The following is a 288,358-nucleotide window of genomic DNA, read 5'->3' as shown; positions in this document are numbered from 1 at the left end:
GAATGAGTATATCATCTAGGTATACAATGACGCAATCTTGCTGAAATTCCCTAAGAACCTCATTTATCAGATCCTGGAATACAGCTGGTGCATTGCATAACCCAAAAGGCATGACAGTATATTCATAGTGACCATATCGAGTATTGAATGCCGTCATCCACTCATGTCCCTGCTGGATTCTCACCAAGTTATATGCCCCTCTGAGGTCTAACTTGGTGAAAATTGTAGAACCCTTCAAACGATCGAAGAGTTCGGTAATCAAGGGAATCGGGTAGGCATTTTTAATGGTTATCTTATTTAGGCCTCGATAATCAATACAAGGTCTCAAAGAACCATCCTTCTTTTTAACAAAAAAAAATCCAGCCCCGGCAGGAGAGGAGGACCTTCTAATGAATCCCTTGTCTAAATTTTCGTGAATATACTCCTCTAGAACTGAGTTCTCTTTCGTAGATAACGGGTATACATGACCTCTGGGCGGCATGGTACCAGGGAGTAGGTTAATTTTGCAATCAAAGGACCTGTGTGGGGGTAAGGTATCGGCTTTCTTTTTGTCAAATACAGCCTTTAAATCTAGATACTGAGACGGAATTTGTGTCTCTGTAGGATTGTCAGAGTTAGCCGATGTGTTGGTTAAGCCGAGGGGTGAGACTTTCCGCAAGCATTTCTCTTGACAATTCTGTCCCCACGAAACTATCTCCCCTGACTCCCAATTAATAATAGGGTTATGTCTCCTCAACCAGGAGTACCCCAGAACTATGGGAATAGACGGAGAAGAAATGAGGAGTAAGGATATGTCTTCTCTATGTAGGATGCCAACAGTTAAGTTAATCGGTATGGTCTCATGGAAAATAACAGGCTCAAGTAACGGTCTACCATCGATGGCCTCAACGGCCAGTGGTGTCTCTTTTAACTGGGATGGAATAGCATGCTTGGCAGCAAAACCCTGATCTATAAAGCTTTCAGCAGCTCCAGAATCGATTAGTGCCATAGTCTTAACTACTCCCTTCTCCCACTTTAAAGAAACGGGTAACAGAAGCCTGAGCTCTTTGTAGTTGTGAATAGAGGACAAAGTAGAAACACCCAAGGCCTGTCCTCTAGAGGAACTTAGGTGCGAGCGTTTCCCGAACGATTGGGACAATTTAGGCGTAAATGACCCCTGTCTCCACAATACATACATAAACCCTCCCTTCTCCTGTACTGTCTCTCCCTCTCTGTGAGATGAGTACTGCCTATCTGCATAGGTTCAGGAATACGTAAGTCCTCAAACTCAGAAATTTGAAAGGTAGGCGCTAGTTTAAAGGAGGGTCTACGGGTCCTATCTCGAGTGTTCTGCCTCTCTCTTAAGCGTTCATCAATACGAGATATAAAAGAAATTAAATCCTCCAAATTTTCAGGGAGTTCTCTAGTAGCGACCTCGTCAAGAATTACATCTGATAACCCATTCTGAAACACATCTATATAAGCCTGTTCGTTCCACTTAACTTCTGCCGCCAAGGACCTGAACTCTAGTGCATAATCCACAAGTGTTCGATTGTCCTGTCTAAGGCGCAACAGTAATCTAGCTGCATTGACCTTTCTACCAGGGGGGTCAAAAGTTCTTCTAAACGCAGCTACAAAGGCATTATAATTATAGACTAGTGGATTATCATTCTCCCATAAAGGATTGGCCCATCTCAAAGCTTTTTCAATGAGTAGAGTAATAATAAATCCAACCTTCGCTCTATCTGTAGGATAAGAGCGGGGTTGTAATTCGAAATGGATGCTAATCTGGTTTAGAAAGCCACGACACTTCTCCGGTGACCCGCCATAACGTACTGGTGGGGTAATACGGGAAGAAGCACCTACAGTGGCTACCTCTAGACCTGAGACTGCAGGAGAAATAGAAGGAGTATGTGTCTCCTCAGGTGGAGTACTAGCACGAGACAAAAGTGCCTGTAGTGCCAAAGCCATCTGATCCATCCTATGCTCCATGGTGTCAAACCTGGGATCCGAAGAACCAAGCTGACTGTTTGTACCTGCAGGATCCATTGGCCCTGTCGTAATGTCAGGATCGGGACAGGGATCCAACACGCAGAGTACAAAGAGTGGAAAGGTACGTATACCGGGCCTTAGAATGGCCGGACTAACGTACCGAGAGTAATAGAGAATAGTCAGAGACAAGCCGAGGTCGAGGGAACGAGAAGACAGATAAGCGAGAGACAAGCCGGGTCAAGGGAAAAACAGAGAAGCAGGGTAGTACAACGAGCCGAGTCAAAACCAATAGAGCAAACTAGAATACCAGAGCACTGAGTGACTAGACAAGCTAGAACCACGACAGGGCAATGAGCTGAAGTGAGAAGTAAGCTTAAATACCCTGGCTCTGGATGGTAATCACGCCTCTGACAAGTACCGATAGGATATCGGACACTTGAGTGACAGGTCGCTCGTGATAGCGTCAAGACGTCACGTATTGAGCGTCCTGCTAGAAAAGGACGTGGATTCCTCGCGGCCGGTGTTTAAGTGACTGGATGAACCGCGAGGAACGGAGGAAACAGCTCGCCTGGACGGATAAACCACCAAGTCTCTACCTCCCTTAGAGGTAGAGGCCTCAGGTACCCTGACACTAGGACAAGAACGCACTCTCTGACAATCAGTTAGTGGAAACCATGACAGGGCACTGACAAAATGCTAGTTTGGGTTTAAATAACCCTCTTGAGGCTGTAAATTGGCTGTACCTGGCCTCTGACCCCGAAAACATGCGTGCAGGTGTATGACATGATGTCGCACGCACGTTGGCGCCATCTTTGTTGTGGGCGAAGATAAGTTTACTATTTAAACCAGAACCGCAATGGCCGGCGTCTCTAAGAACGCCGCACTTTCTCAGGACCAGAACGGAAGGCGATCGGGCAGCGATCTGCCACAAGCTAGGGAGCTGTGACAGTTTGGACGTGAGCCCATGGAAAAAAAGTCAGTCAAACCTCTAATACAAAAAAATAATGAACGTTGTGACCTCTAGTATGAGCCTGGGCACAAACGGTTTCTGCTCCACTCGGTCTGTCTCTGCCTTTATCACCATAATCACTGACACCAGCTCAGGAGGGGTCTCTGATTATCATAACCCTCTTTCTCGTCATCTAATGCACTTTCTTAACTACTCTGTATTTTCCTCCTTCAACTTTCTCATTGAACCTGCCATGTCTGGATGCAGCCTCTCTCCAGGTTAAGTGTCACAGCTCTCTAGGACTGCTTCCATGTTGTTCTTTAGGAACGTAAACAATGGAATCAGCTGCCCAAGGCTTGATGTAGCTTGGCTTAAACTGTCTGTGACATCCTCGAAACACTCTTGAGTTAAAGACCTATAGCTCGCTCCCCTTTCCTCTCTCCCCAGTGGACATGTCACTGCTATGCTCATGTCTGTTGATAAAGAATTTATCACTCTCTGCTACGTTCCATCATCTCCAAAGTGGAGTCCTACCGTGTCACATCTTGGTGAAGACAATTCTCTTGCAAACCTGCTTGTTCTTGATGCTCCCTCAACTTTTGACTAGCCTTCACACTGTTTTGGAAGTGCCCAGCAATCTTTTGACATCTCTCTGTTAGGCTGCCCACCCTGCGGGAAGTGCATTTCTCACCACCAGATGTAAAACATGATCTGCACAGTGCGCACAGAGAAACACCCAATCTCTGATAGTATTAACCATATTGGCTCCCCCCATCACTTACTACAAAACACCTGGGGTTATCCTGAGCCTGCTGCTTGGCCAACCCACTTCGCTAGCATAACCTTGAAGAGCTGCCAGAATATTAGCTGAGCTGTGCTGCTGACCCATAACCTCAGTACATAGCTGGAAAGATCTGATCTCTGCACTGTTACTGGTTGTGCCATCTGATGGGCCTGCTGCTGCACAGGGGACATTTGTACGATTGCACTTTGTCAAGTTTGTATTTTGTGTTTTTTAATATACACTCTGTCCACCTGCATTAGACAGCTCCACCTTTAACATGGTTTCACATGAGTGGCACAGAGAGGGTCCTACGTTCTTGCAAAATGTTGTTCTGTTGGGCAGGTGGTAATACAGCATTTTATAAAGCTACTCCCAGGAATCACAGATATCAAATCCTTCAGGATAGTTATAAGCAGAACCTGAGCTCCTTACAGCATTTTATAAAGCTACTCCCAGGAATCACATATATCAAATTCTTCAGGATAGTTATAAGCAGAACCTGAGCACCTTACAGCTTTTTATAAAGCTACTCCCAGGAATCACAGATACCAAGTCCTTCAGGATAGTTATAAGCAGAGGTAGAATTCCCCCTCACCCCTGGCACAAGCAAAGGGTGCTGCTGATGAACAGCTCGTAATCTGCAGCTTTACAGGGCTAAGTACCCCTTCCCTAAACTGATTTTTGACACTAACAATTCATTGCTTGCTTGTACTATGGGAAACAATTATTTATGTTGGAAAATAGAGAGAGTATTTTTCTCCGCTGGTTAAACTACTGAAACAAAAGATTGATTCTCCCTCTAATATACTGCGTTTCACCAGCTCAGACTAGTAGAAAACTAATGCACACTACCACAAGAACAGAACACAATCCAAAAACTCAACACAAGGCTGCTTGTTCACTGTGTCAGTGTTCAAAGTTATGTCTTTGCAAAGCAGTAAAAGGAAAATAAACCGCAGTAAACTGTCTGACACTAAAATACTTGCTTCTAATTCTATGTTGGAGAATTGAAAGAATAATAAATCCTCCAGCAGTTTAAGTGCTAAGATGAATTCTCTGTGTCTGACTAGTCTGTGCAGTCACCAGCTCCAGAAACTAGCTAGACTACAATCCGACAAACCAACAGTGCTCAACATCAGCTAGGCTATCACTGTCTGTATGGTGATTGGTCCATGATTGTGGTCACAGGATTGGTCAAAAAATAGATAAATGCGGTGCGCTCACGCTTACACAGGATCTCTATAGCCGGCCTCCTTGGTAAAGTATCGGAATGTAATGGAGGCAATTTAAACACTGTGGCAGGTGTATAAACATAAGCACTCCGAAGATCGACTCTCCCAGGAGTTTTAAAGTAAGTATAAAATGTATCCTGTAGTTCAAATTTGTAAGTGTATAGAAAACGTATATAAACCACAAACATTCTGCAAAAATTCTGCCTTAAAGAAACTTTATGGGCACCATAACAACTTAATCAAAATGAAGTTGTTTTTGTGTCCAGAGGTTCCTGTCGTTTTCTTTTCTTATAGAGTTAAACTGTTCTTGAATGGTTTAACCCCAAGGGTTGCTCTCCAGCTCTGGATCTCCCATTCTCCAGTGGCATCCGCTTTTTAATTGAGGAAGTGCGGAGTGCTGCTGGGCAGTGGCACCGCTGATTGGCTAGAGGCGGTCTAAGCCAATCAGTAGCTCCTCATTCATAAAGGTCATCCGTGCTTCCTGAAAGTCAGTTGAAGATGTTGAATGGGGAAAATTAGATCCAGCTCTAGATAGCAACCTTTGCAGTTTAACCTCTTCAGATAACAAAGGGACCAGGGACCGCTAAACACCATAATAACTTTATTTTAATTAAGTTGTTATGGTACCCATACAGTTCTTTTGAACATCCAAATGTTACAGCCCAATAACTGCAAGCAAACCACCTCCATCACCTTACATCTAACAAACTACCTCCATCTCCTTACATCCAACAAACCACCTCCATCACCTTACATCCAAAAAACTACCTCCATCTCCTTACATCCAACAAACCACCTCCGTCTCCTTACATCCAACAAACCACCTCCATCACCTTACATCCAAAAAACTACCTCCATCTCCTTACATCCAACAAACCACCTCCATCACCTTACATCCAAAAAACTACCTCCATCTCCTTAAATCCAACAAACCACCTCCATCACCTTACATCCAACAAACTACCTCCATCACCTTACATCCAAAAAACTACCTCCATCTCCTTACATCCAACAAACCACCTCCATCACCTTACATACAAAAAACTACCTCCATCTCCTTACATCCAAAAAACTACCTCCTTTTTTTCCTAGCTTGTTGCAAAATTGGAAGTGCTTTAAACTGTTTGTTTTTTTGCCTTCCTTTGAATCAACAGCAAAAAACAAATGTGAGGAAGGCTGAACTTGATGGACGCAAGTCTATTTTCAGCTAAGTAACTATGTAACATCCAACAAACAACCTCCATCACATTACATCCAACAAACTACCTCCATCACCTTACATCCAACAAACCACCTCCATCTCCTTACATCCGACAAACTACCTCCATCTCCTTACATCCGACAAACTACCTCCATCACCTTACGTCTGACAAACTACCTCCATCACCTTACATCCAACAAACTACCTCCATCACCTTACATCCGACAAACTACCTCCATCACCTTACATCCAACAAACAACCTCCATCTCCTTACATCCAACAAACTACCTCCATCACCTTACATCCAACAAACTACCTCCATCACCTTACATCCAACAAACAACCTCCATCTCCTTACATCCAACAAACTACCTCCATCACCTTACATCCAACAAACTACCTCCATCACCTTACATCCAACAAACTACCTCCATCACCTTACATCCAACAAACCACCTCCTTCTCCTTACATCCAACAAACCACCTCCTTCTCCTTACATCCAACAAACCACCCCCTTCTCAAACAAATGTGAGGAAGGCTGAACTTGATGGACGCAAGTCTATTTTCAGCTATGTAACTATGTAACTATGTAACATCCAACAAACCACCTCAATCACATTACATCCGACAAACTACCTCCATCACCTTACATCCAACAAACTACCTCCATCACCTTACATCCGACAAACTACCTCCATCACCTTACATCCAACAAACTACCTCCATCACCTTACATTCAACAAACTACCTCCATCACCTTACATCCAACAGACTACCTCCATCACCTTACGTCTGACAAACTACCTACATCACCTTACATCCGACAAACTACCTACATCACCTTACATCCGACAAACTACCTCCATCACCTTACATCCAACAAACTACCTCCATCTCCTTACATCCGACAAACTACCTCCATCACCTTACATCCCACAAAGTACCTCCATCACCTTTCATCCAACAAACTACCTCCATCTCCTTACATCCAACAAACTACCTCCTTTTTTCCTAGCTTGTAGCAAAATTGGAAGTGCTTCAAACTGTTTTTTTTCCTTCTTTTGGATCAACAGCAAAAAACAAATGTGAGGAAGGCTGAACTTGATGGACGCAAGTCTATTTTCAGCTATGTAACTATGTAACATCCAACAAACCACCTCAATCACATTACATCCGACAAACTACCTCCATCACCTTACATCCAACAAACTACCTCCATCACCTTACATCCAACAAACTACCTCCATCACCTTACATCCGACAAACTACCTCCATCACCTTACATGCAACAAACCACCTCCATCACCTTACGTATATGTTTCATGCTTAATCTTGGCACTTGTTAATAGGTTTCACAGGAATTGGTCAGAAAACGCATTCACCAGATATCATTTTCGCTGCACTGCAACTGAAATGACCGAATGGTGTTTAAACAATGTTCAGTTTTGAGCCGTTTGGTCATTCTGACATTCGTAGAACAGTGCTTTTTCTTTCTTTTTCTGACTAAATGAACGAAAGCCATAACTTTTGTGTTTTTGTGATTCTTCCGAAACAGAATGCGCATGTCTACTAAAAAACCTCCTGTTAATTAAATATGCATAGGATTTGGTACAGTGTGCAGGTTTTATCTTCATATATTCAGCCTGCTGCATCAGCACATTTTAATTAGTACAAGATTAATGTTCTGGGTCTGCAGCCCACAAACCCTGTAGATTAGTCGCCTGGGGGAACTGTACCAAAGGCTCTGTGCCAGACCTTTCATGACCATGACCAATGCCTGCATGTACAGCCAATAAGCTAAGCTGAAACAATCTACAAGCAAATCTCTCATATCAAAAACTACTGTGTTTATGATGTTCGTTGTCAAAATCAAATCCGACAGAGAAGCTACAACCACATTTATACTGGTGACTCTTGGGCATCTGTTGTGATTACATCTCTTATTCATTGATAACTAAACCAGAAAAAAGCTATGTGTACCTTCTCTCAGACCAGCTCCTTCACAGATTCAACCTTCACCCAGGCATTCAACAATTAGTGCAGGTGATCCCTTAATCCGCGGCCACCATCTGCAATATTACCTGATGATTGGCACCAATGCTGGTGCTCCATTTCCCTCCCCCCGAATCTGGGCCATGTGAGGAGTGGCTGAGTGGCCCTCTGCTGCCTGACCCCTGCTACTGGCCCTGTCTTCTAGTTAGGAGAGTTAGCCATCCATGAGGCCCCAGCGAGAGCGAGGCCTTAGACAGCCACCTAAATCACTTAATTAGAGAGCCGCCTCTGCAGGTAGATTCACTGTTCAGCAAACAGAAAAATTTTAACTGTACAAATAACGCACATTTGTGGCACATGGAATTGATTTAAATTGCAAATATACAGGAACATTTTCCCGAACAACAAAGTAAGCTCTAATTAGATCAGACTTTGATATTGAACATGAGCTGCATGAAAATTTAAATTTCATGGATCACAACAGGTTCAACAGGGCAGGGAAGTAGTCTGATTTTCTGAGTTACAGGGATTGCATTTAAAATATAATTAGTAAATCAACATATAGCTGTCGTTTCTGTGCCGAGCCTTCTGATTTTTAACATCACACCAGTGAAACATCCCCAGACAAAATATAAGTCACTCACATTCCAGGGTAGTAAGCCTTTATTTACGTTAAAGATTTGGCAAAGACGTCTTGGTCATAGACGGAACAATATTGGAAAGATAGTCAATTTTTCATGTATATAAATTAAAATCTATTTGACCAAGTTGCCATGGTTTGACACTAAATATAGTAAAATCTATGCTTTTCTACTAACTACTCCAATTACATTTTATATATTTTTTTCCTGACTCTATCTGTAATGGACAACTAGGGTCCCCCTTCTCAGTTATTTATGTGTCATGGCTTCGTACCAAGTGCTCTGGGCTTGTCCCGATGCACTAGAATTGGCATGTTATCCTTTACCTCCTGCAATCCAGGTGCCCCTTTGGAGGTGACCACAGGAAGGAATGCATACGAGGAGAGGCTATGGTTGTGTTTTTAGCAGTTATTATTGCAGTTAGCATCTTAATCTCTGATGTTAAAATGAGCATAGGACCCACCGATATAGCCTGACGTAGCGGTGGGCTTAACATGACACGGCGTATGGTGTAACTGAATCCCCATATTTCTTTGCTAAGAAGGGTAATTTTTAGTGGAGTTGTAATATTTTAAACTGTCTTTTGTTTTTTATTTTGCATGCGATCCTTTATCAGCATGCTTGACAAATGTGCAATAGTGTAATATATTTTATAGGATCATATATTTTTATGAACAAGATTATAGAAATAATTAAGTGGAAGAATTCTTTTTATTTAAGCACAGTTTAGAAGATTTGAGCTTCTCCTTGTTCGTTCGCACAAAGAATAGTTAAAGGAAATCTTTATACAAGTAATGGATATGCCAAGCATAAATAAAAATGACAGAACTTCAGTATTAACACAGTATGGTTTTTTCCCTTATGTCTTTTACCAGGTTCTGGAGGAGAAACAGGAACGGTTCTTCAGGCCCCGTCCAGATCAAATACAGGAAAGAAATCTTTTATAATTCCTGTAGCAGAATCCTTATAGTTAGTCTGAATTAGAACTCAGAGAGATCAGTCAATTCTTCTAATAGCAAGGAGGATCCAAGACAAGATGAGGTAAGTATTAAAGGCCAGCGTCACAACCAGGGAAGGCATCAGAAATGGGTACAAGGGAAAAAAGCAGAAAGGGACAAACGGGAATATCCTCGAATAAAACTAGCTGTTAGCAGGCAGTTTCCTATCGATCCGAAAATAATGAACACTGAGCAATGCAGAGATTAAATAGGCACGTAGTTAAAGGTATATTACACATGAACACAATAATTATACATGCAACTATATTGGTAGACACGACAGATAACCAGAACACTCTTAGGTTCTCTCTTGAGTCATAGGCGAGCAACTGGGTATGCGGTACTATTAGCCCGAGCATAGTCTACCAACATAACTTCCCCGCATACAAGGACGAACAGTGGCTCGTAGTGAAAACAGTAGCTAATTTTATCATGGAGGATTAGGGCACACAGACGCAGATTACCTGGGAGGCTAGCTCAATCACCAGCTAGCTAGGGGGACAGTGAAGCAGCTTTAGGAGTTCCCTTTACCTATCTGACATCCACTCCTATTACTGCTATATTCATATTAAAACTACATACCTAACCGAAGATGATTTTGTAAAATTCTTGAATGATGGGTCTACTTGAAGTATAAGCCAAGTATTCTATGTATGAAAATATACCATCTCTTAAAAAACCCTTAATCAAATTGTCTAGATATTGTGATCTTTCAAATCTGTTCCAAAGTGGAGAATGAAAATCCTTAATTCTTCAGTTCTCAGTTTAAGATAAAACATTATGCTTGCTCTCTGATTACACATTCTAGACTGCATTTTACAAAAATGTGTCACTTTATTTAATTTAAAAGATTCATTATCTTCTGATTATTCTCATTCTATCAACCCATAATGGGCTTCTAAAAAAATTATTATACTTCTTAGATCCAGTTATCGTACACCTGTTACCTGGAATGTAAATATGATACGGGGCAGTGTATAATATATAACATCCCATCAATGTACCGCAACCACTAACCTAATTACTATGAATTAATAATATAAATAACTGTTAACAAAAATATTAAACCCCCTAAAAATCATTCGTTGTGAGCAACGCAAATGAATAAAACAACATAAGAAAGCTACTTTTGTAAATTTAATCAATTGCATATAGATACATAAAATCTTTGCTCTCCTGCAATGTCCTGCTTGGCGTCCCTAACCCCATACTTTATAATTTTATAATTTTGCACTTTATAATACTATTTGTTATCGGTTCGATCTGCAGTTTCTGGATACAGTATACGCATCGGCTTAATGTTATCATGATAATTACTGGCATAATCCATTGGAATGAACCATTTCTTTCACACTTGGTTATTAAGAACATGGTTCGATATTTAGCAGCCATCTGTCAAATCTACAACCTAAGTACTGGATACAGTAGATACGGTAAGTAGAAGTATTTGTATATGAGTGCGCCTCACTTTGTTTCTTGTTATTGTGATTATTTTGACTGCTGTGAGAAGGAGGAAGTATTAGAAGATGTTCAGCTCACAGTTTGTTCACCATTGGTTACATTTTGAGCACCTAAACATATCACCTTATTTTGGTTTTATTCATATGAGGTAGTAACAGGAGGATGAGGTATAGTTGTTTATGTTTGAGGTAGCACAGGGTTTAATGTAAGTTTCTGCAACTGGATATGGTCATTTGTATTCATGGATGGAGGGATGGCTGGATGCACAGAAAGGGGGAAGGACAGACAAATTCAGGAATGGATGGATGTATGAATGCACAGTTGGATGAACAGTCAGAAGGAGAGAAAAAAATGTGTGTGTGTGTGTATGTGTTATTGTGCGAATAAGTCATAAAATTTGTACGTTATAATAAAGCTGAGCAAACAATAGCCCCCAGAGTAAGTTTTTTTTTTAGGACAGCTGTAACCCAGCCCAAAAATAAAATATGAAATAAAGAATATATATATATATATATATATATATATATATATAAAAAGACAAAAAGCCTTGCACTCCAACTCACATCAATACGGACCCGGTGCTTGATTGCACTGAATGGATACAAGCGAAGAAAAATCAGCACTCCCAGGATATATCCAAAGTAAAATGTTATTTCTTTATTCCAACAGTCAACGTTTCAGTTCCTCTAGGGAACTTTCATCAGGACAGAATACAAAATACAAATAAAATCAATCAAATTAAATAAGGGAAGTAATCAGCTTTACTCACAGTTCAGGTTTGTAAGGAATCAATCAACCTATCCTCCGAGCTTCTGGGCGGGTGCAGGGCGGTTCAATAGAGCTAAGCGCGCGTTCAGTCTACTTTCTGATTGCCCGCGTCCTCCATCACTATGGAGACGTCGGGCGCATGCGCGATTGCTTAATCAAATCTTCCTCTGCTATCTGATCGCCCGCGTCCTTCATCCCCATGGAGACGTCGGACGCATGCGTCCTCCATCACCATGGAGACGTCGGGCGCATGCGTACTTGCAGATGCAAACGTCCTCTGCACCCTATCACTCGCTCGGAGGCAGGAGAGCACTCAAAATCATAATTGCTACATTACTAGACTCACTCTTTCCGGGGAAATATGAATATATCTTCCTCAATAGGAAAAAACCTCCATAAATCAGGTGCATCAATAGCCTTAAAACGGCTGAAAACACAGTGACCATAATTAAAGTGACATAAGGGAGCATCCAATATTGTGCATTGTGTCAACCCTGTTCAGTGAAAAAAAGACAGAAGGATTATTTTGAGTATGAGTCAAGTGCTCTCTCTATATGCTCTTCGACTATTCGTAGTGAGCACAGTGCAACATGATTTCTATTTCCTTCCCCATCATAACTGGAGCTCTCCAGATTACTAAAATGAACTACTTTTGATCTCTCAAAAAATTTAAAATTGGAATCAATCCAAAAATAATGAAATTTAAAATAAAGGAAAACCCAATTCTTTTACCATATTCTTCCCATATGCTATCCCTAACTAGCCTGTACTTAGGCTTTCTATAGCGCATATAGTATCAGAGAAAAGACATATATGAAAGTTTCTCATTTAATTGATGAAACTTTGACATTTGGACTCACAGCGGGCTTTATTGACTTGCAACTATTTCAATTTCTGCACAAAGATAGTCCTCGAACCCCTATCATTTACACGCTCCCAAAAATTCATAAGAGCTTAGAGAGACCCCCGGGACGGCCAATAGTCTCGGCAGTGGGTGGCCTATTAGAACCAATTGCAAAATATTTGGATTTTTTGTTTAAATCACCTGTCAATGGAATTCCCACGTGCATTAAGGATACGGCTACTCTAATAGGAGAACTGAAAAAAGTTAAAAACTTAGAAGGAACAGTCACACTAATGACGTTAGACGTATCCAGCCTCTATACGGTCATACCCCATGAAGGGGGAATAGAGGCTATGAGAGAGCTACTATCCGAGACAACACTCTATTCTGGACCACCAATTGAATATACCCTTGAGCTACTATCTCTGGCATTGAAGAATAACTATTTTAGATTCGAAACGAAGTGGTACCTACAGAGGGCCGGCACATCCATGGGGGCTGCTATGGCCCCCATGTATGCGAATGCCTATATGTACCAATTTGAAAAGGAGTACATTCTCAGCAGACATCAAGATAAAATTATTAAATACTTTCGTTATATTGACGATATCTTGATTTTGTGGAAAGGAAGCACTCAACAAGCGATGGAATTTGTTGGAGATCTCAATAAGTTGCCAACTCCGATAAAAGTAACTTCAAATATCAGCAGTCATAGTATTCAATTCTTGGATTTGGAAATACTATATGACCAAGGAAATATAGAATACCAACTCTATACAAAACCAACAGATCGCAACACGTTACTCCATTACGAGAGTGCACACCCTAAACACGTGAAAAATTCCTTACCAGTCTCGCAATTCCTAAGAGTAATGAGAAACAACTCCAAGGAATCCCAATGTGAGAAACAGCTACAGGAAATGTATGACAGGTTTCTACAGAGAGGGTATACTAATAAAGTGTTGAATAAGGCACTGACCAAAGCAAGAGATCGAAGGGGGGAAACAGAAAAGAAAACTCAGGAGAAGAGCTATAGGATTCCATTCCCAATGACTCACAATTCAGCAACAACAAAAATTTGCCACTCGGTAACCAAAAATTGGCAAATTATGGAGAAAGATAAGAGTCTCCCTAAGGGTTTACATAACAAACCAATGTTCTCATATAGAAATAATAAGAACTTAAAAGATCTATTGGTCCACACTGATCCAATCAAGAGTTACACTTCTACAATTAAAAATGTGGCAAACTATGGATGTGTAAGATGCCTAGGCTGCGTGACTTGTGGACACCTGATACCCTGTAAGAGCTTCAATCATCCCCATACGGGACAATCTTTCAAAATACAACATAGAATCAGTTGCCGCACAGAATATGTGATTTATAAACTATCATGCCCTTGCGGATTGAATTACGTAGGCAAGACGGAAACGGCCTTATGTGAAAGAATAAGAGGACATAGGTCCAGTATTAGACTGGCCTACAGGGATACAAAATCAGATAAACCAGCGGCACGACATTTCCTAGAGAAAAAACATCCGCTATCATCACTTAAATGTATAGAGATTGATCACCTTCCAATCTCCCGAAGAGGTGGTAACAGACAACAACAATTACTACAAAAAGAGACTTGGTGGATCCAGAAATTGGGGACTTTGGCTCCTAATGGCTTAAATGAGAAACTTTCATAGATGTATTTTCTCTGATACTATATGCGCTATAGAAAGCCTAAGTACAGGCTAGTTAGGGATAGCATATGGGAAGAATATGGTAAAAGAATTGGGTTTTCCTTTATTTTAAATTTCATTATTTTTGGATTGATTCCAATTTTAAATTTTTTGAGAGATCAAAAGTAGTTCATTTTAGTAATCTGGAGAGCTCCAGTTATGATGGGGAAGGAAATAGAAATCTTGTTGCATTGTGCTCACTACGAATAGTCGAAGAGCATATAGAGAGAGCACTTGACTCATACTCAAAATAATCCTTCTGTCTTTTTTTCACTGAACAGGGTTGACACAATGCACAATATTGGATGCTCCCTTATGTCACTTTAATTATGGTCACTGTGTTTTCAGCCGTTTTAAGGCTATTGATGCACCTGATTTATGGAGGTTTTTTCCTATTGAGGAAGATATATTCATATTTCCCCGGAAAGAGTGAGTCTAGTAATGTAGCAATAATGATTTTGAGTGCTCTCCTGCCTCCGAGCAAGTGATAGGGTGCAGAGGACGTTTGCATCTGCAAGTACGCATGCGCCCGACGTCTCCATGGTGATGGAGGACGCATGCGTCCGACGTCTCCATGGGGATGAAGGACGCGGGCGATCAGATAGCAGAGGAAGATTTGATTAAGCAATCGCGCATGCGCCCGACGTCTCCATAGTGATGGAGGACGCGGGCAATCAGAAAGTAGACTGAACGCGCGCTTAGCTCTATTGAACCGCCCTGCAACCGCCCAGAAGCTCGGAGGATAGGTTGATTGATTCCTTACAAACCTGAACTGTGAGTAAAGCTGATTACTTCCCTTATTTAATTCGATTGATTTTATTTGTATTTTGTATTCTGTCCTGATGAAAGTTCCCTAGAGGAACTGAAACGTTGACTGTTGGAATAAAGAAATAACATTTTACTTTGGATAAATCCTGGGAGTGCTGATTTTTCTTCGCTTGTATATATATATATATATATATATATATATATATATTTAACTTTCAGAAACTGCTTAAAGGGACACTCCAGGCACCCAGGCGACACCTGCCCATTGGAGTGGTCTGGGTGCCAATTATTGCAGTATTCATAAACTGCACTAATTGCCTAACAAGGTTAAGTCTACAAGACAGCCACTAGAGGAATTTATGGGTTCTTAAAACACTTTAAGTGTTTTAAGAGATGCTGGACATCCTCACGCAATGCATGAGGACCTCCAGCGTTGCCGGAATCCTCATAGGAAAGCATTGAATAATGCTTTCCTATGGGGCGGTGTAATGCGTGTGCACGGCCGTTGCTGTGCGCGCGCGGCAATTGCTGTGCATGCGCATTAAGTCTCCCCAATCGACATCAGAGGAGAGTTGGCAGAGCCTGACCTAGCGCCGAGGGTACAGATAAGTCACGGAAGGGGTTTTAACCCCCTCAGCAACCTGGGATGGGAGGTGGGAGGGAGTGGGGACCTGCAGTGCCAGGAAACCGGTTTGTTTGTTTTCCTGGCACTGGAGAGTCCCCTTGACTCATTTGAAAGAAAACTAAGCACCTGCACTAATACTCCAGTATTATAAAAAAAAAAAAAAAAAAACTTACACAAAGGAGACTCCTGGGTGTGCTTGGCTGACTATATGCTAACAATTACACACAATAATAACTTTTAAATAAAAAATTACACTGTTATGTTTAATAAGAAAAAAAATACAACTTCGAATCTATGAAGGGTTATTTTTACTGACAGCGATTTGTAATGATTTGAGAATTACTTTGTAAAATTCAGACCAAATTAGTTGATTTGAAAAATTCTCCAACTCAGCTACAGTCACAGGGTGGCTATTTTTGCCTGAATTATTCTGTTTTAAATTCACAGCAATTCACTGTTTAGTGATTTAACCATTATATTTTTGCCGAAAGCGTTATCTCAGTGGTATTTTTTTAAAATTTTTTTTTTGCAGTTTTTTTCTTCTAAGTTTCGGATCCTGAGTTTCCAAGCAACAATGTTCAAACACTGCAGTGCTTAAAAGTAAAAATATCACAGAAACCAAATCCCCAGCACTGATACATTCCCATGAGTTAGCACTATAAATCAACACTATAGTTTGTTTTATATTGTTAGACAGTGAAGTTAATTGGCTGTGCACTATCTATTACACAGAACCCAAGCCGACTGGTTCACGCTTAATTTTCAGTGGGCAGAATGAATCAGAATACATGATGCTACATAAAAGCTAATGTTGCATTCTCATTTTTAAGATATTCTCTTGTCTTGGTAAATAAGAAAGAACTTTTGTTTACAATGTTATTAGATGTCATATACAAACAAAAGGTGATGACATTTCAGTATTGCTATTTTGGAAAATGTGATTCCTTAACGGGGGAAATGTTTATAATGTAGATAGATTTGTCCAATGTTTAGCATAGACACAACAGAACACTCCAAGCACCATAAACACTACAGCCCACTGTAGTGGTTATGGTGCTAGGATTGCTCCATCTCAATATGAAGTCTTACTTGGGTCTCCTGGGTGCTAGGATTGCCCCATTTCGATATAGTTTGAAGTCTTACTTGGGTCTTCCGGGTGCTAGGATTGCCTCATCTTCATATGGTTTGAAGTATTACTTGGGTCTCGCGGGTGCTAGGATTGCTCCATCTCGATATGGTTTGAAGTCTTACTTGGGTCATCCGGGTGCTAGGATTATCCATTTCGATATGGTTTGAAATCTTACTTGGGTCTAACGGGTGCTAGGATTGCCTCATCTTGATATGGTTTGAAGTCTTACTTGGGTCTCCTGGGTGCTAGGATGGCCCCATTTGGTATAGTTTGAAGTCTTACTTGGGTCTCCTGGGTGCTAGGATTTCCCTTATTGCGATATAGTTTGAAGTATTACTTGTGTCTCCCAGGTGCTAGGATTGCCTCATCTCGATATTGTTTGAAGCCTTACTTGGATATTCTGGGTGCCTTTGGCACATCTGGTGCCCTCCTGTTGGAGTATTTAGATGTCTCTAAATCATAGAATCATAGCCAATCCAGGACTGCTCACTGGCTGAGACTGCTCAGCTTACACTCTAAACCAGTTAGGTCAGTCTGCACTCTTCATTCTCTTTAAGTAATGATGTCACCGATATTCTCTTTAAGTAATGATGTCACCGATATTCTCTTTAAGTCATGATGCCATCGATATTCTCTTTAAGTCATGATGCCATCGATATTCTCTTTAAGTGATGATGCCATCGATATTCTCTTTAAGTGATGATGTCACCGATATTCTCTTTAAGTGATGATGTCACCGATATTCTCTTTAAGTCATGATGCCATCGATATTCTCTTTAAGTCATGATGCCATCGATATTCTCTTTAAGTCATGATGCCATCGATATTCTCTTTAAGTCATGATGCCATCGATATTCTCTTTAAGTCATGATGCCATCGATATTCTCTTTAAGTGATGATGTCACCGATATTCTCTTTAAGTGATGATGCCATCGATATTCTCTTTAAGTGATGATGCCATCGATATTCTCTTTAAGTCATGATGCCATCGATATTCTCTTTAAGTGATGCTGTTATCTATTGCAGGTTTGCTCAATACAGTGATCTTGTCACTGCCACTAAAGATTCTTATAGAGCAACATTGGATTCTGGTAAGTTAAAGGGATTTTATAGTGTTAGGAATACAAATCTGTTTCTGGGTGCCTATAGTGTCCCTTTAAGAGACTTTTATTTTGATTTGTTTGGGGTATCTAAACATCAATAGGAACAATCTTATTTTAAAGACCACTCATTGTCCTGTCTGTGCTGTATAGTCCTTTTGAGAGTTGACCTAGTTTTATGTGCTGCGTCATTAAAATTAACCTATCGTCATATCCATTCCATTTATACTAGCAGTGTTGCAAGCAAATGTATAGATTTGGATTTAAAAAAAAAATATTTTAAAATATCTCTCTATCTCTATCTCTATCGACAACAAATGCCTAGGAATCAAGAGACAAAAGAATCACCCCACAGGAGGTCCCTCTGCTCTCCACCCAAAGCAACCACAGCGCAGGGAGGATAGGGAGTACAGGAATGGAGTAACGTGATGTCACTTTGTTCAGATTCAATTTTTGAGATTTAGTCGACTAAAACTAGACTAAAACGAGAACAATTCAGATGATAAAAACACGACTAAAACTAAAATGGCTTTTTAGTCAGAAGACTATGATTAAAATTTACCGCCAAAATTAACCCCTGCGTGTGAGGGAGCCACAGAGGGGATGGGGAAGGGGCAAAAGAGAGAGACCTGGGCTTAGGAAAGATACACCCAGAGGGCATAGGGGGCACATAAAGACACAGAGGGGATGGGGAAGGGGAAAAAGAGATAGATAGAGGCTTTAACTAAACCCACTAGATTTTAGTCGTGTCGACTCAATATACTGGTGATTTAGTTGACAAAAAAAAAAGATTAAAACTAAAACAATTCAGATGACTAAAATATGACTAAAACTAAAATGGCTTTTTAGTCAAAAGACTATGATCAAAACTAAATAAAAATGTGCTGCCTTAATGAACGTTGGCCCCAAGCAGGGCAAATCAGCAAAGAAGCGAGGAGGAGGCAGTTTTTGAAAATGGTACACAATAAGCAAAATATTGCATTCAGTGCAGTGTATCACTACAGATTCAGTTCAATGGCTAATAAATCCGAAGTTACATTGTACCTGTGACATAACGTATTTTGAGAGTACAAACTGCCCAGTTAGTCTAGGAGCTATTTTCTAACACAGTCATTTTTTCATCGTTGGACTGGTCTGCTCGAATCTAAAAGCAATTGCTTACTGCTTCCTTCTCTGAACTCTTGATCCGAGAGCACATCTATTTTTTTGTCTTTTTTGTTTTTGTTTTTTCTACTAGTAACAAAATCCACATTTTTTCCCCTCATTCTGTTGGTCTAAGGCTTCTGTTGCAAAGTCAAGATGCTTCTCCCCCCCCTCTCCCCCCCCCCTCAGCACGTATGGCATCTACAAAAAATGAGATCAGAGATTGGAGGACAGGAACTACACAATACACAAATGAAAAACAACGGTAATTGGAATAAGCTGTATCCCACAGATGTTGTGTGATTAAAAATGACCGTTTTGTTTAAGCGCACAGCTGTATCCTTGGATCATTTCCATTCTTCCAACAGAGAATACAGTTAACATAACAGTGATGGTTATAGTAAGTGATTGAGATAGCAGCCTTACCTAAAACCTAATCTCTTTCATTTGCCCAGGTGGAAGTGTTGGCACACGATGGGTTAAATCCCTGTAACAGTATCTTAATAGACGATAATTGAATTTGTACCACTGGACACATTTCTTATTGTTTTCTAGTGATTTTTTTGTTATTATTTTTTTTTTTAGTATCTTTTTAAATTAATTTAATTCATCTGTTGTGATGTTGAGCTGCTAAAGAAAAAACACTGCACCCCCCTTCACATACAAACCCTGCACCCCATACACATAAAAACCCTGCACACCCCTACACATAAAAACCCTGCACCACCCTCCTATACATAAAAACCCTGTACCCCTCTCCTTCACATAAACACCCTGCACCCCCCCATACACATAAAAACCCTGCACCCCCCCCCCTCCTTCACGTAAAAACCCTGCACCCCATACACATAAAAACCCTGCACCCCCTACACATAAAAACCCTGCACCCCTACACATAAAAACCCTGCACCCCCTCCTTTACATAAAAACCCTGTACCCCTCTCCTTCACATAAAACCCTGCACCCCCCTACACATAAAAACCCTGCACCTCCCTCCTTCACATAAAAACCCTGCACCCGATACACATAAAAACCCTGCACCCCCCTCCTTCACATAAAACCCCTGCACCCCTACACATAAAAACCCTGCACCCCCATTCTTCACATAAAAACCCTGCACCCCCCCTCCTTCACATAAAAACCCTGCACCCCTTCACATAAAAACCCTGCACCCCCTTCACATAAAAACCCGGCACCCCCTTCATATAAAAACCCTGCACACCTCTCCTTCACATAAAAACCCTGCACCCCCTACACATAAAAACCCTGCACCCCCCTCCTTCACATAAAAACCCTGCACCCCATACACGTAAAAACCCTGCACCCCCTCCTTCACATAAAAACCCTGCACCCCTTCACATAAAAACCCTGCACCCCCTACACATAAAAACCCTGCACCCCCCTCCTTCACATAAAACCCTGCACCCCATACACATAAAAACCCTGCACCCCATACACATAAAAACCCTGCACCCCGTCACATAAAAACCCTGCACTCCATACACATAAAAACCCTGCACCCCTACACATAAAAACCCTGCACCCCCCTCCTACACATAAAAACCCTGCACCCCCTACACCCTGCACCCCCCCTACACATAAAAACCCTGCAACCCCCTCCTTCACATAAAAACCCTGCACCCCCCCTCCTTCACATAAGAATACTGCACCCCCTTCACATAAAAACCTTGCACCCCCCTCCTTCACATAAAAACCCTGCACCCCCTTCACATAAAAACCCTGCACCCCTTCACATAAAAACCCTGCACCCCTTCACATAAAAACCCTGCACTCCCCCCTCCTTCACATAAAAACCCTGCACCCCCTACACATAAAATCCCTGCACCCCCTCCTTCACATAAAAACCCTGCACCCCCCTCCTTCACATACAAATCCAGCACCCCCCTCCTTCACATAAAAACCCTGCACCCCCTTCACATAAAAACCCTGCACACCCCTCCTTCACATAAAAACCCTGCACCCCCTACACATAAAAACCCTGCACCCCCTACACATAAAAACCCTGCACCCCCTTTACATAAAAATCCTGCACCCCCTACACCCTGCACCCCCCCTACACATAAAAACCCTGCAACCCCCTCCTTCACATAAAAACCCTGCACCCCCCCTCCTTCACATAAGAATACTGCACCCCCTTCACATAAAAACCTTGCACCCCCCTCCTTCACATAAAAACCCTGCACCCCCTTCACATAAAAACCCTGCACCCCCTACACATAAAAACCCTCCACCCCCTTCACATAAAAACCCTGCACCCCTTCACATAAAAACCCTTTTTTTCACTGTTATAGATTGATTAGCAGTTAGTTTTCTGCAAGCGTCTGTGTGTCAGGCCAACAGCGTGTACTCTGCCAGTGTGCACAGTGCCACTCATATCTGGTGGCACAATAGTGTGCATTTAAAAACCCACAAACTTTTTTTTCACTGTAATAGATTGAATAGCAGTTAGTTGTCTGCAAGCGTCTGTGTGTCAGGCTCACAGTGGATACTGTGCCCACTTGCCCAGTGTCACCACTCATATCTGGTGTCACAATAGCTTGCATTTAAAACAAAAAAATTTTTTTTCACTGTAATAGATTAATTAGCAGTTAGTTGTCTGCAAGCGTCTGTGTGTCAGGCCAACAGCGTGTACTCTGCAAGTGTGCACAGTGCCACTCATATCTGGTGGCACAATAGCGTGCATTTAAAAACCCACAAACTTTTTTTCACTGTAATAGATTGAATAGCAGTTAGTTGTCTGCAAGCGTCTGTGTGTCAGGCTCACAGTGGATACTGTGCCCACTTGCCCAGTGCCACCACTCATATCTGGTGTCACAATAGCTTGCATTTAAAAACAAAAACATTTTTTCACTGTAATAGATTAATTAGCAGTTAGTTGTCTGCAAGTGTCTGTGTGTCAGGCCAGCAGCGTGTACTCTGCCAGTGTGCACAGTGCCACTCATATCTGGTGGCACAATAGCGTGCATTTAAAAACCCACAAACTTTTTTTCACTGTAATAGATTGAATAGCAGTTAGTTGTCTGCAAGCGTCTGTGTGTCAGGCTCACAGTGGATACTGTGCCCACTTGCCCAGTGCCACCACTCATATCGGGTGTCACAATAGCTTGCATTTAAAAACAAAAACATTTTTTCACTGTAATAGATTAACCCCTTAAGGACGGAGGACGGTTCAGGACCGTCCTAACCGTCCAATGTACTTACCCGATCGCCGTCGTTCCCCCGGCGGCGATCGGCGGTGCTCCCGGTGTGGGGAGACTGCCTGCAGCTCAGACAGTCTCCCCATGGCGGTTTAGGACCCCTGTGGCCATGTGATTGCCCAACAGGGCGACCACATGGTCACAATAGGTGTCCTAGTCTCTGCCTGCAGGGGGACTGTCTGTGCTGACAGGCAGTCTCCCTGCAACTGTAAAATCATAAAAAAAATTTAAAGTGAAAGTAAATAAAAAAAATAATAATATTATATATGTGTATATATATGATATATAGACATATATTATACCTATATAATATATGTCTATATATCATATATATAATGTCATGCTAAGTGTATTTTTATATTAATATGTACATATATTAATATAAAAATACACTTATAATTAATTTACACACGTATATATATAATATATATAATAACTATATATATTGTATATATATATTATTATAAAATACGAATAATAAATAATTTAAATTAAATTAAAAAAATTAAAAATAATAATAAAATTTAAAAAAAAATTATATATCTATACGAAATTTTATTCTAACTGTATTTTGATATTAATATATATATATTTATATCAAAATACACTTAGAATGAAATTGTATATATATCTATGTATAATTAAATAAATAAAAAGAATGCGAACTATTCATATGTCCATATACAAAATTACATAAATAATTATATAAATATACACGTAGACTTCAAATATATAAATATGCATATATATTTAAATTCTACGTGCGTATTTATGTAATATTTTTACATAATTAAGTTATTTTATTGATTGCAATTTAAGGGACCTGCCTGCCAACCCAGGCCGAAAGTCCAGAGAATTTAATTTGCTATCACTGTATTTTACCCTGTAACGTTCTACGACACCCTAAAACCTGTACATGGGGGGTACTGTTTTACTCGGGAGACTTCGCTGAACACAAATATTAGTGATTCAAAACAGTAAAACATATCACAGCGATGATATTGTCAGTGAAAGTGACTTTTTTTGCATTTTTCACACACAAACAGCACTTTTACTGATGATATAATTGTTGTGATACATTTTCCAGTTTTGAAACACTAATATTTGTGTTCAGCAAAGTCTCCTGAGTAGAACAGGACCCCCCATGTACAGGTTTTATAGCGTTTTTGAAAGTTACAGGGTCAAATATATGGGTCAAATATTTTTACATTGAAAATGGCCAGGTTGGTTACGTTGCCTTTGAGAGCGTATGGTAGCCCAGGAATGAGAATTACCCCCATGATGGCATACCATTTGCAAAAGAAGACAACCCAAGGTATTGCAAATGGGGTATGTCCAGTCTTTTTTAGTAACCACTTAGTCACAAACACTGGCCAAAATTAGCGTTCAATTTAGTTTTTTACTTTTTTCACACACAAACAAATATGAACGCTAACTTTGGCCAGTGTTTGCGACTAAGTGACTACTAAAAAAGTCTGGACATACCCCATATTGAATACCCTGGGTTGTCTACTTTAAAAAAAATATGTACATGTGGGGTTTTATTTAGCAATTTATGACAGATAATAGTGTTACAATGTCACTATTGATACATTTTAAAAATGTATGTTTTGAAACCGCAATATCCTACTTGTACTTATAGCCCTATAACATGCAAAAAAATAGCAAAAAGCATGTAAACACTGGATATTTTTGAACTCAGGACAACATTTTGAATCTATTTAGCAGTTTTTTTCATTCGCTTTTGTAGATGAGTAAAAGATTTTTCACCTAAAATTCAAAAAACCGTGTATTTTTTTCAATTTTTCATCATATTTTTTCATTTTTTCAAAATTAAATTGCATGAGATTATATAAATAATGGTATGTAAAGAAAGCCCCTTTTGTCCTGAAAAAAACAATATATAATTTGTATGGGAACAGTAAATGAGAGAGCGGAAAATTACAGCTAAACACAAACACCACAAAAGTGTCAAAAAGATGCCTGGTCGCAAATGTACAACATCGCAAAAACAGTCCGGTCCTTAACCCCTTAAGGACACATGACATGTGTGACATGTCAAGACTCCCTTTTATTCCAGATGTCTGGTCCTTAAGGGGTTAAGGGGTTAATTAGCAGTTAGTTGTCTGCAAGTGTCTGTGTGTCAGGCCAGCAGCGTGTACTCTGCCAGTGTGAACAGTGCCACTCATATCTGGTGGCAAAATAGCGTGCATTTAAAAACCCACAAACTTTTTTTCACTGTAATAGATTGAATAGCAGTTAGTTGTCTGCAAGCGTCTGCATGTCAGGCTCACAGTGGATACTGTGCCCACTTGCCCAGTGCCACCACTCATATCTGGTGTCACAATAGCTTGCATTTAAAAACATTTTTTTTTTCACTGTAATAGATTAACTAGCAGTTAGTTGTCTGCAAGCGTCTGTGTGTCAGGCCAACAGCGTGTACTCTGCCAGTGCACAGTGCCACTCATATCTGGTGGCACAATAACGTGCTTTTAAAAACCCACAAACTTTTTTTCACTGTAATAGACTGAATAGCAGTTAGTTATCTGCAAGCGTCTGTGTGTCAGGCTCATAGTGGATACTGTGCCCACTTGCCCAGTGCCACCACTCATATCTGGTGTCACAATAGCTGGCATTTAAAAAAAAAATGTTTTTTTCACTGTAATAGATTACTTAGCAGTTAGTTGTCTGCAAGCGTCTGTGTGTCAGGCCAACAGCGTGTACTCTGCAAGTGTGCACAGTGCCACTCATATCTGGTGGCACAATAGCGTGCATTTAAAAACCCACAAACTTTTTTTCACTGTAATAGATTGAATAGCAGTTAGTTGTCTGCAAGCGTCTGTGTGTCAGGCTCACAGTGGATACTGTGCCCTCTTGCCCAGTGCCACCACTCATATCTGGTGTCACAATAGCGTGCATTTAAAAGCAATTTTTTTCTCACTGTAATAGATTAATTAGCAGTTAGTTGTCTGCAAGTGTCTGTGTGTCAGGCCAGCAGCGTGTACTCTGCCAGTGTGCACAGTGCCACTCATATCTGGTGGCACAATAGCGTGCATTTAAAAATCCACAAACTTTTTTCACTGTAATAGATTGAATAGCAGTTAGTTGTCTGCTAGCGTCTGTGTGTCAGGCTCACAGTGGATACTGTGCCCACTTGCCCAGTGCCACCACTCATATCTGGTGTCACAATAGCTTGCATTTAAAAACAATTTTTTTTCACTGTAATAGATTAATTAGCAGTTAGTTGTCTGCAAGCGTCTGTGTGTCAGGCCTACAGTGTGTACTCTGCCAGTGTTCACAGTGCCACTCATATCTGGTGGCACAATAGCGTGCATTTAAAAACCCACAAACGTTTTTTCACCGTAATAGATTGAATAGCAGTTAGTTGTCTGCAAGCGTCTGTGTGTCAGGCTCACAGTGGATACTGTGCCCACTTGCCCAGTGCCACCACTCATATCTGGTGTCACAATAGCGTGCATTTAAAAAAAAAACTTTTTTCACTGCTATAGATTGAATAGCAGTTAGTTGTCTGCAGGCGTCTGTGTGTCAGGCTCACAGTGGATACTGTGCCCACTTGCCCAGTGCCACCACTCATATCTGGTGTCACAATAGCTTGCATTTAAAAACATTTTTTTTCACTGTAATAGATTAATTAGCAGTTAGTTGTCTGCAAGCGTCTGTGTGTCAGGCCAACAGAGTGTACTCTGCCAGTGTGCACAGTGCCACTCATATCTGGTGGCACAATAGCGTGCATTTAAAAACCCACAAACTTTTTTTTCACTGTAATAGATTGAATAGCAGTTAGTTGTCTGCAAGCGTCTGTGTGTCAGGCTCACAGTGGATACTGTGCCCACTTGCCCAGTGCCACCACTCATATCCGGTGTCACAATAGCGTGCATTTAAAAACAAAAAACTTTTTTCACTGTTATAGATTGAATAGCAGTTAGTTGTCTGCAAGCGTCTGTGTGTCAGGCCAACAGCGTGTACTCTGCCAGTGCACAGTGCCACTCATATCTAGTGGAGCATTTAAAAACCCACAAACTTTTTTTTCACTGTAATAGAATGAATAACAGTTAGTTGTCTGCAAGCGTCTGTGTGTCAGGCTCACAGTGGATACTGTGCCCACTTGCCCAGTGCCACCACTCATATCTGGTGTCACAATAGCTTGCATTTAAAAACAAAATATTTTTTTCACTGTAATAGATTAATTAGCAGTTAGTTGTCTGCAAGCGTCTGTGTGTCAGGCCAACAGCGTGTACTCTGCCAACCTCTGCCAGTGCACATTGCCACTAATATCTGGTGTCACAATAGCGTGCATTTAACCCCTTAAGGACACATGACATGTGTGACATGTCATGATTCCCTTTTATTCCAGAAGTTTGGTCCTTAAGGGGTTAAAACCCAAAAACTCTTTTCACTGTTATAGATTGAATAGCAGTTAGTTGTCTTCAAGCGGGTGTGTCAGGCCTACAGCGTGTACTCTGCCAACCTCTGCCACTGCACAGTGCCACTCATATCTGGTCTCACAGTAGCTTGCATGCATAGTACCACTAATCCAAAAAAAAATGACAGGAAGAGGCAGGCCACCCCGCAGGGGCCATCGTGGTCATGGTGCTGTGATTCCCTTTTGCCCTAGAATAATGCCCAGTTTTCAGAGGCCACGTACCCTGAACTTGAAAAGTTCTGAGGACATAGTTGACTGGCTAACACAGGACACCCAATCTTCTACAGCTTCCGCTCGGAACCTTGATGCACCATTCTCCTCCAGCTTAGCTTCGGGCACCTATCAAGATACCACTCAACCGCCTGCCGCCACCACCAACACTAGCACCACAGCTGCTTCACTAGGTATGTCAGAGGAGTTATTTACACATCCGTTTGAAGAAATGAGTGATGCGCAACCATTATTGCCAGAGGATGTAGATAACAGGGATATGTCTCAGGCAGGCAGCATTACACACATGGACGTACGGTGTGATCATGATGATGTTGTACCCACTGCTGCTTCCTTTGCTGAGTTGTCAGATACAAGTGAAGCGGTTGATGATGACGATGCGTCCATGGATGTCACGTGGGTGCCCGCTCGGCAAGAAGAAGAACAGGGCGAAAGTTCAGATGTGGAGACAGAGAGGAGAAGGAGGAGACGAGTTAGAAGCAGGGGGAGGTCGTCGCAAGGAGCTATTGGCACAGTCAGACAGCATGCATCGGCACCCGGGGTCAGCCCGACAGCACGCCAATCAACGCATGCTGTGTCCACCACCAGAATGCCGTCATTGCAGAGCTCAGCAGTGTGGAATTTTTTTTGTGTGTCTGCCTCTGACAACAGCCATTTGCAACCTGTGCCAAAAGAAACTGAGTCGTGGGTCCAACACCCACCTAGGTACGACTGCTTTGCGTAGGCACATGATCGCACATCACAAACGCCTATGGGATCAACACATGAGTACAAGCAGCACACAAACGCAAAGCCGCCATCCTCCTCCTGGTCCAGCATCTTCAGCCACGTCAACCACTGCTGTCCTCCTTGCCCCCTCTCAACCATCCGCCACTCCGTCTCTCGCCTTGAGCAGTTCCCGCTCATCTGCCCACAGTCAGGTGTCTGTCAAGGACATGTTTGAGCGTAAGAAGCCAATGTCAGAAAGTCACCCCCTTGCCCAGCGTCTGACAGATGGCTTGTCTGAACTATTAGCCCACCAGCTTTTACCATACAAGCTGGTGGTGTCTGAGGCGTTCAAAAAATTTGTGGCTATTGGGATACCGCAGTGGAAGGTACCCGGACAAAATTTCATTGTACAAAAGGCAATCCCCAAACTGTACTCGATTGTGCAAAAGGAAGTAATGACATGTCTGTGTCAGGGTACCTGGAGTCTCTACCTTTGAGAGAGGTGGAGACTTGGAGGGTTATCCGTCCGGACGCCATGTCTCCTCGGTCTCCCGCGGTTCACTCGGTCTTGCTAACGCCGGCCGCGAGGGAGTCACTTCCTTTTATAACAGAAGGACCGGAGGTAGACGTCATGACGCTAACCCGAAACATCCTGCCACTCAAATCTCGGGAGACGAATCAGGACTCGCCGGAGGCGTGTCCCCTCTCCCTAGCCAGGATACTTAACGGTGGTTCTCTCATTCACTCATTGCCCTGTCGTGGTTCTAGTCCGCCTAGTCACACAGTGCTTTATTATTCACTTGTCTTTTGGTTCTGACCCGGCTTTGTTGTTTACTCTCCTGCCTTTCTGTTATCCTTGACCCGGCTTGTCTCTCGCTTACCTGTCCTCTGTTATCCTCGACCTCGGCTTGTCTCTGACCATTCTATTGTAGTTATACGTTAGTCCGGCCATTCTAAGGACCGGTATACGTATCAGCTACTCTTTGTACTCTGCGTGTTGGATCCCTGACCCGATCCTGACATTACGACAGGGCCATGGATCCTGCAGGTACAAATTGTCAGCTTGGTTCTCCTGATCCTAGGTTTGACGCCATGGATCATAGGATGGATCAGATGGCTCTGGCACTACAGGCGCTGCTGTCTCGCCCTATTAATCCACCTGAGGAGAGGCGTAACACTTCTGCTTCTTCTGTGGGTTCAGGGTTAGAGGTAGCTACTGTAGGTGCTTCTTCCCGAGTTACCCCACCTGTACGTTATGCTGGTTCCCCTGAGAGGTGTCGTGGCTTTTTGAACCAGATCAGTATTCATTTCGAGCTACAGCCCCGTTCATACCCTACTGATAGGGCAAAGGTGGGATTTATTATTACCTTACTCATTGAGAAAGCTCTGAGATGGGCGAATCCGTTGTGGGAGAATGATAATCCATTAGTCTATAACTATAATTCCTTTGTAGCTGCTTTTAAAAGAACTTTTGACCCTCCTGGCAGGAAGGCCAATGCAGCCAGATTACTGTTGCGCCTTAGACAAGACAACCAAACACTTGTGGATTATGCACTAGAGTTCAGGTCTTTGGCGGCAGAGGTAAAATGGAATGAACAGGCCTATATAGACGTATTCTTAAATGGATTATCTGATGTAATACTTGATGAGGTAGCTACAAGAGAACTTCCCGAGAATCTGGAGGACTTAATTTCCTTTATCTCTCGTATTGACGAACGCCTAAGGGAGAGACAGAATACTCGAGATAGAACCGCTAAATCTTTCTCTAGACTAGTACCATCATTTCAAGTTGCTGAAACCAAAGATCCACAGGTTTCAGAACCTATGCAGTTAGGCCTTACTCGTCTCTCAGAGGAGGAGAGACAGTACAGGAGAAGAGAGGGACTGTGTATGTATTGTGGGTTCAGAGGTCATGTACGTTTGAGCTGTCCCAGCCGTCCGGGAAACGCTCGCACCTAAGTTTCTCTAGAGGACAGACCTTGGGTGTTTCGATTTTGTCCTCTACTCATAACTACAAAGAACATAGACTCCTATTACCGGTCTCTTTAACTTGGGAGAAGGGAACTTTAGAAACTATGGCATTGATAGACTCCGGCGCTGCTGAGAGTTTTATCGACCAAAAGTTTCTCACCAAACACACTATCCCATCCCAGTTAAGGAAGACACCCTTGGCTGTTGAAGCCATTGATGGTAGACCTTTAGTTGAGCCTGTGATTTCCCGGGAGACCACACCTCTTTACTTAACTATTGGTATTCTACACAAGGAGGAAATATCCCTACTACTCATTTCATCCCCTTCTGTTCCCATAGTCCTGGGGTACTCCTGGCTTAAGAAACATAACCCCGTTATAGATTGGAGATCAGGGGAAATAGTTTCTTGGGGCCAGAATTGTCAAGAGAGTTGTTTAAAGAAAGTGTCACCTCTTTGTAGTGTCAACCCACTTAATAACGCTACTGACTCTACCAAAGTACAGATACCGTCCTTGTATCAAGATTTAAAGGCAGTATTTGACAAAAGAAAGGCTGATACCTTACCACCACATAGGCCTTTTGATTGCAAAATTAATTTACTTTCTGGTACCATGCCCCCCAGGGGTCATGTATATCCTTTGTCCACGAATGAAAACTTAGTTCTAGAAGAGTATATTCGTGAAAACCTAGACAAGGGGTTCATTAGAAGATCCTCCTCTCCTGCTGGGGCTGGATTCTTTTTTGTTAAAAAGAAGGATGGTTCTTTAAGACCTTGCATTGACTACCGAGGTCTTAACAAGATAACCATCAGAAATGTTTATCCGATTCCCTTGATCACCGAGCTTTTTGACCGATTAAAAAGTTCTAAAATTTTCACTAAGTTAGACCTTAGAGGTGCTTATAATTTGGTGAGAATCCACGACGGTGACGAGTGGAAAACTGCATTCAATACTCGATATGGGCACTATGAGTATACTGTAATGCCTTTTGGTCTCTGCAATGCTCCGGCAGTATTTCAGGACCTTATTAATGAGGTTCTTAGGGAGTTTCAAGATGACTGTGTAATTGTATACCTTGATGATATTCTTATACATTCCAGGGATATTGAGACTCACCACAGGCAAGTCAGGAGGGTTTTACACAAACTTCTTCAGCATGGCTTGTACTGCAAACTAGAGAAATGCAGCTTTGACCAATCCCAAACTACGTTTCTTGGTTATGTGATTTCTGGGGAAGGGTTTGAAATGGATCCGGAGAAGCTCCAATCCATATTAGACTGGCCTTTACCTCAGGGTCTCAAGGCTATCCAGAGATTCATTGGTTTCTCTAATTACTACAGACGTTTCATTAAGGGATACTCCTCTATCATTGCTCCTATCACTAACATGACCAAACAAGGGGCTGAGACTAAGAATTGGTCTACTGAAGCTCTTCGGGCTTTTGAGACACTCAAAGAGCTGTTTGCTTCCGCACCAATTTTAGTTCACCCTGATACTACTCTACCTTTCCTACTCGAAGTAGACGCTTCTGAGACAGGTATAGGTGCTGTTCTGTCTCAAAGGTTGGGTGTAGATAAACCATTACATCCTTGTGGATACTTTTCCAAAAAATTGTCCGGTACTGAAAGCAGATATGACATTGGTGACAGGGAACTACTAGCGGTTATAATGGCCTTGAAGGAGTGGAGACATTTATTGGAGGGTACTTTGCATCCTGTTACTATTTTGACGGATCATAAAAACTTATCCTATATTGGGGAGGCTAAACGACTATCATCTAGACAGGTTCGTTGGTCCATATTTCTCACTCACTTCAACTACGTACTCACATATAGGCCAGGTTCTAAGAATTCTAAAGCCGACGCCTTATCTCGCCAATATGAACCTGCTGCCGTATCTGAGCCGGTTTTGTCCTCTATAGTACCCAAGTGTAACATTATCGCTAACACTACTCTCAAAGTTCATTCCCCGCTACTTGATCAGATAAGGAACTTGCAGCATCTGGCACCTAGACTGACTCCGGTTTCCAGACTTTTCGTTCCTCCTGAACTTCAATTGGAGCTCTTACAGTGTCTTCACGAGAGTAAGGTGGCTGGTCACCCGGGTGTCCGCAAGACGTATTCTTTGATCTCCAAGGATTTCTGGTGGCCGTCGTTACGGAAGGATATTAAGGATTTTATCGGGGTTTGTGTGGTCTGTACTAAAACCAAACTACCGCATACGCTTCCTTGTGGCCTTCTACAACCGCTGGAAATTCCTGACAAACCTTGGTCCTGTGTGGCAATGGACTTTATTGTGGATCTGCCGGTTTCTAAAAAACACACTGTTATCCTCACCGTAGTCGATAGGTTTACCAAGATGGCACATTTCGTACCTTTGCCTAAACTCCCGACTTCTCCTGAATTGGCGGAGGTCTTTGCTAAAGAGATTTTTCGTTTGCATGGGATTCCTTCTGAGATCACTTCTGATAGAGGCTCCCAATTTGTTTCACGTTTTTGGAGGTCGTTCTGTTCTCAATTAGGCATCAAATTGAATTTTTCGTCCGCCTATCATCCTCAGTCTAACGGAGCTGCTGAACGAACTAACCAGAAGATTGAGCAATACTTACGTTGTTTTGTTTCCGAACACCAGGACGATTGGGTCGGTTTGATTCCTTGGGCAGAGTTTGCGCACAACAATCTTGTTTGTGACTCCACGCATTCAAGTCCCTTCTTCATGAACTATGGCTTTCATCCATCCATTCTTCCCCCGGTTTCTCCTTCCCAAGGAGTGCCGTCGGTTGATGTCCATGTGGCCAATTTGAGGAAGTTGTGGGATCAGACTCGACAGATTCTTCTACACAATTCTGTACTGGTAAAGAAACATGCTGACAAACGTAGAAGGGCGGCTCCGAATTTTGTTCCAGGCGATAGAGTGTGGTTGAGCACTAGGAATATTCGTCTTAAAGTTCCTTCCATGAAATTCGCTCCTCGTTATATTGGTCCCTACAGGATCTTGACTCGAATTAACCCAGTGGCATATCGTCTAGCTCTTCCAGCTACTTTACGCATCCCGAACTCCTTTCACGTGTCATTGTTGAAACCTCTAATCTGTAACAGATTCTCCTCCACAATCGCCCCTCCGCGCCCTGTTCAGGTGGAGGGTCAGGAGGAATATGAGGTTAACTCCATTATTGATTCTCGTGTCTCCCGGGGACGAGTACAATATTTAGTTGACTGGAAGGGATATGGTCCTGAGGAGAGGAGTTGGGTACCACAAGAGGATGTTCATGCTCCTCGTCTTCGCAGGGCATTTCACTCCCGCTTTCCATCTCGCCCCGGCTCCTTCCGCCCGGTGGGCGTATCTGAGGGGGGGGGTACTGTCAGGGTACCTGGAGTCTCTACCTTTGAGAGAGGTGGAGACTTGGAGGGTTATCCGTCCGGACGCCATGTCTCCTCGGTCTCCCGCGGTTCACTCGGTCTTGCTAACGCCGGCCGCGAGGGAGTCACTTCCTTTTATAACAGAAGGACCGGAGGTAGACGTCATGACGCTAACCCGAAACATCCTGCCACTCAAATCTCGGGAGACGAATCAGGACTCGCCGGAGGCGTGTCCCCTCTCCCTAGCCAGGATACTTAACGGTGGTTCTCTCATTCACTCATTGCCCTGTCGTGGTTCTAGTCCGCCTAGTCACACAGTGCTTTATTATTCACTTGTCTTTTGGTTCTGACCCGGCTTTGTTGTTTACTCTCCTGCCTTTCTGTTATCCTTGACCCGGCTTGTCTCTCGCTTACCTGTCCTCTGTTATCCTCGACCTCGGCTTGTCTCTGACCATTCTATTGTAGTTATACGTTAGTCCGGCCATTCTAAGGACCGGTATACGTATCAGCTACTCTTTGTACTCTGCGTGTTGGATCCCTGACCCGATCCTGACAGTCTGGCACACAGTGTTGGGGCAAGGGTCCATCTGACCACTGATACCTGGTCTGCAAAGCATGGTCAGGGCAGGTATATCACCTACACTGCGCATTGGGTAAACCTGCTGACGGCTGCCAAGCATGGAATGCGTGGCTCTGCAGAGGAGTTGGTGACACCGCCACGACTTGCAGCGAGGCCTGCTGCCACCTCCTCTACTCCTCCTACTTTATCCTCTTCCATAACCTCCTCGGCTGAGTCCTCTTCTGCTGCTGCTTCTTGCTCCACATCAACGGCACCCCCCCAGCTCCCCAGGTACTATTCCACATCCCGGATACGGCAGTGTAACGCCGTCTTGGGTTTGACTTGCTTGAAAGCAGAGAGTCACACCGGACAAGCACTCCTGTCCGCCCTGAACGCACAGGTGGAAAAGTGGCTGACTCCGCAGCAACTGGATTTCGGCAAAGTGGTTTGTGACAACGGAACAAATTTGTTGGCGGCATTGAAGTTGGGCAAGTTGACACATGTGCTTTACACAGCGTATAAGGGTGATGTCACAGCACAACGGGAATCTAACAGGGGAAGAGGTGAAAGTAATCCTCCTCCTCCCACGACCACGCCGGCAAGGACAGGACGCTTCAAAGACGTGTTGTTGATGGAGGACATGCAGAGCTTTTTAAGTCCTACGCATCGCTACAGCCCTTCGGGATCCACCCTCAGAAAATGACTCGACCGAAAGGTAGCAGACTACCTCGCCTTAACTGCAGATATCGACACTCTGAGGAGCGATGAACCCTTGACTACTGGGTGTGCATCCTTGTGCTGTGGCCTGAGCTATCCCAATTTGCGATAGAACTTCTGGCCTGCCCCGCTTCAAGTGTCCTGTCAGAAAGGACCTTCAGTGCAGCAGGAGGTATTGTCACTGAGAAGAGAAGTCGCCTAGGTCAAAAAAGTCTAGATTACCTCACCTTTATTAAGATGAATGAGGGATGGATCCCGAAGGGACTGACAGTGGGCGATACATTCGACTAAAAAAGGCCTGATGAGATGAGCTGCCTTGGGCTAAAAATGGTGACCCTATGTAGGAGGAACAGTCCATATTCTGCTCTGTGTCTGTGTGTATCAGGGTCCCTGAGGACAGGTGTCAATCCATATCTGCCAAGTGACCCTATATAGGGGCAAAAGTCCCTATTCTGCTCTGTGTCAGTGTGTATCAGGGATCCTTAGGATAGGTGTCAATCCATATCTGCCAAGTGACCCTATGGAGGGGGAACAGTCCCTATTCTGCTCTGTATCAGTGTGTATCAGGGTCCCTGAGGACAGGTGTCAATCCATATCTGCCAAGTGACCCTATGTAGGGGCAACAGTCACTATTCTGCTCTGTGTCAGTGTGTATCAGGGTCTCTGAGGACAGGTGTCAATCCATATGTCAAGGTGTCAATATGTCATATGTCAGGTGTCAACCCATATCCATTGTGATTTAGGAATGTTAGGTGATTTATGCCCTTTATGGATTAAAACCAGACTCTGCATCAACTGTGTAATTTTCCATGGGAGTTTTGCCATGGATCCCCCTCCGGCATGCCACAGTCCTCCTTGAAACAACTTTTCCATCACGATTGTGGCCAGAAAGAGTCCCTGTGGGTTTTAAAATTCGCCTGCCCATTGACGTCTATGGCGGGCGGTTTGCCCGGTTTGCAGGTTCGCGAACGTTTGAGGAAGTTCGTGTTTGCCGTTCGCGAACCGAAAACATTATGTTCGCGACATCACTACTCATGATTGGAGATTACTTGCTCCGGCCGCCGCGGTGCCTTTCTGAAGTCAGCTCGGATCCTTCCGCTGCTGTAGATCCGTGAAGTTGGACAGGCGGACAGGCAGCACACGTCGTCGCCGCTCGACGTTGCGCGCCTCTGCGCGTCTCAACATTTCTCCTTCCCCTGCTTCTCCACATAACTGTACGGCCGTGGGGCCACACTTTAAAAATGTATGGGGGGTGACTCGTGACACTGACAGTCATGGCACCCCCCCTAGTGAGTGTGGCACCCGGGACGGACCGCCCCACTGTCCCCCTCCCCTCTTAGTATGCCACTGCTATCTATCTATCTATCTATCTATCTATCCTACAAGAGGCTGCCATTCAATTCACAGCACTTGTTTTTTATTTAAGAGCACTACTTGAGACCAGTCATTACAGCTGACCGGGCTTACACTGTACCAGTACAGATTGGACTCTACTTCAGTTGATTCCTAATTGGAAACTGTAATATCAAGGTTTAATCCATAAATCTTTTTGTGCCCTAACAAAATCAAATGAATGTCAGTCCAATAGAATATTCAAACGGATGGAATGATCACGCAGGACTGCAGGAAACATCGATTACTTCATTAAGATAAATACAATCGAGCAATACTCGTCAAATAGATTTTGTTTCTATACAATCTGATCACATACAGTCTTCAGATATATTGATTTTAGACATTTTCTTGAACTATCTTGTATCAAAAACCCAATAATGCAAATGACTCGCCTTTGACTCATCATTAATTTGGTCCTTTTGACATGGTAATTTCAAAGGTTTCATCTTATTTTATTCAACTTTCCTTTTGAGCATCAGCTGATAGAAGCTCGACTGAAGTTGCGTGTGTACATCAAGGTTTGTTTTAGAAGCTTTTTTCAGATTTCTCCCTATAAAGTTCCCCTTGGGGATGATAATCCAGATGTCAGATAATATTGTGCGTTCTGCAAAACGGAGAGAATAGTGGCAGGAAAAGCTGCAAGATGTTTTCTGAGTTAATGGAGCTCAATATGTGTTTTGGGTATACTTTACCTTTAATACAAGAACAATGGCTCAAACGTGACAATGTATAATACATATTTATGATACATTTCTAATCTTTCAATACGCCAAAAGCTGTCAGTTTCCTATTATTATATTTATTTATAAGGCCAACAGATATAGCTGAAAACGATTCTTTCTGTTTTTGGATTTAAAGGGACTCTTGTCAACAAACATTTGGCTAAGAAGAGTCCACTTCAGGTAACATGTTCAAATTGTGATGGTATGATACACAGACAAAATTAGCAGCATTTTAAAATGCAATGTAAGAGTCCATTTCAGTCTGTTACTTGTATTTTAATTGTTTTATTTGTTTTCTCATGGATTAGAGGTTCAGATATCCGGCACTCCCGATTTTTCCACCTGTTGACCTGTCTGACTTTACACAATTTATTTTGGCAGGGTAATTCACCAAATTTCAGATTTTAAGAGAATTAAATCAGAATTGCAAAATGTGGGCTAAATCAGCCAAACTGTGATTATAGCTAAGCAGTTGGATTTTTTTTTAAGTGCTATTTTACTCAGTTTTTGCCATCTGAATGTAATTTACTAACATTAGGAATTTAATATTGGTTGATGTCCAGTTTGGAGAGGTTGACTATACAATTGGGTTGTTTGCTGATGATATTCTTTTTACGTTTTTAAATACAAGGATATCATTCCTTGGCTGTTCCATACCACACATTGCTTTTCAAGAACATTAGAATACAAATTAAACTCATCCAAATAAATGTGTAGGCTTAACCCCGTAAGGACACATGACATGTGTGACATGTCATGATTCCCTTTTATTCCAGAAGTTTGGTCCTTAAGGGGTTAAACATGTCAGTGGAGGAGTCCGTGTTCTCTGCACTGGCGTCCTTGTTCGGTTTTAAGTAATAATTGATGTTCCTCAACGTAAGGAGAACAACTTCACATGCATTATGGCCTACCTACGGACTTAGATCATTAATGACCACAAATTGCTAATGAAACCCTTTAACCCCTAAGGACACATGACATGTGTGACATGTCATGATTCCCTTTTATTCCAGAAGATTGGTCCTTAAGGGGTTAAATACCTCTGTAGAATTCATTGCCTAGCAGTACCATCTCTTCTATCTACACAATGTTGCAATCTATTAACCCCAGAGGAAGACAAGATACCATCTGCTATGAGAACGGAACCCAGTCTTGAGTATTTCATTTAAGGATAGGGCTACATTCCAAAAATGTACAGATAAAGTGTCCCTCTGTAAGCCCTTCATGGAAAACCGTCGGAAGTGCTTCATGAGGCGGCATCTTGATGTTGTCAAACTTAGCCATATGTATCCTGATAGCTCACCACTCGGAGGACGTTGAGAAAGGGAAAGCTTCTTTCACATGTGGTAGGATTGCTCCAGAGGTTTACCACTTCTGGTGACAAATCATTGATCTATTGAGCAAAATTATTGGAACCCACCAGATAGTGACCGTTCTGGTGGGTGTTTGGTTTTCACTGGGTGCAGGGGAAGGTGAGTTATACTTACCTGAACCAGTCCTTGTGACCACCGCTATGCTCTTCCAGCCGGTTCTCTCCATCTAAAGAGTCCACGCTAGGATTGTACTCTTGAGCATGTGTGTGTAGACGATCATACATAGACAGGGCATTTTTCCCCTTTCACTGTCACTAGTGACGGCTGGTGACTTGACAAAACTTGACAAAAGGTAGCTGCAAGTAGTCCCTACTTTGTCTTAGCATATCTTTTGACTGCATTGCTAATTCAGTGAAATTCCAATACAGTCAATATGAGCATTTCATAAAATTTGTATGTTTATAAAATACTCATTTTAAGTGGAGGGCAGTGACAGTGCACCATTAACGAATTGTGATATTTGAAGAAATTTCCTTTGCTATAAAAAAGTGCTGCTAAAATCTTCAAACCTTTCCTCCACACTACCTAAATTACTGTTATATGTTCAATTTGGAAAATCAATATCCTTCCAAACGTCCATCTACCTTCAAAGTTAAAAGAGCCACACTAGGTGTAGCGGAGTTCCCGGCTGGGTACCTCTGCCAAGGATCGCTTCCTAGCAGGAACTTGGGAAAACCCCAGTGCTTCTGCCTCAGTCGTCATGGCTTGACTGGGGTTCTCCTGGAGCCTCTCTGTCCTGGAAAAGGATAGGGGACTAGCATTATTCCTTCCCAGGAACAGGACGACACACAGTCGTGGGAGCTCTAGTTCTTAAAAGGACTTTCCCCACTGAATCCTTCAAGAGCTGGAACAAGGTTCTGAGCAGTGAATATAGCCCTTTGCCCTCCCAGTAACTAGACAATACATAGTTCTGGGAGTTCATAGTTCCATAGCAGTCGCAGCTAAGTACCGCTGAGGACTATTCATGGATTTGTTCATGCGAATAGACACCAGAGAGCTAGCGTTCGGTTCCATTTGTGAGAAGGGAACGTGCCAAACCAGGGGCAGTGAGGAAAAGCTGCTAACAGCAGCTGGGCAGAGTAACTCCCAAACGGGGTCTTCAACCTGGACCATAGTCGGTGGGCAGGTGGCCAGCTTCCACACTCCTCCAGGAGTTCGTGGCAAATGTTCGTGGGAAGGAGCGTTTGTCACACTATGCTTGTATTGCATTATTTGTCTTTCTACATAAATACTGTATGTGTATATATATATATATATATATACAATACACAAGATCCAGCGCACTCTCCTATCTACTAAACAGCAACTTCAATGTTGACAGATTTTATTAGTTTTTAAAAAAAATTATTTAAAAACACCTTATCTAGGCAAAAAATAATGGGGATTTAGTTACATTATATGATCATACATTGCATAAGCCTGCCACAACGTCAACATTGAAGTTGCTGTTTAGTAGATAGGAGAGTGCGCTGGATCTTGTGTATTGTACAATATGGCCCCCAGCAGCACCCCATTTAAGCATGTTCAGGTGAGTGCAACCACCCCCCCATGTTCCATATATATATATATATATATATATATTGTGAGCGTAAAAGTGGCATTGTGGTTGATGGAAGATACATCAGGCCTGATTTGCTAAACTGCGACCTGAGAATTTTCAGTTAAATGCCCCAGGGAAGATGTTAGTGTTTGCAATCTACATTGCTGAGGTTCTGCAACACATGGTATGGATCCCTGGGCCGGAGTATTTGGAGAGTAGGATGGGCCAATGCTCCAACAGCACTAATTACTGTGTAACAAACCACAATTTAGATTTGACTTAAGAGGTAACTAATTGACACTCACCTGTAGCTAGTCAATTAGTAGACAGGCCTTTAAATGAAGAGGGCAGCCTGCTGCAGGGGAGGGAGAAAAAGACAGCTAGGAGAGTGAATGACAACTGTGCATTGCAAAGACATTTCTTTTGTTTGGAAATTGGTAAGTGGGAAAGCCACCCAATTGCAGATAGCAATTTCCTGTCTAGTAAGAGCTCAAGTAAGAGCAAGGGATTTTGTTTGTTTTTTATTTAAAGCACCTGTTTTCTTATTGAATAAAGAAAAAGGAAAATCGAGCTGACTGTGTCCTGGACTTTATATACCCTAGAAGGTGGTGGTTACTGCAAGATCTGTGACAGCCCTACCTGTAAAAGAGGTGGTTTGTTACAATATATATACACATACAGTATTTATGTAGAAAGACAAATAATGCAATACAAGCATAGTGTGACAAACGCTCCTTCCCACGAACATATATATATATATATATATACACATACATTATTTATGTAGAAAGACAAATAATGCAATACAAGCATAGTGTGACAAACGCTCCTTCCCACGAACATTTGCCACGAACTCCTGGAGGAGTGTGGAAGCTGGCCACCTGCCCACTGACTATGGTCCAGGTTGAAGACCCCGTTTGGGAGTCTTCAACCTGAATGTCAATCTCTTGGGGCACATATATATATATATATATATATATATATATATACCCCAAGAGATTGACATTCAATCCTGGTTTGAAAAAGATCTCTCTCTATGTTAAGGCAGGTTTTCCTAGACCAGCTAACAAATATTCTGACATTATGTATCACTTTTCTTAAATGAGCACAATATAATTTTTCTGCATGGATATTGCACCAATTATCTTAATGTAGTATTTATTGATGTTTTTTAAGCTTACATAGAAATGTAACTAAAATTTACACATGTAAGCTCGATAGCGAGAGAATTCATCATCCTGACAAATGTTCTCCATCCTCTTGGTTCTCCAAGATGGGAATCATTATTTTTTCACTCTATGTTGTAAATTTGTCATTGCTGTCCTCTGTTTTTCTGGAGTAACAATCTATCGACGTCTTATTAAAAACAGAGAATAATAAGGATTAGCACCAACGAAAAAATAAACAAATAAAACATACTTTATAATTCCAAGTTTCTGATAGCTTAAAATGTGTGGTAGTGAAAAGTTATTAAACTGGGTTCTGCTGAATTCTATTTAAAAACGATGTCTTATATTACGCGTTTAGAAATTATATTTAGCTTATTCATTGCAGGACTCTTCACTGGCTACAATCCAATATTTTCCAGATCTACTTAGCTGCTGGTCACCCACATCCATTAGCCTACAGAATATTATTGAAACAACAATGTATTTTTGTCTTGCCATTCCACAGAATCCATAATCAACAATTGAAGTACAATAAAAATAATTGACTCATGTTTATACCCCCTTTTGGGGACTATGTGGGAATTCATCCTCTATAAGATCAGAGCAACAGATGCATTTCGTATCTATTTAGAATTGTCTGGTGGCACCTCCCTTGATGAATTTAACATTTTCTGACCCTCTATACCCCTTTGTGTGTTCCTCTAGTCCTCTCACTCCTTTATGTGTTTCTTCAAACACCCATCTCTCATTTGTGTGCAATGTGATCAACCCTGCTACCTGATTAATGGACCATGCTACCTAACTAATGGAGGAATGTTTGGTTTCTGTTCTTCAGCACTCCATTCCAACAATTACATGGGGGTACCACTGACCTCCCCCTATGTAACCTGGCGGAACATTATACTCTTCTCTTAATTTTTATAATAGGCAGCTGGAATATAGAGGTGAAGCTAATGTATAGGGGCCTTGGTGCAAAAAGATTGTGAGCCTCCCTGCAGCCCTGAATCTTTATCAATGCCGGTACTTCCAGAAGCGTCGTCGTGACTGGGATTGGCCACATGTTGCCCACGGGATCAACGAGCATAATGGGTTGACCCTCTGGCGCCCTGATGTTGTTGCACCAGCAGCACTGCTGGTAGTTCCACACCTGCTGGTATATTAAGCAGTTGTCTGATGAAAAATACAAAATGAGAAACCCACTAATATCTGCCTGTCCTCTCTGCTGGGTTAAAGAGCCCAGCATCCAGGGTTTCAGCCCTTCAAGGTTCCTCATAGCAACACTTAATATTCCGTCCATTGCACTGTCCTCTTAGTTTAGTATCCAATGTTCCTGCCTTCAGTGTAATAGAAATCCATAACAAGAACAATAATAATTCTACATAATTTATCTAGTAATTATAATAAAATTATAACTGACTGAAAAAACACGCTCTTACTCAGGGCAGACTGGGACAAAAATTCAGCCTGGGCATTTAAAGGCACAATGACATTCATGCCTCTCCAAAGTGGGCACATTTGTTTAAAGGAACACTATAGTCACCCAAATTACTTTAGCTAAATAAAGCTGTTTTAGTGTATAGATCATTCCCCTGCAATTTCACTGCTCAATTCACTGTCATTTAGGAGTTAAATCACTTTGTTTCTGTTTATGCAGCCCTAGCCACACCTCCCCTGGCTATGATTGACAGAGCCTGCATGAAAAAAAAAACTGGTTTCATTTTCAAACAGATGTAATTTACCTTAAATAATTGTATCTCAATCTCTAAATTGAACTTTAATCACATACAGGAGGCTCTTGCGGGGTCTAGCAAGCTATTAACATAGCAGGGGATAAGAAAATCTTAATCAAAACAGAACTTGCAATAAAGAAAGCCTAAATAGGGCTCTCTTTACAGGAAGTGTTTATGGAAGGCTGTGCAAGTCACATGCAGGGAGGTGTGACTAGGGTTCATAAACAAAGTGATTTAACTCCTAAATGGCAGAGGATTGAGCAGTGAGGCTGCAGGGGCATGTTCTATACACCAAAACTGCTTCATTAAGCTAAAGTTGTTCAGGTGGCTATAGTGTCCCTTTAATAACCCTCAGGGCAGTCCACATGCAGCGGTGGGGTGATAGGCAATGTGTGTGAGGGGGAGACAATAGGGGAATAAGCGATCTAGAGTGTGGAAGGGGGAAATTGGGTAGCAGGGTGTGAGAATGGACATGGGGCTGCAGGGTGTGAGAAGGGGACTTGGAGCTGCAGGGTGTAAGAAGGGGACATTGGGGCTGCAGGGTGAGAGGTGAACAGGGGATGCAGAGTGTAAAAGAGGGAGGGCAGGGACTGCTGGGTGAGGAAGGGGGACATGGGGAAACCAAAAAACTTACATACCCCCTCATCCCTCTTCCTTACCTTGATACTTGGCAGGAGATGATGCTGGGGGGGAATTCTTTTCCCTGGTGGTCCAGTGGGTAAAAGCATCTGGTCTACACCCCTTGACAGGTGTAGACCATGTCCATGCTAGTTGCAGGCTAGTGAGAGAGATCTTTGATCTCCCCACGGCACAGATCTCCCTCTATGGGCTGGAGGTCAGGCAGCACCAGCCCTAAAGGGGCCAGTCGGGGAGATCCTTTGATCTCCCTAGTCAGCCTCGGCCCATGGCCATCGCGGCCCACTGGGGATTTGCCCGGTTTGCCCGATGGCCAGTCCGGGCCTGCTCTTACTGGTCACCCAGTCGCAGGACAGTACTTTATGCGGAGGTGAAACATATCAAATAAAATTAAATATATAAACATTTTTCAATTTAACGAATAGAGTGCAACCTGCCAGTAAATAGATGACGAAATTCTTCTGGCCACTCTTCTCTATGAGGCACCTGTCTTGTGATGAAACCCACGCTCTGCTATAGACTCTGTTCTTTCACCGTTACTTCCTTTCACCAGACGGTTTTTGATGATGCGAAGGAATTGGTGTGAAAAGACATTGCAGAACACTTACTGATAAATATAGTATTCCATCTCTAAGATGTATAAATAATCTAAATTCAATATGTTAATATATGTAATATTATTACATATATTTAGTCATGTAAAAACTGTCAGTTAAATTAGAAAAGAGTTCGAAGAGAGGTTCTATTAGTGAATTAGACTTGTTTTTAGTTATTAGGATCAATTTATGAGTTACTTAATTATTAATTTACTTATTTAGTTATTATTTCCATGAACAACAACTGGGGTAAGGTTTCAAAACTGTAGCAGTAGAGGCTCTGACTCCAACATCCACTGGATCCATAAAAAAAATATAACTTAAATTTGACACATATTTGGAAACATTATCATGTTTACAGCACATTGCAACCTACTATGGGGCAGGATCCATAGGGCTTTGCCTTGCTCATGTCTAGTACTACCATTGCCTCCAGCTTTTCTCTGCATCATTCATTTCCTCACGACTCTGGAATTTTCCGACTCCACTCAAGAAGTCTTCTCCTCTAAGCAATATTTGAACAATTACTCCACTATGGTTTCGAATGGCTAATGTCTATGGCAGAACTGGCCTAAAAATGATTCGAGACCTTCTAAGTATGAACATTCCGCGAGGCACGTTCTAAACCTTTTCTCCATTTTCAGTGAAATTCTCTTACGCTTTGTTTTCAGCTTAGATTTGTTTTGCCCTAATATTTATCTGCAGAAATGATCTTTCAGATGTCTGTTTTTTTTCTTCTTTTTTTTCTAAAGTGCAGAAAGTGAAGATTAATCACTCTTACTAACTCTAACACACAGAAAGTGTTACAGTGCTTGAAAAACAGATAGTTATTATGTAGAATGTTATATAAAAATCTCCCCAGAGTACTGGTTACTGCTGACAACAAAATGCCAAGATCTTGTATCCAGACGGAAAAATATGAAGAATGAATTTCTGAATAGATGATGCAATAAAAATGTTAAGAAGAAACATTGCTTGCAATAAAACTGTTATATTGCGTATAAGGGGAGCAGTGTCAATATTGATGTGCATCTGTGCTCTGATCTGTTGAAACAAAGCCATAACTTTGTTATGCTGTTTTAGTAAAATTTGTGCTACTTAATAATTTCAGTTGTGGGCATAGATTCTTGTACTTTCTGCAGATAGAATGTGGCGTAGAGAAGGAATGGCTAAAAGATCGATCCTTGGCTGTCCTCGCATTATTCTTTGCCACCCTTAAAGTGACAAAGCATCAAATCAGTTTATGTCTACTACATTAGGCAAAGCTATCCCTGGGCTCACCATAACTAGACATAAATATAAGAATTAGAATTACTCAACCAAATCTCCAGCCTGGACGCTGGGACAGGAAGATCATCAAACTCAGCAAGAAACAAGTGTCCCATTAATAGAAAAACGTCTCGGTCAATAGGATACACACTTATAAAAAGATTTATGGATACTCACAGAACAGGCATTTGGAATTGCATCACCTGTTCTGTGAGTATCAAGAAAACTTTTCTATAACTCCATAACCTGTTGACCACGGCGTTCTTCTATCATCTGGACACTTGTCTATTATCTACCTTTTGGCCACATCTATAGCACTTGTATCTACCTAGACTCTCCGACTGTTGCTGAACTGCAATTCCCATAATCACCTTCCATAATTTCCCATAAAGCTCTGCAGAGTCTCAGTATTATTGAAGTTATCGGTTACATTCAGAGTGTCTTGATAGGTGAGAAGATTTGTCTAATGTACAATGCTTGTTGTAGCTAATCACAATTCATCACTAATCGAATCTTGTAAATTCTTCTGTGTTTGCTTCCCATTGATTTCAATGCAGTAATCGAAGTCTAGGAGGGCTATAATCTGTATAAACCGGCTGTCCAACCTGCGGCCCCCCAGATGTTGCTGAACTACAACTCCCATGATTCCCTGGCTATCTGTTTCATTGAAAGAATCATGGGAGTTGTAGTTCGGCAACATCAGGGGGACCGCAGGTTGGACAGGCCTGGTATAAACCGTGTAGGACTACCAGTGAAATGTGTTCAGTGATTCAGTTCAGAACTAACGATAGAAGTAAATTCTTCCTTTAGCAGTAAAGTCAAATCCCTACTAAAAAGAAATACTTTTAGATTATAATGGCGCTCATTAAATCCAAATTCTAAACTATGTTCTCATTCATTTTTACTGTGTACTCCCCTGGAATTGAGAACTGGAGTGTTTCCAATACTGATGTTTGACAATAACGTTTTGGACTCAAGGCATCAACTACTCATTGCGGATGTCACTCCAGACAGGCATTGCCATGAAAATAATATCCCTATGAACCATTTCATGTTATGGAGCTTTGTTAAATACTGATGGTTAATAAATATTATTTAAACTAAAGAAAATATCATTAATATCATCACAAAGTAGACAAAGACCTATATTAAATATGTTAAGATCATAAAATTATTTTATTACACGTGATTTTTAGAGTATTGTAAATTACTTAAAAAAAATTGACTGACTTAGTAATTGTGAATGAATACTTATTTTAAAATGAATCATTACATCATTTTGATGACTTAACGCATGGTGAAGAATACGTACTTCAGGCCTGTAATAGGAAAATAATAATAGGTGAAGGGCACATGTTGGACATCAGGTAAGTTATCAAATCATTCTCAAATGGTTCACTACTTGATCAGGGTGAGTGCCAGATACTCGTAGCACCATAACCACTACAGCAGACTTTAGTGGTTATGGTGCTTGGGACTCTTTTAAGTTAGCTATAAAGAACAAAAAGCCATTTTCACATTGTAGGGGGTAGGAAAAAGTGAGGGCTCCAATGACACAACAATACAGAGATGAATGCAGATTTCTATAGCGCTTTACAAATCCGTGTATTTTACAAGCAGATCGTGTAACTCTACTTACTGTATACTGAACTTACTGCATTAGGCTTAAATACAGGCATACTTTTATTTCCTGTTATCTAACCATTGCTTTGTGCTTATGGTGCTCAGACTGCCCCTTTAAGCACCCTTTTAGGTGTTGTCTATGTTATTGTGTACACCTTCATTATGTAGCTATATTCCTTGAGTCTGCTTTGCAGTATTACCTTTATACTAGCAAGGTGTCACCTGTTCCTATGGCAAGCCAGGGATGTTAAAGGGACACTAAAATGTTAACAATACAAACCTGTATTCCTAATGCCTTAGTGTCCCTGTTCCTACTTCACAGTCCCCTGCTTAAGTGTATGCAAAAATAAACACGTTTTTTTTACTTACCTTTATTCTCTGCCAAGACTCCATTGCTTACCTCTGTGCTTTTTATGCCATCATGTAGGACTTCTGGAGACTTGATATGCTTCTATGGAGAGCACCTTACGTGCAACCCCGCTTTCTAAAAAACTGCAATGTTTTACATTGCAGGGTTAAAAGGACAGGGTCATTGCACCCACCAACTTGCGCCGTTACAGTCCATAATGAATGCGGCGGCGAGGCTCATCTTTCTGTCCGCCCGCACCTCCCATGCCTCACCCTTCTGTCAGTGCCTACATTGGCTTCCTATAAAATATAGAGCTCAATTTAAAATTCTGGTTCTTGCTTTCAAATCTCTACATAATGCTGCCCATTGTAAAGCGCTGCAGAATTTGATGGCGCTATATAAATATCATAATAATAATAGTAATAATAATAATAATAATAATGGATGTACTAGCATGGGCGACTTTAGGGTTCCCTTTACTTTATAGGGGAGAATAAGAATTTTCTAAATTTTACATTTATCTACACTAGCAAAGGTTCAAATAAAGAAACATTGACTTTTTTGTACTTAGACTATTAAATCATTCATGTGAAATGTAGTTTCTTATAGAATGTATTCTCTGTGAGAGTCACCCTGACAGAGAGGTTAAATTAAATATATGAACCTATATAAATATTGGAGCCACCGAAATTAGGTAGCCACTGGATGTCAGCTCATTCAAACAACCTTTGAATTAACGGAGATACTCGGGTAGATAGATTGGTCAGAAAGGAAAGAAGACTTGAAAATAGATGCTGAGAGTCTTTTAAAGCTTCATTGCTGTTATCAGTCATAGTCGACTGATGTACTTTAGTCCTTAAACTGATTAGAACATTCGAAAAGCAAGTCTGTGCTTCTTACTTCCATTACCCCGTGTCTTTCCAAAAGCTGTGAATAAATAAAACTCTTTTGGGTCAATTAAAAAAGGGCACATCCTGAGTTATTTTTGTGTTCACAGAATGCTGAAGAAGTCCTATTATTTGTAAAATCCTGAATGAGTTTATTGATGGGGGCTCTGTCTTTCTCTCTGTTTAATTCAAACAGGGGTCCTAGATACGGATGTAAGAGGAAAACATGCATTTTAACTTGTCACCGTCTGCCTCCCACATCATTTCCTACAAAACCACGTAAAATGTGGTTGTCAACATATCTCCTGGAGCCAAAAAATGAAGATAATTGAAACTGTGTATAAACAAACAAAGAAATGCTCTTTCCCTGATGCATTATTTTTTTCTCATTTTGATTATAAACGTGGAAATTGTCAATTTTTTTTCTTCCCATGTGTAGCAATATTTTATTGAAGAGACTTGCAGGGTGGATTGCCTTGAATGTAACTCTACAAGCACCATAAGCACTGTAAGTGTTAATAACCTGTGCTCGCAGTTAACTTTTCCTCAAATTGGTCTAGCATCACCAGCACCCGTTTGCAGAAGTGTTGGATCGCAGTGCCATCTTAACAACATTAAGGACCCGGGCAAAGCAGTGCACTGGGGCCCTGCCTACACACAACTCACAGAAATAAAAATGTTAATTATATATAAAATTAAGCTTATATTTTTTAGTACCTCCAACAAATGCAATACATACACATAGACTGCTGAATACAGTCACAGACTGCTGAATACAGTCACAGACTGCTGAATGCATTCACACAGACTGCTGAAAATATATACACACCGACTGCTGAATACACACAGACACAGACTGCAGAATACACGCACACAGACTGCTGAATACACGCACTGAGACTGCTGAATATACATGCACACAGACTGCTGAATACACACAGATAGACTGCTGAGTACACACAGTCAGTCTGCTAAATATACACACAGTATATACACACAGTATACACAGTCCGCTGAATACACACACAAAAACATACACACAGACTGCTGAATACATACACACAGTCTGCTGAATACACACAGAGACTGCTGAACACACACACATACATTGAGAGTTGCAGTGTATGTATGTGTGAGGGGTGCTGTGTGTGAGAGGGGTGCTGTGTGTATGGGGGTGCTGTGCATGTGAGGGGTGTTGTGTGTGTGTGTGTGAGGGGGGCTGTGTGTGTGAGGGGTACTGTGTGTGAGAGGTGCTTTGTGTGTGGGGGGAAGGGGTGCTGTGTGTGTGTGTGTGAGTGTGTGTGGGGAGAGGGTGCTGTGTGTGTGTGAGGTGTTGTGTGTATGTGGAGGTGCTGTGTGTGTGTGTGAGAAGTGCTGTGTGTGAGAGAGGTGCTGTGTGTGTAAGAGGTGATGTGTGTGTGTTTGAGGAGTGCTATATGTGTGTCAGTGGTGCTGTGTGGGGGGGTGCTGTGTGTGTGTATGTGTGCGTGTGTGTGAGTGTGAGGAGTGCTCTGTGTGGGTGCTGTGTGTGTGAGAGGTGCTCAGTGTGTGTGTGTGTTTAAGGTAATGTGTGTGTGAAAGGTGCTGTGTGTGTGTGTAATGAGTGCTGTGTGCGTGGGGGTGCTGTGTGTGAGAGGTGCTGTGTGGGGGCATTGCAGTGTGTGTGAGGAGTTCTGTGTGTGTGGTGGGGTGCTATGTGTTAGAGAGGTACTGCGTGCGTGTGGGGGGTGCTATGTGTGGGAGAGGTGCTGTGTGTTGGGGTGCTCTGTGTGTGTGAGGAGTGCTGTTTGTGTGTGTTGGGGCGTGCTGTGTGTGTCAGAGGTGCTGTGTGTCAGGGGGTGCAGTGTGTGTGTGTATGTGTGTGAGGAGGGCTGTGTGGGGGGTGCTATTTGTGTGAGAGGTGCTGTATGTGTGTGGGGGGGCTGTGTGTATGTGGGGGTGCTGTGTGTGTGAGAAGTGATGTGTGTGTGGGTGCTGTGTGTGTGTGAGAAGTGCTGTGTGTGTGAGAGGTGCTGTGTGTGGGGGGTGCTGTGTGTGTGGGTAGTGTGCTGTGTGTGTGAGGAGTGCTGTGTGTGTGGGGGTGCTGTGTGTGAGAGGTGCTGTGTTTGAGGAGTGTTATGTGTGGGGGTGCTGTGTGTGTGAGAGGTGTTGTGTGTGTGTTGTGTGAGGGAGTGCTGTGTATGTGTGTGTAAGGAGTGCTGTGTGGGGGTGCTGTGTGTCTGAGAGGTGCTCCCTGTGTGTGAATTGCTGTGTGTGTGAGATGTGCTGTGTGTTGGGGTGCTCTGGGTGTGTGAGAAGTGCTGTTTGTGTGTGTGGGGGGGGTGATGTCAGAGGTGCTATGTGTCAGGGGGTGCTGTATGTGTTTAAGTGAGGAGTGCTGTGTGTGGGAATGCTATTTGTGTGAGAGGTGCTGTATGCGTGTGAGGGGTACTGTGTGTGTGAGGAGTGCTGTGTGTATGTGGGGGTGCTGTGTGTGTGTGAGGTGCTGTGTGTTAGCGGTGCTGTGTGTGTGTGTGTGTGTGTGAGAAGTGTTGTGTGTGTGGTTGCTGTGTGTGTGAGAGGTGCTGTGTGTGTATGTGTGGGTAGTGTGCTGTGTGTTTGTGTGTCAAGTGTGCTGTGTGTGGTGGTGCTGTGTGTGAGAGGTGCTGTGTTTGAGGAGTGCTGTGTGTGGGGGTTGCTATGTGTGTGAGAGGTGTTGTGTGAGGGAGTGCTGTGTGTGTGTGAGGAGTGCTGTGCGGGGGGTGCTATGTGTATGAGATGTGCTGTGTGTGTGTGTGTGTGTGAAGTGCTGTGTGTGTGTGAGGGGTGCTGTGTGTGTGAGGAGTGCTGTGTGTGTGGGGGTGCTGTGTGTGTGGGGGTGCTGTGTGTGGGAGGGGGTTGTGTGGGGTGCTGTGTGTGCGAGAGGTGCTAAGTGGGGTGTGTGTGCTGTGTGTGTGGGGGTGCTGTGTGTGTGAGAGGTTCTGTGTCAGGGGGTGCTGTGTGTGTGTGTGTGAGGAGTGCTGTATGTGTGTGTGTGGGGGGGTGCTGTTTGTGTGAGAGGTGCTGTGTGTGTGTGAGGAGTTATGTGTATGTGTGTGGGGGTGCTGTGTGTGTGAGAGGTGTTGTGTGTGGGGGTGCTGTGTGTGCGTGAGAAGTGCTGTGTGTGTGTTGCAGAGTTTGAGGGGTGCAGGTAGCAAATGTGTGGGTTTTTTTTGTACATTAATAAAATCTTCATCCCCCTCCCTTCTTCTTACCTTTGGTGAATGAGGGAGGGACATAGCCAACCCTGGTAGTCCAGTTGAGAGTTCTGTATAGCCTGCAGCTCGTCTGGCTGCAGGCTCTCCTGAGTTGACATCTTCTTTCTTGGCACTCCTTCCGAGCCTGTCTCACTGCTTGAAAGACTTTAGGATCTTTCATAAACCAACATGTGCGTTGTGGAATAAGGTGCCTCATTCCCATAGCTGTCCCTAGCAAAGGCTGAGGAAATTGGCAAAGAAGTTGATGGTGGAAACTTCTCCTTGTGTCTATTTTTGTCAGCCAATGAAGCTTTTGATTGTTTTAAAATGTCAATGAACTTCTAACACAGTCACAGTATTTAGTAGTGATTAACAAGTGACCGATTAATACTCCAAAGAGGTTACAGAGACGTACAAATACAAATTTATATAAATAAATATCTGTATATAAATAACATATATTAAATATAACCATCTGTACCGTTAATCCAATAAATGTAAATGATTAATGTTGAGTAAATCACCTAAAATCTCCAAAACCAAGAAAATAATGAAGTCATATCACAACGCTGGCTGAATCGTGAACAATATACTTCAACGTACATTTCTCTTTTCTTCACACATCAGGGATCAGCTGTCATTAGAGGATAGAATAAACTTTAAGTGTGAATGAATTGTAATACCTGAAGGTGTGAGAAATGACAAAATGCACAGACTCCATCACTCAAATGTTGTCATCTTTTGATGTTTACAAAGGACATGAGAGAGTTTGAGCTTGCCGGGGATGAATGAACAGCTACGAACATTGGTCTTAAAAAGACAAACAAACAAACTATGAAAGCATTACTCTCACGTGATGTACTGGGAAAACATGGGGTAAAAGATGCGTTGGAGATATTTACTTGAGATCCAAAAGAGTTTATAGTAACTGTTGACTAGTGCTTAATTATTTTTTAAATAACATCACACCCAAAACAGTCACAGGGAAAACCCTCTCTGCACGGTATTTCCAGCCTTTTCAAATGCTTTCATACAATGGGATACACTGAAGAATTTCTGTGAAGGCTGGGAATTTAAAAATCATACTTCATCTTAAAATATGTCCACAAAGGTTATTGAAAAGTTGGCCTGCAGAAAAACAACAACATGACATATACAAAAATAAAACAAGCAAGTTCATCCGTCTGTCCATCCACCCATCCATCTGTCTAAGAACTTTTGAGTTTAAACCTCACATTACTGGACTCCTTTCTTGGGTCCACTTACACACCTGGGACTTCTCTGATGTATTAAGTGGCTTAGACATGGTCCTTTATGCTTGTTCAATCCATGCCCAGGTAGCGCCATGGGAAAGTTAGCTACTTTAAAATTGTACCATTCAGATATCTCCTTATCATGTTCTTTGTTTCACATTCTTGATGCTACGAATTGCTTTTTACTAGAAGAATTTCATATTTTATTACATTGAATGCCTCTCATTATCTTTAATGATGTTTAATAATAGAAATTTCTTCATTATTAGAGTTTTAAATTTTCAATAATTAATTTTGTTCATTTATTTTTGTTGCTGCTTGTGGATGAATTACTGGTAAAATCTTGAATCCTTGAAAGTCTAAACCCTAGACATTTCTTTATCCCTTGGTGCTTTCTAAGTCTAATATTATAGACTAATAATACTTATGGAAAATGTAAAAAATGTGCGTTTTTTGGAAAAAACATTCCATGCATATGACGAAGAATTCCTGTAAGTAAATAAAATCCAGAAAGAATATATCATTGCTGTCCTTTCAGTGCTTGAGACAGAGCTTATTCGGAGTGCTCAACGGGTGCAGGTATGTTTGGGTTTTATCAATCAGGGGTTCAGACAAGTTTGGGATCAGACCGTGCCTCAAGGCATTTAGCAAAATGTATACAAACTACAGTACCTCACTTGAAGAAATAAGGGGAATGGAAGCAGGGACTGCCTCGCTTTATGAGAGACCGGACGTTTTCGGCAGGATATGGCTTCCACTGCATGACTTTATATCTAAGTGGGGCGCTGACTGAAAATACACACTATGTATTACACTCCTTGCTCACATTTTTGCACTGACCTTCTTTTCGAAGAGAGGCCTTTTTTGAGGTCTTTTCTTCCTACTCCATATCCTCCTAACTTCTTTCTCCTTGTTCTTTCCTTTCTGTTGACCCTTGAGTCTTTCTTATCTACACATCCAGGGAATTTTTGCATTTTGTGATTCTGATATATTAGATGTCTTTTAGTCCCCAACAACGCAGCTCATTATACATTAGTTCTTTCTGCTCTATGGATCACATATCTAGATCTGATGATTGCATGTATGTTTTTTTTCTCTGCTTATTGTTTTGAATCCATAATTGGACGTTATTTTAGTTGTTTCAACTGAAATATCATCTAGCCTGTCATCAATTGCATTGTTCTAAAAAAAATCATGAAATAAAGAATATAAAAAAACAGCAAAGTGGTGAAACTGAATTCTTTGGTGATGCTGTATGTCCACGAGAATTTCCTAGTACCATATTTATCGGCGTATAACACGCACTTTTTCTCCCTGAAAATAGGAGGAAAATTATTTGTGCGTGTTATACGCCGATATACCATATTTACTTACCTGTCTTGAAGCGTGGGCCGGTGTTCAGCGCGCACCGTGGTACTGGAACTTCTATTTCGGGTTCCGGTTTCCGGCGGGACTGAAAGGAAGTGTGCACACTTCCTTTCAGTCCCGCCGGAAACCGGAACCTGAAATTGAAGTTCCAGTACCGCGGTGCGCGCTGTGAAGCCAGCCCACGCTTCAAGACAGGTAAGTAATTATGGGACAAGGGGAGGGAAAGTGCACTAGGGGACACTATGGGAGGGGGGGGGGACACTATGGGAGGGGGTGGAGAATACTATGGGGGGGGAGAACACTATGGAAAGGGGGGGAACACTATGGGATGAGGGGGGAACACTATGGGAGGGGTGGAGAATACTATGGGGGGGGAGAATACTATGGAAAGGGGGGGAACACTATGGGATGAGGGGGGAACACTATGGGAGGGGGTGGAGAATACTATGGGAGGAGGTGGAGAATACTATGAAAAGGGGGGAACACTATGGGATGAGGGGGGGGGAATACTATGGGAGGGGGGGAAATTTCCTGGAATTTCCTTCTTAAAATGAGGTGCGTGTTATACGCCGGTGTGTGTTATACGCCGATAAATACGGTAATTTAATATCCAATAATTTTTTTTTTTAAAACACACAAAAGCAACTCCTGAATACATTTAACAACTAACAACCCAAGATATTATTATTTTATTATTTATATAGCGCCATCAGATTCCGTAGCGCTCTACAAAGGGTGGACTAACAGACATTTAATTGTAACCAGACAACTCGACGTACAGGAACAGAGAGGTGGAGAACCCTGCTCAATAAGCTTACATTCTAGAGGGAGTGGGGTATAGTGACACAAAGGGTAAAAGTAGAGGTATGAAGTAAGTTGTTAGAAAAGTATTTGCTGAGGGCTTAGTAGGTAATTTTTGACAGTTTAATTGATATGCATTCTTGAAGAGGTGAGTTTTCAATGATTTTTTGAATGAGTGGAGACTGGGTGAAATTCTTATGGAGGAGGGAAGGGAGTTCCACAGAAGAGGTGCAGCCCTGGAAAAGTCTTGGAGGTGAGCGTTAGAGGTGGGAGTACGGACAGAGGATATCCGTAGGTCTTTGGCGGAGCGTAGGGGCCTCAGCGGGACATACTTGTGTATTAGGGAGGATAGGTAGGTTGGAGCAGCATTATGTAGGGACTTGTAAGCAAGCACTAGAATTCTAAATTGAGCCCTATATCTAACTGTGAGCCAATGCAGGGACTGACAGAGCGGGGAGGTTTGGTAGGTTCGAATGAACAGGAAAATGAGCCTTGCTGCCGCATTCATTGTAGATTGCAATGGTGCAACCTGGGAACATGTAAGACCACTGAGGAGAGTATTTCAGTAGTCCAGGCGAGAAAGAACAAGAGCATGGACCAGCACCTTAGCCGCATCCGGGGTTAAATAGGGACGGATGTGCGCTATGTTTCTGAGATGGAAGCAACAGGATTTGATGATTGAGTGGACATGATGGGTGAAGGAGAGGTTGGAGTCAAAAAGAACACCCAGGCAGCAAGCCTGCGAGGTAGAGGTGATTGTAGTGCTGTTGACTTGGAGGGAGACTGATATGGGAGTAGTAACATTTGAGGGAGGAAAGATCAGAAGTTCTGTTTTGGACAGGTTGAGTTTAAGGAAGTGAGCAGCCATCCATTTGGAAATCGAAGAGAGGCAGTCAGAGACACGAGTCAAGATGGGCGGAGAGAGATCAGAAGAAGACAGGTAGATTTGCGTGTCATCAGCATAGAAATGATAATGGAAGCCAAACGAGCTGATGAGTTTACCAAGGGAGGCAGTGTAGATAGAGAACAGTAGGGGACCAAGGACAGAACCTTGGGGGATGTCGACAGAGAGTGGTTGGGGGGAAGAGGCAGAGTCAGAGAAAGAAACACTGAAAGAGCGCTGGGAGAGGTAGGAGTAGCTCCAGGAGGAAGCAGTATCCCGTAGACCAAAAGTACAGAGAATGCAAATAAGCTGTTGATGATCAACAATGTCAAAGACAGCAGAAAGATCAAGGATAATTAGGATAGAGTAATGGGCGCGAGATTTAGCAGCAATTAAATCATTGCATACTTTGGTCACAGTCATTTTGACAGAATGACCAGTGCGGAGTCCAGATTGAAGGGGGTCAAGCAGAGAGTTGGTTTCAAGAAAGTCAGTCAGTCTGGTGTACACAACTCTCTCAATGATCTTGGAGGCAAATGGCAGTAGTGAGATAGGGCGGTAGTTGGATGGGGAGTTGGCGTCAAGGCTGGGCTTTTTCAGAATTGGGGTTACAGTTGCATGTTTGAAGGGTGAGGGAAATGTGCCAGAGGAAAGGGAGAGATGGAAAATTGTAGTGAGGGGAAGAGCAAGAGAGGGAGATATAGTGCGGATGAGATATGAAGGAATAGGATCGAGGGAACAGGTGGTGGGGCGGGAGGACCGGAGCAGAGAAGAAACCTCTTCTGCTGTAGCAGGTGCGAATGAGTGTAGAGTGGTGGAGGGAGTGGGGTTAGGTGATATATTGATAGGGGAAGGAGAGAAATTAGCAATCTCTTCTCTGATTGTAGAGATCTTCTCAGTGAAGTGAGATGCAAAGTTTGTGGTGGACAAGGTGGTAGAAGGAGGGGGAGTAAAAGGGCGAAGAAGAGCATCAAAAGTGTGAAATAGGCGTTTGGGTTGATGGGACAGTGTACTTCTTATGAGGGTATTAAAGTAGTGCTCTTTGCAGCGGAAAGAGCCAGGCATATAAAAATGTTCACACTTCACATTGCTGTATGATTGTGCAAAGAACATATCTGATGACAAAAGAGGAGAAGAAGAAGAGAAGAAGAATTGTCAGTAAACTGCAACTCCAATCGGCTTTGTTAGCTTCTTGTTGTACTTTAGCTATTACAGATTGGGGCACCGGTTCAATGTTAAAGGGACACTGTAGTCACCAGAACAACTTTAACTTAACAATGTGGTTTTGGTGTATAGATCATGCCTCTGAAGTCTCACTGCTTAATTATCTGCCATTTAGGAGTTAAATCATCTTTGTTTCTGTTTATGCAGCCTTAACCACACCTCCCCTGGCTGTGACTGACACAGGCTGCATGTAAACAAAATGGTTACATTTTCAATCAGATGTTACTTACTTGAAAATGTTTCATCTTGTGCTCTGTAAACCAAACTTTAATTGCACAAACAAGGCACCTGCAGGGTCTAGCAAGCTATTAACAGAGTATGGGGTGATACTTTTTTTTTTAATTAAGCAGACAGTGCAATAAAGGAAGTTGTAAACATTAGATGTCACTTTACAGGAAGTGTTTAAGAAGGCTGTGTAAGTTATATGCAGGGAGGTGGGGCTAGGGCTGCATAAACAAAGTGATTTAACTCCAAAATGGCAGAGAATTGAACAGTGAGACAGCAGGGTCATGATATATACACCAGAATGGCTTCATTAAGCTAAAGTGTTTTGGTGCCTATAGTGTCCCTTTAATATCTGTTTTTCTGGTTGATCACTGACTCTTCTATAAAGTTTTCAGTTACAGTTGAGTAAAGTTAGACAATGCCACAAATTATGGAACTCACGGTATAATTATTATTTTTTATTTTTTTTGTCAACGTTGGCCAATACTTAATGTAAGCTGTTCGTTATGAAAGTGCATTTAAAGAACGTTGGATATACATAAATACAATTCTCAGACCTTATCTATGTCTGCGTTTGCTATTTCAGAATAAGTCCATTGTAATTCTTGTATCTAACCTTGATTTGACTTTGTGCTGCATTTTGATTGGTTAAAAGATCAAGAAGCCAATCAGAATACTGCTTTATCCTCGTATTTACCATTATTTGCTTTGTCGAGGGCGTCGTGCTTCATGACTAGCTAGTCTGATAATGCCTATACACGTAAGTGATCTCAACGCAGTGTGTTTTTTTTAAAAATTTTTTTATATAAAATGCATTTTATGTTTAGACATTACTGACCATTTAAGATATGAGACAGAGCATTAACTTTGAGGCCATTTTGCAGAGAATTTGCCTTTGGGTTTGATACAACAATTTAGAAAATCGGTTATCAGGGAATAAAGATTTCTTAGAGTTATGTTGCATGAAATATGAGAATTGATGTATTTGTATTGAAAAAGCGTTCTCATTGAGCATGTATTCCAAACATGTCTGTCTGTCTAAAGTCTTGCGTTGTCAACAAGGGTGCTAAATGTTGTAGTTTGATGTAGGAAACATGCAGTTAATTCTTGCTGTAAATGTAATACTTTGGTGCCATGTATTTAACAGATGAGTTTTCAATGCTCTGTGATTCAATCTATAGGACAATATGTTAATTAATATAAAACTGTCATATGTGTGTTTCCCTTTACCTTAAAGTAGGATTTTTTTTTTTAACTTTCTCTTAAAGTAGTTATCATGTGCCAACGTGAACAAAGGGTTTCCAGTTCCCTGGTGAATTCAAGGGCACGTTTTAACACTTCAGAACCAAAAACATGACATGATAAGGGATTTTTCTATTACTGGTTCTGAAGATCTTAAAATAGATATTGGACATTTTGTGCAGCTGGACAGGCCTCCAGGGGTCAGCAAGTTCCCATAACAGTCCTTAGAGAGCCCCTACCTACTTGCATTCTCATATGTTACGATCATTGTAAATTCATTTACAATTGTTTGATAACATAAATCTAATTTATAAATGTTTTGTTTTTGTTTCTACTATTTTTTTAAATCTGAAATCTAGAAGATAGTAATAATAATAGAAAATGAATGGATATTGGCCCTGTGGATTACAGTTATATTGGAATTCTGTGGGTGGTAAGGGCTGTGTGGTTGATAGGTGGATGTGTAGCAGATGAATTGTGTTATAATTGGTCTGTTATTGTAGTGGGGATTATTAAAGGGACACTATCACCTACTTAACAATTTCCCTCTCTGAAATGTTCCCACGCGTGGCACATCTTCTCATCTTGACACTTATTGCGACTTTCTTGGGACTCTTTAATGCCACTATGTCATCTTTCATTGATTTGGACTCTGTGTTTTAGTGCACACTGTTGTTTTTTATTCATTGTTGTTTCCGTAAATAAAGTCTTAATATTTTTTTAAAGTTGTAAATATTTTGATGCTCTCGTTCTATTTAATTAATTTTTTTATTTTATTTGACTCATAGAAACATAGAATGTAACGGCAGATAAGAACCATTCGGCCCATGTAGTCTGCCCAATTTTATAAATACTTTAATTAGTCCCTGGCCTTATCTTATAGTTAGGATAGCCTTATGCCTATCATACGCATGCTTAAACTACCTCTACCACTTCAGCTGGAAGGCTACTCCATGCATCCACTACCCTCTCAGTAAAGTAATACTTCCTGATATTATTTTTAAACCTTTGTCCCTCTAATTTAAGACTATGTTCTCTTGTTGTGGTAGTTTTTCTTCTTTTAAATATAGTCTCCTCCTTTACTGTGTATTTAAATGTTTCTGTCATATCCCCCGCCTCGTCTTTCCTCCAAGCCAGACTTGTTATACATTTTATCAAATTACACATAATGGTGATTTATTCTTAGCCTTTTCACTTTTGCTTTCTTGTTTATTTACCTACATCTCACTTCTCAGAGAAATCTAAATTCTCAAAATGCATCGCAAAAAAAATCTTGTGCCCCCTCACACTTTTTAGGTTGCTGTGGTTGTCTGGCTTGCTTTCACATAGCATGTGTTACCTCAGGGCTAATTCATAACATCCTAACTTGATGCTTACATATGTCAACTCTCCCTCCAGCAAAAGGTAGGAAACTGGAGGGTGGGTTTAAAAATGTACATTTTACATGTGTGTCAGTATGTCTGTGTGTCAGTATGTATGTGTGTGTCAGTATGTCTGTTTGTCAATATATCTGTGTGTGTGTCAGTATGTCTGTTTGTCTGTGTGTCAATATATCTGTCTGTGTGTCAGTATGTCTGTGTGTCAGTATGTCTGTTTGTCTGTGTGTCAATATATCTGTGTGTGTGTGTCTGTATATGTCTGTTTGTCTGTGTGTCAGTATGTATGTTTGTCTGTGTGTCAGTATGTCTGTTTGTCTGTGTGTCTGTGTCAATATATTTGTGTGTGTCAGTAGGTCTGTATGTGTGTCAATATATCTGTGTGTGTGTCAGTATGTCTATTTGTGTGTGTCAGTATGTCTGTCAGTGCATGTGCATGCATGTGTCAGTCTCTGTATGTGTCTGTGTGTCTGTCAGTATATCAGTCTGTGTGTGTCAGTATATGTGCCTGTATGTGTGTCAGTATTTCTCAGTGTATGTGGGTGTCAGTGTGTCTGTCAGTGTGTGTGTGTGTGTGTGTGTGTGTGTCAGTATCTCGGTCAGTGTATGTGCCTGTGTGTGGGTGTCAGTATTTCTGTCAGTGTATGTGTGTCAGTATGTTGATCAGTGTGTGTGTCAGTATGTCTGTATATGTGCCTGTGTGTCAGTTGGTCTGTATATGAGCCTGTGTCTGTCTGTCAGTACGTCTACCAGTGTATGTGTCTGTGTGTGTCAATATATGTACCTGTGTGTCAGTATGTCTGTCAGTGTATGTGCCTGCTTATCTGTATGTAGTCAGTGTATGTATCTGTGTATCTGCTTGTGTGTCAGAGTATGTACCTGTGCATCTGAGCCGCAACTTTAAATACAAATACACCCCTCCATTCAAACTTCAACACTACATACAAGCACACTCCTACATTCAAAAACAAACACTACACATAAATGCACACTTGCATTCAAACTTTAGTACCACATACAAACACATTCACACAAACATACTTCATACAAACACATGCTTACATTCAAACACACAAAACAGTGCTAAATACAACCCTGCAAGCATGGGAAATTGGTAGAGCCCCAGCTGTCAAAGCATTGTTGGAGTTGCACGACAGATGGGGTTCTACCTTTAGTCCAATCTTGCAATTGGGTGTCCCAATAAAATTAATTCTATTTTAGTGCCGCCACTGCAGTGGGATGGATGCCGTGATTGCATACCAGGGATTGAGGGGCGACGGCGGCAGGGCCCAGGGGGCCCAAGCAAACGCTTGCCCAGGGTCCAGTCGTTATTAAAGACGGCCCTGGCAACACTCTAATACAAATAAAGGAGTGGAGAACTTGGACTGGAAGTACAGACCAAGTTCTCTCTCCTACTCCTTGGATCAGGGGCTAGTTATTGCTATGGCTTGGCTTATGGGGTGGGTGGTACGGGGCCAGCCAAGGCCAGCCTTTTCATCTCCCTGCTGGTTTGTACAGCATCCGGCACACCTAATGTTCAAGCCTGTGAAAGTGGGTTTGGTATATAGATCATGCCGGTGCAGTCTCACTGTCCAATTCTCTTCCATTTAGTAGCTAAATCACTTTGTTAATGCAGCTCTAGGCACACCTCCCTGCATGGGACCTACACAGTCTCCCCAAATAAGTCCTGTGGAAAGAGATATAGTATTGCACATACTGTTTAATTTTAGATAGATGTTCTTATCTCCCGCTCTGCTAATAGCATGTGGAGCCTCATGCGTGTGATTAAAGTTCAATCAATCAACAGAGTAAGATGTGAAAACTTCTAAAGTAAACACACTGTGATCTGATTTTTTTCATGTTGGTTTTCATGTGAGTCACAGCCAGGGGAGGAGTGGCTAGGGCTGCAAAAACAGAAACAAAAGTGATTTAACACCTAAACGGCAGAGAATTGAGCAATACGACTGTAGGGGCATGATCTATAAAACAGCTTCATTAAGATAAAATTGTTTTGGTGCTCAGAGTAGCCTTTTTAATTCATATGTGGAACCTAAATTAGTCCTAATTATTACCGAGGTTAGATATCCCCTAACAAAATTACTGTTGATTTAATTCTACCAGTCACCAGGGTTCTATCAATGAATATGATCTCAAGTTATTGAAAGGATTAAAAAAAAAAAAACTAAAATAAAAAAAAAAAAAACAAAGAACTGAACAAAATGCAATCCTGTGAGCAACTCTCTCCCATTGTGATATGGTGGGCTTACAAAAAGAAATGAATAAAGACTTATATTTTTTTTATTTTTTTTATCTTCTAGTCTTTTCTCAGTACCTGACACCAAAATATGATTTTTTTTTTTTCTAATTGAGTTTCGTTCGTGGCAGGAGCATTTTAGCACTTGGATCAATAATTTTCCTTGCACGGAGGTCAGATTCTTTATTACTCATGGCTGCCTAGGCTGTATTATTGATCATTCCTAACTCCTATTTTAATTCAGATGGGAAGCAATATCAAGGAGCCGAGTTAACTGGAAATGCTCACCGGAATGTGTGTTCCCATGGGACCTCACATTAAAGCACTGAGACTGAAATGTATGTAATGTTTTGTATATTTGTGCAGTGTGCTGGATGCTTTCTTTGGGCAGGTGACAGATTCTGGCTGACACATTTAACTGTTTTGCAAAAATAAGCAATGGTTATAAATGGTCTCTTGGTTTGTTTGTTTTTCTATGTGTTTTACATACAGGATGCAGGCTCCTACTGAGACAGTAAAAGTCAGATGAACTGGGGCTCGCTAGATGGAATAAGCTCGAGTATGTCTGGGTTATTCACTAAAGTGTAAAAGTTGGGAATTTAAAATTGAATTTCAAATTTTACGCCAATATAGATAAACTGAAAGTTTCTAACAACCTAAGGGACTGACAATAGCTTGGAGGATCCCCATTCAAGTAAAAGAAAGCCATGGACATCTTAACCAGAGGCGTAACTAGAAACCACTGCCCCTGTGTGTCTCATCCCCACCACCCCATCTACGTGTCTTATCCCCTCCACGTGTCTCATTACCCCAGCCCCTACCATGTGTCTTATTCCCTCCCTCCAGCCCTTCTGTGTGTCTCATCCCCCCCAGCCGCTCAATGTGTCTCACCCCTCCACGTGTCTCATTACCTCAAACCCCTACCATGTACCTTATTCCCTCCCTTCAGCCCTTCTGTGTGTCTCATCCCCCACCCCCTCTATGTGTCTTATTCCCTCCCTCCAGCCCTTCTGTGTGTCTCATCCCCCCACCCCTTCTATGTGTCTCACCCCTCCACGTGTCTCATTACCTCCAACCCGTGCCATGTGTCTTATTCCCTCCCTCCAGCCCTTCCGTGTGTCTAATTCCCACCAGCCCCTCCATGTGTCTCATTTCCCCCTAATGTGTTTCATTCCCTCTCCCTAGTTCCTCCATGTGTCTCATTCCTGCCCTCCATGTGTCTTATTACATTCCCCAGGCCCTCCATGTGTCTAATTCCCTCTCCCCATTCCCTCCATATGTCTCATTTGCTTCCCCCCAGGCCCTCCATGTGTTTCATTCCCTCTCCTCAGTTCCTCCACGTGTCTCATTCCCTCTCCCCAGTCCCTCCATCTGTCTCATTCCCTTCCCCCAGCGCCTCCATTTGTCTCATTCCCTCTCCCTAGTTCCTCCACGTGTCTCATTCCCTCTCCCCAGTCCCTCCATAAGTCTCATTCCCTTCCCCCCAGTTCCTCCATGTGTCTCATTCCCTCTCCGCCTGTTGTTACAGGGCCGGTTGCAGTTGCGACCCCTGCGATCATGGTAGCTATGTGCTCTTTTTCACTCTGATACCAAAGCAGTTTGTTTCATTTTCATCCCATATGTTTTTACACGTTTCATATACCTGCATATATAATAATATCATGCTCAATCCACCATTGCACCCCAGTAGAGTAAAATGGTGTATATTTACCCCCCATTTTTATTTTCGTTAGTTTGCAGTTTTCTTCGTTGTTTTTTTTTTTTTTAAACAATCTTGGTTTAACCCTTCCACGTGTCTCATTACCTCCAACCCCAACCATGTTTTTGTTATTTTACAGGTTTTTTTTTTTGTTTGTTTGTTTTTTAAACAATCGTGCATATTTTGTATAGATACTCTCTGGATACATTTCTTTTACACAACCATTTGACAGCAGGACACCTTGGATGCAGTTAATTGGCATACATAATTTCAACATAATTTCCAAAATTCAATATGTTTTAATTCTTCATAGTGACCCTAGTGAAGATGTCTCCGGTAATTTATGTAACTGATACACACTTGCAAAATCCAATGTCAGGAATATAAATAACGGCTTTATTAAAACGGGCAACAGGTGACAGAAGCCATTTAAAGCAATGACACCCCTTCCTCATCCTGAACGCTGGGCGTACTGCTGTTTGTTTCCTATGCAGACCTGTGAGTGCTGCTTCTGTAGCCTGACCTAAATTGAAGTGGGAGTATTGTCACTCTGTTAGCCTAACACATCTGATGCTGGATGTAATCAGGTTACACACACAACACAGTGCAGGTGACATTACTATAAATGTACCTGTAATGTTCTCAATACACAAAGCCAGCCATTACAGCATAGTCACATTATTCCTAAATTTAGGAACAAGAAAAACTCTGAGACTATAAATGCACAAATAAAAGTATTATGTATGCACAGATCTCTCTGTATGAATTAGTGCATGTTCTTTAAAGTTTTAATTAAAGTTTTATGTTATTTAAAGTAACAATTCTATTCTCTGACTCTCTGATCTCATCATGACACATTGACTGGAACTTAGAACGTCCTTCAGCCAATTCCTTGATTGGAACCTAGAACATAATTTAGCTGATGCCTTAACTATAACCTGGAATGTCCTTTCTCTGATACCTTGACTGGAACCTAGATTGTCCATCAGCTGATTCCTTGATTGGAGTCTAGAATGTTCTTCCCCTGATACCTTGACTAGAACCTAGAACAGGCGAAGGCAGCCTTCGACACTCCCAATGTTTTGGACTAAGAGTATTAAGGGGGATATAGTCCACAACATCTGGAGTGCCAAAGGTTGCCTACCCTGACCTAGCATGCCCTTTAGCTGATAACTTGACTAGAACCTAAACGGTCTTCTTCTACCTCTGCATCTCCTCAGGGCTGGATTAACATAGGGGCTGATGGAGCTGCAGCTCCAGGCCCATTCTCATGGAATAGGCCCATTGATTAAAATAATATATATATATATATATATATATATATATATATATATATATATATATATCATTTTTTAAATTTTTTTTTAATTCTTTATTTTTGAAGTGCAGATAATTACATAGAATTTGTCACGCCCCAACAGCTTGTGACAGGAGACAAAATACACAGCTTTTTGTAATTTTTTTTTTTTTTTTTACACATTACCCTTAGGTTTGCCACCTGGCTGGTATTTTATGGTATTTGAGACTGCCTGGCCAGTGTCAGTATTGCAGTAAAACCGGCAATACAAATGCCGGTATAATTTTTTGTATAAACAGAGATTACTCTGCAATACCGGCGCTGGCCACAGGGGTCACTGTGTGTGGAGAGAGACAGGGATAGGAAGTTACAGCATCTCCCTCCCTGACTCTCTATACTCACTGATCTGCATGATTCAACTACACAGCAGCTCCCAGCCTGCAGCTTAGGTAAGTGAGGGATGGGGGGAAAGGCTGCAGGGAGATCTTGGAGACACTAGGGGACACTGGGTGACCTGGGGACACTGAGACACTTGGGGACACTGATAGACCTGGGGACACTGGTAGATTTGGGGACACTGGGAGACATGGGGATACTGAGACACTGGAGAATGCTGTGAGACACTAGGGGATGCTGAGGCACTTGGTGTCTTGGTGTCTGTGTCCCCATGTCTCCCAATGTCCCCAAGTCTCTCAGTGTCCCCATATCTCCTAGTCAGTGTCCCTAATGTCTCAGTGTCCCCATGTCTCCCAGTGTCCATATGGCTCAGTGTCTCCCAGTGTCCCCTAGTGTCCCAATGTCTCACAGTGTTCCCATGTCTTTTAAGTGTTCCCTAGTGTCCAAGTGACTCTGGGAAACATGGGGACATGAGGGGGCACTGGGAGACATGGGGCACTGAGACACATGGGGCATTGAGACATTGTGATACATAGGGACACTGTAATACATAGGAGCACTGAGACATGGGGACACGAGGGGACACATGGGGCACTGAAACACTGTGATACATAGGGGACACAGACATTGGGGGGTACTGGGAGACATGATAACACTGGAAGACTAGGAGGCACTGGGAGACTAGGGGATACTAAGACACTGGGAGACAGGGAGACACTGGGAACAATCCATCTTTTATTCAGCAGAATAAATGTAAGTAGTTTTTGGTAATTGTTACAAACTGCTATTTGTAACTGGCCCTTTAAATGGAAAATTGCCCTGCTTCCCTGGATTGTGGAGAAGCCTATTTGCCAGCCTCCTTCCTTATGACTATGGCCCTGTGTGAGCGGTGATACCCCAGTTAGCTATGCCATGGAGCCTATTCATATAATGAAAGACTATGGGAAAGACTTTAGCTCCATGGCAATTGAACTGTGTGAATAGGATCTGCGCGCTATTCGGTAGTTTTGTGCGCTCAGATCCCAGCTATCTGAGGATATGTGAAATGTCTGTGTGTTATGTGTAAAAGGTGACTTTCTGTATTTTAAAGTGTTTTATGTCTTTCTGTAACCATGTGGTTAATGGAGTCTGCTTCTAGCCCTGGATAATTGGATTACTTTCCTCTTTGTCTCCAGGATAGAGGCCTATGTAAAACCTGTCTAAACCGGTTTGCCATGCGGCTAGTAAGGGACAAAAGATACTTTTAGTAACTTTTGAACCCCTGGTCGGATTCATGCCATTTTTTAATATGTTGTTCCCCTGAATGGATTGATTGTGGATATGTATTTTTATGTGAATGTGATGTATGGTTTATGAGTTATGAAAGTTGTGTAAAAAGTATATTTTAACTGTATGTATAATGGGATTATGTGTCACACTAAGGGGAGGGGATGTGTGGGTTGCACCCATGATACTATTGGTTATTTCATGCCTCCCCCTGGGTGTGGCCTGTATGTGTACACTTGTAATAAAAAACAGGCTGGGTGTTCCAGCACCTTAAACCTCTTCTGACCCTCTAACTTGCAGCCTTGACTCATGTTTGTAGGGGACAGCTATAATCACTACAGGGATTGCTATGCTCTTCATACTCCCTTAGCTACTGAGCTCTTGTAAGAGCTCTTGTTCCTGATCCTGCTTCGCTCTACAGAAGGAAGAGGTTCGCCTATTGGAACCTGGAGCCTGGTCGTAGGTCCAGGGCGCAGAGCAGACGGCGAGATACCAGCCCAGCAGCAGTGGTTCGTGGAGTCTGCAGTGCTTATGGTGGCTGCGGTGCTGATAGTCCTTTGGTGAGCGCTAGGAGCATCCTTTTCTACGGTCCAACTTCCAGCCAGCCTGGAGGCAACCGTAACAGTGATTTTACAGAATTTTCTCTTATGTCACTCCTTGTGATTTACATGCATACATAATGAATTATGCAAATTAGTAAGGCCGGTATTTTTTCCCAAGAAAGGTGGCAGCCCTAACTATCATTCACATACTCTTTATGGAAACTTAAGAGGGATGTATGGGAACAAAACTTGTGTGGACTGGCTGACAATAAAATTAGTTAAGGTATTGCTGACTTTGGTCTCTCTAACATCGTGGCATTGAGACTTGCCTCCCATCGAGGGTTTTTTTATTTTTTGGATCAGGCATTTAAGCCGCATAAGAAGCCCTAAATTCTCCCAAGGCTAACCTTGCCCATGGGCTTCCATGTGAGTATGTGTTTTCTTATAGCTGCATCCTATGAGTTTCCCTCCAGCACCACTTCCGCCAGATACATGACACTTGGAAGGTATGATTGTTTTAGTGTTTTTAGTCGATAAGATTCTGTAATTAGACCCATCATAATTGTCAGCACCAGGCCTACTGGGCTCTTAATCTGGCCCTGGATCTCCAACTAATCTTTCTACCTGAAATTCTTTTCAGGCAGCATCTGCTGCCATCCACCATCTAAGAGAATTGTTCCTATTTTCTGTTTACACTACTTTTTTGTGTGACTCACCTGCAAGGAACAACAATAGCAAAAAGCTGTCAAAATGACTCTTTTTGTCTATTTGAAAGTATCCACACAAGCCAACCAATCAGAGTTCTCTGACTAAAATAGCATATTATAAGAAAACCCTTATAAGAGCTTTTCCCACCATTTGACCTCAGTCTGCGATAAACCCTCGCAAGGTGAAAAACGACACATTTTTTTGTAATGTGTTTTTTTTTTCTTTCCAAAGTTGCAATGGGATTATATGGATTTTTATTTATCCTTTTTGGGTAAGTAAAAAAGAAGATATGTGATGTTAAGTCTTTTTTTTATAGGTATTAGTTTTATTAGCCCCCCTCACAATTATTATGGCAGGGGGATAGGTGGGGAACCTTTATTTGAAGGAGGGATGCTCGAGGCTTAGAAACCCATAGCTACCTGTGAAGATTAATGGCAATATGGGGAGTGGACAATGGCATGCCCACTCTACTTATATATTTATTTAGAGCCTTCATCCACCAATCAAGAGTTGGAGGCTGAGGTAACATTAGGGCTCTCCGTTAATTAATTGGAACTCCCAACTGCCTCTCCGTCGGTTCCCCCTATTCTTTATTATTATAGCCCATACCTGCAAGTGCCCTTGGCATTATTACTAAATTGAGCCCCGCCATGGGAATAAGGTGGGTGCACAGTGATCTGTCTATCCCCTGTTTTTTTAAATTGAAGTTCCCACCCAATGGGCAGGGGTAGGTACCCTTTCTGTACATCGACAGCAACAGGCTACATGCTGTTTAATGGACATGCCCCCATGGCATTTGGGGGCATGAGGGTGTTGTATATAGAAAAAAACTGAGACTGATGCAGTGCCCTTTAGGCACAAAACGTATAAGCACCATCGTGGTTGTGCTTTCCCACCTGCTGTGCAGTTCCATCAGAGATTTTTAATGTGAAGAAAAAAAAAAGTATTTGGCCTTTATCACACATATTTGGCATGTACATTTTCCTAGTTTGATGACCTCTCGACTCAACAGAGGTGTATGACCTTGTACTACTGTAGGGGTCATAGTCATCTTCACAAGATTGTATTTATTTATTTATTTTTAAATGACTAAATAGGTTAGTTATACGAATAAAGTCAATCATTTTTGACTGCTTTAAAAAAAAATTATATTAAATCGAGTCCTTGATTCTTAATTTTGAGACAATGTAGCAATAAATTACTTGTATTTTTAAAATTACCTTTGATAGCCACAAATTGAATAGGTAAGGCACATACCTCATGCAGTGTTCATGAAAATATGATCTCATAACTTATAGAAATATAATCAGTTAGAATTACGGTAAAGTGCTCAATAGAGAATTGCCATATAGAAGAATTCGATTGAATTGCTCCATGAAAAGGTTGTTATGATATAAATGAGCAAAACTCAATAAAATACAGAAATATGTTACAGGCATTTTATGTAATAACAGCTGCCACCGACGAGAACAATGGATCACAGAGAGCAATTTTGTTAGAAGAGAAAAAGCAATCTAAAATCATAGAAGAAAGAACATATATAGGTGAAATGAAATACAGGAATATAGGGTGAAGTGGGAAATAACAGGAACACAAAATTTTTCAATCACTATGTAACGAGCTCCATGGATTATATATGCATATAAAATTTAGCTCTGGTGAGCAGAAAATCGCCCCCGGTGACTGTGACATGAACCGTCCAGTCTTGCAGTGGCAAGTAACTTTTAAAACCTGGCTAGTGGCATACTATTTTACTTTTTAAGCTCTGTGTACTTGTATGTGCCCTGACACATGTTGCCAATTGTTCTGTCATTTGCTTTGAATAGCATTCGGCCTATAGCATTCGGCCTATAGCATTCGGATGTTTTCTGTAAAACAGCAGTCTCTGTACAATAATGTTTGTGGGAAAAATGCTTGTGGTCTTGCTCTACATTTCTCATAAATCTTTGTCTACGGTAACCAGAACTAGTGTGCGTATAATTGTATAAGATTTGTTTGTTCCTTTCTTAATTGCTCTGTTATTTAAAAAAAAATTTTTTTGCCCTGCAGCAATGTGGATGTCTGGAAGTGAGGATCTACTGATGCATGGACACCAATATCTAGAACCTCTATGAATTTCTATTTTTGAATTTGTTTTATTAAGATTGGTTTTGGAAAGACACTGTTTTGTATCACCTTGTCCGAATGTTACGTTACTTTCCGTGTGACAGAACCATTTATTCCCGATGGCTGCTGAAGGGTGAATGTTTTTGTGTAGGCAATATACTTTAGAAGTGGCAATTTGTAACATTTTATTCTGTGATAGGCAAACTTAGCCATCCAGCCTGATTCAGACAAATGGAAGCAGCATGTACAGAGACACGAGGTGAAGAATGCAGAGCTCAAAGTATCTTCTGGGAGATCTTCAAAATGTTCTTGGTTTTCTTTCTCCAACCTGATTTAAACTCACTCAAAAAATACATATACGGTATGGAAGTGTGGAAGGAATTACGCTTTTATCTTAATAAGTTTCTCCTCAATATTTAGTGTTCTAACTATGTGTTATGGAGCAGCCCATGAAGGCAAGTTATTCTGTTTGAAATACAAACCCCACATGTCCCACTTTCAAAACACTAATCAGTTAAGGTAGGTAGGGGCCAACATCAGCCCTTCTTGTAGCTAAGTGAAATTGTTGACATTATGCTATCTACATTGTTGTACATTTGCCGAGAGTGATACTCCTGGCATGTGTGAGCAATTTATTTATTTTATAGCTTCTGACCTCAATAATTAGCTATATTTTTGGAATGTGCAATTTTTGTGCAGTTAGAGCAAAAATAAAATTAAAAAGTTTTGCAGCTTTCAGTGTCTTAATCCAGTCATTGGTGCATTCGATTTTTTTTTAAACCCCCCTCCAAACTCCATTACATCTAATTGCCTAGAGAACAGTTTCTCCATTCGTGTTAGGACGCAATTTGTGACTTTGTTCGGTTCAGAATTTAATTTGAATGAATGAAATTCCGATCTATTCGTGCCACAGCTGCGTCTTGCAGCTGCTTAGTAGATAACTCCCTAATTCCCACGGTATTAGGGAGCTATCTACTAAAAGGCTGAAATACCAAGTTTGGTCTTACAGCCAAATGTACTAAATTACAAATATCTCTACTACTATACTGCGAGTAGGGGTATATCTACTAAACAGTGAGCAGTCAATGGCTAGTGTCCCCCATCCCGAGCCCCCACCCATGTAGCGCGAGTGGGGGCTATTAAACTGAAGAGGGGATCTAGCTTCCCTCCCGGTCCCCACCCATGAGCGGTGGGTGGGGGCCCTACATGAACATGGGGGGGGGGGCTATCGTCCTCTCCTCTGGCCCCCACCCATGAACAGCGGGTGGGGGCTTTTCAATTTGAAAAGCAGCCAATAACAGTGTTATGAGTCAAATTACACAGTATGGGAAAATTCCAAAGAACTTTCCCACGCTGTGTAAAATGACACAGAGCACTCTGATTGGCCAGATTTCAAGCCAACCAATCAGAGTGCTGTGACAGGTAAATGTAGAGACTTACTTGTCAGTCTCTTCATTTACCTGTCAGAGCACTCTGATTGGTTGGCTTGGAATCAACCATCAGCGTGCTTTAAGTCAAATTGTAGGGCGTCGGAAGGCTTTGTAAGCCTTTACCTGCCCTGCGGAGCTCAGTCTGCGCAGTGCCTTCGCTGGGTGTTGATGGATTACTTTTTTTTTTTAGCTCTGTTTTTTTTTTAGTTCGTTTTTTTTATTTTAACTGTTGCAATGGGTATTGTGGATTTTTATTTGGCCTTTTTGGGGCTGAAAAAAGATTTTAGAAAAAAGAAGACATCAAATGGTGTTATTTTTTATTTACAGGTAATTCGTTTTCTTGTTCCTACCTCACTATTTTTAGGGTGAGGGGGGTAGGTAGGTCTTTATTAAAAAATGTTTGGGTTAGGGTGACTAGTGGCTTGGGGACCCCTAGTCACCTGGCGGGTTTACATTTAGCCTCCACCCATTGCCCATGTGTGGGGGCCAAGGGAGGAGGACAATAGGTCCCCCCATAGTCATTTAGGGACCCCACCCCTCACTTATGGGTCGAGGAAGGGGAGTTCAATAGGTACCCCCCAGTCATTTAGGGCTTCCACCTGCCACTCATGGGTGGGGACCAGGGGGGAGGTAAATAGGCTACCCCCATTTTTATTTAGGGCCCCCACCTATGGGTGGGGTCCAGGGGGAGGACAATAGGTCCCCACCATGTTCCTTTAAGGCCCCATCCGTTGCCCATGAGTGGGGGCCAAGGGGGGAGGACAATAGTTCCCCTCTAGTCATTTAGGGCCCTCGCCCATAGTTGGGGTCAGGGAAGGGGAGTACAATAGGTCCCCGCCCCAGTCATTTAGGGCCCCAACCTGCCACTCATGGGTGGGGGCCAGGGGGGAGGACAATAGGTCCCCACCATTTTCCTTTAAGGCCCCCCCCCTGTCGCTTATGGGTGGGAGTCAGGGGGGGAGGACAATAGGTCCCCCCCATAGTCAGTGTGGGCAGATGACGTGTCCCACAGGGCCTTCATCTACCCACACAAAGATGGCGGCACCCAGGACCCTGGTCCGGCACGAAATAAAGATGCAAAAATAGGTAAGATGGGGGCTTAGGGGCATTTGGGGGCAACTAGGGGACAATTAGATGTAGTGAAGTTGGGAGGGGGGTTAATAAAAAGCAGGATTCGGCCATGACAGTGCCGCTTTAAGTCTTACTGGTTGCTGTCCATGGATACAACTCCCTTACTGTCCCTTCCTTGTAACCTGCAGTCCAATAAGATAGTTGTACATGTCATAAGTCGAATGCAAAGCTGATCAAATTTTACAAGCCCCTGATCTGAGCAGGGTTGAGGGTGAGCTAGTCAATATTAATATTTAATCCTTCCTGTGCCTGGATCCTGGAGTAGTTAAAGCTAAAGAGTGATACTTTCAAAATGCATGACTCAATTCTACTCCGAAATATCAAAAGTTCAATAGTTCTAACTCCTGGATAATGGACTATTAGTAATTTAAAGGGACACTATAGTCACCAGAACAACTACAGCTTATTGCATTTGTTCTGGTGAGTAGAATCATTACCTTCAGGCCTTTTGCTGTAAACACTGTCTTTTCAGAGAAAATGCAGTGTTTACATTACAGCCTAGATAACTCACCTGGTCACTCCTCAGATGGCTGCTTCCTTGGGTACTGCTTCACAGTGATCTGCCTCCTTGTCAGTCTCAGCCAATCCTATGGGGAAGCATTGTGATTGGCCCAGACCACCACTTCTGATGATGTCAGCAGACAGAGGCAGTTTAGGGGCAAAGGCAGTAGCTTCAGAATTGAATACAAGTAATATTTGACTATGTTTAGGGAGGTGGGGGAGGGGCGAGGTGGAAGAGGGGGGGGGGGCAGGGAGGCTAAATGGTGGTTTTAACAATATAGGGTCAGTAATACATGTTTGTGTTCCTGACCATATAGTGTTCCTTTAAGTTGACATTTAGAATATATTGTCTGTTAGAGTATATTTACTTATCTTTGTTTTTTTTGTATTATAACCAGTGCATCACAGCAGAAGATTAATGTGGCTGGATGGGATGCAGGGGATTTATAATTTTATATGTTGCAGCTGAATAATCATTTTCATATAACTGTCTAGACAGAGAGATTGTTTATTTACATTTATTTAATTTATTTGCTTTCGTCCATCTGTTTTTATTTTAAAATTGTGATTTGACTTTTTACATATTTTGAATTTATTTTTATTTGGGCATTTTAATTTACAGAAAATCAGTATAATGAGGTCTTGTTTAAAAATGTGAGAAATGGTATGTATTAAAATATCTTCTTTCACCAGTACTTTATTTTTACAATGGGAATCTTGCCTTTTCTCTATCTGTGATGGTAACAAACAATCTGATTGGTTAAATGAGAGATGGTCATTAACCCCTTAATGACACAACTTCTGGAATAAAAGGGAATCATGACGGAATATATCCGTCGTCTGTCCTTAAGGGGTTAAAGAAGAGGTGGCGTGAATATACCTTTTGGGAGGGGGAGAGGCCATTTTATTGGTACATGTGTAAGCGTTCTCCTGTATGAATGATTTGTAAATGCATGTTTTAATAATTTTGTAAGGTTCAGTTTGCTGTCCTTCCAATATAACTCAAAAGCAAATAAACAAATAATCAATATTGCAGTTAACCGCTGTATCTGTCTTTATTTACAGGTTACACACGGTTTAAAAAAAAATGTGTTAAATAGAGCTTCAAAAAAATCTGTTCTTTAAAAAAGGCCAAATTAAACATTTCACTATGCAAGGAGGCCCTATCCCGTGGTCTTCTGTAAAAACAACAACATTTCTAATGTCAAATTAAGTAGGGGGAATATTTATCAAGGTAAAAGTGGAACAGAGCTGGTACAAAGTGCTTGCTACACATAAATCACAGTAATGCAATGTAAACAGATTGATGTCGGTGTTTATAAATATAGTATGTAGACCAGAAATGGGTTTTGCTCTTAAAGTAATGTTATATATGTACATCCGTAACCCTATATTATGTTTAGATTACTAATAGATTTAGTTTAATACGGACACAAATCTAAAGAGGGTGGATACAGGGTTGAGAGGATGAATTAAAGCTTTTAGGGTTAGGGCAATGGTAAGGTGTTGATTTAGGTTTAAAAAACTAATTATGTCATTGAGCCTTCAAAATCAATGTTGGATATTTTATGCGATAAGCCATGAGAGACTGCAGGAGAAAATAACAAAACTATCTTCCAAAATTCAACAAGTTACCAGCTAACTCTTTTTTCTGTCTGTAATAAGCTGGTAAAGGGACACTATAGTCACCCAGACCACTTCAGCTCAATGAAGTGGTCTGGGTGCCAGGTCCCTCAGGTTTTAACCCTTCAGATGCAAACATAGCAGTTTCAGAGAAACTGCTATGTTTACATTTGGGGTTAAGCCAGCCTCTAGTGGCTGTCTTCCGGACAGCCACTAGAGGTGCATCTGCGACACTGGAGGCATATTATGCCTCCATCGCGCAGAGCGTCCATAGGAAAGCATTGAGACAGGGGAGCTGACGTCGGCGGGGGAGGAGAGGTCACCAGTGCCGAGAGAGTATAAGGTAAGCTGCTGAAGGGGTTTTAACCCCTTCAGGGCCATGGGAGGGGGACCCTGAGGGTGGGGGCACCCTCAGGGCACTATAGTGTCAGGAAAACCGCTTTGTTTTCCTGACACTATAGTGATCCTTTAATAAATCTACCCTGTTTTTTACGAATCAACAACATGTATTAAAATTCACCAATCCAGTGAAATGAACTGCTTGATCAAGTGTCTTCTTCCATCCAATCTGAGCAAAGTAAATTTTTTAATAACGGAATATAAAGGGACACTGAGTAACAACCCTAGAGGTAGGTATTGGGACCCTTGAACAGACAGTTTGTCCCATGCCTTCTCTAAGTGAATTACAAAAGACCAGCACATTTGCATCTATGTAAGCTTACTCCAAGGTTATAAAGGTTACTCCAACCTTTATAACCTCTAGAATCTGCTTTGCCATCTAACCTGATCCTCCCGGTTCTCCACCGACATCCACCTTCTGCAGAACTTCAGAATCCGTTTGCCAATCCTGCCACTCATTCTTTGGCTGAGAGAGTTATCCAATGAATAAGATTCTGTGCAATGAAATTTGCACAGAATTGACATTAGCCAGACGGGAACTCTAGTTCCAAGCTGGAACTTAACCCCTTAACCAGGGATTGTGCCACTGTATGCTGTTATTACTGGAGCTTGTATTAAGCTCTGTTATATGTGAGCAACCATCTTTTTATTTACGATTTGTTACTTCGGTATCAAACATACTACATAGTGTTTTTGTAATACATGTCACAGTGGAAAATCACCAAGGGATCAATATAATCTGTGTCGATTTGGGCATTTATAGATATCAACAGAGTTTTTTTGTATGTATAAGTGTAAGTATGTATACACATACACTTTAGTCCTATAGAATGTAAGCTCGTTTGAGCAGGGTCCTCTTCAACCTATCGTTCCTGTAAGTTTTCTTGCAATTGTCCTATTTATAGTTAAATCCCCCCTCTCATAATATTGTAAAGCGCTACGGAATCTGTTGGCGCTGTATAAATGGCGATAATAATAATAATATTGTTCATTCTCTAGACTTGGAATTACTAAACAGAAATAGTAAATTTGTTAAATAACAACTTTGAAGAAATTCTAAAATGTGCCTATTTTGGTCTAAAACTTGAATTATCAGTTTGTCAATTCCTGTCATTTCTCAGTTTAGTGAATGACTCTGACAGTCTGACATGATAAGTATGCCACAAGAAGCCTTCAGTATTAATTTCTGTGCAGATCAATACGTGAGAAATGTTAGTCCTTCAAACAATGGATTGTGGTTAAGTCACAACAGCTTTGTAAAACCTAAGTCAAAATAGCATAATTGGTAAAATGTTCTAATTCAACTAATTTATTGTCAATCAACCACAAATTACAGTCTAGTAAATACATATATAAATCTACATTCACGCCAATTCATAACTATGCTGCCACACATGGGTGATGCTGGGGGACCTTCTTTGAAGCCACAGGTCTGATTTGAGCGCCATTCTGTATTAATCCTAAATCCCTATTTCTATACTAAACTCTGCTTCTACTTCTATGTTACATAATTTCATAATTTGTGACAGTAACATTTCAATACACCATATTTATAGCTAATTATAGGGCACTGTGTGGGAGTATTGCCGGGGGTGCACGTTTCATTCTGCAAGCTCAGTGTTAACGCTGCAGGTGCAGGGCTAATAAAGCATGGCAAAATTATTATTATTATTTTTTTAAATTAACCCTTGGACTGAAGCCTTTGGCCGCTTTACCAAGTAGTAATGGCCCTGTGCAATGCTAGTTAGCTATGGTTCCATGTGTAGGGGAGTGCTCCATCGGAAGTCGTAGACACAGCATGCCACTTGATATTCATTCAATGGTTATTGTACAATGCTGTTGTGGTTTCATGGATTGCAAAAGTGCAATGTCTAGTGAGACCAGGTATAACTTTTCACTAGACAAACTCGTTAGTAAATTGAATTCTTCCAGTGCTTTAGGTCCCACGTGGCACTGAAATTAAAAGTAGAATACTGTAATTTATATGCTGAGCGTGTAGTAAGAGAGACACAATTGGGTCTCTCACTAAGAGCCAATCTGGCCTCGTCATTAAGAATAAATAAAAATGGTTCCTATAGAGTAAAAAAAAACATAACAAAACAGAAAAGGCCCGGTGAATGGCTTCTTCTCTTCATCTTGTGGGCTGCTGAGTGGTGAGTAGAGGGATCCATTGACTACAAATTTTTTTTTTTTATTTGACCACTTTTTTTTGCCAAAGAAAGGGGATTGAGAAATTAAGATCTTCAATCATGATTTGAAACTGTAAGTATCCATTTCTTAAATTCTTTTTAGATTACTTGAGCCTCCCACTATCACTATTATTATTAGGAGGGGATCGGTAGATACATATATTGTGGGATTACTGATGTCCCGAACGGTTCCCTGGCAAATAGTTCCCGGCGAACATAGCTTGTTCGCGTTCGCCACGGATGGCGAACATGTGCGATGTTCGGTCCACCCCCTATTCGCCATTATTGAGGAAACTTTGACCCTGTACCTCACAGTCAGCAGACACATTCCAGCCATTCAGCAGCAGACCCTCCCTCCCAGACCCTCCCACCTCCTGGACAGCATCCATTTTAGATTCATTCTGAAGCTGCATTCTTAGTGAGAGGAGGGACAGTGTGCTGCTGCTGATTTAATAGGGAAATTGATAGCTAGGCTAGTGTATTCAGTGTCCACTACAGTGCAACTCATATCTGGTGTAACAGTAGTGTACATTTAAAAAAACAAAACAATCTTGACTGTAATAGATTGAATAGCAGTTAGTTGTCTGCAAGCGTGTGTGTCAGGCTCACAGCGTATACTGTGCCCACTTTCCCACTTGCCACCACTCATATCTGGTGTCACAATAGCTTGCATTTAAAAAACAAAACCTTTTTTGACTGTAATATAATAGCAGTCAGTTTCCTTCACACGTGTGCATTTCAGGGCCTGCCAGGGCACAGTGTCACACCAGTGCAACTCATATCTGGTGTAACAGTAGTGTACATTTAGAAAAATAAAATGTTTTGACTGTAATAGATTGAATAGCAGTTAGTTGTCTGCAAGCGTGTGTGTCAGGCTCACAGCGTATACTGTGCCCACTTGCCCAGTGCCACCACTCATATCTGGTGTCACAATAGTTTGCATTTAAAAAAAAAAAAATGTTTTGACTGTAATATAATAGCAGTCAGTTTCCTTCATGCGTGTGCGTTTCAGGGCCTGCCAGGGCACAGTGTCACACCAGTGCAACTCATATCTGGTGTAACAGTAGTGTACATTTAAAAAAATGTTTTTGACTGTAATAGATTGAATAGCAGTTAGTTGTCTGCAAGCGTGTGTGTCAGGCCTACAGCGTCTACTCTGCCAACTTCTGCCAGTGCACAGTGCCACTCATATCTGTTGTCACAGTAGCTTGCACGCATAGTACCACTAATCGGGAAAAAAAATGACAGGCAGAGGCAGGCCACCCCTCAGGGGCCGTCGTGGTCATGGTGCTGTGATTCCCTTTGGCCCTAGAATAATGCCCAGTGTTCAGAGGCCATATACCCTGGACTCGAAAAGTTCTGAGGACATAGTTGACTGGCTAACACAGGACACCCAATCTTCTACAGCTTCCGCTCGGAACCTTGACGCACCATCCTCCTCCAGCTTAGCTTCGGGCACCTCTCAAGTTACCACTCGCCCGCCTGCCGCCACCACCACCAACACTAGCACCACAGCCGCTTCACTTGATATGTCAGAGGAGTTATTTACACATCAGTTGGTAGAAACGAGTGATGCGCAAGCATTATTGCTAGAGGATGTAGATAACAGGGATATGTCTCAGTCAGGCAGCATTACACACATTGACGTGACTTGCCAGAAAGCAGAGAGTCACACTGGACAAGCACTCCTGTCCGCCCTGAATGCACAGGTGGAAAAGTGGCTGACTCCGCAGCAACTGGATATCGGCAAAGTGGTTTGTGACAACGGAACAAATTTGTTGGCGGCATTGAATTTGGGCAAGTTGACACATGTGCCGTGCATGGCACATGTGTGTAATCTGATCGTACAACGCTTTGTGCATAAGTACCCAGGCTTACAGGACGTCCTGAAGCAGGCCAGGAAGGTGTGTGGCCATTTCAGGCGTTCCTACACGGCCATGGCGCACTTTGCAGATATCCAGCGGCGAAACAACATGCCAGTGAGGCGCTTGATTTGCGACAGCCCGACATGTTGGAATTCAACACTCCTAATGTTCGACCGCCTGCTCCAACAAGAAAAAGCAGTTAACAAGTATTTGTATGACCGGGGTGCTAGGACAGCCTCTGCGGAGCTGGGATTTTTTTTGCCACGTTACTGGACGCTCATGCGCAATGCCTGTAGGCTCATGCGTCCTTTTGAGGAGGTGACAAACCTAGTCAGTCGCACCGAAGGCACCATCAGCGACATCATAACATTTGTTTTCTTCCTGGAGCTTGCCCTGCGAAGAGTGCTGGATCAGGCAGTAGATGAGCGTGAAGAGGAAGAGTTGTGGTCACCATCACCACCAGAAACAGCCTTATCATCATCGCTTGCTGGACCTGCGGCAAGGATTGTGAGGAAGAGGAGTCAGAGGAGGAATGTGGCTTTGAGGAGGAGGAGGAAGACCAACCACAACAGGCATCCCAGGGTGCTCGTTGTCACCTATCTGGTACCCGTGGTGTTGTACGTGGCTGGGGGAAGAACATACCTTCAGTGAGATCACTGAGGACGAGGAACGGGACATGAGTAGCTCGGCATCCAACCTTGTGCAAATGGGGTCTTTCATGCTGTCATGCCTGTTGAGGGACCCTCATATAAAAAGGCTGAAGGAGAATGACCTGTACTGGGTGTCCACGCTACTAGACCCCCGGTATAAGCAGAAAGTGCCTGAAATGTTACCGAATTACCGCAAGTCAGAAAGGATGCAGCAGTTCCAAAATAAATTAAAAAGTATGCTTTACACAGCGTATAAGGGTGATGTCACAGCACAACGTGAATCTAACAGGGGAAGAGGTGAAAGTAATCCTCCTCCTCCCACGACCACGCCAGCAAGGACAGGACGCTTTACAGACATGTTGTTGATGGAGGACATGCAGAGCTTTTTAAGTCCTACGCATCGCCACAGGCCTTCGGGGTCCACCCTCAGAGAATGACTCGACCGACAGGTAGAAGACTACTTCGCCTTAACTGCAGATATCGACACTCTGAGGAGCGATGAACCCCTTGACTACTGGGTGTGCAGGCTTGACCTGTGGCCTGAGCTATCCCAATTTGCGATAGAACTTCTGGCCTGCGCTGCTTCAAGTGTCCTGTCAGAAAGGACCTTCAGTGCAGCAGGAGGTATTGTCACTGAGAAGAGAAGTCGCCAAGGTCAAAAAAGTCTAGATTACCTCACCTTCATTAAGATGAAAGAGGGATGGATCCCGAAGGGACTGACAGTGGGCGATACATTCGACTAAAAAAGGCCTGATAAGGGGGACTACTTAACACACCACTCCTATCTGGTGGCACATTAGATTACACGCGCAGTGCCCCAAATTTGAAGTAGGAGGACCAACCAAGCATCTTTTTCCATCTCCCGGTTCCTAAAATCGATGCCATATACACGTTATTCTAAACAATTTAGGAATGTTAGGTGATTTATGCCCTTTATGGATTAAAACCAGACTCTGCATCAACGATGTAATTTTCCATCGGAGTTTTGCCATGGATCCCCCTCCGGCATGCCACAGTCCAGGTGTTAGTCCCCTTGAAACAACTTTTCCATCACTATTGTGGTCAGAAAGAGTCCCTGTGGGTTTTAAAATTTGCCTGCCTATTGAAGTCTATGGCGGTTCGCCTGTTCGCAAACGCAAACATTTGCGGAAGTTCGCGTTCACCAATCGCGAACGGAAAATTTTATGTTCGCGACATCACTATGTGGGATGACTAGAGGCTTGGGAACTCCTAGTCACTTCTGACTCATGGAACATGATTATAATAAGTTTCCTCGGCCCTTGGGAAAAATTATAATAAAAGTGAAGCAGCACTGTTTGTAGCTACTATTAACAAACTCATGCCTCCTACATCTATAACCATATGATTTCTTATTTTTCTTAATACTTCCGCTAAGAAAAGTTGATCCACTGGCTGACATTTCATATATTTAATTTCATTCCATGTTTGATATACATCACTGGATGACAAGAGAGAGTAAGTATAGCCACAGGACAGAGCTGGAAGTAAGTAACCAGTTTTGAAAGGAGCAGTGTAGATAGTTAGATTTAATTCGGAAGTCAGAACTAGCAGTGTAGGTGCAACACCAAAGCAGTAAACAAAAACGTGTTAACCTATAGCGAAGTATGTCCAAACCAAAATTCAAAGCAATAATCAGGAAAAAGATACATTGTATAGACAATGGTTAAGGCTAACAATGGTTAAGGCTAACAAAAAATGCAGCTCTGAAGAATAATATGGAGAACGACACTTCTACACGTCTGCAGAATAATCATCTTCAAATCTGAGTGATGAGTGATATATATACTGAGCTCGTTTAGGCATTTCCCTCTTCACCGTCTGTTCCCGTATGTCGTAAGTGTCTTTGTAGAATTAAATGTTTGTCTTGTTTTACCTATTGTACACTGCGGAGGAATACATAAATAATTGAAATTGTAATAGATATACACATATACATTCCAATTCAAGTAATGAACTCTACTAAAACTTGTTTCCCCCATTCAAACACTGCATGTAGGAATAAACTATTTGTGCATCATGGTCGCTGAGAGGTCACCGTGATGAATAAAAAATGGAAGTTCATTATATTCTCAGAAGTCTCTGTAATGACCCGAATATGTCTGAAACATCGACCTTGTGTCAGCAGTGACCTTTCTGGCATTATTAAGTTTTCAGAGTAGCTATATATTTTTTTCATACATATTTTATAGTAACCCTTTCCTATTTAATCCAGTAGGTCATATCACGAAGAAGGTGACTTTAATATTTTTTTTATATATATTACAGTCTGTCTCTCAGGATTGAACTTAATGTAGGAAGAAAAGCTTGGAGAGAGTAAAATGGGAAAAGAGACTTTGGATATAATCCAGGCTGTCGTGGAGTTACCTCCCTTTTAGAACTCTTTCTGCACAGACAATTAAAACTAGTGCTTGATAATATAATATATAACCTAATAAAGTTAATAATGTGTTTTGCCTCCAATTAGTACAAAGTATATAATGTGATGAACTGTACACTGATCAGTCACAACATTAAAAGCACCTGCTTAATATCGTAAAAGTCCCCCTTGTGCTTCCAAAACAGCTCAGATGTGTTGAGGTATGGACTTCACAAAACCTCTGAAGGATGAACATGGATTGGACTTGATGAACCAGCACATCCCACAGATGCTCAAAAGGATAGAGATCTAGGGAATTTTGAGGCCAGGGCAACACTTGGACTCTTTGTCATGTACCCCAAACCATTCCTGAACAAGTTGAGCAGTGTGGAATGGTGTATAATCCTGCTAAAAGAGATCACTGCCATCAGGGAACACAATTGCCATGAATGGGTGTACGTGGTCTAAGACAATCTCTGGGTAGGTGGTACATGTCAAAGTAATATCCACATGAATTCCAGGACCCAAGGTTTCCCAGAAGAGCAAGGAATTACTTCCCACCTGCCCACTAACAGACTGTCACACAAGAAATAGATTGTAGGAGGAACACAGAGACTGCACAAGTGATGCACACTGTACAACAGATCCTGCAGCTCCATTATCATCAATAATAGGAGGCTGTATGGTCTACAGAAGACATAGGAGGGTGAGTACTTTGCAAAAAAACCTTCAAACTCAAGCACCGAAAGCCTAAACCTGAAAATAATCTAATGTTGTATTCCTATTAAAAACTAAACATCCTAATACTTAATGCAACCTAACACTAGCCCTAAAGCCAATAATCCTAAACATCCCTTATTCTACAACTTTAACCCCTCAAGATGCTAATCTCCTTAACACTGAACCCTATGTAAATTAACTTGGATGTTAACACCTCTCTAACCAGAAGCCCTCTTTCACCCTAACCACTTCTAACATTATCTTAAACCATATGAGCATTTTCACAGCTGGATCCACTCACTATACTCACAGATTCAACATAATAGCTACAAGTGTAACATACTCCTCCTCCTGGGTTTAACAGCAAATCACACCCATGGTTGAGAATTCTAATTGCAATGGGCTGAAATTCCATGAATGAACTTGATTAATTCTTGGGCAACTATAAAAAAGCTGAATTTGATTATTTACTAAATTCAAGTGGCTTCCAAATCTTCCTGACCCATCAGATGGCCTTGGAGACGACTGGAATCCTTTCCAATCTCAGTGACCTCAGTAATGTGAGATTAGAGGAATTTTCCACCAAATTTCCACTTTTCAATTTCTGGACTAACCAAAGTTGTGAACACATGTAGAAACAGTGAATTGGAGGCAGTCTAATAACTGTTCCAATCAAACTGGCCAAACCCAATTCAAGAGTTAGTTAAATAGGCTACAAAATCTTGTGATGTAATAGTATAACTATGTTATTAACACTTACAGGGTTATTCTCTAAAGTGTGGACTGTCAAGTGAATTCAAAGTAAATTTTTAATTTTAGAACAAGATAGCCATATTTGGTCTAAACTGTGAAATATCCTTTGAATTGCCAACAATTAAATTTTAGAGAATAAATATTAAATATACTATTGCTGCCAGAATCTATTGGATGTATTGCCTGCGCTAGAATTCTGTGGAGAGCTCGCAAGATAATTGATTTATTTTTACAAAACAGCTAAGCTTTACTGTAGATTTTTTTTTACTCCAGTAGTCATAATCTAAAGTTTGCAATTCCCTTGTAAATTCACGGTTTAGTGAAAAACTCTATTTATAAATATGAATAGTGATGTACCGAACTGTCCGCCGGCGAACAGTTCCTGGCGAAATTAGCGTGTTCGCGTTCGCCGCGGCGGGCGGACACATGCGCAGTTTGATCCGCCCCCTATTCATCATCATTGGGCAAACTTTGACCCTGTGCCTCCCGGTCAGCAGACACATTCCAGCCAATCAGCAGCACTCCCTCCCTTCCACACCCTCCAACCTCCCTCCAAGCATCCATTTTCGATTAATTCGGAAGATGCATGCTTAGTGAGAGGAGGGAAAGTTTAGCTGCTGCTGATTAGATAGGGAAATTGATAGCTAGGCTAGGGTATTCAGTGTCCACTACAATCCTGAAGGACTCATCTGATCTCTGCTGTAAGGACAGCACCACAAAAAGCCCTTTTTAGGGCTATAACATCAGGCTGCTTTTTTTTTCCTGTGTAATGTAATTGCAGGTGCCTGCCTGCCAGCTTCTGTGTGAGGTTCACATTGGATACTGTGCCTACTTGCCCAGTGCCACCACTCATATCTGTTTTAACAATAGGTTAAGCTTTACATTTAAAATAATTTTTTTTTTTCACTGTAATAATAGAAGAGCAGTTGCCTGCCTGCCAGCTTCTGTGTGAGGTTCACATTGGATACTGTGCCCACTAGCCCAGTGCCACCACTCATATCTGTTTTAACAATTGGTTAAGCTTTACATTTAAAATAAATAATTTTTTTTCACTGTAATAGAAGAGCAGTTGCCTGCCTGCCAGCTTCTGTGTCAGGTTGGATGCCTTGCCCATTTGCACAGTCAGTGCCACCACTCATATCTGTTTTAACAATAGCTTAAGCTTTAGATTTTAAAGAAATCATTTTTTTTCACTGTAATAGAAGATCAGTTAGTTGTCTGCAAGCATCTGGGTGTCAGGCCTACTTCAGCGTGTGCTCTGCAGACCTGTGCCAGCGTGCTTTGACAGTTGCCAATCATATCTGGTGTCTCTTTAGCGTGCTTTTACAAAGAAAAAAGGTTTCCAGTGTAAGCTAATAGCAGACAGTCAGTGTCCTTCAAGCGGCTCTGTCAGGCCTACTTCAGCGTGTGCCCTGCACAACCCTGCCAGCGTACTTTGACAGTTGCCACTCATATCTGGTGTCTCTATAGCGTGCTTTTACAACCAAAATTTTGTTTCCACTGTAATAGAAGAGCAGTTGCCTGCCTGCCAGCTTCTGTGTGAGGTTCACATTGGATACTGTGCCTACTTGCCCAGTGCCACCACTCATATCTGTTTTAACAATTGGTTAAGCTTTACATTTAAAATAAATATATTTTTTTCACTGTAATAGAAGAGCAGTTAGTTGTCTGCAAGCGTCTGGGTGTCAGGCCTACTTCAGCGTGTGCTCTGCAGACCTGTGCCAGCGTGCTTTGACAGTTGCCACTCATATCTTGTGTCTCTATAGCGTGCTTTTACAACCAAAATTTTGTTTCCACTGTAATAGAAGAGCAGTTGCCTGCCTGCCAGCTTCTGTGTGAGGTTCACATTGGATACTGTGCCTACTTGCCCAGTGCCACCACTCATATCTGTTTTAACAATTGGTTAAGCTTTACATTTAAAATAAATATTTTTTTTTCACTGTAATAGAAGAGCAGTTAGTTGTCTGCAAGCGTCTGGGTGTCAGGCCTACTTCAGCGTGTGCTCTGCAGACCTGTGCCAGCGTGCTTTGACAGTTGCCACTCATATCTTGTGTCTCTATAGCGTGCTTTTACAACCAAAATTTTGTTTCCACTTTAATAGAAGAGCAGTTTCCTGCCTGCCAGCTTCTGTGTGAGGTTCACATTGGATACTGTGCCTACTTGCCCAGTGCCACCACTCATATCTGTTTTAACAATTGGTTAAGCTTTACATTTAAAATAAATATATTTTTTTCACTGTAATAGAAGAGCAGTTAGTTGTCTGCAAGCGTCTGGGTGTTAGGCCTACTTCAGCGTGTGCTCTGCAGACCTGTGCCAGCGTGCTTTGACAGTTGCCACTCATATCTTGTGTCTCTATAGCGTGCTTTTACAACCAAAATTTTGTTTCCACTGTAATAGAAGAGCAGTTGCCTGCCTGCCAGCTTCTGTGTGAGGTTCACATTGGATACTGTGCCTACTTGCCCAGTGCCACCACTCATATCTGTTTTAACAATTGGTTAAGCTTTACATTTAAAATAAATATTTTTTTTTTCACTGTAATAGAAGAGCAGTTAGTTGTCTGCAAGCGTATGGGTGTAAGACCTACTTCAGCGTGTACTCTGCAGACCTGTGCCAGCGTGCTTTGACAGTTGCCACTCATATCTTGTGTCTCTATAGCGTGCTTTTACAACCAAAATTTTGTTTCCACTGTAATAGAAGAGCAGTTGCCTGCCTGCCAGCTTCTGTGTGAGGTTCACATTGGATACTGTGCCTACTTGCCCAGTGCCACCACTCATATCTGTTTTAACAATTGGTTAAGCTTTACATTTAAAATAAATATTTTTTTTTCACTGTAATAGAAGAGCAGTTGCCTGCCTGCCAGCTTCTGTGTCAGGTTGGATGCCTTGCCCATTTGCACAGTCAGTGCCACCACTCATATCTGTTTTAACAATAGCTTAAGCTTTAGATTTTAAAGAAATCATTTTTTTTCACTGTAATAGAAGATCAGTTAGTTGTCTGCAAGCATCTGGGTATCAGGCCTACTTCAGCGTGTGCTCTGCAGACCTGTGCCAGCGTGCTTTGACAGTTGCCAATCATATCTGGTGTCTCTTTAGCGTGCTTTTACAAAGAAAAAAGGTTTCCAGTGTAAGCTAATAGCAGACAGTCAGTGTCCTTCAAGCGGCTCTGTCAGGCCTTCCTTCAGCGTGTGCCCTGCACAACCCTGCCAGCGTACTTTGACAGTTGCCACTCATATCTGGTGTCTCTATAGCGTGCTTTTACAACCAAAATTTTGTTTCCACTGTAATAGAAGAGCAGTTGCCTGCCTGCCAGCTTCTGTGTGAGGTTGACATTGGATACTGTGCCTACTTGCCCAGTGCCACCACTCATATCTGTTTTAACAATTGGTTAAGCTTTACATTTAAAATAAATATTTTTTTTTCACTGTAATAGAAGAGCAGTTGCCTGCCTGCCAGCTTCTGTGTCAGGTTGGATGCCTTGCCCATTTGCACAGTCAGTGCCACCACTCATATCTGTTTTAACAATAGCTTAAGCTTTAGATTTTAAAGAAATCATTTTTTTTTCACTGTAATAGAAGATCAGTTAGTTGTCTGCAAGCATCTGGGTGTCAGGCCTACTTCAGCGTGTGCTCTGCAGACCTGTGCCAGCGTGCTTTGACAGTTGCCAATCATATTTGGTGTCTCTATAGCGTGCTTTTAAAACCAAAATTTGTTTTTCACTGTTATAGATTGAATAGCAGTTACTTGTCTTCAAGCGGCTCTGTCAGTCCTTCCTTCAGTGTGTGCTCTGCAGAACTGTTCCAGTGCACATTGCCAATTATATCTGGTCTCACAGTAGCTTGCACGCATAGTACCACTATTCCCAAAAAAAATGACAGGCAGAGGCAGGCCACCCCGCAGGGGCCGTCGTGGTCGTGGGGCTGTGATTCCCTTTTGCCCTAGAATAATGCCCAGTTTTCAGAAGCCACGTACCCTGAACTTGAAAAGTTCTGAGGACTTAGTTGACTGGCTAACACAGGACACCCAATCTTGTACAGCCTCCGCTCGGAACCTTGACGCACCATCCTCCTCCAGCTTAGCTTCAGGCACCTCTCAAGATACCACTCACCCGCCTGCCGCCACCACCAAAACTAGCACCACAGCCGCTTTACTTGGTATGTCAGAGGAGTTATTCACACACCCGTTTGAAGAAATGAGTGATGCGCAACCATTATTGCTAGAGGATGTAGATAACAGGGATATGTCTCAGGCAGGCAGCATTAAACACATGGAGGTACGGTGTGATGATGATGATGTTGTACCCGCTGCTGCTTCCTTTTCTGAGTTGTCAGATACAAGCGAAGCGGTTGATGATGACGATGCGTCCATGGATGTCACGTGGGTGCCCGCTCGGCAAGAAGAAGAACAGGGCGAAAGTTCAGATGGGGAGACAGAGAGGAGGAGGAGACGAGTTGGAAGCAGGGGGGGTCGTCGCAAGGAGCTAGTGGCACAGTCAGACAGCATGCATCGGCACCCAGGGTCAGCCCGACAACACGCCAATCAACGCATGCTGTGTCCACCAACGGAATGCCGTCATTGCAGAGCACAGCAGTGTGGCGTTTTTTTTGTGTGTCTGCCTCTGACAACAGCGATGCCATTTGCAACCTGTGCCAAAGGAAACTGAGTCGTGGGAGGTCCAACACCCACCTAGGTACAACTGCTTTGCGTAGGCACATGATCTCACATCACAAACGCCTATGGGATCAACACATGAGTACAAGCAGCACGCCTACTCTAAGCCGCCATCCTCCTCCTGGTCCAGCATCTTCAGCCACTTCAACCACGGCTGTCCTTCTTGCACCCTCTCAACCATCCGCCACTCCGTCTCCTGCCTTGAGCAGTTCCCGCTCATCTGCCCACAGTCATGTGTCTGTCAAGGACATGTTTGAGCGTAAGAAGCCAATGTCACCAAGTCACCCCCTTGCCCAGCGTCTGACAGCTGGCTTGTCCGAACTATTAGCCCGCCAGCTTTTACCATACAATCTGGTTGAGTCTGAGGCGTTCAAAAAATTTGTAGCTATTGGGACACCGCAGTGGAAGGTACCCGGCCGGAATTTCTTTTCACAAAAGGCAATCCCCAACTTGTACTCGATTGTGCAAAAGGAAGTCATGGCATGTCTGGCACACAGTGTTGGGGCAAGGGTCCATCTGACCACTGATACCTGGTCTGCAAAGCATGGTCAGGGCAGGTATATCACCTACACTGCGCATTGGGTAAACCTGCTGACGGCTGACAAGCAAGGAATGCGTGGCATTGCAGAGGAGTTGGTGACACCGCCACGAATTGCAGGCAGTCCTGCTGCCACCTCCTCTACTCCTCCTACTCCATCCTCTTCCATAACCTCCTCGGCTGAGTCCTCTTGTGCCGCTGCTTCTTGCTCCACATCAACGGCATCCCCCCAGCTCCCCAGGTACTATTCCACATCCCGGATACGGCAGTGTCACGCCGTCTTGGGTTTGACTTGCTTGATAGCAGAGAGTCACACCGGACAAGCACTCCTGTCCGCCCTGAACGCACAGGTGGAAAAGTGGCTGACTCCGCAGCAACTGGATATCGGCAAAGTGGTGTGTGACAACGGAAAAAATTTGATAGCGGCATTGAAGTTGGGCAAGTTGACACATGTGCCGTGCATGGCACATGTGTGTAATCTGATCGTACAACGCTTTGTGCATAAGTACACAGGCTTACAGGACGTCCTGAAGCAGGCCAGGAAGGTGTGTGGCCATTTCAGGCATTCCTACACGGCCATGGCTCACTTTGCCGATATCCAGCGGCGAAACAACATGCCAGTGAGGCGCTTGATTTGCGACAGCCCTACACGTTGGAATTCAACACTCCTAATGTTCGACCGCCTGCTCCAACAAGAAAAAGCTGTTAATGAATATTTGTATGACCGGGGTGCTAGGACAGCCTGTGGGGAGCTGGGAATTTTTTTGCCACATTACTGGACGCTCATGCGCAATGCCTGTAGGCTCATGCGTCCTTTTGAGGAGGTGACAAACCTAGTCAGTCGCAGTTGTGTGTGTGCGTGTGTATGGCTGTCTGCCTGTGTGTGTGTGTGTGACAGGGTGAAGATTTCTTGCACATGGGTGTGACAGGGTGAAGATTTCTTGCACAGGGCGCCCAAAGGCCTAAGGCTGGCCCTGCGCATGGGTCAGTGGCTCTGCACCAGACTTCCCTCCAATTGATCAAAGTTAAAGGATTTCAAGTGGACTGATTACAATTACAGGGCCTCTAAAGAGTCCTGTATTGTTATTTGTCGTCACTACCTTCCCGCGTCGGGAGTGGGTCATTTGCGCCCCTGCTGCCTTCCTTGCATGTGGTAGCTGTTTGCCAGGGATTTGTCAATCCATATCTGCCAAGTGACCCTATGTAGGGGTAACAGTCCCTATTCTGCTCTGTGTCAATGTGTATCATGGTCTCTGTGGACAGGGAACAGTCTCTATTCTGCTCTGTGTCAGTGTGTATCAGGGGTTTTGAGGACAGGTGTCAGTCCATATCTGCCAAGTGACCCTATGTAGGGGGAACAGTCCCTATTCTGCTCTGTGTCAGTGTGTATCATGGTGTCTGTGGACGGTGAAGAGTCTCTATTCTGCTCTGTGTCAGTGTGTATCATGGTCTCTGTGGACAGGGAACAGTCTCTATTCTGCTCTGTGTCAGTGTGTATCAGGGGTTTTGAGGACAGGTGTCAATCCATATCTGCCAAGTGACCCTATGTAGGAGGAACAGTCCCTATTCTGCTCTGTGTCAGTGTGTATCAGGGGCTTTGAGGACAGGTGTCAATCCATACCTGCCAAGTGACCCTATGTAGGGGGGACAGTCTCTATTCTGCTCTGTGTCAGTGTGTATCATGGTCTCTGTGGACGGTGAACAGTCTCTATTCTGCTCTGTGTCAGTGTGTATCATGGTCTCTGTGAACAGGGAACAGTCTCTATTCTGCTCTGTGTCAGTGTGTATCATGGTCTCTGTGGACGGTGAACAGTCTCTATTCTGCTCTGTGTCAGTGTGTATCATGGTCTCTGTGAACAGGGAACAGTCTCTATTCTGCTCTGTGTCAGTGTGTATCAGGGGTTTTGAGGACAGGTGTCAATCCATATCTGCCAAGTGACCCTATGTAGGGGTAACAGTCCCTATTCTGCTCTGTGTCAGTGTGTATCATGGTCTCTGTGGACGGTGAACAGTCTCTATTCTGCTCTGTGTCAGTTTGTATCATGGTCTCTGTGGACAGGGAACAGTCTCTATTCTGCTCTGTGTCAGTGTGTATCAGGGGTTTTGAGGACAGGTGTCAATCCATATCTGCCAAGTGACCCTATGTAGGGGGAACAGTCCCTATTCTGCTCTGTGTCAGTGTGTATCATGGTCTCTGTGGACAGGGAACAGTCTCCATTCTGCTCTGTGTCAGTGTGTATCAGGGGTTTTGAGGACAGGTGTCAATCCATATCTGCCAAGTGACCCTATGTAGGGGGAACAGTCCCTATTCTGCTCTGTGTCAGTGTGTATCATGGTCTCTGTGGACAGGGAACAGTCTCTATTCTGCTCTGTGTCAGTGTGTATCAGGGGTTTTGAGGACAGGTGTCAATCCATATCTGCCAAGTGACCCTATGTAGGGGGAACAGTCCCTATTCTGCTCTGTGTCAGTGTGTATCATGGTCTCTGTGGACAGGGAACAGTCTCTATTCTGCTCTGTGTCAGTGTGTATCAGGGGTTTTGAGGACAGGTGTCAATCCATATCTGCCAAGTGACCCTATGTAGGGGGAACAGTCCCTATTCTGCTCTGTGTCAGTGTGTATCATGGTCTCTGTGGACAGGGAACAGTCTCTATTCTGCTCTGTGTCAGTGTGTATCAGGGGTTTTGAGGACAGGTGTCAATCCATATCTGCCAAGTGACCCTATGTAGGGGGAACAGTCTCTATTCTGCTCTGTGTCAGTGTGTATCAGGGCTGGGCTCTGAGGACAGGTGTCAATGTTAGGTGATTTCTGCCCTTTATGGATTAAAAGCAGACTCTGCATCAACTGTGCAATTTTCCATGGGAGTTTTGCCATGGATCCCCCTCTGGCATGCCACAGTCCAGGTGTTAGTCCCCTTGAAACAACTTTTCCATCACTATTGTGGCCAGAAAGAGTCCCTGTTTTTAAAATTCGCCTGCCCATTGAAGTCAATGGCGGTTCGCGCGGTTCGCCGGTTCGCGAACATTTGCGGAAGTTCGCGTTCGCCGTTCGCGAACCGAAAATTCCGGGTTCGCGACAACACTAAATATGAAGATCCAAACATAGATACAGTACCAGCAGAAAATGCCACATTGTCTTATATCTTTTAAAGCCATGGTTAAAATATATATAAATTGATTTTCTCACCCCTCCTGGGTGGTATATATGTATTCCTCATTCTCAGATCCTTTACTAGAGGACTGGGAGTCTGTGGGTTCTGTGTAGTGTCTTAGCTGCTCCTAGAACTGCCCTCTTCTGGACAGCGATCTCAGATGTCTCATCTGGATTTTTTTGTTGAAGCCACTCCTCAAACTTGGCTCAGAGTGCTCCTATCACAACTGGGTCTACAACTGCCTAAAAAAAACAAAAAATAAAACCACGCACGCACGCACGCACGCACGCACACACACACACACACACACACACATGCTCTCTCTCTCTCTCTCTCTCTCTCTATTTTGTTTTGTTTGGGCTCTGCTATAAATACAGTTTTCCCACAAGTATCACTATGTACCATTTTCTCTGGAGCAGAGGCAAATCATAAAAGAAATATTTTATAAGCCAGAGTAATAAAATATTTATTTTGCTAATTTTTATCTTTGAAAAATAAAATAAAAACGAAAGTGTAACTCCTGATTTCGTTTTAAAATGTAACTCTTTCAGCAGCAGAGAGAGCAATGATTTGCATAAAAATGTTGCTTCCCTGAAGGCCCTTAAAAAGGTTAAATTTAAAGTTTTTGTAGGCTATTTTTTTCCCGTCTACAGAATGTTCTGTTCATAGCATTGTGCTCTTGCAAACAGAGCCTGGATATGCAGAACATTTTATTCCAGTGGCTACTGTTATGAGATACTATATGTGAGTGACAGCTTATTTTGGTGTCTGTGCCCCGGGGAACTCGAGATATTTTAAATTATTTTCTGAGAATACAAGTCCTCTGAAAGTAAATATAATAAAAAATATCCTGCGTGTGTAGATGTATGTAAATGACATGCTAACCATTCTGTAACACTTCCTACAGACTTAAAATACAAATTTGTTAATTTCCATCATGAGCTCATCACTTAGCCAGAGACAGCTGGTTGATTGGTAAGAGAATTTGACATGATATTCCTGCTGTCTCTCTGTGTTTTTCCAATGCAATGATGCACCATACTGACACTTGCAAAATGACAGAGAAAATACACAGTATACATTAAGATTCATAGCAATCTGAATTAAAATGAGGATTTCAGGTCTATAAATGTTTAGTGCTCCGGGGACGAGTTTGACTTGATTTACGCATACATATGCTATAGAACCAGTTTAACCCCTTAAGGACCAAACTTCTGGAATAAAATGGAATCATGACGTGTCACACACGTCATGTGTCCTTAAGGGGTTAAATTCACCCATCAAAAATAGAATTGCATTTACCATACTTATACCAAAAATAGATGAAGGCCACCATGCTAGAAGGGAATAAGATATGGATATAACCTTTCCCACCACACAAATAAATAGAGGATTTTATTTAACCCCTTAAGGACCAAACTTCTGGAATAAAAGGGAATCATGACATGTCACACATGTCATGTGTCCTTAAGGGGTTAAACCACAGTGAAATGGGTAATTAGCCACTGGTTGAAATAAACGTGGGGATTTCAAAATTATTCAGGCTTTATTTGTCCGTAAAAAAATATTTTATAATACCCCAACTTGTCTTCCCTATGTCTCTGAGCCACATAGGATTGGACTTACATGTTGATGGGAACATGGTGACAACTTCTTATCAGGTCAACCTCTCATGAGCTCTTGTTAATAATTAAGTCTTCGGTTATTGACACTTTTCTAAACATCTTTAGACCTTAACATGTTAGGTACAATTAGCAACCCTATCATACCCAGTCAGATTTACACAACGGCCACGCTATGTCCTTAAAAGAAGACAAAGTCCAGTGTTGTTTTAAATAGCTTTCGGACTGCAATCCATGTTCATGCAACTTTGGATGCTATCAGCCTGAAGCCTGGGGCTGGTGGAGGTGTCAGAGGGCCTCTAGCGTATGGGAACTGAAAAGAGAACATTTGAGTTAAACAGCTCAAAAATAGTTTATGTCAACTCTATATGACAATACCAGGACCATGCCCAGGATTTTGAAATTAAACTGTTAGAGAGTCTGAAATCGTCTTTTAATATCCTTCCTGAGCTAAATGGTGGAATGCGACTAGGTTGTGATATGTAAATGGGTGAATATGACTAGCAGGGTTCATTACTGAACTGGTAATTAATCAGGGAATTGCGACATTTAGACCAAAGCAGAGAAGTTGAAAAATATCCCAAAATGTCCTAATTCAGCTATTTTAGTGTAAAATGTGAAGTTCCTTGGTAAATTTTCAGCTTAGTGGATAACTTTGTGGGCTGGGGCATGTGATCAGATGAGTGAATATGTTTTGTTTGGTGAGTAGGAGTATGTGATCAAGTGTTTCTATCCAAGTTGGTGGAGGTATGGAACTATGTCCACAATAACCTTTATTTGAAGTACTCTTTTTTGATTAAAACCCCAAGACCCTTCTGTATGTCAAAACTTTGGGGATTATATTTTTTATCATTATGACACCACAATGATACTGTGGTACTATTACATTACTGCAGAGCAGAAAGGACCTGATCTAAAGCCAGAAAAAAATATGGAGCTAATCAACAAAATTTTGAGTTATGGTCTACAGATACTTGGGTAAAAAATATTCTACTCCGCTCAGTTCAAGCTGAATGGTTTAACGCAGCCAGCTGTTAAACCAAAGTCTACCAAAACCAAAAATGGGTCAAAATGAAGTACAATAAATGAATTAAAAAATAAAACCTGTAGCAAATTAATTAGGTTAGGATGTATGCTAGGGCAAGGGGACCGAAGATTCCAATCACCCTTCACATTTTAACATCCCAGAAAAATTGGGGCACCCTTCCCTTTCTTTAAACAAACACCACCAGGATTTTGAAAGGAACAGTAGAGCAGGATATAAATTATATTCAGCTATGAAACTGGGACCATTTATCTCCTGGGACTGAACCACATTTAATGGGATTAAACTGTAGAGGACTGAAAAGAACTATGCATAGACAGTAAGTGATCACTTACACAATTCTTTGCTATGTAAGAGGTATCCGTCCCTTTAAAGAAATAGCCGTTTAATTTGCAATAGTAAATAAGTTCATTTTCCTGACATGCTCAAATGTCCTTATGGCCCTCAGTATTTCCTTTCTGTTTAGAAAAGTCTTAAATTTCCTTACCATTTATTTTCCTTTTACCAAGTCAAGAAAATATAACAATTATTCAAAGACTATAATCAAAAACGATAAACGTTTATATTTTTGTAGCAAGGTACAAAATAATGAATTTTAGAAATCTTAACTTTATTCCACCCCACCCGTCCATCCATTGTAGTCCTTGACTGCTAATTTTGTAAAATATATAGACTCGCCTGATCTTCTGTAAGAATATAAAATGTAAGTCCATGGAAGGGAACTATATAAAATAGATTTTCACTGCAATATGGTAAAATCAATATAACGGCTGCTTGTCATGTTATAAAACCCCTTTAAACAATTGGTGCATTGTGTAGATCTCATTACGAGTCAATATATCAAATTGGCGCAAGTTATGAGAATCTGCAGCGGAGAAACTCACAAACTGTGTCAAAGACCAGGCTGGTTAATTGGCTTGTCCAACCAGTTACTCCTGTGATCTATAACCCTTGTAATTCAGTCAGGAAGGATGAGAATTATAGCACTTCTGCAGAGGCAACATTTTAAACAATGTTCCTTTTAGCACGGTGATTGGGGGCTGCTTGCTGATATAAAATGGATAGTATTAATAATAATAATAAATGCGTTATTTAGCTCTTTTCTTCCTTTTATGGATTCGAAGTGCTCAGTTTATCATCTCAAACTTAACAAAAATGCCTGCTGACATATAGATTTTGACATTATTGTTACTGTGTAGAATCGAAGGATCTCTGTGTCATAAATATCCATAAATGAATTCGCTGTGTGGATAGGAACGTGGCCGAACACTCGGGGGTTGCAAAGGCCAGGAGTGGGACCTGGAAGCTTGGGGCCTGCCTGAGACCCTTTAATTGCACACCAGACTAGGCCCCTGTCACATCATAAGTTCCCTGCAGCTTGTTGGGAGATGTGAGTTTAGGTCGCTTCCTCCAAGCTTGCAGAGAGCCTATCTGGCTAGGAAGAGGCACAGAACGAAAGTGGAGAGGGACTATGTAAATTGTTATATATATATATATATATGTGTGTATGTGTATATGAGTCAGTGTTTATGTGTGTGTGTCTTTGTGTGTGTCTGTGTGTATCTCTGTGTCAATGTGTAAGTGTACCTGTGTGTATCTCTGTGTCGGTGTGTAAGTGTACCTGTGCGTCTGTGTGTAACTGTGTGGTAGTGCATACATCAAACCTTTTAAACACCAACACTGTACACAAACACACCCCTGCATTTAAACACCAATACTACATACAAATATTTCACTGCGCATAAATAATGAGGTAGAGGCGATTCAGATGCCTACAAAAGTTTCCTGTAAACAGCTAATTAATAGAGCGGTGCTGCAGCAACTCCACACTGAAGTTCCAACAGTGTAAATAGACATAAGGAGAAACAATTGAGTAATGCACAACTTGGACAGTGTACAGAGAGCAAACAATTCAGGCCCTTTATCAATGCTAGTGTTCACTACATTAAAACCAACAACACTGCACACAAACACACCCCTGCATTCAAACACCAACACCAACAATACATACAAATATGCCCCTGCATTTAAACTCTAACTCTACACACAATTATGTCCCTGGATTCAAACAACACTGCACACTAATAAGCCTCTGCATTTGTCTTAAGGAACCAGCTACTTAATTGTTTGACCAATGGTAGCCCTGTCCCAGTAGGTGTGTCTTTCATTCTATTCCCTATATATACTTTCTGATTACCACAAACAGTGCTCAGAGGTATTGTGGGATGCACCTAATGTGTAACCTAGTGCTGACTGCCTCATCATATTACTGTGATACTATTACCATGACCTTCCCCTGACAACAAACCTTTGCCTGGACTGCCTTCTGCTTACCTCACTTATTGTATTAGCCTTTTGGATTTGATGTTAGGAAACATTTTCTTTTAACCAACATGTTCCGAGTCACCCCATCCGTATTCTCTGCAATTCCCTGCATTCTGAGTTCCACAAATGTCACATCTGCATTGAAACGCCAATATTACACACAAATACACTCTTGTATTAAATTGTCAACACTACACACAAACACACAATTGCATTCAACTGCTAGCGCTACACACAAATACACCCCTTCATTCACACATACATATTCCAAATAAAAAACATATTTACATTCAAATATGCAGCACTTTGGCAGTTGTCGGACAGTTGAGGACCAACCTTTGGGCCCAACAAAATTTCTTGCACCATGACCCTCGCTATATTAGTTTCGTCCCTGCCACAGACACTGATTATCCCTAAAAACACATGTCACCTATTTATAGTAAAGGTATAACATCCCCTTGAGTGTGCCAACATAAAGAATTGTGACCGGGAATCCGGGAGAAGACCACTTGCTTAATGTATTATCTAATTTGTCAATTCTTGAGCGTGAAAGAACTCTCAAAGTGTTTGTGGAACTTCTGTAGACAAAAGGACAATCTAATATTGAAAAGAAAAAATCTTCGACTCAGACTGGTTCCACATACTGAGGGCAGTTCAGTTCTGAAATCCACAAGCTGATCAAGCAATTATTATTATTATTATGATATTTATATAGCGCCATCAAATTCCGCAGCGCTTTACAATGGGTGGATGAACAGACATGTAGTTGTAACCAGACAAGTTGGACGCACAGGAAAAGAGGGGTTGAGGGCCCTGCTCAATGAGCTTACATGCTAGAGGGAGTGGGGTAAAATGACACAATAAGGGAAGGATAGTATTAGACTAGTTACTGCTTAAGAGATAATTGAATACAATAGATGACATTCACAGCTAAAATAATTAAACAAGACAAAATTAAACATACCCATTTGGGATCAAAAGATAAGTGATTGACATATCCCAGTAATCAATTTGTATAGGAATATGTTGGAAGGGTAAATATTATGGATTTGGGCAATGTTACCATGTAGTGTCAATGTACGTAATATTCTGGGTAGAAGTGGGATCATGGATCACCCCTCTGCATAACTCCCGAATTAAAGAGGAGATGACATTTTTGAGATAGTTATAATTTGTTACTCCCTCACAGAAAACTATTTACCAGGGAGAGAAGTGCAAAGGAGTAAATACACGTCTGTGGATGTATATTGCGAAGATGTGCCCCTGAGTTCCTCGCAAATTTTCCTTCCATAATACTGTACATGTACATTGATGATATGATGTATTATGCCATTTTTTTTATAGCAAAATTCTTGACTTTAGTTTTTTCACCATTCTCGTGAAATGGTATCAGAGGTGACAACTTTTTAAGCAAGATATCGGTGAAAAACCCATTAATTACCACCTTTGACATGTGTTACAGATATCACCTGATTCTGTAAATTACCCACAAATTCTGTTGACCTCTTACCTCCGTGTGAATTCCATCTGCTTCACATGAATCCTTATTTTAACCTTGGGGAATAGTGATTTGCACTATGAGGGTCTGACAAGTTGCTATATATTGACATGTATTGGACAAGCTTCTGTCGCCTTTGTCAGCCCTGGGTAGGATTAAATAGTTCTCCTATACATATCCGTACAATGGTTAAAGTAATAGGCAGTATGCTGCTTTAGTTAAATTTATCTGAACATCTTCATTAACACAAAATCATCCTGCCAGCAGGAGAAATAAAACAAGATGAGAATTAAATAAATTAAATATCAAAATAAAAAGAAACAGGGAAATGTGTTCGAGTTAGGGTAATCCTAACAAGACAGCATTATGTCTGCCATTTTTACAGAGGAACGTGTGAAATGACTAAAGCATCAATAAGCAGATGTTGCATAGCTTGGCTGGTTCTCATATGTCAACCACTCAGGTTGTAATAAGCAAGCTAATTGGCAAATAGCTTAATTCCAGACAGGTGCATACACTTTTAGAAACATATGTTGAAGATGTGTTAAAAAAAAAATAAAAAAATACATGTATAAAAATAAATTTGTTTCCAAAAGAGATAAAAGCAAATAGCTTTGTGCTAGTAGACATCAAGACAAGAAGATATGGTTCGTGGCTTTAGTATATATTTTAAACCTTATTATTATTATTATTATTATTATTATTATTATAAATGTATTTATAAAATAAATAAACAGATATATAAATAATAATAATTTATAATGCCGAATGTATTCAGCAGAGGAGTAAGGCGACGAACAGATAACGTTAAGAAATGCATTAAGATGGCAAAAATAAGAGGTGAATAATTTAATTTTGGACGATGAAGAGGCAGGATAAAAACGGAAAACAGTTTGACACAAATAATGGAGATAGCCTATTTGTACTATAATCCCCACACTGAGCTAGTGTGGTTATGGAGTCTAGTGTGCCCCTTTAAGTTTCTGGAGGTATCATCTTCCTTGTATCATTAACCTCCACTGCTCATTATTGTGGATTAAAAAACAATGCGGACTACTCATAGAATACTTGCACAGTATTCTTAGTGGTACAACTTGCGAAGATGCAAAGAATGAAAGATTATCAAAAGGAAGAAAAGTGTCACTTTTCAGATACTTTTAAGATACTTAAATCAATTACATTTTTGAATTCACCCCCATAAATTAAAAAAAATATATTTCTGAGCCTTATGATAATTTCCCCCCAAATCTCTCATGTTTTACCGCCTGCAATACACTTGTACCCATGCTTTGCCTGGACTGAACTGGGTTGTGATGCTGAAGTGGCACTGTCACGACGAACTTACCTTTTCCCAATCGCTTCTTCTTCTCTTCATCTCTCGGAATCTGTTCTTCTTTCCTTCCATTTCTAATCTAGTTTTCTGTAAAACACAAGATAAATGAGAGACTACTTTGTATAATGTATTAATCCTACCCTGTCATTCTCTGACACACTTAAAAAAGCTTAAGTCCATTTCCTGTGTCAGAGAAGGATTTCCCATCATACTCACTGATCTCCGTGTTCTTGCATTGCCTCCTTCCTCCTTTTCCGAACGTCATGTCATTTGTGCGCCAACAAATTGACCACATTTTGTGCAAACATTATGTCGAGAGTTTGTCCATTCGTGTTCAGATGAAATTAGAGCATTATTTTGGGTTTGAAACTTCATTCGGAATAATGAAATTCCGATCTGCGACTGTATCTTGCAGCCGTTTAGTAGATAATCCCCTAAAACGCTACTCTGTGGGATTGCCATATAATATAATGTCCATCACACAAGTATTAAGGAGCCATTGGCTGCTCACTGTTAAAAAACACCCCACCCCAAATCCAATAAAGGGAGACGTGGCAAAGGTTCCCCATACCCGGTGGTGCACTTATTATAAAAAATAATGGGGGTGACCAGGGCCGGACTGGCCCACCGGGATACCGGGAAATTTCCCGGTGGGCCGCGGCACCTGGGGCTAGGCTGACAGCCCTTATCAGTGAGCAGGCTCCTGTGATCCCGGCCAGCCATGTGTGAGGTGTGTGGCCACAGAGGATCCCATGGGAGCAGGGGGTGCCAGGCAGCCGGCACAGCTCACACATGTCGGCAGGGATCATTTAAAAAAAAATAAAAAAATTGCGACGGGGGCAGAGCTTGCTGTGAGGCGGGGGCGGAGCTTGCTATGCGGCGGGGGCCTGGCTGAGCATGGGAAGCAGGAAGGAGTCCCTGCTTCCCCAACAACCAGCCTCCAGGAGCTCCAAGGGATGTGGAGGTAAGAAGCAGGTCAGTGTGTCTGTGTGTGACTGCCTGTGAGTGTGTGACTGTGTGTGTGTGACTGTCTGCCTGTGTGTGTGTGACTTTCTGCGTGTCTGTGTGTGTGACTTTCTGCCTGTGTGTGTGACTGTCTGCCTGTGTGACTGTCTGCCTGTGTGTGTGACTGCCTGTGTGTGTGACTGCCTGTGTGTGACTATCTGCAGGTGTGTGACTGTCTGCGTGTGTGTGACTGTATGCCTGTGTGTGTGACGGTCTGCCTGTGTGTGTGGCTGTCTGCCTGTCTCTGTATGTGTGGATGTTTGCCTCGGTGTCAGTGACTGCCTGCCTTTGTGTGTGTGCATCTGCTAGTGAGTGAGCGAACGAGCTTCTGTGTGTGTGTGTGTGTGTGTGTGCGTGCGCACGCATCTGCTAGTGAGGGAGCCTCTGTGTGTGTGCGCCTGCTAGTGAGTTTGTGTGTGTCAGTGAGCTTGTCTGTAGTGAATCTGTGTGTTAGTGAGCTCTTCTGTAGGGAGCATGTGTGTGTCAATGGGCTTGTCTGTAGGGAGAGTGTGTGCGCATCAGTGAGCTTGTCTGTGGTGAGCGTGTGTGTGTGAGAGTGAGCTTGTCTGTAGTAAGCTTGTGTGTGTATCAGAGTTTGTCTGTACTAAATTTGTGTGTGCGCCAGTAACCTTGTCTGTTTGTGTCATTGAGATTGTCTGTCAATGAGCCTATTTGTGTGCATCAGTAAGATTGTCTGTGTCTGTGTGTGAGTATACTTTACTGTTATAATTTAATTACTCTGAAAGAACTAATATTTTGAATTAGAAGAAGAAATGTATTTTAAACAGTATAACAGGCTGGAAAGGCCATCAGGAATCCAAAATCTGTTATCATACTGTAAATTCACTCTTTGAGTGATGGAGCAGTTCATCCCATGCAGCACTGAAAGGGTGTATCTGTTCCTTTGTAACTGAGGAAAGAGCTGGACTATAAGTCTACTCTTAAACTCTCTATGCTATATAGCAAATAGGGTGGGCATATCTCATGGTTCGGCTTTCACCCAAGACACTTGAAAGAATCCTTACCACTCTCCCAGTTCCTAAGGGTGACAATGAATAACTCAGAACCCATGAGAGCACACTTACAAACTAAAGAAACTTGGAATAGGTTTAAACAGAGAGGCTACAAAGACGCTACTCTTCAGAAAGCACTTGATAAGAGCCAACAGCCTATGAGAGAGAAAAAAGATGATACACCACGACTTGTCTTTCCGACCACCTATAACACTGCATCCCACAGCCTCAAGAACACCTTTAACTCCAACTGGCGTTTACTATCAGATGATCCAACACTACCAAAAATCTTTCAGAATCCACCCATGTTGTGCTATAAACGGGGAAAAAACGTACGTGACCTCCTGGTAAAGACGGACCCAGTACACTGCTATACCAAACAACAAACAGCGCAGAACCTTGGTTGCTATCGCTGTCTAGGCTGTGTTACCTGCAGCCACATGATACCCGGAAAATTCTTCCAGCATCCACACACTGGGCGGAAGTACCAAATTAGGCATAGGTTGACCTGCACTTCGGATTTTGTCATCTATAAACTCCAGTGCCCGTGTGGCCTCTCCTATGTGGGCAAAACCAACCTCCCACTGAGGGAACGGATCCGCAACCACAGATCCAACATTCGCATTGCCTATAGGGACAATAAGGCTGAACTCCCTGTAGCAAAACACTTTTTGGCCCATGGCCACACATTACCCACTCTGAAGTTTATGGCTATAGACCATATACCCCCCCCCCCCCTCCGACGTGGGGGTGATCGAAGTAAACTTCTCTTACAACGTGAAACGTTCTGGATAAAAACTTTGGACACAGTATATCCCAGAGGCTTGAATGAGAAGTACACATTATCTATATTTATATAGTACATTTTTTTTTGTTTCCCTATAGGAGTTAAATACACTGTTTAATTTAACACAATAATCCTAAGCATATTTGTTTATACAGCAAAGTGTATAGATTGTCTTGTTGCTATAATTTGATTTATGCTCCCCTGCATACATCGCATATCATTCCATTGCTTGTTCCATTCATGGTAAATAGGCTATTACCAGTGGTGTATCCTGGTTTTGTGCTGCCCTAGGCAGGACAAAACTCAGCCCCCCCCCCCCACGCCACCCCGCATTCTAAATACACACACACACATTCACTGACAGATACGCATACACTAGCTAACAGAAACACACACTCGCTAACAAAAACACACACTCGCTAACAGAAACACACACACACACTAACAGACACACTCACACTCAGTAACAGACAAACACACTCACTAACAGACACAAACTAGCAGACACACACACTCACAGGCAAACACACACACTAACAGTCAGACACACACAGTCAGACACACACACTAACAAACACACACACTAAGAGACACAGACACACACTAACACACACACACAGTCAGACACACACACACACACACTCACTAACAGACAAACACACTAACAGACAAACACACTAACAGACACAGACACACACTAACAGACACACACACTAACAGACACACACTATCAGACACACACACACACTAACAGAAACACACTAACAGACACAGACACACACACTAACAGACACACACACACACACACACACAGACACACACTAACACACACACTAACAGACAAACACACTAGCACACACACACACACACACACACTAACAGACAAACACACTAACAGACACACACACTAACACAAACTAACACACACTAACACACACTCACACACACACTCACCCACATTAACACTTTTTTTACATTTATTTAAACACCCCCCCAGCCTCCTTACCTTTGGGAATGCTGGGGGGGGGGTCTCTTCCTCCCTGGTGGTCCAGTGGCTGCTGGGCGGGCTGCTGCTGGGCGGGCGGCATTGGCGAGGGAGCACTTCATCTGAGCTGTCTGCTCAGCTCCCTCGCGGCCGCAGAGTGAGGCTGGGAGGCGGAGCCGGAATATGACGTCATATTCTGGCTCCCAGCCTCACTCTGCGGCCGCGAGGGAGCTGAGCAGACAGCTCAGAGGAAGTGCTCCCTCGCCAATGCCGCCCGACCGACCAGCAGCCCAGCATGTCTTGTTAGCCGTAAGGCTAACAAGGCATTTGCCTTGGGCATTTGGGGGCGGCGTTTTTTGCCGCCCCCTGGAAAATGCCGCCCAAGGCAAATGCCTTGTTTGCCTCGCGGCTAATACGCCCCTGGCTATTACACATAGCTTGGGCACACATACTAATCATCTAGGGGTTAAATACCCTACTAGACCACCACACTCCAATGTTGTGTGCTATGCTATGTACCCAAGAGATAACACTACTCAGGTCACACCTTGTATATAATCATAAATAACTATGCAGGGGACACTATGCAATTCAACACTGGTCACTTTGTTTGTCCATATTATTTATCAATGTATTAACATGGTAACATCTCCTGCTTTGAGCTGTTGTTTTTATTTATTTTAAAAAAAATCATGTATGTCTATATTAAATGTGTTTCTTAGATCCGAACCATGAGATATGCCCACCCTATTTGCTATAAGCATAGAGAGTTTAAGAGTAGAATTACAGTCCAGCTCTTTCCTCAGTTACAAAGGAACAGATACACCCTTTCAGTGCTGCATGGGATGAACTGCTCCAGCACTCAAAGAGTGAATTTACTGTATGATAACAGATTGTGGATTCCTGATGGCCCTTTCCAGCCTGAACACAGAGATTAATTTTTGAAACATTCTAGACTCTGTATCCACTCCTCCTTTACCCTGAGCTCAATCATGATTGTAGCTACTAGGCCACAAGGTGGAAAGCAATCAGTCCAGTTGGATTGTTACTAAGTAACCTGTAGCCCCGCCCCTTTTCTGGGCCTTGCACACATGGCCACCACACTCAGAGATACATCACTCTCTAACGCAGGACTAGCTGTCTCATGGCTAGGTGAGTACACAATTAAGGTAAATTATTTTGAGGGATTGGGGGTATATATTTCTTTGTGTCTGCACTTGTAAGTTATGTTTTGTCCTGATGAAAGCTCCATGTGGGAGCTGAAATGTTGACTTTTTAAATGGAGAATAAAAGTTACATTTTATTTGAAAATCTCTATAAAGTCCTTGGAGTGCGGTCATTTCTGCTATGTCTATATATATATATTATTGATACATTTCTTCTTCTAATTCACAACCATTATGGTTGTCATGCCCTGATGGCGGCCCTGTATATAGATATATATAGGGCCGCCATCAGGGCATGGTCATGGCCCCGCGGTCCTGGTCCCAGACTGCTCAGGTCGTCCCGGGCCCCACATTAGCTATGTGCAGACATATATAGCGATTAACGCTATATATGTGTGCACTGCGGGCCCCCCGCTACCTGTATTCTGCAGGGGGCCCAGCACACTTGAAATATACTGCCCAGCTACTCTGCTCTGTTGAAGTATTGCGAGCGACGCGATCGTCAGAGCGCTGCCACGGGGTTACCAAGTTTTTTACAAGACCTAGAGTGCTGGCTTTCTTCATCTATCTATCTATCTATCTATCTATCTACATATATATATATATATATATATATATATAGTGCCATGAAAACGAGTATGTAGTAAGTAGAAAAAATTCCCCATAATTGACTATTTTTCCAGCTTTGTTATTTCAGCCTAAATTTTGCTTTGAAATGTTTCTGTGGCTCTGTTGCAAGCATGTTAAAACCAGTTTTTTTCTTCAGTCTATAAATTTCTAGGCAGGTGGCTAGCAACATATAAATGATGAGTTAATGAGCGGTGCCGTGGCGTTAGCCGCACTGATTGTCATGCTGCACATGCCCTGTCACACATTGCAAGCTGTCCCTCAAAAATAGCTGATTTGAACCTGATTCTGTCAGCTTTGCATGACAGCATCTCTAAGTGTGATGTGCTACTGACACACAAAAATGTAAATTTAATAGCTCTGTCAAATGGGTATGATAGTGTTGGTCTTGCAATGCTTCTCAAATTGGAACCCATCCTGTGATATATATTTATAACTTTTTTTAGTCTACATACGTGCTTTGGTGTCAGTGTATACTTGGGCTTGTGTGTGTATCTTTGTACATAGATAGGTGTTCGGTGTGCTTGTGTAAGGACGTGTGGATGGACCCAAATCATTTTTCCTGAAAATTGAATTTTGTTCAGGATGTCCAACGCTCGTTCGTGTAATGGTTCGGCTTGGCCAATTTCATTTGTGGGAAAATATTTGTTGAAACATTCTGACAAGCCAAAAATGGTGAGAAAATGGGCCAATCTATGTACTGCAAAATATATACATAATATAAATAATACGTCTATATCTTTCAGGATACTGATAGGGGCATTTTCTCACCATTTTGTTCACAAACCAAGTGAGAAAAAATAAAAAGTAGAGGTAAAAAGAGAAAAACAGTAAAATAATAAAAAAAAATTGTTATATATATTTATATGTCATATTTTTTTCTCTTTTGGTCAGTTCTCATTTGATGTGAGAATAAAATCAACGTTTAGTGGCTATCCCACAGCCATCAAGCATCTTGTTTTCCCATCAAGCAATTATTTTTCTGGCAGTATGGTCAGAACTCTAATACCGACCGAATGTTCAATGTACAACCGTTGGTTGTTTGTTTAGTTTTACATCCTTACAGTGGTTTGAAGACACAGAATTCCACAAAACAGTGATCAGCCCAAATTGAAAAGGAATGTACAAGTCTGTTGTGATTGGATATCTTGTTTGTATATATCTGGGTGTGAGAATATGCTTATAAATGAGTGTCTGGGTGAGAATGTTACTTGTTTAGGGAATTGAAGAATTTATGGAATGTGTGTAAGATTATCCTGGAGATTATACAAGAAAACATGTTTGGTATTTAATATTTCATGGACTAGATGGGTCAGAAGGTTCATATCTGCCATCATTATCTGTGTTTTTGGTTTTGTTTCTACCGGATAGTGTCATGTGTCATGTGTAAGTGCATATGTGCGTAATTGTCAGTGAATGTATATGTGTGTAGGGGTAGGTGTCAGTGTGCACACCAGTTGCTGTTAGATATCATACAAAACAATCGCAGCTGCTGCTGTATATAGTACATAGTACATTGCAAGAAACAACTTTTTAAAGATGGTGACATGAAAACATTATTATAAACATCCAGAAACATGGTCCTAAAGGGTCACTTAAATGGTAACCAGGTATAACAGCAAAACAGATGAGTAGTTATAATAGTACCAAAGTAAACATATTAAAAAACCCAAGTGTATATGTGTGTATATATATATATATATATATATATATATATATATATATATATATATATATATATATATATATATATTGGCTATTCAGGCCAAAAATTCGAAACACACTTTGAATTCCTGGCAATTCACACTTTAGTGAATAACTCACAGATACAATTTAACTGTGTGATTGCTGACAGCTGCACAGAATATTCCAAGAAACTACTTTGGTATTTAAGCAAAGGTTATTCACTAAACATAAGCAGGACATTAGGCTTGCCAATAATAAAAGTATATATACACTGAACAAAATTATACACGCAACACTTTTTGCCCCCATTTTTCATGAGCTGAACTCAAAGATCTAAGACTTTTTCTATGTACACAAAAGGCCTATTTCTCTCAAATATTGTTCACAAATCTGCCTAAATCTGTGTTAGTGAGCATTTCTCCTTTGCCGAGATAATCCATCCACCTCACAGGTGTGGCATATCATGATGCTGATTAGACAGCATTATTATTGCACAGGTGTGCCTTAGGCTGGCTACAATAAAAGGCCACTCTAAAATGTGCAGTTTTACTGTATTAGCAGTGTCGGGGGGGTCCAAAAAGCAGTCAGTATCTGGTGTGACCACTATTTGCCTCACGCAGTGCAACACATCTCCTTCGCATAGAGTTGATCAGGTTGTTGATTGTGGCCTGTGGAATGTTGCTTGAGGGGCAGGGTTTAGCAAGTTGTGGGGGTGGGGCTCAAATTGCAGCGGGGACAGAGCTAAATGCGCTCAGAAGCTGATGCCTGGTAACTACTGCACAGGAAGAGGGAAGCAGGAATGAGTCCCTGCTTCCCCAAAAACGAGACACCAGGAACTGCAGTGCTTCCACTCCTCCCTTCCAACCCATAATTGAAAGAGGTAACTGTCTGCCGGTAACTAAGTATGTGTCTGTAACTGTGTGTGAGTGTGTGTGTGTGTGTGTGAGAGAGACTGTCTGCCTGTGTGTGTGTGACTGTAACTGTGTGTTTCAAAAATGAAGGAGCCGCGTTCAATCCCAGCAAACACCCGGTGCACTGCAGCAGGACCAGCAATCCCAAAACGATCAGACGGAGAAAACGAAAATCTCCAGGCACTCAAGGTGTTCAAGCCGCAGGCAGATTTAATGTTAAAAGTTTGACAAAGACCTCTTAGCAGGTCTTTTTATGTACCATTAAATTTGCTTGCTGCTTGAACATTTTGAGTGCCTGGAGATTTTCTTTTTGTAACTGTGTTTGTGTGTCTGCCTGTGTATGTGACTGTCTACATGTCACTGTGTGTGACTGTCTGCCTGTGTGTGTGTGACTGTCTACATGTAACTCTGTGTATGACTGTCTGCCTATACCTGCATGGGAATGTCTGCCTGTAACTGTATGTGTGACTGTCTGCCTGTAAGTGTGTGTGTGTGTGTGTGTGTGTGTGTGACTGTCTGCCTGTGTCTGTGACTGTCTGCCTGCAACTGAGTGTGTGTGTGTGTGTGACTGTCTGACTGTCTGCCTTTAACTGTGTGTGTGTGTGTGTGTGTTTATTTGTGATTGTCTGCGTATTTGTGTGTCTGTGTGTGTGTGACTGTCTGCCTGTAACTGATTGTGTGTGCATCATTGTCTGTATGTATCTGTGTCTGTGACTGTCTGTCTTTAACTGTGTGTGTGTGTGTGTGTGTGTGAGAGAGAGACTGCCTGTAACTGAGTGTGTGTATCATTGTCTGCCTGTATCTGTGTCTGTCTCCCTTTGGCTGTGTGTGTGTGTGTGACTGTCTGTCTGCCTGTAACTCTGTGTGTGACCGTGTGCCTGTAACTGAGTGTGTGTGTATCATTGTCTGCCTGTATCTGTGACTGTCTGCCTTTAACTGTGTGTGTGTGTTTGTGTGTGTGTGTGTGTGTGTGTGTGTCTGTCTGACTGTAATCATATGTTTGACTGTATACCTGTAACTGTGTGTGACTGTGTTCACATGTGGACCTATGTGTATATAAATACCCATCACACACAGCCAATAAACCCAACACAAATACCACACACAGGCAATACACACATTTATCACACACAGTCAACACATCCATTACAAATATCACACACGGCCACCATATAGCATGCATATCACACACATCCATCACAAGTATCACAAACAGGCAACACACACATTGCATCACATTATTATGAGATTTATTAAAGTGGAGCTCTGTCATACAAAATGCACATTACTCTGTGTTTTATTAGTTGGGGAGCTCTGTGATACACTAATAGGCACATGCTCATGTATTGCACATTACTGTGAGCTTTGTGGAGTTCTGTGATAAACCGATACACACCAAATAGTACTGTGATGTTTTTTTGTTGCTGTGGAGCTCAGTGATAAATGGATAAACAGTTCATTACTATGTGGTCAAGAGGTCAAGGTAACTAAGGAAAATCCAGAGCTCCAAAGCAAAACAACTCTCAGTATTATGTGACATACCGTATATACTCGAGTATAAGCCGAGTTTTTCAGCACATTTTTTGTGCTGAAAAACCCCATCTCGGCTTATACTCGAGTCAATAGTCTGTATTATGGCAATTTACATTGCCATAATACAGACTGGGGGCTGCAGAGATGTTCCTTACCTTTCCTGCAGCTCCTGTCAGCTCTCTCCTCCTCCGCGCCGTCCGTTCAGCACCTCGGTCAGCTCCCAGTGTAAATCTCACGAGAGCCGCGGCTCTCGCGAGACTTACAGTGTGAGCTGACAGAGGGAGCTGACCGGACGGCGCGGAGGAGGAGAGAGCTGACAGGAGCTGCAGGAAAGGTAAGTAACATCTCTGCAGCCCCCCCACTGAACTACCAACCCCACTGGACCACCAGGGAAGGAGCCCCCCTCCCTGGCCAGCTAGCAAGCAGGGAGGGGGGACGAAACAAAAATAAATTAATAATAAAATTATAATTAAAAAAAAAAATAACATTACAAATAATAAATAATAATAAAAAAATATGAAAATAATAAAAAAAATAATAAGTAAATAAAAAAAAATGAAAAAAAATATTAAAATAATGTAAAAAAAATAATAAAATTGCCCCCCCCAGGCTCTGCAACACACACATACATACACACATACATACACACACACACACGCACTCATACACACTGCACTCATACACACACACACACTGCACTCATACACACACTGCACTCATACACACACACTGCACTCATACACACACACACACACACACACTGCATACACACACACTGCACTCATACACACACACTGCATTCATACACACTGCATTCATACACACTGCACTCATATACACACACACACACACACACACTGCACTCATACACACTGCACTCATACACACTGCATTCATACACACTGCACTCATACACACTGCACTCATACACACTGCACTCATACACACTGCACTCATACACACTGCACTCATACACACTGCATTCATACACACACTGCATTCATACACACACTGCATTCATACACACACTGCATTCATACACACACTGCATTCATACACACACTGCATTCATACACACACTGCATTCATATACACACACACTGCACTCATATACACACACACTGCATTCATACACACACTGCATTCATACACACACACTGCACTCATACACACACTGCACTCATACACACACTGCACTCATACACACTGCACTCATACACACACTGCATTCATACACACACTGCATTCATACACACACTGCATTCATACACACACTGCATTCATATACACACACACTGCACTCATATACACACACACTGCATTCATATACACACACACTGCATTCATACACACACTCTGCACTCATACACACACTGCACTCATACACACACTGCACTCATACACACACTGCACTCATACACACACTGCATTCATACACACACTGCACTCATATACACACACACTGCACTCATATACACACACTGCACTCATACACACACTGCACTCATACACACACGCTGCACTCATACACACACGCTGCACTCATACACACACGCTGCACTCATACACACACGCTGCACTCATACACACACGCTGCACTCATACACACACGCTGCACTCATATACACACACGCTGCACTCATATACACACACGCTGCACTCATACACACACGCTGCACTCATATACACACACGCTGCACTCATATACACACACGCTGCACTCATATACACACACGCTGCACTCATATACACACACGCTGCACTCATATACACACACACTGCACTCATATACACACACGCTGCACTCATATATACACACGCTGCACTCATACACACGCTGCACTCATACACACGCTGCACTCATACACACACGCTGCACTCATACACACACACTGCATTCATACACACACACTGCATTCATTATATACACACACTGGAAATAAATATTCAATTAATATAATTTTTTTAGGATCTAATTTTATTTAGAAATTTACCAGTAGCTGCTGCATTTCCCTCCCTAGTCTTATACTCGAGTCAATACGTTTTCCCACTTTTTTGGGGTAAAATTAGGGGCCTCGGCTTATATTCGGGTCAGCTTATACTCGAGTATATACGGTACTTAGTCTGCCCCTCTGTAATGCTGAGGATGCAGTATGGCACCTCTGGCCTGCACTTCCGTTGGCTGCAGACCATAAAAAGCGGTCTTCTGTTGCTGTGGGTTACCACAGGAAAACTCTGATATGAAAGTGCTCGAGTGCATGAGACATTTACTCATGGTCTGCACCCGGCAGAGGTGCAGACCAGATTCCCAGCACACTGGACCATCAGTGATCAGCATGCCACCCCACAAGGTAACAGCAGAGAAGGTAGAATTAATATTTGTTTTTAAATAATTATTAATTTAATAAATCCCCTATACAAAACTACACCCCTATACACAGACACTAGGCATAGATGAAGGGGTAAGACTGGAGAGGGGTTGTGGACTGTCAAGATTTTTGCACAGGGCACCCTAATGGCCTACAGCCGGCCATGCCAGAAATAATCACTTAGAAGTCTCCCTATACAGGGATGGCATTTCACTGTACCTGGGGTAAGTTTTTCTAGTACTGACCAATTCTTGGCACCACACAGGGTGTTGCTGGTTGACCTGTACTGAGCCATTGCATAACTAGTACATGGGAAACTCTTTAAGTGTCCTGCATCAATGCAAAAGAAACAGGGATACTCAAATAAACGTGAATCATTGGGACTTCAAAGTGAATTTTAAATTGTAGTCTGAAATAGCCAAACTGGAAAAAAAATCCAGCTAAAAATCTGAAACACACATAAAATTACTTGCAATTCACACATGTGAATAACCCACATAGATATGATCTAACTGCCTGATTGCTGACAGTTATACAGAACATTCCCTGAAACTACTCTGGAATTAAAGCAACGACAAGGGTCATTCACTAAACATTAGTTGGTAATTAGGGTTGTCAAGATTCATGTTTTTTTAACCCGCTGCATAAAGGTATCTCAAGGTTATTAACATTATTATTATTATTATGTTATTTATATAGCGCCATCGAATTCAGCAGCACTTTACAATGGGTGGACAAACAGACATGTAGTTGTAACCAGACAAGCTGGACACACAGGAACAGAGTGGTTGAGGGCCCTGCTCAATGAGCTTACATGCTAGAGGGAGTGGGGTAAAATGACACAAAAAGGTAAGGATAGTATTAGACTAGTGACAGTTGCAGAAGAGTGTCAAGTTCTGCCCAGTAGTATATAGAATCACTGGCGTAGCGTGGGTTGTCAGCACCCGGGGCAAGGCAAGTAATTTGCGCCCCCTAACCCGTGGATTTTAGCACTCGAGTCTCTTCCACTAGATTAGTTAAAGAAACCCTTACCCCCCCAAACACATGTATTGTTTGTTATGAAAATACTTATGTAATTAAAGTAAAATGCATCTAAATACAAGTTTATTTTCCAACACTTTATTGAGTGCGAACATGCATTACACATTCTCCACATTTTCAGCAGGTCTATGAATACAAATATACAAATGTAGTAACCTAGCATGGGCCATGCTATTATATGTCGTCTCACAACCATCGTAAACGACAAAAAATATCAAGAACAAAAACTAAACATCAAAATGGAACCATACCCTGGAGATGATCCAAGACTGGGCTACATGGAGCCAACTTCCTCAATCCTGTACCTCTAATTGTAATTCTTTAATAGAAGTGCAAGATATCAATCTGTATATAATATACAGATTAATTTAAATTCGCCTGCTTTTAATTAGCGCAAATTTTTCAACAACGGAATTGAAATCTACATTAAAGTCTCTCTCAATGGACAGTATTGCTAGATTACTCAGTCTTTCTTGGCTCATTGTAGATCTCTGATATGTTTTAATTAGTTTACGTTTTGAGAAACTTCTTTCACAACTCGCTGTAGAAACAGTGATAGTAAGAAAGATTCTTAATGTGATAACAAAGTTAGTTAAACTTTCTTGCAGCTTCCACTTATACACCCAGCGAAGCAAATCTAAAGCTGACCAGTTTGCAACCTGCTCATCAGGATTGACCTCCTTATACAAGATAATGTGGTGCCGAAGTCGAGCAGATTCTTTTTTGTATGGCATGATATAGGTGTAGTATTCTGCTAAAATTCTAAAACAAAAAAAAAAGAAAATCACTTTCTTGCCTTGCTGCACTTTTAGCACCCCTTCATTGTATAACCATTTCTTTACTCTTAACATAATGTTTATTCACCTTCATGCCTATTGCCTTACTCTTTCAGCAAAATAAAATAAATAAATTAAAGGTTGCTAGACCCACTGGCTTACATCAACTTATGTTGAGCTGGAGCAGCTACATATGGATCGAAATCTGTCTCATCACTGTTGAACCAACCAAACTTCAAACCATCTGGTCAGCTCAACATGCCAGTCTTGACCTGCAGACCGGGAACATCCCAAAGAAACTTCAGTTTGGGAGATGCTCTGCTAGCACTACACAGCCAGCCCACTGAGCCCAGTACTACTCCAGTCAGTCCTGACTCCTACCTTTTTTTTCACCGGCTGTCCCGGACCCGATCACAGCAGTCAGCAGGCTAGGTTTTCTCCTCCAGGTCCTCCTAGGTTTTCCTCCTGCAGCGTCTGTCACCACTGGCTCCCTCTCTCCTCTCTGGCCTGTGTCACCTGCCGCCGCTGCCAGCTTCTTCTTGCTGCTGCCTGGGCTGGTCTGGTGTGGTTCTCTCCCGCGCTCAGCGCTGCGCTGGGCGGCCGCTGCACTGTCCCTCCCCCAGATAGTCCCTCGCTCTCTCTTCGCACCCACCGCACCGCACGCCTGGCACCCCCCCCCCCTCCACAGTGGGCGGCGACCCATCGGATCGGATTCGCACAGCCAGCACTGCAGAGAGAGTGAGTGAGTGAGCCAGGCAGGAGCAGAGAGCTGCGAGTGCGAGCGCGCCCCCCCCAGATGTTGCGCCCGGTCCCCCCTGTTCCCCCCACGTTACGCCTCTGTATAGAATTCCACTGCTTACAGAAAGATATCAGTGAATTAAGCTCAGGGATTCACAAGACATTAGACGAGCGCAATAGTATTTCAGCTGTTACCAACAAATCAATTCCTTTTCATCTGCGCCCACACAAATCTATTCATTCAGCATTTACCTGTGGGGTGTTGTTCATTGATTCGTTTGGGGATAGTGTAAAAGGAGTTTGATTCGTTCGTACAAGCTGAAACACATTTGTGCACAAATCTACATTTGTTTATTGATTGATTGATTTCCTTCCGTAGTTTTACCGTATGAAATGTGCACTTGACATTTCATTGGGGCAGTCATCTATAGTCAGTAGACGTGTCTCTTTTGGTAACCCTGGTTGAGGTAAGTTGACTATAAACCAAATGGATATGACTTTTTTTATTCCTAACTTTAGCTAACAAAAGATCACTGTTTAATGAACAAATCTCAAAAAGTAATTACCTAGAACATCATGTTCGATTACAACACTTTACTAAATACTTATCTTAACTCGGTATATAATTCAATGATTATTCAGTTATTTCCGAACCAATTTATAGAAGTTTTTTTGCCCATTTACATCTGTCGGTTTATTTGGCTCAAATTAAAGAGAGAGTACATTTTCATATCTATCCAGCCCTGAATTCGGTCAATAATTTTTATTTTATTTTAAATTCACTAATATTAACTTTATAGCCATATTTATAAAAACTAGTCACATCTTATCCAGGGCCCAGGAATCTCAATATTCTGCAAAAAAAAAAAAAAAAAAGTTTAAGTGAGTTAACCGTTTTTCTTCCAATCCCTTTATAAATACATGGGATTAGAAGGGGAAAGATTACAAGTTACGTTTGTTTTAAATTGCAAGCTTCGTTTTCTTGCATCTGATGTATGTGGTACAACTATTCTTTCAACCTCTACATCAGGGGTAGTCATGGCTTACAGCAAGGATGGCTCTGCAAGGACCTTGGTCCACGGCCATTGAGGCCCACTGGGCGTTTTCTGCAGAACCCATCATTGCCCACCTGAAATCCCCAAACCGGCGGTAGGGACCATGTTGACTACCCCTGCTCTACACTAATAGTTTCACAATTTAAAATCCTGTTTGAAATGTTAGATTAAATAATACTGTATTCATAGCTGACATATTCTGCTCTCTCACTGTTAAAGAAGGTCGAATTGAAAAAGAATATTGAAATTGTGCAAATATATAATTTCAATGTTTGAATTATCCCTGAGCAGAAATCTGCACGTCAAATTAATGTTTGCCCTAACGTAAAGGGACACCCTAGAGTAGGGTTGCCCAAAAGGTAGATCCCCAGATGTTTTAAAACTACAGATTTCATGAGAATGTGCCATTCCAACGGCATTCTAAAGGTGTGCAAAGCCTCATGGGAGTTGTAATTCTACAACATCTGGGGATCTACCTTTTGGCAGTGCTTTATGTGTGAAAGTGTGACCTTTTTTTTTCATTTTACATAAAGTTCTGATTTCAATAGAAATAGACACGCACAAATTAACCTTGTTACACCCTCTGGCTGTCAATTAGACAACAGGTCCTGTCACTTCCTGGTTTGGTGAGCTTATGTGCACTGAACGCAAGAGGCAACAATTGCCCAGAGCAGCTGCCTTGCAGAGAGTTCTCATTGAGCTGCATTGGGAAGTCTGTGATCGGACAGCCACAGAAAGCCCATCCCGAGGAAGAAGGGGAGCCCCTGCAAAGGCCTCTGACAAGAGAGCTGCAGATTTTGCAAGCTGGTTTTAGATTTACACCAGTGAAAACAATGCAACATTAAATGCATGCCTTTTTACTGGGGTATATCTACGAAACAGTGATGTTTATTTATTTTTTGGGGGATTTGGGCAGGTGAATGTCCTTTTAACCTGCCAGCTGTTCATCTTAAGCTTTAATTAAATCTTAGAATTGTTAGTTGTTTTTTAAAATAACACTATGTTAAGGGGTTCAATTATGCATTGCCTTCTTGAAAAGTCAGTCACATGACTTGAGATAAATGGTTGTGGAATAGGCATTTCCTTTACACTTGAATATCACTGAGATACCTAATTCTGCCATAACATGTCAATGAAATATGAAAAATAATAATATTGACACTAATTATGTCAAATGTATGCTGCTTGGCATAAATCCTAGCAAAGACTCATTATTAATCCTGTTATATTGTGTTACTATGTAGCAGCGTTTAAATGTCACTAACAGGCTTGGCTTTTCTTCTAACCGGCTGGCAGGCTGAGCAATGCATTGTGCATCACACATCATCGTTGTCCTCAAAGGGTTAGTTAATGAAATCATCTTCAGTCAGTATTGACAGACCCACCATGCTTTTCAGGACACATATCTGTTCTGCATGCTGAAGGGCTGTACATTAAAACTGCTGTATTGTAATAAAAGGAATTTTTAAGTGGCAGACATGAAGTAAATCACTAAATAAAGGGACACTAAATAAATCACTAAATAAAGTTTTTGTGAATAGATCATGCCTCTGAAGTTTCACTGCTCAATCCAGTGCCATGTATGAGTTAAATCACTTTTGTTTATGTTTATGCAGACTTAGCCACACTTCCCCTGGCTGTGAATGACACAGCCTGCATTAACCCCTTAAGGACACATGACATGTGTGACATGTCATGATTCCCTTTTATTCCAGAAGTTTGGTCCTTAAGGGGTTAAAAAAAATGGTTTGACTTTCCTTTAGATGTAACTTTAACTTACTTTAAAAGTTTTTATCTCCTGCTCTGTAAATTGAACTTTAATTACACACAGGAGGCTCCTGCAGGGTCCAGCAAGCTATTAACAGAGACGGAGATAAGAAAGTCTGAATTAAACAGGATTTGCAATAAAGGAAGTGTAAACATTAGATGACTCTTTACAGGAAGTGTTTAGGAAGTCTGTGCAAGTCACATGCAAGGAGGTGGGACTAGGGCTGCGTAAACAAAGTGATTTAACTCCTAAATAACAGAGAATTGATCAGTGAGAAGGCATGGACATGATCCATAAACCAAAACTGCTTCATTAAGCTAAAGTTGTTTTGGTGACTATAGTGTCCCTTTAATTCACTAATTATGGCTTTTCATGTGGCAAATTTAAGGCCAGAGTAGCCAAACTAAAACATTAATTACAGAATTTTTCCAGTTCGACCATTGTGATCTTAATTTTGAAATTCACTTTGAAGTCTCACTTTAGTTAATAATGCTATTAGTGTAGGCCTGGTGCACCCATAAGTGTAAACACAAAATTATGAGTGTAAATCAGTAAAAAAAAAAAATAGTGACATAATTCTGGCTTAAACTAAATATATAGCCCCCAGCAAAAACATGTCTCGGGCTCTACTCCTAGCTTGTCTGTTGGAAGGTTTAAGAATTGTGAGTTTGGCAATCAGGACTTTGTATCTTATCAATGTATTTAATTTTTATTTACTTTTTAGCATATTTGTATTAATAAATAGATTACATTTTTTAGTCCATAGAAGCCTCAAGTACCTTCATTTGGGGAAGTGCCAACCCCTTTAGAGTGGCACAAAGTCTACCACCCTAAGAGACAGGATTTTAAGGCTCTATACCAGGTGAGCATAACCTATTTACATTCTATCAGAAATATCCGTGAATTGACTATATTACACATTGGATGTTCCTATTGTTTTTATCTTCCCGGAGAAAAATTTCAGCAGGAAATAGTGGGGGATGCTGCCCTAAAAAGCATAACGGTCCAATTTACAGAGCCAAAACATGGGCTCTGGAAAATGTGAGTGATCCATTTATCTACCTCATTTGAAATTGCACAAGTGTTTTACAATCTGCACTATATTATACGACCCAATCAAGACCCTGTGATGTAATTCCTCAACATTTATAGCGCTCCACTTAAGTTATATATATATATATATATATATATATATATATATATATATATATATTATATACCAAATTCCTTTGTTATATGTATTGCATGTGGAATAAAGGGTAATCCACATTAGTGTACAGAGCGGCTATACACGTACCTTTTTCAATAACACTTCTGTTGTAGCACACACGCTCCCAAAAGGAGATTTAATTGCTTTCCTGGCTATACCTATAATGATATTACCATGCAGGAATGAGAATTGGGAGGGAATGCACTTTGATTGGATGGCTTGGGTAGGATTGCACTGTGATTGGATGACTAGGGTAGGATTACACTGTGATTGGATGGCTTGAGTGGGAGGGCACTGTGATTGGATGTATTGAGTAGGAGGGTACTGTGATTGGATGGCTTGGGTATAATGCCATTATTTTGTTTGAGTGTAGTTAGAGGGGGGGGTTTGATTTTGCAGTTTAACCCTTAATGCCATTATTTTCTTTGTACGTATTTAGGGCATCAAAAGACCATTTACTATCAATATAGAAAATTCATCAGTGCAGTAAATCCAAATAAAGAAAATCTAATTAAACAAACTTGGAAAAAATGATACAATAACACTTGTCATTGAAGGGGTTAATGGAGCGTTGAATTACAAACTTTATTGGAAAAAGTGCCCTGTCGCAGGAAACAAAGAAAATAAACACTGTATGAAAACCACACTGTTACAGACAGCAGCAAAACACTCGACTGATTCCTCTTATTCTGTCTGCGGTGTCTCCTCTGCACTCCCTCAGCAAAATCCCTAATAACACCCTCACTTGGACTGACAGACAGCAAGCCGCAGACATTATTCATGGGACTTTTCTGTGGAACCTGCATTGAAAACAAATAAAATTAGGTGGGAAATAAATATACTAAAATGAATATTGCATTTTATATCAAGATAATAATAGAACAACCCAATTTTGCTAAATAAAACAACAAAAGTGTTTTTCTGGTTATACTCAGCACCTAAATGTTCAGTGACCCTTCTTTAAGTTATGGCATAAGAGTGTATCAGAACCTTTTATTTCTTAGTGCAGGTAAGTACTTAATCCTCTATGTTACTCCCCCAAAATTATACTGTTAAAGAATTTAAAGCGGCACTGTCATGGCCGCATCCGTTTTTTTTTTTTAACCCCCCCCCCCCCCCCCCTTCCGACTCTAATACCTTTTATAGTGCTCCTAGTCACCCCAAATGCCCCTAGACCCCTTAATTTACCTTTTTTAATAACTTTATTTTATGCCCGGACCTAGGTTCTGAGTTCTGCCATCTTTGTGTGGGCAGATGAAGACCATGTGAGACATGTCATCTGCACTCACTAGATAGCACTATTTAATTCCTGCGCATGCCCAGGACAGGAATTGAGTCAATTCATTAATTCGTCAGAAATACAAATAAATAAATTGACATTCCAAACGAATGAACGAATACCTCTATGTTCGTTCGTTTAGTTTTTTACAAGGAGGGAGCTAGCGTCTCGCAGCTCCCTCACTGTAATATGTAAAAATAGGAGCAGCATAAAGGAGATTAAAATCTCCCGAATGCCCCTACTCGCCATACTGCGATTAGGGGCATGTCTACTTTCAAGAAATTAGTACATTTTAATTATCCCTTTCTTTCCCTTTCATTTATTTAGGTTATTGTCTCTTTAAATGCTTTTAAGGAAGGAGTGCTAAAATAGACTGTCTCTTAACCGATCTACAGAAATTACTGTGACATTCAGGTATCATTAGGTTGTGTTACTATATTACCACTTGGGAAAAAGGCATCTCGCAGGAACAGTGGCGTACACATGACCTATGGGGCCCCGGTGCGAAAATTGATCTGTGGGCCCCCCCCCCCCCCCCCCGCACGCTTACTCTGTGCGGGCCGGGGCCGCAACACATGGCGGCAGGCACCGGGTTGCAGGGCTGCGACCCCTGCGACCGCGGTATGTACACCAGTGCATGCAGATGCACACACACTTAAAGGACCACTACAGACACCCAGATCACTTCAGCTCAATGACGTGGTCTGGGTGTCAGGTCCCTCTAGTTTTAACCCTGCAGCTGAAAGCATAGCAGTTTCAGAGAAACTGCTATGTTTCACTGAGGGTTAATCCAGCCTCTAGTGGCTGTCTCACTGACAGCCGCTAGAGGAGCTTCCGCGATTCTAAGACACTGAACGTCCATAGAAAAGCATTGAGTAATGCTTTCCTATGGGCGGTTTGAATGCGCGCACGGCGCTTGCTGTGCATGCGCATTCGGAGCTGAGAGGCGGAGGGATCCCCAGCGCCAAGGGAGTCCGGCGCTGGAGAAAGGTAAGTGCTGAAGACACACACACACTCACGAACAGACGCATACACACTAGCTAACAGACACACACATTTACTGACAGAGACACACTCAGCGGCAGACAGACATACATACACTCTCACTGACAAACACACACTCACTAACAGACATCAAACAGACTCACTAACACAAACACACTCAGTAACAGACACACACAGTAACACACTCACTGACACTCACTAGCAGACACACACTCAACAGACACACTCACTAACACTCACAGTAACACTAACACACACAGTAACACTAACACACACACTAACACTCACAGTAACACACACTAACACTCACAGTAACACACACTGACACTCACAGTAACACACACACTAACAGTCACAGTAACACTAACACTCACAGTAACACTAACACACACACTCACACACACACTAACACTCACAGTAACACACACACTAACACTCACAGTAACACTAACACACACACTAACACTCACAGTAACACACACACACTAACACTCACAGTAACACACACTAACACTCACAGTAACACTAACACACACTAACACTCACACACACACTAACAGTCACAGTAACACTAACACACACACCAACACTCACAGTAACACACACACTAACACTCACAGTAACACACACTAACAGTCACAGTAACACTAACACTCACAGTAACACTAACACACACTAACACTCACACACACACACACACACTCACACTCACAGTAACACACACACTAACACTCACACACACACACACACTAACATTTTTTTTTTATTATTATTTAATCCCCCCAGCCTCCTTACCTTTTGGAGTGCTGAGGGGATTCCCTGGGGTCCAGTGGTGCTGCTGGGCTCCTGGGGGAGCGGTCACCCGGCGGGCTGGCTGGTCCTGCAGGAGCGCGAGGGAGCACTCTCCCCTGAGTGCTTCCTCTTCAGCTCCCTCGAGCGCCGCGTACTGATACCGGCGCCGGAAGATAACGTCATCTTCCGGCTCCGGTATCATTGCGGTGCGCAAGGGAGCTGAAGAGGAAGCACTCAGGGGAGAGTGCTCCCTTGCGCGCCCGCAGGACCGGCCAGCCGGGTGTAAGCAGGGCCAGCCTCGGGGGGGCCCAGAGGTGGCCGGCTCCTAGGCCCCCCCCCGGAGAAGAGGCTGGCCCAGTGACATACATACCGGGTGGGCCGGGCCCGGTCGCAGCCGCGACCCCTGCGACCTTGGTATGTACGCCACTGCGCAGGAATGTTTTGAGAACATTGGCATTTCAGATTGGAACATGACAACGAGCAGGTCTGGTTTTTGTGTTTCATGATCATCCCAAAACAAACTTAAAAAAATCAGATTTTAGATAAAAATAGATAAAAATACTCAGCACTTTAAATTACTTTGTGTTCTCATTCTCTGTTTTAGTTAATTGTGTTTCACTTATTGGAAATTTCCCTTTATTTGAAATAATTTAAAAATAGTGTAACACGATAAGATAAAAAAAAAAGAATTATAGTGAAATTCTATCGCTGACCTTCTATGAAATTTCCCTCTAGCCCTCCTAATTTCGAATTATTTAAAAAATGTAAGCTATACTTTTACTTAAACTCAATTTGCCTGAATTGAAAGCTGTAAATAAGAACCAGCGTGGGATAGGTTTAGATCACATTATCTTTCCTGTCTTTTGACTATATGCTACCTCCACAGTTATTACCATCAAACAAGGAAGGATGGAACTTTCAACCTGTGACCAAAATCAGTCAAACACTTGTCTGGTGAAGTAAAAGCAAGAATGCAATATCCAAATAAATTAAACGTGCGTAAACAGTGGAGACTGGTGAAGGTTAAAGGGACGGACTACGGAGAGGACAGGGACAGCACAGAATTTTGCACAGAATTGAGCTTAGTAAGCCTGGAACTTTGTTCTGGGACGGCTTATGACGATGCCAGAGGTACAATTACTGGTGTTTATCTCTGTATGTGCAGCATTTCTAAGTGAAGACAATCTTGTCCAAAACACAATCTGAATCATTCACTCCATGTTCAACAGCACGTTCTCATAGCATGGCAATGTATTCCCTCAGTGGAGCGTAGTGAGTACGGAGCACCTTGCCATTATGGGGTGGAGATGCAATTTTCAAAAAAAAAATTGGATACATAGGCGGCTCTTTAATTAGGCAATTTAAGGGAGCCACCTAAGGCCTCGCACTCACTAGTGCCTCTCGGCTCTTTGACTCACCTAACAGGGGAACAGGACCTGTAGTATGGGGCAGGCAGTAGAGGGCTGCCTACTATTTGGACGTGTGAGTACCTCACACCACATGGGAGGGATGGAGAAGGTGATGCAGCTCTCAGTAGTCAGTTGAGGGAGATGGAACTGAGGAGTAAGGGGGAGATTAAAAGGTGAGGATGGATGGATGGAGCGGAGAGAGGGATATTGGACTGGCAAAGAGAGGGAGATGAGGAGTGACAGTGGAATGGAAGGGAAAGAGGGAGATGGAGCTGAGGGAGAGAGGGAGATGGAACTGAGGGGTGACAGGGGAATGGAAGTAAGAGAGGGAGCTGAGGGGTGACGAATAGTGATGTCCCGAACGGTTCGCTGGCGAATAGTTCCCGGTGAACCTAGCGTGTTTGCGATGTTCGGTCCGCCCCCTATTTGTCATCATTGAGTAAACTTTGACCCTGTACCTCACAGTCAGCAGACACATTCCAGCCAATCAGCAGCAGACCCTCCCTCCCAGACCCTCCCACCTCCTAGACAGCATACAATTTAGATTAATTCTGAAGCAGCATTCTTTTTTTTTATTATTATTTTGTGTGTGTTTGTGTTTATTATACATTATCCTCCCATAGCCAGTAACCTGTGTTTATTATACATTATCCCCCATAGCCAGTAACCTGTGTTTATTATACATTATCCCCCCATAGCCAGTAACCTGTGTTTGTTATACATTATCCCCCCATAGCCAGTAACCTGTGTTTATTATACATTATCCCCCCATAGCCAGTAACCTTTGTTTATTATACATTATCCTCCCATAGCCAGTAACCTGAGTGTAATATAGAGATACTGTGTGTAATATAGAGATACTGTGTGTAATACAGAGATACTGAGTGTAATACAGGGATACATTGTGTAATACAGGGATACTGTGTGTAATATAGAGATACTGAGTGTAATACAGGGATACAGTGTGTAATATAGAGATACAGTGTGTAATATAGAGATACTGTGTGTAATACAGGGATACAGTGTGTAATACAGGGATACAGTGTGTAATACAGGGATACAGTGTGTAATACAGGGATACTGAGTGTAATACAGGGATACTGTGTGTAATACAGGGAAACTGTGTAATATAGAGAAACTGAGTGTAATACAGGGATACAGTGTGTAATACAGGGATACAGTATGTAATACAGAGATACTGAGTGTAATACAGGGATACTGATGTTCGGTCCGCCCCCTATTTGTCATCATTGAGTAAACTTTGACCCTGTACCTCACAGTCAGCAGACACATTCCAGCCAATCAGCAGCAGACCCTCCCTCCCAGACCCTCCCACCTCCTAGACAGCATACAATTTAGATTAATTCTGAAGCAGCATTCTTTTTTTTTAATTATTCTTTTTTTGTGTGTGTTTGTGTTTATTATACATTATCCCCCATAGCCAGTAACCTGTGTTTATTAAACATTATCCTCCCATAGTCAGTAACCTGAGTGTAATATAGAGATACTGTGTGTAATAGAGATACTGAGTGTAATACAGGGATACTGTGTGTAATATAGAGATACTGTGTGTAATACAGAGATACTGAGTGTAATACAGGGATACAGTGTGTAATACAGAGATACTGTGTGTAATACAAGGACTATTGGAGAGGGGCAGTAAATGTAATATAATAGAATTAAGGGAGGAAGACATGGAGAGGGGGGCAGTGAATGTAATAGAATTAATGGAGGAAGACATGGAGAGGGACATGGCACTAAAAGACTGTGTCCACTCCGGGCAGCAGCCAGCTTGGAAAAAAAATAAAAATTAAAAGGTAAATATCAATATAAACAATAAAATGAATCAAAGCCAGATAGAGTCCAATTTCTCTTCAAGCATTACTATTAATAACTTTAGTATGATAATATTTGATTCTCTGACATATATAATATAGAACATATACGTATGTAAAAAAGGAGAAAAGAACATATATAAAAGTGATAAAGATAAACAATCAGTATATGTGTTCCAAAAGTTATATACACACATATATACACACATAAAGAAACGTGTTGTATATAAGAAAGGTCTACAGAATTTGGATAGACAGTGTACATGTTAATAGACAGATTCCAAAGCTGTGAATAGTTCTAGTTCATAATTATATTTTAAGTGTTGAAGTGTATTATATGAAATATCACAATAAAAAGTAACTATAAAACCAAATATAAAAAGCAAGTGTGAAACCCATTATTCTAAGATAAAGTGCATAAAGTGAAAAAAACTATCATATTATAGAATTTATTCAATAAATCTATCAGAGATCTATATTAAGTAATTAAAGTCATTACATTTTCTATGATTAAATTATTAAAATATAAGAGATAAAGACCTGACTGGTCCAGAATTCATTTATGTGCATTTAGCAGATATGTCCCCAGCACCAATATCACAGATTAAGAATAATCTGCAAAAACAAAAAAATAGTTAAAATCCAAAAATTAAAACCAATATGACAATGTCTATAATAACGGATTGAGATCATAATAATTAGGGCCTATTGAAGTCAGGGTTTTAAATTCCCTAATTTCCAGTGAGCTTCTCTGAATAATAGCCTTATGTGTGTCCCCATTAATTGACTGTTTAACTCTATGATGCAATCAATCCTGTCCAGCATCACTATAACACCACCCCTGTCAGCTGGTTTAAAGACCAAATCCTGCTTAAGTTGAAATATTTTTAAAGCTTTATATTGTGCTTTTATTAAATTATTAGGGTGTGCATACACTGGACAGGGTTACTTACATCATGACTCACCAAGTTAATAAAAGTTTCAACAGCATGATTAGCAATAGATGGATTAAAGGAACTTTTATATCACTTAATCTTAATATTACTTTACATGGGGTATTCGGATCAGTAGAAAGCAGCGGTTTACTAAAGAACACTTTTAACTTCACATTACGGAAGAACCTACACAACACCAAATTATCTATAGCATTTGGAGTATAAGTAAGACAAAAAGTCAAATCTTTTCTTAAAGCTGTAGTATTGTCTTTAGACAAAATCTCAGATAAATTGATTATTGTGTCTTCTTCATCTTCTGGGGGACTTTGTTTCTCCATATTGCTGGTAAAGTCCTGCTTCTTTTGGCCACCCCTTCGGATTCTTCCGATGTTTCTCCGCTGAACAATCCCCCTGTAAGGGGGAGTTTCTTCTAAACAAATACACTGAACGGTTACTGGATTGATTAGCTTGTGAAGGATTAACCTAATGTTGAATTGGATGTACCTTTTCTATTTTGATTTGCTCTTTTTTCTTAACAGTAGAGCTTTGTTGAAATTCCTGATTTAATAATATCCAGACCATGGAACATTTATTCAAAATTCCTTCAAGCTTTGTACGATATTCAGTATTATCCATCAATGAAATAGGTTGTACATACATACACGTCCCCCTTGGAATACATTTCATTTAATAGTAGTCCACCAATGTGACACTGTACAATGTAAAACTCATTTATGGTTGAAAGTTCCCACGCTTACCCATATTGACAATTTTTTAGCAAACATCCACCTACCATCCCTATCACCAGATAGAGTACATCAACTCAAACAACCGATATCCCATGAGGAAATATCCAAAGCCATAGCTGACTTACCATCAAACAAATCCCCAGGACCGGATGGCCTCCCAAATAGGTACTAAAAGGAGTTCTCCCGATTGCTACTTCCCCACCTCCTAAACCTATACCAACATAGTCTCGACAGGGGAGCCCTGCCATCAGAACTACTACTAGCTCACATCTCGACATTACCCACACCAGGCAAACCACCCACCACTTGCAAAAACTTCAGACCAATCTCCCTTCTAAATTGTGACCCCAAACTCTATGCGAAGATATTAAGTAACAGACTTACATCCATAATAAGTGAACTAGTACACAATGACCAATCGGGGTTTGTCAAGGAACGACAAGGCTCTGATAACACCCAAAAAGTCCTAAACATACTAGCTACAATTGAGAGGGGGTCGGTGGGAGGCTTCCTTCTAGCGCTGGATGCGGAGAAGGCCTTCGACCGGCCTAATTGGGCATACATGCAAAGGGTACTACAAAAATTTGGTTTCCCTACCGAATTTATCAAAGGCATTATGGCACTATATAAGACACCAGCGGCCAAAGTTGCTCATGGTGGCTTCCTCTCCACCTCCTTCCAGATATCCAACGGCACACGACAGGGGTGCCCCCTGTCTCCCCTACTCTACATTTTATCCCTCGAACCGTTGGCACACAAAATAAGAAATGATCACCGCATACAAGGCGTCAAAATCTTAGGTAAACAATACAAATTAGCACTATTCGCAGATGATATTTTAATATAATCCTCAAATGTCAGTCCCGCCCCTAATGGAGACCTCGGCGAGATTCGGGGACATATCACACTACCGTCTAAACCAAGACAAAACACAAGCACTACCTATTAAACTCCCCTTGACCACCACGTCCACACTGAAAGAGAAATCCCTCTTCGACTGGAGGACTTCCTCGCTTACTTACCTTGGCGTAAAAATTGCATCTTCTATAGCGGAGGTACTAAAATTAAACTATCTCACACTTCCACAACAATGCAAAAAAGAAATACACAAATGGTCACAATCACACATCTACTGGTTAGGCAAAATAAATGCGTATAAGATGGTGATTTTACCAAAAATACATTATATGTTCAGAATGCTCCCCCTACAAGTCCCACAAACACTCATTAAATCACTGCAAACCATATGCAATACATTCATTTGGGGAAACAAAAAAACACGCATAGCAAGTACGATACTAAACAAACACTCGAAACAGGGCGGAGTGGGGTTACCCAACATGGGCCTATACTATAAGGCATCGGCCTTAGCATCAGGGATACTGCTACATACCACCGAAGGGACCATACAATGGGTAGACATGGAGAGAGCCCAATTCGGCAATAACTCGGCACTAGCACACCTGTGGACACCAAGAAGGTTAAGGTCATCCACGTCTGACCTACTACCCACCACAAAGTTTACTATCCAATTCTGGACAGCATTTTTAGAAGCCGTGGGGGATAAAAATACATTCCACGTAGAGGCCCCACTGACGGCCTTAAAGGCTATTTCACCAGACATACGCTTACAGAGGTGGTCCCTGGCGGGAATAACACACATACACCAACTGCTCCAACCCCACAGAATGATGCCATTCCCCGAAATACAACAAAAATGGGAGATTCCCAATGACGCTATTTTCACATACTTACAACTCAAGGGACATATCACAGCACATGTACATACCCAACAAACAAGTCCTACCCAAACATTCCCATCGACGAAGGCAATAATGGAAAGGTGTTGGAAACACCCCACAAAATTGAAAACAATTTCCCTATGCTACAGAGCTTGGGAGAACACTACACCCAACACGACACCACATTGCAAAACATTGTGGGAAATAGACTGTGCCATCCAACTCACAGACGAAGAATGGATACATGTATTAAACGACATATCCACATGGACAAAATGCTACACACATATAGAAGCACACAGAAAATTACTATACAGATGGTATCTAACCCCACATAGGCTTCACAAAATATACCCAAACTCAACCCCACTATGCTGGAGATGCTCTGCAGCAGAAGGTACACTTATGCATATTTGGTGGACATGCCACAAAATCCAACCTTTATGGATAGAAGTACACAATACACTTCGCACCCTCAAAATCCCAGATACCCAAAATACACCTGAAAAATACTTACTCATGAGGTTCCCTCAGACATTCAAAAACTCACACAAGCAAATATGTGCCATCACCATCCTGGCAGCTCGTAGTCTATTGGCTCTCAACTGGAAATCCACAACTTGCCCAAACAAAACCCAATTGTGGGACAAAATACACCAATTCTACATCTATGAACGAATGGCCGTACCCAATACCAAAACGGCACAGAGGTTTCACACAACATGGTCCCCATGGGTAGAAATGTATAACCGACCGACACCGAGAACTAACCCCTAATAATTATATGTAACTATAAGTATGTTCTACTGAGGGACATTCAGACAACTACAACTATCCGCCACCTGGTAGGCACAAACAGGTCAAAAGTTAGTCTGGCTATGTGAGCAATAACTGTATAAGCGGCTATGTATAACAATCCATGTTACCTAACTGTACTTGTTCCCAACCACACCTCAACTTTAATGTTTTACTTGGTTTTGTACTACTTCCGATTGTATCACTGGTTCAAACTGTATCACTGATGATGAAAACTCAATAAAAAATATATTGGAAAAAAAAACAAAAGAGAAATTTGACTGTGAAATAATAGCAGTCAGTTTCCTTCACACGTGTGCGTTTCAGGGCCTGCCAGGGCACAGTGTCACACCAGTGCAACTCATATCTGGTGTAACAGTAGTGTACATTTAAAAAAAAAAAATACAGGGGGCTTATTGTCACCTTTCGGGGACCCTTGGTGCTGTACGTGGCTGGGTGGAGGAAGAGACCTTCAATGACATCAGTGAGGACAAGGAACGGGACATGGCTAGCTTGGTATCCAACCTTGTGCAAATGGGGAGTTTGCGGTTGTGCAAATGGACTGTTTGCGGTTGTTTGCGGTGCAAATGGGGAGTTTGGTCTGTCACTGTGAAGCGGGCGTAACCCTTACACTACCTGATCGATACAACATCATACCAAATGTTTTAAAGCACGTTATTCCAAACAATTTAGGAATGTTAGGTGATTTATGCCCTTTATGGATTAAAACCAGACTCTGCATCAACTGTGTAATTTTCCATGGGAGTTTTGCCATGGATCCCCCTCCGGCATGCCACAGTCCAGGTGTTAGTCCCCTTGAAACAACTTTTCCATCACTATTGTGGCCAGAAAGAGTCCCTGTGGGTTTTAAAATTCGGCCTGCCGATTGAAGTCTATGGCGGTTCGCCGGGTTCGCCCGTTCGCGAACATTTGCGGAAATTTGCGTTCGCTGTTCGCGAACCGAACATTTTCTGTTCGCGACATCACTAGTGATGAATGGAAGTGAGAGAAGGAGATGGAGGTGAGGGGTGACATTATTGTTCAGTTTGAAAATTTTTCCAAATCGGCTAGTTCGCCCTATGTTTTGCAATGCCTTTTTCAATTCACTAGTTCACTGTTTGGCAATTGTTATACTGCAATATATTTGCCTGAGGTTTGTCTGCTATATCAAGGTAATGCTTTATTCACCAAATAGTCTGCTTATCAAAATCATTTAAATTTAAACTTCACTGAAGTTTCCACGATTGAATAAAATAATGAACCTTACCTGTGATTTTATCTTTTTTATCATGAGTTTCTTTGTTTTCTTTTAAATGTAGATGAAAGATTTAGCAAATTAAATTATTCTCCAGTTCTGACAAGGCAAAACCAACCTAAGTACAGAGATAAGCAAGCATAATGTGAAAAACAATGGAAAGTATCCCTTTCCCTTTAAATGACTCAAATAATGGTAATCTTGTTTTCAAAAACTGAATGTTACAGGATTGAGTTAAACAGAGCTACCTTGCAGGAGATAATAATTTCATTTTTTAATGTTCATTTGAGAGATGAACACTTTGGTTTATCCTCAGTTGCTCTTTCTAGTCATTAAAAACCTAAAAATGGCCCTTGCTTGCAATCATTATGGCTGCGGGGAAATGGCACAGTGGCCTCATTGGCCTCATAAGATAAAATTATTATGCTAGAAGTATGTGACTGATTTTCATACTGTGACAATAAATCATTGCAAAGGAAGAAAGAATAATAAAAAAAAGAAAAAAATCCTGAGGTTTTAGCTCTCACATGATGACAAGCTTTTTCCTGACACCCACATAATTATAACTAAAATCAGTATGCTGGATGGAGATCAAATTAAAACTGACAATTAAGACAAAGCATTTTTGCACATTTTAATTAATTTTACACTGCAGAAATCAAAAGGCTGTGATCTAACATATTTGACAATCCCAAGCAATTAATGAGGATCTATACGTATCCACAAAGGTACCCTGAGACCAAAGAGTGGTGTCTTGTAAAGACGCATTTGAAAATTATTACAACTTTAATCCAAGTTTAACAATGGTAAGAAAAAAAAAAAAAAACTCAACGTATTATTATTCAATTATTATTATAATTTTTTTCAATGTCACTATCATTTTTCCATAGCAGAATACAGAATACAGCACTCTATACACCATAACCACAACAGCTCAGTTTAGTAGTTATGGTGCAAGGAGGATGTGGGTGCGTCTACTATTTTTTACCAAATTGTTTAGGAAAAAAAAAAAAACAGTGGTTCTCTCCCACTACTTAGAAATAGCCCTCCTACTTAGCTGCCTTGATAATGCAGAGTTTAAAGGGACATTCGAGGCCCCTAAAGAACGTTAGCTAACTGAAAATCTTTGTGTGAAGAGCGTCTCCTCTTTTTTTCATTTTGCTAAACTTGCAGATTTCAACAGAAATTTAAACTTTTATAAATTAACCTGGTTACACCCCCTTGGCTTTCAAGCAGACAACAGGTAATGTTACTTCCTGGTTAGGTTAACTCAGCAAAGATAAACTCAAGAGGCAGCAATTGCCCAGAGCACCTGCCTTGCAAGGACTTCTCATTGAGTTGCATTGGGAAGTCTGTGATTGGACAGCCACAGAAAGTGTGGGAGGGGCTATAAAGGTAGGGTTTGCAAAGGCAGCAGACAAGAGATCTGCAGGTTTTGCAAGCTAGTTTTATATATACCCTGAAAGAAAAAAAATATCATAATTAAATGCAGACAAGTTTACATTTAGGGGTATATTTATAAAAACAGGGTTTTTTAAAATTTATTTTGTATTTGGGCAGTGGAGTGTCCATTGAATGCAAAGGAAATTCTGAGTCTTAGACATAAGAAGCGGACGCAGGGAGCAGCACTTTGGGGACCCCAGGTAAGAAGTCAAACTATTCAAAAACTGGTAAGACGTCTTACAATGACAGGGCACTCCTTGCACCATAACCACTACAGAGAACTGTGGTGGTTATGGTTCTTGAGAAGTTCCTTTAAAATAGCACTTTTGCCGGTAAGGAAAAAAAATCACTACTTACCTTCATGTTTAAGAAATAAAAAAAAATGGCAATAGATGGCAGAAATAAGAATGGGCAATATGAGAGGCAGTAATAGAATATTTTTCTTTAAAAACCTTGAAAGCGAGAGTGCCACTTTAAACAAAATCAACTTCCTTTGACTTTGCAACATTCACAAAAACATCTGTATATAACAATTTTTCATAATCTATTGGTTCTGGTGATTCTGGAATGTACTGGCTCTTACGTTCAGATCATAATGTCACATGCTATTTATTTGAATTGGTGAGCTTTAAAAGGTGACCACAAATAAATGATCAGCCAACATGATATGAACATGAAATGGAACCTACACATTTTCAGGGTTATTAACCAAAGTGCGAATTGTTGGGAATTCAAAATTAATTCAATCTGAATTCAAAGTGAATTTCAAATTTAAGGCCAAAATAGCTGAACTCAAAACTCCTCCACGCTCCACATCTCCTATGATTCCAATTAATTTATTTAGGTGTAAAATGTAAAATTCACTTTGACATCACTTTCAGTTCCCGACAATATTTACTTTTGGAAGTAATGCTGTTTTTTTAAAACTTTCTTTAAATGTCAATGCGTAAATGATGATACTGCAATTTGAGTGGGAGTGGGGGGGACGACAGTGAACGGTTGAGAGAGAGTGGGTTTATTGAGTAAAAATTATAATTTTCTTAAAAAAAAATCCAAGGACCATTTATATAAAATTGTGTAACAAAATGTAAATTTTTCTACATATTGCATATAATATGCGTGGGCACCTTAATTGTCCCTTTAATGAACAGAAACTCTCAAATATAGACCTCTCTAGTTTCACATTTCACCCCAAAATCTCTGCTTTCTCATTTAATGGATTTTTTTTTCTCTGAAATTACGGCCAGCAAACATTTGTTATTCAAGAAAATCAATATATATATTGTTACATTACATGGACTGAATTAATGTTTTTTTTTGTTGTTTTTTTAAACTGCTTACATTACAATAACCCCTCTCATTTAATTCAGTTTACACACTGGATTCACATGAAGGACATTCTTTGATGGAATCTGAAAATACATAAATATGTGACTCAATGAGATGCTTTATATGTCATTATGTTCTGCTGACTCTGGCGCAATTTTCTGACTCTCCGAGTCTCTAACCATATCATGCTCACGGCTGAATTTGAATTGAACTTTTAAGTTAAGCTGCTATGGCAACTAAAGAACTATGTATTTTCAATCGTGCTCTGAGGTCCGAATGTGCCACTAATAGAGCAAAATGACATACAGAATATAGTATGTAAAGGATATTAAACGTCCAAAACGTCTTGTATTTTAGTTAATTACTCCGGGGACTCTACAAAGAGCTGAGTTGGCTATTTCTTAATAACTCCCATCTCATGGAATTTATATTCATTTATAATGGGCCACCTTAATCTATTGGGGAGGGAGGGTATGAGGTTTCTCAGATATTGGGACAACATAGAAATAAAGGAATTATTAAATGGATGTTTAATTGAAAAATAATCACTGGTAACTCCGGACAGGAGGCAATAAATCATATCGAATTGTTGAATTTGTGCATCTGCAACTTTAAAATGAGTCACTAAAAGACGCCATGAGTAGAACGACGGTGTTCTGAAAATCGATGCAAAGATGGAAAAGGTGCCGTCACCAAGCAATGTCTTCTGTGAAGTGTTGCAAACCTGGTAGTTTGGCTGGGGGGAGGTTGCCTCCATAGACATAATTAGCTTTAGTCACCCAAAAACTTTGCTCAGGTCTGGCTAATGATGTTGCCTGAATTTTAATTTCACTTCCGGCAGCTAAAGGGTTCATCTCTGTATGCGTAACCTTTCAAAGCGAAACGTGGCAAGTACAGACTCCAGGCACCATGTCTCCGTATGACAGTTGGAAACCATTTTGAGCAGTTACTGAGGACTCAGCTAGTGAAGTGGATATGTGCCTGAGGCTTGAATAAAAGATTGGCTGAAATCCATGTTCCAGAGTCGAGTGATATTTGGGGACAGTTACACCACTGCCTGCAGACAAATCTTTTTTTTAAAAGTTGAACCTGAATTTGAAGCATCTAGGTCTGGACGTGAAGCATTTTTTCTACGGATTTCAGCTGGCCCATATGCCACTAGACAGCTGAAAATTCCAATTCAGGCTCATTTGGATCCCTGCAGGGCCGGACTGGGAAAAAAATTAGGCCCGGGCATTTTTCAATCCGAGCAGCCCCCTAAGAAGCACGCCACCTCTCAAAGTGAGCATGTTAGTTCAATGCGCAGAGCCCGCTGAAGAGCTCTGGCATTAGAAAAAGGCCCTGAATTTGTTCTGCGCAGCGCAAGCAAATTTAATAACATGCTTGCGCTGTGTTTGCTTTTAAATTGTCACAAGTGGGATACCAGAGGACAAAAGGGCCAGTAAAGTGCATGGTGCATATGTTTGGAGCCTGCTTGTGGGATTGCGTGTGTGTAGAGTGTGGTGTGGTATTGTGTAAATAGGTCAATTTCATTTGTGTTTGTGGTGTAATATGTGTGGCTAGGGGCTGTAGAGAGTGTGTGTATAGGGGGCATAGTGTTATAGGGGATGTAGCGAGTGTGTGCTTACGGGCTGTAGTGTGTGTGTATAGGTGACGTAGTGTGTGTAGGGGTTGTAGAGAGATTGTGTGTGTGTGTAGAGGATTAAGAGTGCATATAGGGTAAGGGATCTAGCGTGTATCTGGAGTGTAATGTGTGTAGTGGTGCAGTGTGAGGGGTGCTGTAGTGTGTGTGTGTGTGTGTATATATATATATATATATATATATATATTTGGACGTATTGTATGTGTGAGGGGCGCAGTGTGTGTGTGTGTATGTAAGAGGGGTGCTGTGTGTGAGGGTGATTTTTTCTACCGTCACATTCTAGGTTTCTAATTTTCTTTGTTAACTCACTGAGGGTTATTTTATATATTATATATATATATATATATGTGTGTGTGTGTGTGTGCTGTATATGTGTGGGAGTGTGCTGTGTGTGTGAGCGAGGATGCTGTCTGTCTGAGGGTGCTGTGTGTGTCTGAAGGTGCTGTTTGCTGTGTGTCTGATGGTGCTGTGTGTGTCTGGGGGTGCGCTATGTGTGTCTGGGTGCTCTGTGTGTGTCTGGGTGCTGTGTGTGTCTGGGGGTGCGCTGTCTGTGTCTGGGTGCGCTGTGTGTGTCTGGGTGCGCGCTGTGTGTGTCTGGGTGCGCGCTGTGTGTGTCTGGGTGCACGCTGTGTGTGTCTGGGTGCGCGCTGTGTGTGTCTGGGAGTGCTGTGTGTGTCTGGGAGTGCTGTGTGTGTCTGGGTGCTGTGTGTGTCTGGGTGCTGTGTGTGTGTCTGGGGGGGCTGTGTGTGTGTCTGGGGGGGCTGTGTGTGTGTCTGTGGGGCTGTTAGTGTGAGTGTATTTTGTATTTAAATTTAAATATTTTTTTTAATTAATAATAAAAAAATAAAAAGTTATATCCCCCCCTTCTTACCTTTAGGGGGTGGGAAGCCGGGTTTCCATGGGGGGGGGGGGGGGGTGCCTGATCCCTGGTGGTCCTAGTGGAGGTGGGGCAGATTGCTAAATATCCCCCCTCCCTTCTTACATCATGCCTGGGAGGGGGGATCTTTTCTGCAGCTTCCTTCCCTGGTGGTCCTAGTGGTGAGAGTGAACTCTAGCCTGGAGGCTAGAGTTCACTCTCGCGAGATCTGAGTTACCGCGGCAACGCTCAGACCTCGCGAGAGGACCTGGCGGAGCTACTGGCTAGAGCTCCGCCGGTACTCTCTCCTGCCTCCCTCCCTCCCTCCCCTGCCGGCGGCCGCATCTCAGTGTCTCTGGGCCGGTGAGGGAGATGATCTCCCTACCGACCCATGGAGACACACAGCAGGGACGGCGCTCGGGTAGCGCTGGGCTGGCAGGGGAGATCCTGTGATCTCCCCTGCCGGTCTCGGCCCCACGGCCATGGCGGCCAACCGGGCATTTGCCCGGTATGCCCGATGGCCAGTCCGGGCCTGGATCCCTGTATGCAACATCTAGACAATGTTAAACAGCATGAACAATGTCCAGATTTTGCATTCTGATTGGCCCTGTATGTTTTGGTTTGTAGATCATGCCACAATGCTACAATCTTACTGCTGAATCGCTGTCATATAAGGTGTTAAGTAACTTTGTTTATGAAATTCTAGCCACACCTACCATAGCTGTGCCTCACATAGCCTCCTTTGATCTGTTAACACAGCCATTTGGGTAACAGCCTCCATAAAAAAAGTTTTAGTTTTATAAAACAATGTGTTTAGTTTAGAACTTCAATGGACAAACCATTTAGTTTGCCTTGTGAGTCAGAGTTCCATCAGAAAAAGGAGGAAGGAATAGAGGAGAAGCCATCTTTTTTAATTGCAGTACACTAATAGGAACATGGATGGCCAAATCGGCTGTCCTGAAATAATTGCACGGGCAAAATTCATGCAGATTGAAACGTCAAATGGACAAAATTTGGTTTGACAGAACCAAAACATTTTCTGCCATGCACAAATTAATATTGTTTTGTTTTCTTGCGTATCTCTTAACCTTCACAAGCCTGTTCTGCCAGCTCTGTAGGTTCAGAGGTAATTTGGCTGAAATTCAGAGATTCCAAGATATTTCATATACCGCCTTTCCCCGAAAATAAGACGGTCTTATATTAATATTTCCCCCTGAAAAATGCACTAGGGCTTGTGACAAAGTGCCCTATGCCTCTTCTGCCTGGAGAGGACTAATTACCAGCCTCTTGCCGTATGACTATGGTCCCTGGAAGATTTTGCCCTTTAAATACGTTATTTGGGCATAGTGGATTTTATTAGACTGGTTCTGGTCCTTTAAATGCTCTGACAAAGGATCTGCAGTTTTGCTATGCACTTCGGATGCAGAGTGTGAAGAAAACCCCTGTTTTATGGACTTAATTTGACTGTTTTATCCCCCCCCCCCCCCCTTAGAACACCAGTTTAAACCCTTAATAACTGTCATATTTTCAAACACTGTCTGTCTTTAACTGTCATTTTGTTTTCCTCTGAGGAGGAGTTGTTTTGCTGCATGAGTGCTGTTGCTTTGTTTGCTCATTAAACAGACCTGCTTGACCCTTTCTTGAAGCCTTGGCTCATGCTTGGGGGATGGGATAGGACTGCAGTGCTGACGGTGTCGGTTGGAGTGATTGGAGTCCTCGGCAAGCACTAGGAGCATCGATTGGTGGAGGTACTTTGTCGGAGTGCCAGCGGGTCCGTCACATTTGGTGGCAGTGGTGGGATGGCATCCTAGTGTGAGCAGCTCAGAGACACCAGTAGCGTTACGGAGCTACAAGTGAGGGCGACGCTAGCACTCATGCAGCTCCCCTGTCTACAGCGGAATCCAAGGCGCGGATCGGAGCGCTAGTGGCCCAGTGTGGGGCCAAGCAAACATGACCTATTGCTATGAGGGCGATGCTTACATCACGGAGGTAAAGAGTTGGAGTGCGTGGAGTCCTCGGCAAGCACTAGGAGCATCGATTGGCGATGGTACTCGGTCAGAGTGCCAGCGGGTCCGTCACAGGCTTATTTCCTATGGAGGTCTTATTTGGGGGAAAAACTTGTCCTAGAATGCAGGTCTATGTTTGGGGGAATTCGTGGGACCAGTTCACTAGGGCATGGAATCCTGCAAATCTATGTTCGGGGAAACTTCCCCTAACATAGATTAGCTTACTAGCAACTAGGGACTGGGGCTTATTTTCAGGGTAGGGTTTATATTACGAGCATCCCCCGAAAATAGGCTAGGAATTATTTTCGGGGGGTCTTATATTTGGGGAAACACAGGAGCATTCACATGTGAGCATTGCTGATTTTAAAGAAGACACCATAGGGTATTAAATGAGATGCGCTTATTTGACTGAAATTACCAAATTACAGCTGTAAATACAAGAGAACTGGTCTTTGGCTTGGTTTCCAGACCTGCTGCACCACAATATTACCTTTCTCCAAAGAGAAAAAGCCAGGGGCCCCCATACATAGGTGGGGGAAAATTCTATTACAATGTAAATTGCGAATATGGTTGGAATTCAGTAGGCATGTGCATGGTGAAAATTTTCGGTTCGGTTCGGCATTCCGAAATTCTGGATTTTGGCACTTCGGCACTTCGACACTTCGACACTTCGGACATTCGGTAATATCGGAACTTCGGGACCTTGGCAATTCGGCACTTCGGCAATTGTCCGAAATTCATCCGAATTCATATTCAGACCGAAACAAATTGCACATGTCTAGAATTCAGTAAATAAAACAGATCCCAACCAAATGCATGTCCTAGTGCAGGGATAGGCAACCTTCGGCACCCCAGATGTTGTGGACTACATCCCCCATAATGCTCTTACACACATAATGCTGACAAAGCATCATGGGATGTGTAGTCCAAAACATCTGCAGTGCCAAAGGTTGCCTATGCCTGTCCTAGTGAATAATCCTGTCTGTGATTAATTCCCTTTGTAAGATGCCAAGCAGGGTTTTTATAATACCAAAATCGTGCAATGTGTTCTAGAATCTAACCTGACTGCAAAGTCCTGCTACTTCTATAAACTTCCAGATTTTTTTTTATTGTATGTGTAAACTGTACCATACTCTAAGTGAAGGATATAATATGTAGGTGCTAATCAAATAATACTTTTCAATCAATGTAGAAGTGTTGAAAGGCACAGGAGACTGGGTAATTCGAATTACATTTAGACAGGAGAAAGAATATAGAAGCAGGTTTTCTTGGTTCTAAGGAGATGTAAATCTGAAGATTTAATGCTATAAGCATCAATAGCAAATTGTGCATTTTCAATTAAAGAGACCCAGCACATATATGAAATAAATTGGAAAATAATTTTATGAATTCAAACACAATTTATCTTGCTAATCAAAAACACCATCTCAATGTTCATTTCACAGAAGGGATTTATATACAGTTTAATTTATTACGAGATCATTGTAGTGAATCATCTGCCTAGATATATGGGGAAATTGCGTGAATAAACATGCCAATGGAATATTTTTTTTTTTTTTGGGGTGGAATATTTTGTTTATTGGTATTCATTTTATTAGTTAATCTATGTGTTTTACACCATGATTTCTGCATTTGTTAAAACTGTCAAGTGAGACTTTCAGAATTATTCACTAAAGTCCGAACGACCTCAAACCGAATGGTGAAAAATCCACTAAATTAAACAATGCACTAAAACAGAAGCAATGACTATAGTACGCATCAGCCCCAATAAATAGAACAAAAAAACAAAGTTACTTGTGCACTTTTTCAAACCCCTATGCAAATTTAAATAACTGGAGATTTTCAGTATCACCAGAAATAATAGGGGGATCAGGTGGGGATTACTTTCAATTTTAAGGGGGGGGGGGGGGGCTATTGTCCTTTCCCTGGCCACAATCCAAGTGGTGGCTCTAATATTTAAAACAAAGGCGCAGAACCTATTGTCCTTTACCTGGCCTCCATCCATGCTGACGGTGGGGCCCCTAATATTTATAATTAAAAGTGAGGACCTGTTGTGCACTCCCCTTGTCCCCAATCATGCTGGGGTTGTCCATTGTCCACTCACCAAAAAAATAGATTGGGTGCCCCCAATCCCCTAGCAATTCTTATTTGTATCATCCCAACCCCCTCCGCACTACGTTGTTCATAATGAAAAAGAAAAATATGTCTGAAACTTAAACTATCTCTAAGCTTATAACAAGAGTTAATATTACAGGCATATGAGATGGCGGTAACTAGCAACTGCAGGGCGTAGAAGTTAAGTCCTGCACAGTGAGTCCATACTCAACCAATGCCTGTACTCGGAGGTCAGAAGAGACATCTATGGAGCGTTGCCATACAGGTGTATAAAGAGGCCTTTCTCATGCTCCAGCCCACGATGAGGGTCCACATCTTGGTTCCACGGACTTGGGAGCTCATGATAGAGTCCAGGTCCTTCCCAGGATGGGAGTAGCCATGGCTCCCGGTATTACTTCACTGCCTGCGGCATTGGGGTTTCGGCTTTTCTGGGTGATGCCGAGGGAGTGCTTCCCTTAGACCTCTCAGCCTAGATGGGCCTTTGAAGATTGGTGCATGCTTATGGTTGGTAGGTATGCCCGTTCTTCACCACCTTGCTCTTTCCCTGCGCTCCGAACCGGCTCTGCCCGGAAGATGAACCTCTAGTCGTGCCCAGAAGCGTCTGCGTTGATGGGTTGCATGAGGCTGTCTATTGTGTGCAGATGGTTTTGTGCAGGCTAGGGTAGCTCGCGCTCGGTGTGCATGGTCGCCATTTTTAAGGCTTGTGCTGTGGTCGGTACCTGCGCTGAGCTGGTGGCTTGTAGCTGAGCAGGGCACGTGGAGTGGGTCAGTGGGGATCGGGATAACCCCCGCCAGTCCATGGGAGAGTATAAGGGGCAGAAGAGCATTAGGTGGCGACCACCCTATCGACCTTTGAACCAGGAGGGCTGCCATCTCCCCACGGTACCAACACGAGTAGGCTGCAAGGCTGCAAGCCTCAAGTCGGGCAATTCAACAAAGGAGGTGCTCTTGACGTGTACCCACGGGTGCAGCATCGACTCGTGAACAGGATGTTTGCTGGCAGCTGTCAATATGAGTAAGTGGACCGAGGATAGTCCCCAATATTCAAGTCCAGACGTGGGAGCTCTTGCTGAACATGTCCAATATGCTTGGCAGTCACACTCCGCCCCTATCAGAAGTCTTCTTTCTTCTAATTATTTTTTTCAACCCAAAGAAAAGGCCAAATAAAAATCCGTAATATTCAACGCCATAAATGAAAATTAAAAAAAAAGTTGGACAGAAGCTTTAAAAAAAAAAAAAACTAATGAAAACAATGGGGAACATTTATCAAGTCAAAAACAGTTGCTATTTTAGGTTTAAAGTTTTGAATGTTGAGCACTTTGCATGAGAACAGCAACTGTTTTAGCCTTGGTAAATCTCCCAAATATCTAAACATGTTGGCATAGCAAGAGTTACTTACTAACATCTCAATGTGAAGCAGCAAACTTGGGAATTATCATTTGGAATAGTTCAGCTGGTGATTTAAAGGTTACAATTTATATCAACATCTCAAAATGTTCCTATGTTTGATTTGAGCAAACCATATTCTGTAATGGCCCTCGAATTGAACTCATTTTATACTCACGAGTGTTTAATCTGATTTTAGCATGCATTCATGTCAGTTAGCAATGTGACAATGGGATTGAGCAGAATACAAATATTACAAAAATCTATCATATTCACATTCATCTTTACAGCAATCTATCATGAGCATCTTGTCTAAACAGACTTAAAGAAAAGTCTTGTAGCTTTTTAGAGAACTATATTATTCTATTTGGTAAAAACAATAAAAATAGAAAAAAAAATATGCAAGTGGTAACATGTTTATGGACCAGTGATCACTGTGATTATAGTGCTAATGGGTGAAATAATAAAACGGAAAATGCTAATGCAAACATTTCCGCTTGTCTAAAGTATTTCCTTTTGAACCTGGGAAACTCCCTAGAGAATAGGAGGCCGCCTGCAATGTAAATGCTGGGAGCCACCTTCTGAACATATTTGCCACTAACATTTAAGGTTCTTTCTGGGAGTCGAAAAGGGTCACCGTGTAGGAGCTATAAACATAATGCCTTTGCAATTAATGCATTACACTAGCTATGAGATATGGATCTCTTTAAATTTACATTTGGGGCCATGCATTTCTATGGGGGGATTATTCACGAAACTGGGATTTGCGAAAAATGTCGAAGGAATTTCATATTCAATTCTAGTAGGACTGGAAAAATTCTCCAACTTTCCAGCTTACCTACTTTAACCATGTACTTGTGAGGTGTGAAAAATAAAATGAAATGTACAGATAAACACATCTTTATTTTGCATTACCTCCACCCACTGCACTGGCAGTCAGCATAGAGAAAGCTTACAAAGAAGAGGAGAAATGAAACAATGTTTCTATTTCTCCTACTCATCTGCATAATGTGCCATGGTTGTGCCTGAAATAAACTGGATTGTGATGTGAACTGCTAAATCATTAAAGGAACCCTACAGTGTAAGGAACACATATATGTATAAATGATGATATGATATGAAACCCACTATTTAGGTTTCCACCCCCCCCAGTCAGATCAGTGAAAAGGTATTTAAACTCACCATTTTCCACATGCCGCACAGGTCTTGCCATGGCTGGTCCTGCCTAGCTCCGCTTCCATGGCTGTGATCATCAAACTTGATGCGCCAATAAGCATCTCCTCTTAGAGATGCATATGAAACGTTCAGCGCCTCCTTCATGCAGAGTGTGGAGATGCTAAAGTATGAAAGACCTCTAGTGGCCGTCTGAGGCCGTCTGAGTTTGTTACTAGGAATAAATGTTTACATTAAAAAGCCTGCAGGGACAGGCTGTAGACACTAGAAAACCTACATTAAGCTGTAGTGCAGGGGTTCTCAACCCAGTCCTCAGGACCCCCTACCAGTCCAGGATTTGGGGATTACCTGGGTGTGTCTAAGGTGTTTCGAAAAAGGGAAAAAAAACACCTTAGACTCTAAGGTTTTTTTTTCTAAACACCTTAGACACACCCAGGTAATCCCTAAACCCTGGACTGGCAGGGGGTCCTTGAGGACAAGGTTGAGAACCCCTGCTGTAGTGGTTCTGGTGACTATAGTGTCCCTTTAACATTAATTAAAAAAAAAAATGTAGAAACACATGAAAAATGTTACACCTATATTTACTAGTTATAGGTGGTTTCCAATGTTTTATTAAGTCATGTAATTTCCGGAGAATTAATAGTCCGTCTTTAACTGTGTTATTCTCCCGATTATTCCTGTTTAGTAAATCATGTGAATGAATAAAGCCCATTGTGTTTGCCTTGTTACAAATGTTGTAATCATTAGGGAATAGTGAGTGGTTAGTTACAGGTTATTCTTCCTTGGCAAAAATCAGCTTTTTGCCTTCCTGTGCATTTGTCGCAAAATGCGTCATAATTACTGTCACTCGTCCTGTTTCTGAATGTTCCAGGACATGTCAGCTTCTGGCAGCAGGGTGAAACACATTTATTGGGAGTTGAATAGTTAATCAAATCAGATCAAGGTGGATTCTCAGCCTGTTAAGGATTTAGGAAGGTGACCGGTGCATTTTAAGACAAATGGCTTCCTTTTCTTTTTGAATGTGTTTTTATTAGTCGGTAGATCTGAATATTGTTATGTATAGTTTATTATTAATATCTAAAAAGTACCAATTTCTTCAAGAACATTGCAACTCATTTAATGTTACACAAAGTATAAGCTAATAAGGGCACAGGAGATTCCACAGTCTATAGGGATTTTCTAAGAAAGGTGTTTTGTGTGGCTCTGAAAAATAGCTATTATAACGTTAATAGTTCTGATGTGCAGTGATCCTCTTGTGTGCTGCGTATACCAGCATTTGGTCATTTCAGCAATATTCCAACTAAAGTTTTCATGTTTGTTGCAGTGTTTTCCTACTTTTCCCTACTTTGCTGGTATTTATTTTACTATTAATTATCTCTGCCATCACATACACATTCCTCTTCTACCTCTTGTCTCATTGCTCCATTTTACCCTTTGGATTGTAAGCTCACGGCAGGATCCTCTACCTATTGTGTCGGTCTGTTCTTTTTGTGTTTGTATTTTTCCCAATTGTACAGCGCTGCGGAATACGTTGGCGCTTTATAAATAATAATAATAACAATAATAACAAAGTATTTAACCGGGAAAGGCACATCAAGATTACTCTGGTTTTCAAGCACGTCCTGGGAATGTTACCTTAGCCCAACATTTTTTTTATGAAACATAGGTCATGTCTAACTAACCTAATTGCATTCTACGAAGAAGTAAGTAGAAGTATAGATCAGGGTGTTGCAGTGGATGTGATCTATTTGGCATTTGATACGGTTCCTCACAATAGGTTAGTTTTCAAACTAAAATAAATTGGTCTAGATGAATATTCTTGTTCTTGGGTAGAACATTGGCTTAAGGATAGAGTACAACGAGTTGTAATTAATGGTAAATTTTCAGGCTGGACAAAAGTGGTGAGTGGTGTCCCTCAGGGTTCTGTTTTGGGCCCGCTTCTATTTAACATATTTATAAATCATCTTGAACTAGGCATTGAAAGCCATGTATCAGTGTTTGCAGATGACACAAAACTTTGTAAAGTAATAAAATGTGAGCAGGATATTGCTTTGCTGCAGAGGGATTTGGATAGATTGGGGGGACTGGGCACTAAAATGGCAGATGAAATTTAATGTAGAAAAATGCAAATGTATGCACTTCGGGGTTAAAAATGCACAAGCAACTTACACACTAAATGGTAGTGAATTAGGGATAACCACACACGAGAAGGATTTGGGAATTGTTATAGACAACAAATTAGGCAGCAATATGCAATGTCAGTCTGCAGTTGCTAAAGCCAGTAAGATTTTGTCATGTATAAATAGGGGCATAAATTCTCGGGATGAAAATATAATTTTGCCGCTTTATAAATCGCTGGTTGAATATGCACCTTGAATATGCTGTGCAATTTTGGGCGCCTGTTCTAAAGAAAGATATCATGACACTAGAAAAAGTCCAGAGACGAGCTACAAAATTGATAAAAGGAATGGAGCATTTTAGTTATGAAGAAAGGTTAAAAAAATGAAATCTGTTTAGTTTGGAAAAACGGCACCTGAGAGGGGATATAATAACTTTATACAAATATATTCGGGGCCAGTACAAACCTTTATCTGGAAATCTATTCATAAACAGGGCTATACATAGGACACAAGGTCACACATTTAGGCTGGAAGAAAGGAGATTTCATCTAAGGCAAAGAAAAGGTTTTTATACAGTAAGAGCAATAAGGATATAGAATTCTCTGCCTGAAGAGGTGGTTTTGTCAGAGTCACTACAGATGTTTAAACTGCAATTGGATAAATACTTACAAAAACATAACATACAGGGATATAATTTCTAATTAGTGGGGTAACAGCTGCTTGATCCAAGGAGACATCTGACTGCTATTTTGGGGTCAAGAAGGAATTTTTTCCTAGTTTGTGGCAAAATTGGAAGCGCTTCAGACTAGGTTTTTTTGCCTTCTTTTGGATCAACAACATATGTGAGGAAGGCTGAACTTGATGGACGCAAGTCTCTTTTCAGCTATGTAACTATGTAACTATGTAACTATGTAACATCCAGGGGTTGTTACTATTACCCAATTTAATGGTACTCATTAAATGCCAGTAATGAATAAATATAATAAGCAAAATTAAAAATGCACAAACTTTCTGTGTAACTAGGGAGTTGTCTTTTTTTTTCTATTTTATAAAAGTACAGATTGGCACTTCTATAAATTCTATAAAGTCTATAATTCCTCGTTACACGTCGTAGGCTGTCAACCAGAAAGTCATTCCTGCTACTGGCTGGTAGATTATCTGAGTGGAGCTAAACTTAAAGGGATCCAATAGTGCCAGGAAAACAAATCCAGCGCCGATGTCTCTCTGCCTACGCTCTTCCTGGCTGATGTTGGCGGGGGAGACCTAATGCGCATGCGCGGCAATGGTCACGCTCGCATTAGGAGTTACCTATAGGAAAGCATTAATCAATGCTTTCTGATGGGGAAAAATCTGATGCTGGAGGTCCTCATGCACAGCATGAGGATGTCCAGCGTCAGATAACGGAACAAAAGTCTATTTGGATTCCGTAAGCCCTCTAGTGGGCTTCCGGAATCCAAATGGAGTTTTGGTCCGTTATCTGACGCTGGACATCCTCATGCTGTGCATGAGGACCTCCAGCATCAGATTTTTCCCCATCAGAAAGCATTGATTAAAATGACCCCCATAATAGCATAAGGGAAATTAAAATCTCCCTGTTGTAAAAAACAAACAAAAAAGCCCCCCCCCCAAGCACCCACCCTTGCCCCATGGGTGACGGGTGGGGGCCCTAGATGACAATGGGGACATACCTATTGTCCTCCCCACCGGCCCCTACTGTCAGGGTTTCTTTGCTGTTTTAAACAGCAAACCTGTCTGTTTCAGTGATTGAGTTTGCAGCTGCAATTACTATGAGCTGCTTCTGCTTGTTGCCACGGTTACTCACCTGTGAGTAGTAATCAACCCTGCTGCTAATCAGTTCTGCCTATTTAAGCAGCTAAGCCCAGAACCTCCTTGCCCTTGCGTGGTTTCCTGTTTCCCAGAAGTCTCCTTGTTCCTGTGTTTCCTGTTTGATCCTGGTTCCTGACTCCGGCCTTGTTCCTGACTCCGCTGCTCTCCGTGCTCCTGATCCTGGCTTGTCTGACTACCCGCTCTGGTGACTGACCCCTGCTTGATTCCTGGACTTTGCTTTTGTTTATTATTTTGTTATTTATTAATAAAGGTGTGTTTGCATCTACTTCTGTCTCTGTCTGGTTCCTGGTCCCTGACATTACGCAAGGGCCATGAATACAGATGGTACAGGCAAGACACCTATACCTAACCTGCTTACCCAGTGGGACCAGCAGAACCACCATTTGGACCAGTATGCCCATCTGGATCCAGTACCCGGCCAGCCTGCGATTGCGGCCGCCCCTGCCTCACTTCCTGTTCTAGCACCGGTTGTAACCTCCAAACCGGTAGCGGCTAGAGAAATGACTGGGTCTGTCCCGCTCCCTCAGCATTTTGGGGGCGACCCAGCACAGTGCAGAGAATTTATAAATCAGGTTAAAGGATACCTTGAAACCCTGCCCCAGGCATTTCCTACAGACAGTGACAAAGTTCACTTCATGATTTCTTTGCTGTCTGAAAAGGCCCTAGCTTGGGCAAAACCTCTCTGGGAGGCGGAGAAGCCTATTATTTACAATTACCCTGAATTTGTTGCATCCTTCAATAGGGTTTTTGATATTCCAGCTCGCTCCACCCCTACTGCCGAACTACTCATGTCTAATTCTCAGGGCACAAAAACTATTGTCGAGTATGCCAGTGAATTCCGTACCATGGCAGCAGAGGGTGGCTGGAACAACGAGACTCTTGTGGCTGCCTTTGCACAAGGTCTCTCCGATGTGTTTAAAAATGAGATTGCAGCCAGAGAATTACCTAAAGATCTCGAGGAACTGATATCATTTGTCACCCTCATTGACATCAGACTCCGAGAGAGATCCTCATCCAAGGAGCGCCTGCGGAGGCCTCTTGTAAATTTGACACCGAGCTTTTCTTGCCCACCCGAACCTCCCTCACCTCCCTTGCCTCCTGGTCCTGAGTCCTCTGTCTGTGTGGAGCCAAGGCGGTTAGGCTTCTCACGCCTCTCGGCCGAGGAGAGAGCCTTTAGGTGGAGGGAGGGCCTGTGCCTATACTGCGGACACCACGGTCACATGTTAAAGTTTTGCCCGATCCGTCCGGCAAAGGGTCCGTACCCAAGATACTGTCAGGGGCAGATCTTGGGTGGTCTTTCTGCAGACCCAGAGATATGTGTGCACAAACCCTTGGTGCCTGTTATCCTCTCCTGGTCTGATTCATCCATTGAAACCCGGGCGTTACTTGATTCTGGGGCCGCAGGCTTGTTTATAGATTGTGCATTTGCAGCAAAACACTCTATACCCTTACAGTCTCGCAACTCCCCACTAGCCTTCGAAGCCATCGATGGCAGACCAATACAGCCAACCCACGTGACCCAAGAAACCGTGCCCATATCTCTGGCTGTAGGGGCTCTACATCATGAGACGACCCAATTCCAGGTCATTTCCTCTCCATATTACCAGGTTGTTTTGGGATACCCTTGGTTACAGAAGCATAACCCTACAATTGATTGGCGCAAAGCTGAGATATTATCATGGTCCCAGCAATGCACATTGTCCTGTCTCCAGAAACCGGTCAAAGTTTTGGGCGCATGTTCTGCCTCTTCCTTACCCGCTGAGTACCAAGAATTCCAAGATGTATTTGACAAGGGTCAAGCCAGCGTTCTGCCACCACACCGTCCGTATGACTGTGGTATCGAACTCCAACCGGGTACCAATCCTCCCCGGGGCCGGATTTACCCACTGTCTGTAGCAGAAAATCGAGCCATGGAGGAGTATGTTACCGATGCACTGTCTAAGGGTTTTATTCGGAAGTCATCTTCTCCTGCCGGGGCCGGCTTTTTCTTTGTAAAGAAAAAAGATGGCGAGTTGAGACCCTGTATCGACTATAGGGGTCTCAATCGCATTACTTTTAAGAATGCCTACCCCATTCCATTAATCACGGAATTATTTGACCGCCTCAAGGGAGCAACGGTCTTCACCAAACTTGATCTGAGAGGGGCATATAATCTCGTCCGGATAAAAGAGGACCACGAATGGAAAACCGCATTTAACACCAGGAGCGGCCATTACGAATACCTAGTAATGCCCTTTGGTCTTTGCAATGCTCCGGCGGTTTTCCAAGAATTTATAAATGACGTCCTGCGAGATATGCTGCAGCAATGTGTGGTGGTTTATCTTGATGATATTCTGATCCATTCCACATCTCTCGAGAACCATCACGCAGACGTTTCTCGTGTTCTACAGAGACTTAGAGAAAATAGTCTGTTCTGCAAATTGGAGAAATGTGAGTTTCACTGCAAACAGGTTACATTCTTGGGATATGTTATCTCAAATACTGGATTCTCTATGGATCCGGAGAAACTTTCGGCTGTACTTAAATGGCCTCGACCTACGGGTCTTCGCTCTATACAACGGTTTCTGGGCTTCGCCAATTATTATCGGAAGTTCATACGCAACTTTTCTTCCTTGGTTAAACCTCTCACGGACATGACCAGGAGAGATGCTGATCCACAGCATTGGTCACAGGAAGCCATTACTGCCTTTGAGTCTCTCAAAGTCGCCTTTGCTGCTGCCCCTATACTGGCACACCCTAACCCTGCCTTACCATTCATTCTTGAGGTCGATGCGTCTGAGACAGGAGTGGGCGCCCTCCTGTCTCAACGTCCTAACCCAGAGAGTTCTAGGCATCCGTGCGGGTATTTCTCGAGGAAATTGAACCCGGCGGAATGCAACTACCAGATTGGTGATAGAGAACTTCTAGCCATAATTTTAGCTCTCAAAGAATGGAGGCACCTTCTTGAGGGTACTTCAGTGCCAATCCTCATACTCACAGACCACAAGAATCTAACATATCTTTCTGAAGCTAAGCGACTTTCCCCCCGGCAAGCTAGATGGGCTCTCTTCCTATCAAGATTCAATTATGTGGTTTCTTACTTGCCCGGTACAAAAAACATCCAGGCTGATGCCTTGTCTCGACAGTTCTCCCCTCCCTCTAGAGAGGAGATAACCCCTACTCCTGTGATTCCTCCGGACCATATACTGGCAACCATCCGTACTAACCTCACCTCACCCCTAGGCGAGGAGATTCTGGCTGCACAAAGTAATGCTCCTCCAGAGAAACCTAATGGCCGTTGTTTTGTACCTATTAACCTCCGTACGAAACTATTGAGTACATACCACGACTCCAAAGCAGCTGGACATCCAGGCAAAAACCAGTTAATCTGGTCCGTATCCCGGCAATTTTGGTGGCCTAGTCTCCGTTCGGATGTCACCGCTTTTGTAGCTGCCTGTCCTGTGTGCGCTCAAAACAAAACCCCACGACGCCCTCCAGTGGGTCTCCTGCAAACCATACCTAATGGTGAACGACCCTGGACCCACTTGTCCATGGATTTTATTGTAGATCTTCCGGTCTCTCGTGGCAATACAGGGAGTGCAGAATTATTAGGCAAGTTGTATTTTTGAGGATTAATTTTATTATTGAACAACAACCATGTTCTCAATGAACCCAAAAAACTCATTAATATCAAAGCTGAATATTTTTGGAAGTAGTTTTTAGTTTGTTTTTAGTTATAGCTATTTTAGGGGGATATCTGTGTGTGCAGGTGACTATTACTGTGCATAATTATTAGGCAACTTAACAAAAAACAAATATAAACCCATTTCAATTATTTATTTTTACCAGTGAAACCAATATAACATCTCAACATTCACAAATATACATTTCTGACATTCAAAAACATAACAAAAACAAATCACTGACCAATATAGCCACCTTTCTTTGCAAGGACACTCAAAAGCCTGCCATCCATGGATTCTGTCAGTGTTTTGACCTGTTCACCATCAACATTGCGTGCAGCAGCAACCACAGCCTGCCAGACACTGTTCAGAGAGGTGTACTGTTTTCCCTCCTTGTAAATCTCACATTTGATGATGGACCACAGGTTCTCAATGGGGTTCAGATCAGGTGAACAAGGAGGCAATGTCATTAGATTTTCTTCTTTTATACCCTTTCTTGCCAGCCACGCTGTGGAGTACTTGGACGCGTGTGATGGAGCATTGTCCTGCATGAAAATCATGTTTTTCTTGAAGGATGCAGACTTCTTCCTGTACCACTGCTTGAAGAAGGTGTCTTCCAGAAACTGGGAGTTGAACTTGACTCCATCCTCAAGCCGAAAAGGCCCCACAAGCTCATCTTTGATGATACCAGCCCAAACCAGTACTCCACCTCCACCTTGCTGGCGTCTGAGTCGGACTGGAGCTCTCTGCCCTTTACCAATCCATCCATCTGGTCCATCAAGACTCACTCTCATTTCATCAGTCCATAAAACCTTAGAAAAATCAGTCTTGAGATATTTCTTGGCCCAGTCTTTACGTTTCAGCTTGTGTGTCTTGTTCAGTGGTGGTCGTCTTTCAGCCTTTCTTACCTTGGCCATGTCTCTGAGTATTGCACACCTTGTGCTTTTGGGCACTCCAGTGATGTTGCAGCTCTGAAATATGGCCAAACTGGTGGCAAGTGGCATCTTGGCAGCTGCACGCTTGACTTTTCTCAGTTCATGGGCAGTTATTTTGCGCCTTGGTTTCTCCACACGCTTCTTGCGACCCTGTTGACTATTTTGAATGAAACGCTTGATTGTTCGATGATCACGCTTCAGAAGCTTTGCAATTTTAAAAGTGCTGCATCCCTCTGCAAGATACCTCACAATTTTTAACTTTTCTGAGCCTGTCAAGTCCTTCTTTTGACCCATTTTGCCAAAGGAAAGGAGGTTGCCTAATAATTATGCACACCTGATATAGGGTGTTGATGTCATTAGACCACACCCCTTCTCATTACAGAGATGCACATCACCTAATATGCTTAATTGGTAGTAGGCTTTCAAGCCTATACAGCTTGGAGTAAGACAACATGCATAAAGAGGATGATGTGGTCAAAATACTCATTTGCCTAATAATTCTGCACGCAGTGTACAGTCGTTCTCATGGTTGTTGACCGATTCTCGAAGATGTTGCATTGCATTCCCTTGAAAAAACTACCAACTTCCCAAGAACTTGCAACAATTTTTGGTCGGGAGATCTTTCGTTTGCATGGGTTACCCAAAGTGATAGTCTCAGATAGGGGTAGCCAGTTCGTGTCCAGATTTTGGAGAGCTTTTTGTACGCAAATGGGAATTCAGCTTTCCTTCTCCTCGGCCTACCACCCGCAATCCAATGGTGCAGCGGAACGAGCTAACCAAACACTGGAACAGTTTCTGCGTTGCTACATTTCTGACCACCAGAACAACTGGTCTGATCTGCTACCCTGGGCGGAGTTTGCCCACAATAGTGCGATTAATGCCTCCTCCCGGCTATCCCCGTTCCTGGCAAACTATGGGTTTCAACCGTCCATGTTGCCTGATACGTTCTTGCCACAGGAGATACCGGCATTGGAGGGACATCTCAGGGAACTCCGTTCCACTTGGGTGCAGGTTCAGAGTTCTTTGCAACGCGCAATGCAGAACTACAAACTCCAGGCCGACCGCAGACGCCTTCCTGCACCTACCTATCAGGTCGGAGAGAGGGTCTGGCTGTCTTCCCGCAACCTACGCCTCCGTGTTCCCTCACAAAAACTGGCACCCCAATACGTTGGGCCATTTCGTATACTTCGAAGGGTTAACCCTGTAGCTTACACACTTGACCTTCCTGCTAACATGCGCATCTCAAATGTTTTCCATGTTTCCCTCTTGAAACCGTTGGTTTGTAATCGCTACACCAACTCAGTGCCACGTCCACGTCCTGTTCTGATTGACAATCATGAGGAATATGAAATACGCAGCATCATTGACTCACGGGTCTTCAGAGGACAGATCCAATACTTGGTGCACTGGAAAGGATACGGTCCAGAGGAACGCTCCTGGGTTCCAGCCTCTGATGTCCATGCACCATCCCTCCTTCGTTCCTATCACGCCCGCTTCCCCATGAAGCCTGGACCCACCAACAGAGATGGGGGGAATCGTTGAGGGGGAGGTACTGTCAGGGTTTCTTTGCTGTTTTAAACAGCAAAACCTTTCTGTTTCAGTGATTGAGTTTGCAGCTGCTATTACTTGAGCTGCTTCTGCTTGTTGCCACGATTACTCACCTGTGAGTAGTAATCAACCCTGCTGCTAATCAGTTCTGCCTATTTAAGCAGCTAAGCCCAGAACCTCCTTGCCCTTGCGTGGTTTCCTGTTTCCCAGAAGTCTCCTTGTTCCTGTGTTTCCTGTTTGATCCTGGTTCCTGACTCCGGCCTTGTTCCTGACTCCGCTGCTCTCCGTGCTCCTGATCCTGGCTTGTCTGACTACCCGCTCTGGTGACTGACCCCTGCTTGATTCCTGGACTTTGCTTTTGTTTATTATTTTGTTATTTATTAATAAAGGTGTGTTTGCATCTACTTCTGTCTCTGTCTGGTTCCTGGTCCCTGACACCTACTCATGGGCAACAGGGGGGCAAAATGTAACCCCCAAGCCCCTAGTCACCCCCCTGCAAAAAATGTAAATAAACCCTTTACCTACTCCCCTCACCCTATAAATAGTGAGGGGAGAAACAAGAAAACTAAATACCTGTAAATAAAAATAAAACACCATTTGATGCCTTTATTTCTAAAATCTTCTTTTTTCAGCCCCCAAAAAGGCAAAAAAAATTCCATAATACCCGTCGCAATTGTTAAAAAACAAATACAATGAAAAAAAAACCCTTCTCAAAAAAGCCTTCCCAGGCCCCGCAATTTGACCTAGAGCACGCTGATTGGTTGATTTGAAAGCAACCAATCAGAATGTTGTTATGAGTCAAATTACACAGCATGGGAAAATTCCAAAGAACTTTCCCACGCTGCGTAAATGGACACAGAGCACTCTGATTGATTGGATTCCAAGCCAACCAGAGTGCTATGACAGGTAAATCTAGAGATTTACCTGTCAGTCTCTTCATTTACCCGTCAGAGCACCCTGACAGGTTGGCTTAAACCAACCAATCAGAGTGCTCTAAGTCAAAAGGCAGGGTGTTGGAAGGCTTTATAACATGCGCATTGATACAAAAGGACACAGACACAAAGATACACACATTCAAATGAAATTCCGATCTGAACAAAGTCCCGAATTGCGTCCTAACACGAATGGAGAATTTGTTCTCATTCTGTTAGGACGGAATTTGGTAGTTTCGCCAGCGTTCTGTCTAAGTGACAGGATGTTCGGGAATAGTGACAGGAAGCATCACGAGATCATGGAGGAAAGGTAAGAATTCTGGGAAAATTTATCTGACCACCGGAAACAGAGTACACTTTGCACCTCCGCTGGTCAGAGATGGTTAGACATAGGAAACCTTCTTAAGACAAAATAGTCCCTACTTTGTTTTATGTTTTAAAGAAAACTAGAGCAGACAGGACGAAATGAAGAACAGATCCTGACAGAGGGAGAGAAGAGGAATCGATTGGGGAAAGGTAAGTTCGGCATGACAGTGCCGCTTTAAATCAGGAGAAAACTTATCAAGAATGATAAACTCACTCTAAACTATCTGAAAATTTACCATCAGTTCTTACTTAATGTGAGAGCAACTTGGGTTGAATTGTTGCCTATTGAGTTTCTTGACTAAGGTAAAATCCTTACAGTATTGAAAGTGAATTGGTAATTCAAGGAAATTTGGGGTCGCTCAAAAGTTACTCATGGAAACTTGGGGTCGCTTATCAAATAGTCAATTTCACACGTTTTACAATTCCTGAAAGCTGTAAGATGCCTAGTTTAGTAAATAAGACATACAAACTCATGTTTTAATTTCTAACAATTAACCTTCGCCCTGATGATCAGATTTTTTATCCTGCCAATACCATATTTGGCATATTGTAACCTTGTATCCTAGATGTTTTTAAACTAAAACGTATTAATATTAAATGATTTTCAGCTGTGATATTTTTCTCAATTTAAGAGTTAATTCCCCCTGTTACATTATGCCTTGGGCTTCCTCCTGTCTAACATTGGACCCGTATGCAGTTATTAAGCAGCAGTGTATACATAATTTAAAAGAAAATGTTTGAATAATTTTTAAATGTGTTTTATTGTGTTGCGGTCCTGGCCCGCGCAGAGTAAGCGCTGGGGGGGTGGGGGGGTGGGGGGGCCCATGGATCAGTTTTTGCACCGGGGCCCCATGGGTTGTGTGTACGCCACTGCATACACACACACACACATACTGACATACATACAGACACATACATACATACTGAAATATATACACATATATACAGACACATACATACATACATACATACTGACTTGCAGGAGAGTGGCTGGGGCTGATGGGAGTCGGATGCAGTATGTGTGTGAGGGGTGCAGTGTTTGCGTGAGAGGTGTATATATATATAGAAGGCTTGGCCTGGAATTGCGGGAGGTACAACTTGCCCTATATAAACGCAATACAATCCTACTACCTGTCAGCGACGATCCCGGAAGTGCCCCTCCCACCGCACCCTCAATTTATTATTTCTCCTAGGTGGGCCCTCTTTTACAGGCCTAACCTCACGTCAGTTTCGGCACACCTCAACTGACTTGCTAGTACTAATACTGCTTCTTTTCCATTGTCTAACGTCCTCGTAATGTGCCGTACACAAATATATATATATATATATATATATATATATATATATATATATAAATATGTTTGGAAGTATTGTGTATGTGTATGTGTGTGGTGCAGTGTGTTGGTGGAGTTCTGTGTGTATGTGTGAGGGGTGCAGTGTGTGTGATTGAAGGGTGCAGTGGGCATGTGAAGGGTGCATTGGGTGTGTGTGAGGGGAGTTGTGTGTGATTGAAGGGTGCAGTATGTGTATGTGGGGGGGTAAAGTGTGTGTGTGAGAAGGGTGCAGTGTGTGTGATGGATGCTGTGAGTGTGAGGGGTGAAATGTATGTGTTTCAGGGTGCTGTGTGTGAGGGTGCTGTGTGTGTGTGTGAGGGTGCTGTGAGTGTGAGGGGTGAAGTGTGTGTGTTTGAGGGTGATGTGTGTGTGTGAGGGTGCTATGTGTTTGTGTGAAGGTGCTGTGTGTGAGGGTGGTGTGTATGTAAGAGTGTTGTGAGTGTGAGAATGCTGTGTGTGTGAGGGTAATATGTGTGAGGGTGATGTGTGTGAGAGTGCTGTGTGTGAGGTTGATGTATGTGAGGGTAATGTGTGAGAGTGCTGTATGTGTGTGAGGGTGATGTTTCTGAGAGTGTTGTGTGTGAGAGTGATGTGTGAGGGTGATGTGTGTGAGAGTGTTGTGTGTGAGAGTGATGTGTGAGAGATTGGTGTGTGTGACAGTGTTGTGTGTGATAGTGATGTGTGTGAGGCATTATATCCCCCCTTTCTCTTCTTACCTTCAGCCTGGGAGTGGGGACCGGGCTGCTACCCTGGTGGTTCTAGTGGTGAGTGAACTCTAGCCTGTGGGGCTAGAGTTGACTCTTGCGTGATCGGGGACTGTGTGCATGTGTTAGGGGTGCAGTGTGTGTGAGTGAAGGGTGCAGTGGGCATGTGAAGGGTGCAGTATGTGTGTGTGAGGGGCACAGTGTGTGTGGGGTAAAGTGTGTGTGTGAGAAGGGTGCAGTGTGTGTGATGGATGCTGACCGTGTGAGGGGTGAAATGTATGTGTGTGAGGGTGATGTGTGTGTGAGGGGTGAAGTATGTGTCTTTGAGGGTAAGGTGTGTGTGTGAGGGTGCTATGTGTGTGTGTTGGTGTGAGGGTGCTCTGTGTGTGTCAAAGGGAGCTGTGTGTGAAGGTGCTGTGTATGTGAGGGTGTTGTGTATGTGAGGATAATGTGTATGTGAGGGTAATGTGTGTGTGAGAATGCTGTATGTGTGTGAGAATGCTGTATGTGTGTGAGAGTGCTGTGTGTGAGAGTGATGTGTGTGAGAGTCAGGGCCGGATTAACATAGGGGCTGCAGCTCCAAGCCCAGGCCCATGGAATAGGCCCATTAAAAAAAAAAATATATATATATATATATATATTTTTTTTTACACACTACTCTTAGGTTTGCAACCTGACTGCTATTTTACCGGCACGGCTGGTATTTGAGACTGCTTGGCCGTGCCGGTATTGCAGTAATACCGGCAATACAAACGCAGATATTTTTCTCAGTATAAACAGAGATTACTCTGCAATACCAGCATCACCCAGTAGGTGTCACTGTATGCGGAGAGAGGCAGGAATAGGAAGTTACAGCATATCCCTCCCTGCCTCTCTCTACTCACTGATCCGCGGGGGAGCAGCTACACAGCAGCTCTCAGCCTACAGCTCAGGGAAGTGAGGGATGAGGGGAAAGGCAGCAGGGAGACATGGGGACACTGAGACACATGGGGACGCTGTCAGACATAGGGACATTGGGAGACACATTGGGACACAGTGTCTCCATGTCTACCCGTGTCCCCATGTCTCTCAGCCAGTGTCCCTAGTGTCCCCATGTCTCCCTGTGTCCCTATGTCTCCCAGCCAGTGTCCCTAGTGTCTCAGTGTCCCTATGTCTCCCAGTGTCTGTGTCCCCATGTCTCCCAGTGTCCCCATGTCTATGTCCACAAGTGCCCCCATGTCTCCCCAAGTGTCTCAGTGTCCCCATGCCTCCCAGTGTCCCCTAGTCTCCCATTCTCTGTGTTCCCATGTCTCTCAGGTGTCCCTTGTGTCTCAGTGTCACCATGTCTCCCAGTGTCTGTGTCCCCATGTCTCCCAGTGTCCCCATGTCTGTATCCACAAGTGCCCCCATGTCCCCAAGTGTCTCAGTGCCCCCATGTCTTCCAGTGTCGCCAAGTGTCTCAGTGCCCCCATGTCTCCCAGTGTCCCTAAGGTTCTCAGTGTCCTCGGGTCTCTCAGTGTCCCCATGTTTCTCAATGTCCCCTAGTATCCTAGCGACACAGGACACACTGAGGCATGGGGACACTGGGAGAAATGGGGACACTGAGAGACTGGGAGAGTAGGGGACTGGGTGACATGGGGACACTGACACTGTGATACATAGGGACACTGATAGCAGGCTGGGCTTCCAATTCTTTGGATAGACATGCCCCTTTTTTGGGCATGTTCGCCCCTTTTGGCAATTCTGGTCACGTGATTCACATCAGTGGTCCACCCTTTTACCCCGCCCATTGACTTCCTGCTTCACTGGACACTGTTAGGGGGTATGGATTTACTTGAAAGATGAAAGCATAAATTAGAGAGAGATTAGCATAGACTATGTGTTTTCTTATAGCTGCATCCTTTGAGTTTCCCTCCAACACCATCTCCATCAGATACATGACTATTGAGAGGTATGACTGTGTTAGTGTTTTTGGTGGATAAGATTCTGTAATTAGGCCCCATCATAATGGTCAGCACCAGGCCCACTGGGCTCTTAATCTGGCCCTGGTGAGAGTGCTGTGTGTAAGAGTGATGTGTGTGAGGGTGATGTGTGTGAGGGTGATGTGTGTGAGGGTGATGTGTGTGAGAGTGATGTGTGTGAGAGTGCTGTGTGTAAGAGTGCCGTGTGTGGGGGTGATGTGTGAGAGTGATGTGTGAGGCATTATATACCCCTCCCTTCTTACCTTTAGCCTGGGAGGGGGACCATCCTGCTGCCCTGGTGGTGCTAGTGGTGAGTGAACTCTAGCCTGTGGGGCTAGAGTTGACTCTCGCAAGATCTAGGGCGTTACCATGGTAGATAGTAAGTGATGAAATGTGTGTGTGTGTGTGTGAGAGAGAGGGTTATGTGAGTGTGAGGGGTGAAGTGTGTGTGTTTGAGGGTGATGTATGTGTGAGGGTGCTGTGTGTGTGTGTGAGGGTAATGTGTGTGTGAGAGGGAGCTATGAATAAGGGTGCTGTGTGTGAAGGTGCTATGTATGTGAGGTTGTTGTGTATGTGAGGGTAATGTGTATGTGAGGGTAATGTTTGTGTGACAGTGCTGTATGTGTGTGAGGGTGATGTTTGTGAGGGTGATGTGTGAGAGTGTTGTGAGGGTAATGTGTATGTGTGGGTAATGTTTGTGTGAGAGTGCTGTATGTGTGTGAGGGTTATGTATCTGAGAGTGTTGTGTGTGAGGGTGATGTGTGTGAGAGTGATGTGTGTGAGGCATTATATCCCCCCTCTCTCTTCTTATCTTTAGCCTGGGAGGGGGGACTGGGCTGCTGCCCTGGTGGTGCTAGTGGTGAGAGAACTCTAGCCTGTGGGGCTAGAGTTGACTCTCGCGAGATCGGCGGTGTTACCATGGCTGAGAGTAAGTGGTGAAATGTGTGTGTGTGAGGGTGCTGTGAATGTGAGGGGTGAAGTGTATGTGTTTGAGGGTGATGTGTGTGTGAGGGTTCTGTGTGTGTGTGTGAGGGTAATGTGTGTGTGAGAGGGAGCTGTGAATGAGGGTGCTGTGTGTGAAGGTGCTGTGTATGTGAGGTTGTTGTGTATGTGAGAGTAATGTGTGTGTGAGAGTGCTGTATGTGTGTGAGGGTGCTGTGTGTGAGGGTGCTGTGTGTGAGAGTGTTGTGTGTGAGAGTGATGTGTGTGAGAAACATAGAAACATAGAATGTGACGGCAGATAAGAACCATTCGGCCCATCTAGTCTGCCCAATTTTCTAAATACTTTCATTAGTCCCTGGCCTTATCTTATAGTTAGGATAGCCTCATGCCTATCCCACCCATGCTTGAACTCCTTTACTGTGTTAACCTCTACCACTTCAGCTGGAAGGCTATTCCATGCATCCACCCTCTCAGTAAAGTAATACTTCCTGATTTTATTTTTAAACCTTTGTCCCTCTTATTTAAGACTATGTCCTCTTGTTGTGGTAGTTTTTCTTCTTTTAAATATAGTCTCCTCCTTTACTGTGTTGATTCCCTTTATGTATTTAAATGTTTCTATCATATCCCCCCTGTCTCGTCTTTCCTCCAAGCTATACATGTTAAGATCCTTCAACCTTTCCTGGTAAGTTTTATCCTGCAATCCATGAACCAGTCGAGTAGCCCTTCTCTGAACTCTCTCTAAGGTATCAATATCCTTCTGAAGATACGGTCTCCAGTACTGCGTACAATACTCCAAGTGAGGTCTCACCAGTGTTCTGTACAATGGCATGAGCACTTCCCTCTTTCTACTGCTAATACTTCTCCCTATACAACCAAGCATTCTGCTAGCATTTCCTGCTGCTCTATTACATTGTCTGCCTACCTTTAAATCATCAGAAATAATCACCCCTAAATCCCTTTCTTCAGATGTTGCGGTTAGGACTCTATCAAATATTCTGTACTCTGCCCTTGGGTTTTTACATCCAAAATGAAGCCCATGGAACAGCGAAGTCAGGGGAGTGGGCCTTGACAGAGCCAGGGAGTAGGCAGGGGAGTTATTCATTAAGGGGGGTGGTTTTAATTTGAAAAAGGGGGTGGAGGAATAAGGGGTATATTAAGCAGCCATTTTAGCAAAGTGACCATTTTAACAGAATCTTCACTTACCTGTTAATTGTCCCTCCCACCCTCCCTGTGGTTTAGGAGTTCCCGTTTGGGTAATTGGGTAAGTGGGATGTAGGAGGAGTATCAAGTAGTTAGGGCTTGGGTAATTGGGATGTAGGAGGAGTATCAAGTGGTTAGGCTAAAGTTAGGCTGGATTAGACTGGAGTGTTAAGTGGTCTGTAGGTTCGAGCTCATCGGTGGCACCGAACCTGGTGGTGTAGGGGTGTCTCAGTACACCCCTACAGTTAAAAAACTTATGGATATGGGGCCTCTTTGGTAGGCCATGTGTTATGTATTATTTGTTATTTATAATGTTATATATTGTTATTGGTACGGGGTCATTGCCAGGGGTAATTATGTACGGTGGGGGATGGTAGTAAATTAACACTATGTGGCAATGACCCCAATTTGTTATCTTGTTTATTACAATAAATAAAGCTGTGGACTTTTTATATTTCCAACAGAAATATGGTGTCTGTGGTTATTGGGGTTTGGGGTAAAATGTACACATGCCGAATAACGACGAATGTGCGCATGTAATGCATTATCTTGCACTTATCCACATTAAATGTCAGTTGCCACAACTCTGACCATTTTTCTAGTTTACCTAAATCATTGGCCATTTGGCTTATCCCTCCTGGAACATCAACCCTGTTACATATCTTAGTATCGTCAGCAAAAAGACACACCTTACCATCAAGACCTTCTGCAATATCACTAATAAAAATACTAAAGAGAATGGGTCCAAGTACAGATCCCTGAGGTACCCCACTGGTGACAAGCCCAAGCTTCAAATATACTCCATTGACTACAACCCTCTGCTGCCTGTCATTCAGCCACTGCCTTACCCATTCAACAATATTGGAATCAAGCGAATTAAATGAACTTACTGTATATATGTCCTTTTGGTAAAAGTTGTGTGTGAACAGAAAGCATTATTGTCCCGCTCCAGCTGCTCACCACCATGCCTCCCAATATGACTTAGTGAGTCATTCTATGGTACCTCCTCTATGTAGACCACTCCATTTTGCATCCCTTTTTACAAGCCTTACAAAGTCATTTTTAAGATTCAGTTACAGTGTGTTTTGACTTTTCACTTCTGACGCTGGTCAATAACAATGATTTAGTACTGCATACTAATTTATTTTTGTTACATGGATGACCTTTTTTTTATCTGGGCAGGCTGACAATTAGAATTTTATTTAACATCTTAACACCAATATTAGAGGAAAGTATAATTTTTTTCAGACCTACAGATTTTTACGCAAGACGGGAAGATACACACTTTTAACTGGAATCAAACAACAATTGACTACTTGGTTGTAAAGATCACCAAAGACCTTAGTGACACGATTGCTAGTAATTATGTATAACTGCTAGAAGATGTAAAAAAATATTTCATAGTTTAGAGAAGAGTTGAGCTATCTTGGCTTGGGGGAATAGAATCAGCATGAGCATATATATGCTTCCGAAGCTGATGTATCTTTTCAAGACTATTCCAATCAGGGTATACTCTAAAATTCTATGTGATTTTCAAAACTCTATTTACAAAAATCTCCATTTATATAAAAACAAGCAGTAATACCAATAATTTTAGATTTTAACAACAAAAATAAGCACTTAGAGAAAATATTTAACAAACTGGCATGTGTTGAAATAAGATGCATTAGTAAAAAAAAATATTCCTAAAAAAAAAACCACACATCATATTCAGAGGTGCCCCTGGTCTAAAGTCTCACCTAACCAGGAACTATACTAGAAAACAACAAAACAACATAGGCACCTTAACAAATCAAAAGGTTTTATTTTAGATGTAAAAGCTGCATTGTCTGCAAAAATACAGTCTGCATTCAAATATTCACAATCAAAGACTTCATCGCATGCAATTCTAAAAATATCATATACGTATGTGTTAGAATGCCCCTGCGGTTTTCAATATGTTGGAATGACAACAAGATACCTACGCATTAGAATTAGTGAACACTGTAGAAATATCACCAAAGGCTATAAGAACCATTTCACGTTTAGACCATTCCATGTCTAAACAATGATCCAAAATCCTTAAAAATATATGGATATGAAAATGTAATAAACCTTGGAGGGGTGGGGATATGAGGAAGATTTTAGGTAGTACAGAAAATAAATATACAAATCAAAAATTATGCAACCAGATGAATTCAATGTAGATTGTTATTTATTTAATCTCCCCGTTTTCCCATTTTTTTTCTTTCATCAGCGATCATGTGATTGTACCACAATATATTTTGGACTATGTAGTCCCGACATTTGTCAAGATCATGTGATCATGCAGTCTTTCATTGCAGGCCATTCTGGCCACTTGACACTATGTCTGCGATTGTACATCTTGGTGATGTGGTCACAGGACATGTTTATAATTCCCAATTTTTTCTTTTTCTATATTTAGTTTACTGCCCCCCCTTTTTTTAGATAAACGTTTGTATCTGTGTCCCCCCCTTTTGTTTCAATAGCCCCATGCCGCAATCATATGATCCCGCTACTCCCAATGCAGGGCATCATAGGTCCTGTAATTTTCCTCAATGATCAACATCCCTGACCACATGACGCAGCCTACCCCTGATCACATGGTCACAGTGTATTGATAATTCAACCACGTAGTCCACTCACATTGTGTTATTATAATGCTCAAACAAATAGTTAAATTTTGTTTTTGTTTATAAAAACAAGGCACTTTGTAACATTTGTTTGCAATTACATGATCACATACCGATCATCGTGGGGAATTATGGACCTTGTAGTCCATCCGCCAATCATTATTAAATCATGCTACTATTATTATAGTTATCTCCACTTTTGCAATCTCCATTTCATTTCATAAAGCAATTGTGGCGAAATGTGTTGTGATTTGGCACTACTCCACCTTTTTCCATCGCCATATTATAGATTGGATTGAACCACCCATGCTGTTTCCATAGAGCATTACCTTGCTCTAAAAATTGTAAGTACATTTCCAATTGATTTATTGTACATATTGCATCAAGCAGAGAGCACTATATATTCTCCTTTTTGTATATGCACTTTATACTCTACTGACGATGTCGGAAAAGAAACATCCACCCATATCATTAACATAGGCGTGCGCACGGGGTGTGCCGTGTGTGCATGGGCACACCCTAATCAAGCCTCAAAATTGAGTCTCTGTCACCTCCGTGCTGCACTGCCGTCTGCTGTGTCGTCCAATTGTTTGTCTCCTGATCCGATCCCTCACTATGCAAGCGGAAGACCTCCCCAGTAACATACGCGTTCGCGTACGCTCATTCTGTGATGTCACACAGAGGCGGAGTCACGGCAACGCTAGGGTGAGGCCCGTCCGTGTTACAGCGCAGTGTCAGAGCAGAGCCCAGCGTTTTCTCCCAGAACGGGTTCCGGGCGGCAGCCAGGTAGAGTAAGTACGTTTAAAAATGATTTCTTCTCCCTTCGTGAGGCTACAGGATTTCATTTCACTCCATTATTAATTTACTTTCAGGGTCAGGGCGGCTCAGCTGTCTCATCTAACTTAAAGGGTCAAATGTCTACTGCCTACTACTGACTGATAGTTTAGGTTCAAATACAGATTTTTCTGACTGTTTTAAACTTGGAAGATATACACATAATATGTGATATATATATATATATATATTACACATGCACACACACGCATGCGCGGCGTGTGTGTTTGTGCTTTAGGGTGCACACCCTAATGCAATAGGCTGCGCACGCCTATGATCATTAAGCAAGGATTGCACCACTCAATACTATTTACTTAGAGCTAGTTAGGAAGGTCTCTGTTTGTGATTGTATTTATAATTACTTTTGCCACTTTTATAATGTATTACAAAATATACTATACTATTGGTGCCCCTTGTTGTTCTACTTGATTTATTTTATATCATTTGTGACATGATCCAAACAAGGCTGTGATCAAGTCTACGGCCATGCACGCTGCATGTTCCGGACGTTTTGCAATAAGCTATATTCCTGAAAATTATTATATTGTGAAATGCTGCTGAACATGAGCTAGTTGGTAGCTCCTCACTTGTGAGTGTTTTTTCATTTGTTTTATACGACAAACACCTTTTTTCTGTGCTTTTTTTTTTACGTTCCATATTTCATCTGCTGAACTGTTGAGAATACCAGACTGTTACCTGAATTATTCAATCTACAAGGAACTCTTCCGCCACAAGGACTGATTTAGGACTATTAAAAACACTAAACAATGTATATATTTACATTTTATATTCAATTATTAGCCTTGGATTTTTCCTCACTACCACTATGTGCAATACTAGTTTAACCTCTGACCACAGACGTATCTTTGACTGTCATGGTTTCTTCATACCCATGAGTGTGTTACACATTTACTAGTGATTCTGGTTTTGACTTTGGCTTTGAATTTGGATTGCTCTGTTTTCTGGTACTCTTGAGCTTGGCTTGCTCTTTTGTTACATTGATCTTCCATATTCTTGAACCTCGGCTCGTACTTGACTTTCACTTGCCTGTTCTCAGGCATGATTCCCCCCCATCAAGGACAACCCCAGGACCAGTAATATGCTACTGTACTGATGTTCTCTTTGTTTTAGTGGTAAGATTTGGTAAGCTTTGCATGTCAGTTTCACACATAACCCTCACAGTGAAATAGGGAATGGCTTTTATGCTTTTATTAGTACATGTTGTGGAGTGAGTTGAAAAAAGGGGCACCAGTATTCTAAATTAAATTCCAGAGGAAATAGGTAGCCAGTGTAACTATTGATGAAAGAATGACAAGAGTAGGATATGATGTAGATAAGGTTGGTAAAAGAACAAGTTGGTCCAGGCATTCAACGTTAAATATTAAGCAGATTTATTGGAGAAACACAGCAATGTTTTGACCTCAACTGAGATGTTTGTCAAATAAAAGACCTCAGTTAAGGTTGAAACTTTTCTGTGTTTCTCCAATATCTGCTTAATAATTAACCTTGAGTGCCTGGACCGTTGGGTTTTGCCCACCTCAGGTCCTATTGAGCATCTAGAATTGAAAGATAGTGTGGTTATCCAATTACAGTTTCTACTTGTAGATAAGATTGGTGACAGCACTTTATATGGACAGTAAGGGGATAATCTAAAAGTTTAATAAGATTAATCAGGACAGATGATAATGGGCATGTGTAAAGTGCAAACAACCCAACATCAGCTTCCCATGAAATGCGTGTGGCCAAAATAAAAGGGGGCGGACCAGTAATGAAAATTCCATCACTGGCACCAACCAAAGGAATGGGGATGAGTCTGCCTGAAGAACTGGCAAGTCAAGCTGGTGTGAATGTATGCCACACTGTCTGCCAATAATCCAGGCCAGCCTACAGAGCACAGACACTGCAGAGAGCCTTGTCTCAGTGCTCTCTGCAGGGTCTTGGTGCCCTTTGAATAGTCCAAGTGCGTCTAATGATATGCTTATGCTGCACTTTTTGGAGACTGCTAACTGGTGTCCCCAGAAATGGGACACTAGGGAACAAACCTGGGATGGTTGGAAAAGACCCTAAAATAGGGCATGTCCTGCCAAAATTGGGATGGTTGGGAGACCGACAAATGCTTTACTGGCATTTGGTTGTATTTAGGAACCAACTGATAGCAAGAAGGGAGGATAGAGTTATAATGATTATATCAAGGCCGTGGGCACCATCTTGGGCACCAAGGTTGAAGGTAGCACCACTGACCTGAATGGAGACAGCCAATAGAGGGCTTGTGATTGAGGAAGCAAAAAGTAAATGTGTGGAGAACCAACTACATTAAAAGGAGATGCTGAAAGAGCAGAGAAAGAAGAAAGATAAGAACCAGAAAAAAGTAATGTTGCAAATATCAAGATTACAAATGGTAAGAAGATGTTTTGAGTGTCATAATCATTAGCTATAAAAATTGCTAGATGTGGCTTGAAATTGAAGTATTGGTTACTTTAGTTCAGCGTAACTTCAGCAAAGTGCTAACAGTAGACATCAGATTTAGAAGGATGAAGCAGAGGGTCTGAATCAAAATTCTACTCTGTCGGTTATATGCAAAACGAGCAAAAAGAGGGCATGGTAAACAAAACAGTCAGCTATTTGGTTTCCCAACATATAGAGCAACAAAATATACAAAGAGCCCAGCTCAACACAAGCTTACAGTCGAAATATATTTACGCATGGTGGTTAAATTCAAACCATTTTAAACACATAAGTACAATACATGTCTGTCTTTATAGTTTCAACATTAACCTTGATTTTCAATGCAATAAAAGAACACACAACCCCCCCACCCCCCTTCACATCCATAAAGCCCCAACCACCTGAATCAGCAGATCTATCCTAACCACTTTGTCTTTGTGATTGCTGAACACACACAGACATAAAATGATACTGTGCTGTCTTATACTGGGTGGCTATTGTTACCATAGATGGTACTCAATAGAGCTGTATGACTAAGTCGAAGATAAATTAAAAACAATATAACATGAATAAACCAGAACAATATGAAACACTGGAGATTCAACTCAAGGATCTTAGCAGTCTACCGTGATATAAAATACAATAGGGACCTACTCTTGGGATTGTTATATCACTTAAAAAGATATGGTTACACCGGTTGTTCAATCTTTTCAGTCAATTAAATTGTGCATCTTGGAAATCTGAAACTTTTGACCATTGTAGGAGACAACAGGGTCAATTAACTCACCAGTGACAAACCCTGCAAAAGATCCTCAGAAAGCATCATTGACAGGGCTGCTCTGGACAAAAATTCAAAATTTAAAGAAGAGCAGCCCAAAACGAGGGGGTGGGGGTTTGTAAAGGTACATGTTGTGTCAACACCAATGTGTGCATGATAGTTTCATGCGCAGAACCCTGCAGAAGAGCCATGGACTTGTTTAGAGCGGTGCAAATGAATTTAATGACAAGCTTGCTCTGCGTTTTCTGACGAATTAGAATGTGACGGCAGATAAGAACAATTCGGCCCATCTAGTCTGCCCAGTTTTCTAAATACTTTCATTAGTCCCTGGCCTTATCTTATAGTTAGGATAGCCTTATGCCTATCCCACGCATGCTTAAACTCCTTTACTGTGTTAACCTCTACCACTTCAGCAGGAAGGCTATTCCATGCATCCACTACCCTCTCAGTAAAGTAATACTTCCTGATATTATTTTTAACCCCTTAAGGACACATGACGTGTGTGGCATGTCATGATTCCCTTTTATTCCAGAAGTTTGGTCCTTAAGGGGTTAAACCTTTGTCCCTCTAATTTAAGACTATGTCCTCTTGTTGTGGTAGTTTTTCTTCTTTTAAAGATAGTCTCCTCCTTTACTGTGTTGATTCCCTTTATGTATTTAAATGTTTCTATCATATCCCCCCGTCTCGTCTTTCCTCCAAGCTATACATGTTGAGATCCTTTAACCTTTCCTGGTAAGTTTTAGCCTGCAATCCATGAACCAGTTTAGTAGCCCTTCTTTGAACTCTCTCTAAGGTATCAATATCCTTCTGAAGATATGGTCTCCAGTACTGTGTACAGTACTCCAAGTGAGGTCTCACCAGTGTTCTGTACAATGCCATGAGCACTTCCCTCTTTCTACTGCTAATACCTCTCCCTATACAACCAAGCATTCTGCTAGCATTTCCTGCTGCTCTATTACATTGCCTGCCTACATTTAAATCATCAGAAATAATTACCCCTAAATCCCTTTCCTCAGATGTTGAGGTTAGGACTCTATCAAATATTCTGTACTCTGCCCTTGGGTTTTTACGTCCAAGATGCATTATCTTGCACTTATCCACATTAAATGTCAGTTGCCACAACTCTGACCATTTTTCTAGTTTACCTAAATCATTTACCATTTGGCTTATCCCTCCTGGAACATCAACCCTGTTACATATCTTAGTATCATCCGCAAAAAGACACACCTTACCATCAAGACCTTCTGCAATATCACTAATAAAAATATTAAAGAGAATGGGTCCAAGTACAGATCCCTGAAGTACCCCACTGGTGACAAGCCCAAGATTCGAATATACTCCATTGACTACAACCCTCTGTTGCCTGTCACTCAGCCACTGCCTTACCCATTCAACAATATTGGAATCCAAACTTAAAGATTGCAGTTTATTGATAAGCCTTCTATGTGCAACAGTGTCAAAAGCCTTACTGAAATTGTCTTCTGTGTCCCCATTCAATTATTACCAGAAGACAAAAGATAGGCAGGGTTGGGAGAGGATATTGTATGTGCTTGTGTGTGTTTGTGTGTGTGGTGAGGCTGCCTGTGGTTTTATATGTATTTGAAGGCTGCATGTAAGGTAGGATTTGTGTGGGAGGCTACTTGTGGTGTAGCGTGAGAGGGGTAGACTACCTGTGATGTGTGTGGGCTGCCTGCATGTGGGTTTATGTGTGCGTGTGGGGATTATAATTGTGGTGTGGAGGCTGCTTGCGGGGTTGTACATCTTTTGATGGGGCTGTGTCAGTGTAGTGCTTGTGTATAAGGGCTGTAGTGTGTGTAGGTAGAGTTTGTAGTGTGTGTTGTGGGATATAATTGTTGTGTAATACATAATTAGCCTGAAGTGGACGGTGAGGGTTATCTTAGATATCCACAACAGCCACAGTGCTCCCTCTCTGGGCCAGCATTCAAGTAGCATTGGCCTTGCTTAGGCTAGCCATGGAGGTACTTTGATCTCCCCTTTTTCCAATTGCCAGTGGCAATTGGGGCCCACCAGGCATTTGCCCAGTTTGCCCAATGGTCTGTCCGGGCTTGATCATGGAAGTTGTAGTTCTAAAACAGCTATATTTTGGACCCTGTTTTATATGATTTACATGTACTTTCTTGCTATAGGATTAATGTGTATTTATATATGTATATATTTGAATTCTTTATTGCTGCAGATAAGATTGCAATATCAGGTACATATTACAAGTGATAATATACCATCATAGTTTTGCTTGTATCAAACAGGAGCAGTCCGTCCAAAACAGTCTTACCATAAAGAACAATCAATAGGATACATTTGGGTTCAAGAAGAAATAGGTGAATACCATTATTTAAAAACATGAAGCCGGGTGCTCAATAGTATGTATAAACCCAAGATCAGCAAGGCATCCCTCCTAGCTCCACTCTAACATTCACATGTCGATGTGTACTGTGAAGCACAGGCAAAATTGCTTTCTACATAACTGGATCCCAACGCCTATATTGGCTAGCTGTTTTATTGTGAATTAGAGGATGTGCCTCAGCATCTTCCATACTATATGTGTAAGTGGTTTCTTGAGTGTGAGAAGGAGCGTTTTAGATAAGAGGTATAAGAAAGAAAAGTGCAATATCTAGAAAGCGGAGGTTGAAGAGAGAGAGATCGTAAGATCACAAAAGGAGCTACTGCTACCGTGGGGGAGATATATAGGCCATCATTCTCAAATTCTTCCCACTTAGTCCATGTTTTATGGAATGCCGGGAGAGAGTTTTAAACAAGTGCTGTCAGTTTGTCCATTAAAAAGTGATCATAGTTATTTCATTTTACATTTACAATTGACAAAAAAGAAAAAAACAGTTGAAGACAATTCTCAGTTCTTAATCATCTAATTTAAAGCTGTTTGTCTATCTACACATCTGGCTGTGCATTTACCTAGCATATTTTTTTTCAATTATCTGGTAAAAAGATATAATTTCCAATATTGTTAATTGTGTACTGTAAGCATAATTTAATATTGTTAATTTGTAAAAAAGACATTGGAAGCTGGAGTTGATTCAATAAAGTTTGAGCAGAGTCACATATCATGAATTCTCAAGTTCTAGAATGACAGGTGTTCACTTAAAGGGACTCTCCAGTGCCAGGAAAACAAACCATTTTTGGTCTTCTCTCCCCCCCACCCCCATCCCAAGTTGGCTGAAGGGGTTAAAACCCATTCAGTGACTTACCTGTATCCAGCATGTTCCTCTGTGCTGGGTCAGGCTCCACCTACGCACGCGCATTAGACCTCCCCATAGAAAAGCATCGAAAAATTCTTTCAATGCTTTCCTATGGGGATTTCGGCAATGCTGGAGGTCCTCACATAGCGTTCTATGAACACGGAAGTGTCCTCTAGTGGCTGTCCTCCTCCACTATAGGTGGAGTTAACCCTGCAAGGTAAATATTGCAGTTTATGAAAACTGCAATAATTACACTTGCAGGGTTAAGGGTAGTGGGAGTTGGCACCCAGACCACTCCAATGGGCAGAATTGGTCTGGCTGCCTTGAGTGTCTCTTTAAGAGTGCATTGTCAGTCTTGACGTACTAGTAACTGTGGAATAAAAAAAATCTTTTTGTAGATACTATAGACCTTTACGAAGCCTTCTTATTGTGCACACAATTTGCAGTGTTTCAGTCTGAATTGTTGAATTCATATAGTTCATTATGTTCTTCAAGTCGGTCAACAAAAAAACAAGTTGTCTTAGCCGGGTGCAACTTGACCTAACTTTCGAATCGCACTGTTTGTACTGGGGAATCTCAAAATAATGGCACAAATCAATAAATAGATTTTTTTTTTTTTTTTCTCAAATAGAACATTAAATGCCATGGCAAAGGACAATAGGCCTTCATAGATAAACCGTGATCGAAAAGACAGAAAAGTACAGAAAGGACAGGTTGGAAATGTACTGTAGGGAAAGCATTATACAAAGCTCCAAAACTAATTAACTAATATGTCTGGTACTTATTCAGGCGCATACACGGGTGATGAGATGGTGATTGTATTTAAAAACAACATGGTTCTCCAACACATCTGCGAATTATACCAAGAATACTTGGGACAGATGATTTTTTTGATTGGGTAACTAAAATTATAGATCAGGGTGGTGCAGTAGACATTGCTCACCTAGATTTCAGTAAGGCTTTTGACACTGTTGCACATAGAAGGCTTATCAATAAACTGCAAACTTTCAGTTTGGATTCCAATATTGTTGAATGGGTAAGGCAGTGGCTGAGTGACAGGCAACAGATGGTTGTAGACAATGGAGTATATTCGAAGCTTGGGCTTGTCACCAGTGGGGTACCTCAGGGATCTGTACTTGGACCCATTCTCTTTAATATTTTTATTAGTGATATTGCAGAGGGTCTTGCAGATGATACAAAAATATGTAACAGGGTTGATGTTCCAGGAGGTTTAAGCCAAATGGCAAATGATTTAGGTAAACTAGAAAAATGGTCAGAGTTGTGGCAACTGACATTTAATGTGGATAAGTGTAAGATAATGCATCTTGGACGTAAAAACCCAAGGGCAGAGTACAGATTATTTGATAGAGTTCTAACCTCGACATCTGAGGAAAGGGATTTAGGGGTGATTATTTCAGATGACTTAAAGGTCGGCAGACAATGCAATAGAGCAACAGGAAATGCTAGCAGACTGCTTGGTTGTATAGGGAGAGGTATTAGCAGTAGAAAGAGGGAAGTGTTCATGCCATTCTACAGAACACTGGTGAGACCTCACTTGGAGTATTGTACGCAGTACTGGAGACCGTATCTCCAGAATGATATTGATACTTTAGAGAGAGTTCAGAGAAGGGCTACTAAACTGGTTCATGGATTGCAGGATTAAACTTACAAGAAAAGGTTAAAGGATCTTAACATGTATAGCTTGGAGGAAAGATGAGACAGGGGGATATGATAGAAACATTTAAATACATAAAGGGAATCAACACAGTAAAGGAGGAGACTATATTTAAAAGAAAAAAAACTACCACAACAAGAGGACATAGTTTTAAATTAGAGGGGCAAAGGTTTAAAAATAATGTCAAGAAGTATTACTTTACTAAGAGGGTAGTGGATGCATGGAATAGCCTTCCAGCTGAAGTGGTAGAGGTTAACACAGTAAAGGAGTTTAAACATGCGTGGGATAGGCATAAGGCTATCCTAGCTATAAGATAAGAACAGGGGCTAATGACAGTATCTAGAAAATTAGGCAGACTAGATGGGCCGAATGGTTCTTATCTGCCGTCACATTCTATGTTTCTATGTTTCTGTGATACTGATCAGTATATTACTGAGTGAGACTGATACAGTTAGTGAGCAGTGTCAAAAACGAAAAGTCGGTCGAAACGAATTCTGTTTCCATATGTTTGAACAAGTAATCTGTACACATGTTTAAATTCCATCACGGAACAATCTGTAACTGAGTTAATAGGTATAGACACTTTTTTTCCACTTTGTCTGCCAATTTTCTTTACATTCTTTCTTTATATTTATAAACAGCTTGAAGTTTGCAATGTAAATTCACACCGTTTGGTTGTCATGGAAGGTTGAAGCATAGACTTATAGAGAGCCGGTTACTTAGGAATGATTTATTCCAAGGTATTTATGTACAGTACCAGGCAAATGGTAATCAGGATACTTTTGTAGACAGGCAGAATATGCTTTAAAATGTCATGCGTCTGTGCTCGTCTTACACGCGGCGTGGTCATTAGGTTGGCTTTCTCCTAGGTAAAGCAGAAAAAATGGGGGGACTAAAATAAAACTATGCTGTAAATTACAATCTGGTCTTGGTAACCAATTGGTAATGTTTTCTGATTTTTGTCCAGTATCCTGTGACATTTATGAAAGCAATCACATTTCATATTTTGCAAACCATTCATTTTAGCAGTCATAGTGTCATCAAAGTCAGATATTTATATCGGCTTAAAACCGGTATAACCCATGATTTGTTCCTAAATCTCGTAGTGTCAAGCTCAATGTAAAAATAAGATTTCCAATACATCATGGGAGTTGTAGAAAAGCAACATCAAGAGGGCCAGAGTTTGGGGAAGCCTGGGTTAAAGGGTTCAGACAGGCAAATGCGTTGATGATACTAATCGGTAAAATTAACCTATTATATAACATATGGACATTGTAGAGTGAACTGTGTTTTTTTTTTTATGTGTTCAAACAAACTTTCCAAGTGTCTACATTTGTGCTGGGAATCTTGTTGATTTTGCTAAGTTATATTTCAGTTATGGTGCTTACTTGTCCTTTAATGTATCTAATTGATAAAGGAATCGTTAATATGCTGGCTGCTTAGAGAAGTGGTAACATCAGTGACAGAACTGGGAAACCCAGGTGAGAGCACCTTACCTATAGATATACACTGATCAGCCACAACATTAAAATCACTGACAGGTGAAGTGAATAACTGATTATATTGTTACAAAGGGACAGGTCAAGGGGACATGGGTGGAATATATTGGGCAGCAAGTGAACACTCAGTTCTTGAATTTCATGTGTTGGAAACAGGAACAATTAGCAATCAAAAAGATTGTGAGTTTGACAAGGGACAATTTGTCTTGTGGAGTGTTCCTGGTTTGGAGTGGTTAGTACCTGATAAAAGTGGTGCAAGAAAGGCCAAGTGGTAAACCGGCACCCGAGTCATGGGCGCCCAGGGCTCATTGATGCATGTGGGGAGCGAAGGCGATTACAAAGGAGAGTTACTGTAGCTCAAATTGCTGAAAAACTGAATGTTGGCCATGATAGTAAGGTGTCAGAATACACAGTGCATATCGGTCTGCATAGTTGCAGGTTGGTCAGCATGCCCATGATGACCCCTGTTCACTGTTGAAAGCACCTTCAATTGGGATGTGAGCATCAGAAGTGGACCATGGAGGAATGTAAGAAGGCTGCCTGGTCTGAGGAATCACATCTTCTTTTAGATCAGGTGGATAACAGTGTGCGTTGTCTAATTGGGGAATAGATGGCAGCAGGAAGCACTATGGGAAGAAGGCTGGGGGGGGCAGTGCTACACTGTGGGCAATGTACTGATAGAAAACCTTGAGTCCTGGCATTCATGTGAATGTTACTTTGACACGTACTACCACGTACTCCTCTTCATAACAATGATGTTCCCTGATGGCAGTGGCCTATTTTAGCAGGATAGTACACCCTGCCACACTGCAAAAATTGTTCAGGAATGGTTTGAGGAACATGACAAATAGTTCAAGGTGTTGCCTTGGCCTCCAAATTCCTCAGATCTTAATCTGATTGAGCCTCTGTGGGATATACTGGAAAAACAAGCCTGATACATTGGAGGCCCCACTTTGTAACTTGCAGGACTTAAAGCAGAGGTGATTAAACGGTAGATTCCCAGATGTTTTAAAATCACAGCTTTCACAATGCTTTGTCATTCTAAAGGCATTCTAAAGGCCTGCAAAGCATCATGGGAGTTGTAGTTCTACAACATCTGGGGATCTACCTTTTGGGCATCCCTGACTTAAAGGATCTGCTTCCAATGTCTTGGTGTCAGATACCACAGGACATCATACACAGCTTACAGTGAGGCTGTGCCCGGTGGCCACTGGATACGGGACCCATGACCCTGAGACAGGAGTCTATTGGTCATGGTCACATAATACCTTATAGAAAAATTCCCCTAGTACATGCGGGAAATTTTAGCTACCCACGTTACCCCCAGAGAGATGCACTGGTACACTTGTGAGCACCCAAGAGCTCAGCTTGTCACAAGTGCTGCATCAACTCAGGTTTCATGCAATGTTATTATGCTCAGTTTATTGTACATAGTTATGTTTTATCTTTTGTTTTTCACACCCTTGCTGTACCACAGTCTACAATTGTCAAGGTTAGGGGACTTAGTATCACGTCAGCAGATTGGCCCTATGACCTCAGATGGCTCAGTTAAAACTGTTCTCTCTGAATGCCGGAGAGCTAAATACCCCAGAAAAAAGCACAACCCTTCTCCAGGAAATAGATAGGAGCTTAGCAGATGTCTTCTTCATACAAGAGACACATTTCCGAGAGGACTAATCCCCTAGACTATATTCTAAGAAGATAGCATGGTCCTACTTTAGTAACTATCATAAGAGTAAATCCAGGGGAGTGGACATCCTGTACTCCTCTAGGATACTGTTCCCTATGCTGACAACCAAATCGCATGTACAGAGGCGATACCTTTTTGTTAAGGGACACATCGCAAACACATTATATACGTTTGCAAATATTTATGCACATAATGAGAACCAGGTGCCTTTTATTCAGTCCTAAGGAAACTAGAGGCGTTTGCAGAGGGGGTGGTAGTGGTTGGGGGCGACTGGAACATTGTGATGGACCATGCAGCTGACAGCACTTCTTCCAGTAGGGATGCCCTCAAACATCAGAAGTTACTACTGCAGAAGGCATTACGATCCCATCAACTCATTGATTGTTGGCGCACTGTCAACACACAGGGGAAAGACTACACATATTATTCCCACACAGCTGACACCTATGTTTTTTCTCACACACCAACATTTACATCTGCTAAACCGTGCTGACATTGGTAACATTACATGGTCAGACCATGCCCCAGTGTACCTCACGATATCCCTACAGGATACACCTACAGCTACGCCTCTGTGGTGCTTGAACAAAACATTACCGGACGCCCCCAGAGTAGTGGCAGGCGCAAGGTTAACCATGTCACACTATTTCAAGGAAAATGGTGGAGGAGACACTAATAAACAGTGGGTGTGGGAGACCCATAAGGGAGTGATGAGAGGTATACTTATTAAATGGGATGCCCGAATTAAAAGGGATAGGAGGGCCAAATTTCAAACCCTTATGAACCTTATTGATATTGAAGAAAAACCCCAGAAGACCAACCCGACTCCAGAAATATTTGATCGCCTTACGGCTAGACGTATGGAGCTTCACTCATTGCTCTCCCTAAAGGCATACCAGGCGACCCAGCTAACGCGTAGTACATTTTACTCCCATGGTAATAAGAGTGGGAAACTGTTGGCCAGAGCCCTTAAGCATAAGTTGAAAAAACATACATTGCAAAAAATAATGTTCCTTTTACCATAGATTGAGAGATCTCCATGACCTGAGAGATCTGAACACGACATTAGAACATACCTTGCTAACCACCTAACCAACACTATGTCCAGTGAAACGGCTGCACTGCTAGATGGAGGAACTGAGGAGGAACTGACCAGTGTTGTTAAGGCTTTTCTGACTGGAAAGAGCCCTGGGCCCTCAGAGCAAGATATTATAAAATGTTCGGGGACACTATTGGGAGACACCTCTTAGAAGCTTTAAACGAGATGACGGTGGAATCCTCCTTTCCTCCCCCTATGCTACGGGCCACAATAACAGTCATACCTAAACCAAGGAAAGACCCTGAGTGTTGTAGCAATTACCGACTGATTTCTCTGATTAATTTGGCCTTCATCCCAGGTAGAGAAGCCAAGGACAATACTACCAAGATTATTAATGTAATCTATGGGCCAATGGTCATGAAAATACCCACATTACTCCTGTTCATTGATGCTGAAAAAGCATTTGACAGAGTGGACTGACCCTATCTATTTCAGACACTAGAGGCACTTGGGCTTGGGGCGAGGCTGCAGATCCCACACTACTCAAACACCCCTCTGGAGTTAAACCCGCAATGTTTGAACCAGAGACCACTAGACTGATTCAGACAATTTCCAATCCCCCCCTTTTTTGTTATCCCATATATACCCTTCGGTTATGGTTCCTATGTGTATTAATGGTATACGTTCAATATGTCATTATTGTTTAATGATATGACAAAGTGAAAATATGTGATAATATAATTTACATGATAATAATGCAAATGAGTATACCCATCACTGCAAGTTGTAAACCACTCAATCACTCTCTGTCATTATGCTATGTACCTCACTGTGTCGAAAACACTTGTCGATTGTATATTTATATGGACGCCAGATTTTACAATGTATGCAATGCTTAACGTGATCTATGTAATGACATTGAAGAATGTTGGCATAAAAGCAGATAAAATTTTAAAAAGTGCAAAATATCCACAATTAAAAAAAAAAATGTTTTGATTCGGGTTAGTGAGTGAGTCCCCTAAACAGGGCCGGACTGGCCCACCCTGATACCCGGAATTTTACCGGTGGGCTGCAGCACCTGGGGCTGGTCTGACAGCCCTAAACATCACTGATTAGGCTACTGTAATTTAAATGATTCAAGTAGCAAGTACGTCCTCATGCCCCGCCCCACACTTAAGCTCCACCTCCTGAACACAAGCCCCTCCCCTATACATATGCTGCTGACCATGCTGGAATGAAGAGGCCAGACATTGACACCTTCACCTACCAGTGCCAGGTAAGCTTTGTGTGTGTGCTAGTGAGTGAGCTTCTGTGTGTGTGTGTGTTCTAGTGAGTGAGCTTCTGTGTATGTGTGCGTCTGCTAGTGAATGAGCTTCTGTGTGTGTGCGCGTCTGCTAGTGAGTGTGCCCATCTGCTAGTGAGTGAGCTTCTGTGTGTGTTCGCGTCTGCTAGTGAGTGAGCTTCTGTGTGTGTGTGTGTGTGTGTGTGTGTGTTAGTGAGGTAGCTTCTGTGTATGTGTGTGTATGTGTTTGTATGCTAGTGAAGGAGCTTCTGTGTGTGCCTGCTAGTTAGGGAGCGTCTGTGTGTGTGCCTGCTAGTGAGTGAGCTTGTGTGTGTGTGTGTGTGTGTGTGTGTGTGTGTGTGCGTGCCTGCTAGTGAGTGAACTTTGTCAGCTTGTATGTGTGTCAGTGAGCTTGTCTGTAGGAAACATGAGTGTGTCTGAGCTTGTCTGTGGTGAGCATGTGTGTGCAGTGAGCTTGTCTGTAGTAAGCATGTGTGTGACACTGAACTTGTCTGTAGTGACCATGTGTGTTTCAGTGAGCTTGTCTCTAGTTAGCTTGTGTGTAGCTTGTGTGTGTCAGTGAGATTGTCTGTAGTGAATCTGTGTGTTATTGAGCTCTTCTGTATATATATATATATATATATATATATATATATATATATATATATAATTGAAGGAAAAAGGGTGCACTCAGCAGGTCTTGTTAAAGTGTTTTATTCAAATTTTGTGTGCATAAATATATCCCGATCGATGTTTCGACCCCAATGGGTCTTCCTCAAGAGCCAAAGATCTTGAGGAAGACCCATTGGGGTCTAAACGTCAAACGGGACATATTTATGCACAACATTTTAATAACACACTTTAACAAGACCTGGAGAGTGCACCTTTTTCCCTTCAATTAAATGCAAACGCGGGTTGCACCAAGTTTTCCGGACTATACACTACAAGAGGTGAGTGCCAAGCATACTTACAAATACATATATATATATATAAACACACACAATAGATAGCACAATGACTTATGGGGCTGGCATTTTTTTCCAGGGCTGCTTTGTATCCCCAGTCTGGCTCTGCCCCTAAAGACCATCAACATGGTATCCTTAATTGTACCAGCCCTCAGTTGGTTACTTAGTGTATTTATTTGTTGTTTGTTGCATTTATTTTGTTATTTATACTCTTGGTGCACAACGTCCAGCATGCACCCAAAAGACCTATCAAGATTTTTGCAATGCCCTTCTCAAGAAATCATTTTTGTGAACCCCATGCCTGGCACCTAATGCACAGTCCCTCTGCTGCAGCTAGTATGGAAGTGAATTTGTCCAAGTTTAGACGGAAATGATAGGCTCAGCGTTCTACATTTCAAGTCCTGGAAGAGCCCTTTTTTTGTGTCATGTTATGGCAAAAAGGTTTGTTGCAAACCAGAAGGTGGAGCCCCAAAGACACATTTCACCTTAACTACTACACTGAGCTATAACGCTCATGGTACTTAGATGACATTTTTAAATTCAACAAGTGTCAGATTCAGACTTTATATAACATGTTTCAAACGATCTTGGTCAAGTCAGCTGTGGAAAAATAAACAGGCTACACTATGTAGGTCAGAAATAGAATGATTTGATCTATGAGGTCATTTAAATAGTCTGCATATTATCTGCATTTTTTATCAAGCAGCTCCATAATTACTTTCCTAATTACTTAATTATTTATAGATAAGGCATTAAAAAAAAATCTAACTATATATAACTACGTGTGTGTTTTACTTTTTTTTTTTTGCTCCCCAGGGAATAACCAAAAAAAAAAAAAAAAATGCCTAAAATGTATCTCAATTATTCATATCCTTGGTTTAGTATACAAAAATGTTGAGTTTTTTTTCATTTCCACATTTCTTGCAAAACATTAATTTTATGCATTCCAGCTAGTTAGCTGTGTAATTTATAGTGTGATTGTGCAGTATTATTGGCAAAGTTTTACCGTTGTTTCACTGAAGCGTGCCCGTGCCTTTATAACATACATTTATTAAAATAAACTTGTTTGGCATTTGTGCAAAGTTGCATAGTTACACAGTTAATTAGGCAGAAAATAAAAAAAAATACAGTGCTTGATTTATTAACCAGCACAAACACTGGCATCAGTGCGGATCTGACTAGCGACTGCCATTATAATACAATACATGCAATGTTTAAAGGGACACTCAAGACCCCTAAAGCATTTTTAGCATGCTGAAGTGCTTTATGTGTATAGAGCCTGTCCCCATTTCTTTATTTTACCAATAGTGCAGAATTCAAGGGAAATTGTAGATTATGCTAACGTAGTGTACCTATAATTTTAATTTTAGTTATGACAGGAGGCAAATATTTGCATAACTTTACTGAAAATCTCCAGCAGCACAGAAACTTCCAATCAGAAAAAGGAAGATGTTACACAAAAGGCCCTGTAAAACCACGCCCTTCCTCTTCCTTTGGAGTGACAATAAATAGGTAAGAAGATATATAAACCATGAAAACAAACGTATGGCAAAGTCCCAATTAGTCAATGCAGAATTCCGGAGATCCAGAAGGGGAAATGCTCGAAGAAGATTGAAACAGTATTCTTGACTCCAGAAGAGAACCGATCACATTGAAAGAAAAAAGTGAAAGCATCTGAAATGGCCAATTGTCCGCGTATTTTGTGCAATTGCATTATTCCAACATTTATTGACATTGTAATAACATATATCCAAGTACATATTATCTTATTACCATAGAGTATTGACCCCCCTATAAAATGATCATAGTACAGAAGACAGAAAACCCTGATACATCCCACACAGAAAAAAGGGAGGGAAGAGAAATATGGTAGGGAAATATCCGCCTCCTGTCATTACTAAAATTAAGATTATAGGTACACTACGTTAGCATAATCTACAATTTTAACATATGACAGGCTTCATATTTGCATTTTTAAACGCTGATATTTAAGAAGAGTGAAAGAAGCATAAGAAACTTGGTAAAAGTAGAATACTCTAGAAGTATTCTCATGTGTCCAATCCACGCAACGCATGATGTCCGTAATAAAAGGGTAAGTTTCGCCGATAATTGTGGAGTGGAGCTAAACTCAAGAAGGAGCAATTGCTCAAAATATCCGCCATGCAAAGACTTCTCATTGAGCTGCACTGGAAAATCTGTAATTGGATATCCACAGAAAGTCTGGCCGGGGTTAGAAGGGGAGGGCTTGCAAGGGCAGATGATTTTACAAACTGGTTTTAAATATAATCCCAATAAAAATGTATAATTAAATACACATATGTTTTCATTGTCTACTAAACAGTGATTAGTGTGGTTATTTTTTGTATTTGGGCAGTGTCCCTTTAGTAGGCCCCATGAAAGTTGTATCCAAATGTAAGTGGCTTAAAAATGTAGCAAGCACAAACTCTTGTTGAACCAGTTGTGCATTCGTCATTGTAACGGCACCCCGGGCATAATGGGGTTAAAAGCGCCGTTTAGAAGATCTTCCCCTTCCAGAGATCAGGCACAGCTACTGTAGAACACCAAACTCCCGAACTGGATACAAAATAGCACTCCACCTCCCGAACTGGAACCTCACAAATAGTTGCTAGCAAACGAACAGGAAAAGCTTATACTCCTGGCAATCAGTCTCTAACAGCATACAGTAAGTCCCCCCAAGAACGAGACAGAGCTCCGTGTTGAGGGTCAAGCAGTGGTCTGTTTAATGGCACCAAAAGAACCTTCTTTTATGACACTTACCCTTAGGTAGGACCACCCACAGGGTGTAACAAAATAACCAATCATACACGTACATTTCAAAAGACACTCCCAGCATTTACACACAAAATCCTCCCCTCTGCCTGTGATGCAATTATGTTACACAATGGTTTAACATAATTATCACAGACAGTAAAAATACAGTTTTTCCACATACCCTCTAACTTTAAAACCATATATCCATAAAAAATTACATATTTAAACTCATAAATATTTAAACTCATAAATACTTTAAACATACTTTAAACATAAACACTCTCAAAAATCATACAAATCCCCCCAGTAGATAAAAAGATAGCCGGAAGTCCTTTATGACTGACGCAAGCACATTTTCCTGCCCAAAACAGTTCCATAGATTTGTTCCGGTCAATTTTCTGTAGAAAAATGGCTAAGTCCCATTTGAAGGCACGAACAGGTGCGTTCGTGCAAATAGCACATTAAAACAGTATGTTCGAATTGTCGAACGTACTTCGACTTTTACCGAAGTGTCGAAGTGGAGGCGACGGTAAGGGTCAGCGGTGTTCGTGTATTTGCGTAGCCGATTTTAGTTCCACAGATTCTTTGGCATACACCGCTGACCACGTTCGACTAAATTAAAATGGCCGCCGCCACGTGTTCCTTTGTCGAATGGCGGCCACTTTGACGACTTTGACAACTTCGGCACTTCGGCTGCATCCGAAGTGCCATATAAAAAGTGCCAAACCTTCCCCAACAGTATTTAAAGGGCCAGAATGAGTGACATACACTCTGGTATGGCCGAATACTGTTTTTAAAGGGCCCAATCTCCCAGGGCCATAGTCCAGAGGCAACAGGCGGGCAACCAGGCTCCTCCAATGCAATGTGGCGAGATTGGTCTCGTCACAGTCATCAAGGAGACACATATCAGGAATATGATAATAGAGCTATTAGAGATGAAGTCATACTGTGCCCTCCTCTTCAATACAATGTATACTATTGTAATAAACAAGTATATGTTTTGCTTCTAAGAGGCCTTTGCAGCCTCAATCCATTTCCCATGCAGCAATTTCATTGCACAAAGTATGCTCAATGCTTCATTGTAAATGGTCAGATATGCATTCAGGTAATCACAAAGCAGAAGAAGGCCAATTGGAAGCCTTTACCATGTCATCATTATCTTCTTATCCTCATTCTCACATTCCACCACATTGCAACAACTAAACTATGCCAGCTGGTGAATGGTATTTGAGTTTATAAAAGCACCAGTTGGCAGTTTTTTCGCTGAGTTCCATCAAGTTCGGGTATGAGAATGCAAAGAAAACATTCTGATACTCATCCTAGCTCTTTAGGAAATCTGTGTCTGGTCCTGGAAATGCTGTGGAGTGAAGAATAGCATTAAAGAAACACTATAGGCACCCATACAACTTCAGCTCATTGAAATGGTCTGGGCGCACTTTCCCAGGTCCCTTAACCCTGCAATGGTAATTAGTGCTGTTTTTAATAAACTGCAATAATTACCTTTGAAGGTTAACTTGACCTCTAGTGACTTTCTACTAGATAGTCACTAGAGGGACTTCCTGGTTCTTAGGAAACTTCTGGTCTAACTGACGCTGGAAGTCGTCACGCTCTGCATGAGGTCATACAGCATCAGCTAAAACCCAACAGGAAAGCATTATAAAATGCTTTCCTGTGGAGGAGTTATTAATGCGAGCACGGACATTGCCTGATGTCGGGGGTGGGGGGGAGAGGCGGAGCCTGAATCAGCACTGAGGGACTCAGGTAAGTGATAGAAGGTGTTTTTAACCTTTTTTGCACCATGAGGGCAGGGGGCCGCATGACAGAGGGAGGCACTATAGGGAGTTATAATGCCAAGAAAACAACTTTGTTTTCCTGGCACTATAGTTTCCCTTTAACTGGACTATTTTATCTTTAGCTGCTCAAGTTGTGTACAAATTATTACAGACACAAATGTGCGAAGAAAGTTTATTTTTCCTTTTTGCATCTTTCCTAATTTTTATGTTTTAGAGCATGGGGATTCTGAACGGCAGAGCCCCTCCAGTGGACATCTGAGGAGTGGCCACTTGGATGTGTCCCTAGGGGCAATGTGAACACTGCCTTTTTTCTGAATTTTACATGAAAATGCCTGAACGGAGCTATTATACTCACCAGAACAACTACATTAGCTACTTTGGCCTTGAATTTGAAATTCTCTTAGAATTCACTTTGCATTCTCTCTTTAGTAAATAATTATAATAAATCTTATTAGCATTAATGAATATTGGATGAAGACGCAAAAAAAAAAAGAGAATTCACGAAAAAACAAGAGAATCCTAGCACTGAAAGGGTTAATACAACACACAGAAAATGACATTTTAATTACACAAATCCTCCTTGGCTTGCATTGCAATACACTTTCCAGCTTTTAGAGGCATGATAAAAAAAAGATAGTGTATCAACAATTATATGGAGGATGGGAGCTATGTGTATCCGTGCCCAGCTGTCAGTACTAAAACAATTAACCAATCAAATGAAACAATATTTTTCCATGGCCTATATTTCCAGTCCAGATCTCTTTTACACTAACTCATTAGCTGACCCACATTTACAAGTAAAGGTTTGACCTTTGCATCAATTAGTAGGGACGCTTTTTCCAGGAGAATTAGAGCCAGGGAGACAGAATGGACAGAGCCAACACTGCTTCAACGTTTGCAAGCGATAACTGATACACTATCGCTGCCTGGATTTGCATAAGGTATCATTGAGATTCACCATCAGAGAGCAACAAGTATAATCTGAATGCATATATACCTGCCAGTGTAAATTATTACGCCTACTCTGTGGAATTTTAAAAGTGGTTTAGTTTTGCAAGTGTTCCGAGCATGTTTAAATATTCCCATGCTAGTGGCTCATAGAATTGCTCAAGGCTTGTGCCTTATTTAGGGTTTAAATTGTTCTCACTGAATCCTAAAATGTGTTTCCTATTATACAGGTGTACTAGAAAATATATGAAAATTACTATGAGAACAATGATCTGATAATCCCAATGCTAACAGTTAAAATACAGTCTGAACCACAACATACAAAGCATTCCCACATAGGCTAATAATAATACAGCATTCTTATTATTATCTGTATTTATTACAGACGAGTCGCTTTCAGTATAAAAATAAGTCATAATGAAAGTAATCAGTTTCATACAAAACGCCATACTTATATAGGCAAAACATCTGCCCACTAGGAGCCACCTGTTTTCAGCACTTATAATGTGCTGAAATTGCTACAAAATCATAAGTCAGATCTTGTGTTACATTGCATAAATAAACAAGAGTAAACTGTGCAGTAAGCAAAATTCAGCATAAATGAGAAACAGGATCATGTAGACAGGAAATAGTGTTGGTCTGCAACATGTGATCAGCCAGTGACTCTAGTTCAGCCCACACCGACACTTGGAAACAAGCGTAGGCAGCCTGGAGGTGTTACAGGGCAGGGCAGTGGGTGGCTTTCTTCCAGCCCCAGGCCTTGTTGAGGACCTGCATTACTAAACCACGGACTCAGAAGCTCATGGGAGAGTCCTTTCCTGTCTGGATTTGACAGAATTTCCAGGTGGCTGGATGCCACCTGTAGCAAGGGGTCTTTTGCCTTTCTGGTCGATGTAGTGGGAACGTGTCCCTGTTGGCCCTCGGCCCTGCTAGGCCTGCATGGCGGTTATGGTAGCTTGTTCGGTATTTGCGCCGGAAGGGGATTCACACGCCTCACACCCTTCTTCTCTACGTACTCTTTCCTGTGCCTGAGCCGGTGCAGCCATGATCTAAGCTTCCAGTTGCATCCAGAAGCGGGCAAAGATATCATCCAAGCGTTGCAGCACATGCTCCAGGAAGGCTTGTCCACCATTTTGAAGGGGAGCACAGAGGTCCAAATCCAAGCAGAAACAGACACTTATAATTGACAGAGGTAATTGGGGTTTATCACTGGGGACCGGGATAACCCCACCAGTAAAAAAGGGGGGGGGCAGCGATACACGGGGGCACTCCGTCTGCTTAATTCAGCCAGGAGTGCCGTGGGGCTTAAGCTTGCATAGACCGCAAGCCCCAAATGGACATTCTGGGGCTGGAGAAGCCCGAGTAAGGTATCTTCGGGTTCAGCAACGTTCACTGGACAAGAACTGAGTAGGTTCCAGTCTGTAGGAGCGAGTGGTTAGGTTATGCACCCCGATATTCAACACCCGACATGGAAGCTCGTGTTGAGCACATCTGGTTTGCTTAAAGGTCAGACTCTGCCTTATAATGTGAATTCTTTAGCTTAAATAGGCTGGTGGGGAGATAAGCACCAGAGACTTTGGCCAGTGTCATCTGTAGTCCAGTCAGCCTTAATAGCAGAGCTGCAGTAACAGTTATAGAAGGTGTAAAACTCAGTGGTGTCTCAGATCCTCCAGTGTCTGCAGTGTGAGGCAGGACAGGAAGTGGAAGGGATCACTTCCTATCTGCCCACTAAGAGCCTCTCACACAGGAAATGCCTTGCAGGAGGAGCAGAGACAGTACTGAGTGATTCATACTGTATAGCAGCTCTTGCAGCTCTAATATCATCATTCTGACTGGTCTATAGAAGACAAAGCAGGGTGAGGACTTTGTAAATAACCCTTCAAACTCCAGAACTCAAAGTTTAAACCGGATAATAAACTCTTTATCTGAATCCTATGTTTAACTTCTCTTCAAAGCCAAACTCAGCTCTAGCCCTGAACTTAATGATCTTAAACAGCCCTTATACTACAACTTTAACCCATCTCAATCTGTTAAAATCGTTTTAACACTAAACACCCAATGTAATTTAACTCTGACATTAACCCCTCTCTAACCTTAAACACACCATTACCATAACCACTTCTAACATTATCTTTAACCCTGCATGCATTTACACAGCTACATACACTGAGTATACTCACAGAAGATTCACAATACATTACAAGCAGAGCAGAAATATGCACATACATACATGTATACATATTAGGGATGTGTATGATCCAAAAATGTGGTTAGGTTCAGAAATTCGGGTAAGAAAAGACATTCGGAAGCACCCGAATGTCTGAACTTCCCGAAATTCGTCCGATTTCACATTCGGAACGAAGTGAATTGCACATGTCTAATACATATGCAGTATGTTTTATTTTTAGATGTTTTTAGACCTGAAATGTCCAGTTAATAACCACATTATATTTTATTTTATCTGTCTTATTTTGGGATTGGGAGGCAGGGGATGCTTTAGAATTTTATTTTACCTACAGGCGCATAACATGTAAATCCGGCTCTGTATACCTCACTCCAAAGGTGGCCAAGCAAAAATGCCTGCTGTAGTGGTTATGGTGCTCGAGTGTTTATTTACTAAATGACATATTGTGTTAAAATTTGAAGGATGGAGTTGCAGCTAAATTAGGTGATCCTATAACTCGGTCAATTCTTTTAGCCTCAGACTTCAGACTTTATTTCTCTCTAATCCCGGGTGTAACGAATAAACCTCAGTGTGTGAATAGAGAAGTATATTAATTTTCTAGTGTATTTGCCCTTTTTAAACTGACAGCTGAAGATTTGTTGTAAAGACTGTCAAGGCCCACATACATGCTGTGTTTTCGTATCTGTTTATTTCCAGTGTTGTAGTATAGTCAGCATTACATGCAGTGTTGGATGATTTTAAGTCTTGCTATGTGTTATATGTTTGTGACATTATGTTTTTATATATTTTGAAGCTGATACGTTTATTAAGGGATTAGTGTTATGCTGGTTCTAGAACTGATTTGAGATGGTGTGAAAACTGCTGTTTGCCAGCGATTTTGCATCTTTATCTTGTAACTTATTTTTTCTTGTGATGCTGAATTCTTCCAGTGACTTCTGCGGCTTCTCAATGTCATTCTGTAATATACATTTTCGTTTGATTTTTATTCCTGATATAATGAGTGAGAAGAAATACAGCATTAAAGCATTTTAGAGGAATAGGGTGAGGTTATCACCCTTAAATACCAACACTGTATCTAATCAGAGCAGGGATGGATCCAGAGGCTGATCTCGGGAGGGGCACTTGTAGATTATTTAAAGAAATAATTCAGGCACAATAACCACTACAGCTCTGTGTAGTGGTTATGGTGCCAGAACCCCCTCCCAGAGTGAGTAGTCAAACCATTTGAGAACAGTTTGACAACTTACCTGGGGTCTGCTGGGATATGGGGCTGTAGTAGGGCATAGGAGCAGTGGTGTGTGAGTGGTGCAATGTGTGAGGGTTGCAGTGTGTGTGAAAGGTTCAGTGTGTGTGTTGGGGGGTGTAGTGTGTGAGCAATGCAGTATGTGTGTGGGGGGGCAGTGTGTGTGTGTGTGTCAGGGGTGCAGTGTGTGTGAGGGGGCAGTGTGTGTGTAAGGGGTGCAGTTTATGTGTGTGTGTGTGAGGGGGACAATGTGTGAGCAGTGCAGTGTGTGTGTGAAGGTTGCAGTGTGTGTGAGGGCGGCAGTGTATGTCAGGCGTACAGAGTGTTTCTCAGGGGCAGTATATGTGTGGGGCAGTGTATGTGTGTGTGGGGAAATGTGTGTATGGGGCAGTGTATGTGTTTGTGGGGCAATGTGTGTATGGGGCAGTGTATGTGTTTGTGGGGCAATGTGTGTATGTGGGAGCTGTGTGTGTGTATGGGGTGCAGTGTATGAGTGTGTGGGGCAATGTGTGTATGGGACACACATTGAGTGTGTGTGGGGCAGTGTGTGTATGATAGGCAGCGTATGTGTATGTGGGGTCTGTGTGTGTGTATGGGGGGCAGTGTATGTGTGTGTGGGGAAATGTGTGCATGGGGCAGTGTATGTGTATGGTGGGGCAGTGTATGTGTATGTGGGGGCAGTGTGTGTGTGTATGAAGGGCAATGTGTGTAGGGGGCAGTATGTGAATGTGTGCTGAGGAGGGTAGGGAGGCTTTTTTATATAAAAAAATAAAGTTAATAAAAATAAATATACTTTATGTCTCCTCTTTACCTTTACTGAGGGAGAAGGGGGGACATTTTTCAATCCCTGGTGGTCAGGTGGGGAATTCCTGGTGGTCGCAGTGGTGAGAGTGAACTCTAGCCTGCAGCTCCAGGGCTAGAGTTCACTCTCGCGAGATCCGGATCGTTGCCGTGGTAACCGCAGCAATGCTCCGTGCTCGCGAGAGAAGGACCCAGAGGACATGCAGCTAAGCTCCCAGGTCCTCTCTCCCTCCCCTATGGTGCTCGAGTGTTTATTTACTAAATTACATATTGTGTTAAAATTTGAAGGATGGAGTTGCAGCTAAATTAGGTGATCCTACAACTCGGTTAATTCTTTTAGCCTCAATTTTGACATTGGGACTTTATTTCTCTCCAATCCCGGGTGTAACGAATAAACCTCAGTGTGTGAATAGAGGAGTATATCCATTTTCTAGTGTATTTGCCCTTTTAAAACTGACAGCTGAAGATGTAAGGCAAGGTGAACAAGGTGCCTGCGGACTGGGGAGGGAGATCTCTGTTCTCTCCTCTGGTCTGTGAAGGTATATTGCAGGGCTGGCACTTGGAAAGCGCTAGCCCTGCATTGGCCGGTAGGGGAGACCCTTGGGGGGGGGGGGGGGAATTGCCTCGTTACCCCACCCCCTGGATCCACCAGTGAATCTGAACTAGATAAAGTTTTCTTACATATATTTCTTACATATCACTTTTTTTTTTACGGTGGCATGTTTCCGACCTGCTCCTTAGTTGCCCCGTTTTTTTTTTTCTTTTCAGAAATTATAATTTTTTTCAAGTTATATATAACTTAAAGGTTGACAAACGTTAAAAAATAATTGAGCTTTAATCAAGCTCAACTGACTTTGTCAACTTTGTCATTGACTATACTCACCTCCATTCAGCGTTGCATCATTTCAGGTAAATGCGCGTCACTAACACTCTGAGTTCGAGAGAATCAGCACAGGTCGATTGGAGGCCTTGGGCACTGCGTAAAAAATATTGAATTTTGAGAAGGTCTGCATATGGACTGTGTGCACCAGCCCGCTTTATGAGTATACACAGCACTCCGCCCCTTTAATCTTTTCTGATATTGCATTCCTATTGCAGGTGCTTGTAGTCGCCAGATCTCGTCAAGTCTCGTCTTCTATCAGACAATATGATGGTAAAGTGGAGACAACATTGGCAAGTATTCTTCTTGTGAACTGCTTGTTTCCATTCCCTAACACACTGAGCCTGCGCAGAAGTCAAAAATAAGTGTAACGTAATGATAGGAAGGCAGTCCTTTAATATACTCTGTCGGGATTATTTTCTAAATTATAGGGAATCTAAGTCTGAAATGTAATAAAATGTATGCAAAAACAGCTCATTTGGAAAAAAGTCTCAAACTATAGTCGCAGCTGTTTCTCTGGTTTACCCAACATTATTTAATTTGGTTTTCATTTTAATGGCAATCGATGTAATGTAGTGGTTCTGTTGTTTTCTTAGCCTATCCTTACTGGCTTTTCAGAGAAAAGGCAGTATTTACATAACAGCCTAGGAATACCTCTAGTGGCAATCACTCTGACGGCCACTAGAGGTGCTACATGCGTCAGTGCTGCACAGTCTGTAGCACTTGCATTTAGCATCTCCACACTTTGCATGAAGATATTGAATGCTGCCTATAGAGATGCATTGATTCAATGCATCTCTATTAGGAAACAGGCATGTGCATGGGGACAATTTTCGGTTCGGCATTCCGAAATTTGAGACTTCGGCAATTTGGAACTTCGGCACTTCAGCATTTCGGAACTTCGGGACTTCTCTTGCAGCCGCTTAGTAGATAACTCCCTAATTCCCAAGGTATTAGGGAGGTATCTACTAAGAGGCTGCTAGACCGAAATCGGTCTTTCAGCCAAATTTACTGGCTGCTCACTGTTAAGCTCACTGAGCGGCAGGTGGGGGCCCTAAAGTGCGTTGGTTATTATGGATTTTTATTTGGCCTTTTTGGGGGCTGAAAAAAGAAGATTTCAGAAGAAAGAAAACATCAAATGGTAAGTTTTATTTTTTTTATTTTTTTTTACAGGTACTTAGTTAATGGTCCCCACCCTCATTATTTTTAGGGTGAGGGGGGTTGGTAGGGGTTATTTTTTGGGAGGGGGGTGACTAAGGGTTTAGGGCCCCCACCCGCCGCTCAGGGGTTGGGGCCAGAGGGGAGGACCTATTGTCCCTTATTGGTATTTAGGGCCCCCACCCACTACTCAGGGGTGGGGGCTAGGGGAGATGACATTAGGTCCCCCCCAATTGGTATCTAGGGCCCCCACCCACCACTCATGTATTTCTAACAATATTGTTCCTTTAAAGAGAATGTTGATAAAATGCGATTGTGATGCAAGTAAGTTTTCACACTTTTCGAAAATACTTTTATCATATAATAATGGGCTGCAAGATATTGAAAAGTAACGAAGAAACCCACATTTTCTGAGCGTATAGACTCTGGCTGTGTGGCTTCGTGTTCAACGCTCACATTAGCAATGCTCTCCTTAGAGGGACTGTCAGCTTCGACAAATTGCAGGTCATGCAGTTTTAAAAGGTAACTCCCTGTCCATGTGGGAAAGAACTCAGACCAGCAATTAGTTCTCTTTATAATCTTGTGTCTAAGTTTGTCTGGCACATTTCACCAGAACAAAAAAAGAGAGGACAGCTTATTAAAAAGTAGAACAGTGATAATTTATAAATTGGATCTTAAATATGAAAAATTAAAATATTGTAATGGATTAACCATTTCAGTGCCACCGCAGTGCCTTATTGCGCGTAGAGTAACAAAAAAAAATTACTCCAGTTTATAACTGTACATTCAGAGTAAAATCTCACAATTTCATTTACAAACTGACTTCGGTAAATACTCAAATGTCAATTCGGAGCTTAACCCCTTAAGGACCAAACTTCTGGAATAAAAGGGAATCATGACGTGTCAGACACGTCATGTGTCCTTAAGGGGTTAAAGGGACCCTACAGGCCTCAAAACAACTTTAGCTTAAAGGAACACTATAGTGTTTGAAATACAAAGCTGTACCTCTGCCCTGTGGGAGAAGAATTTCATTGAACTAAGTCCAGTACAAACATGGCAGTAAACACCAAACAAAAAGGGCATGTAACGAAAGGTAAATAAGAGCTAAGGTGAGAGGACAATATTTGTTTCTTTGCAAATTTTAGTACATTTTATTTTGTCAATTGAAAACCAGTTAAAAAAAAAAAATATTTTAGAACATAGAGGTTCCTTTTTAGGGTTTGTCGGATATTTAACATATAGATTTACACGGAATGTGACTTTTTGTAGAGAACAAAAACATGATTAAATGGCATTTCATCTATTCTATTTCTGTAAGGCATGAAGTGTTTGTGTTAGGAGTAGAAAACAGATAAAATAGAGTTTATCAGGAGAGTTGATTATTCTGTGCTCAGAGACAGAAACAATAAAGAAAAAGAATAAAATCTATTAAATCAGCAGCATTGAAACGGAGCTCTAGTGATAAATTCTGGCTACATCACCACACCACAGCAGACCTTTGGTTGTCAAGAGTTTCTCATGTCCCGTTAATCCACTTGCAGACTATTGATCCACAATTCATTAGGGATTCACTGTCCGTGTGCCTGCTATTTACAACTTCAACTCCCCCGCCATCTACAAAAATTATTATTATAATTTCTGAAATCTGAATTTCCATTCCATTTAATGCAATTACATAGTCCACCAAAAAAAAAAAAAAAATCAATTTTTCTCAGCAGCTTTTCTATTGACCTGATTCAATTCAGCACCTTACGCTGCAATATCTTCAACAAGTTGAAACCTGGTGATGTTTGCGGTTTTGAGTTCAGAGTTCAGGACGAGGGTTGGTGAAAACCCACGTCATTCGTTTTGTAAAATCAGCACCAGGCATGAAAAAAGCTGCAGCAATCATTTTTTAAAAGCGGAAAATGTATGTCAAAGCACTGCTATAACAGGCAGCTGTTTTCATCGTTTTCGTTCGATTCTTTAAAGAGAAAGTCACGCCATTTCAATATCCGTTTATATAACAGATATAACAGATGAATAAAGCATTGTTGTAATGTCATTGTTAATGTTAAACTGGCTGAGTACAAAATCAAGAGTAGCAACAGAAAAATGGAAAAAGGAAGTAACAAACTAATTCTGTGTCTTTTATTTGATGGAAAAGAGGGCTTATTCCACCCTTTGCAATGAAAAACAGTCTGGAGAACTCATATGTCTAGGTTGAATGACGAGATGGTAAATTGAGAAAGGAAATAGGGGCCTAACACTGGGGTCACAGACAAGACAGTCTGTTCAGGAGTACCCAATTCACTGTGCATATTATATTTGTCAGGACTAAGGGATGCAACTGGTGATCGTTTCGCAGTCTGTATATGTATTGGAATACACAGGGATGATTTCTAATCCCGCAATATCTTTCACCCCGATTATTATTATACTTTATTTATAAAGCACCAACACATTCTGCAGAGCTGTCCATGGGTACAGTTTGTACAAATAAAAATGCAAAGTTACAGTACATCTGAGACAATACAAAATATGACAAACAAATACAGGAGGAGATGGGGGGCACTATTTCCCTAGGAACTTACTAACTAGATAAATGGGAGGGGTGAAAAACGGAAGGTGGGAACTGTAATGGTGAGAATGGTCCTAATACAACTAGAAGTGAGGGCATTTATTGGGCAAGTGGAATGCATTAATTACCAAGTTGAGTGGTCGGCTTTTCTGGACAAGAATGTCTTTAACCCCTTAAGGACCAAACTTCTGGAATAAAAGGGAATCATGACATGTCACACATGTCATGTGTCCTTAAGGGGTTAAGGAGCGTTTAAAGAAAGACAATTTGGGGAAAGTCTGATCGCACAAGGAAGTATGTTTCATAGGGTTGGTGCTGAATGAGTCCTGCAGTCTAGCAAGAGGTGATTATAGATGATGAAAGGAGCAGGTCGGGTTACATCTTAGGGGACGGACTTTAGAATATTTATTTATTTCTCTAATCTCCACGTTTCACTCTCTCAGTGAGTTCCTCTCTCGTTTATCTAAAGTGCCCATAACAAAGTGCAGTTTGTACCAGTGGTGGAGCTTCCACCGGTGCAGCTGGTGTGTAGCTACAGTAGGGCCTCCTCACTTAGATGGCCCATTGGGAGGGAAAGAAGACTGGAGTGGGAGCCTCTCACTCACATCAGCCTCAGCTAGCCAACTATACCTCAGGGAAGCCACCCTCATACATTCAAAAGATAGGAAACAGGAGGATGACTTAAAAAGTGTACATTTTGCCTGTATGTGTATCTGTGTGTTTGTATGTGTGTATGTGTGTCAGTGCATCTATGTGTCTGTTTGTGTGTCTATGTATCTGTGTGTGTCAGTATATCTATCAATGTGTCTGCATGTGCCATTATATCTATCTGTGTGTCTGTATGCGTGGCAGTATATATATCTGTGTGACTGTGTATGTCTATGTGTTTCTGTATCTGTTTGTATATCTGTGTGTCTGTATGTGTGACAGTGTACCTGTGTGTCTGTATGTATGTGTGTCAATGTTTGTATCTGTATGTCAGTGTTTGTATCTTTGGGTGAGTGTGTTTACATGTGTGTTTTTGCGTATTCAGATGTGTGTATATGTGTGTATGTGGCAGTGTATATGTATATGTGCATACATCTCAGCATTCAAACTCCAACACTACACACAAACACGCTCTTGCATTCAAATGGCAACACTGCATACAGACACACCACTAGATTCAAACGCAAACACTACATACAAGTAAACCACTGCTTTCAAATGGCAATAGCACTTATAAACACACAAATGCAAACCTAGATTTACACACACATATACTCCATACAAAACATGCTTACATTTAAACATATAAACACTGCTCAGTGCTAAATACAAGCCTGCAATGATGGGCAAATGTCAGATCCCCAGCTGGCAAAGCATTGTGAGAATTCTACGTCAGATGGGTATCTGCTTTTTTTCCATCCTTGCGATAGAGGGGCGCAAAATAAATTATTGCACCACGGCTCTCTATATTTTAGCGCTGCCATGGATTTGGATCTAGGGCAATAATCATTCTGCTTAGGGACTGGCTTTCCCAGACTCTGGTTAAGCATTGACTGATAATTTTTTATTAAAGTTACTTTTTATTGTTAGCTATGAACAAAGTGGACAAGCAAACATGGCAGTCAGATGGTATAGCAGTGGGACGCGCAGGTCTCCATTCAGGTAACATCAACAATAGACATGTTGGATGCGCAGATCCACAGTAGTTAGGCATACATTTGGTCGTAGGGTAAAAGTGGCTGCCTCGCTCTATGTGGTCCGGGTGAGCATATTGGCCAGTTTGCTTCTGTATAATTAGGGAAATGGTAGTAAACAGTATAGGCGCTTATGAACAACGGGACGCAGAGGTCCCTTAAAAAATAGGTCAGTATAACCATAGCAGGTGTATCGTAGCAATAGCATGTAACGTTTCGGTGTTATTTTTAATATCAAGTCAGTAGCTAATTATGTGCTATATTTGTCTCTAGTTAGACAGCGTGGTATGCTTTTAACTTTATGTGGCGATGTCGCCTTTTGTGTTTGTCTGTGTATGTGGTGTTGTGCCTGCGGGGCGGTGTGTCCTGTGGGCATTTCCGCCCTTGACCGGGTTCCCCCATGTCTACGGTTCGTATTAGTCGGTTACCCTACCCTCTATGAGTCGGGGGGGGGGGGTGAAGCTCCTGCGTCTGCTTCAGTAAAGCTTACGTTGGGCCTGTTATGTGATGGTCAGGGTGGGGTCATGGTCATCCCGGATTTGCTGTTGCCCACCCAGTTCCCAATGTCATGTCAACGCCAGGTAGCCATGTAGTCGTCGGAGCGGTCGTTGGATGGAAGCTTCGCCTGGTGATGTTAGATGTGTGCTCAGTGTACTAGTGGGGTCCTCAGTGTTGTTCCCTAGCGGTTGACCTCGAGATTTGAGGCAGGGTTGTGGGAATGCGAATGCGAGTGTGTATGTACTGCGATGGTTGCGGTACGGATGCCTGGGTGGGGGGTGCAGTGTGTGCTTCTTGGGCTGCGGAAGTCCAATGGTGGCGAACAATGTCGTTACCCGTCCCATTGAGTCCCCGTGTAATTTGAGCAGTTGCCACCTGGTTCGGGGGTCATGAATGTATCTGCTTACTGGACGACTAAAAGTAGATCCCTCTATCCCCACCCCTAAGGTCTTAGTGTTACCCTTTTGCCCATGAGTGGGATCCTGTGTGATTTCGCATGTGCTCTAGGTTCGCTCCCCCCTGAGACCCCAGTACGCCGCCACCGGTAGGCCTGTGAGGGGTTTTATAGTGCGACCGGAGGAGCCACCGGGTATCCCATCTCCTCCCTCCCATCACCCCATCCTCTTTCTGGGTAACGAATGAGTCTTAAGAGCAATAGAGATACCATAACCCCCACTGCTCTACGTGTTTTTCCTGCCTCCCCAGAAGACTGGCTATCGTGGATTCGGCTCTGTGTATGTCTTTGACCTTGAGTCGCCATTGTCCAATTGTCGGTCGGGTTTGCGTTTTCCATAGTAATGGTATCAGTGCCTTTGCTGCGTTTACCAGGTGTCTGAGAATTGATCTTTTGTACACTGAGGGCGTATCCTTCGTGTGGTGTAGCAGGGCCAGGTCTGCTGTCAGGGTCGTGGGTTCCCCCAATATATTACGTATTTCTGCTTCAATTTCCTTCCAAAACGGTTGAATCTCGTCGCAGTCCCACCAGATGTGTTTGATGGTTCCTATCCCACTTTCACATCTCCAGCAAGTGTCCGTTATGTTGGGGTTAATTTGATGCAGGAGAGACGGCGTGCGGTACCAGTGGGACAGCAGCTTATAGTTCATTTCCTGGTAGTTCGTATTCGATGAGCTTTTATGTTGGAGCAGTAATATTTGTTCCCATTGACCTTCCGTGTATGTGGCGTCGAAGAGATCCTCCCATTGCCTCTTGAATAGGTCATTCACATCCCGTATGCCCGTCACTAGTCGCTGGTATATGGTTGAGACGGTGCCATCTGCTCCGGGTGTCAGGAAGCAGAGTTGCTCAAACCAGGTCAGGTCTCTGCGCAGTTTGTCCTTGTTCGGGAGATTGTGATAAAAGTGCCTGAGTTGGGCATAATGGAATTGGTGCATGAGGGTAATTGTCCGTCCGTCTGACAGGTACCGTATGGTCTTCAGTCCGTTTCCAGTTAGCGTCAGATGTAGTGGGATGAAACCTTCGTGGGCCTCTAGTGGCCATGCTGATGGCGAAAGGCTGTCTCCTATGTTCGAGTTGTGGGTGATGGGGATCAGTGGGCTGGGAGAGGGGGATATGTATGGTGCTTCCTCAGTCTGGTCCATCGTTTCTGAGGGGTGACTACATGGAGTTCTCTGATGCGCTGTAGCACCGTAGCTTGGTAGTATTTGTAAAGATTGGGTAGTGCGAGTCCCCCCCATGTCTTGGGAAGGCACAGTTTATCGTGTGCTATTCTGGCCCTATCCCCCTTCCATATATACTTAAGGATCGCTGTCCGGAGCGTTTTGAAGAAGATTTGCGGAATTATGCGCGGGAGTGTATGGAAGACGTAGAGTATCCTGGGGAGGATATTCATTTTCACAACCGCGATGCGCCCCTATAACACCATTTTAGACAACATGGTTTTTTTCTATTTAGGATTTCTAAACAATTCTTTGTAACATTTGTAAAGATACATTGCTTTCCTGGGACAGAGGTTCAGTTTTTTTAATTCCTCTGTGAAAATGATTATATATACGATCTCTTGATTCACTACACAGCCATCAAGCACTTACATATTAAAAGATAAATAAAAGGTATGTTTTATTGAGTGGCCTTTCAGTGAAAAACAGTATTTTCAATGTTCTAGTATATTTGCAGTTTTAGGTTAAATCACCACTTACCTTGACAGTTAGAAAATTAAACTTGTACTCTGCGTACGCAAATGTTTATGCATGTGTGTAACTCCGTCCATCCATTCATCCTTGTGGTTATTCTTTTTCGGGACTCCTCACATAGGGTAGGAAGAAGAAGATTAGACACAAAAAGCACTTTCCTCAATGTGGTTAAAGAATGAATTGTAGATATGTTTCAGTTCAATACCTTACGTTCTATTCAACAGAAAACCCAGAATCAGCTCCTGACATTGCTGGGCCAGATAGATTGGCAACCAGGCCGGGCTGGCCATTAGGCAAACCGAGCAAATGCCTGGTGGGCCGCGATGGCCATGGCCTGAGGCTTTCATCTCCCTCACTGGCCAACAATTTGCTTCAGCAGCAGGAAGTAAACGACCTGGTAGGCTCTGTGTTCCTCCTATCAGCAGGCTGTCAGAAGCATTGCCATGCGCTACCGTGGCAATGCTTTGATAGAGCGCTGTGCTCGGAGGAGGTGGACCACCAGGGCTTGCAGCATTATGTCCCTCTCCCTGTATAAAGGTAAGAAGAAGTGTGGGGGAACCTTTAAAAAAATAAATAAATACACTTTCTCAGATCTCACCCCCCAACCACACAACATAGACCCTACACTACGTGCTCATACACACAGCACCTCATACACACAGCACCCCTTACACACAGCACCCCTCATACACACACAGAGCACCTTACACACACAGCAACCCTCACACATGTCACACACATAGCAGCCCTCACACACACACTGCACCCCTCACACACAAACAGCACCTTACACACACACACACACACAAACACACTGCACCCCAACACACTGTGCCACTCACACACACTGCACCACAACACACACACATTACACACACTACATCCTTTATACACACACTGCACCACATACACTCTCTGCATCCCCTCTGATTCCTTACAAACTAGATTGCATTTAGATATATACTTCACCACCTACACACACACTACATTCCTGACATACACACTGCATCCCCACTATGCACACACAAGATCCCCATTACACAAAAAACACAACCTACATTCCTTAAACACACGCTCTCTACAAACCCTACTCATACTACATTACCTATACGCACATACATTACAGCGCCTGTGCAAACACTCACTAAATCACCTATATATACACTATGCCCCTATACACACACTAAGGCCCCTATACACACACACACACACACACACAAACATACATTCTACAGCCTCTGGCCAGACATATACCACACACAAAACACAACTGAAACTAAAACACAAAAACACCACACAACAATCACCTCATTCTACACACACAATCCCACAAGCACCCTCCAAACACATGTACAGTCCTCTTTCCTGGCCCCTTTGTCCTCTGGAACCCAACTTAAGGAGTCACTAGAGGCAAGTCACAAGCTGTCACGATTCCGGGAACCAAACACGCTAACACACACACACACATAGAAAAGGTGCCGTACCGGACCTTAGAGTGGCCGGGCTAAGCACACAAAGAATAGTCAGGAGACAAGCCGAGTAAGGGGAACCAGAAGACAGAATAATGAGAAACAAGCCGAGGTCAAAGGGTAGGAGAAAGTCACAAAGTCAGATAAACAAGCCAGAGAGAACGTAACCAGAAACACAAGTACAGCAGCAATACTAGCAAGCAAAGACCACAACAGGGCATGGAGGAACAGGAAAGGTAAGTATTTAAACCCTTGGTTAATTCTGATTGGATAATTTCCAATCAGAATTAACAATCACACGTGGGAGATATCTAAACCTCCCACTGTGATTGAGGCACTGTGCCTTTAACGCCGGGTCAGGTGACTGTATATATATTGGGTGATATATTGGGTGATCTCCCAGCGTGCAGCGTCATGCATGCTGCCGCTGGGGGACGTGGAGGAAGTCGCGGGCGGCATCCGAGGCTGGGAGGATGCCGCTCGCCGAACCCACGAGGAGGAGGGGACCGCGGATGGCTGGAGGGTGAGTACTGCGAGCGGAGTGCAGCCTCCCCTCGCAGCCGCCCGCGGGATCCCGACACAAGCACGTCATCAAATTTGCTTACGCTGCGCAGGGCCTTTTTGTCATGCGAGCAGCAAGAGCTCTTTAGCAAGGCTCTTCCCAGAGGGGCACTGGAAGTGCATTGTACCAACATGCTCACTTTGAGGGGTCTTGCTTATCACTCCCTCTCTGGCTCCGCACCCTTGCCACAGAGCAGCTGTGATTAAAAAATGCCCAAGCCAAATTTTTTCCCCAGTCCAGCCCTGATTGCAATTTGAATTTTAAAAAGAAACTGACTCGCTACAATTCTTTTTTTTGTAAATTCTTTATTTTGTCGCGCAGGTGAGTACAAAAACATATACAAACGCCACAACAGTGTACAAGCGCACTTAAACATGCTGAATAGTGGTACAGATATGCAGCATTTGTGTTCTTTGGTTATGTGTTTTTTGTCAAGCGCCATTACAGAGTTCATTAAGATGCATACAGGTTTAACATTGGTGTGACTGTGAGCACTGTTTAAACATAGACAAACTTGATAATAACAGGCTGAACAGAGATGATGAATGGCTGCAGTACTATAGATTACCGCTGTATAGTTAAGCCTACAGGTCTGATGGAAAACAAGGTAGGAGCATCAATGCTAAGAAATATTTGACTTGTAATTTATAAAGGCAGGAGCGTCAATATTATGAGATATGTGACACATAGGTTATAAAGCTAAGGTTAAGGTCTTCTTCACCTATCTAACTCTAGTAGTTTGGAATCAATGTTGCGAGTCAGTTTCCAATTCCCTACATGTCACTTTTTAGAAAGCGATTCCCCAAATCTCAGCTTCAACCCGGATTCTCCTATAAACTCTCTGTTCAGATATGGGTTGTGTCTGCATCCAGTCGCCCTGATTTGCCATAGAGCGAATGCTCAGCTACTATCCTCCCGTCAGTTTGTTGTGTCATGTCTTGGAAATTGGTTCTCCATGTGTCTGTTCCCATCCTACCTCTGTCTTTCGGCCTTTGTTTAAGTCGATATATCGTGTCTATGTGCGTTGCTTCGTGTCATGTCTAGATATCATGCGTCAGCGTGTTCGGGTCCTCCCGGCTCCGGCCTCCTCGGACGCAAGTCACACCGCATTTACGAAGTCCCTCAAAAAAGTTACGGGAATATGATGTGGTAGGTAGAGCGAGGGGGGGGGAAGGGTGGAGGATAACATGTGTCGAGGTGCACCCGGGCATCCCAAGTCCCCAGGTGCTGTGTTGTGTGTTCGTGTCTCCCTAAGTTCTGGGACGTGAGAGATAAACATACCATGGGGTCCAGATGTCGACATGCTTGGTGCTTCTCCCTAGTAGTTCTGCGTACCGCGCCTCCGCTGTGTGTATTTCCTCAACTCTCTGTAGCCACTCTGCAATGGTCGGTGGATGGGTTTGTTTCCATCTGACTGGTATAGATGCCTTTGCTGCATTAAGCAGGTGTCTTAATATCGATCATTTGTATTGGGCTATCGAGCCTTCCGTGTAGTGTAGTAGAGCCATTTCTATACTAAATTCTGGTATTTCTCCCAAGATTGTCGTCATTTCCCTCTTTATGTCCTCCCTATATGGTTTAATCAGCGCGCAGTCCCACCAGATGTGCCGTAGGGTGCCTGTTTGGCTTTCGCATCTCCAGCATGTATCTGCGGTTCCCCTAAATATTCTGTGTAGTAGAGATGGGGTCCTATACCATTGAGAGATTAGCTTAAAGTTGACCTCTTGATACCTTGTGCTTATGGAGCTTTTGTGCTGTAATATTAATATCTGTTCCCATTGTGCCTCTGTGTATGTCCTATCTGTTAACTCTTCCCATTGTCTCTTAAACGCATTTTTCCTTGTGTGGTCTCCTGTGATCAACTGCTGGTAGATGCATGATACTCTAGCGTCTGCGCCGGTATTGGTCACACATAGGTGTTCAAACCACGTCTGCTCCCTGTGTATCGCTTCTCTGTTGGAGAGGTTGTAGTAAAAATGCCTCAATTGTGCGTAGCGAAATCTGTGCATCAACGTCTGTTGCATTGCCGTGCTCCACTCTCGTAAGTTTCTCAGCCCTGTGTTGCTCAGGACCTCGGTCAGCAGGTCCTCTCTGTCTCCCTCTATCGGCCATGCAGATCGGTGTAGTCCCCCACCTATCTCACTGTTGTGTGTTATCGGGATCAAGGGGCTCGGTTGTGGAGAGATATGTTGGTTTCGCCTCAGGGATGACCACGTCTTTAGCGTCTGTACAACGGGCGATTCATTGCCCAGTTTTGGTGCCGGGTCTGCTGAGCCTTGCCAGATATACATGCGGAGAGCCTTGTTTGTGCTTTCCCTATCGAGGGCAGCCCGTAGTTTGTTTTCGGACGCTGTATGCCAGTCTCTGATCCGCTGTAGAACCGTTGCCTGGAAGTATTTGCAGACGTCTGGTAATGCTAGTCTGTACCAAGTTTTAGGCAGGCATAGTTTGTCGTAGCTGAGTCTTGCTCTCTCCCCCTTCCAGACGTATTTTATCACCGCTGTTTTAAGTGTCGCAAAAAATTCTGGGGGTATGTGCCAGGGAATGGTGTTGAAGTAGTAAAGCAGCCGTGGTAGGATATTCATTTTAATCACTGCTATGCGTCCCTGCCAAGATATGTGGTCATAGTTCCAATTTTTCAGGTCGAGCAGTATTGTGCGTAAGAGGGGGGTGTAGTTCCTGGTATATAGCTCTTTCGGGTTGCTGGGGATCCAAATTCCCAGGTAGCGCATCTGGACTGTACACCAGTGGAAGGGATGTCCTCGTTTGATCTGTTCTCTCACAGCCATTTGGGTCGCTATGTTCAGCAGTTCGCATTTAGTTTGGTTAAGCTTCAGCCCTGATATCCGGCCATAGGTATCGAATTCCGTCATCAAAGCCGGCATTGAGCTGAGAGGGCTGTCCACAAAAAAGAGCATATCGTCCGCATATGCGGCTACCTTATGTTCCTGGTCCTTGTGTCTAAACCCTCGGATCTCTGGTGTCTGCCTTACCCTGTCCAGGAACGGTTCCAATGAAAGGGCAAACAGGAGCGGCGACAGCGGGCAGCCCTGCCGAGTGCCATTGTGAATGGTAAAGCTGTCTGTGAGTGCGCCATTCACCCGTACTCTGGCACTAGGGTCAGTGTAGAGCGCCTCTATCCAGGCTATCATTCCTCTCCCCAGGCCGACCTTATGTAGCGTTGCCATCATGAAGCTCCACGTTACCCGATCAAATGCCTTTTTGGCATCCGTGGAGAGCATTTGTAGTTCTGTTCTCTCTTTAAGGGCCAATGCCTGTATGGAAAACACCCTTAGGGTGCAGTCCCTGGCTTCCCGGCCTGGCACGAAACCTGTTTGGTCAGGGTGGATTAGGCGCGCACGTATTTTTGTAGCCTTGTGGCGATGATTTTGGTGAAGAGTTTCACATCCATGTTAAGGAGCGAAATTGGTCGGTAACTACTGCAGCTTTCTGGGTTTTTACCTGGTTTGGGTATCACAGTGATTGTGGCTGCTAAAGTTTCCTGGTGGAATTTGTCTCCCTGTTGGAGTCGATTGAGGGCTGCCGTTAAGTGTGGGTTCAGAATGTCTCCAAATACCTTATAGTATCCCGCCGAGAATCCATCCGGTCCCGGCGCTTTCCCCTTTTTCGCTGCCTTAATCGCCGCTTGTACCTCTTCCGTGGTTATTGGGACTTCCAGTAATTCTGCCTCCTCTGATGTTAGGGCGTCTGGTCGGAATCATTGTAAGTAGCGTGTTGTTGCTTCTAGCAGTTTGGCGTGCTGAGTGTTGGTTGTCGTTGGCGAGGTATTATACAATCGTTGGTAATACTCGCGGAATTCGTTGGCTATTTCCTCTGGGAATTGTGTGAGGGTGCCGTTGGTTGTTCGGAGTGCATGTACTTGCGCTCTGGCTTGTTGGTTTCGGATCATACAGGCTAGGAGTCTCCCACTCTTATTAGCGTGGATGTAGAAGAAGGCTTTGGATCTCTGTGTCGCTCTGTGGTGTTTGCGGGCTACCTGTTCCGCCAGTTGTTGCAGGGTTTCCAAGAGGGAGCGATATTGCTCCTCAAGTTGCGACCGCTTATGCTGTGTTTCTAGTTTTGTTATCTGGTCGGTGAGTTCCAGCATGTGTTGCTGCATTTCCCTCTTTTTGCGCGATGCTATCCTCATGAGATGTCCCTGGAGCACACTCTTGTGGGCTTCCCAAAGCGTCACTCTAGACACATCCTCCGTATCGTTCTCGGTAAAGTAGTTGGTCAGATGTTCTGTCAAAAGTGTCCTCACTTCTGGATCCAACAAGAGCGACTCATTCAGTCCCCATGCCGTTTTAGTGGGTCTGAATAGAGGGGAATCCAAGTGTACGGATACTGCACTATGGTGCTGACTGTAAACGTTGTAGGCCTTCTTGCTGTATGAGGATGTAGTCGATACGAGAGTATCTCCTGTGTAAGGCTGAGCAGTGCGTATAGTCTCGGACTGTCGGGTGTAAGGTTCGCCATGCGTCTACCAATCTTTGGTCTCGCAGGGTCTTCCTCATCGTCCTGATCGTGATTTGTGGTATACTGCTATGGCCGGTCGATGAGTCGATCAGTGGGTCAAGTGGTGCGTTGAAGTCCCCCCCTATGACGAGCGATCCTTCCGTAAATGTTGCCAGTTGGCGAATCATTTTACTCAGAAACGTCGCCTGTTTTGCGTTTGGTGCATAAATTGAGGCAAAGGTGTAAGTTTTCCCTGAAATTGTGCCTTTGAGAAAGAGAAATCTACCATTCGGGTCTGCTAGTTGGTCGGTCTCGGTGAATTGGGCGTCAGCTGCTACCAGTATCGCTACCCCTGCCTTCCGGGCAGCAGGGTGGGTGCTATGGTAACAAAAACAACAATATATGTGAACACAACCCAGTGAAAAAAATATATATATGTGGTTCAAAGCAAACCAGGACTTTCCTTAATGTTTCAGGTGAAGTATCCCGATAACTCCCCGAAGACTTCCTCTTGTCTTCAATAGATATATGCACATAGATTAGGGGAAGATCTGCTAAATGTAAATACAATAAAGAAACATAGCGTTTAACTGTGTGGGGACTGGCACTGATTTATAGTTACAATTGGTCACTCACAGATTTGCAGAATTAAAAAAGCCTTGAGTGGTATCTTTCAGTGTCCAATATGTTGTCCCTCCTCACATGTTCCTCACAGAGCAGAATGTATGTATCTCAAAAGAAAAAGATATATACACGAATGTAGTACACTTCCAGAGTTAGGTAAAAAAGTATTTAATGACTTACATATAAGTATAAAACAAACGGCTTGTCACCATGCACGTCCTACGCGTTTCGTCCTAGGTGTGGACTTCCTCAGGGACTTGGTGCAGTAAAGTGCAAAAACGTAATAGCAGCATAAAACATATCCCCCCTCCCAGTCCTTATATACATCCCCATTGAGTCCCAAATGTTCGTCAGCTGGCTTTCGATTTTCGCGGCATGGAACCCGGTGACGTCATCGCGTGTGCCGCGATGTTTCTCCTGATGACGTCATCACGTCCAACGTGTGCGTTCCATCTTGCGTTTCACAGACCCGGAAGTGGGTCGCGGCCATTGCAAGTCTCTCTTATTCTATCGTGTTAACTCAGAACATGTATATGCGAATAAAGGAAACCGGGGTGGGGAAAAAGAAAACAGTTAAGAGAACTCTGGATGGTACTACTCTGAATAAATAAAATAAAATAAGCAAGAATATATGTTCCTACTGCAATTTATATTCATAATACAGACTGTAATTACAGGGTTTATGGATACATCTCGCTATACAAAGTAAAATATAATAAAAAATGAAGATTCATGTACAAACATGAATCAACTGTTCTGCATGTGTATATATACAATTCTTAAGTTTCCATACATATATCATTCTTACTATTTGAAGATCTTATATAATACAAATATCAATATTACTACTATCTAATGTACATTGGTCATACAATATTTATTATCTATACACATTGATGTGATTAGTGAGACCCATTTGTATCACGCTTCTGTCTCTTTCTACTTAAAGGTAGATGGAGTTCATTTTGTCTTTGAATTAAATGAAATCCAGGATATAAAAAATAAATATAAACAAAGAGGAAAAAAAGGGAAAAAAATGTGTATATAATAAAAAATACTAATGGATATAAACATATTGATGAATATGAAAAATATAAAAAAGTATATAAAAAAAAAATATAAAAAAATTTAAAAATAAAAATAAAAAAATAAAATTGAAAGTGAAATAAAGATGAAAATAAAATGAAAATAAAAATAAAAATAAAAATAAATATAAATATAAAAATAAAGATAAAAGTAAAAGTAAAAATGAAAATAAAAATAAAACAAAAAATGTATAAAGATGTTGGGATGTAGGAAATAAAGTGAAAATAAAATGAAAATAGAGTGAAAATAAAGTTAAGAATAAAAAATAAAAAATAAATATATGATTTGAATCTTCAATTTTTTCGAATGAGAGAGAAGTGTGATAATACCCATACACTACACAAGAAACGGAAAGAAGATAATTTATTTAGTCTTCAAAAAAGCTCCACAGATCAATGTCTAAGTTTAGACCAAGAGGTTGAAGTGTTTTTAATTTACTGATCCAAAAAGTCTCTCTTTGAGAGAGTTTTTTGGTCAAATTTCCTCCTCTCCAATATGGATCCACCTGCTCAATACCCAAAAACATAAAACTCCGCCAGTCAAATTTATTGCAAGTGTTGCAATGTAGTGGTACTATATGTTTCATTGATTTCTTTCTAATATTGTTTTGGTGTTCCAATATTCTCTCTTTTAGTTTTCTGCATGTTCTCCCCACATACTGTTTCCCGCAGGGGCATTGTAACATATAGACCACATTCCTCGTGTTGCAATTAATATTAGATTTTATTTTAAATCTTTCTTTTGTAGTGAAGCTTGTAAAATCTCTTTTTTGTATACATTTTTGATTTTTACAGGCTTTACAAGAATTGCAAGGGGTGAAGCCACTAATATTCGAGGTTATGCTTTTACGTGGAATTTTTAGAGCATAGCTTGGGGCTAATACATTTTTTAGGTTTTTTGTTCGCCTAAAAATCACTGGTGTTTTTTTTGGTAACTTCGAGATATCACAAAAAAACACCCATTTTAGAAAATTTGACACATATAAATGAAATACCTCACCCATTCGAACAGGAAATTCCCCAATTAACCACACACGAAATTCACCTACTAAAATGAGAAGATTTACTAACAATTACACACGAAGTCCAATCATCACAAGACGAAAAACATTCACTACAAACACTGTCCCACAGACTCAAAATCCCACCAAACAAAGGGGAAGAAAAGAATCAATCTCCCCAAATCGATGTGACACTCCCCCTAGGAGATCCTATGCCCAAGCAACAAGAACCAATCTGGAACATCCAGACGAAAGGGAGGATCTTTTTTTAGAGGGAGGGGCCCACAGGGATGGGAGAATAACCCAATTTTTCAAACCACGCCACAACCATCAGGGAATTACATCAGACATTCACTCAATTTCCCCCAAAAGAAAAAGAATAGAGGAGAATCCACGGAGAGAGGACTCTCTAAGACAAAGACACTAGAGAAACACTATGGAATTTATAACCTAACAGATGTTGAGTTATGTGATACGGATTTGAAAGCCTTAAGCAAAGGCCTCAAATTTGCACCAAATCAGAAAATGAATTTTTTCAACACCTACATTGATGTCCAGAAATACATCCGTAAAATGACACTCAAGAGATTCTTTTTAAAGAGAGAGATAGAAGAAAATACACTTACAAAAAGTTTAGATGAAACCAATTTAGAACAGAAACAATTTAAAAAGAAATCACATTTTTACCCAGTAGGAGATAGAGGTCCCTTCTTAGATACATTTAACAGCATGGTATGCCATGACCTAGAAGAACTAGAAAAAGAAAAAAACTCAGGGGAAAATAAATATAATATGAGCAAAGAAGAATCAGCAAGAATAACAAAACTAAAAAAAATGGACACCATAGTAATAAAAGAAGCTGATAAGGGGGAGCCATAGTCATTATGACGAAAGAATATTATATGAATGAGGCATACAGAATTTAGGGAGACATAGAAACTTACATCAAACTCACAGGAGATCCAACAAAAAAATTTAACACCATCCTAGGACTCCTGTTGGACCAGGCTTATGAAAACAACATAACCTCTAAAAATAATAAGGAATACCTCTTTAATAATTTTCCAATCATACCTATTTTTTATTTTCTCCCCAAACTACACAAGAACCCAATAACACCCCCGGGGAGACCAATCATCAGCGGCATAAACTCTGTATCCGCTCACCTATCAGAATTTGTGGATCACCACCTTCAAAAATATGCGCAAGAAGCACCTTCTTACCTAAAAGACACTGCCCATGTCCTAAGAATTATGGAGAATGTAATTTGGGAACATGACTATGTTTGGGTGACCCTAGATGTCACATCATTATATACAATAACAAAACATAAGAAAGGCTTGGGTGCAGTGGAACGAATTATGGAGAAAGATGAAAACATATCATCAAATTTTCGAAATTTCATCTTAAATAGTATCCATTACATCCTTAAACATAATTATTTTTTCTTTGATGATTCATTTTACCTCCAAACCACTGGCACAACCATGGGGACCAGGTTCACCCCCAGCTATGCAAACATATATATGCAGGATTGGGAATCCAACCACATATGGAGTGGGCATAGCTGGGTAGCGAACCTGGTCCTATGGAAGCGTTTTATTGATGACATTATTTTAATTTGGCAAGGACCACAGGACGATCTGTCATCATTCATAGACTACATTCACCGAAATAACTATGGTTTAAAGTTCACACATGAAGTTAACACCACCACCATTAATTTCCTTGATTTAAACCTCTTTGTAGAAAACAACCAGATCCAATCAAAATGTTTCTTTAAAAAAACTGAAGGTAACAGTTTTATCCATAGAAAAAGTTGCCACAAAGATAAATGGTTGGAAACCATACCGAAAAGCCAGCTAATACGAGTAAGAAGAAATTGCTCGAAAAATTCAGATTTTAGAGAACAGGCTGAGCATTTAAAAAACAAATTTGTGGCAAAAAAATATGAAACAACACTGTTAGACAAAGAAATTAAAGAAATAGGAAAAAAGAATAGAAGGGATCTGATAGCTCCAAACCCCAAAAGACACTTTAAGGATAACTATAATTTTTCTTTCACTACCCAATACAACACACAACACTGGAAAATAAAAAAGATCCTCAACAAACATTGGGACATCCTGCGTCAAGACCCCATTTTAGGTAAAGTTTTACCAAAAAAAACACCAGTGATTTTTAGGCGAACAAAAAACCTAAAAAATGTATTAGCCCCAAGCTATGCTCTAAAAATTCCACGTAAAAGCATAACCTCGAATATTAGTGGCTTCACCCCTTGCAATTCTTGTAAAGCCTGTAAAAATCAAAAATGTATACAAAAAAGAGATTTTACAAGCTTCACTACAAAAGAAAGATTTAAAATAAAATCTAATATTAATTGCAACACGAGGAATGTGGTCTATATGTTACAATGCCCCTGCGGGAAACAGTATGTGGGGAGAACATGCAGAAAACTAAAAGAGAGAATATTGGAACACCAAAACAATATTAGAAAGAAATCAATGAAACATATAGTACCACTACATTGCAACACTTGCAATAAATTTGACTGGCGGAGTTTTATGTTTTTGGGTATTGAGCAGGTGGATCCATATTGGAGAGGAGGAAATTTGACCAAAAAACTCTCTCACAGAGAGACTTTTTGGATCAGTAAATTAAAAACACTTCAACCTCTTGGTCTAAACTTAGACATTGATCTGTGGAGCTTTTTTGAAGACTAAATAAATTATCTTCTTTCCGTTTCTTGTGTAGTGTATGGGTATTATCACACTTCTCTCTCATTCGAAAAAATTGAAGATTCAAATCATATATTTTTTATTTTTTATTTTTTATTCTTAACTTTATTTTCACTCTATTTTCATTTTATTTTCACTTTATTTCCTACATCCCAACATCTTTATACATTTTTTGTTTTATTTTTATTTTCATTTTTACTTTTACTTTTATCTTTATTTTTATTTTTATATTTATATTTATTTTTATTTTTATTTTCATTTTATTTTCATCTTTATTTCACTTTCAATTTTATTTTTTTATTTTTATTTTTAAATTTTTTTATATATATTTTTTTTATATACTTTTTTATATTTTTCATATTCATCAATATGTTTATATCCATTAGTATTTTTTATTATATACACATTTTTTTCCCTTTTTTTCCTCTTTGTTTATATTTATTTTTTATATCCTGGATTTCATTTAATTCAAAGACAAAATGAACTCCATCTACCTTTAAGTAGAAAGAGACAGAAGCGTGATACAAATGGGTCTCACTAATCACATCAATGTGTATAGATAATAAATATTGTATGACCAATGTTCATTAGATAGTAGTAATATTGATATTTGTATTATATAAGATCTTCAAATAGTAAGAATGATATATGTATGGAAACTTAAGAATTGTATATATACACATGCAGAACAGTTGATTCATGTTTGTACATGAATCTTCATTTTTTATTATATTTTACTTTGTATAGCGAGATGTATCCATAAACCCTGTAATTACAGTCTGTATTATGAATATAAATTGCAGTAGGAACATATATTCTTGCTTATTTTATTTTATTTATTCAGAGTAGTACCATCCAGAGTTCTCTTAACTGTTTTCTTTTTCCCCACCCCGGTTTCCTTTATTCGCATATACATGTTCTGAGTTAACACGATAGAATAAGAGAGACTTGCAATGGCCGCGACCCACTTCCGGGTCTGTGAAACGCAAGATGGAACGCACACGTTGGACGTGATGACGTCATCAGGAGAAACATCGCGGCACACGCGATGACGTCACCGGGTTCCATGCCGCGAAAATCGAAAGCCAGCTGACGAACATTTGGGACTCAATGGGGATGTATATAAGGACTGGGAGGGGGGATATGTTTTATGCTGCTATTACGTTTTTGCACTTTACTGCACCAAGTCCCTGAGGAAGTCCACACCTAGGACGAAACGCGTAGGACGTGCATGGTGACAAGCCGTTTGTTTTATACTTATATGTAAGTCATTAAATACTTTTTTACCTAACTCTGGAAGTGTACTACATTCGTGTATATATCTTTTTCTTTTGAGATACATACATTCTGCTCTGTGAGGAACATGTGAGGAGGGACAACATATTGGACACTGAAAGATACCACTCAAGGCTTTTTTAATTCTGCAAATCTGTGAGTGACCAATTGTAACTATAAATCAGTGCCAGTCCCCACACAGTTAAACGCTATGTTTCTTTATTGTATTTACATTTAGCAGATCTTCCCCTAATCTGGGTGCTATGGTAGTTGGTTGGGTATCTCCTATCCTTCAATCTATGGGTATCCGTCGATTTGAGATGCGTTTCCTGCAGCAGTGCTACCGAGACCCTTTAAGTTCTCGTAGGAGATGTGAGCGTTTCTCAGGCGTGTTAAGGCCTCAGCAGTTCTGTGTTAAGATGCTAAGGGGTGTGGCTCTGTAAGCCATTGAGTGAGTGTGATTGCCCTCCTTTTGTCAGCGGGGTTTTAAGTCCTGTGTGCGTGGGTGTACCCTGCTATAGTTTGGGCGTATGCACTTGCAAGTGTTGGTTACATCGTGTTGGGGAACCTTGTTTCTGTATATTGTATAGCATTTCAAATATACAGAGCGTATTACCAGCATTTTTTGGTCTGCCATCTCCTCTTTCCCTCAACCTAACTTATCTTTAGTGTGCCATCTACATAGTCAGGTTAATGTCTAGGTTAGTTCAGTGTGGACCCCAGCCTATTCCTCTCCCTTCCCCTTTAGCCCCTGGTCCCTGAGTCATTCTACTATTGCAACCTGGCTCCTGTCCATATGTCCATCTTACTTAGCACAACCTTGCAAAACAATATCACAAGTATAAGTTCCCCCAGGTACCCTCCTCCTCACTCCTGCCACCCCCAGACAATATCCCAGACAACTTTTAGAGTAGCGATGTGATACAGTGAGAGTACCACCGTATCACCATCTCCAGGTGACGGCACCCCGGATCCCCAGAGTGTCATTGCTGTATTGCGGGTTTCGAGTGTTCTGTAAATGTCCATCTGTCTTATGCAACGTCTCAGATTGTATCTTGTGGGCATATATGGGCTTTTCCCCCCAAGGGCCGCAGCATGCGTGCCTGATGTTCTCCACCCCTTTCAGGCCCCCCTCCCCATTCAACTTGGTAGTGCATCCCATCCCAAGGAGTGTGCTATCATGGTGTTTATAGGCCCCGCTGTGGGTGTCCATGTAAATGTCCCCTCTTATGTATGAGTGCAAAGCAGGACTTATCTGTTTTCTGCGGTATACAGGACGACTCTGGTTTCCTTAAGGGTCTGCCGTCTCGGGTACATTGCTCATGCTGAGATTGGTCTTTCTTGTCTGGTGGGTGTAGGGACTCCCATCATCACTCCTCCGGATCCGTGGGTGCAAGTTGCCTGCGGGCCTGCGGGCGCCTTGGTGTATCGTCTCTACGTCTATGCAGTTGACCCGGGGTTTGGGGCCCCTGCCTCTGTTCCGTCGGCCCCAGAATCCAGTTGGTGACTTCCGTAGGTGGTAGGTTGAGGCGCTGTAGAAATATGGGCACCTCTTCCGGCCATCGCAGTGGAACCCATTCATTGTGGTGTCTGGCCAAAAGCATAAAGGGGAAACCCCATTTATATGGGAACCCTCTGTCTCTAAGGAGTGTCGTGACGGGCCTCAGGGCCCTGCGGGCTTCAAGTGTAAGGGGTGACAGGTCTTGATAAAGGGCCACCTCTGCGTCGCGGAACCGCCAGGTAGGTCTCGAACGGGCTTTGTTCATGATTTTTTCTTTTAGTTTGTAGGTATGCAGACAACATATGATGTCTCGTGGCGTGTTATCTGTTGCGCAAGCTCTATTAGCCCTGTGTGCTCTGTCGAACACCATGGACTCTGGTGCCACCGGTCCAAGGATGTCACGGAATAGTGTCAGCAATGTGGCCTCTACATCTTCGTCCCTTTCAGGTTCTGGTAGGCCGCGGACCCTTATGTTTGATCTGCGGGCACTGTTGTCAAGATCCTCTGTTTGTCGCCTCAAAGCTAAAAGAATATTACCTTGCCTGTTTAGTGCAAGGTTGGATGCTTCCACTCTATCTCCCATGGCCTGCACAGTCGATTCAGCTGCCTGCAACCTGTTAGCCTGCATTGTGATGTCAGCCCTGAGTGCGGTCACCTCCGTGCGGATCGCCGCGTGCAGGTTCTCAGATAGGGTCCGCATGTCCTCTTTTGTCGCCATTGTCGCAGCCAGGGCTCGGATGTCCTCATGTCTGCCAGCGAGGGTCCGACAAGCTCAGAGGTGAGTGAGCGGGTCTGGGAGTCGGCCATATTGGCGCCCGCCGCCTTGTGGTGCCCAGTCATCGACGGAGCAAGGTAACCATCCATGGGTCCCGTCTGAGAGCTGCTGGGGTGGTTTCCGCCCATTATCGTGCCTTGCTACTGAATTAGCTTTGCTATGGTGGCTGTGTGGGTCGGAGCTCTCCTCCTAAGCAGCCATCTTCTTTCGCGGCCAGACCACGCCCCCCACTCGCTACAATTCTCATACCAATAAACTGTGACAAACACCTACCTAAATGTAACCAAATTGATTTCACCAAACTTTCAATCAATTATGAAATAATGAATAGTATCATTCCAGATTTTTGATGATTTTGTTACTGTCATTGCATTTTAGGAATTCAGTTCATTCATAGTTCATTCATAATCCCCTTGGACTAAACATGATTGGAGTGCTGTAGTATTTTTTTCCAATAGGATTTGTAAACATATACACAACATTTGTCCAGCTAGGTTTAACCCCTTAACACCGCAGCCAAATGTACAAGTTGTGAACAGAACAAAACGTAAACAAAACCTGGCATTTGCGCTATATGTCTGTCCAACCGTAATTCACCTCTTTCATATGAAATGCATCCCCCCTTATTATATATCATTTTATTCAGGGGAAACAGGGCTTTCATTTAACATTAAATATTTAGGTATTGAACATAATTTAATATAAAAAATATATAAAAAAATGGGAGAAAAAAAGATTTTTTTATTTTTTTTTAGTTCTATGTGACATTTTAACTGTGGATGTCAAAATACTGTTTGCTTTTACTGCAATGCAATACACATATTTGTATTCAGCGATGTCTCACGTGTAAAACAGTACCCCCTATATACAGGTTTTATGGTGTTTTGGGAAGTTACAGGGTCAAATATAGCGTGTTACATTTGAAATTGAAATTCGCCAGATTGGTTACGTTGCCTTTGAGACTGTATAGTAGCCCAGGAATTAAATTTACACCCATAATGGCATACCATTTTCAATAGTAGACAACCCAAGGTATTGCAAATGGGGTATGTCCAGTCTTTTTTAGTAGCCATTTGGTCACAAACACTGGCCAAAGTTAGCGTTAGTATTTGTTTGTGTGTGAAAAATGCAAAAAACGCCAATTTTGGCCAGTGTTTGTGACTAAGTGGCTACTAAAAAAGTCTGGACAAACCCCATTTGCAATACCTTGGGTTGTCTACTATTGCAAATGGTATGCCATCATAGGGGTAATTTTCATTCTTGGGCTACCATAGGGTCACAAAGGCAACGTAAGCAATCTGGCGAATTTTAATGTGAAAAAACTGAAACACAAGCCTTATATTTGACGCTGTAACTTTTGAAAACACCATAAAACCTGTACATGTGGGGTACTGTTGTACTCGGGAGACTTCGCTCAACACAAATATTTGTATTTCAAAACAGTAAAAAGTATTGCAGCAATAATATCGTCCGTGTAAGTGCTGTTTGTGCGTGAAAAATGCAGAAAACTTCACTTTTACTGGCGATATCATCGTTGTAATACATTTTACTGTTTTGAAACACTAATATTTGTGTTCAGCAAAGTCTCCCGAGTAAAACAGTACCCCCCATGTACAGGTTTTATGGTGTCTTGGAAAGTTATAGGGTTAAATATAGTGCTAGCAAATTAAATTCCCTATACTTTCGGCATGGGTTGTCAGGCAGGTCCCGCTAATTGTAATTAATTAGGATACCTAATTATGTAAAATTATTACATAAATATATGTGTAGAATTAATATATGTATATATATACATATGTGTATATATACGTATATATATATATAATTTTTTTAAAATATTTTTATTTATATATAGGTATATATAGTGATATATACGTATATATTTATGTATATAGATATATATATTATGATATATATTATTTTGTTCTACGTGTATTTTGATATAAATATATATATATATTATTATCACAATACAGTTAGAACGAAATAACACACATCTATATATTTTTTAATTATTTATTTTTAAATATTTTTTTAATTTTATTTTTTTACGTATTTACATATATATTTTTTTTATATTATATATAAATATATATATAACAATAATTATATATATATTTAATCAGTATCAGTCTACGTGTAATTTGATATTAATATATATATATATATATATATATATATATTAATATTTAAATACACGTCGTGTATGTGTAAATGTGTGTATGTGTATATATATATATATACTTAGATCATATATATATAATATATATGATCTAAGTATATTTTATTTGTAACTGTAATTTTTTTTATTTATTTTTTGAACTAATATTTTATTTTTTTTACAGGACAGGGGGCAGAGACAGTGTCAGCCAGTGATGTCACATCACTGGCTGACACACAGGATCAGTGATCACAGTGACTGCCTGTCACTGTGATCACCTCCTGCAGATTGGGTAATTGACCACAGGGGGGAGTGCCTGGGTGGTACAAGCACTCCCCCCTTCCAATCTGCAGGGGGATCATTGTGCCAGTTACATGTGTCAGCCAATAGGCTGACACATGTAACACTGATCGCAGTGACAGGCTGTCACTGCGATCAGAGCGCTCTGAGATCGCAGTGACAGCCTGTCACTGCGATCTCAGACCTAGCAGATCGCGGTCACTGACCCCAGGGGGACTGCCTGGGGGGCCAGGTAAGTCCCCCGACCGCGATCTGCAGAAGGGGAAAGCCGCCGGCCGCATGTGTCAGCCGATTTGAAATCGGCTGACACATGCTGAATACTGGTCGCAGTGACAGCCTGTCACTGCGATCAGAGACGGCAGATCGCGGTCACCGGCCACAGGGGGGGTTGCCCGGGGGGCCAGGCATCCCCCCCGACCGCGATCTGCAGTGGGAGAATACCGCCGGCCACGTGGGCGGCAATAAAAGCGAGGACGTACTATTACGCCCGACGGCGTTTAGAGCCGGTTTCTGCGTGGCGTAATAGTACGTCCTCCGGACTTAAAGGGTTAACCCTTTTTGCTGTAAACATAGCAGTTTCAGAGAAACTGCTATGCTTACCTATGAGTTAATCCAGCCTCTAGTGGCTGTCTCATTAACAGCCGCTAGAGGCGCTTCCGCGTTCTCACTGTGATTTTCACAGTGAGAAGATGCCAGCGTCCATAGGAAAGCATTGAGAATGCTTTCCTATGGACTGGCTGAATGCGCGCGCGGCTCGTGCCGCTCATGCGCATTCAGCCGATGACGGAAGAAGAGGGAGGAGAGTCCCAGCGCCGAGGGAGCCCGGTGCTGCAAAAGAGGTAAGGAATTAACCCCTTCCTCCCCCTACAGCGCCACGGAAGTGGGACCCTGAGGGTGGGGGCACCCTCAGGGCACTATAGTGCCAGGAAAACGAGTATCTTTTCCTGGCACTATAGTGGTCCTTTAACACTACACTCAAAACAATAAAATATCCCTTAAACTCTGTTAATTTGTATTTCTTTCTTTGTTCTGTTGTTATAAAGGTTCTGCACATAATTCTGCTGCTGGTGAAACATTATTTTTCAGGAAACTTTGCTAGCAGTACATTTTCTAAACAATCTAGAAGTCAGCCAGTCTGCATCCATATGCATCAGTTCATCATTTCAAACCCTCCGGTTCGAATTTATACACTTTATTAATCCTTCCATGACTGTCATCTCGGCAGTTTCATTAATGCAGAGTAACCAGACAGACCTTGTCAAACATCTCTTACTACGGAGTGGAAATCCTCTCCGAGCTGCCAGAATCATTACCTCCTATTTCGGATGAATTGTGAAGTGTGCAGCTACAATACTCTGGCCTTAACCTGTTTGTTAGAGAAAATAGAACGCTATAAAGCGGAATATTATAGGTCTGATGAAATGCAACTTTGTAACATTTATTATAACAGACTTTTATAATAGTGATATACCCTGACAAGCGTGCTCTGAAATAGATAAATAAATTCTAAGAAGAGGATGAGAATAGATTCTTCATACATTAGTTATTAACTGCGACTCAGTGATTAATGTAGCACCTGCCAAGCGATAGTAGGTGATTTAAATCCAGGGCACTCACAGTAGAATATTATATTATTAAACTAGGAACTAACTGTAAAGGTTGGAGTAACTTCGTATAACTGATTAGGAAATATACTTACCAAACCTCTAGGGCAAGTTTGATGACCTCCATCCACCCCTTTGATGGTGATGAGCTACAACTAAAAAATAAAAAATAATGTTTCTGTTCAATTGATGGGCAGATAATTAAGGGAGTTGTACATCTACGGCAGGCGAGTTTTACATGCCTGATCTAGGGGTCTTATAACTATAATCCAGATAATATTGCCAAATTGGCAGTTAAATAGTTATCAGAACTCCCTTTCCATGGGCTGTCAGCTGCACTAGGTCCCTTCAGCAGAATACATATAATTCATGTATATATATTTTTGGGGGGGACTTAGAATAACTTTTCATAGGTGTAGATCCTTGACTTTATGTTTTATCTTATTTTATAGTCTGAGAAGTGTAAACTCTAATGACAGTGCTTTTAGACATTAGTTGCCATAATCCTCTGCTTTCCTTAATGGAACACTATAGCTTAATGGAACACTATACAAACATGTATTCCTAACGCTAGCGTGTTAAACTGTTTAGGTGTGCACCCCCTGGAGTGTTAACAGGTGGTTTTACTTACCTTTTCTCCTAGCCACATCAGTCTCGCCATGTCTGGCCCCACCTCCATGGCTGATGTGATAAGTCTTGATGATCTCAGTTAATCCAATGCTCTGAGTGACTGCCAGTAGAGGTGTTACTAGGCTACAATGTAAACACTGCCTTTTACAGAGCTTACATTAAAAAAGCCTGCATAGACAGACAACAGACCAGGACCACTACATTGAGCTCCAGTGGTTTTGGTGACTATAGTGTCCGTGTAAGTAGGGATTAAAGTATTCAACAAGTTAACTATAAGAAACTTAGATGAAGGATATCCACACCATGTTCTATGCATTATTGCATTCCTTCCCGTTACAAGTAAATGACATTTGACAGTCATGTGACCTTTTTTTTGTTTTAAACAATCTTTGTTTACATGTATTTGTGTGACAGAAGAATAACGATAATACACAGAAATAAAGACATGTTATTCCACACTTTTAGCCTTATGGTGGGAACAGGCATTGGACCCTCTAGCTAAAATCAAATGAGGTATCATTATCAACGAAACCATTAGTTCATGGGCCAGTAGGCCAACCCGCATTCCCTCTACAAAACTGTATCATTCCAATGTGGAATCACACTGTCTGTAGGCTTCTACTAAAGTGACTTTCAGGGCAACTTGTGAGTGGGTTGGTTCCGTCCCAGCAAAGGATAAAGGAAAACCAAGAAACCAGAAGGGTTAGAGTGGGAAAGGGATTGATGTTGAGAAGAAGTGGATTGGTAGAGGAAAGCCAGGGCAGATAAATGGAAGGTCCCCCTGTACAAGATCAGAGAAAACATGGGTTTACTTCAGGGAGCTCATGCCAAACTAATCTTATTGATTTTTTTGATTGTGTAACTAAACTAATAGATGGTGCAGTAGACATTGTCTACCTAGATTTCAGTAAGGCTTTTGACACTGTTGCACATAGAACATAGGGTTATCAATAAACTGCAATCTTTAATTTTGGATTCCAATATTGTTGAATGGGTAAGGCAGTGGCTGAGTGACAGGCAACATAGTGTTGTAGTCAGTGGAGTATATTCGAAGCATTGGCTTGTCACCAGTGGGGTACCTCAGGGATTTGTACTTGGACCCATTCTCTTTAATATTTTTATTAGTGATATTGCAAAAGGTCTTGATGGTAAGGAATGTAACAGGGTTGATGTTCCAGGAGGGATAAGCTAAATGGCAAATGATTTAGGTAAACTAGAAAAATGAATTGTGGCAGCTGACATTTAATGTGGATACGTGCAAGATAATGCATCTAGGACATAAAAACCCAAGGGCAGAGTACAGAATATTTGATGAAGTCCTAACCTCAACATCTGAGGAAAGGGATTTAGGGGGTGATTATTTCTGATGACGTAAAGGTAGGCAGACAATGTAATAAAGCAGCAGGAAATGCTAGCAGAATGCTTGGTTGTATAGGGAGAGGTTTTAGCAGTAGAAAGAGGGAAGTGCTCGTGCCATTGTACAGAACACTGGTGAGACCTCACTTGGAGTATTGTACGCAGTACTGGAGACCGTATCTCCAGAAGGATATTGATACTTTAGAGAGAGTTCAGAGAAGGGCTACTAAACGGGTTCATGGATTGCAGGAGAAAACTTACAAGGAAAGGTTAAAGGAACTTAACATGTATAGCTTGGAGGAAAGACGAGACGGGGGGATATGATAGAAACATTTAAATACATAAATGGAATTAACACAGTAAAGGAGGAGACTATATTTAAAAGAAGAAAAACTACCACAACAAGAGGACATAGTCTTAAGATAGAGGGGCAAAGGTTTACAAATAATATCAGGAAGTATTCCTTTACTGAGAGGGTAGTGGATGCATGGCATAGCCTTCCAGCTGAAGTGGTAGAGGTTAACACAGTAAAGGAGTTTAAGCATGGGTGGGATAGGCATAAGGCTATCTTAGCTATAAGATAAGGCCAGGGACTAATGAAAGTATTAAGAAAATTGGGCAGACTAGATGGGCCGAATGGTTCTTGTCTGCCGTCACATTCTATGTTTCTATGTTACACCACACACGCAGCCCTTCGCGTGCTATCAACACTGTTGACCGAGGCTAAGAAGATATTTAACACTTCTGAGAAGGCCTAAACTAAACTTTTCTCTGCAAAGGCTGTGTTTGCATGAAAATTAAGCTGTAGTTGTTCTGGTGACTATAGTGCCCCTTTAACACTGTAAAAATATTTTTATATTTGTAAATTTACTTATTCACACTCCGTTATAGCTTTCCTTTGTATTTACAAATACATTTATTTACTAAAGGATGGATTATCAGGTGTCAAAGTGATTTTTTTTTAGATTAAATGGCTGAATTTTAAAAACTCCCCAAGACCTCTAGAATTCTTTAGATTATAGCCTAAAATTTAAAATTAAATTTGAATTATTTTTTTTAATTGTTGACAATTCACACTTTAGGGATCTAACCTGCTTGTATGTCTGTATAAATACCTATTAGAATACGATTTGATATTATTTAAAGCAAAATAAATGTACAGTATTAAGAACCAGCATGATTTTTTTTCTTACCCAAATCTCCTGCCTAGAATCACAATCTTAAAATAGGTATTTTTTTGACATCTGCACTCTAATTTTTCAATATGAACTTCTAACTTTGCAAAGCAGGCAGGCAATATACATAATTATGTTTAATTGCTAGTCTGACTTGGATCTATTTCTATATTTTCAAAAGCCCCACTGTTTTATAGCAATAAGATAGTAATTTTGAATATACCCACAGAGAACAACCTCTATTGGTTTGCTGAATGTTTTTTCAATGAATAAACATGCATTTTCTATGAGCCACATATAACATTTGACCCTTCAGTATTTTGGGTTGCATATTAAAACACTCTGATCATCAATTTCTATCTATTTTAATTGAACGAAAGTGCAATTATATAGCAATTGTGTAGCCTAAGTAGCAGGTATCTCTATTATCCCAGAAGCACTTGCAATTAATCTTCTATACTGTTATTATTATAATTAACATTCATTTATAAGAATAGAATATATTCTGCAAAGCTAATTTTAATATGAATGAAGTAAAATACAGAAGGTGAACAAATTATTGAAACTATCAAAAATATATTTAAAAAAAAAAAAAGAGCATAAAACACTATTTTGGTCACAGTAACCCTTCCTATATTGGTTGTCGAACAGAAAAATAAATAAATAAATAAATAAATAAAATAGCATGGGCAGCACAGAGGAGGGGCTGTCTGCTGCAAACATGCAGATGTCTAACATACCGTATTTTTCGCTCCATAAGACGCACCTCACCATAAGACGCACCTAGTTTTTAGAGGAAGAAACCCAGAAAAAAAATATTCTGATCAAACTGTCCCATAGTGTTTCTTACTATGGGACAGTTTGTACAGAATATTTTTTTTTCTCCCCTGTCCCATAGTGTCCCCCCCTTCCATAGTCTTCTCCTCTCTCCCACAGACTTCCATCTGCCCCCCTCCCCACAGACTTCCATCTGCCCCCCTCCCCACAGATTTCCATCTGCCCCCCTCCCCACAGACTTCCATCTGCCCCCCTCCCCACAGACTTCCATCTGCCCCCCTCCCCACAGACTTCCATCTGCCCCCCTCCCCACAGACTTCCATCTGCCCCCTCCCTCCCCCCCATAGACTTTATCCCCCTCCCATACTGTCCCCCTCCCCTTGTCCTATAATTACTTACCTGTCTTGCAGCGTTGGCCGGCAGCACAGGGTGCACCGCGGTAGTGGAACTTGAATTTCATGTTCCAGTTTCCGGCGGGACTGAAAGGAAGTGCGCACTCAGCTTGTGCGCACTTCCTTTCAGTCCCGCCGGAAACCGGAACATGAAATTCAAGTTCCACTACCGCGGTGCGCCCTGTGCTGCCGGCCAACGCTGCAAGACAGGTAAGTAAAGCTTCATATTCGCTCCATAAGACGCACAGACATTTCCCCTCACTTTTGAGGGGGAAAAAAGTGCGTCTTATGGAGCGAAAAATACGCATTAATCAGTCTGGAATTCTTGTCCTGGGCTGACTATGAGGCTCCAATGGCACTGGCAAGGGTGGAGTTGCACCTTTAGCAACAGAGGGGTAAAACTCTGTGTGTACAGAATTTCATAGCGAAATGCTGCACATGTAGACTCCAGGCACCATGACGACTTCAAATGACTGAAGTGGTCATGGTGGTTCAAGTTACCCTTCAAGTTCCAAGTAACTACATTACAGTTACAAATGCAGCTGCATTGGAGTGTCATTTTAGGTTAAAACTAGCTCTGGTTGCGATCAGGATGTTGGACAGTAAGATATTGAGCCACTGGCTCATGTGGCCTCTCCAAGTGTGGGTAAGGCTTGGGATGTGAGCTGCACCACATGTAGCAAGTCACTTCAGCCAGTGGTGTATCCTGGTTTTGTGCTGCCCTAGGCAGGACAAAACTCAGGCGCCCCACCTCCCCCCGCGCCACCCCACCCAACCTTTCCCCCCGCCCCGCATTCTAAATACACACACACACATTCACTGACAGATACGCATACACTAGCTAACGGAAACACACACTTGCTAACAGAAACACACATACACTAACAGACACATTCACACTCAGTAACAGACAAACACACTCACTAACAGACACACACTAACAGACACACACTCACTCACTAGCAGACACAAACTAGCAGACACACACTCACTAACATACACACACACTCACAGGCAAACACACACTAAGACACACACACTAACAGACACACACATACACTAACAGACACATTCACACTCAGTAACAGACAAACACACTCACTAACAGACACACACTAACAGACACACACTCACTCACTAGCAGACACAAACTAGCAGACACACACTCACTAACATACACACACACTCACAGGCAAACACACACTAAGACACACACACTAACAGACACACACACACACACAGTCAGACACACACACAGTCAGACACACACACAGTCAGACACACACAGTCAGACACACACACTAACAGACACACACTAACAGACACACACACACACACACTAACAGACACACACACTAACAGACACACACACTAACAGACACAGACACACACACTAACAGACACACACACACTAACAGACACAGACACAAACACTAACAGACACAAACACTAACAGACACACACTGACACACACACACTAACAGACACAGACACACACAGACACACACTCACCCACCCACATTAACACATTTTTTTTAAATTAATTTTTAAGACATTTTTTTTTTAAATTTATTTTTAAGACATTTTTTTTTTTTAAATTTAACACCCCCCCCCCCCTCCTTACCTTTCGGAATGCTGGGGGGGGGGTGTCTCTTCCTCCCTGGAGGTACAGTGGCTGCTGGGCGATCGTGCGGCACTGCCTGGCGGGCGGCCAGCCGGCGAGGGAGCACTTCCCCTGAGCTGTCTGTTCAGCTCCCTCGCCAGCCGCAGAGTGAGACTGGGAGCCGGAATATGACGTCATATTCCGGCTCCGGCTCACCGTCTCACTCTGCGGCTGGCGAGGGAGCTGAGCAGACAGCTCAGGGGAAGTGCTCCCTCGCCGGCCGGCCGGCCGCCCGCCAGGCAGTGCCATACGATCGCCCAGCAGCCCGCCGGCATGTCGGTTAGCCGCAAGGCTAACAAGACATTTGCCTTGGGCATTTGGGGGCGGCTTTTTTTTGCCACCCCCTGGAAAATGCCGCCCAAGGCAAATGCCTTGTTTGCCTCGCGGCTAATACGCCCCTGACTTCAGCTACGATGAGCTACATGCAGATACATGAGTACAAATGTAGTCCCTGTACTGAGATACGAAGCATGTGGTATTAGTGTTTGGACTGCCATGTAAAATGTCACGTAAATGTATTAAAGGAACACTATAACAAGATGGTCTGTGAGCAGTGTCTCTGTCCTTTTAACCCAGCAATTTAAAACAATGCAGTTTTTGAGAAATTGCTATGTGTACATTGCAGGGTTCAGTTCACCTCTAGTCAGGGCCGGATTAACATAGGGGCTGATGGAGCTGCAGCTCCAGGCCCATGGAATAGGCCCGTTTAAAAAAAAAAAAAAAATGTAAAAAAAATAAAAAAAATAATGTTTTTTACTTTTTTTTTTACACCCTACTCTTAGGTTTTCCTCCTGACAGGTATTTTACTGGCCCATATGGTATTTGAGGCTGCCTGCCCGTGCCAGTATTGCAATGATATCGCAATTCAAATGCAGATATTTTTCTCAGTATAAACAGAGATTACTCTGCAATACCAGTGCCGGCCAATAGGGGTCAGTGTGTGTGGAGAGAGGCAGGGATAGGAAGTTACAGCATATCCCCCCCTGCCTCTCTCGACTCACTGATCCGCGGGGGAGCAGCTACACAGCATAGAGAGTTCAGACAGCAGACCTGGGGACACTGAGACACCAGGGGGCACTGTGAGACATAGGGACATTGAGAGACACATTGGGACACGGAGACACTAATGACACAGTGCCTCCATGTCTTCCAGTGTCTCCATGTCTCCCAGTGCGCCCATGGCTCCCAGTGTCCCCATGTCTCCCAATGTCCACATGTCTCCCAGCAAGTGTCCCTAGTGTCTCAGTTTCCCCATGTCTCTCAGTATCTGTAGTGTCCCCATGTCTCCCAATGTCCACAAATGTTTCAGTGTCCCCCTGTATCCCAGTGTTCCCAAGTGTCTGTGTCCCCATGCCTCCCAGCCAGTGTCCCTAGTGTCTCAGTGTCCCCATGTCTCCTAGTGTCCTCTAGTCTCCCAGTGTTTGTGTTCCCATGTTTCTCAGTGTCCCTAGTGTCTTAGTGTCCCCAAATGTCTGTGTCCCCATGTCGCTGTGTCCCTAGTGTCTGTTTCTCCATGTCTCCCAGTGTCCCCATGTGTCTCAGTGTCCCCATGTCTCACTGTGTCCCCATGTCTCTCAGTGTCCCTTAGTATCCTAGTGACACAGGACACACTGAGACATGGGGACACTGGGAGCAATGAGGACTTAGACACTGGGAGACTAGTGGACTGGGTGACAAGGGAACACTGACACTGTGATACATAGGGACACTGATGCCAGGCTGCCCTGCCAATTCTTTGGGCAGACATGCCCCCTTTTTGGTAATTTTTGCTCCTTTAGTCACGTGATTCGTGTCAGTGGCCCACCATTTTACACCACCCATTGACTTCCTGCTTCACTGGACACTTCTGTTAAGGTGAATGGATGTACTTGAAAGATGAAAGCATTAATTAGAGAGAGATTAGCATATTTTAAGAGAATCTGCCTTTTCTTATAGCTGCATCCTATGAGATTCCCTCTGGCACCATCTCCACCAGATACAGAACGCTTGATAGGTATGACTGTTTTAGTGTTTTTAGTCGATAAGATTCTATAATTAGGCCCCTCATAATTGTCAGCACCAGGCCCACTGGGCTCTTTATCTGGCCCTGCCTCTAGTGACTGTCAATAAAACTTGGCCACGTAACATGGAAGCCTCATAGGAAAGTATTGATTCAATGCTTTCCTATGGGAACGTGTGAATGCTCGCACATGCACTTTTGGACCCCAATACTCCTCTGTGGGGGACATTGGATTGGACCATCGTGAAGGGAGGAGACCTAAGCAGCGCAGAGAAAACCTCAGAACTTGAAAGGGTAAAAGGGTAAACTTGATGAGTAAAAATGGTTTTTAAAACCCCTTTCTATACAAAATAGGGGGGAGATACCTGTGGGGGCAGGGACACTATAACATTAGGAATACAGTTTGTATCTCTGACAATATAATGCTCTTTTACCAAGCTTCAGTTCCTGTTTTTCTTTTGGATTTTGTTGAAGTCCATTTAAGATTTCTATTGACCTACATAATACATAAATAAATATCTGTTTTCTTGACAGGTACAGCACAGCATTGCATGTTAGGAATAACTACATTGAAACAGGACATCTCAGAATGAATAATTGCAATCCCCAATGAGTAACCTTTTTACTGGGAGCAAATAGTTAATTTTAACCCTTCCCAGCCAGTAGCTAAGATCCTAAAGTTCTCCTTTCAAACCACACAGAGATAAGTCAGAGGTGATGTAGCAGGCCATACAAATGTACATTTACAGAAATAGAAAAAAGTTTGAAGAATTAAATTAATGGAATAAAACCTTACTTGAATGAAGAATAATTATATCAGCAAGAATTTCCGTTGCGCAATTACTGACCCCTTTCTGTTACACAGAATTACTTTCTGATTACCCTTTTAAGCACGGAATATTAAGTGCTTTCAACGAACTATTCCACGTAAGTAATGCACATCTCTTTTACCATTATTATGTGTTTTTCTTGTTATTGTGAATGCAAAAAAGCAATATGAAACCTAGCAATCAGCCTTTTCCAGGGGATTGTGAAATACAGTTGCAATCTGATGACTTGCCGAAACATACCCAAATAACACAAAGACTTATACTTCACACAAAGACAACGTAATTGCTGAAAGTAAAGATATAAAGCTGAGCAAAAAACACACCTTTTTCTGGACCCTGTATATGAACCATTCTGTACTTTTCACCCATTGTACATCGCTACGGAATCTGATGGCGCTATATAAATAATAATAAAATAATATCAAACTTTATATATTTTTTTTTATTCTTTATTTTTGCGTGCTGCAAACCCACAATAGGTTTACCATATGCATAATAGCAGGTATTAACAGATTTCAACAAAGATTATACAATGCATGTGTCAGAGCTTAGCACATATTTTTCTTTTAGTTATAACAAGCAGATAATCCTAGGTGGTGAGTAAGGTCTAGAGTATGTGTAGCTAACGTATGAGATTGTGGTTTTGTTACCTAGGTCATGGGTCGGTTGCGGAGGTCTGGCCCAGTGTGAGTGTTATCAGCGGGCTGGTCGTGGTTCAGGTTCCCTGCTTGGGTCAGTATGGGTTTGGTAGAGGTTGCAATGCTGGTTGTTGAGTCCTGTGAATAAGTCTTCAGTATGGTCTACCTCTCGGTAGAGGTGTAGTTGGCTTGAGCTCAATAGAGACTACTGATGAGGGGTGGTAGCCCTAACCTAGGGGCTGTCGGGGGGGTCCGTATTGTGCCGTGATACGTGTTCTGTGGACGCGGCATTGTGTGTCAGCGCCTTCTCTAGCAGGCTCTTATAATAAGCATTAAACTAGTGTCGTAACTTGTGTAACATTAACAAGTATGCGTGTGCAGTAAATGGTATATAGGCATTTTATAACATGAACATCTTGTATCGCCTTTGAACAGGCAGGGGTAGGAGTCTTCTCCCCCTCTACCTGTCGGGTGGCCTGTGTGTCCAGTCTCTGCCTTCTTGGAATGAATATTTCCGCGGTTGCTGGGTTCCAGGCTTGGGCGGTGTTTTGGTCGGGTTTATTCGGTAGGCCCAGCTTCGTTAGAAGTGCGGGTGCTTCAGTCCCCGAGGAGAGTTTGTGTGTGGTCCCTTTGTGGGTGACTAGTAAGGAGCGTGGGTTACCCCAGCGGTATGGTATCCCCGCTGAACGCAGCTGACTGGTGAGTTCACTGAGTGATTTTCTCCATTGGAGAGTGGTTTTGGTTAAGTCCTGATAGAAGGTTAGTTGGGACTCTTCGAAATCCAGTGGAGTCTTGCCTTTGATCACATTCATGATGTGCCCCTTGTCTTGGGGTAGGACACAGCGGACGATGACATCTCCAGCAAGCGTGGTGGCAGCTCTGGGAGGTGTTGGTAAGCGGTATATCCCCGCGAATGTGAGCTTCCTTGCCGTTGCGGGTGGTAGTAGTGATTGCATGAGTCTCCTAATATAATGCGGTAGGTAAAACTTTATATTTCTTAACCCTTTCAAGCAACCCACTCTACAAATTCCCCTGCCAAAATGGTGGTTTGACCAGCCTGCCTAATGGCTACTTGAATCAGGACACCTGGGGTATATAGTAGTGGTTCTGCAGTCCAGTTTGAAGCATTTTAGGGAGCCTGACTGTTCTTTCAGCCCTCTGGCCTTATTCTTAAAAGAAAGTAATGTTTTTCTGATGTGGTATTTCTCTCTTTGTGTTGTGTTTGTTTTCTCTTATTGACTGGCCAGTGCAGTTAAACCAATGGATTATAAACGTGTCCAATCAGGGCTTGAATAGCCCTAGTCTGCATATTTGGCTGATGACAAGCACAGGCTGCTGCAGGCTTATGGACTATATAACATATATATCTGTCTGATGGTCAGTGCCCCAAACAGCTGACAGATCATACACTATATTATGGTGGCTGGCAGGGCCGGCCTTAGGCCATTAGGCGCCCTGTGCAAAAAGTCTTCACGGCGCCCTCCCCCCCCCCCAACAAGTTGCCTTATATATACAGTCACACACACTGGCAAGGGAAGACAGTCAGTTACAAGCAGACAGTCAGACACGCTCAGTTACAGGCAAACAGTCACACACACAGTTACAGGCAGACAGTCACACCTGCTCAGTTACAGGCAGACAGTCACAGAGCCAAACACACAGTTAAAGGCAGACAGTCACACACAGTCACAAACACACACAGGCAGACAGACAGACAGTCACACACACAGGCAGGCAGTCACACAGACAGACAGTCACAGAGGCAGACAGTCACACACACACACACACACACAAAGGCAGACAGTCACACACACAGGGAAGTAGTCACACACACAGGCAGGCAGACAGTCACACGCAGACACACACACACACACAGGCAGGCAGACACACGCAGGCAGTCACACACAAGCAGGCAGTCAGACAGTTACACACACACACAGGCAAACAGTCACACACAGGCAGTCATACACAAGCAGGCAGTCAGACAGTCACACACAGGCAGGTAGTCACACACAATTAGGCAGTCAGACAGTCACACACAGGCAGGCATTCACACACAAGCAGGCAGTCAGACAGTTACACACACACAGACACACACACACACAGGCAGGCAGACACAAAGACAGACAGTCACACAAACAGGCAAACAGTCACACACAGGCAGGCACACACACACACACACACACACACAGACACACATACTTACCTCTTTCCATTATGGCTGGAAGGGAGAGTGGAAGCAGTTAGTTGTTGGGGAAGCATGGACTCCTTCCTGCTTCCCTCTTCCTGTGCAGCAGTTACCGGGGACTATGGGTAGGTATAAGCCCTGCCTCTGCCGCTCAGTAAGCCCCGCCCCACCACTTGGTAAGTTCCGCCCCCGTCGCCTCATTTTTTTTTACATTTATTTTTTGCTCCCCTGTCACCCGGCCATGTGTGAGCTTTGTCGGCCACAGGGCGCCCCCTGGTCCATGTCACCCTGTGCGGCCGCACAGCTCGCACATCCCTACGGCTGCCCCTGGTGGCTGGTAGGGAAGTTAATGAATGTTATAAATAAAGCTGTGGCCATTGTATTTTCCACCATACTCTTGTGTCCTTCGTGTTAATGGGGGTAGCAAATGGTAATTTGGATTTTGGGTCAGCAGTAATAATCTCCATTAGCCAATTCATAGAAATAAAAAATAAATACAAATTAAAAATAATTAATAATAAATTACTCTCAACAGAAAGGATATTTCCCACAAAGGGACATTTACATTTTTTGGGGGTGGTGGGCATAAGTGGGGTTGCTGGTGCATGACCAGGATAGGGGATTGTTTGGGTTGTTTGGGACATGTTAAGAAAATTTTCAAGTATTTAAAAAACAAAACAAAAAACTAATAGTAAATGATATTATTTTCACAGAATAATTTCTAAACATGTTAATTGTAGTTTAAGGACAAATTGTTGAATTTTTAATTTCTATAAAATTCTACTACAATTTTTATATGCAGCAAAAATGTGGTCTTCCTAGTATAATGTGATATTAATATACAGAAAAGATTTGGGATCAAAATAAAATATGTCCCTCCTATATAAAAATTTGTATGTAGTTATGATACCCCTAAAAATGCTTCACTAAGTCTGTTCTAAGAAAGATCCTCCTTTCAGAGAGAAAGTGATATGGAAAAGTATACTCTAATTTTAAAGGGATGCTACCATGAAATGTTGTTATTATCCTATTTCACTTTAAGCACAGCTCAAATTACTGTGAAATAGTTTTTAGAGCAATGCAGCTTATTGGATTTTATACAATTGTAACATCTGAATGCCATTTTCTTTACCAAAGACTTGCATTTAGCGCACAGCAAGCACACATTCTCTGTTCTACGGGACAGTCTCAAGTTGCAGGGCACTGAGGGAGGACAATGTGCCCTGTATTATTGAGGTGTGCACTGGATCACAGTAGAACAATAGGGTATATTTACTAAACTTGCACAAAAACAGAATAGAAAAATGTTAAAGGGACACTATAGTCACCTGAACAACTTTAGCTTAATGAAGCAGTTTTGGAGTATAGAATATGCCCCTGCAGCCTCACTGCTCAATCCTCTGCCATTTAGGAGTTAAATCCCTTTGTTTATGAACCCTAGTCACACCTCCCTGCATGTGACTTGCACAGCCTTCCATAAACACTTCCTGTAAAGAGAGTCCTATTTAGGCTTTCTTTATTGCAAGTTCTATTTAATTAAGATTTTCTTATCCCCCTGCTATGTTAATAGCTTGCTAGACCATGCAAAAGCCTCCTGTATGTGATTAAAGTTCAATTTAGAGATTGAGATACAATTATTTAAGGTAATTTACATCTGTTTGAAAGTGAAACCAATTTTTTTTTCAATGCAGGCTCTGTCAATCATAGCCAGGGGAGGTGTGGCTAGGGCTGCATAAACAGAAACAAAGTGATTTAACCCCTTCAGGACGGAGTCAATAGTACACGTTCTGATCAAAACAAAACGTAAACAAAAACTGGAATTTGCGCTATATGTCTGTTCACCCGTAGTTCCCCTCTTTCATATTAAATGCACCCACACTTATTATATATCATTTTGTTCAGGAGAAACAGGGCTTTCATTTCATATAAAATATTTGTATTTGAAACAATTTATTATGAATAAAATTAAAAAAAACTGTGAGAAATTTGAATTTTTTTTTAAAATTTGTAGTTCCGCCTCACATTTTAGCTGTAAATGTCATAATACTGTTAGGTTTTACGGCAACAAAATGCACATATTTGTAATCAGAGATGTCTCACGAGTACAACAGTACCCCCCATTAACAGGTTTTATGGTGTTTTGGAAAGTTACAGGGTCAAATATAGAACGTTCCATTTTCAAATTTAAATTTGCCAGATTAGTAATGTTACCTTTGAGACGGTGTGGTAGCCCAGGAATGAGAATTACCCCCATAATGGCATACCATTTGAAAAAGTAGACAACCCAAGGTATTGAACGTGGGGTATGTTTAGTTTTTTTTAGTAGCCACTTAGTCACAAACACTGGCCAAAGTTAGCGTTCATATTTGTTTTTGTGTGAAAAAAGCAAAAAACTAATATTTGGCCAGTGTTTGTGACTAAGTGGCTACTAAAAATGACTGGACATACCCCATTTGCAATACCTTGGGTTGTCTACTTTTGCAAATGGTATGCCATCATGGGGGTAATTCTTATTCCTGGGCTACCATACGGTCTCAAAGGCAACATAACTAATCTGGCAAATTTCAATGTCAAAAAAATGAAATGCAAGCCTTATATGTGACTCTCTAACTTTCCAAAACACCATAAAACCTGTACATGTGGGGTACTGTTATTCTCGGGAGATTTCACTAAACACAAATATTAGTGTTTTAAAACAGTAAAACATATTACAACAATAATATAGTCCATAAAAGTGCCGTTTGTTTGTAAAAAATGAAAAAAAACGTCACTTTTACTTAAAATATCATCGTTGTAATACAATTTACCAGTTTTAAACACTAATATTTGAGTTCAGCGAAGTCTCCCGAGTAAAACAGTACCCCCTATGTACAGGTTTTATGGTGTCTTGGAGAGTTACAGGGTCTAATATAGTGCATGCGAATTAAATTCTCTGCACTTTCTCCCTGTGTTGTCAGGCATGTCAATCAAATTTTAATTAATCAAATGACATAATTATGTTAAAAAATTACTTAAATATACACGTAGAATTTTAATATATATGCATTTATAGGTATATAAATTCTACGTGTATACTAATGTAATCTTTTATGTAATTATATGTATTTATCTCTCTATATATATTTGCGGTTATTTGTATTTTATATATAGATAGATATATATAGAATGTCATTCTAAGTGTATTCTGTTTCCAATATATATATATTAATAACAAAATACAGTTAGAATGAAATTACATATGAATATATAATTTATTTTATATTTTGTTTCAATATTTTATTTATTTATTTAATTATTTTATTTATTTATTATTGTAATTATGCGTATATATATATAATATATATATGTAGATCTATTATATATATAATATATATACATATTATATATATGTAACGTCATTCTAAGTGTATTTTAATATTAATATATATACTAATATTAATATTAAAATACATTACGTATGACGTTACATATATATAATATGTATATATATTATATATATAATATATATACATATTATATATATATAAAAAGGCATTTAATTTATTTTATAACATTTTAATATTTATTTTTTTACACTACCTACCAGCAGGGGGACTGTCTAATATTTTAAACAGTCCCCCTGCTGGCAGATCCATAGCCAGCTATAAGGGGCCATGTGATCGCTCTTTGAGAGCGATCACATGGCCCCCGGGGGCCTCATTTGCCGGAGGGGGGCTGCCTGGGCTCTCAGACAGCCCCCCAGAAGAGGATCGCGGCGGAGGTGAGTACACCTCTGCTCCTGGGGCTGCAAGCCGTTACGGCGTTCTATGCCGCCGCAACGGCTTTAAAGCCCTTTAAAGCCGCGACGGCATAGAACGCCGTAACGGCGTTAAGGGGTTAACTCCTAAATGACAGTGAATTGAGCAGTGAAATTGCAGGGGAATGATCTATACACTAAAACTGCTTTATTTAGCTAAAGTAATTTAGGTGACTATAGTGTTCCTTTAACTACAAATAGCCTAGATGCAGCTAGTTTTACATAAATTCTGCTATTTGGGCTACAATTAATTAAAACCTCACATCTCAGACTCTACAAGCTTCAGTTAGCATGTTAATTATTAAAGTTATATATGCTTAGATAAGAAAATAACCCCTCAATGAGGCAAATAACTCAAATGAGAGCTGGTCAGTGTAGATAGTACCAGTTCTACCCTGGGCTTGTACCTTAATAATATATAAACAAAATATCATCTGAGATCCCTAGATATGGGGGGCAGGGCCATTTAACCGCAAGGGCACGCTGGGCAGTTACCCAGGGGCCACACTTGCCGTGGGATCCAGCCAAGCATTAGTGTCACTAGTCACTATGGGGGATGACTCCCGTGTGTGCCCCCGGCCCCCCTGCCGAACATGAAAGCGTCCATTGGTCCTGCACTGCTGTCAGGCCAATTGAGCAGTGGGAAGGAAGCCAACAACAGCAGGAATGCCTGCCTGCCTTTATGGCCTGCTGGGAAAAAAAAGCACACACCAGGACAGCCGAATCTGACTTCCTCCGGCCCGCCCGCCACCAAACTTAGAAGCACCTGTCAGCACAGCGATGCTGTCAGGCCTATGGGGCCATGTAGGGGGAGCATCCACGCACTGCCGTCCTTGCCCTGTGCCAGGACAGCCACTGCTGCAGAAACCTATGATAAGGAAGCCAATTATTGCATAGCAGAAAGTAACACATCGTAGAGACAGCCCAATACACTTTCATTTGAAGGGTAAGTACTTCTTTTATTATGTGCAGATATTAATACTGTCTGTCCTATAGTTAGTAAGTCAAAATACCTCATCATATCACTTTTATGTTGTATACAGTTGCTGGCCAAAGTAATAAGGATAATCATTGCATCTTTTCATTGATTAATTTATTGATAATTGCCTAGAATCACTTAGAGCCGAAAGTGCAGGAACAGAATATAATTGGTTTACTAATACAGTAAAAAAAACTTTGCACCTACTTAATTTAACATTAAGCTTCAAAAGCATTTAATTATGTTAAAATATAAAATAGTGCCCATTGTAATCATGAGAGAGTTATTTTTCTCACCAGAGTGTATATTGCCCAAACGTTGTCTTAAAGGGACACTATAGTCACTAGGTTCTGGTGAGTATAGCCTGTTCCTGTAGACTTTTTAATGTAAACACCTCCTTTTCAGGGAAAAGGCAGTGTTTACATTTTTGTCTAGGAACACCTGTAGTGGCCACTCCTCAGACGGCCACTAGAGATGCTTCTTGGGTCAGTGCTGCTAACTGTGCAGCACTGAAGTTCAGAGTCTCCACACTCTGCATGGAGACGCTGAACGAGATAAATTGATTCAATGCATCTCTATGATGAGATGCTGATTGGTGCAGCGCAGTGTTTTTCCACGCATACGCACTAGCCTCCCTATTCTTCCCTATGGGAAAGTATTAGATTGGCTGAAATCATCAAATCTGATTATTACGTCAGTCAAGGAGGCAGATCGGGGGCAGGGCCAGATGCGAGGAGGCCCTTGCGGCACAGGAAAAAGGTGAATAAAACAAAGCAAAGGTAAGTAAGAATAGCGAGCTAAACTGTGGTTTTACACCTATACTGTTAGAAACCCACTTTTCCATTATTGAAACTATAGTGTCCTTTTAATGTTTAAACACTGATTTTGTTGGAGGTACCAATAAATATAAGCTTATATTTATCGATAACTTGCATTTTTATTCCTGTGAGTGTTGGCATAGGCAGGAGCCCAGTGCACTGCTTAGCCCGGGGGTCTATAATGCTGTTAAGATGGCACTGGAGGGGGGATCTCAAGTCCTGGTATTTAGAAAGTGAACTACTTGGATGGAGTTTATATATTAAGTCCAGAAGGAAAAGACAGTTACAGATTAGCAGTATAAAGTAACTATTTATTATAGACAAATCCAGGCTTTATTGTGCATTGCCTAAGAGAACACACATAAGGTTACACATTCATTAACTGCTAATAAAATTGAGGGATAATGTATAGATCAAAAAGTTATCATCCTCCCTGTCCATGATTGCAACCAAAATATAAAATAGACACCTACCAATTAGAAATTCAATGCTAAAAAGAGCATAGATATAACTATATAATTGGGTGTGCTTTTATTTGTATCAACATGGACAGAGAAAAAAAGGAATATCCACTAATTCACTATCAAGCAGACTGGGTGGAGGTGCTTGGTCAGAGTAAAGGAACACCGTTAAAATTGGTGGTAGCAGTGGGATGTCTTCCTTGTGATTGGGGAAACGCCCCTGGATTCGGGTGCATCTTCTGGGATCCCTACATACCTCCAGGAATTCGCAGAGATGAAGCTAGCTAGACCCGGGGTAGCGCCCCCATATGTGGAGGAGTTCCAGCAGAAGCTACAAAAAGCTCTGGCCCAGGATTAAGACCCTACCTCGGAGGAGAGTGATCTGGACTAGAGGGATGCAATCCGGAAAGAACTCTGTTAAGAGGCCCTAGAGGAAGCCCAGGTTTGGTGGAGACAGAGCATCCCTGGCACAGAGCAGTGCTGGCAGGAACCAGTGGCTCAGCAATTGCCGCTCCTGGGATAGCAGCCTCTGTAGGAGTGGGTGATGCAACTTGAGCTCCTGGTCAGGAGGGAACTGTGGCTGGACCAGGTGTACCAGGCATTATGTTGGGTCCTTTCATACCCTTGGATGGCTGGGGATGGCCCTGGCCTGTTGTGGAAGGCCTTTGAGGAGGACGATGACTTCTGGAATATGCTTAAGTACAGGGGAGAGATTCTGAAACTCCCTGGAATGATTGGGCTGGGACCAGACATCAGAATGGGAGCTGGAAAAGGAATACAAACAATTCTTCCCGTCTGTTCGGCAGTGAGTCCTCAAAACTGAGGATTAGATGGACTTTATAACCACGGGAGAGGAGAGTTCTGGCCTCCCTCCCCAGTGGTAGCTGCAGCTTCTGGGAGTGGAGACAGCTACTCCCCCTTCCCAGTGGCAGTTTGTCATGAAGGGAGAGGAGAGTATTGGTTTCTCTCCCCAGTGGCAGCCATAGCAACCAGGAGTGGCGCTGGGCAGTCCTCACTTAGTTTTTCACACGTGGGTTCTCCATTTTGGCTTTATTTTTGTTAAATAAATCATGACACAGTGTACTATGTCATGTGTTGTTCATCTGAGGTTGTATTTAGATGATTATTAGTATATCCTGATCAGGGCCGGACTGGCCCACCGGGATACCGGGAAATTTCCCGGTGGGCCGCGGCACCTGGGGGCTGCTCTGGCAATGTATGTGCCACCGGGTGGCCGGTCCGGTGGCACATACTCTGAGGGGGCCGGCCGGCCGGCGGCCGCATTGCACGCTGGAGCCGCCGGACCGGGTGGCAGCCTCGCCGGTCCGGCGGCACTCCTAATGCTGGGGGCTGAAGGAGGAGGGAGGAGCATGTCTCTGTACCATGCTCCCTCGCGGTTCCCACAATTCACAGCACAGGAACCGCGAGGGAGCATGGTACAGAGACATGCTCCTCCCTCCTCCTTCAGGCTCAGCCCCCAGCATTAGAAGTGCCGCCGGACCGGCGAGGCTGTATCGTGGAACGCGCTGCCCCCCCGACTCCTCTCAGGTAGGGGGGCAAGAAAGAGACAGATGGGGGGGGGGTGTGCAAGAAAGAGACAGAAGGGGAGGGAGAATTGGGGGGTGCAAGAAAGAGACAGAGGGGGAGGGAGAATGGGGGGGTGCAAGAAAGACAGAAGGGGAGGGAGAATGGGGGGGTGCAAGAAAGACAGAAGGGGAGGGAGAATGGGTGGGGGGGCAAGAAAGAGACAGAAGAGGAGGGAGAATGGGTGGGGGGTGCAAGAAAGAGACAGAAGGGGAGGGAGAATGGGGGGGTGCAAGAAAGACAGAAGGGGAGGGAGAATGGGTGGGGGGGCAAGAAAGAGACAGAAGAGGAGGGAGAATGGGGGGTGCAAGAAAGAGACAGAGGGGGAGGGAGAATGGGGGGTGCAAGAAAGACAGAAGGGAAGGGAGAATGGGGGGTGCAAGAAAGACAGAAGGGGAGGGAGAATGGGTGGGGGGTGCAAGAAAGAGACAGAGGGGGAGGGAGAATGGGTGGGGGGTGCAAGAAAGAGACAGAAGGGGAGGGAGAATGGGGAGGTTGCAAGAAAGAGACAGAAGGGGAGGGAGAATGGGGGGGTGCAAGAAAGAGACAGAAGGGGAGGGAGAATGGGGGGGTGCAAGAAAGAGACAGAGGGGGAGGGTGCAAGAAAGAGACAGAGGGGGAGAGAGAATGGGTGGGGGGTGCAAGAAAGAGACAGGGGGTGCAAGAAAGAGACAGGGGGGTGCAAGAAAGAGACAGAGGGGGAGGGAGAGTGCCACAGGGAAAGGAGGGAGAATAGAGAGACAGAGGGGGGAGAATAGAGAGACAGAGGGGGAGGGAGAGTGCCACAGGGAAAGGAGGGAGAAAGAGGCAGAGGGGGGGAGAATAGAGAGACAGGGGAAGAGATATGTGGGGGAGAGAGAGAGAGAGACACATGGAAAGGGGGGAGAGAGACAGAGGGGAAGAGATATGTGGGGGAGAGAGACAGATGGGAAGAGATGTGTGGGGGAGAGAGGGTGGAAGAGACAGAGGGGAAGAGAGATGTGGGGGAGAGAGACACAGGGAAAGGGAGGAGAAAGAGACAGAGGGGAAGAGAGATGTGGGGGAGAGAGAGACACAGGGAAAGGGGGGAGACAGAGACAGAGGGGAAGAGAGAGACAGGGAGAAAGGAGAGAGACACACAAGGGGAGGGGGAAGAGAGAGACAGGGAGAAAGGAGAGGGACACACAAGGGGAGGGGGAAGAGAGAAACAGAGGGAGAAAGGAGAGACACACACAAGGGGAGGGGGAGAAAGGCAGATGGGGAAGAGAGAGACTGGGAAGGAGAGGGGAGACTCCTCCCCCCCCCCCCACGAGGCTCTCTCCTGGTGGTCGCAGTGTTGAGAGTGAACTCTAGGCCCATAGACACACTACCCCCACACACACACACCATACACATGCACACATTACCCCTCACACACATTCACAGCCCCCCACACACACATTCACAGCCCCCATACACACATTTCCCCACACACCCTACGCATTCACACACTACACCCCCCCACACACACACACACATACACTGAACCTTTCACACACACACTGCACCCCTCACACATTGCACCACTGCTCCTATACCCTACTACAGCCCCATATCCCAGCAGACCCCAGGTAAGTTGTCAAACTGTTCTTAACCCCTTAAGGACCAAACTTCTGGAATAAAATGGAATCATGACATGTCACACATGTCATGTGTCCTTAAGGGGTTTTAAACGGTTTGACTTCTTACTCTGTGAAGGGGTCCCGACACTCCTTGCACCATAACCACTACACAGAGCAGTACTGGTTATTGTACATGGATTTTTTCCCCTCCCGGGATCAGGCTCTGGATCCTCCAATGGTATATGACATGTATATGAATGTGTGTATTAGTTATATACATATATATATACATACATATATATATATATAATAAACAATACACAAGATCCAGCGCACTCTCCTATCTACTAAACAGCAACTTCAATGTTATTCGTTTTTAAAAGGTTTTGTTTAAAAACACCTTATCTAGGCAAAAAATAAATGGGATTTAGTTACATTATATGATCATACATTGTCCCACAGGACTTCAATATAAATAAGATAACGTCAATTTTTTACAGTTGTGCCGTACATACATTCACTATTTCAGTCCCATTACCAAGCTTTCCTTAATATGTCAAGGTAGTTGGACTGAAACATTGATTACATGCACGTCTGCTTAAAATAAATCAGCACTTTTGTTTATTTTGAAGCCTATGAGTGCTTTTCTTTACGTTGGAGTAATAATTTTTAATTTTAAGTTCTCTTTTCTAACTCTGTATCTGCACACTATGCTGGCGCGACGCATTATGGGGCTGGTAAATATTTTTTTCCAGGGCTGCTTTTAATTTCCAGTCCGGCCCTGATCCTGATATATAAACCATAGAGTTCAAACAGCGTGTACGGTACTTTATCTTTCCCATGACTGTATATATTGTTTGTATCAATCTTGACTGTACTTAATTGACTTAATTAACCCAACCAGCAACTGAACCTGCAGCTCTAAGGAATGACAGGTGTTTCTGCATTAACCAACCACATCTAAAAGCTTAATAAAACCATTTCAATGCTAAATATGTTTTTAAAAATGCGCCAATAAACAAATACTAGTTTCAAAATTCACAAGTCATGGAGAGAACAACACATTATTTTATGTATGAGGAGATTTGTAAAGAAATAAAACGAGAGAGAGTGCAGAGTTTTGCCAATTTAATGCCACATTTACAAAGCATTATCTACACTAGATAACCATGTTACAGGAATCATTGCCATGCAGGTGTTGGAGGTAATAAGCAGAAGAGCTATTGCACTCATTACTGAATATTCCTCATATATTCCCAAATTCCATGCAGAATCAGCAAATGTCCCCAGCTCAGAGCTCTTACACAATGTCATTTCTTAACTACAATTAACCCCTCGGCTCCAGCAGCTACACATAGAATGCAATAGGACTGCCTGCAATCACAAATGTGTTTGGGATTATACACAAAATCTAGCAAAAAAAGAATATGCACTGTATAATATAACTTATAAAGACGTAATCTCTTACTTATATTCCCCTTGCTTACCAAGCACTCATGGTGAACTTATTGCTTTTTTTTTTTGGGCAATCTTTGTTTTGTTTTTTTATTGAGTGGTATAAATAATTACACAGTCAATTATGGAAAAGTAGATATACACAGGTGGAAACATGATATAACATATATAAAAAATAATTTTAATATAGGGAAAATAGTCGTTTTGCTTAGTGCCTAGCAGTATTAAGAATTACTAGGCATACCCGCCGGGTAGTAGGAGTAGAGGACCTGGGCTTGCTCGCGGCGTGATGGGCGGGGCGGCCAGCGGGACCGGGCGTTCCATCCCAGCCTGTTCCTCACCCCCTTCCTTTCCCTCTATCACTAATTTCACTGTGCCTCTCCCTCTCCCCTATATCTCTTCCTTCACGTACGTACAGCGGAACTTACCTATCGACCCTACCTATTAGGGTACATCCGCCTTTTCGATAATTCAATCCATGGCTGACACTCTGACAGTGATAATCCAAGTGCACACATAAAAATATTTTTTTTTATTTTATAAGCCTACTTGTAATCACCTATCCAAGCAAACAAATATGGAGATTCAGTTCCACCATCCATATGACCATATTGTTTTAAGCCCACCACTACTTAGTACCCAATATTGGTGGCTGCTACCCTTATTGTCCAATATCAGTGGGTCCTACACTAATTGCGTTATGTAGGTAGTGGAAGTGCACTCAACCATTCGTCATGGAATCCTGGGTGCTATGCTCGATAAGTCCCAGTACAAGAGGGGACCAAATATGACGTTTTGAATATAGAAAATAATCCAGACACTCCAACGAATTCCAAACAAGGCAGTTTTATTGACCCAAGAACCCCTATGGGGTCGAAACATTTCTTTCTGGTTCTTGGGTCCAATAAAACTGCCCTGTTTGGAATTCGTTGGAATGCCTGGATTAGGTCCTACACTAATTGTCCAATATCAGTGAGTCCTACACTAATTCTAACATTGGAGACAAATCAAATAGTGCTATTGCTAATAATCTATTATAAGAGCATTGTGAATATATATAAAGCAAAATTAATGTGATTGTGGCGAAAGTAACCTCGCTACTGGTTTTTGTAGGGGCCTGTTTGCCAGCCTCCTACCCTGGGACTATGGGCCCTGTGATAACCCATGTTCAAAGGTACTGTTTCTGCCCCTTGGACTTTTAACTGGAACAGATTCAAACATGTGGAGGCGGCCATCTTAAATTGTCCAGCAGTGTTTTGTCGTCGAGTGTATGGAACTGTTTTGGGCATGGGACCATGTGCACAGTGGGGCAAAAATAAGACTTACAGGAAATTCCTAAACCCCTGCACCGATCTGGGTGATTTTTGGATATGTTGTTCACCCAGATCGGTGCTATCAGGGGATATGTTGTATTTTGGGGTTTGTAAAAATGTATGTTTTTTCTGCTTAGAGTTAATTGAGTTAGTCCATTGTCTTCGTTAATTATATCACAGGCAGAGGAGAGGGATTGTGTACACTGTATGGGAGTGACTGAATGTAAAACTATGTTTTTATTGGCTTGTTGTTCCTGTATCCCTGTGCCCCACAAGGTGCACCTGGGTGGTAACCTTGTGGGGAAAACTGTATAAAAGACCAATCTGTTAAATAAACCATGAGATCTGCTGAGTTCCCGTTTTACCCTCAACATAGAGCCTCGTCTCATGTGTGGGTGGAAAGGTTGCATCTACCCTGGGGATTTCTATATCACTATACTGCCCAGGGATTATAATCACTAAGCTCTTTTAAGAGCTTGTTCCTGCTACTCTCTCTTGGAGGAGAGGTTCAACCACTGAAACCTGGAGCCTTGTCGCAGGTCCAGGGTGGGTAGAGGACGGCGAGTTCCCAGCTAAACTGTAACGCTGGATGTGGGTACTGCAGTGCTGATGGTGTCTGGTGGAGTGCTTGGAGTCCTCGGTGAGCACTAGGAGCATCTGTGGGCGGAGGTACCCAACCGGGGTACAGGAAGCTCCGTTACAGGGGATATTAAGGTTCCCTGGGAGTAAGGCCTGTGAACTGCTTGTAGGGGTGTGTAACCAGCGTATTTATATGTGGTAGCCATGTTTGACCCTGTGATGATGACTATGGCGAGGAGACTACTGTTAAGAAGGACAGGCCGGATAAACATACTGGTAGTATAATGTAACTTCAAAATATTATATGAATACATTAGAAAAATGTATTATATTTGGGCGCAGTGGTTTTAGGAGTTTGAGTTATGATGTTAAATGGATGAGCATGCTCGATTTTGTGCAAGGAACTTGTCCATACGTACCCTGAGTATGGGAAGAATGATATGACACTTAAGTAGTTAAGCGAATTGCCAGTACAGTGAGGGGGAACAATGCGAGCTGTAACGTGAAAACAACTGCACATATAAAATTCTTAGATAGTTAACATACACATACGAGCTATCAGCCTAGAATAGTACACAACATATAAGTGATAGTATTAATAACATTCGTGACATGTTAGAGGGAAATTAACTAAGTAGGAAGTATGCACCACGCAACATATTCATAGAAACTACTAAAATAAGTGGAAGTGAATCTGGTAACATAGAACAGTACTGAATAATAGTGTCACCATGACTATCACCGCTAGAGGGCAGAGTAGTAGTAATGTTGGTACTAGTGGATGAATTCAGCTGAACGGCCGGCTACCGACCACTATGCGTAGTACCGAACAGAGAGGTAAGTATGAATGAATGGTATGAGTGCAGGGCTCGAGTCCTGCAGGAACGCGTGGGAAAGGCGCTCCTGAACTTTTTTCCACAGCAGGAACGACGTTCCCGTTAGTAGTCCTGCAGGACCTGCCCTTTGATTGCTTACAATGCTGCATTTATATGCTATCTGCCTGCCGCCAGCGCCCGGTTCACAACACACACACTGCATCAGAAGAGCAGCGCGAGATAGCAGAATCTGTGCGTCCCAGACCCTGCCCTGTGCGTGGGGAAGTCATATGCGGAAGGAGAGGGGCCAAAGACAGGAAGTGGGGCAACAGTGAGCACAGAGGACATGGCAAGCTGGGCATCCAGAACAGGTAGATACTACCTGCATGCTGTCACTAACCTGATCACAACACTCAGGACAGGACACAGAGATCCCCATGATGTAAGTACTGCTACTGCATGTGACTAGATAGAGGGAATAATGACTATGCTTTACTTGCTGGTAGTGATGTCGCACTATTTTCTGTTCGCGAACAAAATTTTCTGTTCGCGAACGGCGGACGAGAACTTCCGCAAACGTTCGCGAACCGGGCGAACCGCAATTGACTTCAATGGGCAGGCGAATTTTAAAACCCACAGGGACTCTTTCTGGCCACAATAGTGATGGAAAAGTTGTTTCAAGGGGACTAACACCTGGACTGTGGCATGCCGGAGGGGGATCCATGGCAAAACTCCCATGGAAAATTACACAGTTGATGCAGAGTCTGGTTTTAATCGATAAAGGGCATAAATCACCTAACATTCCTAAATCACAATGGATATGGATTGACACCTGACATATGACATATTGACACCTTGGCATATGGATTGACACCTGTCCTCAGAGACCCTGGTACACACTGACACAGAGCAGAATAGGGACTGTTCCCCCTACATAGGGTCACTTGGCAGATATGGAGTGACACCTTGTCAGGATCGGGACAGGGATCCAACACGCAGAGTACAAAGAGTGGAAAGGTACGTATACCGGGCCTTAGAATGGCCGGACTAACGTACCGAGAGTAAAGAATAGTCAGAGGCAAGCCGAGGTCGAGGGAACGAGAAGACAGATAAGCGAGAGACAAGCCGGGTCAAGGGATAACAGAGAAACAGGGTAGTACAACGAGCCGAGTCAAAACCAAAAGAGCAAACTAGAATACCAGAGCACTGAGTGACTAGACAAGCTAGAACCACGACAGGGCAATGAGCTGAAGTAAGGAGTAAGCTTAAATACCCTGGTTCTGGATGGAAATCACGCCTCTGAAAAGTACCGATTGGATATCGGACACTTGAGTGACAGATTGCTCGTGCTAGCGTCATGACGTCACGTATTGAGCGTCCTGTTAGAAAAGGACGTGGATTCCTCGCGGCCGGTGTTTAAGTGACTGGATGAACCGCGAGGAACGGAGGAGACAGCTCGCCTGGACGGATACACCACCAAGTCTCTACCTCCCTTAGAGGTAGAGGCCTCAGGTACCCTGACAGTACCCCCCCTCTCAGATACGCCCACCGGGCGGAATGAACCGGGGCGAGATGGGAAGCGAAGGTGAAATGCTCTGCGAAGGCGAGAAGCATGGACGTCCTCCTGAGGTACCCAACTCCTCTCCTCAGGACCATATCCCCTCCAGTTGACCAGATATTGCAATTTTCCCCTTGAAATTCTGGAGTCAATGATGGAGCTGACCTCGTACTCCTCCCGACCCTCCACCTGAACAGGACGAGGCGAGGAGACCTTAGAGGAGAATTTGTTGCAAATGAGGGGTTTCAACAAGGAGACATGAAAAGAGTTGGGAATGCGTAAGGCAGGTGGCAGAGCAAGGCGATACGCAACCGGATTGATACGAGTGAGAACCCTGTAAGGACCTAGGTAACGAGGAGCAAATTTCATGGACGGAACTTTTAGGCGAATATTCTTAGTACTCAACCATACCCTATCCCCAGGAACAAAAACAGGAGCCGCTCTTCTATGTTTGTCAGCGTGTTTCTTGAACAGCGAGGAACTATGTAATAGAATTTGTCGAGTTTGATCCCATAATTTCTTCAGGTTGGCGACATGATCATCAACCGACGGTATCCCCTGAGAAGAGGAAACCGAAGGAAAAATCGAAGGATGAAAGCCATAGTTCATGAAGAAAGGGCTAGAGCGAGTTGAATCGCAAACAAGGTTATTGTGTGCGAACTCCGCCCAAGGAATCAGACCGACCCAATCGTCCTGGTGTTCGGAAACAAAGCAACGCAGATACTGTTCGATCTTTTGATTAGTACGTTCAGCAGCTCCGTTAGACTGAGGGTGATAGGCAGAGGAAAAGTTCAATTTGATGCCCATTTGAGAACAAAAGGATCTCCAGAAACGTGAGACAAATTGAGAACCTCTATCAGAAACAATCTCTGAAGGGATCCCATGTAGGCGAAAAACTTCTCTCGCAAAAATCTCCGCCAATTCAGGGGAAGTCGGAAGTTTAGGTAATGGCACGAAATGGGCCATCTTGGTAAATCTATCCACCACCGTGAGAATAACAGTCTGTCTTTTGGAAGCAGGCAAATCAACGATAAAGTCAATGGACAAACAGGACCAAGGTTTCTCAGGAATGTCCAAGGGGTGTAACAGGCCACATGGGGATGCATGAGATAGTTTAGTCTTGGCACAAGTCTCACAAGCTGCGACGAACTCCTCAATATCCTTACGAAGTGAAGGCCACCAGAAATCCTTGGATATCAGAGAGTACGTCTTGCGAATACCAGGATGACCAGCTATTTTACTTTCATGAAAACATTGTAAGAGCTCCAGTTGCAGTTCAGGAGGAACAAAGTTTCTTCCCTCAGGAGTGCTTCCGGGAGCTAGATGTTGTGACTTCAAGATCTGGTCAAGTAGCGGGGAATGAATTTTGAGACTGGTATTAGCAATAATATTGCATTTGGGTACAATGGAAGACAAAAGTGGTTCTACTGAAGCAGAGGGTTCATATTGGCGAGATAGCGCATCGGCTTTAGAATTCTTTGACCCAGGTCTGTAAGTCAGAACGTAATTGAAATGGGTAAGAAACAACGACCAACGAGCCTGCCTGGAGGATAGACGCTTGGCCTCTCCGATATAAGACAAGTTTTTGTGGTCTGTCAGGATGGTAACAGGATGTAATGTACCTTCCAATAAATGTCTCCATTCTTTCAAAGCCTTGATAACCGCTAGTAATTCTCTGTCACCAATGTCATACCTGCTTTCAGTACCGGTCAATTTTTTAGAGAAAAATCCACATGGATGTAATGGTTTATCAACACCCAACCTTTGAGATAGAACAGCACCTAAACCAGTCTCTGATGCGTCTACCTCGAGCAAAAATGGCAGAGAAGTGTCAGGGTGAACTAAAATTGGAGCGGAAGCGAAAAGCTCCTTGAGAGTCTTGAACGCAAGGAGAGCTTCAGTAGTCCAATTCTTAGTGTCAGCCCCCTGTTTGGTCATGTTAGTGATAGGTGCAATAATGGAAGAATAGCCCTTAATAAAGCGCCTATAATAATTGGAAAAACCAATAAATCTCTGTATGGCTTTAAGACCTGTGGGTAAAGGCCACTCTAGAATGGATTGGAGCTTATCCGGATCCATCTTAAATCCCTCCCCAGAGATCACATAGCCGAGAAAGGTTACCTGGGTTTGATCAAAGCTACATTTCTCCAACTTGCAGTACAAGCCATGCTGGAGAAGCTTGTGCAAAACCCTCCTGACTTGTTTGTGATGAATCTCAATGTCACTAGAATGAATGAGTATATCATCTAGGTATACAATGACGCACTCTTGCTGAAATTCCCTAAGAACCTCATTAATCAGATCTTGGAATACTGCTGGTGCATTGCATAACCCAAAAGGCATGACGGTATATTCATAGTGGCCATATCGAGTATTGAATGCCGTCATCCACTCATGTCCCTGCTGGATTCTCACCAAGTTATATGCCCCTCTGAGGTCTAACTTGGTGAAAATTGTAGAGCCCTTCAAACGATCGAAGAGTTCGGTGATCAAGGGAATCGGGTAGGCATTTTTAATGGTTATCTTATTCAAACCTCGATAGTCAATACAAGGTCTCAAAGAACCATCTTTCTTTTTAACAAAAAAAAATCCAGCCCCGGCAGGGGAGGAGGACCTCCTGATGAATCCCTTGTCTAAATTCTCGTGAATATATTCCTCTAGGACTGAGTTCTCCTTTATAGATAATGGGTATACATGACCTCTGGGAGGCATGGTACCAGGGAGTAGGTTAATTTTGCAATCAAAGGACCTGTGTGGGGGTAAGGTATCGGCCTTCTTTTTGTCAAATACTGCCTTTAAATCTAGATACTGAGGCGGAATTTGTGTCTCTGTAGGATTGTCAGAGGTATTCGATGTATTAGTTAATCCAAGAGGTAAGACCTTCCGCAAGCATTTTTCTTGACAATTCTCTCCCCATGAAACTATCTCCCCTGATTCCCAATTAATAATAGGGTTGTGTCTCCTCAGCCAGGAGTACCCCAGAACTATGGGAATAGACGGAGAAGAAATGAGCATCAAGGATATATCCTCTTTATGCAAGATGCCAACAGTCAAGTTAATCGGTATGGTCTCATGAAAAATAACAGGCTCAAGTAACGGTCTACCATCGATGGCCTCAACAGCCAGAGGTGTCTCTTTTAACTGGGATGGAATAGCATGCTTGGCAGCAAAACCCTGATCTATAAAGCTCTCAGCAGCTCCAGAATCGATTAGTGCCATAGTCTTAACTACTCCCTTCTCCCACTTTAAAGAAACGGGTAACACAAGCCTGAGCTCCTTGTAGTTGTGAATAGAGGACAAAGTAGAAACACCCAAGGCCTGCCCTCTAGAGGAACTTAGGTGCGAGCGTTTCCCGAAAGATTGGGACAATTTAGGCGTAAATGACCCCTGACTCCACAATACATACATAAACCCTCCCTTCTCCTGTACTGTCTCTCCCTTTCAGTGAGATGAGTACTGCCTATCTGCATAGGTTCAGGAATACGTAAGTCTTCGAACTCAGATATTTGAAAGGTAGGCGCTAGTTTAAAGGAGGGTCTACGGGTCCTATCTCGAGTGTTCTGCCTCTCTCTTAAGCGTTCATCAATACGAGATATAAAAGAAATTAAATCCTCCAAATTTTCAGGGAGTTCTCTAGTAGCGACCTCGTCAAGAATTACATCTGATAACCCATTCAGAAACACATCTATATAAGCCTGTTCGTTCCACTTAACTTCTGCCGCCAAGGATCTGAACTCTAGTGCATAATCCACAAGTGTTCGATTTTCCTGTTTAAGGCGCAACATTAATCTAGCTGCATTGACCTTTCTGCCAGGAGGGTCAAAAGTTCTTCTAAACGCAGCTACAAAGGCATTATAATTATAGACGAGTGGATTATCATTCTCCCATAAAGGATTGGCCCATCTCAAAGCTTTTTCAATGAGCAGAGTAATAATAAATCCAACCTTTGCTCTATCTGTAGGATAAGAGCGGGGTTGTAGTTCGAAATGGATGCTAATCTGGTTTAGAAAGCCACGACACTTCTCCGGTGACCCGCCATAACGTACTGGTGGGGTAATACGGGAAGAAGCACCTACAGTGGCTACCTCTAGACCTGAGACTGCAGGAGAGATAGAAGGAGTACGTGTCTCCTCAGGTGGATTACTAGCACGAGACAAAAGTGCCTGTAGTGCCAAAGCCATCTGATCCATCCTATGTTCCATGGCGTCAAACCTGGGATCCGAAGAACCAAGCTGACTGTTTGTACCTGCAGGATCCATTGGCCCTGTCGTAATGTCAGGATCGGGACAGGGATCCAACACGCAGAGTACAAAGAGTGGAAAGGTACGTATACCGGGCCTTAGAATGGCCGGACTAACGTACCGAGAGTAAAGAATAGTCAGAGGCAAGCCGAGGTCGAGGGAACGAGAAGACAGATAAGCGAGAGACAAGCCGGGTCAAGGGATAACAGAGAAACAGGGTAGTACAACGAGCCGAGTCAAAACCAAAAGAGCAAACTAGAATACCAGAGCACTGAGTGACTAGACAAGCTAGAACCACGACAGGGCAATGAGCTGAAGTAAGGAGTAAGCTTAAATACCCTGGTTCTGGATGGAAATCACGCCTCTGAAAAGTACCGATTGGATATCGGACACTTGAGTGACAGATTGCTCGTGCTAGCGTCATGACGTCACGTATTGAGCGTCCTGTTAGAAAAGGACGTGGATTCCTCGCGGCCGGTGTTTAAGTGACTGGATGAACCGCGAGGAACGGAGGAGACAGCTCGCCTGGACGGATACACCACCAAGTCTCTACCTCCCTTAGAGGTAGAGGCCTCAGGTACCCTGACACACCTGTCCTCAGGGACCCTGATACACACTGACACAGAGCAGAATAGGGACTGTTCCCCCTACATAGGGTCACTTGGCAGATATGGATTGACACCTATCCTAATGATCCCTGATACACACTGACACAGAGCAGAATAGGGACTGTTCCCCCTACATAGGGTCACTTGGCAGATATGGATTGACACTTGTCCTCAGGGACCCTGATACACACTGACACAGAGCAGAATAGGGACTGTTCCCCCTACATAGGGTCACTTGGCAGATATGGATTGACACCTATCCTAATGATCCCTGATACACACTGACACAGAGCAGAATAGGGACTGTTCCCCCTACATAGGGTCACTTGGCAGATATGGATTGACACCTGTCCTCAGGGACCCTGATACACACTGACACAGAGCAGAATAGGGACTGTTCCCCCTACATAGGGTCACTTGGCAGATATGGATTGACATCTGTCCTCAGGGACCCTGGTCCACACTGACGCAGAGCAGAATAGGGACTGTTCCCCCTACATAGGGTCACTTGGCAGATATGGATTGACACCTGTCCTCAGAGACCCTGATACACACTGACAGAGCAGAATAGGGACTGTTCCCCCTACATAGGGTCGCTTGGCAGATATGGATTGACACCTGTCCTCAGAGACCCTGATACACACTGGCACAGAGCAGAATAGGGACTGTTCCCCCTACATAGGGTCACTTGGCAGATATGGATTGACACCTGTCCTCAGAGACCCTGATACACACTGACACAGAGCAGAATAGGGACTGTTCCCCCTATATAGGGTCACTTGGCAGATATGGATTGACACCTGTCCTCAGAGACCCTGATACACACTGACACAGAGCAGAATAGGGACTGTTCCCCCTACATAGGGTCACTTGGCAGATATGGATTGACACCTATCCTAATGATCCCTGATACACACTGACACAGAGCAGAATAGGGACTGTTCCCCCTACATAGGGTAACTTGGCAGATATGGATTGACACCTGTCCTCAGAGACCCTGATGCACACTGACACAGAGCAGAATAGAGACTGTTCCCCCTACATAGGGTCACTTGGCAGATATGGATTGACACCTATCCTAATGATCCCTGATACACACTGACACAGAGCAGAATAGGGACTGTTCCCCTTACATAGGGTCACTTGGCAGATATGGATTGACACCTATCCTAATGATCCCTGATACACACTAACACAGAGCAGAATAGGGACTGTTCCCCTTACATAGGGTCACTTGGCAGATATGGATTGACACCTATCCTAATGATCCCTGATACACACTGACACAGAGCAGAATAGGGACTGTTCCCCCTACATAGGGTCACTTGGCAGATATGGATTAACACCTGTCCTCAGAGACCCTAATACACACTGGCACAGAGCAGAATAGGGACTGTTCCCCCTACAAAGGGTCACTTGGCAGATATGGATTGACACCTATCCTAATGATCCCTGATACACACTGACACAGAGCAGAATAGGGACTGTTCCTCCTACATAGGGTCACTTGGCAGATATGGATTGACACCTGTACTCAGGGACCCGGATACACACTGACACAGAGCAGAATAGGGACTGTTCCCCCTACATAGGGTCACTTGGCAGATATGGATTGACACCTGTCCTCAGGGACCCTGATACACACTGCTACAGAGCAGAATAGGGAATTTCCCCCCTACATAGGGTCACTTGGCAGATATGGATTGACACCTGTCCTCAGAGACCCTGATACACACTGACACAGAGCAGAATAGGGACTGTTCTACATAGGGTCACTTGGCAGATATGGATTGACACCTATCCTAATGATCCCTGATACACACTGACACAGAGCAGAATAGGGACTGTTCTACATAGGGTCACTTGGCAGATATGGATTGACACCTATCCTAATGATCCCTGATACACACTGACACAGAGCAGAATAGGGACTGTTCCCCCTACATAGGGTCACTTGCCAGATATGGATTGACACCTATCCTAATGATCCCTGATACACACTGACACAGAGCAGAATAGGGACTTTTCCCCCTACATAGGGTCACTTGGCAGATATGGATTGACACCTGTCCTCAGAGACCCTGATACACACTGACACAGAGCAGAATAGGGACTGTTCCCCCTACATAGGGTCACTTGGCAGATATGGATTGACACCTATCCTAATGATCCCTGATACACACTGACAGAGCAGAATAGGGACTGGTCCCCCTACATAGGGTCACTTGGCAGATATGGATTGACACCTATCCTAATGATCCCTGATACACACTGACACAGAGCAGAATAGGGACTGTTCCCCCTACATAGGGTCACTTGGCAGATATGGATTGACACCTGTACTCAGGGACCCGGATACACACTGACACAGAGCAGAATAGGGACTGTTCCCCCTACATAGGGTCACTTGGCAGATATGTATTGACACCTGTCCTCAGGGACCCGGATACACACTGACACAGAGCAGAATAGGGACTGTTCCTCCTACATAGGGTCACCATTTTTAGCCCAAGGCAGCTCATCTCATCAGGCCTTTTTTAGTCGAATGTATCGCCCACTGTCAGTCCCTTCAGGATCCATCCCTCATTCATCTTAATAAAGGGGAGGTAATCTAGTCTTTTTTGACCTAGGCGACTTCTCTTCTCAGTGACAATACCTCCTGCTGTACTGAAGGTCCTTTCTGACAGGACACTTGAAGCGGGGCAGGCCAGAAGTTCTATCGCAAATTGGGATAGCTCAGGCCACAGGTCAAGCCTGCACACCCAGTAGTCAAGGGGTTCATCGCTCCTCAGAGTGTCGATATCTGCATTTAAGGCAAGGTAGTCTGCTACCTGTCTGTCGAGTCGTTCTCTGAGGGAGGATCCCGAAGGGCTGTGGCGATGCGTAGGACTTAAAAAGGTCCACATGTCCTCCATCAACAACACGTCTTTAAAGCATCCTGTCCTTGCCGGCGTGGTCGTGGGAGGAGGAGGATTACTTTCACCTCTTCCCCTGTTAGATTCCCGTTGTGCTGTGACATCACCCTTATACGCTGTGTAAAGCATACTTTTTAATTTATTTTGCAAATGCTGCATCCTTTCTGACTTGTTGTAATTTGGTAACATTTCCGCCACTTTCTGCTTTTCCTGGGGGTCTACTAGCGTGGACACCCAGTACAGGTCGTTCTCCTTCAGCTTTTTTATACGAGGGTCCCTCAACAGGCACGACAGCATGAAAGACCCCATTTGCACAAGGTTGGATGCCGAGCTACTCATTTCCCGTTCCTCCTCCTCAGTGATCTCAATGAAGGTATGTTCTTCCCCCCAGCCACGTACAACACCACGGGTACCAGATAGGTGACAACGAGCACCCTGGGATGCCTGTTGTGGTTGGTCTTCCTCCTCCTCCTCAAAGCCACATTCCTCCTCTGACTCCTCTTCCAGCATTGCCGCAGGTCCAGCAAGCGATGCTGATAAGGCTGTTTCTGGTGGTGATGGTGACCACAACTCTTCCTCTTCCTCTTCACGCTCACCGCTGGATATCTGCAAAGTGCGCCATGGCCGTGTAGGAACGCCTGAAATGGCCACACACCTTCCTGGCCTGCTTCAGGATGTCCTGTAAGCCTGTGTACTTATGCACAAAGCGTTGTACGATCAGATTACACACATGTGCCATGCACGGCACATGTGTCAACTTGCCCAACTTCAATGCCGCCAACAAATTTGTTCCATTGTCACAAACCACTTTGCCGATATCCAGTTGCTGCGGAGTCAGCCACTTTTCCACCTGTGCGTTCAGGGTGGACAGGAGTGCTTGTCCGGTGTGACTTTCTGCTTTCAAGCAAGTCAAACCCAAGAAGGCGTGACACTGCCGTATCCAGGATGTGGAATAGTACCTGGGAAGCTGGGGGGGTGCCGTTGATGTGGAGCAAGACGCAGCAGCAGAAGAGGACTCAGCCAAGGAGGTTATGGAAGAGGATGGAGTAGGATGAGTGGAGTAGGATGAGTAGAGGAGGTGGCAGCAGGCCTACCTGCAAGTCGTGGCGGTGTCACCAACTCCTCTGCAGAGCCATGCATTCCATGCTTGGCAGCCGTCAGCAGGTTTACCCAATGCGCAGTGTAGGTGATATACCTGCCCTGACCATGCTTTGCAGACCAGGTATCAGTGGTCAGATGGACCCTTGCCCCAACACTGTGTGCCAGACATGCCATTACTTCCTTTTGCACAATCGAGTACAGGTCGGGGATTGCTTTTTGTGCAAAGAAATTTCGGCCGGGTACCTTCCACTGCGGTATCCCAATAACAACACATTTTTTGAATGCCTCAGACTCCACCAGCTTGTATGGTAAAAGCTGGTGGACTAATAGTTCAGACAAGCCAGCTGTCAGACGCTGGGCAAGGGGGTGACTTTCTGACATTGGCTTCTTACGCTCAAACATGTCCTTGACAGACACATGACTGTGGGCAGATGAGCGGGAACTGCTCAAGGCGAGAGACGGAGTGGCGGATGGTTGAGAGGGGGCAAGGAGGACAGCAGTGGTTGAAGATGCTGGACCAGGAGGAGGATGGCGGCTTTGAGTTTGTGTGCTGCTTGTACTCATGTGTTGATCCCATAGGCGTTTGTGATGTGCGATCATGTGCCTACGCAAAGCAGTTGTACCTAGGTGGGTGTTGGACTTTTCCACGACTCAGTTTCTTTGGCACAGGTTGCAAATGGCATCGCTGTTGTCCGAGGCAGACACACAAAAAAAATGCCACACTGCTGAGCTCTGCAATGACGGCATTCTGGTGGTGGACACAGCGTGCGTTGATTGGCGCGCTGTCGGGCTGATCCCGGGTGCCGATGCATGCTGTCTGACTGTGCCACTAGCTCGTTGCGACGACCTCCCCCTACTTCCAACTCGTCTCCTCCTCCTCCTCTCGGTCTCCCCATCTGAACTTTCGCCCTGTTCTTCTTCTTGCCAAGCGGGCACCCACGTGACATCCATGGACGCATCGTCATCATCAACCGCTTCACTTGTATCTGACAACTCAGCAAAGGAAGCAGCAGCGGGTACAACATCATCATCATCACACCGTACGTCCGTGTGTAATGCTGCCTGCCTGAGACATATCCCTGTTATCTACATCCTCTGGCAATAATGGTTGCGCATCACTCATTTCTTCAAACGGATGTGTAAATAACTCCTCTGACATACCAAGTGAAGCGGCTGTGGTGCTAGTTTTGGTGGTGGCGGCAGGCGGGTGAGTGGTATCTTGAGAAGTGCCCGAAGCTAAGCTGGAGGAGGATGGTGCGTCAAGGTTCCAAACGGAAGCTGTAGAAGATTGGGTGTCCTGTGTTAGCCAGTCAACTATGTCCTCAGAACTTTTCAAGTTCAGGGTACGTGGCCTCTGAAAACTGGGCATTATTCTAGGGCAAAAGGGAATCACAGCAACACGACCACGATGGCCCCTGCGGGGTGGCCTGCCTCTGCCTGTCATTTTTTTTGCGATTAGTGGTACTATGCGTGCAAGCTACTGTGAGACCAGATATGAGTGGCAAAGTGCACTTGCAGAGGTTGGCAGAGTACACGCTGTAGGCCTGACACCCGCTTGAAGACAACTAACTGGTATTCAACCTATAACAGTGGAAAAACGTTTTTGGGTTTTAAATGCACGCTACAGTGACACCAGATATGAGTGGCAATGTGCACTTGCAGAGGTTGGCAGAGTACACGCTGAAGGCCTGACACCCGCTTTAAGGACACTGACTGCTATTAGCTTACAGTGAAAAACTGTTTTCTTTTTAAAGGCACGCTATTGTGACACCAGATATGAGTGGCAAAGTGCACTTGCAGAGGTTGGCAGAGTACACGCTGAAGGCCTGACACCCGCTTTAAGGACACTGACTGCTGTTAGCTTACAGTGAAAAACACCCAGACACTTGCAGACAACTAACGGCTATTCAATCTATTACAGTGAAAACATTTTTTTTGTTTTTAAATGGAAGCTTAAGCTATTGTGATACTGATGTTCTAGCCCTAAAAAGGGCTTTTTGGGATGCTGTCCTTACAGCAGAGATCAGATGAGTCCTTCAGGACTGTAGTGGACACTGAATACCCTAGCCTAGCTATCAATTTCCCTATCAAATGAGCAGCAGCTACACTTTCCCTCCTCTATCTAAGAATGCAGCTTCAGAATGAATCTAAAATGGATGCTGTACAGGAGGTGGGAGGGTCTAGAAGGGGGAGGATCTGCTGCTAATTTGCTGGAATGTGTCTGCTGACCGGGAGGCACAGGGTCAAAGTTTACTCAATAATGACGAATAGGGGGCGGATCGAACCACGCATGTGTTCGCCCGCCGTGGCGAACGCGAACACGCTATGTTCGCCAGGAACTATTCGCCAGCGAACAGTTCGGTACATCACTACTTGCTGGCTGACTATTTACATCAAAGATATTTAGACCTTTACAAATGTGTTTTGTGGCAAAGATAGAGTGTAAAGGGTTTAGTGTTTTGTTTATATCTTGTTAAGCAGTATTCAGTTAGGAGGAAATATGAAAGCATACAGATATTCAGAGATATTATATAAATTATATAAATGATATTGCAGCTTATGGCAATATTTGGTTGAATTTATAAAGTAATATGTGAGAGTATTTGACTGTGGGAAATCACCATGCACCCCCACCTTTACTGATTCTGTGATTTAAGTCAGGGACAGCTAAAAACAGGATTACAATTATTCTGATGCTGTGCTAGCCAAGAATGGTAAAGCAGCAAGTTGTAGTTCAGAAACTGAAGAATCCATTGCATTGTTTAGGTTTGAGACACTCAGATTGCTATATAGAGATGTTACGTTTTGGTTTACATACTCATTAGTAGAGCACTAGCATTGCAACAATGTGATTTCAACCATTTTCATTTTTAGAATAAACCAATCTGGTACTCCACTGTATTTTAGCCATGAAAAATAATATATTTTATCACTTTATAGAAAAGGTCATATTTATTACAATATTTATTGAATTTTTACCTTTAAAAAAGTAAATTACTGCAATAAAAAAAAAAATATATATATATATATGTATGTATGTGTGTTTGAACAAATAATTTCTGGCACACACCTTTAAATTGTTTAACTCCTGGTTGCTGACCAACACAATGTACAAAGATGTCCACAAAAATGGTGCACTCTCAGGCCTTGTTAACCTTGAAATATAGCTGTAATACTCTTATGAAAGCTTACCTGGCAGTCAGTGTTTTTGCCCCTCTCCCTTTCTACCAGATTAGTGGGGTGATTCACTAAACTGCAACTTCAGATTTTGTGGACTATATCTCACATAATGCTCTTACAGCAATAATGCTGGCAAAGCATCACGGGAGGTGTAGTCCAAAACATCTGGAGTGCCAAAGGTGTCCTACCCCAGTACTAAAGTGAGAATTGAAAGTTAACAGCATCACTCAAAACTATTCTGTAATGTATGGGGAGGGGAGGTTGTGGGCCAAAGTTTGTCGAGATAGGAACTTTGCAGCGAGGACGGCTGGGCGGGATGGGAGTTGGTGCCGCAAGGAGTCTGGGCAATCCTGAAGCCTTAAAATTATTTTAAAATGTTTTAATTTATTTTTAATGAATTATTATTTATTTTTTATATTAATATATATACTATATATAGTATAATGACATGATCTTGAGAAAGGTCCCAGAGAGGACCGAAACATTGATCTGCTCGTTTACTATATGGAATAAAGAACTTCATACAAGAAAGACTGTGAGTGCAGCCCATATGTTTATCTATTTTGAATTAACAAACCTAGGACTGGCACCCGGCATTTGCACAATTGAGTTCAGCCTGAGTGCAAGGACTACATAGTACATTTATATATATATATATATACGTGTGTAATTTTACTCTAAGTGTATTTTTATATTAATATATGTATATATTAACAAAAGTACACTTAGTATAATGTTACCTGCACTCTCTCCTTAATCCCTATGTATATTTAGACAAATGGAGGTCATTTAGTTGCTCCAATGGCCATTGGAGGGAATGCCCGCCTGCCAACGTCAAGGCAGACCCCCCTAAGCGGGTCCTAACACTGACCCTTCAGCCTGCTTCCTTGAGCTTCTGGCAAAGATATCTCTAATGAGACAGAAAGGGGTATTTTTTATATACACCCCTATACTTATTAACCCTTAATAGGGAACACATGGGATGGGCGGCAGCATTGTAACCAGGCTGTGTGATACAAAGTAAATACAAATACAAAAAGAGAAATCCTGCGCTTAGTCCCATTACTGCTGGGCCAGCAGCAAGGACTACAATACACATCAGCCCCAATATATAGTAAAAACCAAAGAAAAGAAAATGTTACCTGCGCTCTCTCCTTAATCCCTATGTATATTTAGACAAATGGAGGTCATTTAGTTGCTCCAATGGCCAATGGAGGGAATGCCCGCCTGCCAACGTCAAGGCAGACCCCCCTAAGCGGGTCCTAACACTGACCCTTCAGCCTGCTTCCTTGAGCTTCTGGCAAAGATATCTCTAATGAGACAGAAAGGGGTATTTTTTATATACACCCCTATACTTATTAACCCTTAATAGGGTTAATAAGGGTTAATAAGTATAGGGGTGTATATAAAAAAAATACCCTTTTCTGTCTCATTAGAGATATCTTTGCCAGAAGCTCAAGGAAGCAGGCTGAAGGGTCAGTGTTAGGACCCGCTTAGGGAAGACGTAATGCGCATGTGCGGCATTTCCGCGCATGCGCATTAGGTCTCCTCGGCCGGTGGGCGAGATCAGTCTCGCCCACCGGCCGACGCAATCACAAGGAGGAGCGTCGCGGAGGCGGAGACAGCGGCGAGGGACACCGCCGCTGTCACAGGTAAGTCACTGAAGGGGTTTTTACAGATCGTTTTCCTGGCACTGGAGTTTTCCCTTTAAGGACCATTTTTGTTGGACGTACCTAGTACGTCCGTGGTCGGAAAGGGGTTAAGATCAATTTAACTATTTGTTGGTGACTTCATTTCATAATGCTTTATTTCACTTAATGGAAACATATATTAAAATAATAGATTTGTAAAGATAAAATAAATGTGGAATACTTTAAATCATTAAATATGTTATGATAGATGAGACAAATTGTCAAACAAGCTTTAAGGGGATATGTTACTTGTTTACTGTGTATTGGCTTAGCTACTGGGCAGCAATACACTGCTCGATGGGTAGCCACTGGCTGCTCGCTGTTTTGTAGACTTGCCCCCTACTCACAAAATGGCGGGCAGGAGGTAGGATTTAACCCTAAACTGAGGGTCATAATTTGAGAGGGGGCAATGGGAGGATTTAGGAAGCAGTGGACAGCAGAGCTCCCCGCTGCTTCTGTTATAACATTTTATAATAGTAATAGTATTTTTAATAGTACTATTTTAATTTTAATAGTACAGGCTATGTAAAGATCAAACTATGCAAGGTTGCACAATAGCAGGGCCGCCATCAGGGGGTGACAACCATAACAGGGGGCCTGGGGGGCCTGGCCGCCTGGGCCCTACGTGTAGTGGCGGAACTGCCGCCGGTGAAGTGGTCACTTCCTCCCAGCTCACTCCGCGGGAGGAGCACCCGCCCGACAATGAAGAGGGAGAGCCAGCCGACTGCCAGTCCCATCAGCCCCAGCCAGCCACGTGTGTCTGTCTGTCTGTGTGTCTGTATGTCTGTCTGTGTGTCTGTATGTCTGTCTGTGTGTATGTCTGTCGGTGTGTGTTTGTCTGTGTGTCTGTCTGTCTGTGTGTATGTCTGTGTGTGTATGTCTGTGTGTATGTCTGTGTGTATGTCTGTTTGTGTGTGTTTGTCTGTATGTCTGTCTGTGTGTTTGTATGCATGTCATTATGTGTGTATGAATGTCAGTGTATGTATGTCTGTATGTCATTATGAATGTGTGTATGTATGAATGTCGGTGTATGTATGTATTCATGTCATTATGAATGTGTGTATGTATGTCTGTATATCTGTCTGTATGAATGTATGTATGCCAGTATGAATGTATGTCTGTATGTCATTATGAATGTGTGTATGTATGGATGTCAGTGTCTGTATGAATGTATATATGTCTGTATGCATTTCTGTATGCATGTTATTATCTGTGTCTGCATGTCCTTATGCATGTGTGTCTGTATGTATGTTAGTATGTGTCTGTCACTATGTACGCCTGTGTGTCTGTATATATGTGTATGTGTGTGTCAGTATCTATGCCTATATGCATATCAGTATGTGTGTCTGTTAGCATGTATCAGTGTGTGTGTGTGTGTATCTGTGTCCTTTTGTATCAGTGAATGTGTTTGTGTCTGTGTGTGTACTCCTGTGGGTGGGATTTCGAGGCCGTCTCTGTGGGCGGTTTTGAAGGTGGGCCCCCAGGGGCCCAGACCCTGGGCTCAGTTAGGGGCCCCAAAATTTCTCGTGGCGGCCCTGCACAATAGTCTTATGTAGATAAAGGTGACCTTTGTCATTCTAGATGCAGATGGACAAAAGCTCCCATTGTGCTTTATTGATCTATAGAGAGACTGTAGAAGTTGTATCACGAGAGTTCGTGGGGCAACGTTCTAACAGTTAGCAGGAACATTCTATTGGTCTCCACAGTGATTTCTCTTCATAAAGAACTTTGCTCCAGAATTGTTCTTTCTACATAACCCCTTGTGTTCTCTTTGTAAGAAAAAAAAAGAAAGAGACACTTAGACCAGACTGTGATGGCGCCATGTACAGCTACCCGTGTTGTGATGATAGCAGCAATATATTAAACCTTTTCAACAGTGACAGCATTAACTGTTCTGTGACATTTTCAAGTGCAGCTGATGACATAAAAAATACAGGAGATAAATGAGCGAGAGGGCAAAAGAAGCCCGCAGTGTGAATATTAAACCCAGAGAAACACAATGTCCAAGAAATTACACAAGCTTAGAATCTCTTTCCTCAATAAAAAATTCTATTCTAGTTTGTAAGCACCAACGATTTCTAATTTAAAATAGAAGAGAGACAGAGAGATGCATTTATATCACAAGTGACTTTGGGGAGGGATGATATCTGTGTGCAGCAGCTGAAAATCCTAAGTGTCATCAGAATAATTAAGAATTTCAACGCTTCAACACTTAAGGACTAGATATCATGTAGTATTGTATTGAATGATTTAGTGCTAGGCATTAAACAAAGAGGGTATCTAAACAATGGCATGTGCTGGAATGTGATATATATCCCTGTGTTAGCAAAGCTATAGGCTAAAAATGACCTCTGTAATTGGGATTTAGTGGCCATGGGCTTGAGTGCTTCTAGCCTTATGGGCTAAGACTTGGGTTCAAGTGTCTGAGCATTCTATTTGGTGAGGATTATTTTAATAGTCAGAGGGCTTGGGATTATGCTAAAGGAAGGATAGTAATTATTCACCTGACATCAGTTCCAGTATTGGTTACTCTCTACCGGAATACACATGTGATGGAGGACAGGATAGGAACCATTTGCATGGCCCTCTGCCCAGTACTGCCATGCCTTCCAAACAGGGTGGAAGAAGAGGGGGGTAAGCAACTTAAAATGTTATTCCTGGACCCATACTATTTTTTTAAGTACTCTAGTCACTGTGTATCGAATTGCAGCTAGAGAGTCATTCTGCTCTCTCAGTACTAATAGCTGCTTGAGCCAATGAGATATCTGACTGCTATTTTGGGGTCAAGTAGGGGATTTTTCCTAGTTTATTGCAAAATTGGAAGCGCTTCAGACTGGGTTTTTTTTGCCTTCTTTTGGATCTACAGCAAAAACATATGTGAGGAAGGCTGAACTTGATGGACGCAAGTCTCTTTTCAGCTATGTAACTATGTAACACTGTGTGTGGTCTTACGGACCCCATACTGGTTCTTTATTTTATAAGGAAAGGAATATAACCATGAAAAGTATGAATGTTTTGAGGCTATCAACTGTAATTAGCTACCATTTTCTACCAGTTTTCTACCAAGCTAAGCCAGAACTTACTCCAGAACCAAAGCATATTCTGGAAGTGGTCAGTAACCCAGTGATTCTGAATGTAAAACATTTAATAAATAGAACCTACAGTGAACCTGCTAATATGTGGACTCAATGAACACTTCTTTAAATGTGTTCTAATCTACTAAGACATTACAACCACTAATACGTGTTATCATGTAGATATTCCCATTTCTACTTATATCATTCTATAGAGACTGAACTGTGATTTTATTTATTTATTAATACTTTATAATATGTAAGATGGTATTATGGATCGATGAACACATCCATTGGCTTAGCAGTAACACGGAGACAAGTGGCAAATTGTAGTTGTTATTGGAACTTTTTAGTTTACACGTGTGGTAAGTGGAGTAACTCAGGGCTCTTATCCCGTGTCCTCTTCTGATTTAATGATCTTGAAATGAACACTGAATGTTACGTGTCAGTATATAAAGATGATGCAATACTAGCTAGTCTGAGCAGGATAATACTTCTCTACAGAGGGATTTGGATAAATTAATAGATTGGGCAGACACAGGGGAATTGGAATTCAATATTGATTAGTTTCAACTGATGCATTTTGGAATGGCAACCATGCAACACATTCTCTAAATGGAAATGGCTTAGTGATATTGTTGAATGAATGAACTTGGGAATAGTTTATAGATAACAGACTAGGCCACTATGTCAGACAACAGCTGCAAGAGCCAAGGTAAGGTTATCTATAAACAGAGGCTTCTATATAAATCTCACTTTTAATGTAAAAATATAATTAATCTCTTTATAATGCAATGGTAAGAAACCATGTTGAATAAATGGTGAGTGGTGTACTCCTGTTTTAAAAATGAATAATAAAGAACAGAAAAAAATGCATAGGTAATCTAATAAGGAGAATGAAAGAGCTTATTTACGAAGAAAGGCTAGTGAAAAAAAGAAAAATCATCAAAGGGAATATGGTAACATTGTACAAATCAAAACATGGATAATGCAAACAGCTATCTTGTACAATGTCACTTGAAAAGAGATTTCACATACAGCAGCTCATTATTAACAACAATAACGATGTGTAATTATCTGCCTATAGATGATGTTTTATTAGTGTAGGTTTTGGGAGATAGGCGCCCAGGATGCAAACATCAAAACCTATACAGGAGCAAATCGAGAAACAAAAACAGTGTACAAAAAAGCAATAGTCAAAGCAAGTTACACAATGTGCAATCCAATTGTTCAGGGCAGGCTGGGGTCAGAGTCTAGAGAACACATGTATAATACAGCAGAATGTAGTAGCACACTGGGAAACTGTAGTCAGAGCACAGAATAACTGAGCAGCCTGCAGGTTGGTGTCTGACAGGCCATGTTTCTGATTGGCTACCAGATTGGTGCCTAATCTGCACAGTGATTCTGATTGACTACCACAACAAACTGCAGCCAATCCGAGTGCTGGACCTGGCTGCACCCCAGGGCAGCCGTGGAGGACCAGGGGTCCCATAAGGGCCCCAGCGACTGTCAGTAAGCCTACCTCTGGTGGGACTTAAAGGATCACTATAGTGTCAGGAAAACAAACTTGTTTTCACTAGAGGCTGGATTAACCCTATTGTAAACATAGCAGTTTCTCTGAAACTGCTATGTTTACAGCTGCAGGGTTAACCCTAGATGAACCTGGCACCCAGACCACTTCATTGAGCTAAAGTGGTCTGGGTGCCTATAGCGGTCCTTTAAACATATGTTTCCCACATTCTGCCTCTGCACCGTGCCACTGTGGGGCTTGCTCTTCTGGGAGGATTCTAGAAGTATGCCTGATTGCTTTTCATCTGCCTAAATTGCATTTTTGAGGGGCACCTGTTGTTAACACAGGTGCTGCCTTTCTGTGCTGATTGCTCCCAGGAAGCAAAACCAATATTGTTTAGGACCTCTCAATTTAAAGAGGGCTCTCTGGCTGCTCTGGGCCCTTTCATGGTTTCTGTGCCCTTTAGTAAGTTATTCTGTGCTGCGCACAGTTTCAAGCTGACAATAGGAAAGCATTTCTCAATGCTTTCCTATGGACGCTCTGCGCGATGGAGGCATAATATGCCTCCAGCGTCACAGATGCGCCTCTAGTGGCTGTCCAGAAGACAGCCACTATAGACTGGCTTAACCCCAAATGCAAACATAGCAGTTTCTCTGAAACTGCTATTTTTGCATCTGAAGGGTTAAAACCTGAGGGACATTGCACCCAGACCACTTCATTGAGCTGAAGTGGTCTGGGTGACTATAGTCCCTATATGTCCCTTTAAAGATGGTCCCTTTAAAGTTGGTCCTAAAACAGAAGATTTTGTTTCAATGTCTTGTTGGTTCTCTCAGATTGCCCGTTGGACTGTGGATGACAAGCAGTGGACACATGTATTTCTATCTTGACAGAGTGCATTCCATAAACTGGATGTAAATTGGGTATCACAATCAGATACTATAGATTAGGGGATCATGTAAATAACTTGCCTGTTTCTTTAGAGGTGGAAGTTTTTCAAGCTGGTACAACATGAGGGATTTTTGATAGTGCGTCCTGTGCATCCGGCAATAGGAAGGTCCTGGAAATGATGAGGAGGGTCTTGGTGAGCAGAGGTGAGAACAATTATTCTGCTATGGCTCATACTGAATTAATCAGAATTTAAGGGTAGATTGGAACCTTTTGGCAATCTGTAATTTTTGTCTAAAAGTGTTGAGTGGCTAACTGTTCATGGAGACGGTCGCACACTAGGCGAGCTCCTAGGCCTGAACCGCCATAATTAGCACTACACCCTCATTTCACAAAAATGGTGCGGACAAAGAAGCACAATGGAGCTGGGAGCACAATACCAGGCTCACCAAGGAGATGCACGGGCACGCTGGACGACTTTATCAGCACCCCAGCGGGATCCCGAAACAGCCCGCCGTCAGACATCATGGCGGCAGTCTCGCCCAGCGCAACAAGCGGAGGAGACTCCATTCCGGACTGTGGACCAGACGATGCCCTCCATTCTATCAGGGCGGAACTCTCCCGAATCGGGAGCAACATGCTGACCAAGGCAGACACTGGGGCACTCGTGAAGGAAATACGAGAGGCAGTCCGGGAGGACCTACAGGGCCTCCGCTCAGACCTCACCGCGCTGGAAACAAGAGTAGAAGCGGTTGAAGCAGAGGCGCAGCTCAGCTGCCAGCAGCACCGAGCGGCAGAGACAGCGGCCACCCGTCAAGGCAACATGCTACTCACCCTAAGGCGCCAGGTCGAGGACTTGGAGAACCGGAGCAGAAGACACAATATCAGGATCCGGGGCCTGCCAGAACCGGACACTGAACCCCTGGCGGACTCCCTGGTAATACTCTTTCGCCAGATCCTGGGCCCAGATGCACCATCCGACATCAACCTCGACCGGGCCCATCGAGCACTGGGGCAGGCCAGGCCGGACGGCAGGCCCAGGGATGTGGTGTGCTGCCTTCAATCCTTCCCACTGAAGGAGCAGATCATGCAGGCAGCTAGGACGCTGACAACCATCAAGTTCCGGGGGGCCGAGCTGGCGCTCTTTCAAGATCTATCCGGCCTCACACTTGATGCCAGAAGGGCTTTGCGGCCTATCACCACGGCCCTCCGCGACAAGGGAATCCCATATAAATGGGGATTCCCCTTCAGTCTCCAAGCCCGTCAGGGAACTACGTGGCACACGATTAAGATGCCGGATGACACCGCTCGATTTCTCCGTGCACTCCACCTGCCGCACACACGGATCCGCAACTGGCTCCTGGAGGAACCAGTGGGCCACAGAAGAGGCGAAGATGTGGGCCTACAGCCTTCCGCCACCAGCCTGAGCCGCATGTCGCCGCCGCGCCGCTGGGGAGGACCAGCGGGGGCGGAGGAGTAAACAGTGACTCTGACCGGTGCCTCCACGACCTCACCGCATGATTGAAGGTACCTACCCCCCCCCCCCCCAACAAGTTCTGACACCATGGAGACACAAGACTGCCTAAGTTGAGGCCTAGCTCCTAAACGCCTATATCTGGTCCACCTCCAAGGTACTGTTATCGTTTAATTTTGGGACCGTGAAAGGACACCTGTTTACATTTTACACTAAGGTTTCAATAACCCACATCGTTTACTTGGAGGAAGGCAACTACCTACCGCTAATGTGGACTTTAAGCCAATGTATAGCACGATATATATCAAGCCTGCTGGCTCCACCTGCATGTTTCTGCAACCACTGCAAACTAGTCCATATACTCACACTTAGCTAGTAACCACGGACTAACCATTGCCTCAGCATGAGAATTGCATGCCTAGATAGCAAGACGTAGATTATACCAATGTTGATATGTTTATATGCTTAATATGTTTAATATGTTATAGATGGGGGCGAAAGAAAAACAAAAAAAACAAAAAAACAAAAACTGGAATCTCACTAACTTAACTAGCTGAGAACCATTCATAGACAAGATTGCCTATCCAGATCATAATATTTTAAAAATAGGGTGTTGCCTACATGCCATAGTTATTTCAAACTGCACTATAGACACACGCTAACTACGACGAATAACCGTTAGGTTGAATGTCAGGAACCCGTTTAAATGCACTGATATGACACGATGTATAGCCTATGGGTAAAACTATAACTTGCTAGATGTTCTGACACCATGGCGGCACAAACCTATCTCGCCGCTAAACGCCTGTGTCTGGTCAACCTCCATGGTACTATCACCGTTCGCTTCTGGAACAGTGAGGGGTAGTTTGGGTTAGGTTTCCATGTTTACACTCAGGTTTATGTAGCCTAAAACGTTGATGTGCTGTGTCGCTACTACACGGCCAAGCCGGCAGGATTGGATGTAGGCACCTATCGCCAGTTTGGAATCTAAGTAAATGTGTAGCATGACTTACCCCAAGCCTGCAGGCCTTATCTAGGTATATACGCATATCTGCAAACACCGCAAACTTATCCTTATACTTACACTTAGTCCGCACCCACACACTAACCCTTGACCCACCAGGAGAATGTCATACCTAGACAGCAAAGCGGAGATTGTGCCAATGTTTAAGTGTTTAACTCCTACATGTCATATTGTATACGGGAATAATAGCATCATAATCAACTTAACCGGCTGAGAACCATACATAGACAGGTTAGCCTATTTTGATCACAATATCTTTAAAATGTGCTGGTACCCACAAGTCTTAGCTATCTCAAGTTGTGTGGGACCTGAGTTCATATGTGCCGCTGTGGCACGGCTCGAGGTCTTATTACCGCGGGCACAACGAAACCCCCCCCCCCCCCCCCGGGTACTGGAGATGGAGGACCTGCATATCACTTGGGTGGCGTGACACATGAATACATGGCCGCCTGGCCTTTTCCCCCCCTATGAGTCCGGCCCATAGAACAACCACCATGGCAATGCATAGAGGCGGGAGGTACACACGGGACACAGAGTACCTACTGGCATCTTTCTCTGGATCATACAAGCTAAACGCACTACAATAGGCTACATAGGAGGGTAGTAAGCACTCTCGAGAGACGGTGACGGTTGAAGGATGCGGACGACACACCGACTGGAATACACTAACACACCAGACCACACTAGGTACACAGTGTGACGGTTTCTGGGCGGTGACCACGCCCTAATAACAGACGCACACCTACATAGGTACACACGGCAGGATCTGGGGGCGCCCGGCACTCGCTGGATTCGCGGCCCCTAGGTCTGCCCAGTGCGTTGAGTTCTACACTCGACACCTCCCGAATCGGGAGAATCACACGGACCGGAGGGGTAGTGAGAGGTAGGAGGACTTACGGGACAGGCCGGACCGCGTAACCCAAACTTTACTCAGGTCGGGCGCCTCGCCGGGCTCCTCTCGCTCCCCTTCCCTTCCTCCCCCTAAAGCTTCCCCCCCCCCTTTAAATTTTTTTTTTTTTTTTTTTTTTTCTTTTCTCCTTCTCTCTCTCCCTCTCTCTCTTCCCTCTCTCTTCTCTTCCTCTCTGTCTCTTCTCCTTCCCACCTCGGACTTCCGGTAACATGGCCGGCAACTTCACACCGGCAGAGATCAGCCTCTGGTCCCACAATGCCAGAGGTCTGAATATGCCGGAAAGGCGCTCTCATCTTCTACGCACGCTCTGGTCCACACGTACGTCAATAGCATTTATTCAGGAAACACACTTCCAGGGACATAACGCTCCGGCATTGCGAGACTCTCGCTTCCCTACCGGGTACTTTGCTAACCATCCACACGCGAAAAAGGCAGGGGTGGCGGTCCTCATTGCCCACACGATACCCTTCCAGAGCCAGGCCGAGATGGCAGACCCGGAAGGCCGATATATATTTGTGAAGGGCACGATCGCTGGACAACTTTACACCCTGGCATGCGTTTACGCACCTAACACGGCGCAACATAAATTCCTGGTACACACGCTGCGCACCCTGGAACGCTTTAGGGAGGGCATATTAATACTAGCAGGTGATCTTAACCTAGCACTAGATCCACGACTTGACACATCCCTAGGATCTAGCTCGCTCCCGGCATCTTACCAACGTAAAGCCCTAGCGGCGCTCAGGAGCTCAGGACTGGCGGACTCGTGGAGAGTAGCCCACCCAGCAGAAAGGGACTACTCGTATTACTCAACTATCCACAACCGTTATAGCAGATTGGACTACATTTTCCTTCCTGTAGAGTTCCTCTCGCTTCTGCTATCCAGCGAGATCCAGACGGCCACCTGGTCCGACCATGCGCCGGTCCGGACTAACATCGCCTCTCCGCTCTATAAGCCCCGGGAGAGACAGTGGAGACTCAATGAACAAGTCTTGGAAGAACTAGCAACGACCATGGAGATGAGAGACGCACTGCAGAAGTACTTCGAGGAGAATACCACCCCAGACGTAGCACCCCAGACGGTATGGGAGGCACACAAGTGCCTGATCCGAGGCTTCCTGGTGCGTCACGGCACTCACCGTAAGAAGGCCATGCGACAAGAGACCACGCAACTGGCGCTGCAAGTAGCATCCCTGGAAGCTCTCCATAAGACCACGCTGTCGGAAGACACCTATAAAGAACTCCTGGAGGCGCGACGGAACCTCAAGCAGCTGCTTTCACAGGGCCTCCTCCGGACCATCCGCAAATCGCGTAGACATTTCTACGAATACTCTGACAAATGCGGGAGGCTCCTGGCCAGAAGACTGCAGCGGGAGCGGAGACTCTCACACATAACTAAAATTCGGGACCGAACCGGTACACTTGTTCAAATGCCTGATGGGATTGCGAAGGCCTTCCACCACTATACGGAACTCTATAATATACCAACGACCCGGGGGGCATCTGCGCAGGCACGACGCGAGACCAAAATAGCATCCTACTTGGACCAGCACGTGTCCCGGACCTTAACGGAAGATCAGAGGTCGGCATTGGAGGAGTCGATCTCCCTAGGAGAGCTCAAGCACGCCCTCAAGATCACCAAAGCCCACAAAGCACCAGGCCCGGATGGCCTCACCGCAGCTTACTATAAAAAATTTCAAGATATCCTGCTGCCACATCTACTAAGTAGCCTCAATCACCTGCTTGAGGGCGGCGCCCTCCCACGGGACACACTGGCAGCCACCATCTCGCTAATCCCAAAGGAAGGAAAGGACTTGACGAATTGTTCCAGCTACAGGCCGATTTCCTTACTCAATGCCGATCTGAAACTGTTCACTAAGGTATTGGCGTTGAGGGTTGGACGGGTGCTGCCGGATCTGGTGCACCCGGATCAGGTGGGATTTGTCCCTGGGAGAGAGGCGCGTGATAATACAATCCGAGCCCTCAATGTGATCCACATGGCAGGGGACGACCGGAGGGGGATCCTGCTCCTCTCGACCGACGCCGAAAAGGCGTTTGATCGGGTGGACTGGCGATTCATGCTGGCGACACTCCGTGCGGTGGGATTCGGACCGCACATGTTAACTTGGATTGCCTCCCTCTATACAACTCCCACGGCCCGTTTGCGCATCAACGGCGCCTTATCACAACCGTTCAACATCCGCAATGGCACGAGGCAGGGGTGTCCTCTATCCCCCCTCCTGTTTGCCCTCTCCCTGGAACCCTTCCTGGGGGCGGTCAGACGGGATGGGGGAGTGACGGGCCTCAACTGCCATGGCATGGAACAGAGGGTGGCGGCCTACGCGGACGACCTCCTCTTTTTCCTGGCCAACCCACTCGTCTCACTCCCGAACCTCCTCGCTAGGTTCCGAGAGTATGGAACCCTGTCCAATCTAAAGCTCAATACTGATAAATCAGAAGCATGCCCACTCCATCTACCCACCTCGGACACAGCCCACATTCAAACGCAGTACCCCTTTAGATGGTGCGCGGACAAGATCAAATATTTAGGGATCTGGCTCACCAGAGACACGACTCGCCTTTATCAAGAAAATTTCATACCTATCCTCCGCACACTGCAAAAAGATATGGCGACCTGGGGTAGCCTATGTATCTCCTGGTTTGGGAGAATCAATGCACTGAAGTTAAACCTGCTCCCGAGACTCCTCTATCTATTTCAAGCGATCCCGATCATGATACCCAGAGCCTTCTTTCGGACGCTCAACACCGATATAATACGATTTGTATGGAAAACGAGTAGGCCCAGGGTTAGCGGGACGCTCCTGTCCCTACCCAAACGAAGGGGGGGACTGGGTCTCCCATCCATAATACACTACTATAGAGCAACCCATCTACTACGTCTGGTGGACTGGCACGTCCCAACATCTGACAAAATTTGGCGGAAACTAGAAGATGACCAAACGAACCATAAACTACCGTCCGCGGTGTGGACGAGATACCCTCTAAAATGCCTCGCCACGACCCGAAACCCGTTTATCCGGGCCACGATGCAGATATGGATCACCACCCGACTGACAGACAGGCTTACCACGACGCCGGGCCCCCTGACGGCTATCACCCATAACCCGGAAATCGCTGACGGCCTGCGACCAACAGACGTGACGGGTCTCGGGGGCATGGACTGGACTTACATGAGGCACCTATGCTCCGCGACAGGGCTGAAGCCACTCAGGGAGCTGGGACCGGAAGGCACCACCTCATTAATGGACAGATTCCGATACCTCCAGATACAACATTACTACCGAACCACGGCAGGCAAACACCTGTTTCACAGAGAGCTCACCACTTTCGAACATATGTGCGCAGCCAGAGAGAGACCGCTGAAGGGGATCACCCTCCTCTACACCATGATGATCACGACCACACCACGGGCGCCACCGAAATACATGTCCCACTGGGAGCGAGTCACGGAACAGTCGATAACGGAGCAACAGTGGGAGAAGATTCATGTCCTCGCACACCAAGGCACAGTATGCTCAAAACTCCAGGAGCTTAATTATAAAATTATGGTCAACTGGTATAGGACCCCTGCAAGACTACACCGCATGAATAGCGAGCTCCCAGACACCTGCTGGCGATGTGGAGCCGAAGGGGGGACAGACATCCACATCTGGTGGTCGTGTCCCAAAATTCAGCAGTACTGGAAACAAATCCACTCCAAAATCACGAACATTGCAGAGCCGGAACTCCCGTTGCAGCCTCTGCCAATGTTACTCCACCACACCACACGCCCTATTGCCACCTATAAACGCTCCCTCACCAAACATCTGCTTAACGCAGCCAAGTCTCTCATCCCACTTAAATGGCGCTCGACGGAGTCGCCGACAGTGGAACAGTGGATGACCAGGGTAGAAGATATATATAGTATGGAATCCCTTACGGCATCGCTACACGGAACAGGAGACAAATGCGCCATCACGTGGCTCCCCTGGTGTACCTTCATGGCCCAGAGGCAGAACATGGCCGCAGGGACGGCTACCGCCTAGACGTCAAGATCTAGGGAGACACCGTATTTTTCTTCCTCTTTTTCCTCCTTTCCCCCACCCCCCCCTTTTTTTTTTTTTTTTTTTTTCTCTTCTTCCTCCTCTGTGGCCCCGCTCACCCACCCAGCTTCCCAGCCCCCCCCCCACACGATTGGAGGGATAGGGGCCCGGTGGAGCCGAGACGGAGATATGGAGCGAGAGGGGAGCTCATGACCTGAGCAGACGTGAAAATGTGATCCGTGCGGTGGGGACAGGGTGCACCCGGTGGGGACACCTGGGATGGACGACTGAGACGAGCGACAGTAACTTATCGGGTAATCGCCCTGGACCTAACACGCACATAGCCCTGTAGTGACACGCACCAGGGGACGGCCTTGACACGTCCCAGTCGTCACCCACATACACCTGACAACGCTCCTCACCTGTGGCACGCTCGGGCCGTGGCGAGATCTCTCATCATGGGTGCACTCTTGCCGGAGCGGTCGGAGGGGCGGCACCCCCTCCCCCCCTCCCCCCCAAGAGGGGGGGGGGGAGGGGTTAGATCGCGGGGGGGAGCACTAGTCCTACACACAAGCTGCTCACTAATCGCTTGAACGGAAAAAAATCTACCCCTGCACACACGGCCTCGGTCACTACCACACATGAACGCATTACTCCACAGGGATGGCACTTTCTATGGAAGGGGGAGGGGGCATGGAGGAGGAGGGAGCTGAGGGGGGAGTGGATATGGGAGGGGAGTGAGAGGGAGAGGGGAGAGGTGAGAGTGGGAGGACAGGGGAAGGAAAGACACTAACATAGGAGAACATAAAAGAAAAAAGAAAGAACCTAGGATAACGAACAGCTAAATAATCCCTCAACCGAGAGATCGGCCGAACTCAATATTAAGACATATTGCTGCGTTTTAGCTCCACATGTTTATTGCATTATATGATCTATGAGAGACTGGGGTTGATATGCAATGTACTAGACTACACCTGCTATGTATAATCTGTACTGTATCCCAATCTTCTTTCTGTACCCCATGCGATTCTGTACATCAATAAAAAATGATTGACAAAAAAAAAAAAAAAAAAAAGTGTTGAGTGAATGGGCATGAAACATACTTTCAGGAGAATGGTGTCTGAAAGGATTGAGATATGTCTGATACTCCAGGAATACTAGACAAAGTGTCTGCTTTTTCATTTTATGATTTGGGATGAAATGTGATATGGAATAAAAAAAATTGAAAATAATAGTCTATCTGGCTTGCCTGGGCTTGAATCTATGGCTTCTCGTATATACTCTAGTTTACAGCGATCAGTATATATGGCATTAGGGTGAAGATCCCCCTCCAGAAGAAGTCTCTATGCGACCAGGGCACTTTTGATGGAGAGTAACTCATGGTAAATAAAAATATATACACGTATCTACATTTTTGTAGGTTTTATAAATATTTTATCTTTAATTTTATTATTTATTTTTGTATGACAATTATATTTAAAACGTAAACATTATCATTAGCCTTTGGTACAAGGGAAATCAATTTTTATGCTCTCTTCCAGTAAAATGTTTTAGTGTGCCTGTAGTTCTTAACCATTTTGACAGAGATCCAAATTACGTAGAAGTCATTAGCTTGGTGACCCATCCTTAAGTTGTTTCATTAGCTTGTTGACATGTTTATCAGACCAAGATAAGCATAATATAACATTTGGGAAAATACACTTTCTACAACCCCTTTATTAGGATATTCAACCTCTAATAGAGATCTTGGTTTTACTAGAGAAAAGTGGGCCTCTACAATAATACAACAATAAGAGACAGTAGATGTTCGGCGTAAAAGAAAACATGCACATGAGATCAGACTAAATTTGACTACAAAGTTGCTTGTAAGTTTCAATATAAGGAAACTTGCAATTTGTTAAATTCTATAGTCTTTAGCCATGATACAACTGGTCAATATTCTCCCCAAATTTGGTGCTGACTCTACAGAAGATATTGCTAAATAAAAGTGTCTATTTAAATTGTCTGCTCTATGTAACACAGGAACTGCACTCAATCTTCCAACCTTAGAACCATGGTGCAACCAGATCCGGTTTCAGCACCAAATCCCAAATGTAATACTTCAAAATAAAGGATAAGGGCAGTCCAAAGGCTCAATTTCAGGCAATTTATTGTCACCAGAATGTGAAAAACAACGTTTTGACCAGTGTGGTCTCTATCAAGCTTGATAAAGACCAAACTAGTCAAAATGTTGTTTTGCACATTCTGGTGACAATAAATTGCCTGAAATTGAACCTTTAGACTGCCTTTATCCTTTATTTTGAAGTATTTAAATTGTGGGAGCATCTGCCTGAGTTACAATTCTACAAGCCCTCTATTTACAGTGTATACTTAAAGGCACACTCCAGACCCCTAAAGCACGTTTGATTGCTGAAAAGCTTTTTTTGTTAAGAGTGTGTTCTCTTTTTTAGTTTTATAAATTAACCTTGTTATACCCCCTTCACTTAAGAGCAGACAATCAGTCGTTTTACATCCTGGATTGGTTAGCTCACTGGAGCTAAAATCAAAAGGCCCAGAGCTTCTGTCTTGCAAAGACGCATTGAGCTGCAATGGGAAGTCTGTGATTGGACAGCCACATAATCGCTGGGCGGGGTTACAAGGGGAGGATTTTCAAAGGCAGCAGACAAGAGAACTGCATATTTTAAAAGCTGTTTTCAAATATAACCCTTAATGGGAAAATGCATAGTTTTAATTGGGGTTATATCTACTAAAGATTGATTTTCATTACGTTTGTGTTTGGGCATTTGAGAGTCCCTTTAAAACGTATGTGTCCTTTGGGTCCGTATGTTAAGATGAGCCCAGTAAAATATCTGTCTGTCTCCCTGTTTTTCATGAAACACAAATCAGATAATGAAACACATATATTGAGTTGGTCTACAACATTTTTCATAGATGTTCCCTATTGTTTCATACCGTACCTTCGTCTAGTTCATTTATACTACTTACGCAATATAATCCATTTCTATGTGGCTCACACTTGGTGCCAGCTAACTTTTTTGAAAGTTAAAATTAGTAATACCCACCATTTTTTTTCCCAGTGAAATTAAGAGCAATGCTGCCTTGGGTGAATTGAATAGAAAAATTAATTGTGCCAGGGAGAGTGTAAATGTTCAGTGCGACTGCAACACATGCCCTTAAGCTCCACTGAGAACATTATTAGTTACATGTCAGGGAGCTTGATTTGAGAAAGTAACGGGTTTGCAAGGGGAAGCTTGTAATTTATTAGGAAGCAATACAAACTTTATTCATAAGGATGGCTGAGGAACTCTGTACAGTACATATAGCCGCAGTAAAGCACAATCTTCAGGGGATGATTGGTGATTAAGCTCTGCTCATGAAGCCTTTCTGGGGTGGCGTTGACCAAAAGGAACATCCTCGGGGTTTGTAGGGGTCCAAACACCCATGATGCTTTGCCAGATTTAAGGCACCCATACATGCTAGGTGTAATTAGTGGGTTTGGTTATGTCAGTTATGCTGTGTGGGTATTTTTTTAAATTAGTTTTATTTATTTATTTTAAAAATAATAATTAAAGGTTTATTCACTAAACAGCAAATTGTTGTGAGCCGAAAACTGAATTTATAGAGGAAAACGCCGGATTTGGAAAGCTCAGCTATAGTCGCAGCTTGTGTATTTTAGCCCGAACTTTGCATTTTACAGGGTTAATCACTACAGCAGGGGTGCCCAGATGTTGTAGAACTACAACGCCCATGATGCTTTACATGCCTTTGGGATACCTTTAGAATGGCCAAGCATCATGGAAGCTATAGTTGTAAAACATGTGGGGATCTACCTTTTGCACTGAAGGGAGACTTCAAAGTGAATTTCAAAGTTAAGTCCAAAATAGCCAAACTGGAAAAATCCTCTAACTCAGCTATGCTTTCAGTTTGGCTAGCTTGGCCTTAAATCCTCACGTCGGTGAATAAACCCTGTAAGAGTGCAGATCACCATAATTCATCATTTAAAGAGTAAAATCTTTTTGATTTGCTTTAGAAGCCTACTCTTTCAGAACCATCTCATCCACAAGCACTCCTATTTTGCAGACCAAATACTGCTAATGTCATGATTTAGGTACCCAGGTTTTTTTTTTTTCAGATGAGCACAATTTACACGTGAAATGCAAGCGCTGTTTTCTACAAACAGGTTTCTTCTTTCAAATCACAGATAAATACCGGGAAATAATAAAAAAAAATATATAGTGTAGTATTTTATCGCAGACAGTTCTGCATAAAAAATAAAATAATACATAACGTGTGTTATTATATTTGCATTTTGGAAAATTGCATTTATATTTCACACAAAAATCCTCTTTTGTATCTTTATCTATTTGTTGGTATTTTGGGAGAAATACTATTCAATGGTTCCAGGAGGCACTTTTTAACTTTTCAATATTATCGATTTGCACAATAGTTTGTTTTTGTCTTGTTTTGTTTTTCTTTTTACAATTTAAAGCTGAAGACTGATTACAACCTCTGGTAACCCTTTCTACCCCCATAGAGCATTGCTTACGACAGATATAGGCTCAAAAGTGCTATAGAAATTTATGAAGATTGCGATTGGCTGAGACACTTTCTGGTTTGGTGAGAAGCTTCAAGGGAATCAGGATTTGCTACAAATTACACTGCTGCAAAAACTGGGTGTGAACTTTTTTTGCCGAAATAGAACCCTATGTCCAGTTATCACATGTATCTGTAGCTCGTTTGAAAGTGAGTTTTTGTTTCAGGATCAATATAGGTGTGGGTAAAAATTATAGGCCCATCATTTACTGGGTGCCAAGAATTCTAGTATATTAACAACTAGTAGCTTGACTCTTACAGAATAGCACAGGATTTACTAGTCACATTCATTTTATTCAGAGGCCAGTAGAGAAATTAAAACTGAATTGTAAAATTTAGACCAAAATGGTTGAGCTGAAAATAACTCTCAAATTTTGATACTTTTCCAACAGATAAAACCAATTCAGGTTACATCTGAATATCATTAAAGGGACACTCCAGGCACCCAGACCACTTCTGCTCATTGGAGTGGTCTGGGTGCCAACTCCCACTACCCTTAACCCTGCAAGTGTAATTATTGCAGTTTTTCATAAACTGTAATAATTACATTGCAGGGTTAACTCCACCTCTAGTGGCTGTCTACTAGACAGCCACTAGAGGTCACTTCCTAGTTTGTAGCACAGGTTTCCTGTGCTAGAGCGTCGCTGGACGTCCTCACGCTGTGTGAGGACCTCCAGCGTCGCTCAAAACCCCATAGGAAAGCATTGAAATGATTTTTCAATGCTTTCCTATGGGGAGACGTAATGCGCATGCGCGGCATTTCCGCGCATGCGCATTAGGTCTCCTCGGCCGGTGAGCGAGATTAGTCTCGCCCACCGGTCGACGTAATCACTAGGAGGAGCGTCGCGGAGGCGGAGACAGTGGCGAGGGACATCGCCGCTGTCCCAGGTAAGTCACTGAAGGGGTTTTCACCCCTTCAGTAACCGGGGATTGGGGGGTGGGAGGGAGAGGGACCCTCCAGTGCCAGGAAAACGGATCGTTTTTCTGGCACTGGAGTTTCCCTTTAAATACAATACATTTCTTTTAGTCTTGGTTAGCCCCTTCATGATGCTTGGACCAATGAGCTGCATGCAGCCCTTTAAATCCATTGATATCACCCCAATGAGAGATCATGCTCAACTTTTGTGATTCTCAGATTGCCCCTAAACAGATGCAGACTGGAGATGTTTATCTTATTTTACTTATTGTACAGTGTTGTAGAATATTTGGGCTCTATATAAGTAATTGTAATAGAAGTGGTGACAGTGCATGCCCCCTGCTGACTGTGATTGGAACTGGGCTTTGCCAGCTGCTCCGCACTTATTGCTGTGATTGGCATGGATTGCAAGCAGGAGCTGCAGTATCAGAGAGATATCTCCCTATCGTGATGAAATCACACAGTAGAGCTGGGAAATCCGTCTTCTGACATCAGCAAAGGGAATCCCCTGGGATTAGAGTTGGGGTTTGTGTTAGGGTTATGGTAGGGTTAGTGTTAGAGTAGAGTTAAGGTAAGGGTTGGTGTAGAATTAGAGATAGTGTAAGGTTAAGGTTAGTGTAGGGTAAGGGTTAAGGCTGGGTTAACATTGATATTGAGTTAGGGTTAATGATAGTGTAGGGTTAAGGTTAGTCTTAAAGGTTAGGTGTATGGTTAGCATTAGTGTTTAGTTTAGGGTTAGTTATATGACTCAAAAAGAAGGGTTAGTCGTTTGTTTGGTACAGGGTTAGCATTAACTTGCCTAAATATTATTTAAATCCTAGACACATGAGGCATTTAGCAATTATGACTTATATGTGAATCTATTTTGAGTTTTTCGGTAGTTGCACTTAATGAGTAAAACTTATAATGGAAAAAATAAAAAAATAAAAACTTTTTTTCAGATTTTTAACATTTTATTTATATTTAATGTTGTGTTATGTATACATATAGGATATTTAAATAAACAAATACACATTTCTGTCCTTTAAAAACTATATATGATTTATATGGGTGCGCTTAAAGAGAAACCCTTAAATTACAGTCGAACAAACACATAGCACAAATTCAAAGTTTTGTTTTGGTTCAGAAGTTGCACAATCGCCTCCGTCCTTAAGGGATTAAGCAGTCAGTAGTTTGTTTGGTTTGTGGCCACTGCATTCCTTTTAAACTTTAATATATGCTATACTTAAAATTCAGTTTTCATTCAGCTATAGGGCAATATTCACCCTTGCGCATGCCAATTAAATGTATTCTGAATTCCTATATATTTTGACGAATGTACATTGTTTATTTTTTCTGAATGTATCAAATGGTTGTGTTGGGGCATACTGAAAATCAGTCTACTGGAATATACATAGATGCTATATCTGACGGTATCTAACTAGAATGTCTGCATTGCAGTACATTGAACCAACTTGTGTTCTTAGACTATGCAAATTCATTGGTGACACACTAAGTGTCCACAGTGGACGTTCTGACATTTGTGTGAATTTAATCAGTACCAGAACACAAAATGTTCAGATAGCTTTTTGCAACTTACAGGAAATACTATAGTTTAAAAAGAATATTCTTCCAGTTTCTTTATTGACCAGTTGGCAACTGCCAAACATGTTTATCTGAAGTTGTGCAAGTTGGTGATGGAAACCATGTTAAAGGATAGGATTGTTGAACATCTAAAAACACATGGATTTCAAGATCAGAGACAACATGGGTTTACTTCAGGGAGATCATGCCAAACTAATCTTATTGATTTTTTTGATTTGGTAACTAAAATTATAGATCAGGGTGGTGCAGTAGACATTGCTTACCTAGATTTCAGTAAGGCTTTTGACACTGTTGCACATAGAAGGCTTATCAATAAACTGTAGAAAAGTATGGAACCAAAGGTCCCTAGTAGAAGAGTTATTCAGAAGGAATCCCTATCTTTAATAATCCTAAGGGTATAGACAGGAAAATTAGACAGGAAAGAGTAGAGGAGCCAGGGTAGAGGGGGTGAGTATGACTAAATACACACAGACCCTAATAATTCCTTAACAGAGAAATTTGCTAAAGCCTAATGATTAAGCCTAGATCAAATAACATACAAAACTGTAAGGAAATTAGACTAGGTAGAGGAAAAGTGGGTAGGTAGGGGAGAAGGGGGAAACCCTCCTAAACAGAGGAATAAAAAACTCCCACAGGAACCTAATCCTATAAGGGTCCACTCACTAGGAGAGGATCCTATAGCTAAGTACCTCAGCACTGCGATAAATCACAAGTGCCTACCTATTACCCTGCTCCCTTCCTGACTAAGTAGCAAAAAGACAAATTAAATTAAATAATCCATAACGTGCTACCTAAATGTGCAAATTAAAGAAAAGAAATAAATAAAACTTGACGCGCGTTTCGGCGTTCTAACACGCCGTCGTCAGGAGTAATGCACTGTGGTATAGCTTTGTTCATTTATATACACATTGTAACAATCATGATTGCCAGGTGTGTGTAGCTCACGTATGTGCACTTCGTCACCTTACCCGTCCACTGATTGGTCAAAACTTGTCAGTGTATCCTGATTGGTGTCCTTTCCGGACCATGTGACCAAGGGGCGTGTTGGCAGGTGGAGTAGGGCCCACGTGGGGAGTCCATCGTGTAGAATGGAAGTGGTATAAACGCGTCAATAAACTGCAATCTTTAAGTTTGGATTCCAATATTGTTGAATGGGTGAGGCAGTGGCTGAGTGACAGGCAACAGAGGGTTGAAGTCAATGGAGTATATTCAAAGCTTGGGCTTGTCACCAGTGGGGTACCTCAGGGATCTGTACTTGGACCCATTCTCTTTAATATTTTTATTAGTGATATTGCAGAAGGTCTTGATGGTAAGGTATGTCTTTTTGCTGATGATGCTAAGATATGTAACAGGGTTGATGTTCCAGGAGGGATAAGCCAAATGGCTAATGATTTAGGTAAACTAGAAACATGGTCAGAGTTGTGGCAACTGACATTTAATGTGGATAAGTGCAAGATGATGCATCTTGGATGTTAAAACCCAAGGGCAGAGTACAGAATAATTGATAGAGTCCTAACCTCAACATCTGAGGAATGGGATTTAGGGGTGATTATTTCTGATGACTTAAAGGTAGGCAGACAATGTAATAGAGCAGCAGGAAATGCTAGCAGAATGCTTGGTTGTATAGGGAGAGGTATTGGCAGTAGAAAGAGGGAAGTGCTCATGCCATTGCACAGAGCACTGGTGAGACCTCACTTGGAGTATTGTACGCAGTACTGGAGACCGTATCTTCAGAAGGATATTGATACCTTAGAGAGAGTTCAGAGAAGGGTTACTAAACTAGTTCATAGATTGCAGGATAAAACTTAACAGGAAAGGTTAAAGGATCTTAACATGTATAGCTTGGAGGAAAGACGAGGCAGGGGGGATATGATAGAAACATTTAAATACATAAAGGGAATCAACACAGTAAAGGAGGAGACTATATTTAAAAGAAGATAATCTACCACAACAAGAGGACATAGTCTTAAATTAGAGGGACAAAGGTTTAAAAATAATATCAGGAAGTATTACTTTACTGAGAGGGTAGTGGATGCATGGAATAGCCTTCCAGCTGAATTGGTAGAGGTTAACACAGTAAAGGAGTTTAAGCATGTGTGGGATAGGCATAAGGCTATCCTAACTATAAGTTAAGGCAAGAGACTAATGAAAGTACCGTATATACTCGAGTATAAGCCGACCCGAATATAAGCCGAGGCCCCTAATTTTACCCCAAAAAACTGGGAAAACTTATTGACTCGAGTATAAGACTAGGGTGGGAAATGCAGCAGCTACTGGTAAATTTCTAAATAAAATTAGATCCTAAAAAAAATTATATTAATTGAATATTTATTTACAGTGTGTATATAATGAATGCAGTGTGTGTATATGAGTGCAGTGTGTGTATATGAGTGCAGTGTGTGTATGAGTGCAGTGTGTGTGTATGAGTGCAGTGTGTGTGTATGAGTGCAGTGTGTGTGTATGAGTGCAGTGTGTGTATGGATGCAGTGTGTGTAAATGAATGCAGTGTGTGTGTGTGTATGAGTGCAGTGTGTGTATGAATGCAGTGTGTATATGAATGCAGTGTGTGTATGAGTGCAGTGTGTGTATGAGTGCAGTGTGTGTATGAGTGCAGTGTGTGTATGAGTGCAGTGTGTATATGAGTGCAGTGTGTATATGAGTGCAATGTGTATATGAGTGCAATGTGTGTGTATGAGTGCAGTGTGTGTATGAGTGCAGTGTGTGTATGAGTGCAGTGTGTGTGTATGAATGCAGTGTGTGTATGAGTGCAGTGTGTGTATGAGTGCAGGGTGTGTATGAGTGCAGGGTGTGTATGAATGCAGTGTGTGTATGAATGCAGTGTGTGTGTGTGTGTGTGTGTGTGTGTGTATGAATGCAGTATGTATGAGTGCAGTGTGTGTGTGTGTGTGTGTGTGTTGCAGAGCCTTGGTGGGGGGTTGGCTTTTTTTATTATTATTATTATTATTATTATTATTTTAATAATTTATTTTTGGTTAAATATATTTTTATTTTTTATTTTTTATTATTTATTTTTTTCATTATTATTATTTATATTTTTATAAATTGTTTCATCCCCGCTCCCTGCTTGATACATGGCAGGGAGGGGGGCTCTACTTCCCTGGTGGTCCAGTGGCATTGGCAGTTCAGTGGGGGGAAGGGGGCTGGCAGAGAGCACTTACCTCTCCTGCAGCTCCTGTCAGCTCCCTCCTCCTCCGCGCTGGTCCGTGCAGCTCTTCTGTCAGCTCACACTGTCTGGCGAGAGCCGCACTATGACCCCGCGGCTCTCGCGAGACTTACACTGGGAGCTGACCGAGGTGCTGAATGGACCGGCGCGGAGCAGAAGGGAGCTGACAGGAGCTGCAAGAGAGGTAAGTAAACTCTCTGCAGCCCCCACAGCCCCCAGTCTGTATTATGGCAATGTAAATTGCCATAATACAGACACTGACTCAAGTATAAGCCGAGTTGGGGTTTTTCACCACAAAAAATGTGCTGAAAAACTCGGCTTATACTCGAGTATATACGGTATTTAGAAAATTGGGCAGACTAGATGGGCCGAATGGTTCTTATCTGCCGTCACATTCTATGTTTCTATGGTGAATCGATCAAAACTTCACCAGGAAAAAATGGACAATAGCTCTGCAGTTATGTAAACTGATTGAAACAGTTTTTTGACCATAAAAAAACAAAATCAAAGAAGGGCAGAAAGACACAAAATGTATTATATAGAGGTAACGAAAGCCAAAATGCCTCTGCCAAATTTAGTAGATGAAGAGGCCACATCCACCTTGTAATGCTTAATGAAGGTCATAGGAGAAGACAAAGTAGCTGCCATGCAGATCCCATCAGAATAAGCCTCAGCCCAATGTGTCTTCATTTTCTCAGGAGGAGTTAGATCCTTCAGAGTGTAAGCCTTTATTTGATGTCCAGTGTCATAAGGCATATTTGATGTCCAGTGTCATAAGGCAGAAAAAGACACAGCTTCACCTTTCCTGGAACCAATAGGGATAATTAATAATTGGCTAGTGTTCTAAAAAGACCCAGACTCTGACAAGTATCTAATCAGAAATTCCCTCACATCTAAATGATGAAGTTTACTCTCCAAGTCTGAAGAAGGAGTAGGATAAAGCAAAGGTAGAACAATATCCTGCATGATACCACTCTGTCATTAAAGGGAAACTATAGTTTCCTGGCACTATAACTCCCCTCTCTTTCAAGGACCCCTCCCATTAATAACCCCTTCAGTCACTTACCTGGGCATCCGCGCTGGTTCAGCTCCGCTCACGCTCCTCCCCCTGCTGACAAGGGAGACTTAATGCCTATGCACGGCAATGGCCACGCTCGCATTAGTATCTTCCCATAGGAAAGCATTCAATGTTTTCCTGTAGTGAAAAATCTGACACTGGAAGTCCTCATGCAGAGCGTGAGGATGTCCAGCGTCAGATAACGGACCAAAGGTCTGTTTCAATTCCAGACAGCCACTAGAGTAGGAGTTAACCCTCAGAAGTAATTTTTGCAGTTTATAAAAACTGCAATAATTACATTTTTAGGGTTAAGAGTGATGGGGGTTTGCACCCAGGCCACTTCAATGTGCTGAAGTGGTCTGGGTGCCTACAGTGTCCCTTTAAAACACCCGCGTATAATTTCTTTGCAGGAGAATGGTTTTATCTCAGACATTCTTCTAGCTGACGTATGGCCACCAAGAAGAGTGTCTAAAAAGTAATATCCATCTCGTCCAAAGGGCAAAAAGGCATTTCAGTCAATATGTCCAGGATTAGAGAAAAATCTCATGGGGGCGTATAGTTGCATGTGAGGCCTAATTGTAAGGCAGCCTTAAAAAAATCTTGCACTCAAGGGATCAGGGGCCAATGAGACAGGGCAGATAAAGTTGAAGACTTTACCTTTATAACAAAGGAATTTCCACCTGTGAGGACGGGCCCAGAAATTGGGACCGTCTCGTTGGTGGAAATATACACCTTGATGGACACTCCAGAGATGTCCTGGGGCTTAACCCCTAAATATAGAAAGAACCAATGAAATACTCAAAGAGCTGGAATGAACCGGACTAGTTGAATAAATTGCTGGAAATCATTGTACATATACTATAATAGCTGTGCAAACTGGAGAAATAATAATAATAATAGTAGATAAATAGAATAAATAGAATCACATCTAATTCAAAGTGCAATCTTGCCTTAGTGGCTCACCTCTGTATGTGTCTCTCTAAAGGATACCCCTATCCTACTACATACAACACAAGCAACTGTCTAGTGACTTTATTAAGGCTATGTGCAGGGTCAAGACCAGTGGCTTATGAATCTGTTCAGTAGGTCAATCGTCATGCAACTGACGTGGGTGTCCAAGACATGGTCACAGTCGGTCCCTTAAATTGTTTTGGGGAATAACTTGTGGCTACTGCTAGTCTTTGCGTGTTAGGTAGCCTGTAAATATACAGACTGTATCATACTGGATTCCCCCTGACAAATAAGTGGGGGACAGTATATGACTAATAGCTGTGGTGAAACTATCTAACCGCTGTGGAGGACTGTTAAATACCTCTCAAAGCTAGAGCCAGATAGTTGTAACTCTAATATGTAGAGGTTACAAACGCAAATCAGGAGCTATTAGACATGCATAGTTATTCAAAATCGGCATACACATTGTGACCGTCAGGAGAGAGAGGTGAAAGATAAATATTAGGGTGCCTCTATGTGCAGAACCATACTTAGAGTGTTGGTTGCCTGCACATAGTGATAGATAACCTAGTGAAGAAAGCACACAGTGAAAAAAATAGAGCCCAAATAAGCCCGACGCGCGTTTCGGTGCTGGGATGCACCTTCGTCAGGGGCTGACTGGAGACTGCGTCTCAGTCTCCTTTTACATGGATTTAGGTCCCAGTATCTCTGACTCTGTCCAATCAGAAGGTTACTGTCATGCGCATTCCGACTCCCGAACACCATGTGATCATTATGCTAATGATGGTTGTCCATCAAGCTAATAGGAGCTGTTTTAACCCGCTCAGTGCTGGAAAAATTTGTACACGTCCTTGTAAACTCCGTTAGCTGTAGAGGTAAGGTACAGCTACACCGCCAAGAGGCAGTGTATCCTATGGATACAAGGTGGTCACGGCTTCACTTAACCCGCACAGTGCTGGGAGGGGACTAGTCCGTTCCCAAGCACGTCGTGGGAAGTATCGTCGGCCGTGATAGCCCAATTCGGGTCTGGACACCGGACTACGGTGCCCTGTATTGGGCTCATGTCCACCCCCCATATTATATCGTTAACCGGCCCCAGGAGGCTGGGAGCGAGCGATTATCTATTAAATCTTATAGCCAGTAACATGATGTAGTAGTCCCAATGGGGATGTGTATGTTCAGATGCCCCATCAAGGTGGATACGTTCCATGGGTTTGGATTTCTGGATAGGTCAATAAATAAATAAATAAATAAATAAATGTTTCGTTGTCGTTCTTCTGGTCATCTTGGACGTGGTTTTGCATTTCCCTGCATGATTGAAATACCTTTTACTCGCGTAGCTATGGGCTAGCTTGTTAGTAATAAGCTAGGGGTTATGAAATTTATGGCGAAATAAAGGATCTATAGCACTAAGATCTTGTAGGTCCACCAACATTCATAACCCCGATCTGTAATATGTGATGTTCGAGGTTCAAACAGGCAGTGCATGGATGGCTGCCTATTGAGACCCAATCATAATGTGTATAGCGGGTTTGGGTATCTATAGCAAGGTTAAATTGTGGTTTAGATGAGGCTGGAGCGGAATGCTAGATGTTGGGACAGAAGGTCAATGTACCCATAGGGACATGGTTTGAAAAAAGAAAAGAAAAAAGGAAAAAGAGAAGAAGAAGAATAATTCTATATACATATTAACAAATTTACAAAATATACAGTTTCCACATAATGCTTAATACATTATAGATAAATAAAGCTTGCTTGAACATGTATGGAGTTTACCGACTATGTTTAAAGGAGAATGCAACCCAAATCATAGTGATTATGGTTGTGAATTGTGGCAGAGCCTGGAAGTCAGGCAAACAGGAAAACATAGGAAAACATAGCTTCTTGGCTATTTTGGTAAACAGGTGATGTTAGGTAAGTGCATATAAAAGAGGTATAGGAGAATCCTTCATTTAGACCAGATGGGGAGAGGGTTTTCAGTGTGAAAATCCAGTAACTCTCCCTTTGGAGTAGTTTGATGTCTATATCTCCCTTTCTCGGGCCTAGTTTAATTTGTTCAATCCCGTTAAACCTTATGCCCTGTGCTGTGCCGTCATGTCTCAGTTTAAGATGTCTAGAAATGACTGTATCTATGTGTCTAGAGGGGTTTACCGAATTCACATGTTCGAGAATTCGTTTCTTGAACGGTCTAAAGGTCTTACCCACATACAAGAGGCCGCAACTACAGGTTAGGAGGTAAATCAGACCTGACGTTTGGCAATTGAAAAAAGTGTTGACCTCGTGTGTCTGCGTATTGGTGGAATTCGAAAAAGTTTTTGATTTTCTCCGAATATATCTGCATGCCTTGCAGCGGCCGCATTGAAACGTGCCTACTGCCGGTGTTTTTAGCCACATATTTTCTGCTTTGGGTATAGAGAGGTGACTAGGTACCAGTAGATCTTTTAAGTTGCGTCCTCTTCTGGCCGTAAGTGACACATGTGGTGACAATACTTCCTTGAGGTGCTGATCTTGATAAATAAGGGGCCCTTGACTGGATACCCTTGACTGGATCCCACCCTGCGTCAAAAGTGCCGATACATCTAATCGAGCTTGGGGTCTTCTCCTTAAGGGGGTTGTCCTCAAGTCGGGTTTCTCGCTCAATCATAAGTGCTCTTAAATACGCTGCTTTGAGACATCTGTTTGAGTATCCCTTGGTCTTGAACTGTGATCTTAGCAGCTTGGCTTTGATTTTGAATTCCTCGATGGTGGAGCAGTTTCTTCTTACACGGAGGTATTGGCCTACCGGTATCCCATACTTTAGTGATTTTGGATGGTGGCTTTGCCAGTTCAGGAGATTGTTGGTGGCTGTAGGCTTCCTGAATAGGGTGGTAGAGATATGGTTTTTGTTACTTTCTGTGATTTGTAAGGTCAGATCCAGAAAGTTGATTTTATTTTCCCCCACCTCATAGGTCAGTTTCAGGTTCAGGTCATTCATGTTTAGAGCCTTGACGAATTCCTCAAAACACTCAATCGAACCTGTCCACACAATCAATACGTCATCTATGTAACGCTTCCAGAGGCTAATGTAGTCATGGTAGTCAGCGAATTTGGGACTGAACACTATATTCTGTGACTTTACCTTTAGAGTACTTAGACTTAACGCTTTATCCAATCCTGCTTAGAGGAACTCCAGAATAGGAGACGGAGAAAGATGCCCACCTTCACAACATCCTGTTGTCCAACTGCGGACAGAAAAAAAGACTGAGGTATGAAAGGTATGCTTGCAGTCTAGTTAATTGCTTAATTGTTTACTGTCCTGTTCCGGCTAGGGGTGGAGCTACCCATACGTTTTTATGATGGCGGACCAAAAATATTCAGTGAAAGATCATGTGATGAATGAATATGTCCAATCAGTGATTTATCCACGGTCTGCTACAATTAGTATTCTAAATGTGAATTTATATATTCAGTAGCTGGCTGGAATTGCGGACACAAAAAACACAAGGTGGCTGAACAAATTGTCAAAACAACAATAATTTTGTAGTTGAGACCCCATTCAGTAGAAAACTGGAGGCAAAGAAACAGGAGACTAACGTAATGTTGATTTTGAATTAATGGAAATCTAAAAATTGTAATGGGGTAACTCAAAGTATTTAAATTTTTCCAGTAAGTGACTGAGTTAAAAGTGTTCAAAAGAAACTCTGAATGGATATTGTCGCTGATTTCATTCATATCAACAGGTACTTCTCTTTGCTTTACCAAAGGGAGCCGGTAAGGAAAATTGTGGAGGAGAAAACTTTCAGAAATGGTGGCTCAACTCAATAGTTTGTGATTAAAGAAGCCTTAGAGATGAAGAAGATGGAATTAGTTTTCCCCGCTAAAGTACAAACCTTCATTATTAGAGATTACAGGAATGGTAGGGAGAAAAATTAGTTTTAATGAGTGTGTAAAGAAGTGTAAGGAAAATACAAACTAATGAAAAAGTCAAACAAATTAAAGAAAGAAAATTAACATAGAAATACAAAGTCTATCACTTTTCCAGTAATTACAACAAATTGTGTTATTTATATTACAGTTATTAAATACAAAACTAAATAATTAATTTAGGGTAATAAGAAAAGTTGCATGTTGTTAATCAACAATAAGCAGGAAACTAACAAATGTAGCAAAATTGTGCTGTTTGACAACTCAATAATGCGACATTCAGAGGAATAGAAATCGGGGAAATAAACTTAAGTCATGCTGTTTTATTTTTTTCTTCTTAAACATAGAAAATCTCAGAAGCAAAACATTTTTAATGTTTATTTTGTTTTATTTTATTTTTCGGTACTTCAGTTTTCTTATTGGGTTTTATCATGATGTATTATAGTAATTTATAGTAATTAAGCCGCAGTGCTGCTAATCGTGTATAATCAAGGCATTCTGCGCTGATACAGATTCAGCTGGCTTTGGTAACAGAATGCCATTGGTTGTCAAACGGTTAATAGAAACCATGTGTTCATGTTTATCTACCTATAATAGTTAATAATGTACCAGTGGTTTTACAGGTACCTATTATTGCAGATCATTAGGCCACAGCACGCTGCGGTCATATTGAGCAATTAATTACTATATTTAATATGATGGGTCTCGATATGTTTTGATGTCCACTCACTGTGAGTATTCAGCTGATTTCATCTGTATCTTTCAAGCATCAATTAGTCTCCTAGCTATTTATGCAAAGAATTGTATATTTGGAACAACTTTATACATTGAAAGAGAACTTCAGGGGTAGGGGATGATGTATGGAGGGATTGATGGGTGGATGGATCAATGGATGGATTGATGGATGGTGTGATGGAGCTCCTGTACTCCAACTAAGTATCTCCACCAAGTCTGCTTCCTTGCTACTACCAGGAAGCTGTGGTGCCCTTCAGACACAGTCACAAAAGCTAGATTGGGGTTTCTGAGGACCCCTTCCACTGGACCAGCTGGTTATAGCTCTCTGCAGTTGTCATAGTTCTCTTCAGTGGTTACAGCTCCGTTAAAGCTCTCTGCAGTGGTGATAGTTATGGAGACCTTCTCTACTATAAAGCAGTGTTTATAGATTTTCCCTACACATTAGTTGAGACTGAATGTAGGGGAATAAAATGCAACTTTATTGCACACAACACAGCTATTTATACACAGAAATGTGGATTTCCACACCAGGGTCCAGGAGGACCCTGGTGCCACTGTGTCTGGGGTTTTGATTAAATCAGCCCCACCTAACAAGATAGACTTCCTGCTGTGTCTTCGCAGACCTAGAGGCAAGATGTACAAAATGTCTCCCAAAACAGCACCCACACACATTATATTTCCACAGATAGCTCATAACAGAACACTCTCACTGTCCCTGATTGGAGAAGCCACTCCTGAGTTAGAGCGTGTTAAAGTTTTACTGGGTCGCAGCCATTTCACTGATCCAGCACAGAGTTCCAGGTATGTGGTTGGTTAGACCTGGTCTCCGAAAACTGTGTTCCTGGGGCTCTGGGGAGGACAGCACCCCCACACATTATATGTCCCTGTATAGCTCTTCATAGAGCACCCTTACTGTCCAAATAGCGCCCCAATTGGTGGTCATGGGATGTAGTAATACCTGATTGAAGATTCACATGATCACAGCACAGTCCCAATCCAGATAAGATTTCTATAGTGTTTCAGGGTATCTACCTGTTTGACACTCGTAGTGCAGGACAGGTCCAGGTGTTTCCAGAAGTCCCCAATTCCAGCATGGAGGCAGAAAAAGCACTCATGAGGTCTCCATAGCCCCTTCCAATAGTCCCATTTTAGGGGGACTTGGGATCAGACCCAATGTTTTTGGGAAGGAGGCTGGCCTTCATGCCTCTCCAAAAGGCCATGACAGGGGAGCTTCTGTCACAGATGGACCGATGCGGGTAGATGCAATAATATTCTGATCTTTGCCAGGCCCTCTTTTGCAGCATTTTCATGAGTGCTGATCCTTCTGTAGTGATACTCTCATCTATTAGATCAAAGCAGTACATCTCACCACATCTTGTTATCACACAGGGCTGCCATCAGAAGGTTTGGGGCCCCTAACACAGCTTACGTTCTGGGCCCCTAGGGCCCGCTTTCAAGTCCACCCCTAGGACCCGCCTCCAAATCTCGCCCACAGGAATACACACACAAACACACTCAATTATACAAAAGGACACAGATACACACACACACACACACACACAAACAATGACAGACACATACTGAAACACATACACACAGACACATACTAACATACATGCAGACACACACACATGCATAAGGACATACAGACAAACACACACATACATAGAAACACACACACTTGCATACATACAGAAACATACAAACATACATGCATACATACATACATACCGAAATATATACAAATACATACACATACATGCTGACATACTGGCAGACTGGCATACAGACAGCCATACTGACAGACAGGAATACAGACAGGCATACTTACAGACATGCATACAGACAGGCATACCCTGGTGTAGCTGCACATGGGGCCTGGTCGGGCGGGCCCTTGACAACCATCACATTACCCCCTGATGACGGCCCTAGCTACCTTGATAAAGGCAGCTTTGCAGAAATGGACTTTCTTTTGATTTTCTCCCTCTTCTTACTACTTCTGGTATTTCTTTATTTATGGTATGTATCATTGATTGGGTTGCTTTTCTGGGTATCCTATTGATTTTGTATCTGGATTAGCATTTATGCTTGTTGTAGTGACTTATCATGTATATATAGAATTTTGATACATTGTGCACATATTTTGTGTATATTATTGTGGCACTATTGCTAAGATCTTTTGTTAGTATCTTGGGGTACCTAGAATATTGGACCCAATTAATAAAAAATAATAAGTGTTTTTTTTTTATCTGTATGGTTGTGCTTTTCATTCAGTATTTTCTATAGATTATTTAGGGCCTTGGGGAAATAAGACCTTATTGAGTGAGCACCTACATTGGCTTCTTTGCTTTTTCAATAAACTCAAATGTTATCTGACTTGTGTGCCCACCTTTTTCTAGTTAATTGGCCCTGGTATCACCATAGGTTTCTATAGGAGAACTGTATTTTTCCATAAATTCCAACAC

The sequence above is a fragment of the Pelobates fuscus genome, chromosome 4, assembly GCF_036172605.1.
Source record: "Pelobates fuscus isolate aPelFus1 chromosome 4, aPelFus1.pri, whole genome shotgun sequence".
Taxonomy (NCBI): domain Eukaryota; kingdom Metazoa; phylum Chordata; class Amphibia; order Anura; family Pelobatidae; genus Pelobates; species Pelobates fuscus.
The sequence above is the reverse complement of the archived record's forward strand: the minus strand, read 5'-3'. Positions refer to the sequence as shown.